This window comes from Fundulus heteroclitus, unplaced genomic scaffold, assembly GCF_011125445.2.
Source record: "Fundulus heteroclitus isolate FHET01 unplaced genomic scaffold, MU-UCD_Fhet_4.1 scaffold_38, whole genome shotgun sequence".
NCBI lineage: Eukaryota > Metazoa > Chordata > Actinopteri > Cyprinodontiformes > Fundulidae > Fundulus > Fundulus heteroclitus.
The window spans coordinates 1,990,997-2,218,298 of NW_023396792.1; the positions used below are offsets into that span (position 1 = coordinate 1,990,997).

At 39.9% G+C, this 227,302-nt stretch overlaps 6 protein-coding genes across 9 annotated transcripts; 4 read left to right on the forward strand and 2 right to left on the reverse strand.

The window, feature by feature from the left end:
- The first annotated feature begins 2,754 nt into the window (after positions 1–2,754).
- Positions 2,755–16,687, forward strand: LOC105916277 (vitamin D 25-hydroxylase). 2 transcript variants are annotated; one of them, XM_036130790.1, is made up of 5 exons: positions 2,755–2,814; positions 12,993–13,134; positions 13,236–13,868; positions 13,970–14,299; positions 15,735–16,687. In XM_036130790.1, the coding sequence occupies exons 2-5, from the start codon at positions 13,020–13,022 to the stop codon at positions 15,947–15,949; spliced, it is 1,293 nt and encodes a 430-aa protein (XP_035986683.1). In that variant the 5' UTR covers positions 2,755–2,814; positions 12,993–13,019; the 3' UTR covers positions 15,950–16,687. The 2 variants fall into 2 exon arrangements, with proteins under 2 accessions (XP_035986683.1, XP_012706135.2); XM_012850681.3 differs by lacking the exon at positions 2,755–2,814 and adding an exon at positions 12,205–12,582.
- A 3,915-nt stretch (positions 16,688–20,602) lies between these two features.
- On the reverse strand, positions 20,603–73,044 carry pde3b (phosphodiesterase 3B). Of its 2 annotated transcripts, none has more exons than XM_036130791.1 (16): positions 71,982–73,044; positions 38,046–38,096; positions 35,735–35,980; positions 35,249–35,400; positions 32,810–32,910; positions 32,458–32,689; positions 32,290–32,381; positions 31,780–31,934; positions 31,408–31,542; positions 31,064–31,175; positions 30,489–30,602; positions 30,023–30,222; positions 26,582–26,785; positions 26,325–26,486; positions 22,821–23,073; positions 20,603–22,068 (listed from the first exon to the last, which is right to left on the reverse strand). In XM_036130791.1, exons 1-16 carry the CDS (start codon positions 72,867–72,869, stop codon positions 21,863–21,865), a joined length of 3,303 nt encoding a protein of 1,100 aa, XP_035986684.1. In that variant the 5' UTR covers positions 72,870–73,044; the 3' UTR covers positions 20,603–21,862. The 2 variants fall into 2 exon arrangements, with proteins under 2 accessions (XP_035986684.1, XP_012706134.2); XM_012850680.3 differs by having other exon boundaries at positions 32,810–32,913; positions 71,982–73,043.
- Positions 73,045–78,706: 5,662 nt separating this feature from the next.
- copb1 (COPI coat complex subunit beta 1) lies at positions 78,707–89,483 on the forward strand. Its single transcript, XM_012850677.3, has 22 exons — positions 78,707–78,817; positions 81,356–81,511; positions 81,818–82,047; positions 82,358–82,527; positions 82,617–82,731; positions 82,838–82,930; positions 83,025–83,162; positions 83,269–83,388; positions 83,511–83,618; positions 83,738–83,884; positions 84,104–84,249; positions 85,938–86,034; positions 86,143–86,300; positions 86,409–86,529; positions 86,614–86,841; positions 87,416–87,595; positions 87,891–88,035; positions 88,144–88,263; positions 88,349–88,494; positions 88,610–88,699; positions 88,902–89,057; positions 89,244–89,483. Exons 2-22 carry the CDS (start codon positions 81,421–81,423, stop codon positions 89,301–89,303), a joined length of 2,859 nt encoding a protein of 952 aa, XP_012706131.2. The 5' UTR covers positions 78,707–78,817; positions 81,356–81,420; the 3' UTR covers positions 89,304–89,483.
- A 2,202-nt stretch (positions 89,484–91,685) lies between these two features.
- Positions 91,686–135,997, forward strand: rras2 (RAS related 2). The gene is made up of 6 exons (XM_012850676.3): positions 91,686–92,149; positions 125,417–125,504; positions 125,664–125,766; positions 128,534–128,642; positions 130,100–130,218; positions 133,001–135,997. Exons 1-6 carry the CDS (start codon positions 92,048–92,050, stop codon positions 133,086–133,088), a joined length of 609 nt encoding a protein of 202 aa, XP_012706130.1. The 5' UTR covers positions 91,686–92,047; the 3' UTR covers positions 133,089–135,997.
- Positions 135,998–139,996: 3,999 nt separating this feature from the next.
- Positions 139,997–209,526, forward strand: tub (TUB bipartite transcription factor). Of its 2 annotated transcripts, none has more exons than XM_036130743.1 (12): positions 139,997–140,184; positions 187,590–187,641; positions 190,658–190,820; positions 192,752–192,889; positions 194,884–195,036; positions 196,785–196,906; positions 199,821–200,012; positions 200,194–200,306; positions 204,553–204,667; positions 205,124–205,222; positions 205,343–205,514; positions 208,112–209,526. In XM_036130743.1, exons 1-12 carry the CDS (start codon positions 140,129–140,131, stop codon positions 208,243–208,245), a joined length of 1,509 nt encoding a protein of 502 aa, XP_035986636.1. In that variant the 5' UTR covers positions 139,997–140,128; the 3' UTR covers positions 208,246–209,526. The 2 variants fall into 2 exon arrangements, with proteins under 2 accessions (XP_035986636.1, XP_035986637.1); XM_036130744.1 differs by lacking the exon at positions 139,997–140,184 and adding an exon at positions 174,206–174,918.
- A 3,988-nt stretch (positions 209,527–213,514) lies between these two features.
- ric3a (RIC3 acetylcholine receptor chaperone a) lies at positions 213,515–219,323 on the reverse strand. Its single transcript, XM_012873002.3, is given in 7 exon segments — positions 213,515–214,468; positions 214,605–214,663; positions 214,665–214,763; positions 216,742–216,838; positions 217,145–217,220; positions 217,450–217,676; positions 219,111–219,323. Coding segments are annotated over 7 exon segments (1,500 nt in total). The 5' UTR covers positions 219,229–219,323; the 3' UTR covers positions 213,515–213,644.
- Positions 219,324–227,302: the final 7,979 nt, after the last annotated feature.

The window sequence follows — 227,302 nt, forward strand, 5'->3', positions numbered from 1 at the left end:
AAAGCAAGCTTTTGTGTGTCTAATTTTTCTTGTTTCGACATGATACTGGTTCATCCCTTCAGTAGAGATTACCTGAATGATTATTAGGTAAGACATCTGAATAAACAAAGGCATCCTTTTTGTTTTTTTCTGGTAAAGGTGAGACACTTGGACCGGACGGGAAGTGATTTCGAAAAAAGCCAAAGTCAAAAGACAAGCTTTTAAATCCTTCAGAACATCCTTCAAACATTTGCGCTCTGGTCCCCTCTGCTTAGTTCCATCACTTAGTGGGGTTGGTGGGTTAGTGTCTCACTGTTCAGGGTGGTGGTTTGCGGGGTTTGTTGTAGGGGTCACTCAGGGTGTGGGCGTTGGGTTGGTCGCTGTGTATCTGATTTAGTGGACGGTTTTGGTGACCCGTCAGTGGTGCTGCCATGCAGTGGTGGGAGTGGCCTCTAACCCTAACCCAACCTTTGGGAGTATCTACTTAACCTTAACCCTAATTGGCACTTTAGTGTTAAACCTAACCTCTAGCCCCGAAAAAAGTCCTCACTTTGCTAGCAAAATGAGCAAAACATTTTCTGACTAAGCTGCAAGTACTACAAGAACAAAGCCATTCACACACACACGCACATAATTTCTTGTACTTGCAACTGAGCGACAAAATTTTTGCTCATTTTACTAGTAACTTGAGGGCTTTGATGTAAAAAAAGGGCAGGGAAAAAAGTCCTCACTGTTTTCTAGGCTAGGGGTTAGGTGAGGGACTATGGTGTCAATTAAGTTTAGATTAGAGTTAGGTATAAACCGGTAAAGGTTAGGGTTAGGGTCAGGGTTAGGCCATAGAAAGGCTAGAAGATGAATAGAAGTCTATGGAAGTCAAGGCACGGTCCTAACTATGTACATTAAACAAGGATGTGCATACTCATAATACAGTGGCTGTGCTGCCCTGTGGCTTCCATATCCTAGCTACTGGTGTTGTTGCTGTCTGTGTATTTGTCTTTTTGAAGATGTTCATGGTGGTCTTTCCCTGCTTTCCTCGTGATGGCCGTAGTAGGACTTTTTTGTTTTTGTAACAGCTGGCTGTTGGGTTTTATCATTTTTGTCTGTATATTCTCTTTGTGTATTCAATTCAATTCAATTGTATTTATATATTTATTTGTATCTGTCCTTTTTTCTCTCACTCTGTTCTTGTTGTTCCTCTTCCCCTCTCCCCTTGTCAAATTCGGCTTCAGTTTGTACATAACACTTTAACAGCAATAAATTAAATCATCAAGGGTTGGGCATCACGGGAGGACTTGTATATATATATATATACAGCCTCCCTTAGTAAAGCACATATGTTTGGCATAACTACAGCAGCCAGAGCACCATTTTGCTTGCCGCGACACTGGACATGACCAGGGGAAAACAAACTTCCGAACATCTGTAGAAAGATTACAGAGAACTATTGTTTGTCAAAAGCAAAATATTTTTTTAAATAAGATGTATAACTCCAACCATTTAGGTGTTTATTCATACATATGTAGCCTGCTGAACACTTCTAGACACAATCCACCAGAACTGCATGGGTGTGCGTCGTATTTCAGTCAAATTTGCTACATTAGATTAAATTGAACAACTAAACTCAAAGTTATTATTACCTCAAGCTAATAGTAATTGCTGAACTAACCTAATTTATTGTGCCTTGTTTATTTGTGTATTGATAGTTTCTAAGGGAGCTCCCCATCACTAACACCAGACCTTTTCTTACGATGTTGTCCATTCAGCTTCTTTGGGGAAATTGCTTTGCTGCTGGTATATGGCCTCTCTCTGATCCCCTTTATGTAACAACAGTGAAGGATGTGTCATAAAGCATCCTGCCTCCGAGTTAGTTTTTGCGTCACGAAGAAAACTCATTAAAATAGATGGGCCTTTTAGTGATATTGAGCAGACCTGCAGGCCACGTAGAAGAAGCATTAAATTAGCCTCTGGCTCCCCCACCCGCACTTCGAACCTGATCATGAGAAGCTTCAGAACAAGATAGGCTACTGGTAATGATTGTTAATCTGTCTTGCTTCTTTCTGAGTACTTTCACAACACAATACATGCAAAATATTTAAGATAAATAGATATTTATAGTTATGAGGGCAAAAAATAAAGAATTAAACATACCACAGAACAGTTAAGTATACAGTTGCTAATTTTATAGAAACTGCCCGTCCTCGACACAGGTCTCACGGGTTCGAGTCCTGGTCTGGTATCTTTGCTGCTTGTTATTCCCTGCTCTCTTCACCCATTTCCTGTCTGGCAACTGTCAAAAAAAGACCACGAAAGAAAAAGAATAAAAATATCTTTCTGGGGGGGGGGGGGGTTAGTCTAGTATTCCTCCACTAGATGGTGTCAGTGAGCATGGTGGCTGGGTGAAGCGGCAGGTGTTACCCATCAAGCCTCATCAGGAGAGGAGTATTTTAGGAGCCTGCTGCCAGTACTTCAGCACCTGAGCGTTAACCAGTGTGGAATGACTCTAGCCTTCCTTCCTTCCCGATACCCAGACTTAGAAGAATCACTCTTACCTTGTGTGTTCCTACTTCCTAGGTTACTCCTGCGTACTGGTTTCGGCTCCAGTTCAGTTACCGGTTCCAGAGTTATCACACCAGTTCAAGTTGTTTCCTTGGGCTGAAGCTCCCGTCTGGCAGCGTGTGGCTTCCTGTTTCCTTGGACTCACCTGTGATCGAACCCTGCTCGCCCACCAACGTGCTCATCATACAAGCCTCACTCAGATCGGATTCACCTCTCTCCGGCTGAACCAGACTCCCAGCCCCCACTCATTCCTCCCTTGCTGCTACCATCACCTCTCAAGTAAGCTTACCATCAAACAATATTTCAACATCCATCAACACATTCATTAACCCCACCTGTCCTCTCCTGTGTGGAGTTGAAGACCCCTTCTGTGTTCCTGGTTCCGGATTCCAGATTGATTTCTCAAACCACTCCTGAGTGTGTTCTGCATGTGGGTCAAATCAGTGAAAACCATGACAAATCTTGTCTGGGAGTGATGCTAAAAAAACAGTCCATTCATTTGTCACTTCAAGGCTCGATTATTGTAATTCTTTGCTATCAGGAAGTTCTGAGAATGCAGTTAAATGCCTTCAGCTGATCCAAAACGCTGTAGCACGAGTTCTGAGGAAAATTAAAGAGAGATCACATTTCTTCTATCTTAGTTTCCCTTTATTTGCTCCATGTTAAATTTATTGAATTTGAATTTAAATGACACTACTTGCATAATAAAACCCTTCATAATTAACCTCCATTATACGTAGGGCTGGACGATAATTCAATAACAATATGTATTGATCGCTAGATGCATATGGCTTCTCTGCATTTGGGGCCAGTGGGGGTTGGTCCCACCAGATGTCGCTGTGGAGCTCTATGTTTGCAATAAACATTGGGACAGAATCGTTCTTTATAGAGTAATATTGTAAAAAGGATTCCCTTACCCTTTTAAAATTATAAGTATTTGTCCAAATATCTAAATCTGCTAGAAAACTGAAAAGCTCAATGGGTTTATCCTCTTGAGGCGCCTTTTATATTGAGGCCGGCCCACCAATGTTTAACGAAGATCTGAAATTGCAGTGCGCATACCCAACACACTCTCAATAGACAGCTGTGAAGCATAAATACTATGGCCCCAAGCTTGAATCATGCGATCAAAATACTGGAATTGCACACGTTACGTTTATGCAACCATCTAGTGTTGGTTTTCCTTGCTAGTTCTGAAGGATCGATGTGAATCTTTTCTGTTCAATAAATGACTAATATGAGTGCGCTTTTATGTGTAATTTTATGTATAAAGGTTAAATTACATTTGGCTTATCTGAAATGGTATTTCGAGTGTATTGGTTTATGTTAATTTAAGTTTCATTTAAATTTGATCAAAGTCAGGTTGTATGTATCACAGAAAAATTAATTACTGCTAATAGGTGTTGAGTTTTTGTGCCCCAGATCATGCCATGGACGCCTTCTTCTCAAACCCCCAATTGTGGCAGATGGCCATTCACCCTGAGCCTAGTTCTGATGGAGGTTTCTTTTTTGCTAAAGCGGAGGTTTCCTTTCCACTGTCACTACATGCATGCTCTGTATGAGGGATTGCTGCAAAGCCAACGACACAACCATAAATAAAAACTAAACAGTAGAATTAAGTACTCCATCATTATTCTATGTGATTACATTGATAAAGAACTACACAGAAGCATCTCTCAGACAAGAATGGAAGGCACCTCATTAATTAGTCATCAGATGTTTTTTTTTTTTTTTTTTTACTTGTCTAATGCTACTCCAAGGCTATGATTCATCACTGATTAATCTGAACCAAGTACACCAACTGATGCGCAGAAAATAAACTCCAAAGGGAAAACGATTATCGACCAGATCACAATTAGCTCCCACTGCTCACATATCCTAAAGTTGGGCTTGAATTGGCTTGGAAAAATAATTACAACACGGGAGAACAGTTTTGACAGTGAGGGCAACATCACTCACTGCAATGCTTGTCAGACATAGTCTCAGTTGAGTTCACTGGCAACTGGTTCGAACAGAAACAATAGCAAGCTTTGTATGGGCCTTAGAAGAAATACCATATCTACAAATCTGTGACACTAAAACAGGAAAAAACATGCATGGAAAAGGTGCTTCAGTTATGTGATGGCTCTAAGAATCCAGGCAAAGGCTGTATAATGGGAAATGTAAGCTTAAAAAATTTGTGATAAAGGGTTATTATTGTATAGTTATAGATTTCTGATAGAATGAAACAGTCTGTTATTTGGAAAGCTTTAACACAGTTGTATCCATCCACACACACACGCACACACACATACATATACATGTTCTGTTATTTCCAGTTGTTCCCCACAGGTCTCCAGAAGTCGAGTGACCTCTGCATGCCACAACCAGACATTCATGCAACACACTCCGGAGGGCCATTGAGAGTATCTTTATTGTTCTTATGTTACCATAATGATTTTTTGGTGAGACACTAGTTCAGAATTCACACAGATTCACACATAACAAGCAGACACAAATAAGACAATGTTCAAATAGACAACACCTCCTGAGCAAATAGTCCTTAGGATCTGATAGATTTAAATGTTCGAGTCAGGACTGTTTCCACACGTTAAGCTTCTGAAGAAGCTATTAACTGATGATGCACGTTTTTGGACTATAGGAGGAAGCCAGTGTACCTGGAGAAAACCCATGAATGCATGGGGAGAACATGCAAACCCTGACCACTGTACATGATATATAGCTGAATTTACAGAAGCAGTGAATATGTGTGGAAGACCATTCTCATGTATAGTGGCTGTAATTCTGACAAGGCGATTCAACAGGAGACACATATTATGTAAATCTTTAAAATGATTTTGGGACCTCTACCCACTCTGAAAGCGGTCAGCAATAGGGTCTGTGTTTTAAAAACGCTGTAAGGGATATAAGAGAGCAGTTTGAAATGGACGCCGGCAGAAGAGTGAATGATGACCATCGAGTTAAGTATGCGGCAGCTGCTTTCCATTGCAAACCCTAACATTTAAACACCTGCCTAGAAGTTACACAGGGATTACTAGTCCTCTTGGTGTTCCTGCCTCAGCCATTAAGTTGTTGGGAAAAAGGCTCTGGCCTGCATGTCTGTTTAGAGAAAGGCTTTATTATGAGATGTTCCCCATGCTCATGATAATACCAGCGTTGGCGGATAGAAAGCGATTTACTCTTGAGACACTGCTTGCAACACAAGGCCCAAGTGTAACCGAGGAGAGAAATCCTTCCTAAAGAGTCATTACTCAGCCTTTGTCACTTGTTCTCTGTGAAAGTACTGGATGAGTGGGGGATTTGTGATAGGTCAGCAAAATTAACCATTAATGGAGCCACCAAAGAACATAATCAATCCCTTTGCTTTCGTCCTTACCTCATATTAGGGTCCAAGAAGGCTGAACCCTGTCCCAGCAGTCAGCCAACAACAGATAGGTGGTGGTTAGCAGTCCATCACAGAAGAGTCTTTTTTTTTTTGCATATATAAGAATATGCATATATTTACATTTAAGTGCTGGTAGATATAGGAAAATATGCCAGATTTGCTATCCGGGACATTTAAACATGTGGTAACTGTTTACAAACTGTTTCCGTGGGAAACGTGGCTAATCAGCTCTGGTGCAAAGCGTTTAATTAGTGCAGAGGTGTTGGAGGCGCAAGAGAGGCTAGGGCTGTTGTAGATGGGTCTGGAAATAAAGTCACATGTCTTAAACTGAATCTTGACTTCTTATTTCTGCTGATGTTTGATCTAGAATTAGCAATACAGCAAAGCCAATTTCTGTCGAAATGTCAGAAATGTAGCCCTTTGAAACTCACATAAGGTGTTGCTTTAAAATAGACGGGAACTTAACAGTTTGTTTTCTTTATTTGTCCACCAAGCAATCGTTTTGGCAAATAATTATTGTATTGAGTGTGTTCAGTAGTTTTCAACATTGCAATTGGTTTAATATTGCTAAATGATGGCCAGGGTAGTAGAGTTCCCTCTGAAAAAAGTCATGTTCTGCCTTTAATACATTAAAGCGTATAAGCTGTTAAAATGTCATAAGAACACCAGAAAAAAGTATTATTACAAAAGTAATCTTATCCTCCCTTGGGGAGGAAAAAAAATGCCCTTCCTGGGTTATTGACAAGATAAAATGAAGCAATGTAAATACACGTGGAATCGCAAACGAAGTAAAGATGTCACTGTTAACAGACGCTTCCAGTTAAAAAGTAAGCAAGTAAAAAAACTAATTATATTGCACAAAGTGAGCAAAAACAATTTTCAAACACACAAACACAAAACATGCTTAAGCAAATACCTGTCTAAATAAAAATGTCTTTAGATGTTTCTTATAAGAGATTCTGTGCAGCGAAGAGACACTGAGGGAACGTTCCAAAGTCTTAGAGCCACTACCTGAAAAGCACAATCACTGCAATTTTTAAAACGGGTCAGAGGAACCAACAACAACATTTGAGTCGATAACCTTAGGCGGAAAAAGAGGTTTCAAAATATCCTGTGTATATTTAGGACCCAGGCCATGCATTGCTCTGAAAGTTAGGGTTAAAATGGATTCTAACGTGAACAGGTAAAGAGTGCAGGGAGGTTTTTAGGGACGAACCTGATCTGTGGTCTTTGATAAGGTGAAAAAAGTGTTTGTTTATCGGGTCTGCCTTGGTAAATAAACATTTACGGTAATGTCAAATGACACTCACTGTTCACCTTACAATGAAACTATTTCTTTAGTCATGACTCAGGGTCTGAGGCCATATAGAATATACATAATGTTGTAACATCACTGTGTGATTAATTATTTTATTCTTTTAAACAATACAGGAGAAAAAAATGAGTTTATTTGGATAACAAAATGATGTCGGAAATGTTTTCAATGGTAAGCTGTTTCAACATCTGTTAGCTAAATTTGAATGTGTTAATATTGCATTCTTGGTATCGGTTATGTTATTTTGAAAAATTTTCAAATTTCATCTGTAATATATGACTGGTTTAAAAATGTATGTACCATGTTTCCAGTAAACTCTTTGAGATACTGCTTTTGATTTATTTTTACTAAATCAATATAAGCTAATCATATTGCTGATATTTGTCCAAATTGTTATATCATAAATGGCTCACATGAGGCTATACTATACTGTATTGCAACAACAAAGCATTTGAGCAACATTAATGCCTAAAATATCAAAGGCCCCTGCAGCATCCAGGATGTGGCACTTTGTTAGATTCAACAAGAGGATTCTGGCTGCTCTGACCTGGTCATATATATATATTTGATAATAACATAGACTATAAAAAGCTGTAAGCTGCTTTTTCCCTCACTTTTCTGGCACTTTAAATCAGACTGAACGCTTCCTGTTTAAGGTAAATTCAGATTAAAAGATTAATTAGATTTACTAAATGCACGAATGATAAGATGTAATTTTATTGGGAAATTTTTGAACATTCATTAGATTCATGTCTTTAGCTTTTGATATATTTGCACTATAAACTGCATTACTTGGAGCAAATATTTTCAGTATCATTCTACAAGCTTTTGATAACAGTTTCCTGGAAATCTGGGTCCGTTCCTCCAACGAAAAATATTTATTTTGTTATTCTTGATCTTATTTTTTGATGGTGCGCTTAGGATCCTTGTCCATTTGGAAGATCCATTTGTGTCCCAAGCTTTGACTTCCTGCCTTGTGTCTTGAACTGTTAAATCAATATTTTTACTATAAGTTCTTTCCCCACGCTGCCATCTATTTATGCACCCATCCCTGCTGAAGGAAAATATACAGAAAGTGATGCTGTCAACTCAATACTTCACAATTTGGATGATCTTCTCAGGCTTGCAAGCGAACTCCTATTTGCTTTGAATGTAACAGTCGTAATTATGGCCAAACACTTCAATTTTATTTTTATCAAACCATATGAAATGTTCTCTAACAATTAAGGTCTTTGTCCCTGGGGTTATTTGTAAACGGTAATCTGCCTTTTATGTTTGGAGTGATGGCCTCTTCCTCTCTGAGTTGCATGCCACTCAATGGTGAGATAGGACTTGTTTCACTATGGATAGTGACACTCTGTCACCAGCTTCAACCAGAACTTTTACAAAGTCTTTTTTCTTTTGTCAATGGGTTGATATGCACATTTTGCAGCAAAGCTCACTTAACATTCCCATTCAGATTATACTTGCATAGTTGTTAGAACATTTGAGGGTGGCACCTTCAGGCGTCTGGCATGATCTTTAGGACTTATTTTTAAGTTAATCACTCTTTGCTTTTCACAACCCATTAGTTTTTTGGGTCTCAAAATTCATGCATTTATGTTACGTATTTTATGTATTCATTTTCTGCTCTGAGTTACAGTAAGGTTTGTCTCAGAAGATCTGAATTCCTATTTACCTTTTTTAAATATTTTTTTTCGTTGAGGTCTGTGTTCTATGTCCTTCATGTTTTACAGTTGCCCCTTTTTTCTCTGTATTTTATAACCTTTTTGTTTGAATCTTTTTAGTTTTTTTTATATATATATCATTTGGTTTTGTACACCTGATTTCTTTGTCGTTGCTTTCCACGTTCCCTTTGAATACTGAACGTTATTTTCTCCCCTTTCAACTTCAGTTATGTGCTTCCTTAGCAGCTGCACACTGTTTTGAATCAACCACCTGCTCCTCATTGCATTAATCCACCTTCTTAGCAAAAAAATAAATAACAAAATTAATAATACTGCTTGGTTTCCTCAGTCTGTATCAGATCCTCCAGTTGTTGCCACCAGCCAGTCTTGTTCTCTTTTGGTCCACTCTTTTTTGATTTTCCCTGAAACCAATGTTTTTTTTTTATTGTTTTTTTTATGTTTTCCATTAATGTATTTGTAAAACAAATTAATTTCACCTGCCTGCCCCCTCTCTGCATTTGGGTCCTCCACATCACTTTTTCATGACATCTACAAATTGTTCTCAAGGTTAAAGCAAATTTGTGGAGGTCCAAAATTACTTATATCTTGCATATCTTCTATTTATTTCCTCCACGGGGACCAATGAAGAAAAAGCATGATTGGGGTGTTACTTTAAAATACATGCACAGGTGTGTCTCCATATAACTCCAATGTTTTAAATTAACCTAATCTTATTAGACTAATGCAAAGCCAGGGCATCATCCTTTTGGCTGTAATCTTTTAAAAGAATAGTAATCTTGGTGTGTATAAACTTTTGAATTTTAACAAATGTAATGGAAGCACTTTAATAAATGTTATTCCTCATTATTCTGGCATCTAATGAGTTTAACATAATATGGAAATGATGCACCTAATCAATGTCAGACAGTGAGAGAAAAGGTTGTGTCTTATGCAGTGTGTTTAACCTTATTGTTCCAGCTGCTTATCTTGAATTCCCACACTCTTATTTCACTTCTCAGGTTACACTTTTGTATTTTTTACAATTCTAACCTAATCAACCCTCTAACAGAGTGCTGGAACCTGGTCAGTTTAGTCCAAAAGTTTGCTAGAATAGGTATCTCAAAGAAATGTATTCCATTTAGCCACCTAGCTCATATTGGCATGCTGTTGTAATTACCAAAACTAGTAACAGCATGCATGTTTCTTCCTGACTATATTTACCGTATAACCCAGGGAGCTGGGAGCTGGCAGCAGGCAACGACGTTCATAAAAATAATGCAGATTAGCTAGCCAAACCTGAATGACTGGGGGAGGTCTGCTGGGGCATCAGAAAAAAAAGGAAAAAGTGAAACACACCAGTTGTCTCAGCAGGCAGAAGCAACTCAATAAACAACTTTAAGTCCAATGAGGAACTAGTCATGAAAAACTGACAATACATCAAAGTATGGAGCAGGTTTTCAGAATCCAGCAAACTGTTTTTTTTTTTTCAGTTTAAACTTACTCAGAGGAAAAAGATATACATCTTTAAAATATCAGTATATGCATGTTTTTATCTAGATGTAGCTCCATCTTTTCATGGGTTTCTGCAGAGTTTTTGGCCTTGAGCGTGCGCATATGAAAGTCTGGAATGCAGAGCATGCCCTCACCTTTCACCTCTCAACGCAGAACTTGACCTCACCTAACCTTAACTGTGTTAGGGTAAAGCAACCTGCGGCAGATTACTGGGACAAAGTTTGCTTGGATACAAAAAACCTGGCAACATTTAACCAGACTCTTATTCAAAGCCTTCTCACATATGAGGAGCTCATTAGGACACCATGTGCAGCTCAATATGAAGACTTCAAAATGTGGATTGGTGTAGATGTGGAAAGATGCCAACATTTTTATTTTTTTCTCCCGAGCTATAGATCAGTTTTTATTACCCAAAAAACGCTGGTCATATTTTTAAAATGATTCCACATAGTAAATCTAATTTACATAAAGACTCACCTAAGATCTGAAGTATATTACTGAACAGCTATTATTTAATTGCCATTTTAATTGCTAAATGTTTTTATTTTGCAAAAACATTAATTATTTTTACAGCCTCTTTGTGACATGTTTATTAAATGTTTGAAAAAGCTATTTAGGACTAAATGTGTTTCGCTTGTGTTTTGTTTTATTGCAGTCAGTGATTGAGTTTTATTACAAGCTTGTTTTAAAAAATATATAAACTTTGAAGTGTTGGCCTCTCTCCACAATTTTGATGTTTATTTTTGCTTTTCCAAAAAAAACTCTTGCTAAATCTCTTTTTTTCAGCAAAACCTTGTCGGTTTTGCCAACAGATGTTTCATTTGCCCAATAACAAGATGTCTAACTCCACTTCCTAGAAATGCCAGTTTAACTGGAAAGTCATTGCTGAAACAAAGCATTGATCATATTGTTTTGCTATTATTGTTAATATCCATCCATGCAGGGCCGTTGGATGGGGAATGATCATGCACAAATTCATACCAGTTTAGAGAGACCAAGTTATTGTTGATAATGTATTTTAACTTTAATGTAAAAATAAATAAATAAATAAAACACAACCGCTCCTGATAGTAACACACTTAAACAGTAGTTTCTGTTTAAACTTGTTTTACTGTTAACCTAAAGATTTTTTCCCTGTTTATTAGTGAATTTAGGTGTTATAGACTGACTAATGTATAACATGGAAACACTTTAATCATGAAAGATTTACAAAGTTATATATTGCTTCTGTGGTTTTGCACTTATATTCTAATGAAAGTATCGACAGTATTCAAATCAGTATCCTATTGGTGACTATATAAAACTTTATAAAGTCGCAAGGGGCTTTCAGATTCACCTTCATGTAACTTTTCCTTCTGATACCACCGTTTTTCTCCCAAGCAAACAGCGCACAAGATCTTTGCAAAACCTTTGGCTCCTTTCCTAAAAAGACAAGTATCCTAAAACTGTAAAAACTTTAAAACCTAAAACTAAGATTCCTTAACAAGCACATGTGGCCAATCCTTTTTTTTTTCTTTTTTTCTTATTTATAGATTTAAACCTCTAGCTAATTGGTCATCTTTGCGCATGCATTATTGCCTGCGCATTTGCCAAATGAAAGATATATGACCCAGCTTTTAGATCTAAAACCTTTTTTATTCTTGATAGCGGGCTACATGGAGGGGTTTGTTGTCTGATATGTTGCAACAGTTCTTGGACATTTCAAAGAACCTTTTTAAAAAGTTAACTTAATAGCATTCTAACTGAGCCGGATTATTGATCAAGAGCAGAACAAAGTTCATCGATGGTTGACTCTAACCTTCTGGCCAATCTTGGGCTTAGAGGCGGGGGATAGAATAAATGCAAGATGATACATATGCGCTTCAGTTCCTCGGAGGAGAAACCGAGGTCGGCTCAGACTTTTGCAGCAAGCAGGAGAGCATTTTGCAAAGATGGTTTCCCTGAAGTCTCCGTCCCTGGTGCCGGTGACCCGCGCCGAGGCGCTGCTCGGTCTGGGCTGCCTGGCTGTCGCTCTCCTCGCCTTCCTGCTGGTGCGCCAGCTCGTCAAGCAGAGGAGACCCCCCGGGTTTCCTCCCGGTCCATCTCCCATCCCTATCATAGGAAACATTTTTTCCCTTGCCACTGAGCCGCACGTCTTTCTCAAGAGGCAAAGCGAAGTTCACGGGCAGGTAAGACTCGAGCTCCCCGGAGCGCATTGCGCTTATTAAGGCGCGCCGCATGCAAAACCTCCGTACATTCGAGCATGCACACTCTTGGGATTAGTTATGAAACGAACAAAAGAGACTCGCCCTAACATTTGGCAGACTGGAGCATTTGATTGGAGGAGGACAGCTGACAAATCAGGAGCTCTGAGAAATGAAAATCTCCTCCCAAGAAGCCACATAGACATCTTTTGAGCTACGCAAGAAAAAAAAAAAAAAAAAAAAGATAGACAAAAAAAAAGCGAAACAAAACACACATGCATGTGTTGATATGTATAACAATTTTTTTCAAACACATAACTTTATGTATCCCATAAAAAAAGTAATGACTAATGTGTGGATAACAAATTGACTGCAAGTTGCTGTTTGTTTTGCAGATTTTCAGTCTTGACCTGGGAGGCATAATGACTGTGGTATTAAACGGCTATGACTGTGTGAAGGAATGCCTTTACCATCAGAGTGAGGTTTTTGCTGATCGCCCTTCCCTGCCTTTATTTAAGAAAATGACCAAAATGGGTGGTAAGCTGGTTTATGTTTCTCAAAAAGAAGCTAATCATCTGGGACACTGAATTTTAAGTGATGCTATCCTATCGTATTTTGTTCTTGCTTTCTTTTTTAAGGTCTTCTAAATTGTAAATATGGAAAAGGCTGGATTGACCATCGCAAGCTGGCTTGTAACTCCTTCCGTTACTACGGCAGTAGCCAGCGACTGTTTGAGAGAAGAATCACAGAGGAGTGCATGTTCTTTGTTGATGCAATTGACAAACACAAGGGAAGACCCTTCAACCCCAAACACCTTGTGACCAACGCCGTGTCAAACATCACCAATCTGATCATTTTCGGCCAGCGGTTCACCTACGACGACAGTAACTTCCAGCACATGATCGAGATCTTCAGCGAGAACGTGGAGCTGGCGGTCAGCGGCTGGGCTCTCCTCTACAACGCCTTCCCTTGGATTGAATATTTGCCCTTCGGGAAACACCAGAAGCTGTTCCGCAACGCTGCCGAGGTGTATGACTTCCTGCAGGAGGTTATAACGGGATTTTCGCGTGGCAGGGTGCCCAGTGTACCACGGCACTATGTCGATGCGTATTTGGATGAGTTGGAGCAGAACGCCGGCGATCCCAGGACTTCTTTTACTTATGAGAACCTCATCTATTCCGTGGGGGAGCTCATCATCGCTGGCACAGAGACCACGACCAACACCCTGCGTTGGGCTATGCTGTACATGGCCCTCTACCCTAACATACAAGGTAAGTGAAAGATGTACCACCATCAAAACAGTGGAGCTTGACCAAAATGCATTTCTCTGTTTTCAATAAATGGCTAATTGTCCTTGTTTTGCTGTACAAAGAGAGGGTGCACAGGGAGATCGACAGCGTGCTGACCAATGGGAGGCCACCCGCTCTTGAGGACAAGCACAGGATGCCCTATGTGGAGGCCGTTCTGCATGAAGTCCTTCGCTTCTGCAACATTGTGCCTCTTGGCATCTTCCGAGCCACCTCCCAGGATGCGAAAGTCAACGGCTACACGATTCCCAAAGGAACCATGGTGATCACAAACCTCTACTCAGTGCACTTTGATGAGAAGTACTGGAACGACCCCGGAGTCTTCTTACCAGAGAGGTTTCTGGACAGCAGTGGCAACTTCATGAGGCGTGAGGCCTTCCTTCCATTCTCTCTAGGTTAGTGTTTTTTGTGCAGCTCAACTTGTATTACCCTTCATTAACCTTCACTAGCTATAGGAACTATGTTTTTTGCCCCAGGTCGACCTGTTATTAATTACCTGAAACTGTTCAAAAGCAGAGTTAATCTAAACCATTTGTTTGATTTTTCCTGAAGTTCTATCTCCAGCGTGGTTGCAGAAAAGCTTTAAATTGAAAGTTACTTTAAAAACAATACGATGATTTTCTGATCTTTGAAACCCATTCGTGACAGAAACAAGTACAGGCAAAAACGTCATGCATTGCAAGTGTAAAAATAATTTTTTTTTTACCAGAAAGTTGGGATTTTTTCTGCTCGATAGTTTATTAACAAGCTGAGCAAAACAGCTGAATGGAAGGCTGATCTGAAATGCATTGGATTGCAACACCTGTCGATCTGAACCCCATCCTGACCCGTGTTGCTTAGCAGGGCCGGTGCTAGTCAGACATGATGTGTGTGCTTATGTTACCTCCATAACTGCACAGAGTTTTGAATCGTGTGGTTTACGACTCAGATGGCCCTGCAAGTGTCAGAGATTCCTAAAAAAATAAATAAATCAAAACTAAGAGAGCAGCAATCCTGTTGCTTTAAACCATCCTGATGGACCTCCATGGATTATTTGAACCCTAGGATGCTAACTGGCATTTGCGTAATCAGCATTCATTGAAAGCCGTTTTGCAGTGTTCCTGAGCCTTTGACCTAATTTAAAGAAGTATTTAATGCAAGTTACACCAAGGCAACTTACAACTTTTGGATTGGGCTAATTTTCCAACTTAATTTTTTCTTCCCATTCTCTCAAAACATTGAACATGTTTTAATCTTTTATGTAAAAGTAAGAAAATCATTTTATATATTCCTGTTTTTTAAACTCATTTGGATGCAGTGGTAATTGGGGTTTAAAATGTGTGAAAAATCACAGTATTCTATTTTTTGATGAGTGTATCCTTTGTCAATTTCAACACTGTGTCTATCCTGCAGTCTTGTCGGTGAATGACTGAGTCCTTTCAGCTGTTCCCTTATTCAGGGGTCACCGCAGCAAGTTATTACAACTTGCAGACAGATGTAGCAGAGTGTTTCACCAGATGCCCTTCCTGACATAACTTTGGATTGAATCCAGGTCCCCCAAATTCTACACCGCAGAGAGACTAGTCCAGTTAGTGGATGCTGATTGCATATCTCCTGGCTCTCTACTCGTGCAGCCAGCACCCATTATCCTGTCATAAGTTTCTGTTCTGATGTGGAGGACTTATTTTACTTTTTCTGTACTCGTTCTTCTCTCTGAAACCCGCAGGCCCCCCCCATCAGTAGTGTTTTCATAAACATTCTTTTGCTTATACTTAAGGACATAGAATCCACGTGTCTCAGTGATTTCTGCATGAGTTCAAATAAACAGGGGGGGCTTTTTCTATTTTTCAGGGAGACGTCATTGTGTTGGTGAGCAGCTGGCCCGGATGGAGATGTTCCTCTTTTTTACCACCTTGCTCCAGAGGTTTCACCTCCAGTTCCCTCCAGGAAGCGTTCCGACTGTAACTCCCAAACTTGGAATGACCCTGCAGCCCAAACCTTACTCGATCTGTGCCGTGCGCAGGCAACAGAAGTTTCACTGCTCTGAAGACACTCCTTATCACTAGTCGGTTCGCCCCCCCGGCTGCAGTGGACCGGCACGGCCTGTGCGTGTCAGTCTTTCAAAAGAACTCTGGGTGATCCAGATGCCCCTCCACATCTGAACACAACAGATTTTTTTTTTTTAATGAGCATATATGCATGTTTGCATATGCAATACTTTTAAACAGCAGGCGAGGCAACAGGTGCTGAAAGGACTCCCTGGGAGCACGAGGGGGCTATTGATTTAATTCCCTGAGCTCCTGCTACCAGAAAACAAACCTTGCCTGTGAACCTTGCCACAGCGGCGATGCCATGGGTCAATGATTTATATTATGTACACCGATGACGGTTCATAGCACTGATGTTGTAGGACAGCTTTTGGGGAGATTAATGACACCAGCTATTCATACAGCATGTGTCGGGCCAAATGGGACGAACAGACTTTCCGAGAAAGTTCTGAACAGTGTATTGGAATTGGCCGCGGGCCAAGATTTACATCATCTGGACTGACTCTGGACCTATCTCCAGGGATAGTGCTATTTGGAAAATCTTTCTCTTAGAAAGCAAATTCAAACCTGATGGATTTCTAGAAACCGCCTTTGCAACACTGGTTTCTGATAAATGGTGCTTATCAGTGCTAAAAAGAAAAAAGTACTGTGTTTATATGTAAGATTAACATTTTGTCTGTTGTCTTTTTTGCAATCCTGGTTGTGTACGTGGTTCTTATTTTGTGTATTCATAAAGTATTATGACATTAAAAACTTGCACTTCTTGTTCATTTTAGCAGCAGCAGAAATTGTAGCCTTAAATGCTTACTTGTCTCACGTTTACTCCATAGTAACCTTTTGGATCATTAGTTTGACATTTAAACTGCAGATGTTCTCATGCAGCGCTATCAGAAACGTTTCACAGAAAGTAGCCTGCAGAAAACTCACACATGTTCGGGTTCACCTGGTCTAAGAAAGGTTTTTCGCAACTTTTAACCGGAGTTAAAAAAAAAAAAGTAGCTGTTCAGCGCCTACAGTTTCTAAAATGTAAAACTCACTTGTGCTGCTTGAAATGTTTCCATGATACCTTAACTATAATAAAAAAAACAACAAGAAAAAGAAGACATAAAAATGAACACAAAACATCATAAGTGTCAGAATGTCAATTTAAAAATGATTATTCTTTTTTGTGCGGGCAAACAATGATGGTGTTTTAACAAAAACGTAATCAGTAAATAATTCAAAATTGCATGAGATATAATTTGTTAAGGATTAGGACTGTAATTTTCCTAATTTGCCCATGATCATCATTGCTAATGCATGAGTCGATGTTAGCAGTGCATCACAGCTAGTTGCTGCAGGATCTTAGAAAAGCAGCACTTTAAAGCTCTCTACGGCTATTGCTTATAATCTGTTTGTGTATTGCCACATGGTTACCAGTCAGATAAATATGGCTGTAAGAGCGTTCTGCGGTTTTCAGCATTTGTGTTACTGAAGCTTGCTTTAACATTGTTAATTTATAGCAGCTACAATAACAGTGTTATATGCTGGCAGTGTTCACCATACTGCTAGGCATTAAAAATGATTAGCCAAAGCGTCAGTAGAGCCCAGCTGGAGACATATTTTTGGGAAGTATTTTATGGTAGTACTTATTCTGTAAAATATTTCCAAATTTGCCCACAAAGAAATATGTGTGCCTCTCCTCACCTGAGACCAATATCCTTTGAAATTAGCATTATGTTTAACTTTTTTTAAAGAATATTATACACAGTTTGCAGCAAAAATGGCTCTGGTCATTGCTTTGTGTTTCAACATTACATTAACCATGAAGATGCAGTACATTCCCGCTGGTGGTAGATTGACTAACCTGGCTAAAACTCTGACTTAAGCCTGCTTAAATGTGGATGAAAGAGGCTGAGACATTTTCCCAAAGATGAATGGGCTGGGATGCCTCAGGAGAGACCTGCTTAAAACTACAACAAACGTCTGCAGGCTGATGTCCAGCAAAAAGGCTACACAAATGGCCAATAGCGTCAGGGCACCAAGAACCCTAATAGTTTTATGGTGGAAAGCAAATGAATGTAAATGTTAAAAATAAACCTGGGATGTTTGAAATAGCTGGTAAAAATTCTTGATAAATGCATTCAAAACATTTTTTTAAAATACTTTTGTTGTTACTGTTAGTATTGGTACTTTGACATAGTAGCTAACTAATCGAGTTTGTCTTTGTCCAAATTTGATCAGGGAATGCATGTTGTGACTGATTTTCTTTTAGCCCAGAAAAGAGAAAAAAACACTATTTTGTAATTTCAGTAGGGAAGGATTGCATCAATACTACTTTATATTTCTAGAGCCTGTGTCGACATCATTAAGGCAAATATGATGATGTCACTAGACTTGTCTTTTGATGCTATTTTTCGTGTTTTTATTTTGGCTGTAAGCGGAACACATTAAACCATTCCTTGTTTTTGCACACAATCTAACACTAAAAAAGCTGATTCTGAATTTTAATGCTGGCTACATATTTATATACTTCACAAAGCACCTGCTGGGATTAAATATTACTGTTCTTTTGTAGGTCAGACACTGTAAAGTTTGAAAACCACTACTGTGTCTGCACTTACTTTAAAGTAAAGCAATGACTACATCCCTGTTTTCTCTCCAGCCTATAGCACTGAGTTCAGGTCAGATTCCTTGGAAACTGGACATTCCTACTTTCCAGCAATGGGAACTCCTCATTGCTGTCATTCTGCATATTTACTGAATTGGAAAACGTGAGGATTTTCTGTTAGCCTTTAGAAAAGACCTGTTTTACTTTACCTAGCCTAGGAAGATCCATTGTTACGATGGCTGTTTAGGCCTCAGCTTAGAGCCAGCTTGGGCCTTATTCTATCCTATGATTCACAGGTAAGATGCCCACACCCTCTTGAAAGTGAGTATTTTAAGTGAAAATGTATATGTAGGTGCACAATGGAGTGGTTTTTGGTTATCCTTTTCTGATGTGGCTTGGAACAAAAACAACATAACAATGCATTGTGTGACACACAAACACCAATAAAAATCCAAATTAAGTAAAAAAAAAAATAAAAATCAATGAGGACATCTGATACTTTAGGGATGGTGTTTTATGGCATCTATAAATAACAAAAATCGGCTGTCCCACATTAAAGATATGGGTGAATGGTTACATTAGACAAACGTACGTATACTGATGCTACATAAGGGTAACAACTGTTCATAGATGTATTTATGGCACAATCACAGAGGACTGAGGTTTGAGAGACCGCACAGTGAGGAGCCAGCAACCATTTACAACTTAATGAGCCAGAACGTCAGGTCAGGAGCTACCACGGCTTCATCATCCAGCTCGTGTCTGCGTGAGAAAACTAAAGACGGTCCCGCCAGAACCCTCGCCTCCATCACTAGCGCTTGGATCCGAGTCGAATGTGTGACTGTCGCACAAAACAGCACTGGAGACGGGAGAAATGTTGAAGGTCAGCACGCCACAGCCCACAAACGACAGAATGCAAGGTAAAAGTTTTTGGCACTACTTGGATCAAGCGATACAACAGTGTGAGAGTTAATGGAGGAGACAAGAGTGGTTACGGTACAGAACGGGGAGGCAGCTGTGAGGCCGGAACCGAGTGGAAAATAAAACCCAGTCCCCTGCACAGTTTCACATTTGGAAAAAGACAAAAAACACTGTGGAAACGCGCACACACACACAAAAAAAAAGGTCATAATTACAGGATGTACAATATGTCAGCTGCGTGTAGAAAACAGATGCATTCATTTGATTATTTCAAAAATATATATTTATATGCACATACTCTTTTGTACAGTGGCTAAACACTTGTTTGGTATTAAAATGTGCACAACGGTATTTATTCTTCTGTCATTCAATATTACTCAGCATACACCGCTTGCTTAACATCTTCTGCAGGGATTATGAGTAAATAAGGTGATAAAAGTCCTAAGTAATAAATCTTGCTTTCCCTTTGAGAAAATATCTTAAGTGGAATGCCTAGAGTTTAGACAGAAGTTAAAAAATAATTTGAGAACTATTATGGTTTAACCTGCCTCGTGACACTTCATGTGTGTGCCTATATATATATATATATATATATATATATATATATATATATATATATATATATATATATATATATATATATATATATATATATATATATATATATATATATATATATATATATTAATTTAAAAAAGAAACAAAGAGACATAAAACTCGGCATCCCTTCTTTACATACTGTGTTCTGGGTCTGGATACAAGTCTTTAAAACGAGAGACATTTACGGCTATTAGTTGGGAGAAATCACTTTTCCACTAGCCTTTGTAATGACAAAAAAGAACCCAATAGAGAACTGCATAAACCGATTGCTATGTTGCTGCAGAAAAGACATTTGCAGTCTGATGACAAGCACAATTAACTTTTTCTCCAGTGAGGTTGGAAAAAGCAAACAGTGTATGGATTATAGTGAGGGACAGCACATACTGCATGGCCCTCTACCACAGAGGATCCCAGCTGCTTGAACTTGTCTGTAGTCAACTTGTTCATTGAGAGATTACAAACTACTTCAATCACCCCCGATTTTTTTTTTTTTAATTTCTTTAGTTTTTAAAGTGTATTTCATATGAATGACATAAATTCTTGCAAAATAATTAATCAACTTTGCATGAATCCTGAGTAACCTTTAAAAACAAAACAAAAAAATAATAAAATAAGGAACATGAAGAATCCGTTCATTGAATCAGCACTCCCGATCTGAATGCAACACGTCAAAACGCCAGAGGACATTTTACTGATTTGAAATGAAGCATTGCTAAAAAAAAAAAAAAAAGTTGACACACAAGGACACACAGAATTACACACTGACATGTTTAAAAATGTGCTCTCTTTCTCCCTGCTCATCATTCTCTCTGTCACATTCCGGTCAGAAAATAGTCACGCTCAAACAAAAAAAAAAAAACAAAGAACAGAGAGTTTAAATGGAAGGGGAATAAACAGGGCGGTACACATGAATAAAAGCATCAAAAACGATGCAGATATAATGCTATTAATCAGTCAACATTTCAATAACGTCTCTGTGACTGAGTCTCATACAGTGTTTTGTGTCACCAGCAAGGAGAGGAAACTTCTCAAGCCAAAACTCTGGACCAAAATGGACTTAATAAAGTTTCAGACAGGCACAACAGCATATATATATATATATATATATATATATATATATATATATATATATATATATATATATATATATATATATATATATATATATATATATATATATATATATCTATATATATATATATATCTTCGACATGGAGGCTGAAACAGATTCAGTCTCTTGTCTTCCCATAATTGGACTGTTCACTTTGGTAAGGGCTAAGGACACCACCTGCTTCAGTACTTTTCCTCTACCTTTCATTTCATTTTTTTTTTAAATAAACAGGAGCTATTTTGTACCTAAAGGAGGTGTTAAGTGTTAAGCGCTTTGCATTCAAGGCAGCATCACAGCCAATTCACCATGGAGGAAAAGTTACCGCTGGACCCCCGTCCACAGTCCGCTTCTGCACCTTTACCCTCGGTTCTGGTGCTTTCATGTCTGTTTGCACTTGACTCTCCATGGGATGAAAGTGCATAGGGGTTGGGCCCCTACCGTTGCAGTAAGGATCCGCTCACAGTAGTAAGGCCTTTTTGTTTCTGAAAACGACGTGACTGCTTTGACGTTTGAGTGTCTGCACAGTGAATTTAGATTTTTATCTTGATGAGTGTGTTCAGGACAGAGCAGGAACAAAGTATGTTTTATGTGCATTTATTGACTGTCCATCTTTGTGTCAGTAAAAGGCAGATGGTTGAGGAACTTATGTCCTTCCACAGCGTCTCCTTTCCTTTTTCGTGCAGCTGTGCACATTGACTTTGTCCTCCTGCTACTGACGCTCCTCCCCCTCCTCCTCCTCCTGGATGACCTGGATGTCATCTGATGGCGAGCTGGGCAAGCTGTCCTGCTGCTGCTGCTGTTTGCTAAGCTCTTTGCTCTTGTCCTCCTCCTCGATGATCTTCTTCCACACCTTGTGGTTCTCCGTCAGGTGCTGCATGATGCAGCTGAACAACCTGCGGCGACCTTTTCTCCTGCCTACAAATGAGATACAGGAGAAAATATGTTAAGGAATATCCAGGCTGCATCTTTAATTTCAGATGAAAATTATTTATTATATAAGTCGCAAGTTCTTGAGTGGTTTGCATGCAATTACAAAACAGAAGACTAGTTCTACAATGGCTTGCAAAAGTATTCACACCCCTTGAACTTTTCCACATTTTGTCACATTACAACCTCAAATATAAATGTATTTTATTGGAATCTTATGTGAAAGACCAACACAAAGTGGTAAACAATTGTGAAGTAGTCACACCTAGTAGAGAACTCTGAACCTTTCACATTTTGTAATGGCAAACATTTAAGTCCTGATGTCTATGGAAAACAATGGGTAATCAGAACATAAAAGATAAAACAAATAAACATAAAACAAATGAAGTTACATAAAAAATGCTTGAATATATTACATTCGCACGAAATGACTAGGACTGAACACCAGGGGGCGCTTGTATAGTTCATTGTAACAAACATTATGGTTGCCAGAAATACTTGCATTGCTTTGGTGTGGAGGGCTTTAAACACTATCTTCGTTTATTTAATTTTACTGATGGTATTGAAACGCAAGAGTAGGAGCTGGATATGCTAAATTATTCTATAAATACATGACTTGATGAGTGAAGGGTTGAGAAAAACATATATAGTTACACCTCTAGTTTTCTTGCTGGAGAAGCAGCTGCCTCTCCAGTAAGTTAAATGAGCACCGAACAACAGCCGTGACTTTTAAATCTAACCTGTTGCCAGATCGACTTCTAGCTCGTCTTCCTCATCTGCTTCGTCATCCGTCTCCTCCTGTGCTTCGTCATCCTCTTCGTCTGACTCCAATTCATTAACCCAGTGGCCTGGAAGCAGACCGGCAGCATCGTAGGAGTTGCACAGTGGTCCCACGATATGTGTGATGAAGGACTCCTGAAGCTTGGCCAGCTGTGGCACAGAGCGGTCCATGAAGGGGCTGATGGGTAATCCCAACTTTGCTTCTTCATCTCCCTGCAGACAACAAAAAACCTCGGTGAAAAACAGCTCCAGTGAGACAACCGGTGACAAATTACTGGTGTACAGAGCTTATTCCCTGACTACAGGTTTCTCTTTTTAAGTTATAGCCCGAATAGGGATGGGCCTTTAATTTACTGTTTATTGGCATCAGGAAAGACTTTTTATTGCGATAAGAACTGTCAATTATCATGACAAACAAACTTTACTTGACATTTGGAAACCCCAAAAACAAACAGTATTACTGGGTAGCTATCTTTAATTTTTTTTCCTTCCCTGTTAGTTCCAAGAAACCTGATTAAAGGTTAGCTCAGTGCACCAAGAGAGTGAAATCCAACAAAGGGTCACAAACATGACAGATTTGACAAGGGCTTTTACCCTTGAGAGGGATTAAGAGATGTCACTGCGTCTACACTCCCCATTAAGTTTTTCTTATTTGAATCGTGCGCTTGCTCCTTTTCGTTGTAGTAATATTGACGTTTAGATAATGACGAATCAAAGGGTTGATTCAGCAAGAATGTCTGTAGTAATGTGATGGGGGTGGGGGTGCTGTCATGGATGAAAACAGTAAATATTACACCAAAAAATCAAACGTTCAAATGGTAAAGCAAAGTGCAAAGGTAAAAGCTATAGCCTTTCCTGTAACCTTTGCATGATTACATGGGACAGTATGAAGCCCAAATATATCCTGTTGGGGACTGTACATTCACTCTTATATTTCAGCTCTGGAATATAATCTAAAAGCCTAAAATTAGAGAGAAGAAGTGTTATAACACAACCAATGATTTTATTCACCATTCAATACAAAAAAAATCAGTGCTTTCTGATGGCTTGGACAGAATTGTAATGATAAAATATTTACAGTTCAACTGGGAGCTGTGGAGTCAACTAAACATATAAAATAAAAATAAAATAAACACACCTTAAAACTTTATTGTGCAAAGCACAAACTTATTTGGAAAAGGAAAATGTGACATGTTTCAATAGCTTTAAGCAACCGTGTCTTTATCTTGACAACACAGTTATCGAGTTTGACGGAGGCGTGCGTACAGATAAGCAAAACGTAATGTATGAAATCAATCTTGTAAGTCCATGAGCCAGTCCTTTCTGAGGGCTTTTTGGTCTTTTAACATGTAGTAGTGGTGTACACCTTTTTTATAAAACTGCCTGTTTGTAATTATATCAATTATATCATCAAAACAGGAACAAGCTGAGGAAATTATTTAATTTTAGATTGATTACTATTAATAATAGGAGTAGATCCCAATTTGTGGTCACTTAGCAAAACCTTCAACAAACTGCATTAAATATAGAATATAAAAAGATTAACCTCAAATCAAAGCCTTAAAGTATTCGTCCCCCCTTGACGTTTTAGCCATTTTATTACATTCCCACCTGTAAGTTAAATGCTATTTTATGTAATTTTATGTAATTGATCTGCACATAATAGCCTCGGTTGGTGAAGTGAAATGAGAGAAATTTATATAGAAAAACAACAAAAAAACTACGGCAAATTGCCATGTGCAAATGCTATGAAGAGCCTAAACCGCTCTGATGCAGCCAGTTACCTTCAAAAGTCAGATAGTTAAAGGCATACTATGCAACATTTTTCAGTTAATTAATGTGTTCCATACCATTTTGGATGATTAAATGAGTCATTTCAGGTCGAACAAAGGTTTTCTCGGCCGCCCTGGGGGTCTGTGGGGGAAATACCGCACTTGCAATTGCAGAAGCTCTCGGCCCGCACACACAGAAGTCTCGCTTTACGGCGAGAACTCCATGTGTTTTTGCCCTGCCATTCACTATATGCACGCGCGAAAGCAACAACAAAGAACCGCGTGTTAACGTCAAATAAACATGCAAGCATATCGAGTTTTATTATTATTATTATTATTATTTTTATTTTATTTTTTTTTATGTTGGTGAGACGCTACCGCGGCGGCTGCTTCTTGGCGAGGCGGTGGCGGTAGCGTCTCACCAACATAAAAAAAAAAAAAAATTATAATAATAATAATAAAACTGGCAAGGCGGCGGCCGCCTCGGGAAGCGCTGCGGGATAGCGCTGCGGGAAGCTTGATGTTCATACCTTCACTGTGTTAGTCATTGTTTGTACTGCCGTTTTTTCCACTTTTCGTTGCGTTCGCCTGTCTGCTAAGCTCAAAACAACCGCGTCTGGCTTGACGGAGAAACCAGAACAGCTGAGCATCTTTATGACAGTGCACTTTTACTTTCGCCCTCTGGGGGGAGCCTCGCTGGAAAATCAACCCCGGTTGCATAGTATACCTTTAATAAAATGAAGTCCACCTGTGAGCAATTCAAGTGTCACATGTTCTGTCAGTATAAACACACCTTTTCAGAAATGATCCAAAATTCACAGGAGGGCTTTAATCAGAGGCAGCACCGAAACCAAAAGTAACCTTGAAGGAGTTTCACACCTCCACAGCAGATGCTGGTTTGTTGTTTCGTTGCTTCACTATTCATTATTCCACTAAACCGTCAGCTGCAGACCGTTTTCCTGCCCTGATCTGTACCGCTGCAGGGCGGAGTGTGGCGTGGGGCAGCATTGTGCAGCTCGAAGGTGGAGCTAAGACCAACAGAACACGGACACTGGGCTGTCCGTGTCCGTCAAGCTAATAATGGCCAGCATTAGCTTATCTTGTCGGGGGGTTTTGGACTACCCTGTCACAGATACAAGAGCTCTACTGACAGCAACATTCACACAGTTGGGTCTGAATCTGGTGCAAATAACCTTAAAGCCTGCTTTGTATCAATGGTTCAGGCCGCTGGTGGCTGTGTAATGGTGCAGCTGATATGTTCTAGCTACACGTTGGGCCCTTTACTACCAATTAAGGTTTTCTGAACAGCCTCTGTATTGTTGCTGACCACTGTGTACCTGATGGCAACTTTGACCCAAAACATCTCAAACCATATACTTGAAGATCCAGATGAGTAAACCGGTCTCCAACGGCGTCTACAGCCACATCTTTTTAATCCAAAATGCCACCTTTGGGATGTGGTGGAACAAGAGGTTTCAGTACTGGATGTAAAGACAACAAAACAGTCTGATGCCATCGTGTCTATATGGACCAAAATCTGAGAGGAATGTTCCAGACCGCATGTTGAATCTGTATGCCACAAATAATCAAAGCGGTTCTGAAGGCAAAAGGGGATCAAGCACGACACCTGCAAGGTGACCCAAATAAAGTGGCCAGTGAGTGCGCGCTGCTGTATTAGTGTAGAGACTGTACCTGCTCATAAAACTCATTAACGATGCCTTCTGTCCACTTGAGGTGCAGGTCTCGGACTTTGGCCGGCCCATTGATGTCCGCCAGCTTGATGCAAACTTGGCACACCAGAAGTCTGTCGTTCTCGTTGGTCCAATCAATTCCCGGACTGTTCACATCGTTTACCTTTTGACAAACAAATGCCTTATTACTACAACATAGGTTTCCAGAAATGATAGGATCAGTGACGACGTGCTTTTATGACCGGTCTGATGGCTTACCTTGGAATTGAACTCTGCCAGGAAGTCAAAGTGCTTCTTTAGGTCCGTGGCCAGAATCGCCTCGATGACGAGGAAGCGAAAACGCTTGAATTCGACGTGATCTAGGTGCGTCAGGAAGTTGTACTCGGGCTGCGACAGGTAGAGGCTCCAGGCGGACGCAGCATGGTGGTTCTCTAGGACTGAGCGGTCATTGTACAGCACCGCCTGCAATTGACAGGGGGGAAAAAAAACACAAACAGGTAAAGAACTGCCGAGTCAGCTGACTCCTAGCGTTTTGTGAAGAGGTTCTCACTAATGCTTATTTTTTTTAGATAACGTATCTGCAAAGACGGTGATTTGTGGAGGATTTAAAAATAGCACAAACAATCCATAAAGGAGATAAAAGACCAAAAAGATAATAGGTTATGAAAAACCCATCACAGGCAGGCCTTCAGTGTAATGAGCCGGTTAAAGGCCCACACATGACACACGTAACAGTTCGTTGACGCAGACGGTGGTCGACCCCACTGTCAGCAATCCACCGGTTCAAGGTCCGTCTCCTTTCTTTTGATCCACTTTTCTCTGACTAAGCCGAGACGGTGAGAGTGCTATAACTGAACAAGTGGAGAAAACACGACAGCAAAACTGGGCCAAGTGGTAAATTTTTCCTGCTCCCATATGAATCACAGAGCACAATGGGGGAGCGTGACGAAATGAACTCACCATGTGAGGAGTAGCTAATCTTGTACATGACCTACATTTAAAATACATTTGTCTGATGACATTAAAAGAAACTAATGTCAAATAGTAGTTAAGCAGAAAGCTGAATCTGTATTACGACGCATTAACAGAGCAGGGATGTGAGGAAAAGCCCTCAAGTTAAAGATTTAGCTGTAACACACGGATAAATACGCCTGAGCAGAAAACCGGAAGCTGCCGAAGAAACGTCGCTTTCTTTTGCAAACATTTGCATAAAATACATGATCACATTACATGTAAAAGTACACTGAGAAAAATAAACTATTTATTAGATGTTTTGGTGCAAAAGTTGTACAAAATGCCAGTGCTGTAATCAATAAATTAGTTATGCATTTCTAAGAGGCTTGCTTGTCAGATTAAAAGTACTTTTTGAAGACAAAAAAACTCTTTAAGACGTTATGAAACATACTTTTCATTAAGTCTCCATTTCTGCATGAACAATTTTGCTTTTTTATTGGTCAGATGTAATATTCTAATCTTAAATTCTGTGTTTTTATTTGCTGGAGGTGGGGAAAAAAACAATTAACAGAAATAAAGGCTTTAAAACATCGTCAGTCTGTGTTATATAATGTGTTTGCCTACAGTCGTTCCAAAACTTTTCTTGGCGGGACCGTGATTTAAAATAAAGTTCTCACTCCCCCCTCCTACCAATCTTTTGAACAAAGAGAAACCAACTGCAGTAAACTATATAACTATAAAATAAACTGCAGTCTTCTTTAAATCACAACATTACCACTTTTAAAGTGTAATTATTTTAAGTTTAACAATTGCATTTATTATTTACTGTGTAATTGAATTCAACATTGCCATCAATGTATAGTTTTGAAATAACCTCTCAAAATTGGTCATATTTCCAGTCCATTTCTACCATGCATTTATGATGGTTGTGTGAAAGGAGCTCAACAAATAGTCTTTGCTTACCTACAAACTTCAACGTGTCTAACTAAGATTTCATGTAATAGACCAACAGAAGTTGGTGCATAACTGTGAAATTGAATAGAAAGCATACAGGGTTTTTATTTTTATTTTTTTTTCACATAAAAACCTGATAAGTGTAGCATTCATGTGTACTTAGCCTCAATAAGCGCATTCGTGGCTGAGCCACCTTTCACTGCAATTATATGTTTAAGTCTTTTGAGGTATGTCTCTACCAGCTTTGATCCCCTAGTGATAGATTTTTTTTTTTTTTTGCCAATTCATCTTTGCAAAAAAGCTCAACTTTAGTCAGCTTGGATGGAGAGCATTTATAAAAGGCAGCTTGTGAATATGTTCCATTTAGTGTTTTAGTGCACACCGTTCTGAAAACATTGTCATGTACCCGTTTGGCTGAGAGCAGTTACTTTACAGTTCAGTGGTATTTTGAGTTTATCTATCAAAGTTTGTGGTCACATGACAACATATGAGAGGAGGTCTTAATAAAAAAAAAAACACAACCAATAATGTCCTATATACAGATAAGTCTATTTAAAAAGTAATGTCACAGCATTGCTTCGGCACCCTTTTGTAACTGCATTGGCACATTTAGTATGTTTTAGAAGCTAACCGCTCCTCCGTGGAACTGTAGACGCAGGTTCCTTTGTTTCTTCTTACGGGGTCCACTCCATTTGCAGGTGCTTCTCCAGATTCAAAGAAGTGCTTACTGCAGTTGAAAGAGATTTTTTCAACACCCTGGCCAATTTACATTTTAGCGTGAAGTTCTTGTTCTGGTTCTCTCACAAATTTCTAATAATTGGACTCCTTTCACACCTGCTAGCCGAGCTACACAGGGACGCTAACATAACTGTAGGATCTGTACGCAAGGAGGGTGAGAGACAAAGACACTAGGGAAATAAAAAAGACACTTTTCTGCTTATTTTATGATATAAATAAAAGTGAACATTCTGTGCAATCTTGGCAGGTGTAAAAACCTGCACACTTCACAGACCATTTATTCAAATCAGGGACTAATTGATGAAACCCATCCACTGATGTCCGTTAAGAGCGGTGCAGAGAGCCAGACATGTGATTATCTCGCTCACAGGGCTTGTCTCGAGCCCAGACGCCAAAGTTGATATTTGCTTTAGGATTGATGGTTTTCAGAAAAGAAAAATCCTTTTAAAGGTCAGGTTGAAAGCTTAGCAAACAATGACCCTCTGTGCTGTGTGGATGGCAGACAGAGATAATGGATGAGGTTGCATTATTTGCTTTATGGAGGACTGAAACATTGCGAACCTGTTGTTGCAAGTCAGGTGATTAGGGTTAAATAAAAAGGGGGGTATAAATTTATCCAAAGAAAAAAAAAGCTTACAGGTTTCAGGACTACATCTGCGTTTATTAACACTGCTGTTAAAGCGGTGTAAAAAGCCTATAAATATATATTTTTTTGAAAAATCTAACATTTAATTTGAATACAATAATTTTCTCTTAATTAATCAGGTTTAATTAATCGGCTAGTTTAACTCGCCATCACATTTCCCTCATTTTTCAGTGTGCTCTTGCAATAAAAGATGAATTTATTTGAAGGATATTTACACATTGTACCAAGGGAGCCAGATAAACATGACACTACGTTACTTGGGTCAACAATTGCTGGAGAATGCTGGCAGATGTCATCCATATCATTTAAGGTAAAAAAAAAATGCAATTTTTATAATTATTGGAGAAATGTATAACTTATTTATAGGATACTTTACATTTAACAGACCGAAAAAGCTTGCAGGTTACCTGAGGTGCATTAGTGGCTATTAGAAAGGCGTTTGTACGACCAGGATGGTCATAGTCGTGCATTGCAGCTGCTACATAAAGGGCCATGAGCTCCAGGGCAGGTATGTTCCAGGCCAGGCAGCCGTAGCTGTCATCTGAAATTGAAGAGCTCTTGGAGGTGGCGTAGGATATCCTGCCTGGGGAGATTCCACTATCTGAATCTGGAAAATACAAACAGTTTGACATCTACACATTGAGGACAGCATAAAAGACACACAAAAAAAGCTCCTCGGTAACTAAAATATCATCATTAAAGACAAGAAACATTTTATATTGCATACTGGGTGGGACATGACAGAAACCTGACGTCAAAAGATCCGTCCAAGAAATACTGCTTGTTTAAACATGATCCGTGTAACCGTGCTGAGGATAACTGCGCAGCTTTGTGCCTCGTTTAAATTTTTTCTGATGACTCGGTGGTATTTACCCGTGTCACTTCCCGTCACGTGCTCACTGTGAATCTGCTGAAACCCAGGGATTGGCCGGGTAGTCAGGTACCAAACAGCGTGGAGCACATCTGTAGCGTGGACCCGGTTATGGTCTGATTTAAAACAAGAGTACAAATTCAATGTAAATTAACCCTGCAGAACATAAAACAGGCTAGGGATGCTCAATATGTCAGCGTTAAACTCTGTACCGGTCGATGTAAGTCAGTTATCAATATATCGTATCGGTCTGATAAGTAAAACTGGGCCGATATTGATAACTGATGTTTGTTTTCATCTTGTTGCTGTTTGGGATTGTGACGCAATGCAGGATCGTGGGGCGTTGAAAGTGTCAGAAAACATATCTAATATTGGCAAATATTGGTTATCGGCCATAACAGCAAATAGGACATCGATTTCTGCCCAGATTTTCATATTGGAGCATCCCTACATAAAATACAACTAAAACCTGTATTTTAACTCAGCCACAAGTACACAAATGACGTCAGTTTGACAAAAAAAACAAAATATAATTATGCATTTAAATGTTTTAAAATAAGCAAAGTTTGACACTTACAGGGAATGTCTCTGTAGCCACTTTCCAGAGCACAGAAGTAGGACATGAACTCCTTCACGGGGATCTTGAAGATCTCGAAAAGACACATGTCCTGGAAAAGCGTGTAAGTCACCTGGGAAGACATGAGCCGGCTCTTTAGAGGCTTTATGAAACAGGAAGCTGCATTACTGCATTTAGCTGCAATATCACTTAATTTCTTCTTTTGTGTTACCAACATCATAAATCCCTCTTTTTCACAGAACCACTGATAAGGTGAAAACTGTGTAATTACTAACTTTTAATCTAACTTCATTAATAAATGCACGTATTACAGGAAATGTTTGGTTTATGGCTTTGGTACTGACGTAGCTGAGGATCCTCCCGGTTTTCCCTCCTGTTCTGTCCACCAGGTCAAAGATCTGGAAGTTCCAGGTGTCCATCTTCTCCATGAGACCCTCGTGGTCGTCCAGCATGGGATCAAGGCTGAATTCCTGTTCACCCTGAAGACAACCATAAAATAAAGACATCCAAAAGAATAATATGAAGAAAGAACGACAGTAACAGGAAGAAGAAAGAAACAAAAAAAAGCAACGTCTAAGCTGTAAGTAGATACAAGTTAGTCGACTTGTCTCAAAGACATACATTTGGCCGGTGGAGCGCACGATAAAAGTACCAACTCCTTTAACCTTTATACGCAGGTTAGCCATGCAGAGTAGAAGCAATCTGCTCAAGCTCACCTCTGCTTTCTGCGTCTGCAGCTCTACGGCCGAGCTCTTCTCCTTCTCCTCCTCTACCACTCCCTGGTCTCCTTCAGTGTCTGCCTTCCCATCTCCAGACATGTCCGGCTCTTCCCTGATAAAATCCTCCCCTGCGTACTCTAGCCCTTCGACTACTGTGAACACAAATAAAACACAAAGAAATGGTACGCAAGATTTCCTTACAACGTGAGCTTAGAAGTAAAAAATTTAAAAAAGAAAAAAGAAGTGCCGTTACTGGTTATTATACTTTACCTTTAAGTTGTATCTAAAATGAACTGAATACATTTACACATTTTCAGGCTCCTTCAAGTCTTTGCCTGACAGAGCAGCAATTGCAGTACTCGCTGAGTCCAGCAGAGAGCAGCATTAATCTCTTGGCCTACTTAACGAAAGGTCTCTCCTTCACTAACGCTGGATCACCAAAATGAGATTGTCGGCCATAACTGGATTCCACTGGATTGAGTGTGCAGAAGGCATGAGAGTCTGTACCTGAGCGCCTGCGCTGAGCCTCGCTGGTGAACAGCTGATGAGAGTCCCCCGACTCACCGCTGGAGATTCCCTTGAGCATCTGACGACCGCAGCTTCGACGGACAACCACAGATCGCATTAAAGCATGTACTTCAAACTTATCGATACAAGGAGACGCGCGAGTCTCACCTGGTGCACAGAGAGAATGTAGAGCTACGAAAGGCCTGCTGGAAATCAGTGCCGCTGACTGTGTGGACCAGGGGCTTGTGGAGGTTCATGTTGACGCTCGGCTTGGTCAGGAAGTCCGCCGTGTCTGGGAACTCCACGGGCAACCGAGGGGTGAGGGACGATGAGGAACCTGTACTTGGTGTGGGAGGGCTATGGCTCGGTGAGGTGACCGGGCTGAGGCTGGGAGACGTGCCTACAGAGGATGAACGGAGAGCGGGGACTGATAAAGTGGCCGGCACTGAGTCAGAGTTTTAACAGTTTTGTAAAGAGAGAAAAAAAAAATAAGATGTGAGTTTGGGAAGTCAAGTCTCACCTGTTCTTCTGGGCCCAACATGGTATGTTAGGGTGACAGAGGAAGACCTCTGTTTGGGAATGGTGAGCAGGTTTGCATTGGGGCCGTTACTCAGACCTGAGCTGCTGCCAAAAAAATAAAATGAAAAGAAAAAAGAAAAACTCATTTATTTATTTATTTATTTAGCTCATCAAGAAAACAAAGCTTCTCGATCCTTCAACAAGTTAGGAGAATCACATAATTTTAACCCCACCATAAGGATTTTAACCAGAGCTCTCCTGCCATCTAGTGGGGACATACTGTAGCAACCTCATCGCCAGCTTGGCGGGGTCAAGTCTGACAAAGCGAGCTTCCTTTTTGAATTTTGTTCCTCTCAGTCTCCGTCTTTGGCTCACACAACACGTTTTAGGCCATAACAAAGGAGCCTGAAGGTGAAAGTCACTTTTATTGGTTAAAACGTTAGAACTACGTCCTCCCCTATTAAGAGTGATTAAATATTATGTATGCCACAACTCAAGTTAGTTATGTTTTAATTCTTCCAAACCAAATCGCCAAACAAGTGAACTCAGAAAGGATAATGATTAAAGTTTAAGTACTAGTTTATTTATTTAAAACAAGAAAAACTTATTTTCCCCCATTCAGTCATGAGCAGCAGTCTATTTAAACCCTCCAGGGCTCTCTGGTAAGTGAAGGATTCCTGGTTCCATCAATTATAGGAAATGACAAAAAAAAAAAAAAGCCCCAGACCATCACACTGCCACCACCATGATTCACTGTTGGTGTGATGGGCTGTTTTTTCTGCAATGCTTTTAGTTTTACCCCAGTTATAATGGGATGCATGTAATTTGAACAGTTCCATGTTTCTTCAGTCCACAAAATATTTTCACCAACGTTTTGAGGGTAATTACAATATATTTTGGGGGAAATGAGAGAGGCTTTTGTGTTTTTCTATTTTTAGTCAGCAGTTGTTTCCTCTATCTATCTATCTATCTATCTATCTATCTATCTATCTATCTATCTATCTATCTATCTATCTATCTATCTATCTATCTATCTATCTATCTATCTATCTATCTATCTATCTATCTATCTATCTATCTATCTATCTATCTATCTATCTATCTATCTATCTATCTATCTATCTATCTATCTATCTATCTATCATTACTGAAATTATTATAAATTAAATGACTGGAAACAGCCATATGTATCTGCTTTGGTTGTCTGGTCTCTTTGTGAGAATCTCAAATAATCTGTTTTCAGACTCTGGAAAATTAAGTTTCTGCAAGAGAACTTCTCTGAGTTGGGCTTGTTTAATTTGTTTTGGATATCTGAGCTTAGCTGTTTCAAACTGAGATTTAAGATTGACACAGGAAGTGCTTTACTGATGTGGTTAAACGTGATGTTAAAGAAATAGAAACACTAGTTATTACAGTTTTAATTATGCTTTCACAAACTCCCAAATAAAGCACAATCTGTCGTTACAATGTGTCCAACATCAGACCGTTAGGTGTTAGTATCTACTGGGATGAAACTCCTTCCTACAGGCTGAATATACAGCATAAAGGGGATGCAAAGTTTGATTTCCTGACACTTTGGATCTAATAATGTTTGTTTTTATGCAGCTGTAAGCCCAACAGACACACATCAAAAATGAAGTTTGGCTATAAAGGTTATAATGTTCTGTGTTTGTTGACACCGAGCACTAATAAATGAAATAAGAGGGAAATTAAATAGCCATTATTAAAAACAGACAATCTGATAATAATATTTTGTGCAATATACTTTTTTGCGTCCTTACCGTCTGTCTCTGAGCTTACAGAACAACCAACCATGTCCGTATCCTCTGAGCAGTGGGAAATGTACTTTTATGAATGATTGAATGAGCATCGTTTACTATAACTAAAGTCATTTTTTTTTTCAGACTGCATTAAACCGAATTATGTTTAGATAGTAATTAAGTTAATCGGACTGTAGTGACTGCTTTCTCTCTGCAGAGCCTTTACACGACTCTGGTTGTGAACTGGCTCCATGAGAAACAACTGAATTAAATTGATTTAAAACCATTCAGGGGAAATGTTTCAGGCATTTTTCGCCAACATGTTTTAGATGGGTATTCATCCTCTTCCAGATCTTTTGAGATCTAAAACAAGGAAAAATAAAAAAAAAAGTAGTATGGCAAAACCTGTGTGCAAATCAGTACCCCTAGCTTTTTACATAAAGAGCTAGAATCCATAAACCATAACTCAAAGCCAAAGAATATACCTGCACTCGTGATTTTATTGTACTTTCTTTAAAATAATAAAATGTGTCCTAGAACTTTAGTTTAACTAGAACCCATCTGGGAGTTTTTAGGATTAACCTAAAACGAGTGAACCTGGACTTCAAACCTCCTCTTGAGGAGGATGTAACTGGAGTCCATCTACATTATGCAAGCCGGCTATAAATCTGCGGCGGTACCTGGTCAAACTGAGGTCACAGTGGGGTCTCTTCCCGTTGCTACGCTCCCAGCGTGAAGAGGCGGAGTCGAGCGGAGGGAGCGCAGACGGTGTGGAGGAGGTGGAACTCCGTCTGGGCTGAGGGGTGGGGAGGCTGTTTCTGCTGCTCAAACCCTGGCAGGCAGAGGAAGGTTGCATGATAGATAAACAACTACTGATGGAGCCACACTAACAAGGTCACAACAGAAGGCTGTAGACGTGCGGGAACCTCCTACTGAGCACAATGCAGCATCGCAAGGCGCCCAGCAAGACGAGGCCCTTCTCCAAAACATTCGTTGTGACCAATCAAACACATGATTGTGTTGTGGTTGTACTTTGTTCAGCTATTCCCTCGATATCATTAGAAACTATCCTAGATCGTAATAAAATGAATCAATAAATTATCAATATGGACAGCTTAACCAGATAGGAGGTGCGTTTACAGCTCTGCCGAAAAACCTTTGCTCACCTTTATGCTTTTCCTGTCGCTCCTCTCTGCAGAGTCCTCCGCCTCCACAGAGTAGAAACCCGGGAAGGGCGTGAAGGGGTTGACTCTGGGCCGACACGAGCCTGAAAAGGTCCCCATCAGACTGGAGACGCTGCGCAGAGTGGCGGCCGTGTTTGGCGACAGCGACGAGTCCATCAGCAGCTCTGACACCAGGTTCCGGGCCTCGTTGATGACGGAGAGATCCACTCCATTGCCGCTGACGGCTCCCTGCCGCGCGAGCCCAAACAAAACCGCCGGTTAGGGAGCAGAGGCACTGCCGTGGGGCATCTTTAGTGATGAGCATTACTTGTTGCTATCCGTTTCCAAAATGCTTTGGGAAGGCCCCAGGCAGGAGATGGTGACAATTTAGGGTCTCAACATTTCATTTTTGAAAGGGAAAACAACTATAAAACACACCAATGCTTTTCTCTGAAAATACATTTCTAGTGGGGCTCTTAACCTGAAATCCACACCAGATGTCGCCAACAACTCGAGCAATGCACACATTCAGAGAATGAAAAATTAATTGGTCCACAAAATAAGGGAATTTACACAGGGGAGCAAAAAAAAAAAACAAGAAAGTCACTGAAATGTCAGTATTTAAAAGACATTCCTGCTCCCTAGCAGTGGCAATTAGTTTCAGCTAGTTTAGCTCCAATTGAAGGATGATTAAAAGAAACAGCAAGGAGCAAAACGTACCCATTTGGAGCGGACGTATTGCTAAACCTCTGAATGCTGCAGTGAACCATTATTTGACCATAAACCAGCCATGACCAAGCGCTCCTTGTTACATTTCCGACAGAGATGTCACAAAATAATCTGGAGAGTCGTCTAAACGAGAAGAACTCGAAAGGAGCTTCTCAAAAACCTAGAATTAGCAGGTACAGTTTTGCCTAATAACAACAAGCAATGAACTCAACCACAAACTCACTGTGCAAGACTCCACAGGTGAAGAAAAAAAGTCATGTTCACCCTGTTAGAAGTTTGCTACTGAACATTTGGATAAGCCAATGAAATGCTAGGAAAATATAGACAGGCCAGAGGAGATGAACTGTTACCTCTTTGATAACTATTAACCATGCCGTCACGTTTGACGGAGGAATCACTCCATACATCTCACCAAAAACATGATTCCAGCCGTGAAGTGTGCACACAGAAACATCGTGGTGTGGGGCTGTGTTCCAGCACATAGTACTGGCAGACCTCATGTAACTGGAAGGATGAATTGAGAAATGTCCTGAGACATTCCTGAGGAGAACCTGAAGATAAAACAACTGTGTGTGTTTTCAGCAAAATATGAAGCCGAGAAAACTGGACATGTCTCATAGGAAGAAAACACATAGCTCCCAGAACGGCCCAGTTAATCAGACGACTTGAATCCAAATTAAAATCTATGGAAAGAACTACAGACCAGCTTGCAAAGAAAAGCCCCCTGACCCTTCAGGATTTGAAGACCGTTTTGTGTGGAAAATGAATCCAAATCACACCTGAGCAGTACATGCAACACATCATTCAACACAGGAAAAGTTGGGAAGTATTTATTGCATTTCAGTTTAATATATATTCCCTGCGCCGTTCAAAAGTTTTGCACATCAGTTCTGGACTAATCTGTGCTGCTTTCTTTTCGTGTGTGGATAACCTGGGCTGTTAGCGACGTCTGGTGGGAATTTTATGACAACCATGTAAATAAATTACTGAGAAAAACATAGAAGGGGTTCAACATTATCATCCTCGCTGTATTTATCATTGCCAACTTCCTCTCCAAGTTCATTCCCCTCATCCTTTCTCTTCCTGGAGGCTCTAACAAAACAAGACAGTAACCATAAAACACGACGTTTCGGGAGGAAAACAAAACAACATCTAAATTCCGGTTAGAAAGTCGGGAGCTTTGCTTGAATCAAAATTGAAATCTCATAAACTGTAAGCGCAATCCATTCCCAAAGTAATCCTCGCTTTATTTTTAGGGCAGCTTTCCTAACACAAAATGTTTCTTCTGGACCAACTTTGTCAGGAACAAGAACAAACAATGACTTTTGGCCTCTGGCAGCTGAATTCTTTGACAGATTACACAAATAGTTTAAACAGCACACATAAATGTCTGCGTGAGATAAAGGAAAGTGGCATGACGATGATTCAAGGGCAATTGTATAGAGGGGGGGGGGGGGGGATTTTTACACAATGCGTGGCAAAAATGTGAGGAAGTGCTAAAGGTGAGTTCAGCTCTCGAAAAGAGGAATATTTCCTGATTGACCTTTAAACTCGACAGCTGAGCTGAAACAGATGCAGTACTGACCTGATACTGTGGCTTGTACCAGTGTTTCAGATCCCAGTCCCACAAGATCATCTGGAAAAAAAGCAAAAAAAAAAACACAAGTACAGCCGTCAGTCAAACATCAGCATAGGATACACATGCTTGTGAGTTACAGAAAATATGACAAGTATCCACAGGCCTCGACCTGTGCTCCACTTTGAGCCTACTGCGTCAAAGAGGGCATGGGCGGGTCAGCAGCCGAGCCGCGCAGACCTCTGCTAGTTTATTCTGCCTCTTATCTAAACACACAGTGTAGTAAAAGTTCACATTAAGGATTTCCTGCACTACTTCGTGCACTCGCTCCCGAACGGCTGCGCCCTGCACACCGAGGCCTTTCACTCGGAGCACAAGGCAGAAAAGCAAACCACTAAAACCACCGTGGTGCGTCTACAATGGAGTTATGAGATCTTATTAAGCCCCAACTACGTCAATCGGCAGCACTTCCATGCGGTCTCTTGGTGCCCACACAGGAGCTCTCACACTTTACAGCACGGCGGGATGAAAGCTGGCACGGGTTGGGTAACACTACACCGATGAACCTGAAATAACCTGATCTCCAATGTCAAGAATGATTGCAATATAAATCAAGCAGATATTAATTGCTCACGATTGCAGCTAAGCAGGGCTATGTGCTTTAACTAAAGAGCTGTTATTTGTTTGTTTTTTTGACACACGCACACACACAATAAAATAAAAAATGCATCGCTTCAAGTTGGGCTCTTTTTAACTTGGTCCTTGGTATAAAAGGAAAAAAATGCAACTGTTGGGCCTCATCCTATCACAGCGTGGCATCATGAAGGCAAAAAAAAAAAGTCAATTGCACCAAAAAAAGAGTTTTTCATTGCTTATAAGGAGTATCCTCTGTATTGGTACAACTTAAGCACTAAAAGTAAATGTAGTTTACTGAAAGTGGCTAGCTAACAATGCTGGAATTGGTATCAGCTATCTAGGTTTCATATTTGCAATTTACATATCAGATACCAATTAATAATCCTTTGGCATCTAAAAAAAACAAAAAAAACAATAATAATAACAAATCAGCATATAGTCTTCTCTTATTCAAAATATATTTTCATCCTGATTTCCTGGTTAGATCTGAACTAAATGTTCTGCCACATTCAATGTTTTGTTGATGTTGAGATTGATATAAGCATGAAGAGCACAAGAAATAGACCGGAGAATCCTGGACTGGTGCTGATTTGACATGGATCACAGATTCTTGAAAATACAGTTTTGATTTGGGGAAACTGCCCAAAATAAATAATTAAAAAAATAGGTGTGAGACGCAGGAAGAAAGGGCCTGTTTCTGCAGCTCATGGAACAACTTCCACCAATGTTAACACACTTTTTTCTTAAGCCATCATGCAGTCTCCATGTTTGCCACAAGGGGGAGAAGACTGATTCATAATAGGAAAAAAAGCTCTTTCACAAACATCATCAGCCTAATCCCAACATGTAAACCTACAGCCAGGGATAAACATGGCACAACTGGTCACATTAAAAACTGCAAAATACGAAAAGAAACAATAATATCACAGCTCATATATATGTAGATCATTGTATTTGAACTTATAAAATAAAAGAAGAGCATGGACTTCATTTACAAAACATGCAGTCATAACAGAGAGCAGGTAAAACCTATGAGGACCCACTGATCTAAATAGATCAGTGGGTCCTCTCCTCCTAATCAGTACCTGCTTCATTGATCAAAGCGGACTGCTGGGTGTTTGTCATCAGCATCTGCACAATGCTGCCAAACATTTAATATGGCAAATAAGCCCTGCCATGGCAACCCGACATAGAGGCCAGCAAACAATGATCCGCACACCATGGCAACGAGATGGCGGGAGAAGGCCGGAGGACAGAGTTGCTGGCCTTCTGCTTGTTTAGAGAGAGAGAGAGAGAGAGAGAGAGAGAGAGAGAGAGATGGAGGAGCTGACGCAGGGGCGGACGTTGAAGAGGGGACGAGAGCAGAAGACGCGCAGGAGAGAAGAAAGTGAGCTACAGGTAGATATTAGATTCCACGGATCTTGACCCGGCCAGACACTCTCGGATGTCTGCAGAGGGTCACGCGATCGAGCGCGCCATGCGTGCCATCAGCGCCGCCGTCCCAGCATGCTTTTCATTTCCCCTCTGTACGACCGGTGCACAGGACACCAGAGAACACCGGCTTGTCCGACCGCCACAAAGCGACGAGGGCAGCCGAGACTCAAATTTTTCGGTTTTTGAAGCTGGTGTAAACGTGGAGATATAAAATTTTCCAATCGATGCATGTTTTCTTTGGAGTTGAGGACAAACAAGAGAATTTAGCGGCTCAGGAGACACGGACACCTGCACTCATGCATCTTCATAAACACAACGCCCCGCCGTGTCCTTTATGACCTAAAGCATCTGGGAAAGCGACGGGGTTTTAACATCAACACTGACGCATTTTAAATCTTCCCTTTATAGTCAACCAATTCCAACATGTTTCTTACTGAATCTGAATAAAAGTCTCCCAGTTGAGCGATCCGTCCCTTTCCTCACCATTTTGAGACCAACAGGGTTGATCAATTGCGCCCTTTTGTAAACACAAAAGGGAGCGAAAACACAATACACCTCCTAAAGAAATAAAGTTGTTTTTACATGAATTTCTTTCTATTTTTAAACCTTTTACAACTGATCATATCTCACCTGTATGTGATTTTGTGCGACTCGCAGATAGATAAAGGTGATTTATAGTGCACATCTTTTCAGACAGAGAAAAACACCATTTTTATAGGCCTACTTTAACGCTTATGTCACAGACAAAGTGAGCCAGAGATGTATGTAGACAAAGCCTTAAGCATTAGTTTGGGCATTTAAAATCGAAAACACAACCATATATACACAGATGCACACAGGTATGCACAATAAAAAAAAAAAAAAAAACTCACTCACACACAATATTTCAACATGAAATGGGTCGTAAATATTTCCTAACTGGAGTCAATAAACCTGTGCAAGCTATTAGACAGCCAGTTAGTTACACCCTTGTGTCATATTAGCCTGCCTCTGCAGTGTGGGAGGTGCGAGAACTGATAAAAACATGCTAATAAGACAGTGCGGGCGGTGGGGGGTGGAGGGGGGGGTCTATCAACGGTACGTAGGCAGGCAGGACATTTGTATGGAGAGGAGCACAGCAGTGCTGACGTCAGTCTGCAGCGACATACAGCGTCAGCAGCGGCCCGCTGCACATGCACACGCTGATGATGAGCACCGGGCTCCTGGCTGTCGAGACACCCGGGGAAAAAAATAAGATGATGTACTGTACAGAGAAAAAGAGAGAGAGAGAGAGAGAAAACGGAAAGGACAGCTTTACATCCGTGGTATTCAGCAGGATGAGCGAACCGGAGGAGACGTCTAGAGAGCGTGTTTAGTTGTGCAAGCAGTGCAGCGATGTTGGCTGTATCACACTGCCAAAGGTTTCGAGGAGGGGGAAAAAGAAAAAAGGAGGCAGACAGGGATTAGAAACCGTCTCTAAAACGAGTCTCGCAGGGATGAAAAGTTTAAAGAGTCAAACACACAGAACATTGTAAGATATAAACTTCAAAAATATTATCTGCCAATGGAATGAGTATTTTGCCCCCTAAAATAAGATAATTAGACATCCTGCACTTGAAATAAGATGATGGATTTTAAGTGCAAAAAATCTTATTCCATTGGCAGATCATCTTATTTACCTGCTCAAATCAAGGACAGATACGCTCATTTTAAGAAAATATTACTTATTTTTAGTTCTGTTTTTGCAGTGCAATAAAAGCTATCATATAACTGAACACAGTGGATTGGTTATAAAATGTATTACCACAATTTAGACCCTCACAGAACCTATTGACCTAAAAAAAAAATAAACTCATACATTATCAAAGAGGCTCTGTCCTACTTAGTAGAGCACTGTTGGTAAAAAGATGAATTATTGCCTTCAGTCATATTTTGCAAATAATAAAAAAAAATGCAGTGTTGAACCATCAGCGGACAAAAAGTTTTAACAGCAGAGGTGTCTTATAATTTCAAACATCATCAGTAAGTTTTCATCATGGAAGCATGAATAATTATTTGAACTATTTGCTTGCTATATGGCACAATATAATATCGCGCCAACTTTTTGCCAAAAGGCAAACGAGGAAAACCCTCGCATAAAAGGGGGATTTGTATGAACGGCAGAAGCTTGCGGCTGCACGTGTAGGTGGAAAAATACTTTTCCTCGGTGAAATCAGGCGGACAATCCGGAGGTCCAAAGTCTTGTAAAGATATTTCTGCATCAGCGCTGCCTTGGCATAGCAGCCGTTCACAGATTAACAGGCCCAGTTGGGTAATTACAGCTGGTCAGGGCACCCCAGGCTGTCACCGGGTGACTTTCGGAGCAAAGTGACAAGAATATGGAAATATACGCCCAGAACAAACCAACTGGATGCCCCATGGCTACAAGCACGTCTGAAAATCCATAGTAGTCAGTGAATTTTGAGACCGCAAACATTGCAGTCCATCCATGACAGAGCAGGAGAACATCGGCACCGACTTTTAGATCCAGCAGCTGACTTTGGGTTACTGATAGTGGCACAGTAATTACAATATCACCTTTATTCTATAAGTTTATTCAAAACAAAAATGCTCTTAAATGTAACATACCATATTTCAAATTAGTAGCACTGGTATACTGTATTAAATGTAAAGCAATTTTGATACACAATGTTATGTTTTACCCGAAAAAAAAAACCTGTTCAAATTCAAAGAATGGAGTGTACAGAGGAGCCTTTTGTGTTGCACAGAAACATATTGTGCTTTCCCCCCTCATCGAGCTATCCAGGTGTTGCCTCTCTAAATGTTTTATTCAACTTGTTGCCGAGTTTTTGTCATTTGACACGCCTGCAGTGACTCACTATTACACCGTGTGAAAGCAGATTCCAAGAAAAATCATTTGCTTCCTCTTCACAGCTTAGCATCCACACTATCACACAAGAGAGGACGGCGCGCTTATCAACACCATGCAGACTGAACCAGTAACCGATGATTGCTAAATTATAACACGGTAAACTTGGAACGCGGGACTTGACCCTTGTCACAGGCCTTTCCAGTCTTTGTCTCGCCCCTGAACAGAGTCGAAATCTATTTTCATTTCCAAATGAAATGGAGCATTTTTCATGTGATCTGACTGCGTTGTAGTCGGCCTACTCGCCCATTCAAAACATCATCGCCATCTAGATTTGTCTGTATTCCCTCCGGTCTTGCTTTACTTACAGAATTCACAGGTTTGAAAGATAAAGGTTGTTATTTTCTTACTGTAAATAAATAGGTAACATGTTTGTTAATAGTGACATTAAAGGGGACACATCATGCTTTTCAGTTCTTCCTTTTTCATACTGAAATCATTCAGTTGTGGTCTATACAAAGTGGAACTGCGATGCTTTGGTCTGAATTCCACGTTAATTTACCCCACGTTCAACTTTTCTGCTCTCCTAGAGACTCCAAGTAAACAAGAAAATGTATTTAAGGACTAAAATAAAGTGTATTATACATGACATGTCCCCTTTAACAGGCAACCTTTGTAGTGTTTACCACATCTGTTGCCAAAGTTATTGCCATGTAGACATGGACTATGCGGAGCGTAGAATCGGCCTTTGCTCCACCCTGCTGGTCAGAATTACATTTCTTTCTGAATTAAAGTTCTTACATGTTCCCCCTATCTTCCAAGGAACATATTCTGTGAAAACTGAAGGAACCAGGTTTGCTGTTTTGAAACTCCATGAGATGCTACAAGCAGCATTTCTGTTATGCAACCGACTGTAGGCTGGCAACACTAATTAATCTGTATAAAGAGTAGAACAGCTAAAAGTTGTAACATTCTGCTGAATAAGCATTAAAAACGGCTACAAAATTCAACAGATGTCCTGTTCTATATTTTACCTGATAGGTATATGGCATGGCTTGAAGCAGTTTGTGGAAAAAGATCATGTTATATATTTCTGTGTCAAATGATGGTTATCATGATGTTGAAATCTCTGCTGGCCCACATCTTTTGGCTAGTGGTTAAAATATTCCCTTTCATACCAAGTTCTAGTTACCACCAATGTAGCTCGCAACACAGCAAAGCACTTTTTGGAGCTTTTTTACAGGCATTTCAACAACAATACGAGCTAATCTACAAGAATACAGTGGTGTTCACATAACTTAAGTGTTGTTACGTTGCAGGCTTATTCTAAAAAAGATTTCAGAATGGTTTTCTTTAAAAGCAAACCTACACAAAATGCCCCATAATGATAATTGAAAACATGTTTTCAGACACTTGTTAATTTATTAAAAAAATGCAAACCTTTAAAAATAAAAAGGTACACGAGTGTCTCCACACCCCTTGTTAATCGAATCAAAATTGAACTTCTCTGTATCAGATTTCCACTGATCACCCTTGAGATGTTCGAGTCCACCCGTGGTAGTTTTAGTTGTTTTAACGTGTCTTGGAATGGAACACACTTCTCCATACAAGGCGTCCCATTTCTAGATCTGGACAACTGATCAATCTGAGTACAATGCTAGTCCCTTGTGGAGTTACATAAAGTAGACCATTGCTAAAGCACATGGCCAATCAGGCGTATATATAGTAGAGTAACGAATGAGTCTAACTGCAGCTGAATTGCCCTTAGGGATTAATTTAATTTTTCTGCATCTAAATCTGAGAGGCCGGATTAACATGGGAGGAGTCTTGAAGTTTTCCACAAAGCCCTTTAAAGTGCTCTTAGGCTGGTGTCGGACCAGGTAAAAGAAAATTTGCCGGTTTCTTGAAACCAAAATAAAGCTTTTTTTGCATTCATTGTCATTAGAGAGAAAAAAAAAAGCTTGCACTGCTCTTCACCTGGTTAACACCATCCCTACTGTCAAGCAAAGAGGTGGCAGCATCATGCTGCGGGTAGGTGTGTTTGCAAAGCAGAAACTGGGAGACTAGTCTGCATACAGGGTAAGATGAGAGCAGACAAATGCGGCTTATAGAAGGCAATCTGTTGCAGGGTGCTCTAGACTTCAGGCTAAGGTGACGATTCATCTTCCAACATAACAATAACCACAAAGTTTCCGATAACAAAGGTGTGGCTTCAGGAGCCACGGCGTGGAGATTCTTGAGTGGCCCTTTCAGAAAATGGAGTTAAATCACATCTCAGGAAAGACCCAGAAATGGCTGCTGACATGCCCGATCATACCTGATCTAGCTTGAGCTTCAAAATATAGGAGAAAATACTGAAAAAACGGAGGTGCCAAGCTAGTAGACACATAACCACAACTAAATACTAATCCTTATGTGTTATAAATCTTATTTTAATTTTCAAAATGTTTGAACGTTCTTTTAACCTTGTAATTATGTCTTTTTTTAGATGCTGTTATAGGAATATATATTTAAATCAGTTTTGGAAAAGGTGAAGGGATATGAATACTTCCCAATGGCAATGTACATAAATGAATGTGCTTGGACCCTAAAGCTTGTAACGCTTTAAAGTGTGACCAAGAAAAATTTTCATTGCAGGACCAGATAGCCCCAGTCTGACAGACCTACATCTTTGCATAAACACTGTAAACATATAGATAGGGATAAAAAAAAAGAAAAGAAAATAGGTGTCTGTGTTCTGCTAATCAATGCAAACTTATGCTAATTGGAAAGGGCAATTTATAGTTAAGTAACAAATGCTTCCTTTTCAGCTAAGAAAATATCATCCTTAAGATAAGTAACAGAAAGTCTGCACAGATGCATCTAACTAAAAGACGAACCATGTTTTCAGTAACTATAACGTCTCAATCAGTTATTTAAGGACAATTAACAAGACAAAACAAGGCTATTGACTTGTTTGTTCAGTTTCTGTTTGAGAGCTGCAGTGACGTGATCAAATGTGTTGGACAGAAGCCAACACATTTGATCATATTGAGAGCTCAGTTTCTTCGTCTGTCTTATTTGTTTATTTTCCTGGATATGAAGCCACCCGTGACCCATCAGGGGGCTCCCGTTTGCCTCTGTTCCTAGCTGTAAAAGAAACATTTCAGGACTCAAACACACATTTGGTTAAAATTTACATAGCTTCATTTGCAAATATGGCCCAGGCTGGTTCTCTGTTAGTGGAAAAGTTCTGGCAGGCACTTTGTGCCCAACGTGACGCAACCAAATGCACTGGCATATTACATTAAAATCCCCGCGAGCTGAATACATGGTAGGGCTTCATGAAAGTAAACTCTGGAACTCTTTGTCCTCCGTGTTGTCCAAGAATGTGAATTTTTACGAAGTTAACTAAATCTAACTGAAACCTCATCTAAAAATAGCGGCAGAAATAACAGGAAGCTAAAGGAATTTGGACAAGACTAAATGACTGATCAGCTGCAGGAGTGATCCAGCATCCAAAGCCGGTCTGGCCTACATCAACAACGCTTGCTTTCCACAAAGACGAAAGTTTACTGCTACAAAAACAGCGCTGCTTGCAGCTCTCTCATCTTCTATCTCAGAGGCACAGCATGTGGTTTTACTAGGGCACTTTGTTTACATCATCTGGTGGAAGTACAGCACGCAGCCTTTAGACACACACCTGCATTTGAAACAGGAAGGATACTGGTTGCTACCCGTACAATCATAAAACAATGCTGTTCTCTGAAAAAAGACGGCATGTCTCACAAAAGTCCTGCTTTGCTTTTCTTTTTAGTGAGCAGAATCCTTGGTAGGGAAAAGGACGGACTCACAGGACGGTGTGGTTTAAGGGATCGTTGTAAGCGATGGCTTAAAATCTAGAGAAGACAAAGGGGGTGCAAGGCCTTATTGTCTGCAGAGTTGTACGAGTAAATGCGTGCAGGCCCAGTTAGGGGAGTCAACAGCATAAACTCGCGGTGAGAGAAGCAATCACTCGGGGTTATATGAGAGAAAGCAGTGAAAGACACTTAAAGGCTCAGGCAGACTTTCCTCTATGTTGGGTTTATTAGCTCGCCCAAAAAAAAAAACAATTACAACTAGTTGTGCATCCTGTAGAAATAATTCAGATTCCCGCTGCTTTTACCACCCTCCATGGGAATCCATACGAGAGTACAGTTAAGTCTATAATTATTCATAGCCCTGGCAGGTTCAGAGTTCAAATTATTTATTTTGAACCAAGAAGATTGTTTCTGTAAGGAAATGAGGCAGGTGTCTCCTAAAGACATCAGGAAACAATGTAAAAAATAGTTGTTGTTTTTTTACATTTTCTAGAAAAATGGCATGGTGAAAATGTGTAACCATCTTAATAACCATTGAAAAATCCCTATTGGTATTAAAGCTTTTCAGCTTAACAGTCTTCAGCCTAACAGAAGCAGACACTTACTGTGGGTTAAAAGATTTACGTTTACGTAGAAAGATTTACGTAGAAAAAGTTTTTTTTTTTTTATTTAGTCAATATTATTTTACTTATTTTTCAAAGAACAAACTTTGGGTATTCAAAAAGAAAAAAGTATCCCATTGAGACTTAATAAAGAGCCACTTATGACTACATATTCATGAACTTAACCTGTTGCAGCTACTTTCAGTTTTTGGTTTTACTACAGGCATGTAGCTGTGCACCAAACCCCTTCAGAGATCAACATTTAGATCAAACAAGTCAAAGTCGCAAGCAAAAGTATTAAGAGAGTCCCTCCTTCGCTGCGAATGTAGAACACGTCACTTTAAGAAGGTTAAAAGGAAGGGCAGCATCAACATGTCAACAAATCCAGGTAAAGATTTCATGAGTGGAAAGATGGTTAATGGAGCAGTTCCTTGAACAAATTCTTGAACCACCCCCCCTCTTCTGCACAGATCTAAGGTCTGCCAGCAGCACATTCTTATTGTCAATGATGGGTCTCTAGATGCACATTTATAAGAAGAATGTATCATCGGCGCATCTGTTGGAAAAGGGAAAAAAAACAACACTTTCTGCATAAAGTCAATTCACATGTATCGACGGGGGCCGACGAGGTAACAGTCACGGGCTACAAGCCAGAGTTTAGAAGTTGTTTAAGCGAACTAAAACAAACAGGACTGTGAGATTTCTAAATCAATTCTGACTCGACTTCAAGAGTTGTTTATTTTTATCAAACTATTATTTCAGCTGAGAGTACCTAGCAAATTGTAGTTTTATTGTTATATGTCAGGAAATCAGACATACAATAAAAAAAAAAAAAAGAAAGAATTAAAGCCAACATGTTGTTGAGCAATTTCCAGATGGACTTCGGAGTTTGAGGAAACATGGACACAAATAAAACCTAAGCATCAAAGTTAAGATGATTTGCAGGTTCCCGACTTACGCGGTTGTCTTGCATTATGTCCAAACTATAATGTGAAGGTTAAAACAGACACAGAGCCGGTCTTTAAATGCTGAGCCTAAACGAACAACCGGCAGAGAGAGAAGATGCGGTCACGACACAGAAGTGCCTTCTTGACCTCTGCTGTGCTTGACGGTGTAAGGAACCCATCAAAGGGACCTGAGTTTCGACTTCATTTCGCCTCACATTTATCTTAAAAAGAAACGAGATCCTTTAAAAATTGTAGATCTTAAATTCCAGCTGGAGGTATAGGGCGGCATCATGTGTAAAAGAATCCAAAGCCGAAGAATGCGGCGAACTGTGAGGATAAATAATTGTGATCTGTCTGTGTGTAGCTTGTTGGCTTTGGCTCCTACGGCGCATTTCTGTAGGCTTGCTGCTGCTGCTGGTCACATAAAGCGGAGCTTGCACAACGACAAAAACAACACGCAGGAACAACAAAAATGCCACAATATGAGTAAGGTCAACCCCAGTGCGTCACTGATGAACTTTTTCCCACAATGGTATGTTTTTTTTTTTTTTTTTTTTTTTGCTCGAGCAGCCTGAAACTGTTTGACTGCTCTAGACACCCAAACCCAGCAGGAAGCTACAAATGCTGGCAAAATACAGTCTGCATACCACATACGAAGAAAAAAAAAAACTAATGAGGTTCTGTTTGGATGTGACCGACAACGTGGCCGTCTCTGCTTCCCTTTCCTTCTTGTTTAACTTTAAAAAAAAAAAAAAAAAAGTCAGAAAACGTTAAACACGTGCGCAAACTGTTAAAAGATAGGAAACGAGCACTGAAGGTTTGTTTGGACGTGCTGTTTGAAAGCGTGGCGCTTAAAGTCGCAGCTGCTTGTCAGGTACACTCTGGAGTCTCAGTTGGGCTCTGCTCTCAGCTTAAAGAAAAGGACTGAAGAAAAAGAACCACCTGAGAGGACTCGGTGATTGGAGCCACGCTGACTTCACGATAAAGCACAAAAGAAATAATAATAATTTAAGTCAGAAACAGGAGAAGGAATGCGACTTGACACGATGCACCATAACTCACATAAAGGGTTTTTTCGTCCGTCCGCGCATGACTTTGGCCCCACATTTACTAGAAACCACTCAGTAAATCATGCCCCTATAAATAGTAGAAGACAGTGAGCAGTGCAGGCTGTGCAGGCAGGTTACGTTTTATCTGAGCCCACACTTTCTGTTGACCTGAAATGCAGCAATTCATCGCTATCACATGAGACTGGCAAGAATACAGCCATAGGTGACCTTTGGAGAACAGTGGCACCGAGCCTACGTGGAAATACTCTGAATTAAAGTTCTCAAAAGTCCTTTCTGATGACATTGATTTGCAAGATCAGACAGTTATATATATTTATATATATAATCCAGTTTAACAAAGTTCTTTGTGATCCAATCAGTGTTGCTTCAAGATATGAAAAGAAAGGAAAACAGAGCAACTTGTGTTTTATTGGTACAGCATGTACCTGCAGCCTGTTTTTTTTTTTTCCTTTCTTTAAGCTGTACTTCCTGCTGTCGATGGCGGTCCAAGGTTTTGTTTACTCAAAAGCACTGAAAGTTAGTAATATCAAAGCCCGAGTATATGCCAGGGGGACAAAGGTCATCGCAATACAAGAGTTTTCTTTTAAACCGTCTCCAAAGCCGTCCTGCTCCGAGCAAGAAAATCACGAACCCGGTTAGGATTCATACGGAGACGTTTGCTCGCATGAATTATTTAGGACTATTCTACACAGATGCCTGCAACAGACACGTTGATGCCATCAGAGAGAATTGGAGCTTTTAGTCTGTTCATTAAGCCGTGCTCTTTTGCTTTCCTTTCTCTTTGCGAACTCTTGAATTATTGATGCTGTTAAGTTTTACGATTACGCTATGCAATGGTACGATAAACCGGCTAATCAAATCTGTGCCGGCTAAAATAAAATAAAATAAAAATGTTGAGCTCTGACTACACTGGCGCAACATCACACCTTACTGCACTGTGTTCATTGAAAAGGACAGACTACAACTATTTTGGGTCCAAATCAATTCATGATTAACACAGCACTTCCTTACATAACCGATTAATTGCCATTTCTAAAAACTACAATTTTTTCGGGAGTTTTTAAATTTTGTCTATTTAAAACGAGCTCAAACATCAAGCATCTCTATAAAACTGGGGAAAAACAAAACAAAAAAAACATTAACATTAAAGCATAAGAACGGCAGAATGGTGTCTGTGACGTTATGCTGACCACAGAAAGTTTAAATTCCATATTTTGTGGCCACTTTAAAGTGTACAAAAAGCTTTAAAATAAAGTCGTTTTTTATCCAAGCAGCATCATCTGAGACTGATACATTTAGAAAAATCCAACTTTTCCATGGAGAATCTTTTTTTTTTTTTTCAACTGAGCTTTAAGAACAGTAATTGTTCATAAAAATCTCTGGTGCATCTAACAATTCCTATGAAAGACACAAGACTGAAGCAATACTTAATTACAATTAAGCCCAAATTCATACCTCTGTCAGATTTAAATTCATGATATACATTTCATTTTTAGCCAAACAAGAAGCTTTTTCCTGTAAGGAAACGAAACAGGCGTCACTAAGAGAATAGAAGAAAAATGTAGAAAGGGTATAAATTTGGAAGAAAGAAAATAATAAAAATGTCTTTCTATTTACATTAAAATTTTTTTAAAACGGTATTTTGAAATGTTTCTCAATAATCGATGGAAACATCATTATTACAGAAATCAAACTGTTGCTGAGCAGTCGACTTGTCTTTGGTGGTCGGAAGGCCTCCTCGCCATCACCCTAATCTTTTGCTCCTTCCACAGAATCAAGGACTCTGGCTGGGCCACTTCAAAATGTTAATACAGCTGTCAGAAGAAACATGGTAAAGTTACAAGATTGCTTTAAACCTAAATCAGCCAGGGGCATGAATAACATTACATCGCTCTTTACGCTGATCGGATCGCCGCTGAAACTTGAATGTTTAATTCGTGGCTCCTCTTTTTATCCTAAGATATACACATAAGCTGACACAGAGGCCCATTTCTCTTAGGCTCTCTCCAAAATGGGCAAAACAAAAGCACATGCCTTTCAACCGCGGTGGACGTGTGTTGATTTTCATAAAGCGGGAAACGGCTAAAAGAAAATAGCCACTTGTCTAAATCTGACTAAGCTGCAGCCGAAGCAGCAACAACAACTGGAACGGTGACTAACAAGGCTGGACGAGGACCCGGGCCTGTTGTCCCGCTGCAATGTAGGATTACTCATCTTTATCGAGGGTGCCAACATGCCCTCCGTGTATCCTTTTTCTGACCCGAGGAGCACTGAGCGCAACATATGCTTCAGAAAGCTTGCAGACCTGAGCACAACAGGAAGGTTATACCTGATATGGACATGAGAGCTCGACGAGGAAAGGCTCGAAGCCTTGTAAGGGAACATCTGGTTTTATCATGGAATCAGCGCAGGCTCCTCTCATAAACACAAGCTAACGCCTGAGCCCTGGAGCTCTGGCCAATAACAAGCATGTGAACACAAACGCCATCCATCAGAGCCGAGCACCAGTAGGAGGAGTTCGCGGGGAAGTGGAGACGGAGGGAGAGAGGGAGCGAGACAGAGGGGAACGGCGAGAGAAGAGCCCACAACAGAGGGGAGGTAAATCATTTACAAGCCAGCCAAGCGACAGTGGCTGCAGACAGCTTCTTGTTTTGCCTTTTCACATATCGCGGTCCACAACGCCGCTACGAAAGTGTGACGAGGGAGCTTAACGTTAGACGCTGGCGGAGCTAAAGGTCAAGCTCGAAAGCGGACTGGGGCGCCCTGAATCACCTCGTCAATCAGCCTTATAATTAAAGCTAAATCAAAACTAATAATCCCACAGCTAGAAGGTCTGAGAAGTGTTTCGCCAAATTTGGCTGATTGGTCTGGATAGATTCTCAGTGAGACGCCGGCTGGCTGGCCCGTAGTGACGGGGGACGTGTTTCAGCCTGTTCTTCTTTACTCTGTTGATCTTTATGGGAAGGTCTGGGCAGGATCACAGAAAGAAAGGTCAGCGTCACGGATGTCCCTCTCAAAGACGTCTCACAGGAAACAGTTTATCGGTAGGGGGGCATATATAAGCCCTCCACGGTGACTTAGCCACATCACTATCCAACGAGGCCAGCCGTGGCAACTTTAGCACAAATATGAAGAGAAACATGGACTGACAATCTCTTGACCAATAAGGGGAGCCTGGGCTAAAAAAAAAAAAAAGGGGGGGGGGGGGGGGGAGGATAGTGTTTTGGGTAGACAGGAGAAAAGCAGGGCACGAGAAATGCAGAGCATGCATTTTAGACATAGACTGCCACAGATTTAAAAAAAAAATTAAATGTAATAATCAAAAAGGCGTGCTTTTTGCAAATAGTTTGGTTTTACATCGTAACGCTGAGGTTCTTTCAGTGTTTTAGAAGAAAAAAAGTTTTCCTGCTGATACACAAATGTGAATTTTCTGGAGACAAACCACATAGAACCCAGTTTAGTAATGTGCTTACCAATATCAGTCAATGGCTAATCCCCCACACCAAAAAAAAAGCATCTACATACAGCAAACTAATAAAAAAGACACAAAGCAACAATCCAATTTTTCCGCATGACCAAACAACCAAATACTTTTGCTTCTCCGGCAACGAGGCGCTCAACAACGTCTCTCTTGTTCAATCGTCCAAGAACATAAAACCAATCTCTCAGAACGACCATGAAGAACACGCTGCTCACATAAAATACCAACAGGCTAAGGTGCCGCGTCCCAGGGTTTACAAGAAAAAAACAAGAGGAAAATGGCATGATCGAAGAAGAACAAGTCTGTCGTACAGTCAGCGGCCGTCTGGATTTAAATTTGCACAGACACTCTTGGTCAAAATCCTAAGACTGGACAAAATATTCGTATTTTTGTACGGGTTAAACGTTAAGCTACAAATTGCATGAAGGGGGGGGGGGGGACAGGAGCAAGAGATAAAACGACTACAACTGGCAATTTATTGAACACAATGTTTCGACTCAAGGTGTGCGTGAGCTGATTAAAAGTTGATGACTTCAAAAATGCGTTCAGGCACGCTTGGTGCGAGTGTTTCCAGCAGCAGGCTGGTGGGAATGTCGCTGCGGGATCATTTCATTAAAGGCTCCAGTCTGGAACAGACCTCTTGTTTTTGTAAATCCTTTACTGCCATCCATCCCCAAATGTTTTAAGTGGGATTTAGATCAAGGGAACACGCAGGGACATTATTCTCCTGGACAAGGTCCTCTGTTAGACGGTTATGATGAACTGCAGCGCTGTCCTGTTGAAAGACCCCGGCTGCACTGCAAAGGGAAAGGCCCCTCAGACAAGACCAACATCGCCATTTTGTTAGATGTCCCTTCAGCCATCAGGACCGGCAGTACCATTTTATTCCCAGAAAAAAAAAAAAAATCTTCTACACCTCTTATTTTGTCGCATCTTTTGGTTCTAGCTTGCCAACTCCAAATGTGAAGGTTAGTGGTGTGGGAGCAGATGTGGCTTCTGAGGGAGTTCCTTGTTCTTTAAGCCCTTTTCTGACACATCCTGTCTTATGGTTACTGGGCAGCAATCCGGCCGTAGTCTTTGGTCAAGAGTCGGCCATGCAGGATCATCTAGTTCGACACAGGTAAAATGACTCTGGGTCTACAACTTGGCTTTTTTTCTACCATAGCCATTGAGATCTACAAAGAATCTGCAGCCCAGCCATCCTGCTTCCTTAAAAGACAGAAAGCCCTTCTGCCTTTGCCATCAGGGAGTCGACTCGAGACATCGCATCTCAGAAAATGACACGCTCTGCAGGTTTCTGTGCCAATCTGGACTTTTTAAGGCAATCGATCGTAAACATTTGATCTGCTAAAGATCCGCCTGTGTTGATTTCAAACGCAGGTTTTCAATTAACTGCCCACTCTGTGTCGTCTCTGACTCCTCTTCCTTCCTTCTGCATTTTGAAGCTCTACTTGGGACACAGTCTTGACATGAAACCTTAAATAGCAGCAAAGCAAAAACACGCTTTCTTTTTAGCACAAAATTATTTAATATAAATAGCAATATTTAAGTAAATTAATGAGGTTTGTTTTGTTTGGTTTTTTTTTGTAATCGTTGAAAATAAAATAAAATGCATATTCCAGACTTCTGGCACATAAAAAAAAAAAGCATCTCAGGAAGGATATTTAACGAGACGCTTTAATCGCCGGATGCATCACTCATATGACTCCCTTTTCAAGTGAACACAGGATATTTCATTTATTTGCAGATACTAATCTTCGGCCATTGTTGCGTCCAACAAACATAAATCCCCGCCCGGCCCTGTCCATTTGATTAAGTGTGCAAAGTCCGTTTTAAATCACCGTTATAAACGACGCGTGAAATGGAAGCGGTAGAAAAATCCCTCCAGCCTGAAGTTGACTGAAATTAAATAATTAACAAAGCCCCACTTCCTGACGTGCAGATCGCAAGTTTAGACAGAGAGCTGCCTGCCACCAACGGCGGCTTTTATCCCATCTTAAAAGAGAGCAGCATCGGCGAGTCGGGCTGACAGCGTGTGGGTCAGGTCCTCGGAACCGCGAGAGATCAGCCTTTTAAAACCGAGAGTGACCAGAGCTCGGCGGATGCTGCCCTGCACCACCTGAAAGGCATAAATACTAGAAGTGACTATCCAGTGAGTCAGACACAAACTTTAGATGGGTTTACTAAACAAACTTAAGGAGGGAAAAAAAGGTCACCTGTACACATTTGCCTTGGACTTCTGTACAACTGCAGGTCATGTTTTTGTTTTCCCTTATCCGCAGCAACTTTCTAGGTATTTTAGTGTTATGGCTGTATGGCTGAACAATAATACCAGCACAGACTTGCCATGTATCAAAGATGTTCAGCTTGCTTTATAGACGAACAACCAGTCCAGGATTCCACTGCTGCTCCCACTTTGTAGTTTCATAAACGTAAAACGTTTCTGCGCTTACATCTGTGACGTTTCATCACTAGAGATGCAACCATCTGAGAGCAGACGGGCCGATTTACATGATTTTATTTTTAAGGACAATAAACAAAATAAAACAGAAAACTGGGCTGCAGATTCCTTAACAGAGGAGTTTGTTTTTAAACCTATTAGAAAATGAAGGAATTACAAGATTATTGACAGGTTTATGCATCGAAGCATACAACCTTTATCTGACCTGACGTGTCAAGCCTCTTGGCAACCGTGGCATAAAACTTTCTGTATGATCATTTTGCACGTAAAGAGTTCACCGTCCCACGCACACATGCTGCGCCCCCCTCCCCCTCTCCCGAGCAAGCTAAAGCCGAGTGCCTATGATGCCATGCCAGCCTGCCGGCTGTCAGTATGTGGCAGCAAGGCCACTGTTGATTCAGCTGATCCTTGGATACAGGGTTCAGATAGGTGAGGACAAAGCAGGTCAAACTGCAGCTGGCAACAGAATTTCAGGATTACATCCATAAATAACGACCCTTTTTTTTTAGCATTTCTGATGCATAAACAAATAAAATTGCAAAGTGTTTTGTTCATCCTGCTCCTTTGGTTCACTTTTATGATTAACAGGCTAAAAAACTGATTTAAATCTCTTGCACTTACACATAGTGTGATTTGCTCTACTTTTTTCTTTCAAATCAAAATCTTAAATAAAATGTATTTAAAGAAATGTCAACAATTTTATTAAGTGCAACTTGATTTAGTAATAGACAATTTATATTTGTCTATTACTCTATTACTGTTTTGTAATACTGATGCATTAGTTTTTGTATAAAGCAATATAAAGCAATAGTTTTTGTTCCCTCCGGTGCAAAGACTAAATTTGTTGTGGGAATTTTATCAGCAAAACGATGAGTATATCTGCAGGTATTCAGAAAACCTTCAATCCGTATTGATATGCTAATTAGCCACATGCTATGTTGAACATTGACATAATGCAACACCAACAGACAGTTCCGGGCTATTTGGGTAATAAATAAATAGATAATTAAGGAAATAATTGCCCTGCCAGTTTAACCTCAAGTATATCATCTGAACATCCCAAGGATAAACATAATCAGTCTAAATGAGCACATTTATTTGTGTCTTTCATTTTTGGCATGCCTTTCCTAAGAATCCCCAATGACAACTATCTTTGCACATTTATAGGCATGATAACAGTTTTGTGCCGACCACAGAGACCAGGCAGTTGGAGAGGAATGAAGGGCATTACTGAAAAAATGAGGTTATGGGTAAGGATGAGCAGTGTTTTAAAAAGTATCGTTGAAATATTTGTACACAATATTACTTTTGCAAAGGGCAGTTTGGAATGCAACATTTGTTGTCATTACATGCGTCACAAATTCACGCTTTGCGTGCCAACAACAACCTTCAGTGTGTTGGATGGAGTATCAGCTGACTATGCGTGAGCCCATTTAAGAGGTATGTTCACTGTGTGGTACACAAAAATAATTTAAAAAATGTTTAATGTATTCTAACTGCTTTAATTTAAAACAGAAAAGCAACAATTATTCCAACTGCTGTTAGAAAAGTAACATGTGGACTACTGTTACGGCCACTGGTCGTAACAACTACTATAGTTAAAAATAATATTGTCACCTATACTTTTTATACACTGGCTTAAATATAGAATTAAAACCCACTTTGTAGCAGTTTTTAAATGCTTATCCATCCATCCATCCATCCATCCATCCATCCATTCATAATTTATAATTATTTACAGCTTATAGTTATTTACAATATTTATAGTTACAAATTGATACTTTCCTTTTTACAAAACAACAAAATAAGAATAGGGTTAGGTGTCAAAATAACAACAATATTTGTATTTTTACAGGACCTGTCCTGAATTAAAAAACAGTTTTTCATCTTAACCTTTGTTATGAATTTTGTATGCAGTGTTATTCTTACAAAGGAATAATTACAAAAAAGGAAAACTGCAATACTAATTCTGACTATTTATATGACAATATCCATTAAGTGTAACCTACTTTTAACCTTTTCCCCTGATTTTCCATCAACACAATGACTCCATGAACTATTGCATCTTGGTTAATAAGATGTACCTTAAGGTCTCAGCAGAAAACACGATGAAAGACAGTCAAATACATTTTCTGCATAGAAAATATATGAGTCTACCAAAAGATTGCATCCAAGCAGTGCTTTGCGAAGTCTTTTGTTCAGCTGCAGTTTTTATTTGCTTACATTCATCTATTCCACCACTTCCCCGAAAATGAAGCCCACATATTAAACATGAAAAGTGAGACAGTGACTGGAAATATTTCCAAACAGCCAGTGTTTATGTCGCAGGGGAGGGAAAAGTGTATCAGCCTTCTTTTAACCAGATGACTTGCTTTACTCAGAAACAGATAGGGGAGGGGGAGCACTGCATTACTTCATGCTCCATACAGCCAGGGTAACCTTCAACCCCTTCCAACACTTTTCTGGCACCTCCTTAAGGGTGGCATTACTTAAAATTTTACTTTGACACCAGTGCTTGTAGTCTCAAAGACTCCTAATAATGTTACTGAAAAGTGCTTAATAAATAAATTTGCCTTGCATAAAAGTAGCTCTTAGTGACAACATTTTAGGAAAAATCTTATTTTTTTACCTCAGTAAGATAAAAGTTATTCACAAAGCTCCCTAAGCTTCAAGAGACTTCCTAAAGTGAAACAATATTAGGAGTAGTGAGGAGGACTTTTAGCGAGCCTAAGAGCATCTTAGGCAGGGAAACGGAGAAAGATGATTGGCTGATCCACCACTTAAACAGTGTAGGAAATGAGCACATAAACTTTTTTTTAACAATCATACAATTATTAATATGTAGATAAGATACATTTTATCATCCCCATTGGGGGAAATTAATTCATTTCAGCAGGAGGACGGGTTAAAGGTACGGCTCTAGTAACATCATTTTGTTGAGGATAAATAAGTAATGGTGAAAATATATTGAATAATCATGAATAAAAATTGAAGAAATGTACAAAGAATATTGTCCACAGAATTTTTTTTCTTATTTACAGAAATGCTCTCAATAATAAACATTTTAGAAGAAATTGAAAAAGTTGCAGAAAAATAACTACATAAATACACTCCAGCCATGATAAAAAAAAGGTGATATAGTATTTACTTTATTGTACATGATGATGTCAGTAGCCTAAATGGTTACATTAAGTTTGCTTGTGTTACACCATCTCCTCTCTGGCTTTTGATTGCTCCACGGAGCGCTTCTCACTTTCCAGGCTGGTGCATTAAAGCACTAAAATGAGCAGAGAAAAAGAGCTGCATTCATCTGTGCTGCAAAGTCGGCCTATTTCCGCCGTGATCCAGGGACCAGTTCACCTTTCATCACTCCTCTATTCCCCTCCCAGAGCTGTGCGGACAGAGGCGCTGCTCCTCTCGGTTTTATCCACTTTTTTTTTCTTCATTTTATGTCTGTCGTTTTGCCAAATTAAATCACTTTGTAGATGCAGGAAATAATATTAATATCAAATGGATGAAGAAGTAAAATGACCAGTATGGTGAGCAAACATCATAAGTAAATAGAAATAATAATGAGGATGTAAATAAGGTGCGTTCGAACATTTTGATGCTGTGTGACAATAATTTAATTTAGCTAAGTTTTATCATCATATCACACATTTCTAAATCCAGTATAATTGGTTAATTTCTTTCCTTTGATCATTAGGAGCATATTTGTTGTGTTGTCTTTTTCTTGTACTATCAACCAATCACAGCTCTTAAAAGACAACGTCAAACTTAGCAATGGGGTCAACCACACCTCCTCACTAAGTTACAATTCTCTGTTGTCTCCTTACTCCTTACTCAGAGTCGCTTTCAGCAGCGATCTGAATCGCTCTGAAGCTAAAACTCCGAGGTAGGAATTTTTAGGCTATAATAGGAGCTCTCTGAGAGGACTCTGAGATTAATTATGAACACTGAACGTCAATTAGCGCCTTCACTCGACACAGCCAACAGATTTAGAGCTGTTAAAGGTTTTAGGGAGATTGGACACATCAAAATGGCAGATAAGAAGCGCCGAATGAGGAAAAAGTGAATTTACCACAACTGAGATCACCATCAAAGTATCCATTTTAATTGTATCAATCGGCTGATTTTCTAACGTCATGCAGCCCCATCATGGTGTGATTATCCATAGACTTTATTTAGACTACTTCATAGACCGTAGGGGCATCCATCAATCACAATTACATACTACAAACATGCAGACAGCTGTCTTCAGCTATATCTATCCATCTCCTGCGTATCAAGTAGATCAACCTGATGTACTCTCTGTCAAAGCTCTCATATTGACTGTATAGTAGCTGTAAAAAGAAGAGTTGGACTGCTGTTTGAGTCTTTAGAGTTAGGAGTCTCTTTGGTAGAGTCTATCAGGGTCAAATCTAGGCAGCACTGCCATAAGCGAGAAAAGAAGAGCATTGCATGTGAGGAGCGGTTGAGTAAGAGGCCGATTGCTGGCAAGTGTTTACCTCAAATAGCGTCAATCATATCAAGAACAACCTGCTGTGCAGATATCACAGGGACAGGCAAAGTTATGCACCTTTGTCAGACACAACTATAGGAAGTGTGCGCACGTGTGTATGGGGGTATCTCAGTGCATGTGTGCTGGGGGAGGGGTTAAAGAGAAGAAAAAGGGAGACGGACTAAAGAAAAAGTGAAGAAAAGGGGGTGGGGATTGGCAGAGAGAAGTTCTCCAATGAACTAATTTTTAAACCTTCCCTTTTTTAAAAGATTTACATGAACTGTAAGTCCAATCAAACAAATTGCGCGCGGTTACCGAAAACGGTGATCCAGTTCGGCCGGGTTTTGGGTTTTCATTGCAGTGACTAACAGTGCTTCACAGTTTTGCCCTTTTCAGTGGGATCTGCCCTCAGCTGCAAAACACACACAAGCCCTCCTCTGTAGCTGCGGCTGACGTCAACCGTCACTTAGCAACAGCCTTTTGGTGTAAAAGCAGCAGCGCTGACACCGTTTTCAAAAGAGGCGCACGGAGAAAGACAGAAATTCAGAGGGAGATAGACAGAGAGAGGCCGAAATGACCGTGGGGGGACTAAAGAGTCACATTTCCACAGATCTTACTCAATCAGGATTTGGTGGGAAACCAGGGGAAGGATTATGTCATTTCTATAAAGTTTTCTGGAAACAATTAACAGTCTGTAAACGCTGTGGTATGTAGTCATTTAAATACAAGTCAAATTGACTACATCCTCCGCTGTTATCTACTTAAATTCCCACAGAGGCTATTTAACTGAGGTTCTCCCACCTATGTCATAGCTGTCGGATTTAGCCACTTCTTCCACTGGACTGAGCAAACACGCTGCAAGCCCCAAAGCTACCCTGTCTGAAACGTTTGGAGCCTCTGGTAAAATTTAAAAGAAAATTTAAAAAAAAAAGAAAAACAATCTACACCGTCAGGTGGAAAGAGATAGATGTTTTTACAGAAAGACCCAACAGCTTTGTGCCCACTCTGGTATTACTTATTTTTCCTTTAACTTACCTGGTGTTATGTGTTGAAGTGCATGAGAAGTATGTCTAATTGGTTCAAACATAGCTGACGGCAATGGCGCGCCCTCAATGCTCCAAATTACAGTGCAAAAAAAGAAGAAAAAAGCCAGAAAAGGATATATATATATATATATATATATATATATATATATATATATATATATATATCCTTATATATATATATATATATATATATATATATATATATATATATATATATATATATCCTTATATATATATATATATATATATATATATATATATATATATATATATATATATATATATATTATATATATATATGTGTGTGTGTGTGTGTGTGTGTGCAAAGAGACAAGGTCTTTATTAAACATGACTAGAGAAAAATGAACACAAAGAGGGCATGCAAACCTATTTTATACCATAAAACAATAAAAACCCTACATCTGCTAATGCAGCTAAATATGATTAACTTCACAACTATATCGGCAACAAAATAATAAAAAAGGTAAGATAAGTGGAAGCAAAGTCCTTCGCTGATATCTCGTGAGGTCTTTCTTCTTTTTTTTCAGGTGGCCCTTCTGACACCGGAGTCATTAGGCTAAGCTCAGCTAGGCCTATCACCAAAACTAAAGAGCTGCAAGCTAATTGCTGGTGATCGTGACGCACAACGTTTCCAGGGCAACCCGAGTTTTGGAGTCCCCGCTCCAGCATTTCCTCATCTGTTTGCACTCACACCAGCAGGCTGACAATGTAGTCGCTGCATCCTGTTTCACTCTGCAGTCAGCCAAACGCAGAGTCTCGCTCGCTCGCTCAGCTTAACCCTTTCTCCTGGCCCCGCCGCGCCAATGAAACATTTAAAGCACCTATGCAAAAGCACTCCTGGCATTAAAAAAGGCCAACAGAAGCCGCCACCATCTGGCTCCAATAACAGGAGCCAAGTTTTAACTCGCCACAACATGAGCAAATGCAAACTTTGGATGTATTGGTAAAAAAAAGAATTAAGATAAAAACCTTAAAATTAAGTTGATGTTCCTGGCTACTATCCAAGCAACCTGCGCTATCAAGGAGGAGTTGCTAAGCAATAAATTGGCACATCTTCTGCGGCCGAAACGCGAGCTTACAAAACACACAGGTTAACTTCAGGGGATACGAGTTAAACAACAGCTCAGCTTAAGCCGCATCTCATCAAACAGAGTCATAAAAAAAAAAATCATCTTAAATCCTTGTTTAAAAAACACATTGAACATGGGAACACCTGCGTTTTATTCATAAATATCTGAGATATACAAAAACTAACAATAAAACTGTGAATACCACTGAGGCAAAGCTAATTGATACAACAGAAATTAAAAATTCCAGCTTTAACGTCCCGTCATTTTAAAAGGCGATTTAGATCCAAACAAAAACAATAATGTTTGTCTTCTAATATTTTCTATCCTGTTAGCAAGGTGCTGTTTTCAGAAACCTTAAATTACATTCAATTATAAATCAAACACAAAACATTATGTCAGTATTTTAGCTTTCTAAATTATTTAAACACACACTCATGCATACACACATATGCCGTATTTGTTGTAGGTGTGTATGACGCAGCCTTCGTGTGTCAGAAGCACAGAGCATACTTTAAAAAGGGACTTTTTAAAATACACTTTAGACACAAAATTGCTGAATCTAAGCTAGTTTCATTTCGGATTTAAAGCACACGCTGACCAGCGTGTGGAGAACTGACTGCATTGGAAAATGAAACGGCTCACTGCAGACACACGCTCACACGCTTCCCTTGAATTGCATACACTGTTCACACTGTGGTTGAGATCTGATCTGATTAAAAAGGCAAAAACCTTTGCATTAAACACGTGAAAAACAAATAAAGACACGGTGACACCGTCACGAGGAGGGGGGGGGGTACAGCTGATTAGTTACGGATGCTGGCCACACCCACACCCAAACTGAACTAAAAGTTTTATTGTGAATTACTCATGGCCTGTCTCACTAAAATACTCATGAGATAAGAGATATTAATCGTTACATAACCGGTTTAGTATACTTAAGTTATACCTCTGTGCTCCTAAAAAAGACGGCCTGAAAATGGAGGAGGGCTTCAGCAAAATGTAAGCAGTTTATAAAACGGTCAAACACGGGGTCCTGACACACGAACTAAGAAAAGGCTGTCTGTTGCTTTTGTTTATTATTTTCTGGCCGATTAAGCTGACCTGAAGCCCAATTATCTATTCTCCCTGCTGCATCTCAACGTTTGCTGTCGTACGGCGTCTTTTCAGCCTGTCTCATCGCCGCTCAAGGCAGGCCCTATATTCTGCCGGGCAATTAATAAGACTTCGTCTAATTTTTTTATTTTTTTTTTCCCCACTCCTCCTCTTTGCAATCACCCTGTAGTACGTCACTCGGTTGTGACGTCAATGTTATATCATTCCACATGGCTTAACAGAGAGCTAACGTGACAGCTGAGAGCTGCCCTGCGTTTCCACCGCTCTCCCTCCAGCCTTCCCCTCCACAGTCTGCTCCTCTGTTCTTGTCTGCAGGTGGGTGAGGTGGGGGGGGGGATTAAGTGTTTAATTTACCCCTGCCTGCCCCCGTAGAGTGGAACCACACAAAAACACGGTATGCTCCTTGAATCTGCGTTGCGCTAACAGCGCGAGCGCTGAGGTTCTTCAGGTGAAGCAGATTCAACGTTTTATGCCCTGCAAGGCAGAACATGAAATGTTCTTTAAAAAAATAAAATGTGTTTCATAGTTTTTTTTCTTTATTATGTACAGTCTGGAGGGGGGGGGGGTGCAATGTAATTTCCAGACGTGCAATTATTTATTCTGACCAACTGGCAATTTAAATAAATGATTTGTTCCTTTATTTGCCTCTTAGACAAGCCGGAGGTTTTAAAATGAAACAATTAAACAGTATGTTTTAGTTGGGATATTTTGTGACAGCACACTTTATTCTCCCTTTGATGTCAGTCACAGAAATGTACCAATCAATCAGCCAGAGACTGGGATCGGCTGATTTTCCCCCTTAACAGCACTGTTGGTGACCAGCAGGTAAGATACTGAAAGATCTGGAGGGTTCTCCATATTCATTGAAAGTATCAAAACAAAGAACTTCCAACATTCAAGCGCTATAACTGCATCAACCCACAGCATGTACTTTGATACATTTTGGTGGCGGGTTCAACAGAAATCAGATAAAGGTTGGGTTGAGACGTAAGTTGACGCATGGTTTTGGATGATCTTGAAACATCTTCTATTGGATCCTACACCGCTATCCATCAAAGAGCCCATTTAGTCACCTTCTTGCTTTTTATTCCTCTGCAAAAATGTAGTCAGTGGGCCAAACTTTAAAGAAAATCAGTAGCTAAATGGAAAAGGCTGATTGGTGTATCCCTAGTAAATATCCTTGGAAGATTAAAGGTTATAACTACAACTTTTCCATCAAAACAATTCATTTTTCAACAATAATACATCTACAGGAAGTCTAGAGTGGTGCAGAATAAACATATTAATTTTATTGAAAAATCAATATAGTAGCCTATATAAATAATTGTTTAATACATTTTGATGGGTCCAAAATATATAAATATTTATTTGTGGTTACGATGCCGACAAGAAAGGATTCTGCACCAATAGGAATAGTAGGTTGAGGTCAAGTGAGACGGAGCTCAGTTGTTGCTAGATCGTAGTAGCTCCGAGATAGTGCTGAAGAATGGCCTTTTCTCTGCGCTACATTTCTCAGATTAAAGAAGACCAAAAAAAGAAAACAAAACTGTGGTGAACATCGGTCACTTTTTTGAGCGTTTGTGCCGACTTAAGGAAGCAAAGGGGCTCAGAAGCCATGCGGAGGTTGCCGCTTTCCTTCTGGACAAGTAAGTTAAATGTTTGCTAATGCTAACCATTATGCTAATGCTACCAGATCTGGCTGCTGACTAGCAAACACAGAACAGTTGAAGGTTGGAACGAGAACGGACGAGTGCAAGTCCGCCACCTACTGGACGGGAGGAATTAAACTTGTAGCCATCTCCTTTAAAGAATTATAATAATTTAAACTAATTCTAATATTAATAGTCGAACAGCTAACGGGAAAAGGCAGAGGGTTTCCCAGGCAGTTTAAACTTTACACATTATACATACAAATAGATATATAATATGCAATTTTCCTGTATTATGGTAAAAATCAACAAAGCATACAGCAGACACAAAATGCAAAAGATCAGTCATATTAGCTGTCGATGCCGTTTTTGATTAGTGTTCACACACAGCTCATAATTATTTATTAACTGGGGGTAAAAAATAACACACTTGCCGACTTGAAGACATTTTTACTTTGAAACTCTTGTACAGCTCAAAGTTTGTATTGTATTTTTTATATTGACAAAATAATCAATATAAAAAATATGAATTTTGATTATTAAAATCTCACAATTTTAGTGTAATAATTATCTGTGCGGTTCATTCATTTAACTTCAGAACGCACAAGTATAAATCTATTTTTTGATTTCATTTCCGTTTAATTCCAACTGATATTTGCATGTGCTTTGCAAACGTGTAAAATGAAAACAGAGATCCCTTCTCTGGGATGTTTATCTTGTGTTTCCTATGAAAATGTGCGGGGAGAAAAATGATAAAAGCATTATTTGAAGGTTTGCATTTGATGTTGTTGGGTAAACTGCAGGAAAACACAGACAAAACAGTATGAACACCTTTTCATCAAGCCAGTCCTCCCTACTTTACTGTAAGCCTTAACAGTCCCTGGTGATGTTTAACACACTATGCCATGTTGTGCAACATGTATTGGCACACAAGGTCTGGAGTCATTTCCAGATGATGTTATACCAAATTACACATGACAGTGACACGTTTTTGTGAGCTGTAACCCCTGATGGGCGAAGATACGTCGGCAACAAAAGATTTAATCACAGCCAAACATTCCAACGTCACGTTTGCACGACCATTTTTTTTCCAACCAAACCGGTAAGACAATCCTGTCATCTGACCTTTTAACGTGTACGCATAGCCGTGAGCAAAACTCTAAACTACTGCTGCCGCATTAATCAATTAGCACACCAAGTAACTATACGTCTAGAATGTGACAAAATGTTATCTCCTTCGCTGATGGATCAGATTAATATTTAAATAAATCATAAAAAGTGTCTTTCACACTTTTTCTGCTTTGTGGTTTTCTCTAAACATAATTAGCTTCAGAACTGCCTCAGAAGCAAAATAACTAAGTGTAAGGCCTACACCTTTCGAAATGGTTAGACATGGGGTTTTCCTCTTAAATCTAAACTTTGATGTTGTTTAGGCTGATAATAACCCTTCTGGATACAACAGTGAGATAAATCCCAGACAGAATTATTTAAGAACGTTCCAAATGGATCCATACAGCCGATCCTGTCAGCAGTTAAGAAGGCAAAGGCTGTTTAAAGACGTCAGTGTTAAAGTATATTTCATTTGATTTACTGGCTTGAATAAATACATTTTTTGTTTTTTCGCACCATGCATCAAAAACGGTACATTCCTGTGCTTTTCCAGGTTTTCATTGTTTGTGAATTACGGCGGCGGCCAATTGATACATCCGGCAGATGAAGTTGTTTGACTAAATCACAGAGGGTCTCACGAGGGTGCAGCTTTACGGCACACATGACAAATGCATTCAAACTAAATTTTGAATGTATTAACATTTACCGAATATGCTCTCATGAAAACAAGTTTATTTTGATCAAGATAAATTACAATTGTATCACAGTTGTTACGGGACGGGCGGTTACGATACGACAACTGCTCATCCCAAACACTTAATTTAAACCGATCTAATAGTGTTTTATCCTGGTTTGAGCTGTTTTAAATAGGCAAGATCAGCTGTAATGGTCTGATAAGCTGCTAGCCTCCAACTGCTCTGATTATTATTTTACTTTCCACACAATCCACCTTTACAGAATTTGACCTATGCCCTTAATGTTCTGTGGATGATAAGCTGAGCCATATATCAAATCCCTAACCTGCATAACACAACTCACAATGTCGTCCACACGCACTAAGCTGCAATACTGACCACAGCAAATCTGAACACAAAACACTTTGCTAGGTTCTAATCAAATTCTGGTTGAGTCGTATGAATCACAACACACTTGCATGGCCTTCGTGTCCACTCCCACAGTCAACTGGGGTCCTGATCCACTCCCAGGCGTCAGCTCAGGTACTCGATAGCGGCATTTAAAAAATAATAATCAAGACAAATCTGCGCTCCTGACCACCATTATGAGTCTAGTGTTTATGCTTATGTCGACCGCGTCCAAGCAAGACTTGAAGCTGACTAATGCGCAGCCAATTTCCAACAATCAAGGCTGGTTCAATTATGATACCAGGAAAGTATTTCATTTTGATAGCATAGCTGAGACTTGTGAAAACAAAATCCAGTCCAGCTAACCAACATTTTCCTGACTGTTCTTTCACTACAACTGCACGCTGATGTCAGCCACCAAAAATATACACCAGGTGTGAGAATTAAGGGGAGTTTCGAGTCCGTCCAACTGGCCAAATATAACATGGATATGTGCGGTGTATAATATCCTATGCAAAGATGACAACTGCTACTCAATTCATTGTGCAGCTCTAATGAAGAATAACTTGTCGACCTGCATTATAGTTGGTGTTGTTGTCAATCTTTTCATTTCACCTGCTCCCCCTGCAGCGCTCCCTCCGCTTTTCACAGACAGGAGAAAGAAACGCCGCTTGTCGTTCCAAAGCGAAGCGCTACGTTTATGAAGCAGGAGGACAATGTCACTAAAGCGTAACGAAAATGATCAACGAGTCCTATGAAAAGCTTTTTGTAAACATGCTAACGCTAGGGTCCCACTAAAGTAACCTGTGCCACATAAAAGCAGCGCGGCGTCACCGGGGGTAGACTGTTTATCAGGTTGAATCTCTACAGGTTTTATGTGATGTGTTGTTAGACGATTACAGGAGCCGTCTTGACTGCAGTCACCCTCAATATCAAGGCTGTTGGGGCTTCAAGTCAGTCCCTATCAGAAAAAAATAATAAAAAATAGATGGAGAGACTGCAGCGTCCGGAACATCGTTGGTTACAGGTGTAATATTGCTAAAATCGAGTGCAACTCTGCTGCGCTTTTTAAGGCTACTGAGTTTTCAAGCATATACAGGGATATTATTATACTAAATATTACAAAGGATCAGAAAGCGACTCTGTGCTGGCTGATGCCCATTCTTAAAAGACCCAGGCCCGTCTTAAGGAGGGAAAATTCCTGATCGGGACATCCCTACGTCAGAAACCCGTGAAGTGATCCAGAAATGTTCTCATATTCATGTCAGCTCCATGAATCAGGCGGTCTATTTGTAAAAGAAAAAGCCCAATATAACCGTTTGCGTCACGTCGGTGAGGTTCCCCCACCAGGAGAATGTCCACCTCCACATACCACCATTACGCATGTCCTCTATTGTTTATTACAACACTAGGACTCATCTGCAACAAGTGTCTGGGGACCATCATCCGGAGGCTCTGGAGAACTCTGCGCCTTGTCTGAAGTTTGTTTCAACTGTAGACAAGAGGTACAGGTTATCGCTCTTTATAAAAAAGCCAATCTACGGGCTGGAGATTGTCAATGGCTTCCTTTTGTGGAAATGCGCTGCTTTATGCTTCTGCCGCAGGGGTCCTCTGAGGGGCCGTGGGCTGTCCACAGAGGTTAGGAAGTTCACCGTCGTGTCAACGTGCAAAGAGCAGGAGTGGCTGTTTCATCTACCAGCGCTGGAACTGAGACAGGGGGACATTATCAATCATGTAACAGGCTGTGAGTGCTAAAACTGTGCAGACAACTCACTGAAAACCCAAGTGTAGACACGGCATATGTCCCCGGATTATCTTTAAATTCTATCAACATCATGACGACACCCCAGATCAACCCCGTTTAGCAGAAATCCTGGATCTGAAAACGATGACTGCCTTCAAATGTGAACTTTTAGCTATATTCCCAGCTTCTGCGCCATACTTACATGCTAAATCTAAACATGTTGCACGAACTTGATGCTAACGGCTCACGCCGAGCACACTGTTGAACTCATGGGGAACCACGTGTCGCTGTTAATGGAGGAACAATCTTCCTGTATTTCTGGATGAGAGACAGAAACCAGTGACCCTGTCAAACACGAGGGGGGCAGAGGGGGCACGGGCTGCTCTGTGTGCAGAACGTGTGTGAAGATGAAGAACATGTACGCCATTACCAGTGAACCCGGAGCCAATCCTTTCAAAAATGATTCTTTGTACTTGCTTTTTGCCCGCCTCTGACGCAAAGACTGTCCCTTTTTTTTTTTTTTTTTTTCAGCCCCTGCGATTTCACTATTGACCCATACAATATGACAAAGAGTTGCTACTCTAATAAAGATACTTTCTTGTGCAAAGTTTGCAATCCTTCCCTGATGGAATACTATAAATATAAAGATGGGTGGAACAAAAAACTCAAAACAACTAAAACTATACGGCAGCATTATGTCGGACCAGGACTTTTTTTTTTTCTTCTTTTGCACAAAATAAGACTTAAATCTAACAGGAAACCACAGAAGGATATTCACTAAAGCACATTTATTATGAAGTCCTTACATTATCTGCTTTTGGTTTCGAACAACAAGTTGAAACGAATGACAGAAAAGTCGGGAAAAACGCCAAAGCCCGATTGATAACGACTGCCCACAAGTTTAGATGGTTTTGATTGCCGGTTAAAAACCCCGTCTTGTCGAATACGATGTGCGATTTCAGCTCTCTGCTGAGGAGGGAACCGTGAAGGACTCGGTGAATACGTACCCGGTGAATCAAAGGCTAATTTAGCACCGGCACTACAAAAAAAAGCTAATTATAAAACACAACAGTGGCCTCCTCTGTGTTTGTTCAGTCCACGCCTCTGAACTTTATTGCTGTGCATAAAGTGCACTTTGGGATGTAAGACTTTTGCATCTGATTGGATAAAGCCTTTTCTATAGCATTTTGAGGACTAATCCAGCACCGTCGGGCTGTTCTGCAAATAGAACAAAAACACAATGTGGTAAATGGAGCTAAAAAAAAGGAAAAAAGGCTGCTCCGGGAAATGGCACGACCGAGACAATCTGGACATGCATTTTTAGTTCCCTTATCATTTCTCCCAAAGCTCGAAGGACACAGAAACAATGCGCGTGACCCGATGGCCTGGCATGTACTTCAGAACAGCCCGCTTTTGTTTCTTAAGATACATTGTTGACAGTCATGTCGTATGGATGAAGGCGACAGCTGTGTGCAAGAGAGCTTTTTAGCCCAGACGGGTTGCCGGCGGCATGAAACTCTCGACAACTTCAAGGAACGAGTCGCCGTTATCTCGTGAACGTAAACACCCAGATTGTGCCAGTTTACGTTGGCCAGCAGGACTTTTTACGGACTGCTGAAACTGCTCGCCATCGCCATGTGCCGTCTAGGTCATGTGGAGCTGCGGCCCACATCGCTGCTGCTTGTGTAGCTACTCTGCTTGACAAGCTTTAGATTTTCACTTTCCTTTTTATTGGTACCAGCTTTAAAAAAAATTTAAAAATAAAACATAGGAAAAGTTAAAAGAGGGAAACCCACTGTATGAAAGTAGACCTTATGGAGGCAGATAATTAATTCTAGGTATTAACAAACTAAAAGAGGGACTGCGTTTTTTTCACTCAGGCAAACAAAGACACAAAAAAGTAGGTTTCCAGGTATAGACCGAGGTTTTATAATGTTTCAGTTTCAGAAGAAAAAAAAAAAAAGGAAGCTTAACTTTCCAACATAGCCTTTGTTTCTGGTTTTAAGTGCTCGTGATGAGATGCTAGGGAAAGCGGAGCATAGCGCGCCTCAGTGCTGCACACTGCCAGTCAAGCGGCTGAAACGAGGCGCTTTAAACGAGGACATAAAGCACTGAGTGACATTTGGAAGCAGCATGACCCCAACACTCGTCATTCAGCGCTACATTCGGCAAGCTACTTGTCATGTCAGCACTGATTAACCAGCTTATACTGATTAACCAGCTAGCTTTATTTGTGGTTTAGGCCTCCAGCCCGTGTGAGAAAATGATGCAAAGGCGATAATATTAATAAATGTTGACTAGGACGACATCAGAGTCGATAAAACCCACACTGTCCTCAAGTCCTGTCTCTCTTGTGTGTGTTTCCAACAAACTCCCAGTAAATCTTAAGCGTCTTGGGCGCCTCGACTTAAGTTAGGTCAGGTGCAGGGGGTCTGCTTGCAGCGGGACTCCATCCCAGGGGCCGAATATCTTACCGCAATGCAAAGTTTCCAATACTGCCTGACAATTGCTCATACGTGGAACAGAGTGGCTAACAACAAATGCATTCTGAGTCCTCTTCTGCCGTATCAATATGGCTCCCAGTGATTCTGTGATGACACACAACATGTCAACGAGCAGCTGTTGTTGTGTCACTCTAAAAATAAAAATAAAAATAAAGGTTTAATTTCATGCACTTGGAAGATCCTACTAAATTTAGCAGTTTTTTTTTTTTAAATAGTATATGTTTACTCATATTTACTTTAAAAACAAGCGAAATAAATCGTTAATGACGGCATTATAAAACTGTAATAGTTCAGACACTAACTTTTCTTTTTTTTAGCAGCACACAGCAATGAAACCAAGTTACACACTTACTTACATATTTGAAATGCATTAACAGAGTGAAACCATGTTTTTTTTTTTTTTGTTTGTTTGTTTTTTTACTTAATGTGATCACAGAGTGAATAATCTCAATATTGGCCCACACCTGCAGACGGAGTTAACATTTTCTGGACCTCTTTATCTGAGACGGATGCGAACGAGTCTGCCAGCTAAATGATAGTTGCTACAACCCACGGCTGGAGTCGTGCGTCGGGATGTTTAGTTACAGGGACAGGCTGAGGAGTTTTAAGCAAAACAACTTTAAACATGTTGAGTTTGAACCGCCTTTCCACTCGTGTGCGCGGGGATCAGTCGTGGATCATCTGTGCGCCTATTTTTTTTATTATTATTATTTTTTTGCAACAACAACAACAATAACAACAACAAAACACCGTGGTCCTTGCATGGGGGGGCTGCTCTCCGACCTACCTGCTCCCTGGATATGCAAGGCAGCGACGGTCTGCGGGGCATTTTGCAGCTGCCGTAATAGCTGGTCGACGTCTCCCCCAGCGACACGCAGCTGGACCGTCTCCTCGGCCTGATCACCGGCACCTTCTCCTCGGCGCCGGACGCCCCGCACGGCACCTCCCTCGTCTGGTAAACGCGGTCGAAGCAGATCCCGGCCAGGGAGCCGGAGACCCCCGCGCAGCAGGCCAGCAGCGGTCTGAGCAGCGCGGGCAGGGCGCTCAGACTCGTGAGCGACAGCAGCCACACGGCGCTGGCGAACACCAGCACCAGGACGCTGTGCTTGAGTTTGAGCGTGGGGATCAGCGTGAGCAGACCCACGCAGCCCAGCACGAAGAGCAACCTGCCCACCATTTGCATCTGGTGCTGCTCCTCTCCCCATTGCAAGAAGCGCAGGACCAAAAAGTCCCCGAGGTAGCACGACGCGGGCAGCGACAGGAGCCACGGTCTGCTGCTCTGCTTCTTCTTCCTCCTCAGGTAGAAGGTGAGGAAGAAGAAGGCGCATCCTATGCTGAACAGGGGGCTGATGCACTGCGAGAAGCCCAGCAGGAAAGTCCGCAGGTCCCACGGCGAGTCGCCCTGCAAGCTCCTGGAGACGAGAACGGAGACGGCGAAGACGACGAAGGCGCCCACGTACAGGGCAGACACCTTTAGCAGTTTGGTGTTGAGGACGTCTTCGTCACCAAGCCGGCACACGCTGAACAAAAAACCCCTCTGATGGTCCTGTTTGAGGGGGGTGACGCAGCTCTTCACATAGCCGTTCCTGAAGCCTTCCGAGCTGTTTACACTTCCAGCCCCGTCGTGGTGCCTCAGTTTGCCGTGCAAAGCGTCTCCTTCCTCCCGCGCGGCCATGGCTTCGAGTCCCGCTGCTCGCGTCTTCTCAAAGGTCTCCCCCCCCCCCCTCGTGTGCAACTATTCACGGCTTATTAACGCTGAACTACATGACAGCAAACGCGCTCCATGGTCACTCAAACGTGCTCCTGCACTTGGACTAAAGAAAGAAGGTGAGATGTTGTTTTTACAGAAACGGGGCTCTCCGTCGCCGCCTACAGGCCACAACCGGGAACCCTCGTGGCCGGGCTTCCGTGGAGTCTGATGTGATCCCGAGATATAGGCCGTGGGCCAGAATCTGTAGGACGCTTCCTTAAGAAGTTTCGTATGAACTGTCAGGGGGCAACTTTCTTCCACCAGGATAAGTTGCTACACATAGCAGTGATCTCAAAACACCAATGTTCCCACGTTTTCGCTTGCACATTAATAAGTTATAGCCGATAAAAAATCTAAACTGTGGCGCTCCGGTCCAAGAGGTCACGTGATTCGATTTTTGCTGCTCAGCCAATCAGATCGCTGTATTGTCAGCTGTGCGCGTTCATCAGTTCATCATGGCTGCGCTCGTAAGATGTTTGTATGCATTTGTTTCCAGATGAAGAAAGCCCAATAATAGCATTTTCTGGCGCCAGCTGGCAGAGATCTTGATGGCAAGAAAAAAATAAATAGCCCAGACCATCTGTCCATCCATCCATCCATCCATCCATTTTCTAACACGCTTATCCCCGCTGGGTTTGCGAGGTGCTGGTGCCGAGCTCCAGCTGTCAATGGGTGAGACGCGTTGTATAAACTCGTTGTGCCAAACGAGTTATCCCCTTCGGAATTTGTAGAATTTTGTATTGTATTTTTGAAATCAATAAAAGTTTTAACCTCCAGCTTTGTGAAGTCTAAATATTTTAAACATCACATTCTAGTAAAATGAAATTTATTTTTTTTAAACTCCTAATACGTTGTTCTATTTTTAAAAGAGACATATCTCGTTTTCTTAATACGGTTAATATCTCGATAAGGTTCTTGGTTGAATTAAAATCTTATTAAATCTGATAATTTTGGCTGTGCCTTTATTCAGTGTTCATTTGATCACACGTGAAATCCGCTTTATATAATCTATTCATGCGGGTTTAGCTACCAAAAAAGAAAAAAAGAGAACCAGCAGACAGCTGTGATGGACTTAGGAAGGTGGATTTTGGTTTCAGCAGACAGACATTCGACAATCTAATAACATAAAGCTAATATTTTCGTGACACATCTGGAAATGACCGTTTTCTTTCTCATAACGTATTATACTGGATGGATGGATGAACGATAATGTAACGACACCATTGCTATATTTCGTTAAGAAAAGTAAAACATCCTCATTTCCACGCCTAATAGGTTGGAAATGAGGCGGAGTTGACTAGATTCATTCTTCCAGCTGAATGCGCTCTTGGCGCAGGGAATACAAATTCTGGCGGGGATAAGTCGTTTGGCACAACGACACCTGTGCTATCCTAGCGCAGCAGGTCTTGGTGATATCACAGTAAATTGGGCAAAAGTCTGGACTATTTCTGCCCTGCGATGGACTGGTGACCTGTCCAGTTTATACAACGCCTCTCGCCCATTGACAGCTGGAGATAGGGACCGGCACCTCGCGAACGCAGGGATAAGCGTGTTAGAAAATGGATGGATGGATGGATGAATGGATGGATGGTCTGGGCTATTTATTTTTTTCTTGCCATCAAGATCTCTGCCAGGTGGCGCCACAAAATGCTATTATTGGGCTTTCTTCGTCTGGAAACAGACACAACAGAAACAACCATCTTACGGGCGCAGCCATGATGACGTGGTAAACTCGCTCAGCTGACAATACAGCGATCGGATTGGCTGAGCAGCAAAAATCGAATCACGTGACTTATTGGACTGGAGCGCCACAGTTTAGATTTTTTATCGGCTATAACTTCTTAATGTGCAAGTGAAAACGTGGGAACATTGGTGTTTTGAGATCACTGCTATGTGTAGCAACTTATCCCGGTGCAAGAAAGTTGCCCCCTGACAGTTCATACGAAAAGTCACCGTACAGATTCTGGCCCACGGCCTAATAACACACAATGTCATCAGCGAGCTCTGAAGGCTGGAGGAAAACCCGGCGGACTCTGCAAAACCTTGGTTTGGATCAGAAGTCAGTGTCTGAAAACTTACTCAGGGGTACGGAAAAAAAAAAAAAAAAAAAAAAACTCTTTAATGAAAAATGAAGAACGTTTAGTCAGTGAGCCGGATATCTGTGACGTGAGTTTACTTTAAAAGTCATAAAAACGTTTCATGACATATACAATGAAACTTTACATCTTAATTGTCAAAAACATCAGGCAAAAAAACGAACGTGAGGGCAAATAAAAAGCTATTTTGTTGTACAAAAACTGCACGCATAAAACTGTCTCAACACAAGGAAATTATAGTTGTGCTGGTAAATAATATAATTATTAGAATACAGTAATTGCGTGATAACATTTTATAATAATGTTGTTTAATACCTATAATAATATTAATAACAATAAAAACAACAACAATACTATATATTATCATTATTATTGTTCTTAGTAGTAGTATTGTAAAGAAGAGTGACTAAAGTATTATGCTATATCCTTTTATAAACTAAAATGCAGTTTTTGTCAAAAATATTACAGTCACAGTGACTGAGGTATGTTTTTGTGTATTCTTTGAGTATTCCTAGCGCCATCTCGCAGGCATGTAGAGCAGGCACCTAATGTTTTCCAGATGAGCTATATGGCTTATTTTGGGGGCCCGTGAGTTTGATCGAGCTCGTCTAAATCGTTGCTTCAACTTCTGATCTTTTCACACTCTTCATCTGTGTTTACACTGTAAATGTGTGCATGGTGTGCTTGTTCGGGATACAAGACTCTCAATCACTAAAGTCAGAGGCACGGTTTCACAAAACTCCAACTCTAACCCTGACAAATCCAACATGTCACGTTTAAAGTAGTTAAAACACAACTTTAATTTAGAGTTAGTACTCTAAGCTTTGAACAAAGCCACCAGAGGAAATTAATCAGTAGCAATTCTGGTATGTCTCAAGAGTTTGAAAAAGAAATCTGCCGTCAACACTTTCGACTGAAGACACAATTTATTTAATAAAAAACAAACTATTTGACAATGCCTGTCTATGCTAAAATATCAGCTCACAACAACAAAGTGACAAACTGTAGCGATACCATTGTGGACCATAGACTTGCCAAAGTTTGAACTTCCACGTGTGTCTCCAAAGATACAAGCACATCTGTAATTTATAAAATGACCAGTGCAATTAATTTAGCCCGCACGTTGTGGGTGCTGGTCACTGTTTAAAAAGAGCCAGCTCTAATGTCACTAGTTGCACCTGCTCCTACGACCAATGTCTGCCAGAAGGCCGGCGAAATAGCAAAGTAAAGCCGGGGGCCTCCACTTGTGCATTGAATGAAGCAGTGGATCTGTAACAAACCCACACAAGTCACAGTGACAACATTCACTGCGGTTATGCAAATACCTGTTTTCCAAAAGCATAAACAGGATACATTACTTTCACATTTTAACCCAATGTTGGCTTGTTGATGTATTTGAAATAATTCAAGTTCCTTTTGTTAGCCAAGAGTTAATAAATGTAAGTTTACTCCTAAACTGGAAGGGGCCATAACTAATCTAATCAGTTTTTATTGGATCGACCAAGGACCAGGTCCAAATACCGATGTTGATCAGGCTTTCTCAATGGCCGCCTCCCTCTGGATCTACGCTCTACCAAGTCTTTTTTAAATCAAATCTCATTTGTTCAGGCTGGACTTTAACAGGAGGTAGCACCACAACATTGTTTTCCTTATTTTCCATCCTTATTGCATGCTATTATGTTTCTGTGTTTTGATTATCTCTGCATGTTTGTATTACTTTTTCTGTAAAGCATGGTTGCCTTTATTTGCATAAAGGGCTATATAACTATACAGTTGATTGATCGATTGCTTGATTGGCAGATGCTCTGAAGCAAATAAGAAACTGTCGGTGTTTGTATGCTTTGTTTTCCCCCTTCACTTATTCTCCATAAACTGCCAATTTGTTTTGGCTGTTGCCATTTGTTATAGCAGAGTTTTATTGTTGATTCTGAGAATAAAAAAAATAAAAATAAAAATTGCCAAACATTTTGAGGTGCTTCATTGAGAATTTTTAACCGTGGTTTCAGTCTCTTGGCCTCTGCTGTGACAGTAAGGTTAGTTTCCACTAGAGGATGCTAAACACTACTCTAACCTGTTGTGTTGAAATGTTTGGAATGAAAACATAATAATTGTGATCTTGGAAATTCAAATCAGTTTATGTTTCTGCATACCTTGTGTTGAACTTAAAAAAAACTATTCCGCTGGTCCTTTTAGTCCCATTTCTGTTTTCGGTGTTGTATGTCCAGTGAGATTAGTTGCAATAAATAATATGTTGGAAATAGAGAAAAGGATTGACAAAAACAGCATGAGTAATCTTACTCAGTTGATAAATTATTATTTTTTGTTTGTTTTTTTTAAAAAAAGGCAATTTTTGTAACATCCAAAAATCGTATTAAATACAATGGGATGTTTATTTATTTATTGTTCGGTGTGTTGCAAACACTGAACAGCCTTCATTTTATTTGGAAACCTTTATTTTTGATAGTTATTGAAAGAGCTGCGTCCTGAGCAATAGAATAAAATAGAAATACTTTTATTGTCCACAATAAGGAAATTCCTGTCCCAACAATCACTTCGTTATGCTTAAATTGCTGATGGACAGATTGACCTTTACTCTCTGCTGTTTTCACTCTCCTTTTATACATTATTTGCACTATTGTTGCCTCTTTTCTTCATTTTATTTCTTTGTTACTCATTTTTTTAATGTTTGTGTCTTTTCCATCCTCTCAACCCCCCCGCTGGTTGAGTTAGACTGAGCCAGGGTTCTTCCTGTAAACATAGACTCCTTCCTCCCCACTGCTTTCCTGTGCCTGCTCAGGATGGAAGAATTCCAGTATAATTTCCTTAGATGGACAACTTTTTGCAATGATCTACTGAATCAGAACCAAAATCAGCTTTATTTGCCAGGCATGTGTACACATATGATGAATTTGATATAATTCATCATATAAACAAAACGGCCATATTGAGACAATACTGGAATAGTGCAATGAGGACAGTGCGAAGGATGAAGGAGTAAATATTATTACTATTATTATGTACATGTTGAAAGTGGAAGTGATGTACAGTTGCACATACACATACAAATATGTACTGCTCAAAGAAATAAAGGGAACACTTGGAGTTAAATTGTGTTGTTTAAGTGCTCCCTTTATTTTTGAGCAGTATATATGTGATGAGTGCAGAGATTGCTGGAATAACTAAATATTATATACGGTGTTTTGTACGTGAGGTGGGTAAATTTGGAAGACAATATATATAATATGACAATACGAATAGTATGAACAGGACTAAACTAGAGAATAAGGAATAACTGATGAGAATATTACTACATTAGATGCAATTAAACTGTGTAGTTGGGTTTGAATTAAAATCTGACATTGATATTTTGAACTGTATCTGAAGAAAATTAATCTAACCAAACTAAACATAACTAAAATATAAATTAGAACGTTTTTTTTTTCCCATCTAAAGTGTCTTCATATCACTTTTGCAGTGACTTGAGTCAGTTGAGTATAGTTCCGCTGAATAGGTCTATCCTTTCCCTCTGAAAGGGGGTGATGTCCATTCTTAGAAAAGTAGAACACACATGCGTATATTATGGTGCATCTTTAAGTTAGTTTCTAAAATGCACCATGCTTGAATATAGTTCGATTTCGTTTTCGCGCGTTTGAGCCTTCCGGGGCACCGTAGCAGTGATGTGGCTCAGGAAGTTGCCTTCTTCCACGTCAGAGGGAAGAAGCGGAGAGACCCGACGGAGACAGCTCACTACCTGGGGCTCTTCGGGCTTTTACACAGGTAAATTGCTGCAGCTTGACATTGGTGGCCACCTTTAAGAATCGCATAGGTGCTACACGGCTTCATTTTCACCGAAACTGTTGATAGTTTTTGTTTCTGCACGCTGCTAACACATAAGACGGCATGCTAACATTACCCGTCCTCCATTTCATTACAATCCTAGACGAAAGCTAAGCTGCTGTTAGCTTCCAGGGGCTACCGAGTCGTGTATTTAGAGTCCTTACATAGTCTGACAAGCTGTTTAGCTAACTAATTAAATAGTTTAAGCTTCTGCGTTAGCATTCCCCCCCACACTCGGCTGCTGGTTTTGACGTAAACGACCCTTATTTGTCGCAAACGACAGCTGGTCGGACTTGTATGACTTTAGCTGCTTTTGCTAACAGCTGCTGAACTGGTTTGCACCGCCTTATATTGTTCCAGGAGCAACGGCAAAATTGCTCGGTTGTCAAAAGTCAAAGACCAAAATATGAATGTGATTGTGCTGGATTTTGTATCGCTAGCCGTCGTTCAAACCGATCAGGGGGGGAAAACACATGGGTGCAGATTTACAAAAAAGGACAGCGAATAAAAATGGAAGATGTACTCTAAGATTAACTGGGATATTCCATCAAAATGATGTTTATTATCAGCCTTAGATATGTAACATGTAGAAACATCCTAAATCAATGGTTAACTGACTACAAAGTTTGCACAAATGTTTTGTCTATGTGGCATCTCAGTCCCCCCGGTAGTCATCAAAGGCACAACCAGTCCTTTTGTAAACATTATTTAAAGGGGAAGGGGCACATTTATGTTAGTTTTACTTGTCCTGTACAAAAAAAAAAAAAACAATTCTCATGATTCAATAGTCTTTTTGTTCTTATCGAAACCTTAGCAGTAGTTTTTAGTTTTTTTTTTTTTAATGAAATACTTATGTTATAAAATATGTTATACTGTTTGATTGTGGAGTTGAATAGCTATGTTTTTATTCTGCCAATTAAAAATATCAACTTAAAGTTCATACAAATGCCAGCTGCGCTTTTACGTTTTGCTTTTGTAATTACAACCACCAAAAAAATAAATAAAAGGTCTAATATTGAGCAACAATATAGAGCAGAATAATCCTTTACTGTCCCACAGTGGAGGAATTCAGGTGTATCAGCACTCGACAGCAAGTAAGTGAAGAAAGCTCACAGCAGAAGGAAAAAAAAAAATATACTGTACATTTATTAAAAATTATTCTCAGATTAAGCGAAGTGTGCAGCTGAGTAGGGTGAACCGAAAGTGTACAAAACAGGCATGTGCGATTGTGCTTAAACAGCAACAGACTGTACAAAACATTAAAAATGATAAACTGTTATTTTCAAACTTCAATATATCAGCCAAGGGATATGTCTTCTTCCCAGTTTTTCCATTGACTTTGTCTGAATATTAAGCTTTTCTCATATTTCATGATCAGACTTAAGTAAGTTAACCTTTAAAACTCCTTTTAGATGCTGATGTCCAAGGTTGGGAATAATTAAGCTAGGAGCTGAAATGCACACAACATTGGCTCTGTTCATTATTATGATTATTATTAGTGTTAGTATCTCTCTTAAGAACAGGCAGCTTGTCAACATCTTGTATCTGTTGTGTTGCCTATAGAAGTTGTCCTATTTATTTTTGGACAGCGTTCACTGATCTTGATTAAAAATCCATTTTCATAACAGAAGCTTCCTGTGAAGCTGCACTAACCTGAGCGCTGCAAAAAAAAAAAAAAAAAAGAAAAGCGTGCGCTTCTAACCTGTATTTTAGATGACATTTTTGAACAGATGGTTTTATTTTAAGAAGCTTACAGGTTAATAGTAGATTCTGGGGCAAAGCTTGGTAGAGGATCTGGGCCAAGGTCACTTTGACGTGTCAGACTGGAAAGTTTGGGAACACACGAGCAACCTCAGATAAAGTGAACTCTCCTTGTTTTAAGTAAAGAACACAAAGTGCTTTTTTCCCCCTCTTAGCTCTTCTTAAAAGCAAATCTAGTTTCCTTTTAAATTTAGTTAAACATAAAATATAATCCCACAACCATCCTGGGAATTTTGGTAGGGCCACTTTTGTTCCATATTTAAAAGCCCATTACACTGCAAATGTTTATATATTTTTCTGAATTTTAACATTCACTGATAAAGGGGAAAAACAGACTGGGGAAAAATGTTGTTTAACTATACATGATTCTTTGAAATGTTAGTTGTGTGATCTGTAATCTCTCACAAGAAGTGTTTATAATTCCAAGAATGGGGTTGTGGAAAATTAACTTGGTGATCTTTAACAATGGCAATTTAATTAACAGTTCTTGGACATGATTGGTTTTCCAAAACCTTCCATTTCCCAGTAGCTTCTGAGTACAACGACACGGTCCTTTATTAAGTTTTATTATTTTGTATTTGTTTTGTTTCTTTGTTCCATTAGTGTGACTAATAACCAGATTATTACGGCACTCATGACCCTGCTTGAGTGTTTTTTTTTTTTGTGTTTTTTTTTCCTGCCGTTTACTGATCTTTCTGATTTTTCTGTTTCATATAGGTGTCAACAGACAGCTCCTTCTACTGGGATTCTTCTAAAAAAACAACAACAAACCTAGCAGCGAAATGACGGCTGCAGAAAATGTTTGTTACACTTTGATCAATGTTGCCTCTGACTCAGAGCCCCCTTCTGAAGTCAGCTTGAAAACAGATCTAGGTAAACCTTTTTATTATGGCCTTCCTAACCTGTCCCGTTGAACATAGTCCTAATTTTCCTGTGGTAAAAAAGACAGACTTTTTAAGTCCTAGCACTATTCATATTGTCTTACACATAACTTTTCTGCACATATCAAATGTCTTTTTTTTCCTGCTGTTACCGCTACATTCCTAACAAATACTCATCATTCTCATTTGTCTTCTGAGTTGTTGTTGTTTTTTTTTACCTTGAGTCTTGTAATGAAATTTTGCTAAGATGCACATTATAAATGTGCAGTTGAATGATAAAGTCTGCCTATGTCTTTAGAAAAGGGAGAGATCAAAGCGAAAACCGAAGCCCTGAAGAAGGTCATCATCATGATCCTGAATGGCGAGAAGTTGCCAGGGCTTCTGATGACCATCATTCGCTTCGTGCTGCCACTCCAGGACCACACCATAAAAAAGCTGCTGCTGGTTTTCTGGGAAATCGTTCCCAAAACGACTCCAGATGGCAAGTTGCTTCAGGAGATGATCCTGGTCTGTGATGCCTACAGGAAGGTGAGATAACTGACCGTAATACTCATTTTTCATTGAGCTACCCACTCCTTTTATGTTGGAATGCGTATAATGTAATAACAGGCAGAAAACAACACAAGATTGAGAGCCATATCAAGATGACGCCATCTGGACTCGCATAGTTTTGGCAGTTTTACTGAATGCATGTAATTACCCTTGTCTGCTTTTATTTTAACAAACACAAAACAAGTATGTTAAAGATTTGGCCCCAGCTGCTGTCTAGGCAAAGAAATATTGTTTATCCCAAAATTCAGCAGTAATCATCGTCATCAAATCCTTCTGTTAATCTCAGGACCTGCAGCATCCCAACGAGTTCATCCGTGGCTCCACTCTGCGCTTCCTGTGCAAGCTGAAGGAATCTGAGCTACTTGAGCCTCTGATGCCGGCTATCCGGGCGTGCCTGGAGCACCGTCACAGCTACGTGCGCCGAAATGCTGTCCTGGCCATCTATACCATCTACAGGTACCAATAGCAGAATGTCTTGTTGCCCTTGCATGTATTATGCAGTTTATTGTTTATTTGTGGGTAATGAACTACTTTATATCTTTTAGGAACTTTGAACATCTCATCCCAGACGCTCCGGAGTTGATCCATGATTTTCTCGTCAATGAAAAAGATGCCAGCTGTAAGAGAAACGCCTTCATGATGCTGATTCATGCAGATCAGGTTTGTAGCACAGTGGCACATAGTCCTTTTTTTTTTTTTTAGCAGGGTCCTGTGTTTCTGCAGACCTAAGCTACATCCTCCCTCACTTATACTCTCTGCCCCGCAGGATCGAGCTCTGGATTACCTCAGCACATGTATTGATCAGGTTCACACTTTCGGTGACATCCTGCAGCTGGTCATTGTGGAGCTGATTTACAAGGTAAGAGGCTGACTTATTTAATTCAGCTCCTGCGATGAACCAGCACGTGATTTTAAAGCAACAATTTGAGCATGCGCTGTTGTGTGTGTGTCAGGTTTGCCACGCTAACCCATCGGAGCGCGCCCGTTTCATCCGTTGCATCTACAACTTGCTGCAGTCCTCTAGCCCGGCTGTTAAATATGAAGCTGCTGGGACTCTTGTAACACTCTCCAGTGCTCCCACAGCCATTAAGGTACATCTTCATGTTTTTAACTTTAGGAATTCACATTTCACACACTGCTGAATCACACTGGAACTTGTTTTGAGTGTGACATCGTTTGTGTTTTGCTGGGCTCCAGGCCGCTGCACAGTGCTACATTGATTTGATCATTAAGGAGAGCGACAACAATGTAAAGCTGATTGTCCTCGATCGGCTGATTGAACTGAAGGATCATCCAACTCACGAGCGCGTACTTCAGGCAAGTTCATTTATTGGCTTTCTTTTATTTTGAAATGTTTCTTAAAATTCAAGACATTGCTAAGAATTTATTTTGATTTGGCTTTGTAATTCTTCTTTTTTTTTTTTTTTTTTTTTATCCAGGACCTTGTGATGGACATCCTGCGTGTCCTGAGCACTCCTGACCTGGAAGTCAGAAAGAAGACCTTACAGCTGGCCCTGGACCTTGTCTCATCTCGTAATGTGGAGGAGGTCTGTTTTAAATGATGTTATTAAATAATTTAATTTTATTTTTTTTATTTTGAGTCTTCTCACTGAAAGACAGAAGCTGGACTGCTTTGTAAGTATTGTGACATCCGTCTGCTTCCTAGTTGGTGATTGTTCTGAAGAAGGAGGTGATTAAAACAAACAACGTAACGGAGCATGAAGACACCGATAAGTACAGACAGCTCCTGGTTCGCACTCTCCACTCATGCAGCGTGCGCTTCCCTGACATGGCAGCTAACGTCATACCCGTGGTGAGTGTCTCATCTCGGGCCCTTAAAAGCAAAACTGCACCTGCTCTTTATTTCTGCACTTTTTCTGTTTTTAAAACTTTGATTTTCACTTTTCACTGTTTTCCTTTCTCCTTGTATGCACTTATTTTGTTCTTATTTGGCACGCGAAAGAATCTTCTCTAAATTGTCTAGATTTCATTTATAGACTGACTGATTTGTGTCGGATGTTTGAATCCCCAGCTGATGGAGTTCCTAAGTGACACTAATGAGGCAGCGGCTGCCGATGTGCTGGAGTTTGTGAGGGAGGCCATCCAGAGGTTTGACAACTTGAGGCCTTTGATCATCGAGAAGATGCTGGAAGTGTTTCATTCCATCAAAACTGTCAAGTAAGGCTTCAGAAACACATTTATTTATATGCCGTGTGGAGCCTTTATTGTTGTTTTTATCATTGATTGTTAGAAAAGGCAGGGCAGATAGCTGGTTTTGTTGAAAATCGTTGCACGGTGTGATTTATTTCAAGGCTTTTATATCTGTTTATTCATAGTTTTGTCTTAGAGCTGCTGAAATCCCTATATTTTGGGTCTCAGCAATCAGAATATTTAAAGATCAATAAAAAAAAAAGATTTTTCATACAGTAATGTTGGCATAGCTTAGAAAATCAAGAAGACTGCTGGCGTGACAGTTGTCCAGCAGATAATCATTGACACCCTCCAGTAGGAGGGTAAGCTCTAAAAAGCTGGCTGTTTAGAGTGCTTCATCTGAGCTTATTCATGAAGAGTTGAAAATGGAAAAAAGACCCACATGCGTCAGGGATAACCAGAGCATTCAGATGTTGGGAATCCATGGCTGTTCAGTGGGTAGGGGGAGATTCACAAGGAGTGGACTCTGAACTGGTGACTATGTCAAGATCATCTTAACTGGGTAAAAGAGGTAAAAAATGTGACTTTTTATTCAGTGGTCCAGTTTCGTCTTTTCACATCAACGTGAATTGTGAATTTCATTCGAAATATCATGGTCTCCAAGTCTGGTGGGAGAGTAGAGAAGCACAGAAAAAATCCTATCCTGAAAACAAAACACTGCATTTATGAAATCCCAGAGAGATATCGATAAAGGATGAACTTCCCAAGACTTTAACCTAACTTTATTTTAATCACTTCTGATTTTATTATTTTAATTCTACTTTAGTTTTGTCTTTTTTTTACCTTCTTAATTGCAGCAATTCAAGCTATGTAAACTACATGTAAAGTGGATTATAAAAAAACTTATCAATAAAATAGAAATCATATTGATCGATAATTATCAACATATATTTTAAGTGCTGTTGCTTAGCGACCCATTACTAGACACATAACACACAAACAATGAATTCCACCAACTTTTTACCAAAACTGCAAGTTTTTTAAAAGGAAAAAAAGAACATGTGCTCTCTGAACTCTTCAAAGGGGGCGGGGCTTGGTGATGGAGTTTGGTTCCTGGGTTTGTGATTGGTCGGGAGGATGTAATGACTGTAATATTATTCTACATGGCTAGGACAACTTTTATGCTATTGAACTTTTTATTGACCCCTTTTTATTCTATCATCGATATACGTCTATTGATCGATATATATTGTTGTTGAATTATCATCCAGCCACTATTATTATTATTATAATACAATGCTTTGATGCCTTCATACAGATCAAGTCCCAAGTATATATTCAGCACAGCAGAATAACTTACTTTTTAACAGACTTTATTAAAGAAATTCAGAAAAATGGTGTTGTAATGTGTTGCTAGAATTAGTGTTTTCTTTTGAATTAAGTTCCTGAGATAAATGGCTTTCATGGTAATCTCTTTGAGATGGACCGGTATTATTCTGCTCGCCATAGAGAAGTCCGATCTTTGCTCGCCATGTGGACCTGAACTGCTAATGACCGTAGCCGTTCTCAAGGACCGCAGCTCAGAAACTGCTTCCAGATGAAATTTAGTTCACGCTTGTTTTGTTGAGCAACTGTTTCATCACCAGACCTTTTTCTTTTCTTTTTTTAGCCCGATAGTTTTCATCATCTGTACATGTTTGTGACCTTTATTCCAGGATTTACAGGGGAGCACTTTGGATATTAGGAGAATACTGTAGCACTAAGGAGGACATCCAGAATGTGATGACTGAAGTACGCAGGTCTCTGGGAGAAGTATGTTTATTTATTGATATCTTTGAGTTGTTACTGACAGTATATGGCAATTTTTGTTAGCTGTATCGAAATGGTCCTAAATGTCTGACATGTCACTTGTTCGGACAGATCCCAATAGTGGAGAATGAGATCAAAAAAGAGACAGGCGAGCTGAAAGAGGATGAAGTAAGTGCAGCTCCAGCTCAGAAGCTGGTGACAGAGATGGGGACCTACGTGACGCAGAGCGCCCTGAGCTCCTCCAGGCCTTCAAAGAAAGATGAGGACAGGTAGAAATTGCATTTTATAAGTGAACTGTGTTGTGTTTTTCTTTCTTCAAAATTTCCTATGTGTGTCAGTAAAGCATTCCTTTTCTTTTTCTTTCTTTTTTTTTTTAGACCACCGCTCCGAGGATTCCTGATGGATGGAGACTTCTTTGTGGCAGCTTCCTTGGCCACAACGCTAACCAAACTGGCCTTGCGCTACGTTTCAATTGTTCAAGACAAAAAGAAACAAAATGTAAGTCACTCCGCCTAAAAGGTCCCTCCTGTACCCCTTCGGTCGGTTTTAGTCTAACCCGTGAACTTCTCTGGGAATCCTCAGTCGTTTGTTGCTGAAGCCATGCTGATCATGGTCACAGTGCTGCACCTGGGCAAGTCCTCCCTGCCCAAGAAGCCCATTACAGACGATGATGTGGACCGCATCTCGTTGTGCCTGAAGGTCCTGTCAGAGTGCTCGCCACTCATGAATGACATTTTCAACAAGGAGTGCCGCAGATCCCTGTCGCATATGCTCACCGTCAGGCTGGAGGAGGAGAAGCTGTCACAGAAGGTAATGACGGTTCAGTCACCGGGCTGAACTCATAGGCTGAGGAGGAAATCTAATTTCCCTGTTCTTGTCCATCTTTATGCCAAGTCAACTTGATTTGTAATGCACTTTAAATAAAACCTTTTATTCAGCTTTTAAAACTGATTTCCTATTTTATTACATTATTCAGAAGGGATAAAAAGGTAGTGTCACTTTATACAGCCCTGCACTCTCATGAATCCCCTTCAGCAGCTCCGGTCACAAAATGTGAGAAACTGCAATCATTTTCTCACAGGTTTTGATTGTAAACCATAATCGTTCACTTCTTTGTGATATGACAAAACAGATTTTTTTTTTCAACAAAGCACATCCTCCATAGGATTTTTGTATGTTTTAGTATGAATTTATAGGAAGTAAGAAGTGGCAACGGCAATATTTCAGCTGTCGTCATCCAGGTATCTGCTAGAGACATATTTGCTCATTACTTAAAACGTGTTGGTGTATTCTGAGAGTATACAATGTGTTTTAGAGCTTTGAACGTCCAAAATAAAAATAAAAAAGGGCCGATCTCTAATGTGTTTCTCGTCCTGGTCCACAGAAAGAGTCCGAGAAACGTAACGTGACGGTGCAAGCAGACGACCCGATCTCCTTCATGCAGCTCACGGCCAAAAGTGAGATGGCCTCAAAGGAGGACCAGTTTCAGCTGAGCCTGCTGGCCGCTATGGGCAACACTCAGAGGAAGGAGGCGGCCGACCCGCTTGCATCAAAACTCAACAAGGTAAGCCACAGAGCCCTGCAGAGCAGCATAAAGACGATCACACGTTTTGGCTTTGCAGGTCGAGTTGTTTCAGAAGCTCCCCTTACTAATTATTTACCACAGGGGGCGCTGTTGTTTTGCACAAAACTAAGAATCCCATAACTGTTTAGAGATTATATTTTTCAATAGTAATGAGTGAGCCCATAGAATAAACAATGAAGTCTTTGTTACAAAATCTGCTCACGGTGAATGATTTGAAGTAGGTTTCGGTGGTTGCATGAAACCTGCTGATGTAATGTATTTTTGTGAAAACTAGGTGACCCAGCTGACTGGCTTCTCAGACCCAGTGTATGCTGAAGCCTATGTCCACGTTAACCAGTATGACATTGTGCTGGATGTGCTGGTGGTCAACCAAACAAGCGACACTCTTCAGAACTGCACTCTTGAGTTGGCCACTTTAGGTTTGTCTCATTCATTTCCTCCTGACTGGGTACAGAAACTGCTGTTGTTTTCTGTTCCTGTGGTTGTATTTGAAACTCGTTTTTTTTTTTTTTTTTTTAACTCTTCAGGGGATCTCAAGTTGGTTGAAAAACCTTCCCCTCTCACTCTGGCCCCTCACGATTTTGCAAACATAAAGGCTAATGTCAAGGTGGCTTCGACTGAAAATGGGATCATATTTGGCAACATTGGTAAGAGAGTAATATTTGAAAATGTTATGTTGTTGTTTTTTTGTCTGGTATAGGCTTTTAATTAGTTTGATTCCCTTCCCCCCAGTCTATGATGTTTCTGGAGCTGCCAGCGACAGAAACTGTGTTGTCCTGAGCGACATTCACATCGACATCATGGATTACATCCAGCCAGCCTCCTGCACAGATGCAGAGTTCAGACAGATGTGGGCAGAGTTTGAGTGGGAAAACAAGGTAGGCCTGGCCTTTCCGCTGTGTCGCCAGCTTCTGGAAGTTCGTTCCGTTCCCCCTCTAATATAAGGAAAAGTTATTTACATTTAACCTGTTCATAATCTGTCTTGGCTATTAGGTGACAGTAAACACCAACATCACCGATCTGAATGAATATCTACAGCATATCCTCAAGTCCACCAACATGAAGTGTTTGACACCTGAAAAGGTCAGTAACTATAACCACATAAGAGACTTTTTATCCTCCGCTGTCGCACGTCGTTAAGCTTAAAGAACATAAAACTTTTTGGGATGTTTGTGTTTGCACTTGCTAGTAATCATAGGTTATCCCTGAGCTGCTTATTTTACTGATTCACAGAACAGTCTTTATAAAAATGTTTCTTTTTGTTTGTTTTTTTGTAATGCACCAGGCACTCTCTGGCTTCTGCGGCTTCATGGCTGCCAACCTATACGCTCGCTCCATCTTCGGAGAAGATGCCCTGGCTAATGTCAGCATCGAAAAGCCCATTCACCTGGGGCCCGAGGCGCCAGTCACCGGACACATACGCATTAGGGCCAAAAGCCAGGTGGGTCACAGCTGCCGTGCTCAGAGTTTGGCCCTGAATGCGAGCCCCTGTCGAGGATTTACCTTAGAGATTAATATTGATGTAGCAATTCAGTGGGCACACATAAGAAGTGCCTATTTTAAGCACTGCTTTTTGTGTTCCTGTTTTTTTTTTATCTGTCTTGTAATAAATCTTTTCTTTCCACAGGGAATGGCCCTGAGCCTCGGTGATAAGATCAACCTCTCTCAAAAAAAGGCTAATATTTGAAGTGACTGCTTCTGTTTGTCATCTATCTTACCACCTTTGCATCTTTCTGATTAAGAAGCCAGAACTGTCCATACTTCCTATGCTTTTGTCTCCTCATTTTTTTTTTTTTTTTTACATCTCTCTAACTACATTTTTTTTTCTGTCCTTGTTAATTTTCAATAAACTCATATGTCGAAGTTACAACTGCCTGTGATTGAATAAGTGTCTGTAACACATTCCAGAGAGTGGTCTGTGTTGCCTAAAGGTGGTTGTGCCCTTTAAGAGACGGGACTCTGAGTCTAGCTTCATATCTCCAGGTACTAATTAGAATTCCTCGCATTCCTCTCGTGATATCCCGCACAGTGTGAAACCAATTGGTATTTGTCCTGTCGGTACCCCCACAGGGGCCAAACACGTATCCAAGGCAAGAGTGTGGTTTCTTCCAAACTAGGATAATCTATCAGTTATACAGAATATGATCAGTGATTTGCGAGGTTTTACTGTCCTTTATGTTAATGAATGGAGACGGCTCTTACACAGGTGTTAATGTTCCACTTGCCCTCCTGCTTTATAATTCACGAGTAAAGGTACGTTTCTGGGAGCCGGCCAGTCGGCGGGGTCACGCAGTTACGCTATCTGGAGAATCTGTCCCTCCAGGGGGGGGTTAGATAAAGGCAGCAAGGTTACTTTGAGGTCAAAACTTCAGCTGTGAAAATAAACAGTGGGCCGTCTGGCAGCAGTCCAGCTACTGTGTTCAAAGTGTAGTCGCTTTAGTTTTTTTTATCTCTTTTATTTAGTGTCAATCCTGGGTGAGTGTTACTACCAAAACGGCAGAGCAAACAACTCTTTGGTCTATTTGAAACGACTTCCTTCTTACATTTACTCCTTAAACAGCACATTCTTGACCAAAACAATTGCATTTTTATTGCCAAAACCTTCAGCAGCGCAGCTATATTTATTTAAGGTTTGCTAAACTAAACCTCCTTTGTAACTCACATGCTCTTGCAACACTAACATACATAAGGATCAACACAGAGCATGAGTGCAGGGGCTGTTCCTCCTCTAAGTTTCTTGACACTGGGTGGCGCTACAGTAATTAAAGCAGACAGGAATTGTTAAACCTGCCACATGATTTGTCATAACATTGCACATGATTCCCCGAATGACACAAAACGGTGCTTTTCACACACTGATGCAAAGCTTAGCTTTACCTAAGAGGCTCATTCATGTCTTCGTTATCGTCTGTCGTCAATTAAGAGAAACTTAAAAGCAATTGTTTGGTTAGCCGGATGGTGGTAATGTCTGAAAATGTGTGTTTTATTTGCCAGTTGACAAAGCATTTGGAAAAAAGGTTTCAAATGTCTCTTAAACCTTTTTATCATTTCATAAATGGGTTCTCTATACAGGGATCTTGGCTAACGGTAAATCTATTGTGCTTTTTCTCTTCACTCTACTACTGCGGAAGTAGAAAACGTTTTCTGATAATTTCATCCCTAGCTCATTTAAACAATGTGGTGCCAAACATCAGCAAGTGGTACAACATTAAAGATTTTTAGAATCATAATTAGTGCTGAATGAAATACCATTAACTGACTATAAACTTAAAACGCAAACATGTGACCAGGAAATAAAATGTAATCTTGAATCTCTTCTAGAAGAGTAAGACTCAAACTTGTCCTTTATCTCTCTCTGTCACTTTAGAAGAATGAAATCGACCCCAAATAAAGTGCCTACTGTCAAAGAAAAGATACACCACCTCCAAAAATCATCTTTTTTTTTTTCCATTTTAACTTTTGACAGGGGAGTCAAGTTGTAGGCTACCACTTGTCATATAAAAAGTTGCGTATGTGTCTTTTTCACAGGAATTGCATCAAAAGTATAGATAAAAATAATAGTGACTAAAGCAGTTAAGTAGATGTTATTGCAAACGAGAACGTGTCAAGTATTTAACCCTACAAAAAAAAAAAAAAAAACACTACAAACCTCTGCTCACTGCTATATTAAACATGAAACACAAATGTTGATCACACACACTAAAGATTCTGGGATGCCAACAAACTGGTTGTCGGCTTCTTCATGTGTGTACTTGTTGATTGTGTGGGTCTTTTATCCACCTTTAATACGAGGGGGACGAATCTGCTGCTGTTTGGCGTTTCCCTCCTATTATGACTACCATTTGTTTATTATATTATTATTATTATTATTGTGGAGCCCAACCCGGACTTCTATCCCTCCAAGCTCGGCTCTAAAGTTGGCAACTCTGCTATTGTTTATTTCTTTAGATTCAAATCATGAATGCAGAGCATGTGAGTTAGAGAGAGAGAGAGAGAAAAACGTCTTTGAGGACAGGAATATGACTGCCGGGTGCATGATATAAGGACGGTGCTGCGGGGGGTCTCCAGTGCCCCTAGCGGCCGGCACCAGTACTGCCCGTTTGATTACTCCCAGCGTCGGACCCACACATCTCGAGCAGCGCAGTGTTGTCGAGGCTGGAGAGCGGTCAGGCGTGTGGGCAGGCGGCCGTAGCTCCTCCATCCTTCTCGCAGCACCACCACCACAAGCACCGAGCGGACTACATTGACGAGTTACCCCGGCCGGCGCACACCCTTGCCTGCCCCCCCACCTCCCTCCTCCCCCTGTCTGCGCTCCGGTGCCTCCACTGCAGGGCCTCGTCTTCCTCAGCCTGCTGGGGGAAAGTGGGTGTTTGCTGCTCACTGGTGTTTCGGCAGCAGCAGCGGCGGCGGCGGCGGCGTGAAGTGTCCTCGATGGCTGGCTGGAAGGACGGCTCGGTGCAGGAGAAGTACCGTCTGGTCGTGGTCGGAGGCGGAGGCGTCGGGAAATCAGCCTTGACTATTCAGTTTATTCAGGTCAGTGGCGTCAAAAGCTTCCTTTTTTTTAAATAACCCCAGCATTGGCTCTGATTTCCCAGCTTATCCGAAAAAAAAATAAAGAATAATAATAAAAAAAAAACATGGTGAAATAACGGGGAGGCCAGGGACGGGGAAAGCAGAGCAAGGGTACCGGTTCTGTTCTCCTCGGTACTTTACCGAGGCCCGGAACGGGTCGACGCGAGGATTACAGGACCGGAGGGTAAGATTTAAACGGGGGGAGACGGCTGTCACTTTAACGCGATGATTTCCGAGACAGCGCTACTTCCACTTTGCAGTTTATGAAGGCAGCAGCGAGACGAGAAAGAACACGGAGTCTGCAGGGCTCAGGAAACGTCCTATTTTCCCTTTTTTTTTGTTCTTTTCTATTTTTTTCTTTATTTATTTGAAACAAAGAAGCAGGTTCTGAATTCATGCCGAGTTGCTCCAACTAGCGCATAACTTTAAATCTAAGAAGGGGGGAGAAAAAAAAGTTCTCAAATCTATCTTTTACATATTAATTAGAATAAAACATTATACCATTATATGCTGTGTACTTTTAGGTCGTTTTCTTAGACCCGGAGGCGCTGTGTGTGTGTGTCGGCATGCCTGGCTGCGGTCTGGCTTCCCTTCGCTGCTGGTAGCCCGGGTTTGCTCTGCTTCAGCGGGGTTGGCCCGGTCGGGTTCAAAAGTTTTGACTCAATTTCTCAGTTTAGGGCAGTTTAGGTCCTTTTTGACCGGGAACAGACCAGGACTGGCGGATCTGAACCTGGGCCTCGTCGCCTCGGCCAGGACACGGATCTCTGGACCTTTACTGTAATTAATGCCATTCCTGGTCAGATTTAATAGAGTGTCTGTCTGCCCCTCACTCACTTGTTGCTGCACACTGCTGGTCAGATGACTTTTTTTTTTTTTTTAAACACACATTTTCATTACCTACATGGAAGTCAATTTCAGCTGTTTGGTTGTAGTTCCTAAAACTACAACTAACTAGGAGTTAAATGGCCCTTATGGAGTGGAGTCCAGGGCCACAGGTAATCATCACCAGAGAGCAGAGCCGATCAATCGTTCTCTGGATCCACTTTGGTTGCTGATCAAGCAAACCTTCCAATCAAATCTTGAAAAATCTAAAATTTGTCAAATTTAGTTAGATTCAAAATCACTACCTGTATGAGAGAACTTGCGGCGCATTTTTTAAAACTCATGTGTTGTATGTTTTTTTTTTTCATGATTTTTTTTTTTTTTAACAAACAACTTTAATAAAACAGTTACCAGCTCAGACCAAGAAAGCTTTGGTACTGGCCAAAAAACATCGTGTCAGTGCATCTCTACCAATTAACCAGCTAAATATAAGCTTCTTATACTCGCTGTCCTGTAAAAAGCAGAACTGAAAAAAATGTGAAATATTCAACCCAATAAGCGCAAACTGTTAATTTAGCTGGTGTGTTGTTGTTGTTGTTTTTTTTAGATATTTATTTTTGCTTAAATCTACAATAACAATGAATACATTTAGATGACATTATCCCAGCTTGTATTTGCCTAACAACCATAGAAATAACTAAAAGCTTCTTTGTTTCAAGGAAAAAGTGATTATATGGTCTTAGACATTTATTTTTTTGTTGTTTAAATCACAGTGGAACCGGCGTCGTGCTGTGAAAGCGTGGCGTTCTTACCAAAGCCTGCCTAAAATGCAGTGACTTCATCGGTTTTGTAGCAGCCCTCATAAAAAGGCGCGGATGTCAAACAGAGGAGGCGTGTACGCAGTCTACCCCCCCCCCCCCCCCTCCCCCCCTCCATGCGCTGGTTATATTCCAGTGCACTCCAGACGCAGCCTGACCCACTTTGACCTTCCAGGTCTCCGCAGTCGACACTCGGGAGCGGACTTCTTTACGACCCCCCCCCCCCCCCCCCCCCCCACCCAAATACCCCCACACAAAGCTGCACTGCATGAAAGGGATGACAAGCGTTGCCTTCGCCTTGCGTGTCTCCATCACCCCCTGCCTCGTGTGTCGTCAGCGTGCCACTGATGCTGCTTCTAGCTTTCAGGAGACTAGACAGCGGGCAGCTGCATGTCTCCACACTGTCAGACAATAGTGGGCCGGCACACGTCTCAGAGTGGGGGGTGAAGACCTCCTGAGTGTGTGTGGGGTTAGGGGGGGTGGGAGGTGTCTAATGAGGGTTCAAACAGCTCATTAACCGCATACCAAGTCAAAAGTAAGAGCCGTGGCACTGATTTACTTTTTGTTTTTGGCTAGAGGGCCGTTTTAAAGCAGCGCAGAAGACGTTTCCCTTGATCAGACGCGCTGGTATGGTAGCACAGAACCAGGAAAAACGTATTCTCACTAGCCTAAAACCGCCTCATGCTGTTGCTCAGAATCCTCCCAGAGATGTCGGTGCCGGTCGACCGCTCTTGATGTTGCACAACCGGCCGTCCTGTGGCGAGGTCCCCGTCGACTCAGATTTACCGTTAAAAGCCGACAGACATCCAGTTAAGAGCGCGTTCTTGAAAAAGGAATACCCCTGCTGGGTGAACGAGTTCAGCGTGACCTGTCCCAGTTTCTGCGACGTTATAAAAGAAAAGTGTCTCAAAATTTGACTAGGAAAGCAACACAACACAATCAGTTTCTGTTTTTCGCTTAGCATCTATACTCCTTATGTTATTTCCACTGTTTGTTTGCACCTTGTGTATGTGTGTGTGTGTATATATATATCCCTGGCTGGTAGAGTGCTACCATGCACTTGTGATCTTTCTAGCAGTTGCTTGGCGGGGCAAAGACCTAACACATGGTTGTGAAGTTGAGGCTTTCATCAGAACTATGCAGAGTGGAGGGTTGTTGTCATGTTGGTGGGCGTGGGGTGTCTGAGTCACCCTGAGTGGGTTAATGGTCATGGACCATGTGGAATTTGGCCCTTTGGCAAAGGAAGTCCCTGATCTCAGGACCTCCTAGGTTTGTATGGAAAAGCTTGACCTGCTTCCTGAATCACACGTGTGTGTGTGTGTGTGTGTGTGTGTGTGTGTGTCTTAGTGGCAGTCTTGACAATATGGGCTGTAATATACTGTGGCATGACTTCATTGTAATGATTAGTGATTATCTATAAAAAGTAAGTGGATAAGTTTGTGTTAAGCTAATTAAAACGGTGCTGGTACGGGTATCTAAGAGCATTTTTCTCTCATTTGTATAATTCACCTGGGTACAAACGGCTGTATTAAAATGGCACAAAAGTAATATATTTTGCCGATTTGGTTAAAACATTTGTTAATAACCCATGTCAGAGAATACGTCTAACACGACGCGAATTTGCAAATAAGAAAAAAATACGCAAGGTTGTGTAAATCTGGTCAAGAAATACTTGGCGAAGGAAAGAAGTCAAAGAACCAATCGGCTGATCGAACGCACTCCGGGGCGCCGCCTCATTCACAACAGCGACGGCCGTTGAAGTCAAGATGGACCACAAAAAGTAATCTGGTGCACACTGTTGTTGACATATGATGAGCTACATCACACATCACACATCATAGATGGTTTTCATAATAACTTATGCTGATAACTAATTATTTGCACATGGTAATCATGATGCAACATGTTCATACAGTAATATTTGATTATAACGGGAGTGTTGTTGTCACCGTTTACCTTTGATGTTCTCATGCTGTTTCTGAGTCGGCCCAAACAGACACCTGGTGGCGGTATTGTAGAATGCAACCAATTAAAAGAGTGAAAACTTTTTTTGGTGAACGGGTAATTTTGGTTGACGTGAATCTGTGTTGATTTTAGATAAACGTTGGTCAATAATGTTCTACGAATGCAGAAAAGCCTCCTTTTAAAAATTAGCTTTTTGCAGCAACGCTCAGTCTGCTCCCGTAGTTTAGAAAGGTTTAATATCCACTGGTGTTTGTTTAAAATGACATCAGCCGATAGAAAATAAACCTGATGACAAACCAGTATTTGATTTCACGTGGATTCTTAGGTGTTTGGTCACATTTTAGTCCCTTGAAGTTCCCCTAGGTGTGTTGTGCTTGGGCTGATATAAAGCTTTCTGAGCAGAGTCTCCGACAGCCAAGAAAACGAGCTGCTGAAGCTGGGATTTTCTTGGAAGTCAGAGGGAAAAAGATGAAGTTGCTTGCAATAATGGAATCGCAGGTCCCTGTGACTGCCAGCCTCCCTGATGCCAGGCGGTGGACACGAGCTGAAATGGCACCGGGATCAGATAAAATTGAGTCATATGACAAAATGACCAACTGCAGTGGGTTGTATGATGTGACGTGTGTGATTGATGAAACATCCCAAGTGGAGGAAAACATGACTCACGCCAACCATGTGAAGACTGCTTTTGGGGTTGTGTGCATAGCTGTACTTTTTTTTTTTTTTTTTTTTTTTTATAAAAAAAAAGTGTGTGTATCTATCTATCTATCTATCTATCTATCTATCTATCTACAACAACAAAAAATACATATATATATATATATATATATATATATATATATATATATATATATATATATATATATATATATATATATATATATATATATATATATATATATATATATATATATATATATATAATATACACAACAAAAACATCACATATAAATGGCTCAGTCCACTAGGAAGCGGCTGACAAGAGACGGCTCTATTATGAGGCATCAGTGTGATCCCGCTGCTGAGTAAACGCAGGATGTTTGTGTGCTCACAGGCTCACCACTATTAGTGCAGCGTCTGCCTTCGGCGGTGGGGATTAGAGCGACGCGTCCTGCCTAATCAAGTCCGGACAGATATGGGGATTTTTTAAAAAAAAAAACATTTTTAAAATGTAGGCTGGAGTCGGAGGCAAAGCACATGGTGGATATCCCTCTTCTCATACAGAGCCACTACCTTCCCTACTTTGTCAAAAAAGTTGCAATTCATTAAAAAGGAAGATATATAAAAGAAGAAATAAAAAAACAGGCTGTGAGGGCAGCTCTTGTGGGGACATGTGGAGGCACGCAGTGATATTAGAGCCTGGATAAAAAAAACCCGTAAAAGACGCAGGTGGTTTCACAAAGACTGGTGGACGCTCATCTCCTCTGATGTCTTCATTTCCTTTCGAAACACCGGACTGAAGTGACTTGGCGATGTCTAAAGTTTACAGTGTGGGTGAGCGTGTTTGTCTGAGAGTAGGTGATGAGAAGCTACTGTTTGTCTAGCTCCGTAGGAGGCTCATCTGTTGATGTCTCACAGAGCAGAGGCCCGCTTTGAGCAAACAAGCCCTTCAGCTGTTTTCACAACAAGCTTTGTGAAACGGTACTAATAATGCATTTTATTTAAATGTGCCTTTCAGGTCGCTCAAGGACACAGTAGAATAAAACAGTATTAAAGCAACAGTCAAAATAGAATCACGTTACAGAGCATGATTTCTTAAACTAGTGAGTTTTGAGTCTTGATTTTAAACGTAGGGTAAGAGTCAATATTATGGATGTCTGGCGGGAGGGCGTTCCAGATTTGGGGAGCGGAACAGCTGGATGCTCTACTCCCTATGGTGCTGAGTGGTGGACGGAGGAGGATGACCACAAGGAAAGGGCAGGGGAGGCGGTGTGCAGACGATCTGACAGATGATGAGGGGCGTGGCTGTGAATGATATTATATTGTTGATTTAACCGGAAGTTTAACAGAGGGATTTCTGAGGAAGACCAAAAAGGAGACGGTTACAAGAGTGAAAAAGGGAGGCGGTTTATGCTGCGCAAGTAAAAAGACGTAGAACGAGTGATGTTACCGATGTGAGTCTGAGATGATGGTGAGCCTGTCAAGGATGACACCCACACTCTTAACCTGAGGGGAGGAGGAAAACGGGGAGCCGGTGATGGTAGTGAAGAACTGTCAGTAGTGTAGATTTGGTACCAACTAGGAAGATTTCAGTTTAGTCACGGTTTAATTTAAGGAAATTAGACGTGAATCCGGGAGAATTAGGTTTGGCGTACAAGTAGAGCTGGGTGTCATCGGCGTAGCAATGGAAGTGGATGTCGAGTCTGTGGAAAATAATGTGAAGGGGAAGGAGGTAAGTGGTGAAAAGGCGAGGCCCCAGGATTGAGCCCTGGGGCACACTCACCTGATGTAACAGCGTATCTGTAGGACCCAAGTTAGGTGAACTTAGTGCTGGCCGAGAGATGAGTTGGGATAATGCTACCTAAAGACTGAGAAGATTTGTGTGAGGAAACGCAGGAGGCAGATCAAGAAGGATGAGGATGTTGAGTAAACCAGAGTAAGCTGCCGTGATGAGGTCACCTGTGAATGTGCATGTAAATGTTGTAAGTGCAGATATTCATATAGGGTTTTAGCAAATAAAGATCTTTCTGTAACTTATAAAACAATTTCAGTTTGCAGACCATTTCTACAGACATATTAAGCTCGTCCATCTCTGTAAGTTAGAATCAGATTTAAATAGTAAATAAAATGTATTAAAATGCACAGTTATTAATTTTATTTAGCAATAATTCAGTTAATGTTGATTGTTACAGCTTAGAGCTAATTAAAAAACCTACGATTTTTCCAAACAAAAGTTTATTTTTATTTTATAAGGCCATGGGGACGGCAATTGACTTGACATTTGTCCGTCTGACAGTCATCAACACCCTCGCAAAGGAGGGTGAGCTATAAAAGATCATTAGCCAAAAAAGCTGGCTGGTTTACAGGGCTGTATGCAATATAGTAATAGAAAGTTGAGTGAAAGGAGAACCTGATGTAGAAAAAAAGGTTCAAACGTAACCGGGATGGCAGCAGCCTTGAGCATTCCTTGTGTTCAGCTGCTCTGGAGTTAAACAGAAGTGGTCCAAAGCCCTCTTTTCAGATGAAAGGGTCTGGGATGCATATAATGTTTGTTGGTATTTTGACATATAGCCTAGGTTCTCTCCAGTTTGTGTGTATTTATATGCGGTAAGGATGCTCAGATACCGATCACCCCTGTAGCCTTTCTCTTGGCAGATGGCGTGTATAAAGCTGGCTGCCCAGTGGCTTATGACCCTGTTGGATAATAAACACGTTGTTGACAAGGCTGTGCGAAAAGGCTCTTCTGTGTAAATTATACAGAATGCTAAAATAAAGTCAGAAATCCAGTAGAGACTCTTGTACTTCACGTTAGCAGTTGCACATGAGTCAGACGAAGGCATATGCCGCACTAATTGCTGTGGCCATTTAAATAAAATACCAGCTCATGCCAAAGAAATGATGGAGATGGCAAGTTTAAGTAAAAACGATGGTAACAATCAATGTGGGTGTCTAAAATCATAATACAGGGTTTATAGCATAATTAAATATGGGGAAAAAATCTATTGTGGAATGTATAACTGGGAAGATTGATACTTTTGTTTTAGCTGTACGGTTCTGGTATGAATTGGCTCCGGCTTAGTTAGCTTCTGCCAATTCTTACCCAGATTTTATACCAGTATATTAACCATTGTCAGTTGTTTTTTTTCTTCTTTGCATTTAAATATATAATTGCAACATAAATACTCATAAAAATGATCAAGTCTCGGGTATGTACTATGTTTGCGTTTTCCTTGAAGACTTGAGTGTTAGCTACATTCCATTTGCAATTTTTATTTTATGCAAATCCCTCTGCAGGCCTGTTTACTTTTATGGCGCCCCTATCAAACCAAAGGGAATCTGAACGATCGCCTGTTGGTAAATATCATTTATTGGAGTCATACAATCCCATTTCCTTTGATTGCACGTTAAACTAACTGATGTGCGTTAGGCTCTGATCTAAAAAAAAAAAAGTTGAGTATGAAGGTCAGTGTATATTCAGGCAGTTCGTTTTTTTCCGTCTGAAACCAAAAATGGAAAAAAACCACACTAGAATTTATCTATTTTTCGTTTATTGAACCAAAACAAGAAAATGGATAACAAACTGTTATCCGATTTGCAATTTATTTATTTACGGAGAACGAGCGCTATGAACTGATCAAAGCTTTAAACCTACAGAACAGTGGTGGGGAAAAAATTATGAGCCCCCATTTTTGGGTTTCTTGGATTGTGCTTAACAGATGCTTTTCTTTTTGCCAGGACTTTATCACGGGTGTGTTCAGGTCTTGCTGGTTGGGTCCACCCTCCTCGCTGTAATTCCAACCATGCATTTCTAGTCTTGTCATAGTGTAACACAGATAAGCACAGTCTTGTTACTGAGGCAGCTCAGATGAAACTGGCAAGCTGCCCTGCAGCCCACCATAGGAATGTCCATGCAAAAGGGAGTTTCAGATCCACAAAGAGACTCCTGCCTTCCCTGAATAGTTCATGACACCACAGCAGGTCATTCCTTCTGCTCTGAAGCTGCTGTGAAACTAATAACTTCCCAGGGAGGAAGAGTACTCCTCATCGGCAAGAGCTAATCATCAGGGATGGGTCGCTGATCAAAAGATCATCATATCCACCCCAACGTTCTCCTGCGATAATGTGATTTGTTGAAATAAAAAAAATATATCTTCATTGCAATGTGGTTTGAAAAAATATATCTATTTGAAGCTTGTGATTCACTTCTTGTAACCATGAAGTTGATGCACCCGCTTTTATGGGCTTTTTATCTGGTTTCATCCAGCTGACAATCAAGAACATGGAGTCTAACCAAAGCATTAGGTGCTGAACCGTGTTTTAATTGACACTACCGCTTTCTGACAACGTCATGAACACCACAGCTTCATGCTATCACAATAAGAGAAAAACTGTTTAAGATAATCTAATGGCGTGTTCGGTTAATGTTCACTTTACGTCTGGAGAACGGCTGTTCTTTTAAGCCGAGTCTTCAAGAGACTTTTGAAGATCTGGTGGGACTCCCTTTCTCAGGCTCTTCTCAGATGCACTGTGTTTTCCTGGGGAATTTTTTTATTTCATGTTCAAACTGGAAGCGCCTGTCTGGATCACTGCCATCCCCGGGTCTCCAACATGTGCAGCACTTCCAGCGGTTGTCATGTCGAATTGTGTTGTGGTTCTTCCTCCGATCAGTACTGAAAAAGTGCCTTTATTTAAACATATATGTATTTAGATGTTTTTTTTTTTTCTAAGAATAGCGACTCATGTTGGGGTCAACGATCAGTTTTTCTTGTTAGGCTTATTTTTAATTAAAGAATCAATAATTGCAAATGTAAATGAGCCTGTTCAGCTTGTTCCTCTTGTACATCTGCTTGTTGTCATTGGGCGACCCTTACCTGATGACTGACATCAGCATGCCTGACAATGGACATTGTGTGCTTCCTCATTCATTGTGCTTCTTCTGTGTGCTTGCTGTTAAAACTAGTTGTTGTTGTTGTTTTTCCACAGTAATTCCCATCAGGTGTACCATAGAACAAAGATGAGTATTATATCAGGACACTTTTTGAACAGTCCTGTTCAGAATGATTAATTGTAAGGGGTATCAAGTCAAGAGGAAAGGCGGTAAATTTCAGACGCACACTTCAACTCATTTGAGTTCTGATTCAGTTTTTCAATTTTCGGACATGTCATGGTTAGTTTCCCCATTTGTTTTGTTTTTAAGTTGTTATTTTATCAGGACGATTTGGCAGTCCACACCCAAAAAAAAAAAAAAAAAAGATTTTCTGCACATGTACGTCACATGACATCTCATAAGGCATTAAGCCCCGCCCCCCCCAAAAAACACTAGTAATAAGAGATTGTGGCCATACTGCAGACATTCCTACTCAAACGCCTGCCGTAATATTTACTCATGCTGACCGAACAGTTATCTTCTTGGGCCTCCTGTGATGCCATCAACCCAAAACAACACAAAGCAGAATCATCTTTTCTTCAAACGTTCTTAGTGAAGACTTTGTATGAAGCCCCCCAGTAAAAGTCCTCGCTTAATTTTCGTTGTTATCGGTGCACGTTTATTATTGGAGAGGAAGTATACTACTGGAGGGCAACTTTAACGTTCTCTAAAATAAGCAAAGATTATCACTGTTGCATAAATGAACAAAAACCTGCTGACCAAAAAATAAACAGAACCCAGCCTGTGGAATATGACCAAAAAGATAACACAAGCGCTGTTCGCGCTATCGTTCCTCTTTCTGACTTCAACAGCTGAGTGCAGTTTGTAAAGACAGTAGCTGTATAACTACCCCAACTTTCACCGCTACGTTCAGATAAGGATCTAACGTCCCCCATAGCCCCCTCCAAGTGATTGGGCTGGATATTTTTTTATATTCATGTTTTACTCTGTGCTGTCATGAAGGGGAGGCACTTGGAGGAAAAACTAGCCATGATTTTCAAGGCTGGTCATAGATTCACCAATCAGTTGTCGAAAAAAATAACAGGAAGGACACTGTGACTCTTCACCGCGATTTTTGACTCGAGAACCCGCAGCTGATATTTGTGCAAAACGGTGAAATGATTGAATGAAGTTATATTTGTTCTAGTAAATACAGTCTTGAACGTGCCTTTCAATAATTCAGCTGCCCATGCAAAGGTAAATCGTAAACCAGTCATCATACTTTATAGCAATTCTCAATCTTTTTTTTTTTTCTTTATTAATCTTGTTTCTTTACTTTAGTTGAAAAACATGCGGGTTAGCAGGACTGAAAAGGTCAGCTACAGATTAACCCAAAGTCCCCAGTTCCTAACCGAATGTCAGCTTATCAGCGGCCTGTCGAGCTTGTTGTTCACATTACAGCAGAGGAAAAAAAAAACTGTGGTAGTTCCTTAAACCAGACGTATTATCAACTATTACATTTAGCAGATTATGCACACTGTGTTTATCTTTAGTTTCTGCTTAAACACTAAATTTCTGCTTTTTTAACACCCCCCCTCCCCTTTTTTTTTTTTTTTTTTTTTTTGGGCCTCTCACATCAAGGCCGTTGCTTCTTCTAAAATGCAATAAACTGTTATGGCAACATTTGCATCAACCTTTTCTGTTTTCTGTTTTTTTTTTTTTTTTAACCACCAGAAAATCATCAGTTAAGCCGAATTAACAGTAGCTGCTTGATTTTTGTTTTTATCAGCAGTGCAATGGAGAGAGAAAATGGATTGAATTTCCTGGTGACTCTTTAGGTCAAGTTACTTGGTACGCTCTGCTTTTTAACACGTCATGGCAGACTGTCCATTTCAGTGTTTTTATAAGCAAAAAAACGTGATGCACATGTATGCTTGCAGTATGCACACAGCCCTTCACACCTCAGTTTTGGCGATAAGAGCGAGAGAGTGAAAGAGTTTGATGTTTGTCTTACGTTGGCATCCATACACTTCATTTCTTCATATGTCACAGCTTTCTTCTCCGCCTCGGGGTTTGGCCTCAAAGCCACATTTCCTCTACACACTATTACGCTGTTTACATAGAAAACACAGGGTGGGGGCGTAGGGTGGCAAGGTTTGTATTGACGACAAAAAGCCGTGTGTCTGGATGTCCTTTGTTGTGACTAAATTTCTGTTTCATTTTGAGAAAACACCCTCTGAGTTCCCTGTTTAGGATATAAACTGCTTTACTCTTTTTATACTCGCTTACTGGGAACAACTAATTTCGTTTTTCGAGGATTTCGCCAATCTAGTTGGAGAACCTTCACTCCGAACTGCTGCTCAGGAGATTTTTCCAAGCTTTCAATTGCACCGATGTGTGCGGATGTAAATCTTCGGCCTGAAAACAGATCGACAAACCGGCCTGCTCTTTGATGCATTCGGTAGCGTGTTTAGTGAAAATCAGGTCAAAGTTGGGGACATATGGTGTGATACATAATTGCAGATTGTTTTTTTTTTGTTTTTTTACTGTACAGTTTGATCCAGAATTGCTCTTTTTAACATTATAATCGGTAAAATAAGAATCAGTCGATCTGACATTAAAGAAAACTGGGTATGAAAATCCTTTTCAGCCAGAGCCGCCACGATACGGTAGGCAAACTAAGTAATAACATTGGGCCCCGAGCTGATGGGGACCCTCGAGGAAGGTAAGGTGGTAAATAACTGCGATAGTGGATAATGTTATCGTAAAAGTAAAGAAAAAATAGTAAAGTCAATTATAAATCACTTTGACCCTTTCTATTGTTGCTGGCACCACTTTTTGAAAAAGTCAGGATTTTCAAAAAGACAACACAAGAAGGAAGAAAATGAAAAATGAGACGGTGGTGAGTCAGCTGTCTTAGCACCATGACTTGATAAAAGCCTGAATGTAATGTTAGCTTGTGTGCTAATCTTGTTAAAACGACATAACACTGTATGTTAGAAAGCAGTGTTGCACTGTTCATACAGACACTTTATTTGGTCCATTTACAAAACTTTACCACAATATAAACGGTATGGTTTGTGTGGTGGGTGACCAAATTTTTATAATAATTTAATATTATAAATCTAGAAGCTGCCACGCTTATATTATCAAACAGTTTAACGTTACATTTGACCTAACCAATGAAAACATGGAATAAATATGAAAATAAAATATTAACCTTTCATATTAAAAATTTACAATTATAAATAAAACCGTATAAATAAAACGTTGCCTATATTAAGTGAAATACTATGATGCATGATTACAGAAAAGAAAGCATAGCACTTCCTCACGCTTCCAGTCACTGTTACATGAGGAAAAAGGAGCTTCTCGGCTAAAACCGATCAAATCTTATCTGAGATCATCCATGTCACAAGAGAGGCTCAGAGGACTGGCTCTGATTTCAATCCAAATGCAATATTTGAAGGTCTTTTGACACGGAAGCCCTAGTTTCTGCTTTTGTCCAAGCTAAAGTGTACAAACGTCTCTAGAACTGATGGTTGACAAAAAATAAGGTTGTTCAGTTGTTCTGTGTTGTTGTTTTGTTGGTTTTAAACCTGTTTGTTGTTAAATGTTTAGACTTAGTATAGTCCTGGGGGGAAAAAAAACAAAAATCGTTTCAATAAATTAGTTCTAAACAGATGCTGTCTGGGGTAAGTGCTTAAAAGTTTAATAATCACAACAAAAATATATGCATTTATTTACATTTCTTTAAATATAGTGCTGTAAATGACACATAAATACATAAATATTAATTGGTAATTGCTGTTCATGTCTATCTTGCATAACTCTGGTGTATATGTCCTTAGAAATTGGGACGTAGTGTATAAGGGGCCTCAAGTGTCCCCCCATGGTGTTTAGATACGGCTCTGGTTTAAGCATATCTCTTTGTAGAACCAAAAAACTATGAAAGGACGCATTTTGGATTAGTTTATGTAACGGTCAAAAACAAACATATTTCAAATAATCTGATTGCATCTGTTTGCACTAACCTGACTCTAGCCATATGGATTTCGCTCCGCCTAGCTTTACTCACATCCATATGGGACATCTCCCATAGAGACTGATTTCTCCAACCAATTTTATTGTCCAGCCAATCAGGACGCAGGGCTGGAGTTTCATAGATGTGACGTAGTGGAGAAGCGACCGTGAGACTGTTTGATTCAGACAACGGCGGCTCGCATCGAGGAAGCAAGCGTTAACATTGATGCTGCTATTTCTTCCGTGTTGTCCAATCTACCTAATATTGTTTCATTAAAAGAACATCAGAGAACGGCTCTGAAGGCTTTTGTTGGTGGAAACAATGTTTTCGCCCTTCTCCCGACAGGATTTGGCAAGTTTTGTTTTCCGGGGCGCGCCTGCAGCGGAGCGGTTAGCGCGAACCATGTTAGGAGGCCTTTAGTCCTCGACGCTGTCGGCCCGGGATCGACTCCGACCCGCGGCGCTTTGCCGCCTGTCTTCCCCCCTCTTCCTGTCAGCTCACTGTCAATAAAACGCGTGCCACTAGAGCCGCTAACACATAAAAAAAAAAAAAAAGTTTTGTTTTTTCCTGCGTCGCTCTCACAGCGTCATGGGTTAGCTTCGATGTGAGTGGTTGAAATAGCACGTCGATAAAGATGACAGACAAGTGGCTTATCCAATCATATGCAAGGATTTTTGATAAGGCCCAGCCTTAAAAAAAGGCAATTCCTATGGATCTGTCCCAGATGGATGTGAGTGAAGCTAGGCGGAGCGAAATACATCTGGCGAGAGTCAGGTTATGTTTGCACACCCTTAAACTAGAATTTGTTGATTCAGTCTTTTTAAGTTCACACCAATTGTTTGTTTTATCAACCGGACATAAAAACAATATGGGACAAAAGTGACGTTAATAACCTGGACATTTCTCCTAAATGGAATAAAAATACAGGACTGAAATCAGGTTAGGGATGGCAACTCTGCCCCAGTTTCCAAAAAGTACCGAATGTCTTCAGCTCCAGCTCAGTACAGCATCTGATACCGTCGCTCATTCCATCTCGTTAGAGCGCCTGGAACGCTGGCTCGGCCTTTCTGGTACAGCACACATTAGGCTCCGGCCGCTGCGCGTCACAGCCGGCCCAGACAGTCGACGCCGAGTTCCTCTGTGTTGTTGTTTTTGGCTATTGTTCCGCGTTCATGCATCTGCCCGTCGCAGGATAACTGGTCACAGTATCGCGCTCTCGCATCTAAGTCGTTTATAACAACAGCACCAGCAGCCCTGCCTATGGGAAAGCGAAACGCTGGCTTCTCGTCTGAGCGACCCGAGCCCCCCTCTCCTGCTCTCGTTTAGTATTAGGAGCAATCGGTTTCCTTTTGAGCCTTCTGTTTATAAAGCCGCAGTCATCCAGTTTACTCAATAGATCACCTATAAGTATTTCTTCAATACGTCTGTTCTCGCTGCGGATGCTGAGCCCCGCCAGGCAGCTGGTGAACATTTGGCCGGGCTCACGCAGACAGCGTCCAGAGGCCTGCGGGCCACCTGCTGTCCTTTTTGGGGGGGGGGGGGAAGATGTGGCCCGAAATGAGACGGCCTCCCCTTCAACAGGTGACGGCGGATCCTTGCTTTGCGGACCAAATGCGAGCACGAGAGCGGGGCCCCGACAGCTGCGTGTCTCAGTTCCTCTCCCACCGTTCCAACACCGGTTCACATCAAGCGACGCTATTCAGCGAGCGTGGAGCACGTGTTTACATGCGCGCTGTGATTTTGGGTTGAGTCAGTGACGCACCTGCCGTGTGACTGTTGCAGCAGCGATCCGACAGCAACTGCGCGCGACCCTGTCCACGGCACCAGCTGATGTCCCTCAGCCGGAGCTGCGAAGCGGCGCGCGAGTCCGCGGTCAGCAGATGACCTACAGAGTGTTTATGTGTCGGTCGGACCACAACGCAGTCCTCTCGCAGACACGCCGCTCCGGATGTTTGGGAATGCATGTGGAGCTCAGGTCTCTAGGGTTCAAAAACAAGCTTAACATGAGAACTCGCTTTTTAAAATCATAACAGTCTGTCGTACACGTTAAAGCCAAGCTGCTCATTGTTTCTAATATGTTTTTAATTTGAATGTGGAGTATTGCAATATTATTTGTTAATATTGCTATGATGTTGTCAATTGCAATTAAACCCACATTTTTCCCACCCCTCCCTCCCTCTGCCTCATCTGTGTTCCCAACACTCATTGACCTTTAGCCTTTCAGCCACTGTTTTATGTGTTATGTTATGTGTTTTATGTTTTATGTGTCTGCTACGGGGCGACCAACATCCAGCTGGCTGAATATTATCAGCAGGCAAAGTGAAAAATTATGGAATATTTGAATCAACGATTATTGCATTCCAAAAAGCTATTTACAACGTTAATGCTGCAATGACAATATAAACTGGATAAATTGTGGAGCTGTATTACTGAGTGAAAAAACAGGTTGAATACGGAGCAAAATCTGTGTGTGTGTGTGTGTGTGTGTGTGTGTGTGTGTGTGTGTAAGTAAATGGTGCAACAAACCGCATTTTCTTTGATGCACTTCAAATAAAGGTTGGAGACGCATGCATGCTAATTTGTGCAGTTCTTACATTCTTTATCCGATTCAAAACTCCTTTCTATCAGGCAGCACTTTGTCTGCTTTGTGGTCAATCTTTGTCCCATCTAAATATTGGATCAAAACTAAAGTTACACAAATGGGTTTGTATGCGGCATCGTCCCCAGACACCACTGCCAAATGCTAATTGAAAGTTGAACCTTTTTCTCAATCTTTATTGTCAGTATGCTGATATTATTTATTTATTTGCTGGAATTTTGGAGGGAACATTGCAAGAAATTTAAATGATGTTTGCACGTTACAAAACAAGTACAAGGAAAATGGTAAAGAAACGGGGAGGCCGGTAAAAGCCCGATCTGTAAATGTATCACTTGTGCAAATATTTCTGTTCAGTAAACTGGAACAGTTAGGTTTTAGATCTGCTTTGACAGACTTGGCTTTGTATTGTAGTAGCATTTAAAAGAAAAGGTGATGGTCTATTGTTGTTGTTTTTTCTTTTTTTACCGACAACCAAGCTCGAATTTTGGTTAGAAATAATTTTCCGTGTTAAACTTTGCTTTTAGAAACAAATCCCATTCAACCAAAATTCCCAAATAGGCTTAAATAACTGCGATTGTGTATGTCATCCTTGTTTTCTTATCCCTACCGTTGTGCAGCTGTAAAAATCAAGAAAGTGACAGGCACAGCATGTTAGTGTTAATTATGATATGTTGCTTGATGGTTACCAGGCAGGCCTGAAAAGAGTGAAGATGGCGTCCATTAGGTCTGTTTTACAAGCAACTGCCTGCTAAGCTAATAACATTTCTTCTGCCTGTGTTGTGGGGCCGCTGTCTTTCAAAGCACTCGCCAGTAATACTGTCCTGTCTGGCATGTTTATCACCGAGTGGCCCCATTTCCTTAAACGTATCACTCCCGGTGGGGTCACAGGAAAAGATGCATCAATCTGCACGGATGCTGTACTGTTAAATCCTTTAGAATAGATTTTTTAGAAATTGGTCTTTGTGAATGGGTAAGAAAAAATGAAATAAATGTTTAGGTTTCTTTTAGTTGGCGTTGTCTGCACACCTTTTAACTGGGAAACAACTACTGCATTCAATGATGGCTTTGTTCTTCAGCTGATCAGCATCCCGTTATACGGTCAGTCATACGGTCTGTGCGAAAAGCAGAGGCTGGAAGCCACACTTCTCTGAATGGCTTTATATGGGTTTTTAAAGTCACACAGTAGTCTCTCTGTCCACACAGCCACTGCAGTAGTGTGTGTCCTCCCAGTCGGCCGTCATCACAGTGCTGCTTTGTTGCTGAGAGCGTGTGCAAACGCCGCTTCTGCACAAAGACGAGCAGAGGAAGAAGAACTGAATAAAGCCCCAAATGGACTGAAAACACAACAAAGCACAATGCGCGCTAACACCACAGAGTTTTTTTTTTTGTTTGTTTTTGTTTTAAAGTGCTAGGATCGTGTGGAGCGTTCTCTATCCATCGTTTGTGTTTTACTGTATCTGGTTTGAAGGGTTGAAGACTTGGTCTTTGTAGTAAAATATCATCTGTTTTCATTTATTTGTAGATTTGATGATCATATGACTTTGGTTTAGGTTTGGACTAGATTTATAAAAGGAGTTATTGAAGAGCAAAACATAGTTGGGGAGATTCCCTGTATTTCATAGATTAATTCTCGTCCACATTTGTCTGAATTTGTTCACCAAACACACCAAAAGGGTGACAGAAAGTATTATTACTCACATTGATTGGTTAACTAAAGGGACACATATTATGCAAAATCCACTGTTTTGCCCCTAAATACATTTTGTTGTGTACTTGGAGTCCATAGGAGTGCAACAAAGTTGAATGTAGTTTTTCAGGTCCTGCGTGGACATCTTTCTATTCCTTTTGGGTCAAAATTTTTCAGGCCGTTAAGTTTTCTATGTTTTCTGTTACGATTAAATTTCTTTTTTTTGTTTTTAACCATTACGTCACAGTATTTTCTACTGAGCTGCTAAACAAGGTCATGGACTTCCTGCTACCCATTTCGCAAATCTGCCATTTTTTTTTATTCCTCGGAACAATTTTGTAGTCCAAGTTGAAGGATGCCTCCTTTAAACAGACTTTATTCTAATGGCACATAAAGCAGCTTCTTTAAATGGACTTACCAGGGAGAAAATACTCAGCTGTAAAAAACATAAATAATAGTGAAGACTTTTTTTTTTAAAGTAAGCTCAGTTCTTCGCAATGGATTAAACAGCAATGATCTAAACTAGGGTTGTCACGATACAAAAATGTTGAGCTTGATAGTCAATGCCATTTTTGAGACTCGTCACCAGCTTGTAGCGCTATTGCAGCTAGCACGTGGCATCGTTTGGTGTTTGGGTCCTGTTCGTCTGCCACATAGGGAAACTACCTCCGAACAACACTTTTGTGTTTGTCTTGTTGGCTAAAGAAGGTCACGTATGTTGTTTTTCTGGCCGTTCTCGCCCCGTTAGCAGAGTTTAAAACTTCTAGCAGCAGCTCATTGTTTTCGTCAGGCGAGGCTGGAGCGAGTGAAATTCGGTCTTAACTAACAATTGGTTACAAATCCGGTCATACTAGCCGCAGAGTAACAATCAAGCCTAGAGATGACCAAACCTTTGACCGTTTGCACATTGCGGCTCTAAAAGCAAGGATGGATTTGGTCTAGATACAAAGTTTTGGAAAGAATACAACTGGCTGGCTGTCCAATGGCTACCCTTATCAAATCTGTAAAGAAAACTGATATGAACAACTATAAACCGATCTGTATTCTAACAGTCATCTCTGGAGAGGTAGAAAAGTTCATAGTCAATTTTGGGTTGCATACTAATCAACCAAAAACAAACTCCGGTGGTACGTGGATAGGAAGTAATGTGTAGGAGCTTTATTCCTCGGTTGGGGAGGGGTCGGGGTTACTGTTGACCACAGGATTTTATAACCATTTTGAGTTATTTTAGTTTCTCAGTGCAAGCAGTTAAGTGGATGGATCCATATCTGTCAAATGTAGAAGTCAGTGGAGCTACTCTATATGTCTATAGAAAACAGTGGGGTTCTCCAAATGTTTTGGACTTGGACCCATACTGTTTTTCTTGCATATCAGTTCTCTGCCTAATGTTTGCAACCTAGTCAGTTTGCAAATGTATGAAAATGATGCAGCAAGAAAAACCACCGCCGAGGCTGTGAGTCAGATCCAGAGCTGGCAAAAGGAAACCCCTTTCTCCCTTTCAACACAACACAATTCTCTGTTCAGAACATGGCATCTGTAGTTTAATAAGTAAATGCAGGAATAAATAAAATGACAGCCCATCAGTGTTTGAGCCTTTAGAGCAGGCTCAGTATAATGTGATATCTGTGAAGTTGCATCAGCAACTTTTTAGGTTTATGTTGCTTTCAATGTAACCTTTTTTGTACCCTGTGAGAGAAGCATTTTCTTTATCCCCCCGCCTCTAATTGAACAAAATGTGCTTATAAAACCGAGATAAGGACACTGTTTGTAGCGTGACCAGTATGGAGCGAGTAGGCCGCTATAAGCCCAGTGATCTGGTGAAAGAAAGGCCTTTAAATGGCACTTCTTTGATACCGAGCCTTTGAGCGGGTTCAGAAGTGTTCAGAGACCAGCATGCATTGATATTTAGCAGCGTGATTGAAGTTTTAATGCCAAAGAGGTTAGAAGAAAGCAGGGGGTTGACGGTGCCAAGAGCTGGCCTGCTTGCTGGGACATTTAGCCCGTGCTTTATTCTCCACATGAGTGCTATCACTCGTTTTACTGGTGTGTGTGCTAACTGGCCCGTCCAGCAGCATACTGATTTACTAGAACAACAGTATTTCCCTTATGGCTCTAGCAGAGCCAACTGCTGCTCCCTTGTGCATGATTAACGACTTATGAATAAATCATTAATTCTTTATTTTCATATTTGTTACAAGTGTATATTATTTATAATGGCAATAATTACAGAAGAATCTCATTTTATTTTTAAACTTCATACTAAAATACATTCTCACTCTGGGAGTGGGGAGTCCAGATGTATTGTTCTTTCAGGTCTTTGAATAGTTTGGTACACAGGTTTAAATAGTTAGAATAGCAAAACCGTCATGCTCTGTGTGCTTGGAGCTTAATACAGTGCTTGGCTTTTCACCTATTTTGTTACATTCAAAGCTGTCATTTAAATGGTTTTAATCTTATTTTATTAAGAATTTAAATTTTAATTCAATAGCAAATGGACATATCACATTTTAATATGAACAAAAAAAAAGAATGACAAGGAGTAGGAGTGAAAAACCTTATATAATCGCCCCCTTCTCCCAAAAAGTAATTTTACTAAAACAGAAGCAACTAACTATTTACCAACCAACCATATACATAGTTCTTTAAACACAAACAAGGCAATAAGGAACAGAATATAATCATTTGTGATGATACAGCGCGCCGAGTCCATATATTTAATCATATCCTGACAGCAGATTTTATTTGGTTATTTGCTTAAAAATATATCTGCCGTACTCTCTTGGGTTTCTTTAGACAGATTATACTATGTATTATTTTCATAAACAGAAACAATGTTCCATTAGATTAGTTCTGACTTTAGTTTTTTTTTTCCTGATCCTTTCAAGTTCTAAGTGCAGTCTTTTAATAAGTCCTTTTTGCTAATTTGTTAATAATATGTTAGGTATTTTAAACAAATATAATAGTCCACCAAGTCATAAAATTGAATCAGTTTTAACTTTTAGGGATAGTGGAAACCTTGGATCTCTGTACTGTTTCTACTTTTGATTCGCATACTTTGTTTTAGCGAAATTAAGATGGAATTGGTAAACTTTTTACAAGCATTCCCCAAAATCTATGTGATGGATCTTTTCTGGAAGGCCGGTGAGGCTGCAGCACCACTGAGCAAGAGCCATCAAACTATGAAGACCAAGGAGCTCTCCAAACAAGTCAGGGACAAAAGTTGTTGAGAAGTACAAGTCAGGGTGGTGGTATGAAAAAATCAGTATAACAAACCTGCCAAGAGAGGGCCGCCTACCAGAACTCACAAACCGGGCAAGGAGGGCATTAATCTGGGAGGCATCACAGAGACCAGGGGTAACCCTGAAGGAGCTGCAGAGACTGGAGGATCTGTCCATTGGACCACAATAAGTAGTACTCTCCATAGACCTGGGCTTAATGTGAGAGTCGACAGGAAAAAAGCCATTACTTGGTGATGAAAATAAGCAGGCATGTTTTGAGTTTGCCAAAAGGCACTTGGGGGTCTCCCCAAATATATGGAGGAAGGTGTGATCGAATGAATCTAAAATGGAGCTTTTTGACCACCAAAGCAAATGTCATGTCTGGCTGAAAATCCCAGACCTGCGCTGTATAAGCTTAATGGTTATTGCTTTAGTCCTAATGTAGATGAAATACTATGTGCACAGGTTGCTACTCTCAGAAATGCAGTACTTAAGATATATGCCTGCTTAAATATGAGTGCTGGTTTCTGTTTTTCCATGAATGTGCCTCCCTGCCAAGTAAATATAAAAAACAAACAAAACACATCTGTAAGCTGTTAAAACACTTTTTTTTTTAATTTTCTTTGACAAGAATAAAATCATCCCTCGACTCGAAGTGCAGCTAGATTTGAATTCTTAGTACGTTAATTGGATGAATGGGAGCTTTGGGCCAAGGGTCTTTCAGCAGGCGCTGTTTCACTGGGCTGCTGGCATTTAAGGATACGGCCGTGATTAAAGGAAAAGCCTATTGATCTGTTGCACATTAGACGGAAGCAATCTTATTGAAGTTATGGGCTCATTTAATTCGGCATCAGGCCAAAGTATGGTGCTATACACAAACGGCATTGTGGCTGGAACCAGCCTGTGAAAATGTTATTACCACTGATGCATTGCTCAGTTTTATAGTAATGGTGCGAGGGATTTGAGTTTTTTTTCTGATGATGATGATGATGATGATTTTGTGTTGAGTCTTAAATCTTTCCCAGCTAAAACTAAATGCTCCCCGGTGGCCCTTCAAGGGGGCGAACGCATTGTGCTCTCCTTTTCTTTCCATGTGTATTAGGTATTGAATATGTGACCTTTCTGGTTCGTATGAGCTCATGGGAAAAGTGGGTGTTTCCACAGGAAGTTAATGCGTTTCCCCTCCCCCTCTTTTTTTTTCTCTTGCTCACTCTCCATGGAGCCTACGGTCTCCCTCCCCCTCAAACCTTTTCATTCTGCCTTATTTTTTCCCCCTAATTCTCACTTCAAGTACTCCCCGGTACTCGATGAAACTCCCCGGTAATCCTCCCGCCTATTCCTCCATCACTCGTGTGAAACATTGTGAAGCAATGGGAGGTGAACTTTTAAAGATGCAAAGGGGGTTGGTCCTTGCTTTCTATCTGTTTAACATTAGACCCTGATGCTGTTCGATTACAGGCAGCTGCTCCCAAAAGCCCCCAAAGGTTCGACTTGTTCAAATTCAGGAACAGGAAGTGATACATGGCTGATCCTGGTCAGCTGTCCCTTTTTTATATACCAACATCACACTTTCCCATTTAATGTATTGTGCACCGCTAAAGCTGCATACATTTGTGCCGCTTTGAACTTTTACCGTATGCCCAAGGAGGCAGACTCACTGTGCTATCAGCGCAGACTGCCACTCTGTTACAGTCCAGCCTACAGTCCGACTTGGCAGGCTCCAGTCTGTCTGGCACGCACTTTGGGCCCTTAATTGAAATTGCCGCACTTGGCTCCGGCCCACTGGACTTGTCATACATATGGCATGTTTCACCTGTCAGTGAGAGGGCAGCCCCACCACCCACAGCCCGGTGTGGCAGCCCCCACCACTCTGCCTTTCTGGTGCTGATGCCTCAGTATGTAGCACTTTGTAATCGCTCTGTCAGCAGAACCAGCAGCGAGGGCCTCATTCGGGGCACTCAAGAAGAGCAAGCAGTGTAAGAAAATATCTTCTCCTGACCGTGTTGTAACAGGATGCTGCAGCATGCAACGTTCACTAAAAATGTTACCTTTAGGGCTGTTTACAGCCTGAGTCCCGAGAACGTGCGTGAGACCTGGCGCTCACCTTGAATTCAATTAACAAAGCTAGTTTTAATCGTGCCGAGCTTATTTTCACACTTATTACAATCAAGAAAAAGACATTAGGACACCGCGCGACAGCCTGAATGTTGTTTTTAAACACATTTATGCTAATTAATTTTTGATTTCAGTTTAATAAGTTATATATAAATAAAATAATGTCTTTTTAAAATTTCTGCAAAATTGTATTTCAAAATGTTTTATATCTGGTTAAAAAAATATGAACCCACACTTATTATTATTATTATTATTATTATTATTATTATTATTATTATGCACAATGGCTAAAGTGGTGAATCGGCATGTCACATTAGCTGCAGACAACAAGAAGAATTTTGATGCCGTTTTTGAAAGAGGTTTACCTTGTTTAGACCTCTGATTTGGTTTGGTGTGCTCCTGAGTGCTGAATTGAGAGTGAACACCGTACTGCCATAAAAAAACTTGAATGTGGGGCTTCAAAAAGAAGACAGTTGCAGCTAAATAGTCTGGTGAGTGAATGGAGGACTTTCAAAAGCGCCGCCAATAAGGCCGCTTCTGGCCATCCACACACATTTACCCCGAAATGAGTCTGCAAGATGCTAAAAGAGGTGTCTGAGAAGTCTAAAATAAAACCACAGCACCCACAGCGGGCCCTTACGTAGGTTGATATGAAGGTGCATGTCTGTACATTCTGCAGAGGTTTAACTTTCATGGGAGACCTGTGCAAGAAGGAAATAGTTTAAAGCCAGACTGAGGTTTGCAAGATAAAAAAAGTGTTGACAAAGACCAGAACTTCTGAAATCATTTTCTCTGGACAGTTAAGTCTTTGGACACCAGTCTTGGGTCTAGTCAAAGCCCAGATCTTGATCTCGTTGAGATGCTTTGGGGTGATAGAAAAATGGGATGTACATGCAAGAAACTCCTGAAAGACTGTACAGCTTTGAGTAGGAAAACTGACGGAGATGGAAAAAGGTCTATATTTAATGCTAGTGAAGATGGTTGTACAGCAGACGATGGGTCCACATCACTGCGAACGGTGAGAAGTGGGGCAAACCTTCTTACACCGACGACAGAGACTGTTACGTGGATACAAGAAGTGGCTCAGTGAAGTTATTTCAGCAAAAACAAGTCAGACATGCTATAAAGGAGTCTGGTGTGCCAGCTAAGAGAACATTTCTTAAAGAACTGAATATTTATTGGTTTACCCTCGTTTTTCACATGACTACACGGTAAACTATTAATACACATAAATTTACCTCATCATCTATATTGCCCAATGTTAATTTGAAAGGAAGGCAAAAAAGGATGAAAAATTTTAATGTTTATAACCACACTTGATCCGTCAGCTTCTCACGCCAGAGCCACCAAGGATCAAACTAGGAAGGGTGCCTTACTTTGGTCAGACAGACTTTATTTCCCCAGAATCGGCTTTGTACCTCCGGTTATGCTAGCATTCTGCCACTTGCCTTTTTTTTAACTGGCTGAAAGGACGGCCTCCTTGTTCTGCTCCAACAATGGTTTGGTATGTTAGGTCGCCCTCAGATGGCAAAGCTCATGGAGGCCCATCGTTGGATGCGGAACCAATAGACGCAAAGAGTTAAGAACAAGTCCAAGGATTGGAGGGAAAACTAAACATTTTCAAAGGAACCCCATACAAAATTTTTATGAACGTACCAAGAAAAACACTTACCTCCATATTCCCAGAAGTAAATCTCAGCGAATTAAGGCTTCTCGTTCACTGAGTCAAGCAAAGAGTCTTGCTTTTTATTTGGTTTTGGATTGGATTTTAAATATTAAATCCTCAGCTGTTGATTAGTTACTCAATACTTGAAAAGCCTTTTTACTGAATACTTTTTTTATTCCAGTAATTTCTTGGCTGACTACTTTTTTACTTTTAGCTGAGTAAAAATATGTTGAAGTGCTACTCTTGAGTACAGTTTTTGGCTACTCCACCCACCTCTGCCCGTGAGACATTTGTGACGAAGCTTTGATTCAGAGATGCATTTTTATACTTTATGAAAAGAAAAACATATTGAGATAAATATCGTATATCGGGATAGGATTATTGTAATGTCAAGGTTTGAGAGCATACATACAGCTTTTGGACGCGTGCAGAAGGTTATTAACTAGCAACTGTGACCTGAACTGTTTGTTTCAGCCGAGCATTCCTGTACATAATCAAAGCGTAACGAGCTGATGCACACTACACCGTAGGGCTGCGTTTCAGTTGTGTCGGTGTAGAATCTGAGATTTCGACTCGCTCGTAGGTAAGCACTTTATTGGGTTCAAGGCAAAGCGGTGGTTTTAACTAAGTGGGATAACTGACAGAGATGGAAAACGATCTATATTTAGTGCTAGTGTAGCTGTTTGTGCGAGGAGGAAGTGGGCGCACACGAGTGCAAGCATGATGTTGATTACACGCCTACATATGTCACTCATTCTTGCTTTCCTAGTGGCTGGCAGGCAGAAGGTTGAAGGAATTATTTTGTTACAATAACTGTTTTTGTGAAACCATATTTTTTTTCCCCCTTCCTGACACTCTTTTTTTTTTTTTTTTGCTTAATAATTAGTTTAAGGACTCGTACACACCCACACATTGGTTTGATATTATTTTTGCATGTTAAGCAGCTAAAGCGTTCCCTAAATCCTATTAATCTTTTTAAATGTATTATTGTTTAAAAAGTCTTTTATCCATTCTGTTGTGGAATGTGTGCAAATGACATTCTGCAGTGGGTTTTTAAACTTTTTTTTTTTATTTTTTTAGTAGATGTAAAAAAAAAAAAAAAAAAAAAAAACAAACAAAAAAAACAGTGGAGACCGCAACAAAAACGTTAGAACTTTTCTTTCATTCAATTGACATTTGATAAATCCAGCATAACAAAATAACCAAATAACTTTTCTTCAAGGCAGGAAATTTACTTTTGTAAACCTATTTGTGTTCTTTATACTTTAGTGGAATTTTATGAACAGTAGGGTAAACTAGTGATCTGCTAGCCCAATTGGAGACCAACACTCCTAGTTAATCCGTGGACTCTGTTTGGGACAAAAATGGAGGTTTGTCGTAGCGTGTTGGGATTTCTGTTGGGATTTCTGTTGGTCATCTGTGACATCACTGCTGCCGAGGGCTCGGCCGGACCAGCAGTCGGCTGCAGAGGTGGAGTTTCCTTCCTGCAGAGCAGACCGGGACCCAAGCGCAGCCTGACCCACCTTGCCACCGACATCTAAACTGTAACATGGCCTGTTGCTTTTTCTTTTGTCCTTGCAGCATCACGTACATTTTGCTTTGTGTTTTGTACTTCTATTGACTGATCTTCACCTTGGATTTCCTGCTGCTTGCTAGAGGAGGTATCTGAAAGATAATTGCACTGCAAAAACAGAACTAAAATAAGTAAAATTTTTCTTGAAATTAGTGTATTAGTACTTTATTTAGTGGTAAATAAGATAATCTGCCAATGGAATAAGGTTTTTGCACTTAAAATAGAAAGAACTCATCTTCATCAGTATATCTAATTATCTTATTTTAGGGTTTAAATTACTCTTTCCATTGGCAGATAATGTTATTTATCTGCTGAAATCAAGGACAAATACACTAGTTTTAAAAAAAAATTAACTTATTTTTAGTTCTGTTTTTGCAGTGTGCAGATTTACATCTAAGAAACCCACAGACACGTTTTCCTCCTTGCGCTTGAGTTACTTGTTTGCTTTACTGTTGGGCGTCATTTTACATCGATGTTTTTACCCTGATTGCTAATTCACTTGAATACCAGATAGACTTGTCTGTGTGTTGTTGGATTGTGCTTTTTTTCACCCTCTGAACAACAGGAACATTTGTTTACGCGAGGCTTTATGTGCACCTGAACGTCCAGTGTATTCATGAAAATGTGTCCAGAAATCTGTCTGCCTCTCTGGTATGTGCATGTGATACAGTCTCACAGATTACAAAGAGAACCATAACCTCATCTGGTTCAGTTCAGTTTGCAAGTATGCGAAAAATAAATTAAATACTTCTTATGTGTTTTTGTCAGTTCTGGATGCTCTACCAGAGGAACAAACCCAAGCTGGGACAGTAGTAAATAGGCATCGGCCGGTATCAGTTTCACTGTATCGTAGTATTAACACAAAATGTAAACAAGCACAAAACATTCAGACCTGTTGTTATTGGAAGCAAAATAGTAACAGCTATTCCAACTGTGCTACAAATCCTGATAATTAAAGCTTTTATGTATTTCACATAACATCCCCCTTATTGTTAGTTTCATTACAGATTTCTTCTAAATATTTGTAGAGTTACATTGTTTTTGTAACGGTTTGTAGTGGAAATTGAAGTACAACGTTGATTACTGATATTTGTACAGCCCTCCATGCAGTCTAAACGATATTTTATCTTTTCTTCTGATTAACATGTCGCTGTCCGGACACTCACAGCTAACATCAAGCTTTTGGTTGATACCAGGTTAAATTTGTAGCCAAACGTAACTTCAAAAGGTCAAATCACAGGATTTGATGCAAGCTGTTATTTCCTACACAGTTGTTGGTAGTCTTTTCGAGTCATGTTTGCCTCTCCGAGGCCATTGCTGGCCAGCTGAAAAACCAGCCAGGCTGGACTCTAGCCCCGTTATTGCTGGCCCCGATGCTGCCAGCAATGCAGAACAGTGTCATCTATCAGGGGAAAAGAGACAATCGCCTTGGCCAGAGCAGGACGCTGCAGCTAAGCTACCCGTACACATGGAGGGAGGGGGGAGGAAGGAGGACTGTGGAGGCCAGAGGAGCTGCAGCTCCCCCAGGGAGACAAACATGATTAAGAGGTTAAAAGAGGAGACCACCACGAGAGGGCACATGAAAATGTTACAGCAAGAGGAGTTTAGAAAAAGATGGTGAAAAACAAAACCTGTATGACTCTTCTCTTTTTTATTTATTTTTTTATCTCTGTTCTGTCGCCTCTGAAGGCACACTGGTAGTGCAGTGGAGCACATTTAAGGATGCAGAGTAACCCTGCTGAATAATTGAACAGCAATGAGTAGATGTGACTCAGGCGAGCGTACTTACAGGCTGCAGAGACGTCAGAGTGATTCTCTGCACATCACGAAACAACCGAGAGTCACAAATGGAGGGAGGGAGGGGGGGGGGGGGTGAGTATGCTGTTGTGGTTAGCAGCAACAAACAACCCAGTAATTAAAATACTACTACATTTTCAAGTAAAATGTCAGTAGTATTTGTGAATCATAATTTTTTTTCTTTACATAAGCTAAAGATTTGAGTTTTAAAAGAATGGGGTTACATTTGTCTAAGAGTTTTGTAATCAATATAGAAACGATTGCAAAATCGTCTTCATGCAACAAATATCAGTGTTCTGAAGGGTTTGCAATGATTGGTGCTCATCGAGTCTGTTACGTAACTTATAAAGAGATTCAAGAGCCTTGGTGCTCTCTGATCTTTATGCAATGTTCTTTCAAAGGCTGTAATACACTGAAGCAACAAAGTCACTCAGAATAACGTCTATACTCTTTAGCATTGACCAACGTTAGATCAGTGAAAATCAGCTTTATACAGAGCAAGACTTCAAGAACGAAACTGCTCCTTTCTTAATTCGCCATTTGCTGAAGACCACAGGGACAAACTAAGATGCTGATGGATAAAAATATGTTCTCGACAAATTATTTTAAAATTTATCTTATTCTTCTAAATGAAAGAAGAACCCTAAAACTGCATTCTAGATTAGAAGTATCTGTGATCTGTAGAGCTCAGTCGTGGTAGTGTTATGATTTGCCCTTCTTCAGCCGCGATACCTCAATGGAAACAACCGGTCCTACAGTGCAACAGCTGATTCAAATGGGCAAGGATGCAAGAACATCTCTGTCAACTGAACATGAGCAGAAAGTAGGTCACGCAGTGAGACAACAACCAGAAGGCTCTCTATCATGTGGAGTTAAAACTGTATCTGTCTGAAGGTAAAATATGTCTGAACCACAAACATTTTATTTTTCCTGGAAAGCAGAACGGAAACATGCCAGCAACCTAGAGCTGAAGTTGTTCTACTAAAACTCCATCAAGATGCAGTGCATCTGAGCCTGTTGACATTTAGTTTACGTTACTGCAAAAAATAAATTACAAGAAGCATTAAAAGCAAGACATTCAAATACTTCTCCCAAGTTCACTTATATATTGTTAAAACATCATAACCTATTTTAATTTACTATTGTCTACATTCATCTACACATGCAGTGTCGTGAAAAGATATTTGCCCCCTTATAGGTATCTTAAAAGGACATATGCAAAAATCCTCTTTTTAGTCATACATTTTGTTGTCTACTTATAATCTCTAGGAGTGCAGAAAATGTGAATTTAGTCTCACCAGGTGCTGCGTAGATGTCTTTGTTTTCTATTAGGCTCTTATGTTTCAAGCCGTTCAGTTTTCTGTTTTCAATTACGTTTTTTTAAATGGCAATAACACGGTTATACATGGTATTTTGTGCATATAAATATTTCAGGACAAATGGAACACAGCAATATTCACTTGTAGCTCACAGAATCCCTATGTAAAACATAGGAAATCTGTAAGGGGTGTACTTTATAATGCTAATAATTACTATGAAAATTTTAAGCTGTCTTACAGCAAGATTTGGGTATATTACTTTCTTTCCTCTTTTAATCTGCCTCACCCATTTTCTGGATCCTCAAAGATTTGCTCTTCTGCAAACAGGACAGGCTCTTTCTTGTCTCCTCCACTTATGAGTAACACCCAATAAGCATGCTGCTGTTGTAAAACATCACACAGTTTCTGCGCACAGTCAGCTGGAGTGCGCCAGTGAAAGTTTAATTTGGCTCATCCTTGGACCAAGTGTGAAATGTGTCTGGATTTTTTATTTATTTTTTTTTAAACGTCGCAGTGATTGCTCCCTGTGTCTTCGGGTGTTGGTTTGACATTCCCCAAGCACTCCCCTCAGCTGTCACCACTTAACAAATCCCCGAGGGGAGCGAGAACAACAAAACACGGGAAAAATGTAAAAAATGCACGACCCCTCCTTCTTCTCCTTCTCCTCGTCCTTGCTGCGCGGCCCCACCCTTCCAGCTGAGGTTACCACAGGACCAGATACTGGCCCCAAATTGAGAGAATCAGACAGGCTGTGTGGCTCTTGTAACTTGGCAAACCATTTTCTAAAGGCGTTATTAGCTTAAAAACCAGCCTGTGGTGAGCGGGGAAAAAAAGTAAGAGTGTGTGTGGTTGTTGTGCAGTAGTATATTTGCTTCACATTTTTTGTGCAGGTGGCTGCAGACAGCTTGTTTGCCTTCTGTCTGCAGAGAGCCAGGAAAGATAGAGGTCAGTGAGGCTGTCTGTGCTGTTTTAACCCAAAACACACGCACAGAGTGGCTGTTTATTCCTACGTCTGCCCGTTTTGAAGCCATCCATGCAGACGTTCATGTATGCCTGTGCAGATTCTCAGTTATCCCGGTCATGAAATCAGAAAAACAGGCTTAAATTGGAGAGAACCGGACATTCGTTCAGTTTTTGTGGAAAAGCTTCGACACCTATCCAGGAGTCTTTGTCAGTTCTGGTGGTTTGCACTTGAGCATCCTGCAGTTGGAGCGCTGCTGTTTTTAAGCACAGAGGGATTCATCTTCCCAGCAACATTCCAAGTCAGATGCAAATCAGTGACCCACTCATCACTGTCCTGGGTCTTTGCTTGGTGTGAGTGGAGCACTTGTCCACTGAGTACAGTCCACTTGTACCTCAAGAGCAAAGGACACACACTTTTGATGAAAATTATGTCCAGAGTTGAAAGGGGTGAAAGAAGCCATCTTTATCAAAGGAGAAAAGCCAACACTAAACAGAGGGGGAGGATTGCACTTCCAACTCCCTAGAGTGCACAATTTGGTCTTGAGATTCTTTCCAAACATAAGCAGTCTCATCATGATACAGTGCGGCTCTTCCTCTGAAGTAGCAATTTTCTCCTAGACTCTGGAGGGCAGCATTGTGCTCCTTAGTCTCTTACAGTTGTCTGCATTATCGGTGCCTTTGCAGTAATCCCTCATAATGAGCATGCATGAAGCCACAGTGGAGAGGAAAACTCCCCCTTAACAGGAAGAGAAAACCTCCAACAGAACCAGGTTCAGTGTGAACGGTCATCTATCAACTGGCGATTATAGAAGACAGAGCAGAGACACAAAAAAGCACAGAAGCACACATTGATCCAGGAATCCTTTCTATGCTATATGGTAATGGTAGATAATCTGCCCCCCCGGGATGGTGTCACAGCTAACAGAACACCAGACCAGGTGTACCTACTATGAAGAGAAACAAGACGGAGAGAACAAAAAGTTAAGTTGAAATAACAAACAATGCATATTGGAGAACAGTAGGAGAACTCAGCAGAGTGAGGAAAAATAGACCCTGATGTCCTCCAGCAGCCTAAGCCTATAGCAGCATAACTAGAGATAGCCCAGGATAATCTAAAGCACTCTAACTATAAACTTTGTCAAAAAAGGAAAGTTTTAAGCCTAGTCTTAAAAGTAGACAGGGTGTCTGCCTCACAGACCAAAACTTGGAGTTGGTTCCACAGGAGAGGAGCCTGATAACTAAAGGATCTGCCTCCCATTCTACTTTTAGAGACTCTAGGAACATATGGGGTAATCAGAGCTCTGATATATGATGGAGCTTGATTACTAAGGGCTTTATACATTAGAAAGGGAATTTTAAAATCTATTCTTGATTTAACAGGAAGCCAATGAAGGGAAGCTAAAATTGGAGAATATGATCCTGCTAGTTTTCATCAGAACTCGTACTGCAGCATGTTGGATCAGGTGAAGGCTTCAAACTACATTTTGTGGACTTCCTGATGGTAAAGAATTACAATAGTCCACTAAACCCTGGAAACCTGTTTAATATTGGATTTAAATGACTGGTCAAAAATAACACCAATATGTTTTATTATTGCCAGAGTCCAATTTAATGCCATTCAGATTAAATTATTGTTTAGGAAGTTTATTTTTTTCAAGGACTCTGGTCCAAAAATGACAACTTCTATCTTCTCAGAATTTAAAAGCCGAAAATGTAAGGTCATCCAGGTTTTGATATCGTCAAGGCATGCCTATAGGCTTAGTAGTTGATTGGATTTGTCTGTATTTATAGATTAATAAAGCTGAGTGTCATCAGCAAAACAGTGGAAAATATTCCCATGCTGTCTGATAATTTTACAATCGGAAGCATACATGTATTAAAGAGAATTGGCTCAAGGACTGAATCTCTGTCTCCCACCACCAGCACTGGGTCGAGGGGGCATCCTAGGACAGATCTTGCCTTCCTGTTCAGTTTATCTAACCACTTCCTCTTAGCTTTAGATAAGCTGCTGCTTCAACAACCTACATGATAAAGATGGCTGATGCCATCAGAAAGTGGACTCAGGACCACCTCTGTGCTCCAAAACATCTCTGTATCGTTAGCACTTAGCTGGCGGAGTCTGCTCTGACCCTTCCCGTAAAGAGCATCAGTGTAGTGCCTCCAGTCCAGGTTATTGATCAGGTGAACATCCAGGTAGTTATAACAGTCCACTATCTCAATATCAGTTCCCTGGATGTTAACCTGTGTTGATGTGGTGGGTCTGCGTCTACGGCAAACCACCACCATCTCCTTGGTTTTCCACATGTTGATCGGGTGATGTTTCCGCTGGCACCAGTCTACAACGCTCTCTATCCACTGTCTATTCACTTAGTAGTCCTCATTTGTGATGAGACCGACTATAGCTGACTCATCAGAGAACCTCTGGAGGTGGCAGCCTGGGGTGTTGATGGAAGAGTCTGCAGTGTAGAGGGTAAAGAGAAACGATGCCAGCACAGTTCCCTGCTGTGCTCCCGTACTGCATACCACTTTAGATATCACTTAGGAAATCCATCCATCCAGCCACTGTCTTCCGCTTACCTTTGATCGGGTCGTGGGGGGAACTGGTGCAGGTTTCTTGAGAAAGTATGGCTGAATCTTCATTCAGACTCCTGACTTGAGTGTTATTAATCAGTCATTGACACTTTCCACACGCAGGGTACACCACAAAAGGTCATTGCTTTAGAAGCGGTTCAGAGTGCCATATCGGAGCATGTTACTGGAAGGTTGGGTGGAAGGAATGAGTGAGGTAGAGAAATGTGCACGATCAACCCTAACGACTGCAGGCTTGAGAGGATCACAACTATTTAGGCGTGTGGGGAAAGTTTGGGCTGTTTTTGTCACAAAGTAGTGAGCTCATATTTTGTTCAATACAGTAGGCTGACAGTTCTGTATTAAATATTCCCTTTCATGTGCTGTAAGCCATGATCATCAAAATGAACAGAAATACAAACTTAGTTTGCAGACTACATGTGTAATGACTCTAAATGACTTGGTAAAAAGAAAAGTATGATGTTCTGATTTCTTGAGATGCGCCTGTAACATAAACTGGGTTTAAAATCACGTCTTCTGTTTTCTCGTGTCTCCTCTCTCATGCAGTCTTACTTCGTCACCGACTATGATCCCACAATCGAAGACTCTTACACCAAGCAGTGCGTGATTGATGAGAGGCCAGCCAGGCTGGATAGTAAGTGCAGAACAAACCCGGAGCAAATGGAAAGACGCCTGTTTGTGTCGTTTTTGTGCGTTTCTGTTTAGTTATACCTCTAATGAGGTTCTGGTTCTGAACGGCTTGTTTTCGCTGCAAGTCATTGTGTTTGTGTGTGCCCGTGTTGCCGCTGTGCAGTCCTCGACACGGCTGGACAGGAAGAGTTCGGAGCCATGAGAGAACAATACATGAGGACAGGGGAGGGCTTCCTGCTCGTCTTCTCAGTCACCGACAGAGGAAGGTAGGTGACAGTTTCCATTATGAGCAAACACATACACACATGCTGGTGTCTTTTTCCTCTTTGTAAAGCTCTGTATGCAGTTCACAGCTGCACACTTTCTCACTCTCTCCTTCACTACTAGAACCATAAATTTTGCATCGTATACTCTAACTTTTGCCGCTCGTGCTTCCGGACCACGCTGTTGTTCTTATTGTCATTCGCCTTTGTTCTCAACGCTTCCTGCCCTTGCCCTGCTCTCGTTTAATTCACCTACACGCTCACTCTGGATGTCTATTTAAAGCCTGCCTACTGCTTAAACAATAGCATATGAGCACAAGCATGGACACAAATCCAGGCACATGTTATCCTTAAGAAAAAGATTGAGATTTTTTTTTATTTTTACATCACATCACTGGTGGTCCAATTCTGCATAAGCCTGCTGTCAGTGCTTAGTATAACCCACAGCAAAAATCAAATATACAGTTAATGTTTCCTGATATTTATAGCAAGAGTACATCATGCTATGTGCACTGATAAGAATCCCAGGGGATTTGGAAACAGGCCCACATCATCACAGATCCACCACCATGCTTAACAGTGCGAGAGGAGCTTTTCCACATTTTTGTCATGCCAGACCTACCTAAGTGTTTTTGTTGCCTAAAAGTTGAGTCTTCATCCCATTTGAGTTAAATACTGAAGCATGAACTACCCTGTGAGGTAATTCCATCAAGATCACAGATCATGTATGCTTTCACCGCATGCAGGTTAGAGGGCAGAACCAAAGGGGCGTGGCTTATGAATCCCAGCTTTCACAGGAGCAGAATGCCTAAGACTGACGGGACAACCTTAGAGGAAATGCTCAAAGAGCTGGACTGTGGGTCCCGATTCCTATGCAGGCTGTCCAAATTATTCAGTGCTTTTAAAAGATTTTGTGGCACTAGTGGCCTTTTAATGAAAGTAGGCTGACAGGAAAGGGGTTAAGAGAGAGAGGGGGGAGACATGTGGTCCACAGGCCAGAGTCAAACCCCAGACAGCCGCACCGAGGACTATGTCCTCCGCATGTGGGTCGTGTGCTATACCCCTGCCCACTGGTGTGGCCAGAGAGCAAAGCTTTTGTGCATCATGCTCAACATGCATCAGATTCTGCTGATCAACATATTTCTCAGATCAGATGAACCCCAGAGGATCTTTTGGTGCCCCCTCTGGCTTTTTCATGCCCCCCCCCCCCCCCAAAACTACATTTCCTATTGGAATTAATACAGCATCTGCTGTTATGAAAGCTTGGTGGCACAAGATGTTGGGATTTTGCTGCTGTTCCCTGGCACCGAGCCTTGGAGAGTTTTCTTTTACCTTCCTTAAGATCCTGCTCACTGTGCATGGTGGACCAGTACAAATGGGTCCTCCTCCAGGATGGTGGCCAGTGCGTAAAAGGAATTTGGTCTTTGTGTTATGTCATGTTTATACCCCAGAGAAACAGGAAGTCAGGGATGCCTTGCTAAAAGGACACGGACAACGGTTCATTTACATTTATTAGGATGTTTATAAGGGTACCGATTAAATGTTGGTGCTGTGTATAAATGCTGTGTGTGATTTTGTAAAAAATAAACATTTCTTAATGTGGGATATTTTTTGTCCTGTAAATGATTGTACTCAAATTAAAAGTTTTTTTTTTTTTTTTTATGTTTGAGTTGGATCTGATGCTACTGCAAACAAAAAAGTAAAAGTATTTTTAGGCTTTTTTTACACATCCTTATTGCACCAGGGGTGTCAACAAATGGGGCCAGCATTGTGTGTACTGGCAACATGTATGGTTATGTACACTGACAACAGATTCCTCTCACAAAACCTCACGCAGTTGCAGCTGAACTTTGCGAAAGGCGTCTTTTATTTTAAGCCTCTTTGAAATCAGGTCGCCAAGGACACAAAACGCGTCAATTTGAAACCATCCTTTTCGCCCCTCGCCTGGTTTCGCACCAGCAGGTGGGTTTGACATGAAGGCATAGCTTTATTCCACCTGCTGCTGCTGTTGCTGCACACGCAACAGCTGTGTCACTGGCGTATGTGTTTATGCTGGCATCACGCGAGGCGAAAAGAGGAAACAGGCGGCCGCTGGCTGCATGAAATGCGTGGCCGAACTGATTTCAGGTGAATCCTTTCTGCGCGGCACGCTCTGTTTGTAAGGTTTTAACTCAGAATCGGGGTTTAGACCTGATTTTTGGGGGAAGTGGGGTTCTACTTGTTCAAGATTTCGCTTTTAGTCTCTCGCTGCCGATCCTCCTTGCCATGTCCCTGCACAGCAGCACAGTAAGCTGCATTCCCTTGTTTCCACCCTAAACCTCCTCCTAATGTTTATGTTGTAAACAGTCTTTCCTTCCTCCATTTATATTTGTCAAGCCTTGCCAGATTTACTATGTGCTCAACACGACTGGAATGTTGTCTCGGCTTTGTGGTCGCATTCTGCCTCTTTGCTCTTCTTTCTCTCCCCTCCCAGACTGACATTTTTATTTGCTGTAAAGTTGAAAGCCTGCCATCGCATGCCATCTGTATTATAGTGGGGCAACAGTCAGGTCAGGCCGAGAGAAGCAGAGCCTTGGATAAGAAATATGTTACGTTGCTGTAATAGCGTGGCAGACTGTTCTACTGACACGTTTAACCCTGCAGAGATAACCCCAACCTTCTGTCCGACGCCTCTGTGAGGCTTCTCTTTTGTTCTTGGTGGTGTTTCATACTTTGGAGATGAATGTCTGGCTTTGCACATATGTAACAGACCTCGGCATGTCATTTACAGCTTTGAAGAAATCTACAAATTCCAAAGACAGATTCTGCGAGTCAAAGACAGGGATGAATTCCCCATGATCCTCGTAGGAAACAAGGCAGACCTGGAGCTGCAGAGACAAGTAAGTCCGACAGACCGGCGAGATCCGAACCCGCCTACTGACGAACACACAAGCGCCTTTATCATCCGAGGAGCTATCGGCTAGGCTTGTGGGATGCGGATGTGCAGATTTCAAAGTGCACGTGTTGCAGCTGCAAGCTTGGTTTAGAGCTGCGACAGGATGTTGAGGGATTCTGTAGACATGGTGGTGTCAGGAAGGTAGGAGTGATGAAGAAGGGAGTGTGATGAAATGATGGCTCCTCTCCCTGTTGGTATTCAGCCTCTCACATTTCTTCTGGTGAAGCCACACCACCCCCTGTTGGTTAGAAAGGGCATTGCTGCTATTGACCATCATCTACCTCTAAATGCTAGAGCTGCACCAATCAACAAGCAGGATTGCAATTTCAGCCAATGTTATTTTTTTCTGCCCTGATTGCTGATCTGCAGGTCAAATAGTCATTTAGTAAAATAATCTGTAAATCAGACCTCAGAGCAAACTGGAAATATGTGTCAGTTTGGAAAAGACTACACAACGTACCTGTAATAAAAACCTCACTTAAAAATCTGTGTTTCGGATATCAAAAGGGTAAACGTGGTTTAACAGGATGCTCACATACATATCCTATCTGTATAATCTGATCCAATCTGTATAATCTGATTGAATTTGACTTTGGAAAGTGCCTTAAGATGACATGTTTCGTGAATTGGCGCTATATAAATTGAATTGAATACGTACCACAGCTTCTGGTTCACTTCATTTTGGCAGTTTTCACCTTCATATTGCATGCATATTTGTATAACAGATGCTATTTTTTGCAGAATCCCAGATCCAGGTGAGGCAAGTGGTATAATGATAGAGCAGGTGCACCACATAGGCTGTTAATACATAATTCGGCTGTCAGTGGTTACATTGCCAACCTTGAGATGTTTGCTGCATGTCTTACCCCCATCTCCCCCTGCCCGTTTCCTGTCTGATAACTGTGAACAAAGGCCTCTAGCCCCATAAAAATATCGTCCTTTTTAGGATTCTAAGATACATTCAGTCTACAACATAATTAAACTGCTTCTGCTTTAGTGGAAATTTATAATCCAGCCCCCCAGCCTTCTAAATAATGGCCAAGAAGGCGCTCCTCAGCAGAAAAGCTGCTGATTTTTGCCGTTTGTTTGAATTAGATGAATGCATTGGTATAAAATACCCGGTTTACAGCAGAGTTCAGAGATTAAAAGGACAAAAAAGTTTTAGGTTTCCTTAAAAAGCATCAAATGTTGCAGTTTAATACTCACTGTAGATGTTCAAGTCAACTTCGTTTGATTGCAATTACCTTATTAAAGCAAAAACTAACCTATATCTGTTTTTTAATAACATTTGTAGCTGTTTTCTTGAACTGTATATTTTAGGGATCTCTGTACTGTTTGGTTTTGAGTGTTTATGGGTATTATAGTAGAGTCACTCTTCTTCTGTTCATCATCTCACCCCAGGTAACCCAGGAAGAGGGTCAGCAGCTGGCCCGACAGTTAAAGGTCACATATATGGAGGCTTCAGCTAAAATCCGAATGAACGTAGACCAGGCTTTCCACGAGCTGGTTAGGGTAATCAGGTAAGTTGTGTTTTTTTTTTTTTTTTTTTAGCTGGATAACCCTCCTTCCAGTGTTAATGACGTGGAGGTTTAGTTCATGTTCCTCCTAAAGTTTAGTCAGATTTACTGGGCAGTCCAAGTTTATTTGCACCCCTTGAAAAGAGCAAGTAAGAAGAACAAGCAAGAACAGCAGGTGTTCGTTGATCTACGTTTGTCAGGAAATCTGTCAAGATATGTCAACTTTATTTTCATTGCATACACAAGGCAGTGTGATGAAATTCTGTTGGCAGCAGTACGTCAGACAAAAAAACAGCAAAAGTGGCTCAAAACTGTGACAGTTTACATTTAAAGAAACAAATAATAGAGTAAAAAGAGCAAAGTACATTATAAAATTGTACAAAAAGCACCTAATGCCAATTGTGGTAGAGGATGCTTTTTGGAAAAACCAGCACACGTTAAATAACATTTTGGGTGGCTTCTGCCTGAAAACTGAAAATGGCTCTATATCAGGTCTTTCAGCAGAATTGTCTAAAACGTAAAACCGAATAAATAGAAATGAAATCAACCTTCTTCAATGATCATCTCAGTCCATAGACCCAAATACTCTAGAAAATCCTGATATTTGGCCGACTGGATGAAGCCAAGCCTGCCCCTAGTGCCCACACCTGATGGGTCCCTTAAATGCTAAATTTCACAGAGATTGTTGAGTACATTGTTCTGCGGTATCTTGGTATTGTGGACATCTGAAGGTCTCAGGTGTTGCATGGTCACCAACTTGTGGAGGTGGAAAGAGTCAATCTTGGTGTGTCAGCTGGATTGGTTTCTTTGCAGGCAATCAAAGGCAAAAAGCAAACGAAGCTCGCTGAAGCTTTTTAAAGAATAACACAGTGAACAGAAACACAGAACAGTTGGACCAGACGTGTCTGTTTCTTGGTTCTGGTGCTGTTTCTTAGTCAGCCCATGATTTTCTCTCATTGTCTCCCAGCTGCCCCATTTACTCTGACTCAGATCTAACAAGCACACAGAAGTCTTGCCGTTGTGATGTCAGCGGCATGGACCACAGAGATGTTTGCCATGTGTCAGTAGATGTTAGGAAATGTTTTTTTTTTTTTACTTTCAGAATCTTTTGTTTACAGTTTGATGACAGATGAAATTTCAAAAAAGATAAAGCTGACTGGAAGTAGTGTTTAACTCAAGGTCAGGGACCTGCTCTTAGAAGAGAAACAAACACATTCAGCTCCAAACTCATTGAGGTGTAAACTAACATAGTAAGGTTGTTAATTTAAAAGGCATTATATGACAGGTATTGACGTGCATCTTTATAAACCGTTAATCACTACCGCTTCATGAACGTTGCATTTGAATAATCTCAGAAGCGCAGTTTGTGAATTAAAAGATTACTTTTGCAGTGTTGTTGAAGAGTGTGAATATGTTTGCATCAAGGGTAGATTCCTTTGAGGCTTTATTACGCCACAACTGCATGAAAGCTAGGAGTTGTGTAACCTGTGTGTGAAAGCACTGGACTTGCACGACATCATGGAAAAGCATCAGCTTCGATTGACACAGTCATAGAGGTGTGATTTATTTTTTAATTTGTTGCATGTTTGTCACACTTCAGTGTTTGAGAACATCCAACAAATTTAAATATCAGTCATAGAAACAAAAGTAAAGACAACATGCACTTATTAAATGAATGTTTTTTTTATTGTTAAGGGGGAAAAAAAAATCCAAACCTAGATGGTCCTGTGTGAAGTGTGGTTGGGCCGCCCTTAGCCGCAACAACTGCAACCAAGCGTTTGTGATAAATAGCAGTGAGTCTTTTCCAGAGCTGTGGAGGTATTTAGGCTCGCTCATGTGTGCAGAATTGTCCTTCAGCCTCATTGGACGGTTTTCCAGCATAAACTGCCTTTTCAAGGTCATGCCACAATATCTCAATAAGATTCAGGTCAGGACTTTGACTAGGCCCACTCCAAAGTCGTCTTTTTGTTTTGAGGTGGATTTGCTCGTGTGTTTTGGATCATTGTCCTGCTGTAGAACCCAAGTTGGTTTCAGCTTGAGGTCATGAACTGATGGTTGGACGTTCTCCTTCAGGATTTTTTTTTTCTTAGTCAGCCCATGATTTTCTCTCATTGTCAGAATTCATGGTTCCTTTTATCGCAGAAGATCTTCCAGGTCCTCTCTTGTTCCTGAATTTCTTTGAATTTCAGCTTGTCTAGCTTTTAAGAATCTTTTGGGGTACTTTCTCATCAGGCAGGTCCTATTTAAGGGATTTCTTGATTGTGAACAGGTGTGGCAGTAATCAGGTGTGGGTGTGGCTAAAGAAGGTGAACTCAGGTGAGATAATCCACAGTTACCTGGGGAGCAATCACTTTGTCACACAGGGCATTGTAGGTTTGGATCTTTTTTCCGCCCTTAAAAATAAAAACCTTAATTTAAAAATAGCATTTTGAGTTTACTTGTGTTGTCTTGGATGAATTATTTAAATTTAAATGAGGTGTTCTGAAATAATTAAGTGTTACAAACATGCAAAAACAGAAGAAATCAGGAAGGGGGCAAACACTTTTTCACACCACTGTATATTTAAATTTAAGTTATTTAGTTAAATAACACTGCTAATTTTATTTACCAAAGATTTTTTTCATTACTTACTTAAGGCTTAAATTTGAATAATGGTCTTGAACATTCTTCAATGAGTGAAGCTTGCAGAAAACGCGTACATTGTCAGGTTATCATTTCCAAAAAAATAAATAAATGAAACAATCCAGAAGTTCTTGGTCCAATTTTTTTTGTTTTTGATTGACAGGAAATTCCAAGAGCAAGAATGTCCACCGTCGCCGGAGCCTACGGGAAAGGAGAAAGACAAAACCGGCTGCCATTGTGTGATCGTCTGAGTCTGCCTTATCACTGTTAACTCATGCAGCTAATAAAATCCCCCCTCCCCCCCCCCCGCCCCGCCCCACTCTGCCTGACATTACATCCCAAGTGGATGACTGACCGCTGCCTTCTCCATGTGCATGACTTCAGACAGCCTTTTCTGAGTTACCTTGGACCAGGAACCGCTGTTTCCAGGACATCGCTATGGGACAACTGACAATGCCAAATTTTTAACACCACTCTACCTTCAGCTGCGATCTAATCCACACGAGAGAGTACCAACACTAAACATTGCCTTCTTAAATCAGCCTGTCAAATTCAATGTTTTGTACTCTGAAGGACTCCTCTTGCCTTGTAGTGACGTTTGTACTTGCTGCCGAGATTGAATGAAATCTATATATCCAGAATGTTAACGACTTTTCTTTAGTTCCCAGGGTCCGACCAGAGCAGAGAGATTATCTTACGAAGCTTTGTGTATGTTGTGCCATATCCACCTTTACTCCCCATGTGCTAATCTGCTACTGTACATATGTGACATTTGTTGTGATTTTAAAAGTGTATTTCTAATGACCTATTAAATCACCACAGTGCAGTGTGTGAGGTTGAGTTTGGTTTTACATATAAGAAACTGAATATGTATGTATATAAATGCAATTCCTAGGCATCCCTTAATGCTATATTGAGACATATTTCTGGCAGTCTGCAGTGGATAACCTTTCCCCTTTTTTATGCTTTCAGTTAAACTGCCAAATATTGGATTGTCTGCTGTATTTGATTTCTTTTTTTTTTTTTTTCAAGTCTTATAGATTGAATGATTGTAATCATATTCAATATCCACGACATAAAAAGTAGCAAGTTTGCCTCAATTTTTCTTGCCCAATAGTGGAACCTCAATCAGTACAAATTCAGAAATTGTGGGAGCAGATTAGGAGCATCTGGTTTCAGCATACGGTTGAAACCAGATATTGTTCAATACCTGCATAAAAAGACACAACACATTTTGTCTCGGTGTCTGAAATCAAATCAAACATTTGCTGTTTTGGTTCAGTTAGGATTATCAGTATTATTTTTTGTTTGCTTAAAGCCTGAATTATAAGAAATGTTTGCTTTTTCAGTCTTTAAATTTAGAAGTTTACATGCATTTCCTTATTAATTGGTGGAATTACCTTTTTAAACTGACTTGGGATCACACATTTTGGCTTTGCTCCAAAAGCTTCTCACAATACTTTTGGCCCATTCCTCCTGGGTGAGTCAGGTTTGTAGGCCACTTTGGATACACAAACCTTTTCTAGCACATTTAAACAGGACCGAGAAGTTTGTGATGGCCGCTGGGGACACTTGAGTTTGCAGTCAAGCCTTTTCTTACGAATGTAACGATGGTCAATTATAGACATTCTTATTTGTTTCGCCACACCATGCAGACTGTCTCAAAAAGTTAAGGTCTTTGTCACTCTGTGTTTAGAAACTCCAATGTGGCTTTTTTGTTTCTATTTGATAGTGGCTTCTGCATTTAGCGTGGCCCTTCAGCCTGTTGGATGCCTGAAAATTGCATCCAAAGACGAACCAGAATTTGTGGAGATCTGCGGTTTTCTTCCTGACATCTTGGCCGATTTCTTTTGATTTTCCTTCGGAGTTGTACAAACGGCGTGCCTCCATTTAACCCAAATGTTGAGTATTAACTATTAGAAGTTTACATAGCCGTGGCATCATTATCACCTGGACTTTCCCAAATTGTTTAAAGGGTAATATTTTCACATGCAAACTTCTGAATTTTCAGAAAATCATAAATTTTATTATTCTGCCGTTTAGGAAGACAAAATTCTTTAAAAAAAATCCTAACTGTACTAAAAAAAGAGAAATTCTGACCTTATTTAATACCAGACACTGAGGACCAAATTGGTTGCAAGTCTCTTTGTACGTCGTATGAACACGTCTGGGTTCAACTGTAACCACTGGTAGCAAACTGTGTAGCCTTGAAAACTAGCATGGTTTCAGACAGAAAAAGGTAAACTGTGCGTGCCCCGCGCTCAGCTTTTCAGCTGGTAGATCAATGTTGAAGCCGGCTTGTTGGGAACCAAGAAAGCTTTGCTGCTCAGTTCAGATCGGTCCAAAGTAGCACATCAGTTCTGATTGCTGTTGCGCCTCCAACACCATGGCAATGTATTTGTTTGTGTCCCAGATTTTTGTCCATGTCTGCTCTGCTGGTTGTAAAGCCAGGGCTCCGGGGTGCACTTCGTAGGACGTGATCCCACACCGGAGGATGTCTAATCACTGAAGACACAGAACGACGTTCCGCCTTCTAATTTCTGCTTCTGTACTTCTGTTCGGGCGTTCAGATTGCAGTGCTGCGGTTTGTTTCACATATCCTCATCTTGTATTATAAACAAGACGATCAGATGATGGACTTGATTAAATGTTTCTACTCTACTTTTATACATTATTTTCTTATCAAACCAGTTGAGTATTTTTATATGTTTATAAGTAAATACATGTTCACAGCGCAGGCTGTGTCTATATGTAAAGAAAAATACCTAACTCTTGGTTATTTTTAACGTGAAGATGATTGCTGGCCCAAGTCTAAAAAAATTGGATTCTTCACCTAAATATGACCAAGCTTTTTTTTTCTTTTATCTTTTTTTTTTTAGGGTGAGGGGTATTTTGGGTTTAAAAAGGAAAAATATATTTATCCTAAGGTGTTAGCCACCAGCTCTGATTGTGAAAAGTCAGGTCAAATTGGAAGGTCCTAGAAATGATTGTTTAGGTCATGCAACCTTTTGGTGCAAAGATTTCCATGCCCACATCTCTTATTGCTAATCTTACTGAAATGTACATCGGCATCATTCTGTTTTATTTCTCTCTCACATCAGTGTCTTTTGCCCTGTGTCTAGTTTCTGTTGCTAAAAATAAAAAGTCTAATTGAGCCAGATGAGATAGGAAATCATTCTTTTAGATATTGTGTAATAGACCGACTGATTGTGATTCTGTAAAAATCAACATGCAAAACTATGAGCTCTCATTGCTCAGAAAATCTCTCTGGAAGCAATCTCATTTTTAAAATTTTCAATTTGCTACACATCTATTTCAATTTACCCCCCTCCATCCAACAGTTTTGTTTCACAAATATCTCGTGAGACACAATCTTACATGTTTCTGAGGTTGTACACAAATACCAGTGCGTCTAAATAAATTGCAATTTAATCAAAAAACATTTTAGTTCAGTCATTTCAATAAAAAAACTGAAACATGGATTTGTTACACATAAGGAGGTTAAGCCACAAAGGGTCATTGCTGACCAAGCTGGCTCATCATGAAATGAATTATCCAAACATATTTGTAAATGGGCTGCACTTATAGCTCTTTATCGAGGTCTGAGGACGCCAAAGTGCTTTACACTACATTCAGTCATTCACCCATTCAAACGCTGACGGTGGTGAGCTACATCATAGCCACAGCTGCCCTGGGGCACACTGACAGAATTGGGGCTGCCAGACAATCGGCACCATTGCCAGCAGATAGAGCAAGACCAGGATGATCAGAGCTGGGGTTCGAACCGGCAACCTACCAGTTACAGGACAAACTCCTAGCTCCTGTTTCACTGCCGGCTCATTAGTAGAAAGTTGAGTGGAAGGAAAAAATGTAGCAGAGAGCAGCCTTGAGAAGATTGTGAAGCAAAGCCCATTCAAGAGTTTTAGGCAGATTTACAAGGTGTAGGCTGTGGCCTGTAGTCAGTACTTAAAGAACCACCTTGCATAGATGTGTGCTGGACGCTGGTTTAAACTGAGCGTTGTTAAGTCACTCTTGAACCAGAGGCGACATCTAAAGCGCCTTACCTGGGATTAAGAGAAAAACAACCTCACTTCAGATAAAAGTAAGTTTTGCGTTTCATTTGCAAACCAAGCTCCAGAGTCTGGAGGAAGATTGCAGAGGCAAAGGTTACTGAGGTCAAGTGAAGTTTCCACAGTTGGTGAGGACTCTGGGAACCGTGTCATCTGCCGGTGTTGGTTCGCCGTGTTTTATCAACTCCAAAGTCAGCGCAACCGTCTACCAAGAAATTTAACAGCCCTTGTTGCTTCCTTTTCATGATAAACCTTATGCTGATTTCCTTTTTCAGCGGGATTCAATACGTGTACACTCTGCCAGAAGTACTAAAAGCTGGTATAATGACCATGGCATCAGAATGCTTGGCTCGTCAGAAAACTTGCTCGGCCTAAACCCCTTAAATAAATTAAGGTGTAATGTCAAGGGGAAGACGAGAGACACCAGACCCAGCAACGCAGATGAAAAGAAGGCTGCTGTTAAGATTTCAGCTGAGCCACAGGCTGATTGCCTCCACCCCACTCTGCATTGATTCATGTAAATGGAGCACTGACAGAGTGTTGAGTGCAGGGTAACATTTCTGGAATAAAAATCTTCCCCTTCCCCGTTGGTCTCGAATGTTTCTGTGAGCAGCCATCTTCTTTAGCAAAGACCTTTATCAGTTTACCTGTTGGTGGGATATAACATCCAAAGTTCAGCTTTTCTGAATCCTGTGCCTACAGTAACCATAATCATCTAAACTAGCAGAAATACACCAGAAATATATAATTCTGTGTCAAATAAATCTATTTAACAATAAATTAAACTGCATTGTTTGAGTTGAATTACTAAAATCTATTTCTTTTAATATTTTTAATTTATTGCTATACAGCTTGGCTACAACTTTATCAAAAATCTTCATCGTTTTCTTGTTATGATTCATAAGGAAAACTAGAAGATGTGTTGCTATTCAGTGTCATCGATCGAGAGTCCATTAGTAATCCACTTAATAGTTCAAATTAATTATTTCATCAATTTGATAAATGCTTTGGGCGATCTGGCTGAGAAAATAGACACTCACGTATCATGTTGGATGGTAACTTATTTAAATAAAAATAACGAGTATGACTCAAATGGATGTTTAATTTCTTATAGTGAAACACAGACAGCCGAGCGATTACACAGAGAAATTAAATACTATTAGCCTAAGGCTGTTGGATTTGTTTGTTAGAAAACTGCTCTCCTATATTTTTCTATTTCTTACTTCAATTTTGCGATTTTATGTTTTGATGGTTGTTGAGGAGAGAGTAAATGATTGTTTTTTTTATGTAGGATGAATCAAAATGTTTCCAAAAAACCACAAAATTAATTTGATAAGAAATTTATTCTCTCTAGTTACAAAAAGGTGTTTTGCAGTAGATAAAATTTATTTCAGCTCATTAAAATCTCAAAGCTGTTGCTTGTTATTCAGCTGATTTGTGTTGTTGCAAATTCTAAGCAAGGAGCCTCCGGAATCACTCAAAGACTTGGAAAAGAAAAGGAAGATAAATCTTTCACACTTGGAAATGAAGGTGTAGGAGCTGCACTTTCAAAAGGAGCGCACAAATTATGAATATTGTCACCATATTTTGCTATACCTTACAAAATACGATTAGCTGGTTTTGAAGTGTAGTCATCTATTGCAGCTGATATATATTTAATCGTTTACTAGTATAGAAACAGCAAAAAAGCATAGTATTCCCCAATTAGATTTATTGTATGGTGACAAAGAACACCTTAATGTGCATGATGATGCATTTTTTTGGGTATCATTGTCAGTTTATTTTAAGAGGCAGAGACAATAGCGAAAAATTGTCTTGCGTATATCCATTGAAAACATTTACTTGTGTTATCTGTTCTGATGGGTGGCGGGGTTTAATGCGGCCTGTTGCCTCACGGTGGCCTTTCTGGGTGGAGTTTGCATGTCTTCTCCATGCATTACTTTCCTGTCTAAAAACTAGGTACGATTCTGGATAAAACTTAGTTGTGAGTATGCACGGAAATCATAAATAGCCTACTATTGTGATATGACAGAAGGTTTAATATATCTACCCATTTTTCAAACTCTATATGCCACATACACATATATGGTGGCAGGTCAGATTTTAAAACACTATGTGATCTTTTTTAAACAACAGCACCAAGTAAATCTACCTTTTTCCTTTTTGGCTGACATCTTTGGAATGAAGACTCAAAATGTCCATATTTCAGACACTTTCATGTGTTCATATCTTCAAGGGTCTTCCTAAAAATGACCTCACACTTCTTATTGTTTCATTTACGCTATTGTGCTGGATTCTAGTTTAAGGTTTAAAAAACAACAACAACATCTGGCTGATTTTAGTTTTGTACCAACTTTTGTAAATGCATTGTTGCTACCAACCAAAGATGTATATAGATCAAAATACACTAATTTCATATGTTACAGACAATGCATCGCAGGAATATTCACCATACTGTCAAAAGATGCAAAGGACCTGTAAGTATAACCAACATTAATGTGAATACAGCTGTTAAGAAGAGTATAGCACAATGTCATACAAACGTTATTTTCAATAAATATCAGTGTGCTGTATTAAATGATGTTGTAGGGGGCTAGTTTGGCGTGGGGTTCTCCAATGATCAGATGAGCCATAACCATATACCATATAAAGAGCAGGCTACTGTCATGATAGGCAGGATTGTTCAGACTGAACCTCCAAATTGTGGCCATTCCAGGGGAGGGCAACTGATGGAAAAATACAATTCAGGGAAAACAGCCCTCCGTGTGTCATTAAACAAAGCGAATACAGCGTTTCTTTTAGAAACAGTCCTTTTTAACTGTGAAACCGAGAGCAAAGCTTCTCGCTTGTTTTTAATCCCACTGTGGGTTTTTTTTTTTTTTTTTTGGTATAATCGCACATTTAAGGGTAAACACAGCATCTAAAACCTCTTGGATTCCTGTCAGGCGCCTCGCACCGTGGGGTCCCGAGCGCAGCGTGAGGAACCACCTGTTCGTTTAGTGGAACCAGTCTGGCTGTTACGCAGCGCAGCGCAGCGCCCCCCTCCCCGTGGTGGTGGTATAGTCCACAGCAGAAGATCTAGCGGCGCTCAGCCTCCCCGCTTCATTCACTGCCCGGGCGCTCCCACCAACACCAACATACACCCCGACTCTGTCTGCGCGGCTGAAGGCTTTGATTTGTATCCGGCGGCTCCGACTCGGTCCACATCTCCGGGGGTTGACATGGAGGGAGTGAGCAGCAACAGGAGCATGTCTTACAGTAGATGGAGTTATGACAGGTAAGCGGCATGTCTTGCATTGTTGTTGTTGTTATCAGTGTGAGCTTTTAAAGCCACCTGGCAGGTCTGGTGCGTTTCGCTTTTACGGTTCAGGAAGGCCGATTCAGAAATAAAAAAAAATAAATAATCAGGAGTGATTTTGCGTGTTAGTGGGAACTCGTTCTCCCCGGTATTTACTAGTGGGTCTGGGAAATGAGGGGTTTGGAACAGCGCCGCATCCTATCGCGGAGAGATGAACGGCTCAGTGTCTGCATGTGTGTTATTGGACAGCTGACATCTTCAGTCCCAACCCATCCATCCATCCATCCATCCATTCATCCATACATCCATTCATCCAACCATCAGATGACACAACACTTGAACAAAGGTTAACATCTTCCCATCTTAACATTCCAGCAGAGACGGTCAATAACATACAAAGCTATCGCTTAGGATAAGTTAAATGAGAATTAAAAAGTAATGCTCATTGTGTATGCATATTGTCTTGGAGGTGGTCAGTGTGAATGAGTCTGTGACTTCATCCTCTGGACCGGTGAGGGGTACACATTGAAGTGAAGGGTGATTGCTTTGAGTTCATCCAGCGGTTAAGGGCACTTTTCTCTAAACGTTTCTGTTGGGGGTGGAATGGGACCATTCCTAGGTTTTTATTGACTGACTCAGAAGTCTGGATTGACGGATGCTGTAAAATGTAGCTGCTGTTTCATTGATCCGTTACAACCAGAATTGAAGAGGTTTTACCTCGGCAATGTTAAATATACCTTGGCTCGGCCAGTCTAATTGATATTCTGAATATGTTCTTGGATATCATTTGTCTGAGTCACTGGTCTCTTGGGTATTTGAAGACAAACGTCCACATATTGTTATCTAATCTTTTTTTTTTTTACGTATCTCTGGAAAACACACTGATTTAATTATATCACCGTTTTATTTGAAAGATAACAAAAATGTGTATTCCAACAAAGGAAAACATAGGTGTCCCCCTCCAGCCTACTAGCTAGTCTCACCTCTGTAGCTGAAATAACATGAGTGAAATGCATCTTGTGACATTGGTCTGAGGATTGTTTGCCCTGCTCTTCCCTTTCAGCTTTGATAGGTTTGAGTTGTTCCTTTATTGTAACCCTGCAGCATCTCAATGAGGTCAAGATCTGGCGTTTGACTCGGTACCTGGACTTTCCATGTTTTAATTCTCCGCCAATCATTGGTGGATTCTCTGGTATGTTTTGGGTCATTGTCATGTATTTAATTTTTTACTTTTGCAGATGGTCTTTCTCAAGCACGCTCTGAGACATTACAATAAATGCAACATTCGTAGTAGGCTCTACATAGTGAACTGCATTTCCTTCTGCAGCAAAGCATCCCCAAACCATCACACTGTTGGTATAAGGTTCTCCTCTAGGAATGCTTGTATTTTGTGTTTAAGAAATATTTCCTCTGTTTTGGTTTCCAAATAATTCAGTTTAGACTCATCAGCCCAAGGAATCTAATTCCAGAAGTCATTGCCTTAGAGGGAAAAGGTTCCCATGCATGCATACTCCACATGAAAGGTAAACTTGTTTCATTCTAGTTTGGACTGTGCAGCGCTTTCATATCAACAGTAAGAGCCTGCTGTTGGTCCTGCGATTACATTTTAGAGTTTTTTCCAGGCTTCTTTTAGCATTTTGCTGTGAACTTGGTTGGACTGCCATTCCTGGGGATGTTCGCAGTTGATTTAGAAGTCCTCCACTCGTAGACTCTTTTCAGGACAGTTTGGATGGCTGATTTTTTATTCCTTACCCAACTCATAAATTGCCACAAACCTCTCTCTGAAAACCTCAGGGAGCTCTTTAGATCTCACCATGTTTCAACAGTCAGGAGCACACAAAGTTTTAATTTTAAACAGATCAAACATCCTTCGAAATGCTGGGTAGTGATCATCTAATAATGTGTACCTGACATAATAGCCTGTGTGTATTTCTGGTATTTTAAGTGGAAATGAACACTTAAAATATATTTTTCATCAGTTTATATTGTTTACATTGCTCCAATATCTTTGGATTGGACCAATGCAGAGATACATGACAAAAGTAATGGTTTGAATATAATGGTATATATATATATATAATGTGAGAAGATGCAAAGAGACACAATGAGACCAGAGCTGTTGCATTTTACTGCCACTTGGAATCCTCATCTGTAGTTTTGCTCTTTAAAACTTGTATTTGATTTCCATGTCATGTTCTTGTCATGTTATCATGTTCTGCTCAAGCAGAACTAGCTTTTTCATGCTGGAGAACCAGTAAATACTTATTCCTCACTAATAATGTATTTGTATTTAAGGATTGTTCTACAGGTAGGAGGAATATTACTGTGTGAGGCAGCTGTTTTGTGGTCTGGAGCCTTTTCACTCTTGCACCAACAGCCGGTGCAATCACTCTGTGTCCTGGCACCTACTCAGCAGACATTGTATCCTGGAGATGAAGGGCAAGGTGGCCTGACAAGATGCACTTCGGAGCCTTCAGATCTTGACGTTTTAACGCTTTTAAACCAAAAATAAAGGTTAGCTTGAATTTCTTGTCTACGTTTTGTTCTCAGCATTAAACACAAGTAAGTAATGTTGAAGGGACCAGAATAGGAGCTTTATACTTTTTTTTTTCTTGTCTTTTATTTTGGTACTTGAGAATAAGATGGATGAACCTGTTACAATACCTGGTGCATCCATTAGCATACACTTGAAGTCAAGGCCTACAAGCATTAAGTGAATTTAAATACATCTGCTTCAACCAAGCATATGTACCGGTATTGTTTTTCTATCCATATTCCTGATATTTTTTTATGTTTTTAACATGTTTTAACCTGATGCAGTAATCGTCATATCTTAAAGCTACCAAAATAATGTCATCCATCCATCCATCCATCCATCCATCCATCCATCCATCCATCCATCCATCCATCCATCCATCCATCCATCCATCCATCCATCCATCCATCCATCCATCCATCCATCCATCCATCCATCCATCCATCCATCCATCCATCCATCCATCCATCCATCCATCCTCTCTTGCCTTGACAAAATAGAAAAGCGCCATTTTATCAGTGTTGTAATGTTTTTGTGTCAACAGCCATTGGACATTGCCCACTGTGTGGGAGAGCTATTAGTCAGTGTTTGTTGGTAGGTTTCTTATTTATTTTCTCACCTTCAAACATGTTTTTTTTCCTCTTAGGTTTTGAACATTTCCTTGTTTGTGCAGCTGCCAGATGAACATACTGTTATTCTGCAGGTGCTTGAATTTGAGAATTTGATTTTGATTCATTACAGAACTTTGGTTCAGATTAGAAATCAACAAAAATGCTTATTAAATATGAGCCCACTGTCCGTCTGGGCCACTGTGGAGGCTGTTTCTGAAAATGAGTCACAGAAGATGACGGTGTAATCGGAGACTTGTAGAGCTGTTTAAGGCAAAGTAGTTCACCAAGAAGATGACTCAAATTGTGAAAACAAAACAACCAAAAAAAAGTGCAGTGTTTGAATTCTTCATATGTTCAATCGGTTGTTAGCCGTACAGTATTCATACAACCATTTCTGAAAATGTAAAATGTTCTGAAAATGTATTTAAACTATTTTATGTGGCTTTTAAACAGTAAACATGATCAAGATGTGTGGTAAGTTACAATATATGAATGGAGGCGTGAATATTAACACCTTTAGACAATACACACCCTTTATGTGTAACCATTGCAACTAAACACTGAAACGTTGAACAGTGATCCTAAACGAACATTTACTTATCAATGCATCTTTTTAGTCAAAATCATATGAAGAAATTCAGCTGTAATGTTCTGCAGAAGTAATACTTGCAGATTGTTTCTATGTGCAGGTCATTATCAAGGTGGTGCTGCCTTATCTTTTTACAGACTTAGCTCCTCCTGAAAACGCTGGCAGCATTTCCATAGCCCCATGAACCTTTACCATAGCTGTTAAGTACAGTAAAATCTTAAGCAAAACGAGTGCAGAAATCTACAGTGCACATTTACATAATCTTTCTTTATAGTTTCCACATGGCAAAAACAATAAGCAGACTATAAGCAATTCAATTCCTTTTGAAGAAATGGCTCAATGTAGTTTTAAAAATGCTTATTTTCTAATATCCTGTCAAGGCTTGTTGTGCAAGCCCACACCTGTCAAAGGAACTACTTCATGGTGGCACATATTTACCAATATAACAGCAATATGTTCAGCAACACTAAAGAATGTGTGTTTGGATAAAAGTCTTTAAACATGAAAAAAAAAATTAAAGGCCAAAAGCCTATTTTTGAAACAAAAATAAGAAATTTCAGATGCCTCGTTGATAACTTTCTGTGGTAGCTAGTTGTGCTAGAGTGCTAATACTAGCTCGTACATAAACAGGAATAACAAACAGTAATTGGCCTTCAACCTTTTTTTTTATTTCATCCCTTTCTATGAAATTTTTTTATTTATTTACAAAATGTTACAAATTTACAAATATTTTATGAAGCTGCTTTAGCTTATACAAGGACCCCCAAACACAATACATTTACAAAACAATACAAATTATGCCATAGCCCTCATTATTCTTATTTCACATGCCCATATACATTCATACATTCCCCCACCTAGCATCACACACTGTTATTGTTTGAGCAAGATATTGCACTTTTCAAATCTCATCACATTAATTGACTTCTTACAGCCGTATTCACAAAGCACTTTAAAAACACATCAGAATGTTTGAGGTGACATATTTTCCTTAGGTTTTCTATCAATATACGATTAAAACATTATATTAGACATAATTAATAAATGATAATGGATTTACATTAGTTTGTAGTATATGCTGATGTATTATATCCGGTTTTGCTGTTAATTATGCAGCCATCTTGGCTGGTAGAAAAATACAATGCTTTACAATACAGTGGCCTTTCTTCTGCTGTACATTTAACTGTAAAGTTTCTGTTGAATTAAGTTGCTATAAAGTGGATGACATTAGCCTCTGGAATCACCACGATGACCTGCATCCTGGAACATATGCTAGAAATGAAGCGCTGCTAAATGTAGCCACTTTTTATAGCCACCTAAATCTGACATTTTACTGTGTGAAATCTTGAGAAATCAGACAAAAAAATGCTCTGACTGGTCATGTTTATAGTACTCCGTACTGTAACCACAGTAGACGTGAACCCGAAATCCGGCCAAACACACAGTTACGTTTAAAAGGTTTATTGGGAATGTCCGATGTAGACGGACCAGAAGTTACTGACAGAACCAGACTTTACCAGATGCAGGTGGAGCACACATGAACAGAAACCACCACGGCGGCAGAGCACATGTCAGGTGATGTGACATCTGGCAGTGAGTGAATGAGTGAGGCAGGTATCTGAAGGCAGGTGAACAGGTGAGCAGAGTTGACGGTAATTACTGGCAGCAGGTGGAGCTGATCTGACTGGAGACTGAGGAGTGGACAGAGCTGATTGGGTGGTGACAGATGACTGGTGGCTGAGGGGAGTGGAGACTAATTAGTCCAGAACAAAGCAAACAAAACCCTAAATCACGACACGTATAACTTCATTGGAAAAACAGAAAAATCCCTGTTATAGAGGATCCTTTAAACCAGCCGTGCTAGAAATATTTGGTCAACGTTTGGTATTTTTTCTGACTTCTCTTATCCTCAGACTTGTTTATTTAGTGCCAACAAGCATTTGATGAAAACAGATTTGCTTTAGTGCAGTGCATATGCTAGCCGTTTGGCACTGATCTCTGTGGTTGCTACAGCCTGGCCCAGAAAAGTAGCTAAGGAGACAGCTATGTCCAGGCAGTGGAGAGAGTGTTTGCCCACTTTAGAAGCCTTTCTGTAAGCCTGTTAGATATTGGAGAAGTTGACTCCATGACATGATGCACAGGAATAATCTTGCAAATGTTAGTTTTTTTGTGAATGGAGACTTGATTCACAAACAAGATGGGTAAAAAGCAGACAACATGAGAGAACAAGAGGGAGAGACACATTTTTATCCAGATTCTAAGCATGTAGAGACATATTTAATTTACCCTTTATATATCAGACTATTGAATATCTGTGTGTGTATTTACTGCGGGTGTGCCACCGTGTTTGATAAATGAGTCTCAAATGGTTGGTTGATAAAGAAGCTGAGGGAAAAGGCTCACAGTTAGATAAGTGGGGTTAAAATAAAGAAATATATTGACACAGATTTACGGGACACCGCCAGTTTAACAAGCCCTCTGTGAAACTGCGTTTATTGAGCGGTCCATTGCTTAGTCACTCTCCACTTGTTTCTGTAGTAACCACCAGCAGAGCACAGACCCCTTTCAGAAGACAAATGTATGTTGATGAACTAAAAAGTTGGGATATTGTGAATCCACAAATTGCACAAATATTTAAATTGTATGGAAGACAACATTAACAATAGTTAATCAATGTAACCTTATGAAACTGTAGAAAAGTTGAAGTACAACTCCTATGGCATCAAAAGAAAAATAACTTGATTTTTTAAACAATGTAATGAAAAGTATTTGCCCTTTTAAAGATATTTTCTGTTTTTGCTTTCTTACGCTCAAATGCTATAGATGATCAAACATATTTTAAAACCGGAAGGAGCTACCCTGAGTACATACACAAAGCAGTTTTCATAGAATGATTACCTTTGCTAAAGGAAGAAGACTGTTCAAACTACCCTGGCCCTAGTATAAAAAAACAGGTAGGCTCAAAATCCCTCCACAGTGATGTGGAGGGATTTTTGACAATTCTTTGCAGAGCTGTGGTGTTTTCTTGAATTAACAGCCTGCTTAAGGTCGTGCCACAGCATCTAAATCAGATTTAATTCCACACTTTTACTGGGCTACTTTAAAATCTATCTTTTTGTGTGTTTTAATAGTTTCAAAGGTGGAGTTGCTGGTGTCCTAATTACTGTCCTGCTAAAGAAATCAAGTGCACTTGACCTTAAGGTTGTTTATTGATAACTCAACATTTGTCTTTGGGATTTTCTGGCAGAGGGCTAAATTAATGGTACTATCCGTTATGACAACGGATAGTACTTGATTGATCACACTACCATAACCATATACAGCAACCTTACAAAAAGTTTTGATTTTTTTCCCCCTTACTTGACAAGAGTCTTGGAAATCATAAAAAAGTTGTTTTGAGGACACGTGCAACTTGTCTTTGTGTTCCTTTTTGAGCATCAGTGATTTTGACCCAAGATCTTTTCCCTGTCTCTGTCTTATTTTTAAATCAACTGACACCTACAGCGCTTGAGATGTTGTCCTGTGCTCTTTTGTGTCCTCCTGGACAAGTTGACAATGTCCTCTTGGAGTAGTTTTGGTATGCCAGACAATTCGGTTCACCATAGTTCTGTTTTTACTCCATTTGTGAATAATGCCTCTCATTGTAGTTTGCTGGAGTCCCAAATCTTTAAAAAGGTCTTTGTCACTGTCTCAAGAAAAATAGATTCAAGTGACTTTGTTTTTTCATCTGCTCTTTGAATTTCTTTCATTTAAGACATGTTGTGTTTCTTTTTGAGATCTGCGAGCCAACTTCATGACAGTGTTTGTTTTAATAATTTCTTAATTTTGTGGGTCTGGAAGTAATCAGGCCTCTCTGTCGCTGGTTTAACTCAGCCAGAAAATGTTGTTAATCACAGTTAATGTACGGTTAAACAGGGCGAACCATGACTTAAGTAGCTTAAGCGTGATATTAAAGCAAGAACAGAAGCTATTCACAATGAGGCATATGTTTTCCGTCGCTCTGTAATACACGTGAGGCAAAGTTTTGGCAAAATTTAAAAACATTCAGATTCAGATTTAAAGACGTGTGTATGTCCATTGAGTGTCTGTCCAAAAATTTATTACACTGAAAATAATTTTTGTGTGTGTGTGCGTGTGTGTATGACAAAATCAGTGTGAATGTAATCAATCTATTAACAAATACGCAAAATTCAAGGTGTAATTAGCAGTTGTCTGCGTCGTGTTAATGGATTAAGGAGCATTTATTTCACTATGTTTTAGTAAGATAACTGGCTGACCAGACTGATCAAAAGACATCCTGGAATTACTGATTTTCCGTGTCATTTTCCGACTCTGTGTGAATTGGAATAATATGAAAAGCTTTATAAAACAGCATTTTGTTTCCCTGACTTGTTTCAGTCAAACAATTCCTTCTGACAAAAGGGAAGATAAATGCTAGCATCATAAATCCCCACATGGCAGCAGCTGTAATGGGTAATGGACTGAGAAAGATCACCTCCAATACGCAGATCAATGACCGAGTGATTGGTGGCTTTGGTGATTCCCACTGATGAAAGGAAGGGCTGGACAATCAATGGCCAAAGAAAACCAAGCAGAACTGGTTTAAAACCCTTCGAACAGGTAAAGGTCCATTTTTATCATAAATGTCAAAACTAGCACTAAGATAATTTGTTTATTTTGATGCTCTCTATCAAGTTTTTGCAAATTAAAAACACATTTTTGTTCATTCAATGATCTTTTGTGGCACCTCAAACAACAGGAATGTAGTCATTCCATCATGATAGAAAAAAAAAACCTGCATTGGTTTTTGTTCATAAACTACACATGTGTTTTCCATTAATAAAATAAAAAAAATCAATAAAACACTTATCATAATGCAGTAAAAATAAATCAGAGTTTTTTGTAACAGCCAGATGTAAATAAAAGCAGTGTCTTCGCCAAATTACAGTACATTTACCTATTTCAGATGCAGAAATCAACCAGGCCATTAGAAACAGCTCTTAAACATCCCCGGGTAACACTTTTTTTTCTGATTCTGAAGCAATAATGATCTCTGCACTGTAAGAGTGTGCTATTGAAGGATGTGGAGGTGTTTGTTTAGTGGGGTTTGAGGATTACCTTCTTTCTAATGCAATAAGAAAAAGATATCAATGTTTTATTCCTAACCTCAATGCATTACTCTAGTTCCCAGCTGCTTCTGCAGGAATGGATTACTATCAGGTTTCTGGGTATCTACTAAAAAAAGCCCTGCGCTAACAAAATTCAGCAGGTTTTTCTTTTGACTACAAAAGGGAAAAAAATACTTCTTTGAAAGCAGGGTTAATGTGGAAGCTGACAGACATATGCATAAGTTGTTCTCTTTCACTTCTGCTTTTAAGTGTCGGATTCAAATTTTTTTTTAAACAGTTCCTCTATATTTAAATTTCCAAAGGCAGTGTCATCAAAGGAAAAGGAGTACCCCCCCTTAATAAATCCCAATCACTGCTCAGGGATATTACTGCGTTTGCAGCCCTGCCACTTTGATGATTTTAGTTTCCAACAGGAAAGGTTGTTGGTTCCCTGTCGCATCAAAGTGGATTAGTGCTGAGGTGCCCTTTGAGCAGCAGGTGTGCTTTTAGAGCAGGAATCTGGAGAGACTGGGGATCCAGCTGTGCCCAGGAACAAGACTGATGGGAGAACACAACAACAACAGAAATGTGGATGACAATAGAAATAATAGCAATATTGGTTTGTGTATTTAGAACTAATTCTAAGATTGACAGGCCATGTTTACCTAAAACAATGATAGACTGTAAAACTGGTGGAAGTAGCGTGGCATGGTGTTTCACCAGCAGCTGTATAATATTCATTCTACATACAAGTGTTTTCAGATACTCTCAGCATTACTTTGAAACATTTATGTAATTCCATGTCTTTTACATTATGCAAATTACTCAACTATACATAATTATCCACCATCAAGGGACTTGACCTTTCTGTGCTCCCTGCTTACAGACCTATACAAACATACAGGCATGTATTCCCGCTAAGCTACCCCCTGTTAGTAACCTTAGGCTAGTGTTCAGCTATTTCCTTATGCATGTTAGGGTTTGTGGCTGCTGTTTTTTAAACCAGTGCATAAACAATTTTTTAACTACTGTCAAAATCTTAAGTCCAAAATTACACACAATTGCAATGATCTCGAACTGAGGTTTTTGGATTTCAGTTTATTATTGTTTGTGTGTTTTCTAGAGTTTATTCATTGTAGATTAGGTTGTTGATTATTTCTTGTTCATTTGGTTTACATGTTCTGTCAGATTTCTTCCCTTTCTGTCCATGTTAATTATTCTCCCTCAGCTCTCTAGCATCATTGTTCTCAGCTGTTGCTCATTTCTCCTCGGTATATGTTCTCTGTGTTTCTTCCATTTGATTCCCTGCTCCTTGTTCATACGGCCTGTTACTCCGTTATTTTTCTCCTGGTATTCTTTGTCTTGAGTTTATTTGCAAGGTTGTTTGTGTTTTGTTTTTTTGAGTGATTGTGAAAATCCTTGTTTTTATTGTGCAGCTTCTGAGGTCCTGTCTGCATTTTGGATCTGCTAAAACCTCACAGTTGCGATGTCAGTTGCAGCTTCTCTCCATGTGTTTCCTCTATTTTCTGCCCATGAACAAACAAACAAAGTCTTACTGCAAAAAAAACCTCAGTGTATCTTTATAGTGTATAACAGGCGTCTTTAATTAAACTGCCGAGCATAAAAGTAACACAATACAGATTTAGTTCTTTATTTTTAGTTTTATTTGTTAAAGTTCATCTAGAAACACATTGTTTTGTTCTTTTAAATAATTTGGCCTTTAGCATGGGATGCTTCCTCCTCAAATTTCAGGGAATGGATTTGGAAGAATGGAAAGAGTGCCACATCAACCTATCTCTAATCAACAAAAAGGCTACAGTGTGATCGTCAATAACCAACTTAAAATGTGCTTCAAATATTTCTTACTGAGGTCTCAAAACTCTAAAGCACAACAAATGTATTGTTGAAAATGTAAGTATAGATATTTTAGGTTGCTTCATTTATTAAAGTGTCTTTTTGAGCTGAAGATTAGCTAAAATAGAATAAGAATGATTAACATTTGTATTCTTTCCTTAATGAAAACAATAAAAAAAAAATACCCAGAAGCATTAGCACTGTTTATATGTAACTGTGAAAACAACACATTTTTCTCCCATTTCAGTGAGAAAAAAATCAGTTTCCAAGCATTTTAAACCCTGGAAGGACTAAGGGCACCGTCATTCTTAAACAGGCATGCATACGTAATTTTTTTTTAGTTTATATTTAGCTTTAATGATGTTCATAGTTGAGAATGCTATCTCACAGCATTATATGGAGCCAAACATGTAAAATGTGTGGACTGTCACTTTGATGAGTACTGGAATACTCTGTGTGACCAGCAGGCAACAGGAGCAGCAGCGTCTCACTGCTCTCTAAGTGCTACGTCTATTTGCAGATGTACCTTTTGAAGAAAGCCTACATCTGCTCATTTGTAGTTCAGCTTGGCCTCCTCTGAAAATGTGACATCTTTCACAGGGAAGGGATTTATTTTTTTAATGAAAATAATATTTTTTTCTCTAAAGGCTAAGGTGACCAAAACACTTACTGAAGATTTCAGGGAGTTTTTGTACAAACCTAACATGGGAAAGAACATTCATCTCTTCTTCAATTCGTTTTACTCATGAAAAATGTGTGCTATTATCTTGGCGATCCTCTTTCAGATTTTCCAGCTTTCGTTAGAATGGACAGTTATAAACAAATCACACAAAGAGTTATTCTTGGCTTGCAGTTTCACATTTAGGTCATTCAGGTGATTTTATTATGTCTACAAGAAAGGCAAAATATTTGTTGTTGTTCTGGACCAGAAATCACATTATTTCCCCTCTAATTATGAAAACTAAAGCTCTTCCTTTGCTCAACCATCATACATTGCAGTCCAATATTAGGTCATTTGCACCAGCATTAACTTCACTTTGAAACCTTTTGAAGCCGGTGATTTTGACAACGTGATGAAGCCCAGAGAATGTTTATTAGTTTCATCTCTATAATCATAACACCTCCATATTGTTCCAAAGGAGTGGAGCACAGAACCATCTGATGAATAATACCTCTGAGGCGATGATTAGATTGTCTTGTTTTAGACGAGTAACTGCTCCTTTTTCTCTTCCTATCTCGGAGAGAGCTCCATCAGTGGTGAGTGATACAGCACTTTTCAAGCTAATTCCTCTCTGTGTTGGCATTTTTTACAAAGCTAAATAACGGTTTTCGCCTCTCGTGTTTGTTTTAGGTGATGTGACATCTAAAACGTCCTCAACAAAACTCTGGCTGTCTAGGTGATAGAATCTGGCATAGACTTGCTTTTCTTTCCCATCTAGAAGTGTGTCGACAAAAGCTACAATACACTCTTTTACCATCACTACATCTGTAAACGGCTCCTTGTGTTTGCCTAAAATCCATCACACTCTCAGTGAATACCCCTTGGCTTGCTGTCGGGCAGAGACTCAATGACACAACCATCTTGTTGCTTGCTCATACTGGCCTCTCAACTCATTCATTTTTTGTGTCCTCTCGTCTGAATTTTGTGGGTACCACACCCCAAAATGCTTCTGTTTCGTTTCATGATGTCTCCTCGGGTTGCTGCTTTGTACAACGGCCACAGACTACGAGCATGTAAGGCAGACATGATGTAAAGCCGATGCAGGAATAACACATGCATACAAGTCTGTCCACTGTTTCCAAAATATGCGATATTCCCTTTTAAATGTTCAGATTTTTGACAATGACACTGTCATGCTGATTTCTCTCACTCATTTACATTCCTCCTTTTTGTGTGCAGCAGCAATGTTGATTCAGCTGCTGTGAAGGTCCCGTGCATTTGGTAGCTGTCTTGGCAGTGCCTGTTTAAAAATTTACTCGCGAGACATAAAAATACAGTTTTTACTGTATGTGTTCTTATAAGAAAATCCTTTGCACTCTGAATGGAATACTTAACCCGTCCAGACCTGGACTGGAGTCCGTCTATTGCAGACCCCTGGTTGGTGGGGTTAACAAGGGTGTCAAGTAGTGATGGTGAGATGAAGCCTCATGAGGCATTGAACCACTTGAGCCAACTGGTTTGAGAAAGGGTTCATTTCTTGGAGCTTCATGTGCACATGGAACCAGTAGGTGGTTCCATGTGCACATGAAAATTATGTAAACTCATTTGTTTACATAATTTGTGTATACACATATGTGTATAATAAAATTTTTTTTGAATGTATTTATCTGTGTGTAATTTTTCCCAAAATAGTAGTGACATGTGATATGGCATGGTGTGTAATAATCAGACCTCTCAACTTTAATCAAAAGTTAAGAGTGAGATTATGCTAATTTTGGGGGCGGGGGGTGGTGGAGGGTGGGGGTGGTTATGGTCAACAATTTCCCCTCAGCAGCAACACTGAAGCACACAGAGGTTCACGCTGCGTCTTTACGCACGATCCAGCTGCTGACGTCTCCCTCTTTTCAGCTCAATGCACTTCTAGACTATTGCAGTTTATAACATTCTCATCACCTTTCACAGCGACAGGTTTCTCAGTCAGTAGCCGCGCTGACCAGACAAATTTCTATTGCTCTCGTCAGTGCGCTCTGGGCGGTGGGGTGGGCGGGTTTTACCCCCGTTGGTGCGCTGCGGGGAAAATGCATAACTAAATACTGTAAAGGGCTCCTATAAAGGGAACAGGGGTACTGACAGGTCTGAGATGAAGCCCCTGATGTTACAAGTTCTTTAAAATGATCCTTAAAAGTGCGCACCTGAATTAAAGCGCGAGGCAGCACGCCCACCAAAGCGCCACTGATTCTATGAGAATCAGAGCATGAAACACAGCTAGTAACTCTCCTATTGACTTTAACTGGCACACGTTGCTACCGATGTGAGGACATTAAACGTAGTGATTCACGTTTTGAATGATGAACAGTGATAAAAGCACCTGCTCCAAGGGGAAGGGGGGGGGGGGGAGAGGAGCAAGCGCTGAGGCACAGAAATATGGTGCATGTAGTTAAAAAATGCAGAATGAATAAAAACGAAACTTATAAACAGACCAAGTGGCATTTTAAACTGCAGAACTGTTTTATGATCCAGCGTGCAGCCATGACTGGTTCTGAATGAACCGGTCATCTGGCAAAATCTAAGCCACTTCCCGAAGCAGTCACGTGGTACAGCCGGGCAGAGAGGCTTCAGACGTCATCGTTTTCGGCTCCTCCCCTAAATGAAGCAAGCCTCAATACGCGCTTCACGGAAACGCCCCCTCCATTACTCGACACACGCCTCGAAGCCTCGGCACATCACGTAACATCACTAGTGTCAAGCTTCAGTCCTCGAGGGCCAGTGTCCTGAAACTTTTAGAGGTTTCCCTGGTCCCACACACCTGAATCAAATGGCATAATTAGCTCCTTGGTATGCAGTCAGGTTCTTCAGAGTCCTGCTAATTTCCTGATTATTTGACTCAGGTGTATCGGACACATCTAAAAGTTGCAGGACACCAGCCCTTGAGGACTGGACTTTGACACCCGTGGGTTAAAACATGAGCCTTTCAGGAATCTCCACTGCATAAAACGAAGTCAGCATTGTGAAGTTTAATTTGAGGGGAGAATCTTAGGCTTAAATAACCAATAAAGAATTTCACAAAGCTGCTACCCACACACAGCCACTCAGCAAACACTGAGCACCAAACAGTGTGTTTGACTCTAAACTGCTCTTACAAACTAGAAGAACTTCAGTGAAGAAGAACATAAATGTCTGATGGCTTGTCCACCCCCACACAATGAATAAGTATACTCAAATTAAAGGTTGATTTTTTTTTTCTTCTAAATTATCAGTGTTGGTGCTACTGACATGTAAGCAGAATTTATATTTAAAGACTCTTGCACATCTTTTCCAGGTGCCCCTACATGTTGGGCCAACAATAAATAAAACATTAAATATATAAAAATTAACACTGCTAATTCAATATTAAATCTGTGGGTCTTTGTGTTTTTAGTTTTCACTTGTTTTTGTGTTTGGATTATCTGGATTATTTGTGGTCGTTGATTATTGTCACTAATGGTGTTCCATACTGGTTCATTCCTTTGTGTTGAGGTTTTTATTTCCTGTTTTACTGTTTGTCTTTAGGTTGTGCAAGTAAGATCCGGTGATGTAATGTTTTATTCCCTCTCTCATTATGTTTGCTGTTTTATCACCTTCTCTTAGTTTTCCTGCTCATGTTGTTGAAAAGCTGTGCTGCATTTATCATCAGAATCATAAACACTTTAATAATCCCAGAGGGAAATTATTTTATACCACCTGCTTCCTGTGTCTTTCCTCTCATTTAAAACCCAGCCAGTTTTTACCCAGTAGAGAATATCAGCATTGGTCAGTACGAAGCAGTCCTGCTCAGATGTATGCTTACATTTAATTTCCAGTTGATTGCCTAGATTCTGTGTTGCTGTCATAATTGTAGAGGGAGGCTGACAGTTTGAAAATACCAATAAAAGAGATGATTGGATTCAAATACAGTTATGGATAAGTGTTTCAGGATGCTGAGAGTGATTCAACATTGTGTGAACAGTTAGAGAAATGTGAATCTTTCATATGTGATAAAATAATGATCTATTTTTCCTATGCCAGTCTTTTCCTGTTGCACATTCCTTTATATCTCCCTTTTAGTCCAAAACCTTCTGCAGTGAGCGTATTAGATTTGTCTTTCAGCCCGAGAAGGCTTTGAATTACCACAAGTCTCCTACTATGCATTATACATAACAGATATTCTTCTCTTGAACCAATAAATAGCTGTGGTGACTCTGGGCTTTTCTGCAATCTATTAACAATATTTCCGCTTCAATTACTGGACCACAATAAAAGCCTTTGTCTTGTATATTTCTGTGGAGATTTGTTTTTTATGTTTTTTTGATTTGCTTTTCTTTTGAGTATATGGAAAAATGTGTTTAAAAAGGCTAACATGCATAAAATGTTTTATTTCCAACACTGCTGACTGACAACTTGTAGCAGCCAATGGGGAAAGGGGAAGTGTTTCTCTTTGCGGCATAAAGCCGGGTTCACGCTGTGTGTGGTCATTGGCATTGTTAAAAATATTATGTCATCTTGAGCATTTCTTTTTTTCTTTTTTTCTCCCAGTGTCCTGTCTAGCAATGTGGCAATAGGAATTGATATCTCAATGCCAGATAGAGCTCGACAGATTTTGCTTTTACAAGTGGAGCGTACAGCTTTCGCCATAGTGCTCCACTTGATTTATGCTTGTAAATAGCTTTATTATGATTCCTGCAAAGAGAATTTCAAATTATATGGACATTACAATGGGAGAGTAAAGGAAGAACAAGAAGTGAGAGAGAAAAAAAAGAGTAGAGGTGAAAGAAAGAAGAGATAGAAGGGAGAGAATGATAAAACCTCCATCTGCTCCATCACCTGGAAAGAGAGATGCAAAATGAACAGCACAACCAACAGACATAAAGAAACAGATACAATCGAATAACACCTTGATACCATTGCTAAATCATATATATTATTATGTAAGCTGACATGTGTAATGTGATACCTGAAAAAAGAAAGTGAAAGAACATAAATAAATAAATTATAAGCTTACTGTATATAAGTGAACATTTAATATTTCATCTTGAGCATTTCAGAGGAAAACTTTTGGGCATGAGCTTCAATCCGTCTGTGGTCAGTAAGACAGATTCGCCAATTGGCCGTTTTAAATTCTCAAGACCAAAGATGACATACAACAAATATGAAGCAGTGTCCAAAATTCCTTGGGAAACTATTTCCAGTGTGATTGCTGCTGTTCTCTTATTTTTGTCCTCAATTCTCCTCAGTCTAAATTTAGAGTGTGACTCTGATAACTAGAACATTAAGACCAGCTCATTCTGTACTGACGTCTCTGATGTGTTTTTGACGTGATTCTTCTGAGGCAAGCATTGATTACTTCTTACATCTTACTGCGTGACACATAATACTTTTAGTGTTGTATGATGTTGAATTTAAAGTTTTGAGCATACCACTTCAAACTGCACAGTGTGTCGCATCGGCCATCCATCACATAAGTTTTTTTGGGCCACACAGTTCTATACAAAATCTTGATGTAATCACAAAGATTTCTTTTCAACATCTTAGAGTGTAGAGACATATTTTGTATGTCTCTACACTCTCTATGTATTTAGAACCTGTAGTAGACTTCAGAAATGAGTGAACTTTTAGCACAAAAAATATTTTGATGTCCTCTGTGAGGCTATGGTCTACTCAGAGGAACGTTTTAAGCCTCATAATAGAGGGAAGCCTGCTGCATTTGAACTTTGAACAGATTCGCCAATAGATGATCATGACAGCTGTTGGCTGCCTTCCCTTCCCTTGCCAAGACTGCTCTGCTTGCCAACATACTAATGCTCTTCTCGTCCTTTCAGGTTGTAAATGAAGAGAAGCATTAAATCATTGTCTTTGTGACCAGTTGAAGTCTCTAAAGCAGGGGTCACCAAACCTTTTGAAACTAAGAGCTACTTCATCGGCACTGTGTCAAACGAAGGGCTACCAGTCCTGACCATAAAACTACAAGAGTCAAAGCTCATCTTAACTTTGTATAAAATAAACACATTTTAATGCTTTTTTTTTTAGATAATGTAATTTTCTAATTGAACGCAAGTGCGATTACAGAGGAAGAGCAATAGAATAAAATTACATTTTAGATGCAGGTCACTAGGTGGTTGTGCCATTTATTAGAACAGGCTCAAGGGCACCACATGTGGTCCTTGGGGGCTACCTGATGCCTGTGGGCACCATGTTGGTGACCCCTGCTCTAAACCATATTGGTATTACCACTTATCATCCTCTTTGTAAATACCTTTTTATTTAACAACACCTAACAGAACACTCAACAATTGAAAACATTTTTAATACTTGGGACTCCCCACAGTAAGGTACAAACAGGAAGCAAATCTGTTAAAGAAAAAAAAAATATTTCTGTCTGAACAGAGGTCATCCATAATGTTTATAAACTTTGAGATAAATAACATTATTGTTGTGTTTTGATTATTAATTGATCTAAAATGGGTGGCTCTTTAAATTATTTTGATTACTCTTTGTTCCCTGCTTAAGCTAGGAATGCAATTTCAGCATTTAATAAAGCAAAATGCTACATATCAAATAATTATTCGGATATGTATCAACAAAATATATAACCTCAGAGATTAGATAAGAAAATGTACTTTAAAAATGTAACAATTATAATTTTTTCCTAATGGTGAGTCAGACACGAGGCTTATTCTGGTTTCCCTCACATGAGATGTCAGCACCTCTCCGTGTGTCTATTTAATATCTCTTATAGATAACTGAGGAGCTGCAGGTAGTGCCAGGTTTTTCCCTATTGTTAAAGGCTATTCCTTTCTAAGAGGGTCTGTTGTATTTGGTTTTAGGTGGTAAAGTGTGTGTTGAAAAAGCCTTTGGTGTCTTACATCAAACATCTTCAGCTCCATGGATGCTGCAAGTAGCTATTCGAGCCCAGTGGTAGACAAGTGGGTAATTTTAGACTGTTTTCTTATCCATATCTTCCTGAAAAGCAGCACCAGCACAGATTGGTTTCAGTTTCAGAAGCTTTTGGTTTGAAAACTAGGATGAATTTGTAAAGTATGCACGTGATTTGCAATCTGTCTGTATGAGTCGATTGAATTGCATTTTTAAGTGCCTTGAGATGACGTGTTCGGAATTTGCTCTATATAAATAAACAAAACTGAATTGACTTTTTAATTTATGGCCAGATTATTTACTTAAGGATTATTGAAAGGTAGGAACAATAAATCTATACGATTAGCCGGAGGATTACTTCGATCAACCCTATGCACATGATTTTGTCCTTGCATTTGATAATTATTTTTTAAATCAAAAGATCTTTATTTTTTTGCTTGAAGCATTTCAGTGATTAATTTGAAAAAAGTGCTGTGCACTTTACAGATTCTTTTCTACATTTACCTTCGTAGTTTCCACAGACGATAAACGCAGACCTGTGGTTGCGGTTGTGCATTCGCTAACGGAGGTGAAGTGGCACATCAGCTTTTATTCTGAATGTGTACCAACACAGCAGACATTAAAACTAAATAAGCAGTATTACTTCTACCTCCAATGGGACTGTATCAAAAAGGGAAATTATTGTGTTGACTGACATAAAAATAACTTTTGCACCCGTTTGGGAGCTGAATAGTGGTTAGCAATGATAGCTTAAATGTTGACTAAATTGTTTTAAGCCGTGGATAGGTTCTGTTATTGAAATTGTTATGATTATTTGACATGGCGACTTACTGATTTTGGAAAGATGCTGCATTTATTACACTTAACAGAATAATTCAGTGAAAGTGATTGCATGCATGGGTGTTAATCTCATGAGGTTCTGTGCTGGCCCTGCTGTGGACCCGTCCCTAGCGTCCCTCGCCTCCCACCGGCTGATAGGCTTCAGGCTTTCCTACAAACCTCAGGAGAATTAAGTGAACTTTGATAATGAATGAATCAGTTGCACATTTATCTGTTTTGCTCTATACCAATCTGTTTTTGTAAAAAGGTAATGCTGCACTCATGCAAAGGTTCAGAAATCAAATTTAATTATGTTTATGTATTAGCTGCTCAAACCAAACTTAATCCCAATGTACTTTATAAAACAATTTAAATACAGAAATATACAATTTGACCAATATAATCATATAGGCTGATTCAAATTTGATTGCATGCATCCCTATATGATTCTAGTTATAATCCAATATGGTCAAATTTAGATAAAAATGACAGCTGGTAAAAAAAAAGTTCTGCCTAATGAAACCGAGCTGACTGTAAATAATTTGCTTACTTTGAAACGATCCCTCATTCTGAGAAAGCAAGTGGCAACAGTGAATGGTTGATTGAGAAATGTTTTTTTTGATTTTCATGCATAAATAAATACATATGCATTTTTGTTTATTTTTTACAGTTGCACATTTATTTAACCTGACTATACCTTTTAAATGGCGGTACAGTATTTTTTTCTCTCATGTCGTAAATCTGTTCTTTCTGTACAGCCTCTCATCCTTATTTTTGTCTTTCATTTTAATTCATTTGGCTAAAAATTTACTGCTGAAAATTTTCCAACTGAGGGACAATGAAGGTTATTTCTATTATATTATTCTATATTATGGCCTTTACTGATATAATCCCATCATCAGCTGTTTGTTCTCTCCTGTGATTCGACGACTACTATTTTTTTCACACTCGTACAACCAGAAAATAAAATAAAAAAAATCACTGTGCAAGATGTTCTTATGGGAAGTTCTTTTCTATTTCTGTGCTTTAGTACTTGTGATCCACAAGTACTGATAAGTGTTTGTTGCTTTGGTATTTAGTAGCTACATTGTACTTACGCATTGTACCAGCAGGGATTTTGATGTCAACCACAAACCTCTGAAGGATCGGTTATGCTTTCTTGCACAGTTCTTCCACTTACTTATAAACACAGATACTAAATGAGTAAAAATCACATGCATGTTTGTTCCTGTTCCAATAGGCATCTGCAGGACTCTGATGACGCACACGTGTAAAAAGCAAACAATAAACCTGATGAAAGCCTGTTAATGCCATTTTCACTGCCACTGTGTAACAAAGCAGTGGAGCTTTAGCTTTCTCTGTTATTAGAATCACACCACTTATTATGCTGTTACTGTTCAAGCTCTCTAACATTAAAACACCCTTAGTAATGGGAGGGGTATTAAAAAATACAATCAGACACCTAACGGCATTTTCCAGACGCTAATCTCCCACATCCTTTTCTGCTCCAGCTGTGTGTTTGTTGAGAATTTCAAAAGCTCCCATTTCAAGCTGCTGCTATTAGTAATGTGGCAGAGATTGTAATTATTTTTTTTAATTTTACTTTCTTTTTTTTTGCTGTCGTACAGCACCGTCATGTGTCCATGGCCGGTTACTACAACCGTATGCCTATGTGCTCAATGACCCCCACCCCCCACCCCCCTCCCCTTCAGGTTGAGCAAAATAAATGTGTTGCTTCTCATTGCTTCGACACAGTGATGCACGCTGCAGGCGCAGCTAGATGTTAATTAATCATAGCTGTGGCTGCTGACAGCGCGGTAACGCATGTGTGTTTGTGCATTTTTATCTTCCCCTCAGGCAGATGTTATGGTTAAATGGCCGACTGGCGAGCTTTTAAATGATGTTCAATGCGCGCTGTTGCCATGGCAGCGAACCCGCATACGAGGCAGTGTGACTTCCAGGGAGAGGCAGCCTCCTTACAGAGATGCTGAGTTAGGAAGTGACGTGAGCAACACCACATCTATACGCTATCTGCTTATCCATCTGGATCTAACAGCCTTCATTGGCTCTGGTTACTAACAGAGGAGACAGAATTATGTTGGTGGTTTTATTTTTATTTTTTTTATCTTGAGCAGGTGAGCATCATGGGGAATCTAACTGGTGTTTTCATGGCCAATGGCGCACGTGCGAGGTCAAATAAGAGTCACAAGGTGGAAATCTCTGCCGTGGCAATCCATTTTTGACTCATTTCTCTTTGCTGTTTGCCAGTAAACCGGTTGATGTATTTACTGGGAGGCTTCCAGTCTAACAACGATGTTTGGGTGTGTGGTTCGGCCAGCATCGATTAAAGATGAGAAAGACAAGTAAAAGCCGAAAGAGTGAGTCACATCTAAACAATCCTCTAAAGATAGACGGCGGACTCCCTGTGCAGCAGCAGACAAGGTCGACGCTGTCATTTAACATCGCTACCTCTCTGCTCTCTATTCGTCAGCGAGGTGTTAAGCGTGTCCATGCGTCAGTCCGTGTGGGATGGGGTTGTATCCTTTGAAACAATGAATGGAGATGATGATGTGTGCCTTATGATGAAGAAGAATCCCATTTAGGAGGGTTCTCTGTGATGAAAAGGAGGGCATGTAATTAGTTTACCGCAAGTGAAAGAGTAAAAAGTTTTCAAGCGACAATTTGTCCGTCTAGATCAAGACTGATCTAAAGATGATTCATCGTTCTATGTTTTGTTTTCTGCCCCTGGTTAGACTAAGATGTTCGGTATGTCGCCTCAGTCTGTTGCCCCTGGATACGAGCGCTTTCTAAATGCGACAAGCAGTTTAACAACGGCCAAGATATATAGTCGTTGCTCAGGCTGTCGCACAGGGGTATTGATTTCAGTGTCTGAGTCTGCTTAATGCAGGGTTACGTAATGTTTAGCAAACATCACATTGCACTTGCTGGAGATATTATATTTTTGGCTTCAAAGCTAGATTACTGAAAGGACAGATGTGGATGACAACGTAACCACAGGAAGTTATTCCCTTTTGATGGGGATCTGGATCTAAAAGTTTATGATAGCTCTTGAACCTCTGCTGGTATCAAGTACAGACAAAGGCTGGTGTTAGGGTTTCCCAGTATGATTGACTTTAATTAAAAAAAAATCAAAATCACAATGTTAACAAACATGTAAAGCTAATAAATATAACATGGTCTAATGGCTTTTAAAATAAAAAAAAACCATTATTCATGCTGCTACTGAAATAATACAATATTACAGTATAATATTGCTTTATTTCAAAGTTTTATATCACAAAGAATATTATACCTTTCTGCTGTTGTACAAATAATTGCAACACTCGAGGTATAACTAGCTTATATTAACAAATTCATTTGCTGGCTGTAGGCATTCTGCAACTGCATGTTTAAAACGGTAATATGTTAAAGAATGATGGGTGGTGCTCCTTTCCACGTCATTTCTGTAAAATAAATAATCCCGAGCATCCACTCTTTATTGTTGGCTAGAAAAAAGTGTAGCAGTTTACAGACAAGATGCAGCAACAGGCGGGGGAGGGTCTCCTATAAACGGGCCACCCTGGTACCTTCTTTGGTATCTCATTAAAAGGACCGTAAACTGTTGGAATTATAGCCTGCCTAGGGCTAATCAGGCATTCCCTTCCTTGTTGCTGGTGAGTTTGATATATACTGCTTATATTTAGATAGTGCTGCAACCTTGACTTGTAGAAGCTCTACACTTACAAAAACACAGCGGCAAGGACCCTGCTAAAACAACCCAGCTACAAGCATATATGAGGTACTTTTTCTTGTTTGTGTACAAGTTAAAACCCCTTGAAGCCCTCTTGGGTTACGCAACAGGACTGTGATCCAAAGCACATCAACAAGCCCACCTGAACGAAGGCAAAAATTTTTTTTTTTTTTTTTTTTTTAAGGGCCTGGTTAGAATCTGGACTTCAAATGGACAGAAGCTGTGGCATGACCAAAAACAAGCCGGTTATTGCAAAGGCTTGACAGCGGTTGTTGCCACCACCGAGGGAGGCTACTTTTGGACACCATTCAGATGTGGCTCAACACTAAGCTGCAAATTTATATCCCATACAGACAACTAGATATTTATAAGAAGCTCAACTAAAGTCCATAAGTCTTGTCTAAAATGCTCCAAAGCACAAGCTGAGAGTAAAACAGAATCATAGATATTCAGCTGGTGATCAGATCCTCCATCAATAATTAATATGTCTTCAGTGATCTCAGCACGTGCAATTCTGTGAAAAGGCAATTATTTTTTTTGAGGAGGTCACATGTTTTTCATGCTCCTTGCATATCAAAGTGTTTTTTTCCCCTTTAGAATATTTAGACAAAAGCTGTCAACAACAAGCTGCCTGTCTGTGCATTTACTAACAAGATTAGGGGAACAAAAGTAATCTGCTTTTTGCTCACTTTGCAGCTTCTGTTTCGTATTAGACATAATTTAAACATTGCATAGCTAACCTAATTTTTAATTTCCTTAATCTTGTGTTTAGCCTTTCCTTTAAAAAAAAAATAAAACTTGCAGAAATCTATCCATAGATATCGAAACATTGTACTTTTCTTTGTGCTTATTTATAAGCCGGCTATCCACTGGATTTAGCTACACGCAGACATAAAGCTGCGTTATTGAATAGGGAAACAGAGAGGAACTTTGGTGTGCTGAAGCAGTCCATCTGGTTGCCTCAGTGGGATCCTGGGAGGCGTTTTCATCCAGCGTGACATTTTCTAACCCAAATCATGTTTTATGCATGCCCTCAGATGGCCACTGTGCAGTAGTGTCTTGCGGGGACTTATGTCAATACCAAAACCATGCCTGTGTATTTGTATTTGTATATTCTTTGTGCATGTGAGGCTGCAAGTCAGTCACTTGCTGAAGTTAGTTTTCTGCTGTGAATTCAAACATAATAATTGCATCTAAAGTGCGCAATCACCTGCAAACAGGAATGTAATGCTAAATACAGAATATGAGTTCAAGCTCCTCCTTTTATGTCCATGCATAAATCCACACCGTTTTTTTTTGTCCTTGAAGCTGTAAGATTTAATTTTCACTTCGACTCCCAAACACTTTGTTTCTGTTTTCCAAGAGAATTGTCAGCTCTGCTTAAAATAGAGATACCTGAGCATGCTTCAAACACCCAACCAGTAATTTTAAATCAGATATTTAAATACGATGCATTAAAACGACACACAAACTTTTTTCACAGTCCAAAAGTAAACCAGCATAACGCTGTTCTGTTTTAGGTCAGTTTTGGTTACCAAAATTATTTCTATTTGCTAAATATTAGAATAAAGTAGCAACCCATCCAGGGTGTACCCTCTCGCCCGCTGAGTGCTATAGACAGACACCAGCTCCCCTGAAACGCTGCAAGGATAAGTAGGCTGTAGATGATGCATAAACACCGTAATAATGAGAGACATGTTTTTAGGGGAGTAGTGGCCTAGTGGTTATCGCTTGTGCTCTGAGAAGGTTGCAAGTTCCCAGTTCGATCCCCACAGACTGCCACTGTGGGTTCCTGAGCAAGACCCTCAGCTCCAGATTGTTCCCCGGGTGCCACTCAGTGAAGGCAGCCTACTGCTCCATGAGGCATGGGTTAAATGCAGAAACTAAATTTCCCCTCTGTGGGACTATAAGGGAAATCTTTTTTTAATGATATTTTTTCACAAACGAAAGGTTATGTGCCTTTCGTTATTGTTAATTAGGTTTCCCTTCTAAAACAAACGACTCGAGTAAAATATTTTGGGGTACACTCCTGCATGTTTATCATAAAATGTTACTGGAAATGTAGCTCAGTCCTCACAAATTTTCTGAGAATTCAAACCACTTTGGCAGCGTGATTAGCGCCAATGTCCTTTTGAAGACTGGCTGATATCCTAAGATGTTTCTTCAGTATTTCCACAAAAACTTTTTTCCTCATGATGCTCTTTATTTTGTGCAGTGCTCCAGTCCCTCCATCCGCAAACACCCAGAAAACATGATGCTGCCACCTTCGTACTTCCCAGTCAGTTGGGACTGTGGTCTCGGGCTTATAATCTTCCACCCTTTTTCCTCAAAATGTAATAACTTCAATTTTATTTTATTTAGACCACAGCTGCCATCATAAATGAATATATTTGTCCCTAAGGTTTGTCTGCACACTGTAATCTGTTTTTTTTTGTGTGTGTTGCTTTTAGACTAATAGCTTATTCTGAGTGGCCTTTCATCTCATACAGGCATCTCATTTTACTGTGGAAGATAACTTTCCAGAACAAAACTAAACGACCTTGTAAAGATGTTTCCTGAAGCTGGAAAGCATATTTAGAACAAAATCAGACACAGGACCTGTTTCCTTACAGAACGGTTCCTATGCTGTTAAATCCAGGACAAATAAATGTAGCACGTTCAGGCATCAGTAAATTTTACCTTGTGGCTTTTTTTGTCTGGCAATCATGCATTAAAAATTAAAATCATTGAAGACTACTGTACAGGTTATGCTTTTAAGTCAGAAATGTTTTCCTTAGTTAGTTGGGGTCAGTATAACTCGTAACTTAGTAAACTTGATAAAGCCTTCGTTATTCAAATGTTACATACTCTATTGTTGTTTTCTTATAACCTTTCATTGTATAAAAATGTCTGAAACCGGGTCTCTTGTGGAAAGCAAAGAGCCCACACACACATTATTCACAAGATGTTGCACCAGCTATAGCACTGTAGGCGAAGTTCTCTTTTGTAGCTCAGCTGCTTTATGTCTGTGCATAATTTAACAGGTTAGCCTCATTAAATACCATCCATCTACCAAGACCTGATGCAGACAGGGTTCTCTTTGCTTCCACCAACCTGATCCCCTGGCTTGGCTGATCTGTGTTGATTGATGTGATGTAATGTGCATCTAGTCAGTGACTCACTCTTTACCACTGCTTAAAAAAAAAATAGAGGGAACAATTAAACAACACAATGTAGCTGCAAGTAAATCACATTTTTGTGAAATCTAACTGTCCACTTAAGAAGCAGCACTGTTTCACAATAAATTGCACCTGCTGTTGTGCAAATGGAATAAACAACAGGTGGAAACTAGAGGCAATTAGCAAGAGCCTTCAAATAAAGGAGAGGTTCTGTAGGTTCTGCACAGACCACTTCTCAGTTCCTCTGCTTTCTGGCTGATGTTTTGGTCACTTTTGAATGCTGGTGGTGTTTTTACGCTAGTGGTAGCGTGAGACAGAGTCTACAACGCACACAAGTGGCTCGGGTAGTGCAGTTCATCCAGGATGGCACATCAATGCGAGCTTTGGTAAGAAGGTTTGCTGTGTCTGTCAGTGTAGTGTCCAAAGCATGGAGGAGCTACCAGGAGAAAGGCCAGAGCATCAGGAGACGTGGAGGAGGCTGTAGAAAGGCAACAACTCTGCAGTAGGACTTCTACCTCTGTCGTTGTGCAAGGAGGAACAGGAGGAGCACCGCCAGAGTCCTGCAAAATGACCTCCAGCAGGCCACAAATGTGCATGTGTCTGCTGAAACGATCAGAAACAGACTCCATGAGGATGGTATGAGGGCCCGACATCCACAGATGGGGGTTTTGCTTACAGCCCAACATCATGCAGGATGTTTGGCATTTACCAGAGAACACCAAGATGGGCAAATTTGGCACTGGTGCCATGTGCTCTTCACAGATGAAAGCAGGTTCACACTGAGCACATGTGGCAGACGTGACAAAGTCTGGAGACGCCGTGGAGAACGTTCTGCTGCCTCCAACATCCTGTAGCATGACCGGTTTGGTAGTGGGTCAGTAATGATGTGGGGTGGCATTTCTTTGGGGGGCCGCACAGCCCTCCATGTGCTCTCCCGAGGTAGTCTGAGTGCCGGTAGATACAGACAGGAGATCCTCAGACCCATTGTTAGACCATATGCTGGTGCAGTTGGTCCAGAGTTCCTCCTAATGTAAGACAATGCCAGACCTCATGTGGTTAGAGTTTGTCAGCACTTCCTGCAAGACGAAGGCATTGATGCTATGGAGCGAACCGCCCGTTCCCCAGACCTGAATCCAATTGAGCACATCTGGGACATCATGTCTCGCTCCATCCACCAACGCCACGTTGCACCACAGACTGTCCAGGAGTTGGTGGATGTGTTAGTCCAGGTCTGGGAGGAGATCCCTCAGGAGACCATCCACCACCTGATCAGGAGCTGCCCTGTATATAACTACGTGCCTATAGTTATATACAGGCACGTGGAGGCCACACACGTGACTGAGCCCCGTTTGGCTTGTTTTAAGGACGTTACATCAAAGTTGGATCCGCCTGTAGTGTGTTTTTCCACTCTAATCTGACTGTGAATCAAATTCCAGACCTCCGTGGGTTAATAAGTTTAATTTCCATTGATCATTTTTACGTGATTTAGTTGTCAGCACATTCAACTATGTAAAGAACAAAGTATTCAATATTTCATTAATACTGATCTAGGATGTGTTGTTTTAGTGTTCCCTTTATTTTTTGAGCAGTATATATATATATATATATATATATATATATATATATATATATATATATATATATATATGTATATACATGCAAGTATACAAGTCAACTATAAGTCAACTATATAATTTATTCCTTAAATATAGAGTTGGACATTTTTCCCCAAGTCCCTTTTTGAATAACTGTGCATGTGCAAGACATCGCACAAAAAAAAAAAAAAATCCCAAATCCACTTTGATCTTATTTCTTTTTACTGAGGTCTTCATCTTCTTTTCATAAACTTGCACATTGGCGTTAAGGGAGTGCGTCACAATGATTGGCACGTGGGACAACCAATAGATAAGATGATACATCAGGATCTTGAGCAGGACCGAAACTCTGACCAATACCTGCCTTTTGGTGTGAAATGTGAGTGTGGCTCAAATGCTGATCAACGGTGACTTTTGTCTTGACATTTACCCATGTCAGCCATTTTCATGAACACCACCCTTAACCCAGGCTCGTAAGTTCAGCAATGCTTTAAATGTTGTTCTGGGTTCTTTTATGATCTCCTGGATGGGTTGTTGAAGAAAATTTTGGGTAATTTTGGTAGTTCTGCCACTGTTGGGAAAGTTTATCACTGTTCCATGTTTTCCTCATTCTCTCACGCTCACAGTGGATCGCTGGAGTCCCAAAGCCTTAATAAAAATCGTAACCCTTTGTAAACCTTTCTGGATTGAGACTTAAATGGCTTTGTATCCCATCTGTTGTTGAATATAATAACATCAAATCATAAATTTTATTAGCCTACCCTTTGTTGTCAAGTCCTGAGAAACGGTGTTCCCCAGCAAGCAGAAGTGATCCACAGTAGAGGGGTGACACAGGAGTGGATTTTCACACCTGTCCCATCCCAATCCCACAGAATTGTTTTTGTCCCATCCCAATCCTGGGCAAGAGTAAAAAAAAAAAAAATGTCCCCTTTCCATCCCACTGTTGGTAAAATGACTCCCATTCCCTTCACACTCAAATCCAGAATGATTTCTGCTCCTGTACCACTCCTATTTTTTCTTCATTAAGTCTTTGGGAAACACATTTAATTTGATCTTATACCCACTTTTTAATTAGATTAATTTGGGTTCTGATATTTTATTTCAAAACATACGGCAACAGGAACAGTTCATCTGTGGTAATGTAGACACTGCATTGCTGCGGACGGTGAGGAGAGGCAGTGTTAGGGGAGAGCCGACCATCACCTCCAGAGTCTTGAGCAGCCCATTAACAATTGGCATTGGCTAAAACCTATTGGCTCCTTGACGGTTACTCCAGGTGGTTCTGACCACACCATCGGACCAACTAAGCCTCCTCCTGGCTGTATTCTGGCTCGTCTCCATCTTGGATCAGACTAACAGTTCTGTCATCTTCTAAAATCTTCTAAGGTTTCACAGATGGGTCCCCTCAAGTTCAGCCGTTTATGGGAGAAGAACAGCTGGGAGATATCACACCTCGGGGGATCCTGCCGTAGTTCAACCTGTGGACTTCAAAAAATAGAGATAAGAAGGGACCCAAAATAACATGAAAGGTGGGAAAAGGCTTTCCGGATCCAGCAGGTTGTGATTATGTGGCCATAACGGGGTAGTTTTACATTGATTTTTGTGGATAAAATGTACTTATGAGCACTTAATCCCACCCAGATAGAAAAGTCACCCATCAGTCAGTACGTCTCCTGTCTCACTGGTGAAACTGCTGTATTATTAAAGCTGTGTGCTGTGCAGCTGTGTTTCAGTCATTCTGACTGGGACAGGCAGACGTAAGCCAGATATCCATTTTCACATCAGTGTGTCTTTTATGCCAAGTCCATCATTATAATTAATGGTCTTGCCGGCCTCTTGTTTCCAACAGTAAAATGCCTCTGGGAAAACAGGGGGCAAATTGTAGGCCTGGAAATTTTTAATTCGTCAAGAGGATCTTATTGTTGTGTTGTTTCATGCTGGTTTTTAGCCCACGGGGACAGAGGAAAACAAGGGAGAAACAACGGGAGTAAATAAGTTAGTCTTCCAGCCACTTCCAATTCTCTCTTGACTGCAGCCAAACTTCAAAGACTTTCCTTCAGCACTGAATGTTAAGGAGGCGTCTGAGCTCATACCTCTTCTGCAGACAAAAGACTAGCAATAGCATGCAGGTTTGTGCCAGCGTCTATTTCTTCATCACAGCCCAGTAGTGTTATATTTAAATCTGTAACAGCTGTAATTTTAGATAATATTAAATGCTCTGGTAATAAAGCTCCCCACCGTTTTGCAGTACAGCGTTCTGCTGGGAAAAGCTGCATTCACATGAATGCTGCGCTGACACCTACTACACAGACATGTTTACATTTCAGTTGTTTACTTTTTAATCACTGCTGCACTTTATACTGTAATTTACAAACTGTATGCAACGATATTTCGTTCTGTATGCACTCTGTACATAAAAAATGACAAATAAAGTTGTCTAAGTCTAAGTCATATTGCTGACAAGTCCGATCCTGACATTGCAACAGCTTTTTTTCCCCTGTAAAAACCAATGTAATCTGCTCTACAGTGGTGGATGCCATTAAAAAGTGACTACAAAATTACATTAAGAAAACAGCTAAGAGCCTGAGATGTTCTCCCGGTGTCCAAACTCTCAGATTTTAAGATCTGAATCAAATATTCCAAAACCATCCGACATTCTTGGATGTTTATCTGTATCCTGACTGATAAGAGTGGTTCTGTTAACAAAAGGGAAGGCTAATTTATACTGGGAGGTTGGTCAAACTGCAACGAATAACCGTAAACAACTAATGTCAGATGGATTCGATTACCAGAGCTAAATTGGCCTTTTATCTGTGTTGGAATCATATATTCGTTCCTTCATGTCTTATTTTGTCTTTCTTATGAAATATGAAATAGTGGAGGACACCCAAAAGATGAACCAATGTATCTTTGTGCTTCTTGAAAGCACAAGAAACTGAACATTGGCAATGGCAGAAAATACGCTGTTTGATGGGTTGAAATGGTTCCAAACAAAGAAGAAACAAAAACGCTTCGGTAACATAAATGTGGGATTTTGGAAAGTTAAGCTTTTAGTTTTTTTTTATATGGCTTTTGGTTTCTTTGGTGGTGGACAGGGAACGCTAAAGAGGCAAAATTGGGTGCATACAAGGATGAATGCAGGTTACTCAATGGAGTGATTAAGCCTTTTAGCAATTAGTCCACAAGCTTAGTCCGTTTTGTTCTTTCCTGTTCCTTGAACGCTTTGTGTTTTTTAAGCAAACCTGATTTAAAGCTAAATTTTTTGAGACCATACATTTTGAAAGGTCAATCAGCGCTATAATGTGCTTGTGTGAGTCAGTTTATAGTTGGTTGTGATGCTTTACTTTCTCCATTTTAACCATAAAGCTGGTCAAATGCAGTGGAGAAGAAAATGGATGAAAAATGAAGAGAATGGAGAAAAGGCACCTTTAAAGGGAGTCCTGCTGCCAAGATACAAGATAAAGAACGTTGATCTATAAATTAGACTGCATTAGTGACGATGATACGGCGCAGCTGCTCAGTTACCATGACATTACCCGCTGGGGTTTTGAACTAAAAACTTTCAGTGAGCTCAAAACGTGCATTTCCCAAAGCTCATAAACAGCTTTTTGAGAGCCCTGTTGTAGTACGTGCAAATAAAAAGCCAATGTTGTACCAAAATGTAATCCCCTTCAAAATCTAATCCCCCTTTTCAGATCATGTATTAATGAAAACCTATTGCAATGCATCGTAAATCATTCAGCTGTGTGTATATGGCTTTGAGGAAGCTGTAGCTTTATCCAGAGGTTAGGGTTGGCACCATTTTAGGGCCTGTCTTTGCAGCCCAACCCAACACCCCGATGACCCTCATTCTGCAAAAACATTTGTTATTATGTAACTTATCAGATTCATTAGGAAGTTAAAAAAAATATTGATCTGATGATGATTAATCTTGATGAGTGGATGGGTAAATTTCAAAAGTGTCCCTGATCAAGACCCTAGACCACAGATTGCTCCCCTTGCCCCACTCGGTGTTGCAGCACACTGCACCCTGGGTTAAACGTAACAACACATTTCCCCTTTTGTAGGACTATAGAGGGAAATATTTACTTAGTTATTTAGTTTATTTAGAGGTCTTTTAAATTTTTGTTTCTCAATTTGGGACTTTTTTCCTTGCTGTTTAGTATTCTTTAGGTCCAGCCTCCTTTAGTTCTCATTGCAATGTTCATTATTGTTTGTTGTTTTCAATATTAGGTTATTCTTTTCACTTCTTATTTTACTCACATACTTTGTGAGTGAAGGCTGCAACATATTCCGTGAGAAAATTGCTCTCGCTCCCCGTGCAAATGACGTGGTTTTGCTCTCGCTGCTTGTTCTTCACACAATGTCGGGGAAGAACTTTTTTTTCTCGCCGGGTCACCGACTACTGTTCTGTGATTGGTCAGGATTTGGATGGGCATGTCTTAGTTGGAGAAGCAAAAATGTCTCTTGCATCTTTTGGACGGAACGCTGTTTGTGTTCCCCTCATGTTTTTTCCAGTTTTTCCCCTGGATTTCTGCTCCATTCACGTTTATTTCAGTCATTCACCTTCAGTCACCATCCAGTTAAGCTAATTCAGTCCGCCTCATCACACTCATGCTTCCCACCTGTTTCCCTGCTCTTTAGGGTCCCATTTCTCATAATGTTCCTTGCTGGATTATACTGTTCTGTTCATGTCAAGAGAACAAGTGTCCATGTTTTTTACTACACTGGTTTGGTGCTGCTCTCTAGTCGAGTAGCAAGTTTTTGCTCTTCATTTAGTAAATTCCTTTCAACTCACTGATATTCTTCTGCCCGGCTGTTTGCATTTTGGGTCCATCTCCATGAACCTCAGCCTGACAAAAAGCATTTTAAAAATCACTTTTTTCATGCTGAAAGCGCACACTTTTTTACAGCATGGCAACTAAACATAGTAAAAGTCAGTCCATGTTTGGCCAATGTCATTTTTACCCTTTTCCCTGTCTAAGGTGGGCCTACTGATAAAAACCATAAAAATATAGAAAGTAATAATTTTACGTTTTCACAAATTAAAATTGCCTTTTAAAGGATCAGTGTTACATGTATAAATGTTGATTTGATGAAAAAAATGCTGCTCCTTGCAAAAAGAGGAATGGCTCTGCAGCACTGAATCCTAAGGTGCAAGACTGATGTGAACTTCAACATTATCAGGTACCCGGAGTGTGCAGAAACATTTTCTTACAGTGCATTGACTGAGCAAAGGGACACATGCAAAAGAGAAATAGAAACATCCTTCATTGCACCACTGGCAGAAAGTCATACATGATAAAAAAAAGTGGTAATGGCTTTTTCATCATTATTTTATAATATTAATGGTTTTATTTTATCCTACAACTTCATAAAACAAACATTTTCACTTGCAGGGCAGATTTATTTCGTACCAATTTCAACACACGAAGCAGGAGTCCTTCCTAACTGTACGCCTAAACGTCCTGCAGCTTGGTGAGGACACTCGGTGCCCGCACACGACAAGAAAAAATCCGCTAACTTAACACAGACATGCAAGGCTGGCAGTTTGGGTTGAGTTGTTAACAAATATTTTGCCTAATCTATTTCAAACTATTTGTCTCTTTCAGTATCAAAGTCTTTTAGTGTTTGAGCAAACAAATATGTGCTTTATTTCTTTTAGTAGGTAAACACTATAGAAACATCTTTAGATGATACATTAAAGGATTACAAACATAAAATGCTCAGGCAAATCATTTATTTAACAAAACGGAGTCTTAAGTGATAACCACAGCTGTTTTATATTCTTGTCTGTTTAATTTGGCAGTAATGCACTCGATAGGTGATGTTTGTTTAAAACACTGGCAAATAACTAAGGTAAAATTAAAGGTACCTTCCAAATTTGCCGTCTCGGTACATTTAACTGGATCTTGAGGTAACGTGTGCTCTGAGCTCCAAAAAATAAACTATATATATATTGATGCCTGAGGTTGTATTTGTTTTCAGACAGGAGGAAGATCAATATGTGCAGATCACACAGTTACAATGAATTTGCTTGCTTTACAGACCTGACATGAATTGACTCCTTGTAATCCAGCGCCGTTGCAGGAAAGCTTCCCAGTTTAACTGCCTATAGATGGACTCCTGAATAACCCCGAGAGCACAGTAAGGGGTGTGTGTTTGTGTAGAGACAGTGAGGGGTGGCATGGGGAGGGCGGAAGCAGATGTGTGCGGAGCGAGGTTCTGAGCTGTGGCACTATCACAGAGTGGCTTTGTCTGGCTGTGGAAAGTGCTGAATTAAAGGCTGTCGGCACTGGTCGGGCACACTCATATGCTAATGTCTTTTGGTTTCAAATAGATAAATTATGGCCCCCGAAAACACACCCCGGTGCCTGCTTTACATGCCTTACATGCACTGATAGGACGCAAGACGCAAGATGCAGAATGCAGAAAGAAAGGGTGCAAGGTAACACTAGAATGAGTGGGTGGCTATGTGCTGAAATAGCTTGGTGGGATTTTCAAAAGCAGCCGAGTAGAGGGCGATCTCTGCTTCCCTCCCTAACCGTCTACCCAAAGTCTTCGCTTTCGCTGCTGCAGGTGATGCTGCTAGACGGATACCAGGAGTTTGATGGGGGCAAATAGACAGAGAGCTGGATTTGGATTGGGAATAAAGAAGGGGAGGGGGGTGGGGGGGGGGGGATTTAAAGGGAAAGAAACGGAGGGAGATTCAGACTTCAGCGTGAGAGCGAGGGAAGAGAGCCAGCGCAGAGAAAGAGAAGCGGCAGCGATTGGAAGAAGAGAAGAGGAGAGGCATTGACTGGAGGCACACGCATGGACGAGAAGAAACGGGTATTTCATGTGCTCGGCGTGCAGCCCTGAAGGGAAGTGTGCGGCTGTCGAAGTGGATTTTTTAAATTATCCACTGCTCCGCAGTCAGAGGAGAGGCGAAGGCGCACAGGCAGGCAGGCAGGCAGGCAGGCTGGGAGCAGAGAGCTGAGCGCATAGGATGAACAGGAGATGTGGGCTCTGTGGCTGTGATCGCCGTGCTCAGACCTCCTAGCCACTCTCGCTGGTCGTTGCAGGCCATCAGCCTCGCAGGGAAGGCAGCAGCAGTCGACACAGAATGAGCTCCAAGCACTCCTCCGACTGGATTCCCTACAGGTACTGTAGCTCGTTCTCGAGAGCACGCTAGAGGAACATCGCATTTGTCTTCCGAAGGAGAATCGGTGTGTGTCTGTGCGAGCATCCAGATGTGAAAGATGGGATCGATCCGAGGAATATTGTAATAAAACCAATGAGTGATGGAAATTGTATTCGTTCTTCACTCTGCGTGTAGTGGGAAAAAAAATATGTTACCTAGATGTATACAGTTGTAAGTTAGGGAATATTGGCAAGAAAACTGTTTGTCTTTGTTTTCTGTGTACATGTCTAATCAGACTGGTGTATTTCAGTTGATGTGTCATGGATTTCAATTACGGAAAGACATTCATGGACCTACATGGCTTTTGGTTTATTTTGTGTTTTAGATCCCCTAGTAAGTTCCTTCCATTGTGCATGAAAAAAAACAAACATTTTATGTGTGTTTTGCTGGTGCCACCTGGAGTTTTACTACTGCAGATGATGCACTCTTGCCGTTTGTGCCCGACAACAAAACGAGTCTTTGGAAATAACAAACAAATTGGAGCCCTAATTAGCTTTCAGCCTCCTGATGTCAAATCTGTAACTCTTCTAATCCTTTCAAGTGCAGAATGAAGCTGCTGACTTTTTGCTCTTATTGGGAACCTATTGCCATGGTTTCCCCTTCTTGCTTTGATGCCATTGGCTTGTGGTTGCTATACGATACGAATAAAATCAATGTGACTTTATCACTAATTTGTGATTGGATGGGCACCAGTCTTTAGATGTTCACCATATAAAACAGCAAAAAATGCACTCATCTTACATCCTCTTTCATTAACTTTTGTCCTCAAGAAGCATATTAAAGAGGGAACTGTTGCTACAAAGCCTGTGTTTACAATGATGTGGGATTTTTAGGGCAAGAGATTTGCCAGTCTTCACTGAGCTTCATTTGATGCTCGCTACTAAAAACACTCAAGGCCCTCTGTGCAGAGGTTAGGGAAACCGCAGCACTCGGTTCTTCTGTCCTCTCAGATACAGAGCGCAGGCGTTCACAGAAATCAACAAAACCATGGATGCATATCTGACAAGCACCCACAAAAAAAAAAAGAAAAAAAAAAGAAAAATCAGTTCTCACCGCATAGTGGTTCCTCCGCTGAGAGCGAATCTATCAGATTAGCGTTTCTCAGCTTTGAAGGGCTAAATTTCTTGCACTCTCTCGAGTACAGAAGTGGAGAAAGTGTTTTTGGGTCAAAAAACATCCCGCCAGTCCTATTCTACTCTACATCATTCTTGTCTAACGTTGCTTTGTGAAAGAAATCCCCTTAAACTGCGTGGTTGTTGGTTTCCTTCTCTCTTCCAAGGTCAATTTACAGCTACTCAGGCCACATGTGATTCATTTTCATCTTTACACCATCAAATTTCATGGATGGCACCATGCAAATTAAACATTAATCCCACTTCTGAGTCATGCAGAGACACATAATGTGTGAAAACTGTTGATATAGGTAAGACTGTTTTTAAAGGCGCTTGCGTAGTCAAACTCCATTGTTTCAATTTCATATCTAACCGATTCAGGATATTTCTTTTTTACATCAAAAAGAAGAAGAAAAATCCAAGAAATCCAAATAGTAAATTCTAAGTTTTCAAATTCAGTCGAGTTTTAACAAAACATCCCCTAGCAGTGTGGTTCGCGTGGTTCAGATGGAGTACTCAGAAGATTTGGTTTTGGATGCAGGCACAGTTTAGATGTTTTGAATCTGTGACACTGCGATAGTATTTGACAACATACTTTTCCCGGTGCGCCGGTGTGCTGCAGGACACCGGTGACCAGACTCGTTTCACACTGAAGAGCTGTTCGACCCCGAACCAGTGCAGCCACGTTTGTGTCATTATCTTCCCGTCTGATGCTTATTTTCACTCTCGATTGCTCTAATTGCAGAAACAGAGTGCTGTGTTTGTCAGCATGCGTGACAGAAAGTGGGCAGTAAATATATTTTTATTGCAACTGCGTGGGCTTTTGTCATTTGCAGCACGCTAAAAATGTACTGACCGGTGCTTTACTTGAGAGACTCCAGTGTCAATCTCATGCTTTGACAGAGGAGCTGAATGCTTCAGAAACTGCGATAAATAGATCTTTCTTCTAAAGATGGTTTCAGGTGCTGCCGTCATTTATTTAAAATAGGGAGAATGAGGGGAGGCTCATGATTTTTATTTTTTTTTGCAACCAGTTTAACAGCCTGGCAAACCATAAATCAGCCTTTTAAAGGAAACTAAGCTTGTTTTTTTACACCAAAGAGCCAGTGAGATCAGGGGATGTGGTCCAAATGCTGTTGCGGCTTTCTGCCAGTTTGACCTTTCCTTTGTAATATAGTTAATCAAATGAAGCAGACTTTTAGAATGACGTATCCTGCTCCTCGCCCATAGTGGCGCCGAGAATGCCAAGATTGACATCTAGTTCTGAGAGACAGCAGGCTCAATTTGTGGCAGCGGCATCTGACACCGGCACTTCCTGTGGCATGCTGTGATTTGTGGCATGCGGAGTGGCATGCGGAGTGGCATGCGGAGTGGCATGCGGTGTGGCATGCGGAGTGGCATGCGGTGTGGCATGCGGAGTGGCATGCGGAGTGGCATGCGGTGTGGCATGCGGAGTGGCATGCGGAGTGGCATGCGGAGTGGCATGCAGTGTGGCATGCGGTGGCATGCGGTGTGGCATGCTGTGGCATGCGGAGTGGCATGCGGTGTGGCATGCTGTGGCATGCGGAGTGGCATGCGGAGTGGCATGCGGTGGCAATGCGGTGTGGCATGCTGTGTGGCATGCGGTGTGGGATGCGGTGTGGCATGCGGTGTGGAACTGCTGTTTCTGTTTTTACGCAAACTGTTTGTTACAGACGTCTGTTGCACTATAGCTACTTGTAAATAATCATATTTTTATTGCATTATTTCCAATAAAAGCAGAACCTCCATCAAGTCCTGGCACTTCTTGTGACACCTCCACCAACTACTGGCTCTTCTTGTGGCAGCAGGAGTGGCAATTGCGGTGGTGGCTGCAGGACTTTCACTGGTATGCACTTACCAAGAAGATGTCACGGCTGTTGCTGCATTCCTGTTGCTGTGTGTGGGCAAATGATTTGTTAGCTACCCGTCACTCTTTAACTACTTCCAAATAATCATGTTTTATTCATATTATTTCCAATAAAACCTTGTTTAATAACCGCCAGCTTTGTGGCAGCTGCAGTGGCATACATCCGCCACAAGGTGTCACTAATCCGGCATGCCACCTGCTGCCCTTCTGCGAAAATGCTTAGATTTTTGGGTTATTTAATACCTACTATATATTTACATTCAATTATTCATGTATTAAATTCACATAATTTAACAAACATTTTCAAGCAATTTAATACAAAAGTTATAAGGTTACTGTATGTGTGGTTTAACTCGTGATTAGAGAAACAAATGTGCAGTGTTGTATAAAGTACTGAAATCTCGGAGTCAAATAAAAGTATAGGTACCTCTCCAAAATATGACTTTGGTAAAAGTCCAAGTCACTGACTGAAATGTTACTTGAGTAAAAGTCTTGAAGTATCTGAAATGTCTTTTACTTAAGTATGAAAATTACTGTAAACATAGATGTACTCAAGTAATGTAATAAAAAGTATAAGTAAAAAGTAAATCAAAGCAAAGCAGTTTGAATTACATTTTTTAGATGTTGGAAAACCTTGAAAGTCAAATTCCCTTAAAATAATATAAACAACCAAGTGCAGGAGAAATGTAGACCAAGTTTAGGCAGAAAATACAACTTTTTTGTAAGCTTTCAGTTTTCCTTCTTCAAGTAAGGTCAGTGCTATGCACTTTAAAATTGTACACAACCAAGTGCAGGCAAAGGGGGTGTATACTAAGAACATGGTTAAGTGATGAAGTGATATCTAACCTACAGGAAGTGGTAAACTTGCTAATAGATACACCTGCGGTTGCAGGTATCATTTAGTTCAGAAAAGTAGGACTCCCAGCTCTACTAATAGATGCTCTACCTATACCACAAGGTTAATTTAACCTGCTTTACTACTGAACCAGCTTCTTATCCTGTTAGTGGTGATCAGGGGCGATTCTAGGATCTGACCTGTAGGGGTGCTCAGCCCCCAGTGTTGACTGTGATTCCTGGCATGAACAACAGGCTTTCCATTTTCAGTCCAGATGTAAGATTCTTAGAGTTGACACAGTTTTGAGCTAAAGCTCGTCAAACAAGCAACAATATAAGTCCAGGTATGACACAGATTGAATTGTTTTCACTCGATAACACCTTGTGCGTTTGTAAAACCTGCATGATGACAATAGTTAGACTAGCTATATTGATAAAAGTGAGGAATAATTTCCCTAAAGACACAAAACTAGGGTTAGGGCACTGATGCACAAGGGTTGCTATTACTACATTTAATAGTAATTGTCTAATAGAAATTACACCTCCTATTTATGCCTGAACTGCCTCAAATGGTCGACAAAAAATGAAAGCAATAATAACAATGAAATATTGGTAAAAGGGGAACCCTCACCTTTTCTTTTTCAGGTGGCTGTGTGGCTAAGAATCTGAATTTTTAATAAAATGTGTTATACTTCAGAATTAAATGCTATTTTGAGATATTAACGTTGGTTACTTACATTTCTCAATTTCAACAAATCAAAACTCTCTCTCCTGCTTCTTTACAGAACTGCACTCAGCAGCCTTGCAGATAATATTTAGTTTCTTAACTGGGACTAGTTTCGTAGCCTAGTATTAATTGTGGTAACCACAGTATCTCAGTATGAATCAAAACTGAATTCTCCGCTCCAAGGACGCACGCACACGCAATAGAAAACAGCCAATCAGGAAGAGGGAAGGGGGGATTTAAGGCAGCACAACCAATGAGAGTGGAGTTAAAGGGGGGTGTCTACCTTGTCAATCAAAGACCAGACGCGTTAGTGATTGGCTGCGTGGAGCGCCAGGCCCCGCCCCCGCTGGCCCACAGCAGCGCTGTGTAACGAGTAACTAAACCAAACATTGACAATGTATTGGAGTAAAAGTATGCAATTAAGTTCAGAAATATAGTGAAGTAAAAGTAAAAGTTATCAAAAATGTTTATACTCGATAAAAATATAAAGTACTCCAAAATATACTTAAGTACAGTAGTGAAGTATTTTTACTTCGTTCCTATACAACACTGCAAATGTGGTGATATAAATACATCACTTGAAAACACACTGGCACACTGTGGCCGTTAGGTGCCACAAAGATGATGTATTTAGTGATGTATTTATATCACCACATTTGTTTCTCTAATCACGAGTTAAACCACACATACAGTAACCTTATAACTTTTGTATTAAATTGCTTGAAAATGTTTGTTAAATTATGTGAATTTAATACATGAATAATTGAATGTAAATATATAGTAGGTATTAAACAACCCGAAAATCTAAGCATTTTCGCAGAAGGGCGGCAGGTGGCATGCCGGATTAGTGACACCTTGTGGCGGATGTATGCCACTGCAGCTGCCACAAAGCTGGCGGTTATTAAACAAGGTTTTATTGGAAATAATATGAATAAAACATGATTATTTGGAAGTAGTTAAAGAGTAACAGGTAGCTAACAAATTATTTGCCCACACACAGCAACAGGAATGCAGCAACAGCCGTGACATCTTCTTGGTAAGTGCATACCAGTGAAAGTCCTGCAGCCACCACCGCAATTACCACTCCTGCTGCCACAAAAAGAGCCAGTAGTTGGTGGAGGTGTCACAAGAAGTGCAAGGACTTGGTGGAGGTTCAGCTTTTATTGAAAATAATGCAATAAAAATATGATTATTTACAAGTAGCTATAGTGTAACAGACGTCTGTAACAAACAGTTTGCGTAAAAACAGAAACAGCAGTTCCACACCGCATGCCACACCGCATCCCACACCGCATGCCACACAGCATGCCACACCGCATTGCCACCGCATGCCACACCGCATGCCACTCCGCATGCCACAGCATGCCACACCGCATGCCACTCCGCATGCCACTCCGCATGCCACACCGCATGCCACACCGCATGCCACTCCGCATGCCACTTCGCATGCCACACCGCATGCCACTTCGCATGCCACACCGCATGCCACACCGCATGCCACTCCGCATGCCACACCGCATGCCACTCCGCATGCCACACCGCATGCCACTCCGCATGCCACTCCGCATGCCACAAATCACCGCATGCCACAGGAAGTGCCGGTGTCAGATGCCGCTGCCACAAATTGAGCTCGGCCCTGCTGCTAGTTCTTCGTACAAAGAAAAATTGTCCTTTTATCCTCCTGAACTGCAGCTTCTTCTGAACACGTCCCGTGTTTATATTGTTGTTTGCGACGCCGTGAAAACCACAGCCTCCATTTTCCCCCTAATTAGTAAAAATGATTCATTCTTATTAGTGCTTAACAGCAACTGTGATCTATTTTTGCCTGACCATATTTCTTTTGGAGCTTTTACCTTAATCCATTTCTCCAGGCTGTTTAACAACGCAAGCATTTGTTTTGGTTGTCCATTCACCGTTTCCTGCGCTGTAGTTCATTCCCAGTATTTGGTTCACTCGGAGAACGTCAGATTTATTTTTTTTTGGCAGACCAGGGTTTGATTCTTTGATCTGCACCAGAGTTTATTTACACATTCACACCTGCAAAGATGAACCACACCTTGCAAAGAAACAAGGCACACGCTCAGTTCAGCATGACTTTGGTGAAAAGACCCTTCCTAATCTTTTTTTTTTTTTTTTTCAGTGTGAGATTTCCTATTTTTCCTGAATTAACTTTCCAGATGGATGGTTGGTTAGTTGGTTGGATGTGTGGCTGCATGCTGAAATTAAAACATTCAAGTTGCATCCAATTCTGTACTTTTTCAGATTTTCCCTTCCTGTGTCCAAATCCTGTAAAATTAAGAGCTTTTTATTGTCATTAGAGCTCTTTTTTTTAGTTGGTTTCCCAATAATAAAATATAGGAAAAAAATATTCCATTCTTTAAACTTAAGACAGTGTCTTTTCGTTGCAAATAGATATATTACAGACAATTCCAAATACACTGTGCACTAAAGGCATGCTGGTCAGGTCGGTCATTGGCAACACGCTCAGTCACATAGATCAGGATAACCCTCCACCTGATTATGAAATTTCGCTGCATGTACCTTGCATGTATAATGTCAAAGAAAGCACTTTATCCTTATTCTTAAATCACTAAGGATGAAACATTTTAACAAAAAACAATGACTTTGATGGACAAGCAGCAAATATTGTCCTGAAAACATGGACGGTCCTTTACAGAGTTATCTGGATATATTCATCCAGTCTGACACATTTCTGACATCTGCATCCTTTGACTGGTTAAAGGCAAGAGTCATGATAAGATATCACATGTTTCAGGGTGATGGGAAAAGCAACAGATACAACTGCATTGCTCAACTGCATGGCAAAGAAGCTACATAGCTAACACTGATCAACAAAATACAATAAAAAAATACTGTGATAATTAAGAAAATCTGCATTTTCACAATGAAACTTGAATGCACGCCCAAAAAAATCCAAAAACTCAATTCTGGGTTAGTTGATGGTGTGGGGGAAAAAAAAACCCTAATGTAATTTCCTCCATTCACCACACATCAAGCGACACCTCCACCTTACAGTCTTTCATCTTTTCTAGCCTGCTCTGCTTCCTGCCATCTGAATCTTCTGCATAAATCTTTTTAATTAAAGCCACTGAGTTTTTTTTTTCCCTTTCTCAGAGGCCTCTGCACCATGCTCAGCCACAAGTGCTGGAGGAACAATGAGGGAGTTTGTCGCTTGTGATTAAAAAGCTCTGAAGGAAAAACTGGAAGCATGAAGGCAAAATAAAAAGGAAGTCTAATCACTTGTGCCGCATAAATGTCCCGTTGTCTCATTAACGAGAGCTACTGTTTTATGTACCTACAGTTACGGAGACTTTGACAGCATGGTGGACGTTATGTGACAAAAATCGCAGAATTTCAGTGTTTATTTTCAGGTTAAGTCCAAATTCTCCTATGTAAGAGCGCTATAGTCTCTGTCATACAAAAACTATTGTAAACATTTCATAGCAACAAGGATAAAGCACAAAGCTTTGGAAATGGAAGTGCTGCGTGTGTCTGCAGGGAGAATCATAAACAATGTTATACGGGCGTCAGGCAAAGTCTACCTGCGTTTGTGGAACACACATTGTCACAAATACATTCATGATTAGATTTTATTGTTATTCTGTTTAGCTTTATCTCCATGTGTGTGTGTGTGTGTTTTTTTTTCCAGCCTGATGAGTTTTACTGAGTCCTCCGTGTACCAGTAACACAGACAGGCACAGGGACAAGCTCTAACAGCAAAGCTACATTGATGGAGAGCTGAAATTAAAAGCCGCTGAGTCAGGGAAACCTTTGCAGGGACAAAATGTCATAAAGCATCAGAGCTCCTCACGTCTTACTCTGTCTTTGATGGACTTCACTGTAAATGTTTAAAAATGGCTTCTCTCAAGCATTCTGCTCCCAAACTGTGCTCACATATGAATTTTTATTTTTATCTTCAAGCTCTTCTAACCTTTTTTATGCCCTTGCTGCTCACACATGCATGTCACAGTGCTCTCTGTTGAAGACGAGCTGTCAAAGCTCTGAATGTTAGCAATCGGGGTTGAGTGGCAAAGATGAAGGGGACGACACAGAAAGAATCTGGTGGAAATCACTATTTATGCGGTTCATACCTAACCACTGTTTTATTTTGATGTCTCACGGATAACCTACAGAGTGAGTGAAAAATACACTTAAGCAATTAGAAATAAGTAAGAAAATAATTGTTGTGACAGGTGCAGAGCTAATTTGATGTCTTTTGATACCACTTTTCTCTCATCTCAAATTAGTAGAGATTTTTTATTCATCACCCAACGAGGGTTTTATGTATGTCTTCATTCTCCCAAATGAATTACTGCCATTTTATCCCTGAAGTTAGCCTTTATTTTTATGTTTATGTTCAGCTTTACCTCAGTTAGGGTGTGAAGTGCGGGACAAACTGTAAAACAAACAGGTCGCAAGCTGTAAGATTCAAGTAACTCAGTGGTATTGCAGCATGGAGCCCGGATCAACCAGGCAGCAACCAGAAACTACTGACAGCTGAGATATGGATAATCCAGAAGAGTTTGGGAGATTGTTTTTAATACTTTTTAGATATTTTACAGTATAGTAATCATTGTGAAGTAACCCACAAGTGCTGCTGGTTGTGGAGATTACAATCTAACCTCTACGGGCATAAATAGAAGTGAGGTAACCTTCCATCTGTCTCCCCAGCTGTCCTTCCATCCTTTCATCCACTTTATCCTTTCCAAGCTTACAGGACTGCTGGGAGGTGTGACATCCCAGCAGTCCATCACGGTGTGGCTGTTATCATACTACCTGAAAACAACCGGTGTTTGCCAGTGATCCAGGGCATTGTAAAAGTGTGTTTGAGGTAGCAGATACGAAACAGAATCCAGGTGAGTGATTATGCTGCCGAGTCATGGTTGGATGTGCAGAGGTCAGCTGGGCAGTCTGTTGGTGTAACACATCTGTGCTTGAAAAGATTTTTAAGCACTCGTGTGAGTTTATTGATTCTAAATTGATTTATAGAACTGGTTTGTGTATTATCCACTGGGATACATTCACTCTGTGGTTTTATGCACTTTCTTATTTTGTTTAATTAGTGTTCGACTTGAAGTTATTTTCAGAAACTAGTATGTGTTTGTGGAAATGACATTAAATGCAACAGTTTCATGAATCATGATAGATGGCTCAATTTTTTACAATAATGTTCAAATCCTTTTCAATCTATACTTGAGACCATACACTATATAAAAAGACATACGATTATTTTTCTCACTGTCAGAAAATGAAATCTGAGTGAACTTTTCCCATTTTCGTTGTTAGAATTAAAAAAAAAAGTTTATTTGCTAAATGCCAGAATAATGAGAGAAGGATTATTTCGACAATAATTGATTTCTTCATGTTCAGAAGTTTACATACCCTAAGATCATTATGCCTTTAAACAATTTGAGAACACCCAGATGATAATGTCATGCCTTTGGAAGCTTCTGATAGGTAACAAACGAGTTGATTAGAGACACACCTTTGGGTGTTTTAAAGGCACACTTAAAACACGCTGCCTCTTTGTGTAACAAAATGGGAAAGTCAAAAGAAATTAGCCAAGATCAGGAAGAGAATTGTGGACTTGCATAAGTCTGGGTCATCCATGGGTGAAATTTCCAAATGGCTGAAGGTGCCATATTCATCTATTTAAATAATTATACAGTATACATATCATGGGACTGTCCAGCTATCATACCAACAAGGAAGGAGACAGGTTTTGTGTCAGAGATGAATGTGCTTTGGTCCTTAATGTGCATGCCAAGCCAAGATCAAAAGCAAAAGACCTTGTGAAGATGCTGGCTGAAGCTGGTAAGAGTGTCATTACCCACAGTGAAACAAGTACTGTAACTACCGACATGGCCTGTAAGGCTACTCTGCCAGGAAGAAGCCAATACTCCAAAAGGAAACACATACAAGCCAGATTACAGTTTGCAAATGTACAAGGGACAGGAAAATGAATGTTTGGAGATATGTCCTGTGGTCTGACGAAACTAAAATTGAACTGTTTGGCCATAATGACGATTGTTACATTTAGAAAAAGAAGGGGAAAGCTTTCAAGCCAGAAAAAACTATCCCAACTGTGAATTATGGGTTGGCAGCATCACGTTGTGGGATTGTTTTGCTGTAGGAGGGACTGGTGCACTACACTTCATAAAATAGATGGCATCATGAGAAAAGAACATTATGTGGAAATTCTGACGCAACATCTCAAGACATCAGCAAGAAAGCTGAAGCTTGGTTGCAAATAGGTCCTCCAAATGGACAATGACCCGGAGCATACAGCCAAACTGCTTACTAAGGGATTTCAACCCTACCGAACATTTATGTGCAGAGCTGAAAAAGGCGTGTGCAAGCAAGGCGGCCTACACCAGTTCTGTCAGGAGGAATGGGCCAAAGTTCCTGCCAACTTTTGTGGGAAGCTTGTGAAGGATATGAAAACATTTGATCCAAGTCATAGAGTTTAAAGGCAAGGGTACCAAAATCTTTGCAAACTTCCGACCTTCAAGAAAGTAATAAAACAATGTCTAAAAAATGATCGCTCTCATTATTCTGGTGTTTAGAAGACAGAAACACTTTTGTAATCCTAATGGACCTAAGACAGGAAAGGTTTATTCAGATTTAATATCAGACAGTGAGAAAAAAAAGGTTGTTTCTTTTTATATAGACTATGTAAAGGTCTGGTTTCAATTCTGTATTCAATTGAGCACACGCCAAAGAAAAAAAAAAATCACTCAATTTAATATCCGCAACATGTTCTAAAAAAGCTGGGACAAGGGCAAAAAAATGTGGAAAAGATGCTAAATGCCCAAAAAGCACCTGTTTGGAACATCCCACAGGTGAACATGTTAATTGGAAACATATCAGTGTCATAATTGGGTATAAAATGAGTATTCTGGAAAAACTCAGTTGTTCACAAGCAAAAGGATGGGGCGAGGTTCACCACTTTGTGAAAAACTGGGTGAGCAAATATTTTCTCACTGTACAACGGCTAGAAACTTGATGATCATCAAGAGATTCAGAGAATCTGGAAAATTTCTGCACGTATGCAGCAAGGCCCGAAAATCAACACTGAATGTCCATGACCTATGACTCCTCAGGTAGCACTGCATTAAAATTGAATACCGTTATGTAAAGGAGATTATCATGTGGGCTCAGGAACGTTTCAGAAAACCATTGCTAGTTAACACAGTTGGACGCCACATCTACAAGTTAAACTCTAACATGAAAAGCGAATGCAAAGCGTCAACAACATCTGGGCCCAAGCTCCTCTCAGATGGACGGAAAGTTTGCTTTGATCTGACACCATTCAAATTGTTTTTGGAAATCATGAACAGGCTAAGCTTTAGATATTGTTCTGCGGTGTCAAACTCCAGACCTCCAGTTCTGCTAGTTTAAGGTACAGTAGTTCTGATACATGCCTGTGCAAGTTCTCATAGTTCTGATATGTTTCTGTTCAACATTCCTGAAATATAAAAATTAGGTCTCTGGCAAAGCTTACTGAACTGAAGTGATTTTTGAAGTACCTTTGGTAAGTCAGCGACTCCAAGTTCATCCCTGTTCCGCAGTTCCTCTATTTGTAGATAATGGTTTCCACTGTGATGCGCTGTAGTCTCTAAGCCCTAGAAATGGCTCTGCAACGTTTTCCAGACTGGCGCTAAATGCATTGTACTCAGCTTTTCGTGAATTTCTTTAGATCAGGACATGATGGTTCTGTTTCAGCAACTCCTTCATTCTGTAGGTCACTCGGGCTCTCATGTGGCTTGTGAAAATAAACTCAAGAAATTTTGTTTATCAAACTTTTTTAACAACTTTTTCAGGTGGGGCCAAGCTGGACTGGGTGGCCTATTTAGTTTTTTTTTTCTGTTTTCTCGTGTTTTCTTTGTCAGATACAAAAATTTGCTTGATGATCAGAAACATTTTATTGTGACTAAAAATTTTTTATAAATCAGTGAAGCAGGCAAATACTTTTTCTTCAAGTTATCCTTGTTTCTAACAAACATTTGTTGTAACTTGGTTCTTCTTCTTCTGTTTATTTCTCCGCAGCACTTTAGACGATGAGGGGACAAACCTCAGACAGCAGAAACTGGACAGGCAGGTGAGCCTCAGATGTTCTTGTTACAGTTCTGAGTCTCGTAAAGAGAAAAGTAACAACAATTACAGCTAGACAGATTCATCACCAAAGCCATTACTGCTCTGTCATTCAACATGAAGTCAAAATCCAGAGTGGAATCTGGTATTTTTCTAAAGTGCTTTCTGACGAGATGGTTTGTGTTTCTGCAACGCACACACAAAAACAACCCCCATTGGTGGACTTAAAGGGGACATATCATGCTTTGCTTCATTTGTGGTCTATGAAGTGTAACTGCAATGCTTTACCCTACAGGCCCATTTATTACCCTTGTTCTAAGGTGAGTCTTTTGGTGCGATCTCTTTAAATACAAATGAGGTGGCATTTCACCCAGTCCAGCCATTTTTGCAGTTTGATAGCAGAGCTATGATTATCTAGCAGCACAGAAACTTTTTTCCATGAAAAATAAGATTTAATCAGGCTCTTCAAAGAGGTTCTGATGCTGGGGGATGGTTTAATGGATTTTGTGGGCTAATACACCCAACAAGTGAACATTTTGATTTATTCACTTTTAGCTTCGGCTTCGGCTTGAACCTCAAAATCTCTGCGAGAAATAAAGATGGCGGATTCGCGTCACTCGTAAGCCGGAAGCCCACCATGATCTTATTTAGCAGTTCCCAAAACAAATACTGTGACGTTACTGTTCAAAAACGTAACACAGAGTAGAGAAAATTGAACGGATTTAAAAATATGATCTAAACAGAATTTAAAGATATCTACGCAGCACCTGGAGAAACTACATTTAACTTTTCTATATCCATAGAGACTCCAAAGGGCTAAAAAAATGCAGATGTCGTCCTTGGCATTTATGCAAGCTGTTTTGATTTGAACTCGTATCGCTTCATCGTTCTTAAAGCATTCTGACCTAGTTCTGCTTCTCGTTATTTTTGGGTAACACTCTAACTGAGCCATGGAGAGCTTACTATTTATTTTTTCATTTACTCATTAAAGTTCTTTAAACTGTAAATGCACCAACATGAATTTCTTGGGAATAAACTTTGCAGTCAGACTTACAGAGCTTCAAACAATCTGTGGCACATGGATTAACTGAACAGAAGTTTGCTGAACATCCAATCATCCATTTTCTAAACATATCCATGCAGAGCCACCGGGGTGCAACAGCTGGGTTACACCCTGGACAGGTCACCAGCTCATCGCTGCAAAATGCAGAGAAGTACAGGACGAACAACCATGCATGCATGCACAAACTCAGAGCTAAAGGCATTTTAGGACAACCAGTTAACCTTACGGTTATGCTTTTGGACTGCAGGATGAAGCTGGAGAACACAGAGAAAACCCATGCATGTTAATAGTAAACATGCAAACTCCAAGCAGAAATACCTCATCCATCCATCCATCCATCCATCCATCCATCCATCCATCCATCCATCCATCCATCCGGAGGACTGGTGCTTATCGCCATTCCCTTATTGGGCAGGAGGCAGGGCACACCCTATTGATTCAGTATGTCTAAATGGTCCTTTTTCATAAGAACATCTATTTTGTAAAGCGCACCACTCCCTCCTACAGCAAAAGACCCACAGACGTTGATGCTGTGACCCAGGTACTTCATAGCTAGATTTAAGCTTAACAGCTTTGCCCTTTTTTCTTCAAACGCTTTTCTTTAATTTCCATCAGACCATAGAAGATATTTTAAAAATACATTCTTTCTCCTTGAATGCATTTGTATTAGATTTTAGAATAAGGGGTTCTTCCTCTCTTTGAGTGGATAAAGACACTCTCTTACTAGCTTCAGCTAGCAACTTCAAAAGATCCTTTTGGTCTGGGGTTGATTTGCACATTTTGTACCAAAACATCTTCCATCCTTAACAGGATGATGGCCGAATAAAAACAAATTATTGAACAGATGAACTTGGCACCTTAAAGCGTCTGGGAATTACACCCAAGGATGAACCAGACTGGGGGAGGTCCACTGATCTTTCCCGGAAATTTTGGTTGATTTATTTCGAATTTCTCCTGATTTTACACAAGCAAGCAGTGTGTTTGAGATGTTGCCTTAAAATAAATACACATGTGCCTCCATTTATCTCAAATTTCGTCAGAAGACAAAGAAATTGATGTCAGAAGCTTACAAAGCCATGGCATCATAGTCTGGGTTTTCTCAATCTCAATGTATGTGAACCTCTGAATTTGAAGAAATCAATAAAACAATCTCTGACATATTATTCTGGCTTTTATAAATTATTTGGTTAGCATTGCTGATCTAAATCAGTTTGGTCTGATTGATGGAAGAAAGTTAAAACAAGGATTATGTGTCTTTTTATATAGTCCATGTAAACATCTTGTTTTCTCTGTACAGATTTGAAAGTTAATGTTATACATTTATACTGAACAAACCTATTTTTGTTAAGTCCAGGGTGTGATTTAGTGTTTTTCCTCTTGATCTTACAGTGCAGTCTAATTTCTTCTCTAATGGAAACCTTTAATATTTAAAAAGCTCTCGTTGGGTATAATTAGCCCTGATAAAAGCCGTAGAATCCATTTAGCATCACATAATGTGGTTTGGCAGCACATTTGCAGCAATCTAGTATTGCTTCTGAAGCCTAATAGATTTGTGGCAACCTGCATTTAAGCAACTGAAATAGCTCATAACAAAAATACTGGTGAGCAAGAGTACATCTACTTGCCTACAATTCAACCGGCCCCTTATCTGCCTCCCAAAAAGCTCTGACGCATGAAGATATACTATACAACGCCCCTGAAGGTGTTTTTAACATACATCATGGTGGTTTTAAATGTGCTGCAGGAGCGGTAACCATTTGAAACAGAATGCCGCTTCCTCTAAATGCCATACGATACAAGTTTAGTTTTTAAAGCAGACAAACACAACAATAAAACTGACCAAAGTGCAGTGTCAGATGTTTTTGTTTTAGATTTGTATACAAATACCCATATAAATATGTGTTTACCCCTTCATTAGCTAACTTTGGTCTGGAAATGTTTTTTTGTGCTCAAACCTCAGCGAGCCCTCCTTGAACAGAAGCAGAAAAAGAAGAGGCAGGAGCCTCTGATGGTCCAGTCCAACGTGGACGGGAGGTCCCGTGCTCGTCGGACCAAACAGAGCGAAGAGCAGGCCCCGCTGGTCGAATCGTACCTCAGCAGCAACAGCAGCACCATTTACCACGGTGAGCAAGCCTTAAACGCCCGCGGGGCTCCTTCGATTCAGGGAGGTCAGACAGAAAGACACTGATTAAACAGTGAAAGATGACGGATGTTTGTTTAATTAAATTAAATTGCATTCAGAATTTAATTTGAGCCTCAAGAGATGTTTATCCTCTAACGTCAATCTCATTTCCAGGTTTTTAGAGCGACTCAGAAAACAAAGGGCACCATAAATTAAATTTAATACACAGTGTTTTAAAAATGGTTGCTGCCCTAAGCATTTCATAATGGAACATGGCAAAAACTAAAAGAACGGCTCAGTTAAATTAAAAATGGGTAAAAGGCAAACAACCCAAGAGATTTTTGCTGTGATAATTCTAAACAAAGTTTCATGTTTTAAGAAGCTTGTTTGAACATTAGCTGATTAACTACAGTTCTGAAAATTTCTCACATCTTCTTCCATAAATAACAACTGGCAAACGACATCATAAAGCCTATTAAACTGTATTATATTGCTCTGAAGTGAATTGCATCGCCTGGAAATTTCTTTTTATAACATAATAATTTAAAAGAGTTGCTCGTATATAGGAAGAGAAAACTGATCTTCAAACATTTGCTGCAGCTGACAATAGCAGAATACTTATGGTTCTTTGACAGCAGCAGAAACGTCAACTTTACTGAAATGTCTTTAGCAGAAAAACTTTCCAGTCTGTTGGCCATGAAATGCGATGCTTTGGCACAAGGTATTGTATTCTGACTCAACATGCCAAGCAAAATAAAAGGAAAAAGAAAACTAATAAAAATAATACATATGATACAAACAGAAAAATGTCTGGATCTATCAGACCTAGTTTTTGTGTAACAGCCATGGAAACATTTTACTGACCAAACAAATGAGAAATTTAATACTATACAAGCAATTTGGGAAATCAAACATCACAATATCTTAAAATTAAAATAAATTTTAGACTTCCCCAAGATGTTAAAGCAGAAGTTTTCTAGCAAGGCAAGGCAAGGCAAGGCAAGGCAAGGCAAGGCAAGGCAAGGCAAGGCAAGGCAAGGCAAGGCAAGGCAAATTTATTTATATAGCACAATTCAGTACAGAGACAATGCAAAGTGCTAGCGGCGAGGAATGAGTAAAGCAATCCTGCCCCGAGACAGTGCTGTGAATCTTTGCAGTGTGTTAGACTTAAAATGTGAAGTGCCCAGTCCTGCTCTGATGGTGCAGAGGTAGACCCTATATACCGAGGGCTTAGACCTGGGTTTGATTTCGACCTGAGGTCCTTTACCGCATGTCTTCCCCTTCTCTGAAACACCCTGCCCTTTCCGCCTACTTCAGCCACTATTGCCATAAATAAAAGAAGTGAGGTGCCCAAACTTTTGCTTTGTGACAACTTTGAAAACCTAAAATAAAAATACACATTTTTATTCCAGGTACAGTAAAGAATATTTTCTCCTTTTTGCTTCAAGGCCATATTACTTTGACTTCAGCTTACAGTGAGATAATCTTTGACCAGCAGGGCCCAGACTCTGGCATACTACAAGCATTCATATATTGATGTCTACAAATCTAAACACTTAGGAGCTGAAGTGGCATTAAGCTGGATGTTGATGAAGTCCTCTTGTGTGAACACAGAAACTGGACTAAATCCCAATTCTAAGAGCTAGTTTTTTGGCTTAAAACCATGAAGTCTCTCAGTGTTCCCTAAGAGAAGGAAAAATGTTGACAACATATTTTTTTCTGTGAATATCCTATTATCAGTTGCAGAAGTGCTGCTAAAGAGGCTTTAATCTTTCATTCTAAAACCCTTCTTCCATGAAGGAGTAACCATAAAAAACACACGGTTCTTATACAAATACTGTTGACAGCATGTCAAAACAGTTTTCTGGTCTGGAATTTCACCTTGATGTACCTTACTTTCCATTTCTGTTTTCTCGTCTGAATGCTCTCCAGTGCAAGATCCTGAACGGGAGGAGGTGAAGGTCATTTCGGATGATCCGCTTCCTCGGTCAGCCAAAAAGGGCAAAGCCTCGGCCAGCTCCACTCCACAGACAGGCAGCGAAAAGAAGGAGAGGAAGGGAAAACACAAAGGTTAGCCTGCCACAAACAGGTTGTGGAATACATAACATTATGGCCAACGCGCAAAGAATTTCGGTCAGGAGAAAACGGTCTACAGCAAGAAATGGAGTAGATGAAATCCTTTTTATCCAGCTGCTTCAACAATCTTTGTTAATGTTTTAGAAGCTGGCAGCAAACACAATCAGTGTAGCCTTCCTTTATTTCTGTGACGTTTCTAAACTGTGTGACAAGAAGGCTGAGATATCCCAATATTCACAGCAGATATTACAAGACAAAGAATGGAAATTAACAAGCAAAAAATAGCCATTCCCCCATGTATGCACACACACACACACACACACACACACACACACACACACACACACACACACACACATTCATTACTAAACCGTAGGCAGATTAGACTTATTTTTTTTCCAGTGCTGCTATGAATCTAATAAATCTTCTGTAGCTCTCAAATGACAATCAAGCAAACTGCAAATGAGGACATTCTGCTTGTTAAACTAATAGCAGAACAATGTCCCACTTCTGGAAGAAAACGCAGCGTTGGCTGTTCTTTGTGCAGACTCGAATGAACGTCTGTCACGATACCAGCCTACAAGCCATGAGAAACCGATCCTTTATGTTCTGTAGGTTGTAGAGTGGCTCCATATTCTTCCACAGATCCTCATATGGATAAAAAGCTTACAAAAAAAGAGGATGCAGTGCTAACCCTTTAAACTTCTTTAAACCCTGTTTCAAACTGTGGTGCATGTATGATGGGCTGCCTTAACGCCCCAGTGTGTAAATCTTACCATCTAGTGGTACGCTGAATGAATTACAAACGACCGCCCCGTTAACTAGCCTTCTCTGCCGGGAGGACGGAGTATTTGCTGGACAACACTGCAACACCCTATTTCTAACATAATGGCAAAATTAACTTCACTGTTATGTTGAATTAAATAACCTATCCAGCAGACAGTCTGCAACCTCTGCATCCGTTTTGAATCCCCGCTCCCTCATGGATTATCTTCACCTGGTGATAATAGCTGCGCCGATATAGACTCGGTTCCTCCCAGTTATTAATCGTTTTATTTTCTTTGTTACTTTCTCTTTCTTCTCACTGGGCATAGAGTATAGATGGTCCTCCATTTCAACAGAAAAGAGCAAATTGAATGATCTACGGTCGTCTTTGCTTGTTTATACTCCTCCACCATTGACAGCAGGTCTTTATATAGAAGACAGATAGGGAAAAAGCGATGGCTGACAAGTTTGTCTCCTTTCAACTACTGATATCAGAAACGGCGAGGCAACATGGCGTCTCCCAGTGGGTGCACTGCCACCTATGTACTTATAAACAACTAATTCTAAGCTATGAGAATGCTTTAATTTTTGAAATGATGTTATTAGACTTTGGTAGAATATGTATTTATGCAATCAGTACTTAATTTTTGCTGATTAAAAGCCAAATTTGTTAGACACTGTCCCTTTAAGGGTATACCTTGCAATTATTTGTACATTTAAATATCCACCAAGGATTTCGTTAACACTGTCACGCTAAAGACTGTAATGGTAACTTAATACGAACTATTGTTTAGAGCTACTAAGTAACAGCAGCCGCAAATAAAAGAGTTGCTTAAGCACTTTTTCTTCACTAGAAACTGCTCAAATTCTCACTGTGCCATCATAATGAGATTATCAATGTTTTTAACGTAAAGCCTAAAGTGGACAAAATGCTAAGGCCGCACATCTTGTTTTTTTTTTTTTTAGAATGTTCTTAATCTCTTAATACCTGCTACTCCAGAAAAGAAAACAGAAGACTATATAGGTTAATTATATATTCAAGTGAAAACAGTGAGATAAAACACCCAAAGACAGAAATGTTCCAATATAGACATTTCTCCTGATTTTCATAAATTTTTGTTATAGTGCTAGATGGATGTTTTTAATTGTGAAGCATACATGAAGTATCCGTTACTGAGCAGCATTCTGACAAAGTTTGTTCTTGTTGGATGATGGCCCGGCAGCGATCAACAGCCCGGCTGCCCAACAGGATGACAGTCAGATCCAGATCCTGACGGTGGGCCATTCTGCTGCAGAGGAGGGTGAGGCAGAGCCGGTCATGAGCTGCACTCAGTCACAGAGCAAGCAGGACCTGCGTGTCACCATGCTCAAGAAAGGTAAAACCTCTGTTGTTTCAAAAGTCTTTAATCACATCCACCACCATCTGGTTTGTTGGTTTATAGGACAGGTTATCACACTCTGGTAGGCGGATCTTCAACCTGTTAACAGCAAGTTGCAGATGATTCATATTGAATCCAGCAATAGTGAGACTATTATTGTTATTACTAATATTATTATTTATCCATTCATCCATTTTCTAACATGTCTATCCCTTGTGGGGTGACGAGGGGTGCTGGGCGAGAGGCGGGGTACACCCTGGACAAGTCGCCAGTCTATCGCAGGGCAACACAGAGACAAACAGGACAAACAACCAGTCTCACACACACTCACACATAAGGAGAACTTAGAGAGGCTGATTAACCTAACATTCATGTTTTTTGGACTGTGGGGGGAAGCCGGAGTACCTGGAGAGAACCCACGCATGCACAGGGAGAACATGCAAACTCACATGTTCACAGGGAGAACATGCAAAAAGACCCAGGGTCTTTACTCATTGCACCCGTCAGTCACACTCCTCATCTCCCGTCTCCAGCTCTCATTATGAAAATTGTGTCCTAACAAGTCGACCAAAACCACATGTAATCGCTTTAATTCTTTATATGAATCACATAAGGTCACATAAACAATGTATTTTATAGGAATACTGAACCAAGTGGTAGGACTTGAACCCAGGACCTTCTTGCTGCATGGCAACAGTGCTACCCACTGCATCACTGTGCAACCCTATTATTATTATTATTATTATTAGTATTAGTGTTATAATACTAATAATACTAATACTACAACTACTAATAATAATAATTCTGTAATTCCAAAGGACACTTATGCATCATTGTCCCTGCAGGATTCATAAAAGGGATGATACATACTTAGAATAGGTATATTATACAGTGTTCACCTCCATGATGATTGACCAGCTACTAAAGGAAAAAATGCACCCAAGTGGATTTTACTACTAGGGATGGATGGATGGATTCTCAACAAAAAATTTTGTCCAAATTGAAAACTTCAAAAATATTTATTGCACATGATAAAGCATTGATGTTACTGGAGCTCTTCACAGGTTGACAGGATGTTGAGTTGATCATTTCCCCCTGGCTGAGCTCTAAGGGCCTGGAAGTCTCTGTGCTTGGCACATGTCAACATGGACACTTGTTAAAATCCCAACTTGTCCAGACCAACACTATTACCAGTACCATAAGAGAAGAGTTGGGGTTGAAATAGAGCTCAACACCCCCCCCCCCCCTCCCCCCAGTTAACTTACATCCTACTTCTCTAGACATATAATCAAAATAAATTAGATAATTTTCCAGCTCAGGGTTTCTACTCCTGATGTGTGACGAACTGCGTTAACTCGGCCTTAATTGTCTGTCTGATGGTAATTGCCGTTCTTTTTTTTTCTCACCCGTCAGTCACACTCCTCATCTCCCGTCTCCAGCTCTCATTATGAAAATTGTGTCCTAACAAGTCGACCAAAACCACATGTAATCTCTTTAATTCTTTATATGACATTTAGGTCACAAAAACAATGTATTTTATAGGAATACTGAACCAAATGGTAACAATATTGTTTAATAAATGACCTTCCATCTCTTTTAGTCTTCTGGGAAAAAAAGAAAGTATTTATTCTGCGTTATTGTTTTGCAGGGAATCTTCTTCCCTTATTTATTTTTTTTTATAATATATAAGACGAGTGATTTCACTTTTCATTTTTCATGTTTTCTTTTCATTTTGTGTTCCAAAGGTATATCCAGCAGTATGAATTTCGATGAAGAAGAGGATGATGACGACGAAATTAGCTCAAGTTCTTCACAGCTCAACAGCAACACCAGACCAGGCTCTGCCACCAGCAAGAAGTCGTGCAAGGTAAATAAAAATTTCACAACCATGGGACCAGAGCCGTGTATCTGCAAATAATAAGCAGACATATTGTACATTATGTTGCTCAGCTTGACTCTCTACAATTTAATGTATGAAGTTCAATAAATTGAAAATGAAAGTTTATTATTGTTCAAGTCCTTTGCTATTTCTGGACCAATCATTTGTGTTTATTTGCCATACTGATTTCTGATAACAAAAAGCAAGTACCAAGATTGTTTCCGTCACTATTAATCTCAACTTTAGCAACTCCAAGAAACAAAGTAGTCTTAAGAGGCAGGAAACACCTGCAATCCTGAGCATTTCAAAGAATGCCCATTAAAGGTCCCATGAAAAATGAAATTTGTTGTCATGTCCACTTCAAGATCACAGATGACTGTAGTCTGGTAACATATTCCTACAAGCAGACATCCCTTACACAAGTCATTTTAACACTCCACGTGTCCCAAAACAAAAATAAATTAAAGGTTCATTAGCAGGCCCCTGCACAACTTAAAGATGCACAGAGGATTTAATTTAGCAAGTAATTCAGCTGCGCTGGAGCAGCAATCCATCTGAAGCTAGCAGGAGACTGGTACAAGATTTGGAAACTGTGTTGCCAGATAGGGTTAGGCTGGCGTTGTTAAAATTTGGGCTACTTTTCACAACATTTGGCAGGCTTTTTTTCATAAATATTCATAGGAAAATTCTATCAAAATAGTTTTCATTGTGTGGCAGAAAATTAAAAAAAACTTGTGTATTTTAATGCTGTTTTCTTATTTTGAAACATACGGAATCTATCAAATCTGACCTCATTAATGATTGTAAATCATCGGTTAATCAAGCATCACTATAAAATGGTATCGGTCAATGTCAGTTGTAAACACCCTAAATGGGGTTAAGTGTTCAACTGATAAACTTGAAAATGTTTCATGGCCGTGTGAAAGAAAAATGTTAGATTGATTCTAGACTAAAGGGACAAAGAAATGTTATATTAAGTCAGATTTACAGCTCATAGTGGTAGGCTATTGATGACTTGTTTTCCCATTGCGATCCTGGTATGTAGGTTATTTGGTTTCCTGACTGTAGCCTGTTATGTGGAACGGGTTTTTTTTTTTTTTTTCTTTGCTTAAGTGCAGCATGCCATTGGCATGTTTTTTTTATTATGTGTGAAATAGTTCTGAGCTGTTAACATGAATTGAAAAACGTCTGAGATTTGGCCTGATATTTTTTAGACGGGCGGGTTTCGCATTGTGTTTGGGCTGGAAACTGTCAGTCAGATCTGGGCACCCTGGTCTGAAACCTTTGTAAAAAACTGTATTTAATATTAGATTTAAAATATTGATTGCTGTTCTTATTATGTTTTTTCTAGTTCGTTATAGTGGCTAGCCACTTCTGGGATTTTTTTTTCAAATGATCTTGTCTCCATTACTAATTACTATCAACAAACATGTTTCTACTTGAATTTTGTTATAACTTCGTAAAAGTTTTCTTTGGCTGCTTTTTAACAAATTGTTTTTATCTAGTTTTTGCATTTGACCATGAAAATGTTAGTTTCTTTTTAAACCCCAGCAATACACGGGTGCAAATTCAGAATAGTAGATGCTTAAAATTTGTAAGACAAAGTTTCAATGTTCTGATTCTGAATTTAGACATAAATGCAGATCTCCCATGCCCACATTTAAGTGGGACCTTATACATGTATTTTGCATTTTTATTCTCATTTAACTATAAATTAGTTTAGTGCATTTGTATAGACTACCAGTCATCATTTTATAATCTGCAACATTTTTACATTAAACAATGACTTTTAGGGATACACCAGATTGTCTTTTACAATCCGTCCAAAATTGATTTTGAAAGTTAGAGGAATGCCTTGTCCTGCCAGGATGTTATGTTCTCAGTTAAATATAATAATAATGCTAATAATAATAAATAAATATTTCTCCATCTCTTTTATCACTCGCCTGCATCTCTGGTGTTTGTTGCTGAAGAGGGGCCATCTAATTTAGAGCCTAAAAGATAAATTAGGTGCAGATTGCTCATATCTGCTGGACTTGTGGATCATGCTTTTAGTGCAGTCTGCATTGTGGATCCAGGGCAGAAATGCAGCAAATCAGCAGCAAAAAATTGGAGCAGATTGCACTGCTTTGGGAATTTCCCCCCAAAAATGTCTTGTTTTGGGATGAAAATCTGTTAAGATCAGTTTAAATGTATGTTTAAGATCTTATGATTTCATGGTATTTCTCTTGCGATGTATGTATTTTCTAATTCAGTTCAATTCATATGTATTAAGAGATATAAAAATAAAAGCAGAATATAATTATTGTTATAAAATTCTTAGACCAATAGCCCGTCAGTCATGCACAGTAAAACAGAACATTAAGAAGAAGTCATAAATTAACAAGTGTATGTAAAGAACTAAACATCAATTATTTTTTACCTAAAGGTCCAGCAAAAAAAACAACAACTTACACAACAGTAGAAAAAATATCATGACAGGCGTAAAACTGATTAGCAATTAGCGTAACTAATGTTTATCTGAAGTCAAGTGGTCACATAATCAGTGATTGATCACACTGTTATAGGCCCAAAGCATATCTATTTCCTTGGGCACGATAAACTGCCTGTCCCATCATTTGTAAAAGAACGCTGATTGATGTCTGGACTCAGTGTTTGCAGCTTTTAGTTTCTGCTATGACAACCCGTTTTTCTCTCTGCTCCTCTAATCGTTCCAGTCAACTCAATCTTCTGTTCCTCACCGGATCTTTATTTTAGGCTCAGTGTGCTCATTTTCTGTCCCTGTGGACAGTTTGATCTCCAGACTCATTATGCTGTCTTACCCTGTTTTAACAGTAGTCCCTGCTAATAAATTACTCACCTGACCACTATTTCACTCTGAGTGGGCTTCTCTCTCCCACAGGAGGTGGCCTCAGCACCCACTCCACCGACAAATGAACCTGCCATCGATGTGGAGGACCTGGAGGAGTTTTCCCTGCGACCCGCACCGCAGGGCGTCAGAGTGAAGTGCAGAATCACCAGGGACAAGAAGGGCATGGACAGAGGAATGTATCCCACCTACTACCTTCACCTGGAGAGGGAGGATGGCAAGAAGGTGAGAGGGGCCACACAACAAGCAGTGCATGAAGGATTGGGTCAGTTTTTCAAAGAAAAGAAAGCTGAATGTTGTATGTTTTGAAACATTCATGCTATGCTTATTCATGGATTAAAATGGCAAACACTGCGATTGTATTTTTTTAACTGTGTTTTGTGGTTTCTGGCTCAAATTTCCACAGGTATTTCTGTTAGCAGGAAGGAAAAGGAAAAAGAGTAAAACCTCCAATTACCTCATCTCCATTGATCCCACTGATCTGTCCCGTGGTGGGGAGAGCTTCATTGGAAAACTGAGGTGAATTCTTTTAAAGACATGTCGCACTACGACGGATACTTTGAATTACAGCACAAAAATTAATGACACTGACGTTAAATTAACTGAGTTAGCCTTCTGCCAGCTTTGCAGCTTCCATTACATGGTGCATTATTATTTAAAACCAGGGTTTTTAAATAATAATGCACCATGTAAGTGTGGAAAAAGCATGAAAATTGCTGTCATTATTTTCAGGGTTACGATAAGGATGGAAAAAATATATTTGAGTGTGAAAAATTGTTGATTTTTTTTAAAAGACATTTTTTCATCTTACATTTCCAAAAGAGAAGAGTCTATGCTTAATAAATGCAGAAAAAAGTATAAAATTCCAGATCTGGGAAAGCATGGAAATAGGAAATTGAAGGATATTGGTAATTTCAGACTTTATTTCCTACCTCACTGTCAACATGATGTTTTCTAATAAAAGAAGTGTTGCATTTATGTCTCTGTTTCTCTGTTCATCAATACGTTTGCATCAGTCTACCTTCCTTCATCCATTCATCCAGCCAGCCATTAGGCTGGTTATCCAGCCACCTGTTCGTTCGTACACTCGTCTGTTTATCCACCCGTCTGTTTGTCATTTCTCTGTATGTTTTTGGGTCTCTGAGTTCTGACAAAAATGCATTTTTCTGAACAAGACAGTTGAGAATAATGCATAATAATGCATAGTATTCTCATGTGTTAAAAACCTCTTATTAGTAGAGGGTTAATGTGGTGTATTCACTAAGTTCTAGCAAAGAAACGGCATGATCTTGAAATATGTGACTGATTGCAAGTCATTGTTAATTGTTAAAATGAGCAGTGATCTGTTGAGTAAAAAATAATTCTGACAGCCCTGGATGGATGAGAAGTGAGTTATAAAGTAACCCTCAGAGAGGACATCAATGCAGCAGCTCCATGGAAACTCCTTTGCAGAGTAATCAAACATGGCTCAGCAGAGCCTTTTAATCTTCACAGCCAGCATGACCGCTGCTCAGACCTCTACAGTCACAATCCTGCTTGAACGATTGCAATCTAAATTTATATGAACGCTCACCTTTCATCTAGCTTCTCAAGAGGCCTTGTGAGGACTGGCCTAAATGATTCAATTCAATTCAATTCAATTTTATTTATATAGCGCCAAATCATGAAACATGTCATCTCAAGGCACTTTACAAAGTCAAGTTCAATCATATTATACAGATTGATGTGTGACTTCTAAAAGAGATACATTCACACTTTGTTAAACCTGTTGGATATGAAACACTAATGCAAAATATTAAATGTAAGCTTTAGAGATGGGATTTAGCTCAGGGTTGGTGCTATTGTCGCTTTTCATTAGATCTTACACTGTAAAGATGAATTGCTTTAATATGAGTAAATGCAACGTGAAAGTAAAAAGGAATTATTATGAAGAAGAAGCATATTTAGAGAAAGAAATAAGCAAAATCAAACAAACATGTTAAAATCTGAAGTAAAAACAAAACACAATTTTATATTTCTGCTCACAGCTAATAAAAATAATCTGAAAATGACTAACCTATCAGTGTTGTGCTCACCAGCTCTGTAAGGATTTTGTTATGCAATGTAAAAAACTGCATGCGTTTTCTACAATTAACCAAGTCAGCATTTTGGAGTCTATTTTTGTTTCATTCCCTCTCTGTTTTTTTTTTTTTTTATAAAAAAAAAGCTTGTCATATCATATGCATGTTTCAGAAAAAAATCCAAGAAAGTTAAATTTAAGTTGTAAGAATAATTGGATTTGGCTCTGACTTCATAAATATATTTTTTATTTTATGTTTCATCTTTCTTTTGGCAAATTCCTCTTTTTTTGGAGAAAACGTTCCTATCATACTTCTCAGATACATTATGAATTGGGTTTAACCGTCTCATTGTCCTTAACCATCGGTGTTGAACCTTTGCATTTCAGTGTAGCAATGATTTGTAAATTATGCATCACAATGTTTTTTTTTTTTTTAAATTGATTTAACATTTATTTAACCAGAAAAATGCCCTGTTGAGATTACTAATCTCTTTTTCAAGTGAGTCCTGGCCAAGACAGCAACACAGACAATTTCAGAACACTTTCATAAGACTATTTAAAATATTTACAAACCTTTGAACAAGAATTTAAACTGCCCTGTTGGAATCCGTGCCTTTGATTTCCAGTCCTTTTGTAAATTGTTCCATGTTGTGGGGGCAGAATACTGAAATGCCACCTTCCCAGCTACAGACAGTAGCAGTGAGTCTTGTGAGCGTAAAGAATGCAATCCTCTGTGCTCTGTGCAAAAATGTGAATCCCAGATTTTTTGTCCATGTAAATCCCAGGGAGTTACACAGTTTTATAATTGTTTTAATATGGATTTGATTATCATTTTCTAGTCTCTTTGAATATACACTACCAGTCAAAAGTTTGGATTCACCTTCTCATTAAAGGGTTTGTATATTTATTTACTTCTGGGAACTCCTTCAAGACAGATGAAAAATCATTTCAGGTGAATATACTCATGGGGCTCATCAAGAGAAGGCCAGGAGTGACTAAAGCAGTAATCAAAACAAAGTGAGAGTATTTAGAAAAAGCAAAAATTTACAAGATGTTTTGAGTTATTTCATAATTTTGGGTTTGATACATAATTCTATATACTTTTGAGCCATAGCTTTGATGTCTTCGCTATGTATCTGCAATGTAGACAGTCATAAAAATAAGTATAGCCATTGAAGGACCATGGTGAGTCAAAACCTTTGACTGGTAGTAAATGTCTACGTTTTTTGCCCTAGATGTCCTTTTATCTCCGTTGGTCCTCAACCGTTGGTCTGTTGGTCCTTGTTGTGGTCCGTTGGTCCACAACAAGGCAGGTCTACAACAAATAATTTTAGATGCACCAGCCTGATTGAAACTGTTACTTCAGATGTCCACAATCAGCCAATCTGTATATAAGGGGAAAAAAAAAAACAAGAAACAAAAGATACACACACACACACACACACACACACATATATATATATATATATATATATATATATATATATATATATATATATATATATATATATATATATATATATATATATATATATATATGCAATATTTGTTATGCAAGACTTTGTTATAGGTTCCATGTCTACAATATACTTATAGATTAAAAAATAAAAGGATTTATTTTCATGTATAGAGGTTATTAGGTCTAGGTTTACGTAAAAAAAGGAGACCCCTCCAGTTCAGGTGTTTGACTCCATCTGTGCTGCTGCTTCACAGATGATCATTCTCACACTCTGTAGAACATATCACGGATACCCAAATGATCTGGATGGTCTATTTAAGCTGCAAAGCTCCAGCTGCAAACTGCATGCATGCCTGTCTGCTACTACTACTACCAGTTTCTGCTGGATTGTAATGGAAACGTAATGACAGGAGCAACAAGTATGATAGGAAGACAGAAGGAGAGTTGATGAATGAGGAAAATGAGAGAGAACAAACGACAGAAGAAGTGATTATTGCGGATCAGGAAATAGCAATTTGTATGTATGAAATAAGAAAGTAATTGAAAAGTACGAAGAGTGGAAAGGCAGTTGGTGCTGATGATAAACCTGTGGAGGGAAGTGTCTAGGAGATACGGCAGTAGAGATCTTAGAGAGCTAAAATATACTTGAAGAGTGGAAGAGATGTGTGCTGGTAGCAATTTTCAAGAACAAGGGAGATGTGCAGAGATCCAGCAACCACATAGGAATAAAGTTCATGAGTCATACAATATAGTTATGGGAAAGAGCAGTACAAGCTAGACTGAGGTCAGAAGTTAGCATCTGTGAGCAGCAGTATAGTTTCATACCGAGAAAAAGTACCACAGATGCAGCATTTGCTTTGAGGATGTTAATGGAGAAGTACAAAGGAGGTCAGAGGGAGCTGCATTCTGTTTAAAACCAAGGTTCCTTTATCTTCCACATAAGAGTTATGCTCTACTTTGTGTTGGTCATTTAAATAGAATCTAAATAAAATACATTGAAGTTTGCTGGAACATTACAAACTGCTTATGAATACCTTTTCATGGCTGATATTGATATAACTGGTGAAAAGAGGGCACCTTTCATATTTCCACAGCATCAATACATTACAGAATTTTCTTTTACTTTGAATAAAACTAGCTATGCAGAAAGACCAGGAAATGGCAACTAAAATGATGTTTCCATGTTCACATCATACACACACAAACATGAATCAATTAGACTTGATTTCCTTGTGCTGTTTTTGCAGGTCAAACCTGATGGGAACCAAGTTTACCATTTATGACAACGGTCTGAACCCAATGAAGAGCACCACCAGCCTAGAAGCCAGCAATCTTCGCCAAGAGCTGGCTGCCATTTGCTACGTGAGTATAAAGGCATCCCTGTCAGTCATTTCATATTGAAGGTGTGCAGTTCTCTCAACAATAGTTCATCACACTATGCTCAGATTGTAATGTGATGGTTCACCTGATTTGTGATTGTACAATATTTAAAACACTGCAAAAAAAGTGGCATGTGGGATTGTAGACATAAAAAGAACCATCAGAATACTAACAATGTATCTATCACAGTAATATTATCCAAAAATAGCTTTATCAGAGCAAAAATACCCTTCATCTGATATCATACATTTATGTAAATTCATCTTTTTTATGTCTGATTTGTTTTGTTTCTTACCCCATGTTTCATTGCAGTATTGAGTTTACCACATTAAATTTTAATTACTGCTAGTAAATAGGATGCTACGTTAAAAACTGATCATTTTTTGCTTAGAAATCCTCACACTAAATCTTTACCGGTTTCTTATCTATTCACTCCAGGAAACCAATGTTTTAGGATTCAAAGGACCGCGCAAAATGAGCGTCATCATTCCTGGAATGAACATGGACCATGAGAGAGTGTCCATTCGGCCACGCAATGTAGGTGTTACAGCACTGCCACATACAGGCTAAGCAATTAACCTCGTCTAATAATTTCCAAATTGATCAGATAACTGTGATGGCTACTTTCCCAAGGTGTTTGATTGTTTTGTATTGCAGGAGCACGAGTCACTGTTGGCCAGGTGGCAGAACAAAAACACAGAGACTGTGATTGAACTTCATAACAAGACACCTGTGTGGAATGATGACACGCAGTCCTATGTTCTCAACTTCCACGGCAGAGTCACGCAGGCCTCTGTTAAAAACTTTCAAATCATTCACGACAATGACCGTAAGTTCCAAATGGTTATGTCACATTAAATTTGGAGACCACGTCTTCAGAGTACAGCTGATAGGGGCAAGATGTAGTTCAGTAAGGCTCTCAAAACTCTATGTTGAGTGTTTGACAAAGTGTGACCTTCTTTTTGCTAGCTCGGTGTACAAAGCTGGCATCACCGCAGGGCTTATAATTATAATTTAGTAGATTTAGCAGTAAAGGAGGTCAAGGAAGGCTACTGTGTTTGCCAAGAGAAATTATCAAGAGTAAGAAGTCTAAAAGATGTTGTAATATGGCCAAGGTTCTGGCTCCAAATAGCAACAATGTTACAACAGATCATGGTTCTGCAATCTTTACAACCAAAAGAGCCATTTTTGTCCTCAGTTCAGCTACATATAGGTAGTTTAGAGCCACAAATCATACCAGACCTTTTAAAAAATGATAATGTCTAATTTTTTGACAAATATCTATTGCAGGAAATGTATATTATTATTATTATTATTATTATTATTATTATTATTATTATTATTGTTATTATTATTGTTATTATTAATATTAATAATAAATTAAAGAACTACAATTTTACTTTTATTTTTTGGCTTGAAATAAAGAAAAACTAAACTTTTTTAAAAGAGGATGTAATGCTGATATCCGAAGAAAATTAAAATGATCAAAAATATTTCTGGTACTTTTAATGTCCTTCTGTTGTTGAAATTCAATGCAATCATTCCATGAAAACAAAATCAACAGCTGCTAAAATGTACATTTATTTTTGTATCTATAACTTAGAGCCCTTCTGGAAGGTCCAAAGAGACAGTTGCAGCTCCAGACTCACAGGTTGCAGATGACTGGTACAGATCAAGCTGTAAAACTTTGATCAGTTAGTCCGTTAGAATCATTTTGAGACAACTTAGAAGTGTGGATAACAACAGATAAACAAAATGAGCCAAAGAACTAACAACTTTCAGGTAAAATACCATCATGAGAAAAATTAAGCACAGCATCATTTCTTTCATGGGATTCCAGGGGGGGAGGAGCAGCATGGTGCTGCTAATTACGTGAACATGATTAACAGATCATCAGCAAATGTGACCAACTCTGTAAAAGTGCTGTCTATACCTCTGGAGGAACCAGGGGGTGTCAACTAAGTGACATTAGAGATAACACCTTTTAATCTAGAAAGGGGTTATCAATCATCCATCACACTGCACTGAGAAATAGCTCACAAGTGAAGAGGGCAGTTTCTAGTTTTTCGAGGAGTGGACATCCCTGCAAATGTATCCCCAAATCAAACAGCAAAATTCTCATAACATCCTCATCTCACATGTCTCAGACTTGACAGCTCTCGCTTCCTATCTTGCCATAGGGAAGCATCCTCTCTCTAAGACGTGAATGGCATCACAGCTTGAGTTGGCATTTGAAATAAACCGAACTGACTTAAGTAAATCATAAGATTTCTGACATAGTCGTTTGCTCAAATGTAGCCACAGTTCACAGCACAATGTCTGGCAGAAAACCAAACATACAGTAGTTTATCAGCACAAACACGTCATGACAACAGTTGTGCATGGTGGTGGAGGGGTAATGATTGGATCCTGCGGTCATCAAGTCAAGCAGGATGCCCACTGTACAGGAAAGTATTCTAGAGTCAAATGTGACGCAACTTTGGACCAAACTGGGCCAGCAACAGGACAATAAGCCAAAACACAGCAGCAAATGTACAAGTGAAATGGGTACAAAAGGGAATAATCAAGGTGCTGCAATGGTCCAGTCAAAGCCACCACCTGCAAAATAATTTAAATGCTTTGGCAGGATCTTAACAGAGCTGTGCCAAAAAATAAATGTCTGTGAGCATCAGTATTGTAGTAAATGCAAGAGACTGCTCCAGATATGAAAAAAGGAAACTACTTCAAGTCTTTACTTCCAAAAGGTAGTACTTCAGACTGTTGAATCATTGGTTTACTCAGTTTTTTTCCCACCTGACTATATTCCTATCTAAATGATCGACTTTGCAATAGGCTTTCCTCTGTAGAATGCACACCAAAGTCATGTTTAGTGGCATTGTGACTTCAACAATTTGATTAATGCAGATGCAGGAGCAACAGTCAATTAAACAGACGAAAATGGTCACCAGACACAGAGGGGTCCTTTTAGAAATATAAGAAAATGTTACAAGCCCTTTATAGAGTCTGATGGGGGACTGTATTTAGGGTAGAGACATGGCTGGTTGTCTTGTTTCGCAGTCGCCCATCATACGGAGGTTAATCTTTACAGCATAGAGTCGGACGACACAAGGCGTGTGACTGTCTTTACATAGCCACTGGTTCCAGCATCCGCACGCCGTATGCCAAAAAACCTAACACACGTCCTCTGATAAACCCAAATATTGGCAAAGATGTCTAATTATTCTACAGACCATCCTCTGTGTCTTCTAGCTTTCACTCGCTGTTTTGACTGTGGTTAGAGCCCCAGCAACAGCCTAAGTAGTGATGCCACTGCCCAGTAATTTGTTCCAAATTCCATCATTCCTTCTGGGCAATTAACTTGAACTTGAACTTTTTGTGTTAATGTTAATGTAGATTGATACAAAATGTGTATGTTTTCTCTAACAGCTGACTACATTGTGATGCAGTTCGGGCGTGTGGCAGAGGATGTCTTCACCATGGACTATAACTACCCAATGTGTGCGCTGCAAGCCTTTGCCATTGCCCTCTCCAGCTTCGACAGTAAACTTGCCTGTGAATAGACTCAAGCCTGAGGTTCAGAGAAGAGCTGGTCACCCGTCCTTAAGGGCAGCTTGTGTAACCCTTGGGTCGGTTTGAGATCTTTAAATCACCCAGTACCTTGGAACTCCTGCATACGGCGAAATACATTGTTGGCTTCAAGTTCTAGGTGTCTCTGTGTGGCTGAGGTCGAATGGGCATGATCTTTGGAACAAAACAAGCACAAAAAAATTATCCACTTGCCAAATCAAAGGAATTGGTTTTGACAATTATTGTAATTTTGTATACAGCAACTGCATTATAAAAGCCTACACTGTTTCTTTATGTAGTAGTTACATAAATTTAACCTTTCCTTACCTGTAAATTTTAACTAACAGGCACACACTTATGTCTGAGCAGCTCATTTTTTTCTGTAGTCTAGAGCACAGTCTCACACATCATTGCCATGCATGAATTATTCTCAGTAAATAAAAAAAAAAAAAACACACGCTCATCACAGTCTTTTGTTGTTTCCATACTTCATGCATGGCATTTTTGTTTTCTGCTATCATTTGTAACAACTTCATCAGTATTGGCTGTCTGGTGCTGCAAACATTCATCACCATCGCAAGAAAATCACTTGCTTCCACAAAAATCAATTAGAGACTCGAAAAGGGCAAAGGCATGTTACACCACAAGTTGTGTCGCACTGTTCAATAAGAATGTACAGGATGATGGTGCACTTTACTTTGAATCATGTGATGGAAAGATATATACTGTACATACTTCATTGTGCCTTTTGAAGACGAATTCCAGTTTTAAAGTTTGGCCACAAAAATGACTTGAACTTGAATAATCTTCACGTTTCTTGCTGTATCCACGTCGACTGAAGATATTTCTCTGAATTTAATTTGCCCAAGGCATGTGTTCAGAATGGGTTGCAGAAGTCTCAAGACATATTCCAAAGTACTCATTTCTGGATAAAGTTTCTGTAATGGTTCATCTATAGGTTAATTAAAATAAGTTTATTAACAACTCATGAACAACAATTAATTTACTGCCAACAAACAAAGAGTGGGAATCCACCTTTTGTTGTAACACATATCTTTTTCCTGGCATCTTTCATAAATGTTATGCTTCATAAAGAAGTTTAATACATTCCTCAGTTAAGTGGCAGTAAATCAGTTTATCACACACTGTTCACATTTTTACTCAAAATATGGTTCCTCCTGCTTGTTCTGGAGCAGGGTCTTTTTTGTCAAATGTACAGTAGTAGATTTTCTATTTTAACAACCATTTAAAAAAATAAGCTGAATGACAGCAAAGAACAGCCTCTGATACAGCTGTTGCTACTGTGGGTTATGAGAAGATCTTTAACACCTGTGCCATTCTTTTACTCAGTTGTGTTCTATTTGAAATTTCTATTTCCAAATGGTTGATACTCTTGCTGTAAAGTCTGCTTTTCTCACGTGTCCAGGACCTGAAGGTTCTGTCATTTTCTGGTTTCAGTGCTCTCGTCATTATGTACAGTAAATGGTGTACAATTTTACTCTGATGGTATAAACAAAGTCCTTGGATCATGAAAAAAAAGAATAAAAATAAACTTACAGTATGTCAAACAAAAAGCAAACATCCTGGAGTCTGTTGATGATGTTTTTGGGAATTTAAAGCATCTGAGCACCATTTCTTTCCACCAGTAAATGATGACCTCTTATTTTCAGATGCTGGGACTAAAAATAAGAGCATTTTCATTGTTCTTGGAGTGCGTTTGCACCTCTCAGCCACCGTAAGAAATGGCCGAGACTACAATGCTAAACTGAAATTAAGCATAATAAATTATCTAGTTGCTGCTGCACCCAGCTGCACATGTTTTGCAGATTTCCAGCCTTATTTATCTTATACATGCTTCTTCCTCAATAATGTTTATTTTTGTATTTGCATCTTTGTGTCATCAGAGGTATGACAACATGAAGGCTTCTAAATTATATATATTTTTTTCTGTTATGCCGGTCTTTGACTGGCCACTAAAATAGAGCTGCAATCAGGACAGCATGAAACCAATTCATGCTCTATACAGATATGACTGAATCACAAACAGTACAAAAGTGGTAAGGTTGAATTTGTAAAAGGCTATTTGTATAAAGAAAAACTAAAGTCTAAAATAGAAGGACAATTGTCATAAATGACCAGACTTCTTAATTACTTGAAGGAGGGGACAAAACAGAAATCAACAAAGCAATGTGCCATTTTACGTTCATGTCAATCAACACTGGTACTATATCTGTCCTTACACTATCAATGCCACATGATCAGTAAAAAATATGATTCAAACTAAACTACTATTCTGAAATCATCTGTGAACCTCAAAGGTTTTCCGTTTTAAATGACCAGGTCGTGGCGGTGCTTTAAAATTCACCCAGAACAGCTAAAGACAAGATTGTAGTTGTTGTTACTGTTAGAGAGACTTAATGTGTCTGAAAATAAAAAAATCATTTTGCTACAGATTAGAGCAGCAGTGGCTGTGCTTTAGAAATCACCCAACAGAGAATATATCACCCAGCCATGAACACTTGGACTCTTTGGTTGCTGGCATCACACAAATGTGAAACGACGCACATCCGTTTTTCTGCTCCGGAGTCAAGCCGAGATTCCTGACTGGGTTATAAATAAATTGGCCCTGTATGAAGCACGCAGCTGATAATTTGATGAGAAAAGCCTGCATAATGGGAATCAGTGGGGGACATTTATAGATGTCATCATCACTACCAGTGGACAGATCGTAGCTTCTTTTTCTTCCTCTTTCAGCTTTTCCCTCTCAGGGGTCACCACAGTGACTCATCTGTCTCCATCTAACCTCATCTCCTGCATCTTCTTCTCTCACATTCACTGCCTTCGTGTCCTCTTTTGCTCCATCCAGAAATCTTCTCTCTGATCTTCCTCTATGCCTCATGTCTGGCAGTTCCAGCCTCAACGTCTTTCTACCAATGTACTCACTATTCCTCCTCTGTACAGGTCCAAACCTCCTTAGTCTGGCCTCTCTGGCTTCATCTCCAAAACATCTGAGCTGTCCCTCTGATGAACTCATTCCTGATCTTCTTCATCCTCATCACTTCCAAGGAGAACCTCAGCATCTTCATCTCTGCCTCAAGCTCTGTCTCTTCTTCATTGCCACTATCTCTAAACAATATCGTAGGTCTCACCACCGTCTTACACGTATTTCCTTTTATTCTCACTGATACTCTTATCACACAACATACCTGACACTTTTCTCTACCAATTCCAACCTGTTTGGACAGATTTCTTCTCTTTTTCACACTCGCAGTTGTTCTGAACTGTTTACCTCTAAGTAAACACCTTCTTTATCTCTGCTCCATGTAACCTCACGGCTCCGCTTGGGTCCCTCTCATTTACACACACGTAATTTGTCTTGCTACCACCAGCCTTCGTTCCATACCTGTTAGCTGCCCTCAACCTAGATACCAATGTCATCTGCTAACATCATAATCCATGGAGGTTCCAGCAAACAAGAAGGGGCTCAGAGCCAATCCTTGATGCAGTCCCACTTCCTCAATGGACTCATCCGTCACACCTTCAGCCAGAGGTGTCAAAAGTATAAAGTATCTTTTTACTCAAGTAGAAGGATAGATGCTAGGGTTTAAAAATACCTCTGTAGAAGTAGAAGTATCCCACCCCCACCCACCCAACCAAATTACAGTAACTGTATAGTATGATGTTAATATAAAAAAATGGGATTGACTGTTTTACCCACATATATGTCCATTGAAAATGAACCTATTTAGTACAATGAAAATATATTAAAGGTCCATGGGTGCATCAACTTCATGGAGCAGAAAATCTGATGTCTGGTTGCCTATAAGTATTGGTGCAAAAAGTCAAACTTCAGAGACATATTATCAATGACCTTTTACTTTTTTATTATTGTGAATGTAAATGAACATCCAAGTGTAGCTACAGGAAATGGTGAGGGCAACATATGTAAGATAACACAACTGGACATGAAAATGAATGCATTACCCTCCTATAACAATTACCCTTATATGGCTGTCTTATACAGCAGTCGTACTGCTGCTCACATATGTTTACTTCTGACCTCAGTTTAGCTTCCACTACTTTGCAATACTTGCAAACAAACTATGATACAAAATGAAATCAAACAAACATTAAGCAAACAAAACCACCCTTTCAAATAAGAAACATTTAAAGTGTATTTTAGTATTACTAAAATGGCTACTCTCCATGTAGAGAATTATTTTCATCATTTTTTATGTTTCATGCATTTCCTCACTAAATTAAGGCCGTTGTCGTTGGTAATGCTGCTCTGCCAGCAAACATTGTTCATAGCTTTTCCCAGCAGGGATGTAATTTCAATAAGGAGTTGGGATAGTCTGTAGTTCTGTCATAGCATTACCCATGATGTTGTGGTATAATCATAACTGCAGAGTTAGACCAAACCACTAGGGGGAGCCACATATACCTCTTTTGTGCTTAAAAAATCATGGGCAAGTTGAGAGGTCAACAAATCTTTGTGGTTGACCTGCGTTTTCTGTTATCTTGGTTTAAAATCCTCTGGATACATTGACCTGTATTCTTATCTTGGACTTGTTTCTGTAACATGACATCAGCAGAGTGTTGCATTTTAACAACAGCAGTTCTGTTTCTCAATTTTTCCCATAAGCAATGACACTTGAACAATATAGCAAAGCTATATTAATATAAGAAGGAATCAATAAGGTGTGAAACAATTAAATGATAGAAATACAATTAGAGGGGTTAGGATTTGAAAATGAAAATGTTTCTATTTTACACATTACTTCTTATCTTGCTACCTTTTGTGTTTCATTATATAGAATCAAATGAGGAGTCAGTAAATAATAAAATAAATTATTATCAATTAGATATGTAATAAAAAAAACACTACAATCACATCCACCCATCTTTAGATAAATCTTATTAAAAATAAATGAAAACATCCTTTTCTGTCTGAAAAGCATTTATGCTTAAGTCAAATCTGTCATATAAATTACAAGGACTATCCATCCATCCATCCATCCATCATTTGTCTATATCTACTTGCCCTTGCAGGATCACAGGCGATCTGGTGTCTATCTCCAGGGTGAGAGGTGGGGTTACAGATTATAGGTAATATACGGGAGAAAATGGGTTCATGTGTCTATATATATATATATATATATATATATATATATATATATATATATATATATATATATATATATATATATATATATATATATATATATATATATATATATATATATATATATATATACACACACACAATATTATCATCATTAAATTATATAATATTATTATGTCTTAATTAAGATTGGGTTCAGAGTTTAAATATGTGAGATGTAACCATTCATTAGTTTTCACTTGTTGTGACTTAGTTTGCTGTAAAACTTCATCTTTCTCTTCTGTTTCTCATCCTCAGGCCATTCTGCCCGACCTCTTTAGGGACGTCTACATGAATCTGAGCTTCATCTTCCACTGGTGCTAAAGTTAGGAAATACTCCTCTTCAACCTCCTCTGCTTGTTCCTCTGGATTTGAGGTGCCTACACAACTAAACAGGAGGCTTTCTGCCTCCATCAGAGGATCATCATCACCTTCTTCCTCCTCTTCTACTTCTGTTCCCTCTGCCTCCTCCTCCTCTATTTCATCTTCTGTTTCCTCTTCCTCGTCTTCCTCATAGGTATCCTCTTTGGGGTAGTGGAACACATGTTTTTTGTCACTGAAGGTTATTTGCTTCTTCCCTCCCCTGTGTTGCTGCAGCTCTTTGCTCACCTCAAACCCAACTTTTTCCTGCTTTCTCCCAATGACAGGAAGAGCAGGACTGAGCAACAGTTTCTTCTCAGCTACCTCTTGTTCCTCATCCTCATCCTCTTCCTCCACATATTCATGCTCTTTTCCCTCTTCTGCTTCCTCCACTTCCTCTTCTATTTCCCCAAGTTCTTCTTCTATATCCCCAAGTTCTTCTTCTATATCATCCTCTTCTTCCTCCTCATCTAAATCTTCTTCTGCTGATTCTTCCTCCTTTTCCTGCTCCTCCTCATCTTCCTCTTGCACAATGGAGAGTTTCCTGGCCATGATCTCTTCCTCCTCCTGCTCCATCCTCTCTGCAAGGGCCTCCGCTGTGGGTTGGCTTTGGTATTCCTCCAGCCTGATGGTCTCATACTTATGTCTTTTACAAGGATCATCAAATGCTGGGTAAGTCTCCTCAGGATAGCCTGTGTTAACGCAGCATGGAAATAGTCAGCTTTACATAAGTAAAATGCTTTGGGTTTTACTAGAGGCAAACTCTGCTGCTTGAACATATTTCTGACATTATCAGAGGAGATTGAGGATTTGTATTTAAGCATATACCTTCCCAATCTGCACTGTAGGGGACCTCCTCGGCCTCCATCTCAGGAGAGGCTCCCTCCAAACGGCCCTTCCTCAATCAGCAGGGTGATCTGTCGGAGTTGCCTCAGGAGTTTTTCTTCCTTTTTCGATACTGAAGTTTTACTCTTCCGCCTTCTGCCACTATAAAGCAGCAAAAATACTAGTTGCCAGGTTGTTTTTATTATACTGCCCTGTAATTTACATAATAATGCATTTTTGCTTTTAAATGTTCTAAGGTTTTTGATCTCCCAATGCTAAATCTTCTAGAAATATCAATTTTGTCCGCTGAGGCTCATGCATGAATGATTTACCCTTTTATTGCTTTTTCAGTTTTTGGAATAGCGTCACATAAGGTGGTTTCTTGTTGCAACAACTCTGCTAATTTACAAGGGATTTATTCTTTTGAGTTTTTCTTTTTTTGTTCTTTATTTTCAGCCTAAAAATATTCCTTTTTTATGATATGTAAACACGGCAACAAGCAGCTGTTCACTAGCCGGACATTTTGAAGGCTCAAATAATACCTACTGAAACATCATTAGTTCAACTTTGTAGTCCAACTGTTTTTAATATTTGCTTCTAGTTTCTATTTTCCCATGTTTTATTTTGTTTCTACATTTTATTCCAACTTGCTTGTATTCTGTTTTATTTTCCTATATTTCAATCATGTAAAGCACCTAGCATTGTCTTTGTACTGAAATGTGCTATACAAATTAATTTGCCTTGCCTTGCCTGGCCTTACTCTTAAACCAAGTTGAGATAAAGAGGAGATGCTGTGAACACAGAATAGGATCAAGTAGAAGAAGGAACATCTATTTAATTAACCACAAATAAATGTGAGATCTCTTGTGAATATGAGATATTAAGTACATCCATTCCACCATTGCAGGGTTAAGTGTGAAAAGACCTGACCCGGTAATTCATTCTTGTGGTTCCTGTAAATTATTAGGACTTATGTGTGAAAGGGGCTATTGACTGTGTGTAATCAATGTTAAACTGGACAAATTCACTTCTATGAAATCAACGGCATCTCCAGTTGTTTATTTCAAACTAACATTACCCTGGCAACCACACAGCATTTCCTGTCTTCACCTTGGTATCGAGACTTCAAAGTAAAAGCATACATGTAACATTAGCATTTGGAGGCTAGCTGTTTTACACCAACTCTCCCTCCCAATACAGAGGAATTGCCATTGTTTTGAAGTATTCTGACTGGCTGAGAAGGGTTTTAGGTTTGCGGTAAACTTCCAACTATTTGTTTAGCATGTTTATAACAATGCTCAGTGGGCTATTTGTGTAGGTTTGTGTGGGTGAAAACTTTTCTAAAAACGACCCGTGTGTACAATATAATTTTTTTAAAGATGATGTGGGAGACATTCGTTTTTATCAAGATCCAGTTATGTGTGTACAAGGCCCGAGTTTTCTTCCTTCAGTTGCACTGCTCAGTACCTTCAGCTCCCGAAGCTGTTCAGCATTCCCCTGATTATATCACCTGGTTTCTATGTCTCTTACTACTCCTCCCCAGTATTTAAGTTCCCTGGTTTTTACTGTACCTTGCTGATTTGTTCCATTGTATTGTGTATATTCTAGACACCCTTATATTTAATTTCACTTTGGGATAAATGAGGTATTTTTTAACTGAATTTAATTTAGTTACTTTAGTGGTTTATGATCAAACGGTAACACAGACATATTAAAGTGTATGCCATTATCAGCAGTGACATTGCAGTAGGTGTTATTGTATTCCATAATCTGAGGTTGGGGAATCAGCTGGATGTTTAATAAAACTGTAGAGATAAAACGGAAGAGATCATGGCCAGGAATAAAACTAAAAAGAATGGAACCTTGAGGAACCCCACACTAGATCTTTGTCTGTTCATATTCACAATTAACAAAATTAGTTATATTTTGTTAACAAGATGTAAATCAGTTTAGCACAAGATCAGACATTACTCAGAGATATTTAAAGGGAAAGAATAAAAAAAAAATAAAAAACAGTTTTGGACTTTTCAATCCCTTTCCAATGGGTTAGTTTTAATCTAATACGTGTTTTCAGTGTTTTTTGTGATCAGAAGCAAATCACTGAATGTTCAGGGATTCAGGGAAAATAAATATTTCTTACCTTGAAGAACAATGATTCTTCCCCGAAACAATCCTCTCCAACATCATTTCTGTTCGCACAAGTTTCTCCTGAAGCCTGGCAAGCTCATAATCAGTGGCTAAACATTTAATAAGAAACGTTATATCAATAGGACATATAAACTATGTGACAATAAGAAAAATGTGATGTACACAATCATTTCAATTGAGTGATAACATTTCAAGGTCACTTTGGTATGCTTAAAAAGTTACAGGGAGTCTAGTTCTATTTTTCTGTTTTTATTTGAAGCTTAAAAGTTTTAGTTTTTTTTGCAAATATTTTACTAAAACACCTAAAGAAAACCAAATTTACACTGTAAAAACTATGAAGTGTAAAATACACTCAAAGCCGAACAAACTCCTTCCGTGTGTGTGAATTAACTTACCACTTATATTTGACAGGTTTGTTGTCCTCTCAGTAGAATAGAGTCCAGATTTATTAATTTGTCCCTTACACGTTAGCTGAATACAAAGATACAATTATGATTACTTTAGCAGGGCAGGAACTACAATAGGCTAATGCATTATTATATACATTACTATCATTTATTTTTACTATTCGTAAGAAAATCATAATCACAGCAAAGATGCTAAGTTTAGCTTAGTGGAAAAAAAAAAAAAAAACATCACAACATTAATGAAATTTAAGAGTCACCATAAGGTGTACACATATCGTAGAACCAGTGATTACCTTATACATAATATAAAGGATGTAAAGTAGAATCCCAAAACCATATATGGGTATGGCTTGAGCCATCAGGTTGTATTTCTTTCCACGCCCACTGCCTTTATCTTTAGCCATGGCTTCAACAGTGTAGAGAGAGTGCGTGAGATAGCGAGAAGAATCCACCTCCCACTGCTCCGGGTCGTCTGATGCTGACAACTGATGCATCCCAGAAGGGTGAAACCCAGGTCCAACTGCAGAGGATAAAACACAATTACTCAATCACTGCTTACATTTATTCTGCAAATATTTCACTCTGACTTCTTATTTAAACAATTTTTGATTTTCCTCCGTGGTTGCTAATCAACTTGTTCTTGTCACCACGTTATCTTCCAATTGGCCTTCAAATTCATTAAATTTAAAACTTTGTTCTTTAAAACAACCATCTAATTTGTAAGTTGTAGATTGGTTAATATTTCAACATGGGGATGTGTCATCATTCTCTATTTCAGATATGATTAAACTGAGGATGTGTTGTAAATTTTACATAAACTTTATGAAGGAATGAAGTAATTCATGCATTTCTCTTCTTTTTGGAATTTACCCTGTGTATATGTGTGTTTTCTCCGGTTTCTACTGCTTCTTCCCTCAGTCCAGAAACATGGCTGTTAGGTTAATTGATCACTCTAAATTGCTCTTAGGTGTGAGCATACGGTATGTGTGTGTGTGGTTGTGTGTCTGTCTCTGTGTTGACCTGTGATGGACTGACAACCTATTCAATGTGTACCCCACCCCCTGCTAAATGACCACAGAAGACAGGGCCAGACTCACACAACTCTGCAGGGATAAGCAGGTACAGAAATCAGATGGATGCATATTTTGGCCCCTGTGCTCTTTCTTCCTCCTTTCTATAAACCTTAAAATTGCTAACATATCACATAGAAAACATTCAGAGCAGCACAAATAAGTGCGGGCATGAAATGCATTGACCTGTTCAACAATATTGTTGCATGTTTTTCTATGAGGTACATACAGTATTTATATATTTATTTATATATTTATAAACACCAACTGTCAGGTATTAGCCATATGTAATGAGAAACCTTTTAAATAACTGCTTCATATTTGCAGAAATGTCAATGAAGAAACTAACCTCAAAACAAAAAGGCATCACCATGACATCTGGTTATGTCTTACATCACCGTGCTTATCTGCAGACTTTGCTGTTGCACCATATTGCATAATTGGTCCAAGATTTTGAGAATGTTGTGCAACTCATTAGCAAAGACTGGTTGTTCTCAGTGGCCAGTATATCCATATGATGTCCTTATTTTCAGATTAAACTTCAAAAGCCACTGTTGGCAACTTTTGGTGGGTTCCATAGGGCCCTTAGTTAAATAAGCTTTAATTTCGAAAAAGTGTTTTGAATGTACTGAGCTTAACTGTATCTGATATTAAAAGTAGTTGGATCTGAAAGTGTCAATATTTTTTTTTTTTTTTTTTTGTTCCCTGCACTCTTTAACCACATGAGCATGTATTACATGTGAACATATCTACAGTATATCTACAGCATGGTGGGGTTTTAACCCCGGTAAATCCTCCATATCGTACTAGCTGACAACAACAACAGAGACTGAAGATGGAGCAGGATGGAGGTGGATGGATGATGACCCGATAAACTGCCTTACCCTCAGCCTGGCCCCTCTTGTTTGTTCCTCTAGGTAGAAGCATCCTGGGCAGGAAGAGAGAGACACAAAGGACAGAGCATGATATAAGGGTAACCTTCTGACAAGTTGTAATGGTCATCCTGTCTCAGAAAATGACCCTCATCCAGTATTTTTCACTTCACTAGAAAAGCTAGTTTTTGTCCACAGATGTCAGCTCTCATGTGACGATGCCCCATCCAGATTAGTGAGGATTAGAGAAGCTGCATTCAAGTGCTGTCAGAAATATGGGCTTTAAATCCTCAACTAGAAACTAGTTGTCCATTGTCCTATTTTCATATTATTTCAACTGCCACAGGCTGAAGATGAACTATAAAGAAAATAAACAAAGGGAAGGGCTACTAATGAGGGGTAAAAATCAAAGTTGATCAAGACGGGACCATTATTCAATCTTATTATCCTATTTTTTTCAAAAGTAATATCAAAGTGGACCTTAAAAAGGAGAAAAACACTTCAGTATTTAGTCTTTAATATAAATTTGTGTTATGCAAGTGACTTTGCATGAGTCTATACAAATGAGGGGTCAAAATAAAATAACAACATATGATGTGCTGTGTACAGCTTGTTTGTATCGTAAATTTTGATTTGAGCCAAACTTGGATAAATAAAAAGTTACGTCTGCCGTTTTCTAATTAAGCTGAGTTAAAATCTTTGTTAATCAGATGTGAGCACAATTTCAGTAATGATCTGAAGGCTGTGTACTATGGACCTAAATTTGAAACAGAGAAAAAAAATTTAAACTAAAAAAAAATCATTTGAAACTGAAAAAAAAAAATGTAAAACCGAAAAATACTTTTGCAACCTAAATGAGATGTTTAAAACTACTTTTTCATAAAACCCCCCCCCCAAAAATTCTGTGTCCAAAACCCCCCCAAAAAAACAAATGTTGTTTGTTTCTGAACAAACTTTATGGCTCCAATTTAGCTCCATAATGTTCAGGCCAGATTTAAGAATGTATTTATAAATTAAATCCCTTTGCCTCTCGTAATACCCTATCATCTGCATAAACAACTATTTTTGAACTGGGTGCATTCAAGTGAGAAACATCTACCACATGCAGGTAGGACTGATTAAGACTAATTTGAGTTGTAAATCCTCTTTCACGGAAATATTGGACTTAAAAGCAATCATAAAAACAAAGAAATCCTACTAGTCACAGTGATGTGAAAGTCAACAATGATCAAAATATTTATTAAGTAATCATAGAATGTTACTGAACTCATAGATTTGAATTCACAAATGAAATGTTTTAACAGTGATGATGCGAATGCAACACATAACCTTTCCCTGTCTGGAGTGTATTTCATATCAAAGAGCAGCAGATGGCACTACAGACTCAGTAAAAAAAATACCACAAATTTAAGGCAGGAGCCTACCAGCTCGGCAGTAAAGTAAGTTAGTGTAATGTTCTCTATAAATTTGCTTATATACTAAATCTGGAAGTCAGTAAAAGTGGTCTAAATATGTAATAATTATATATTTAAGAAATATATTTTTAACAATGGCCTGTGTACGTATACACAATATTTTGAACTTTGGTCAGATTACATTTTGCCATAGGTAGGTGGTGCTAACTGTGTTTCTTTTGTTCACAATCATCCATCCACCCGTCTGTTTACCAGCTCTACCCACTGTCCTTGCAGGTCCGTGGGGGTGCTGATACCAGTAGTATTGGGTGAGAGATGGGGTATAAACTGGGCAGGTTGCCTGTCCATCACAGCAGTGTGTAACACATAATGTAAAAGAGGGAATGTTAAAAACAAAATCAATTTGATTTGGGGGAAAAAAAATCACAACATTGTCTACATTTATAACATTGACATAATGCTATATTTACTATTAAGTTAGTAATTACTAATATTTGCATATTTCTTTTGCCTTTTATGCCATATTAGTAAGACAACAAAAACAAACATACATTTATTAGTCTTAATTTGTTTGAAACAGATAGTAGTAATAAATATAACTATAATCGCCTTTCCAAAGATCCCCTTTACACCAGACTGCGACCACACGATGACATTAGACATCAGAGAGAACATGGATGACCTTTGCAGAGTCCAATAACTTGCATTGAGTGTATGAACTCCCTGACTAGCACACACACAACTTCCATGGAGAGATTTTGGTGGTGCAATATTGTGGTGGCAGCATGTTTGGGTTCTGGGTCAGCTGTAGAGGGTTCGACATACAGGCCTCATGCCAAGACTATAACTTGGTCTATGAGCCTTGCCTTTTAAATTTGGAAACCACAGAGAGTGTAGCCGTTTCATGACTGATGCTATGATCTGACTCAAAGACCACAACAAAAATGGAGACACGAAATGTAGAAAGGTTTCTAAAATATTTATTTATTTAATTCATATTAAGGTAAAGTCAAAGTTTTTCATACAAAGTGTGAATGTCAATCTGTGTGAATGGAGAATCCATCCATTGTCTATAGCAGCTTATCCCTGCAGGGGACTGGTGCCCATCTCCAGTGGTCAATAGGCAAGAGGTGGAGTACACTCTGGACAAGTCACCATTCCATCACAGGGAAACACAGAGACACACAGGACAAACACACACACACACACACACACACACACACACACACACACACACACACACACACACACACACACACACACACCTAAGTACAATTTGGAGAGGCCAATCAACCTATAGTGAGGTTTTTTGGACTGTGTGAGGAAGCCGGAGTACCCGGAAAAAACCCACACATGCACATGGAGAACATGTAAACTCCATGTAGAAAGACATCAGGCTGGGATTTGACCCAGGACCTCCTTGCTGCAAGGCAACAGTGCTACCAGCTGCACAGCCATGAACGAAGAACGTATATGCAATATATGTCCAGCTATGTTCGAATGGCCATGGAGGTCCTGAAGACCACGTGACTGTGTTAATCGAGTGTGATGACGTCCTGACAACCACATTCAAGAAAAGGGATTTCTAGCGTTGTTTAGCGTTTTTTGAGAGCTGCTCAGTAAATGTGAAATAAATCAACCCTTGTTACACTTCTTTGGTTAAATCTGGCCTGATGTGGCTTTGTTTGTTCACCAGCTTCCTGTTGGTGAGGACAGTGGCAGCATGAGCAGTCAAACCTGATGCTTAGCTGACATGTCTCTGAGCTTTTAATAGAGCGTTGTTATGTACTGTACAGGTACATCTCAAATCATTTGAATGACATGAAAATGTAAATTATTTCAGACAAGGGAAGTCAGAAATTATATCTATTCATTACACATATTGTGAAATATTTCACAGATAGCAAAATGCAAAATTCAGCATCTGACAAAATTTTGATATCGAAAAGTTCAATATTGGAAACTCGTTGTGTCATATCCTAATCAGCTAATTAATTCAACAGACACACACACACAAAGATTTCGTGAGCCTGTAAATGGTTTCTAATTCTGGGTCAGTAGGTTGCACGATCATGGGGAAAACTGCTGACTGGACAAATGTCCAGAAGATACTGACCTTGTAGGTAATACCTTGTAGAGGGTACAATGAGGGTAAGATGCAAAAGGTCTTTGCTAAAGAATCTGGATGTTCACATTCAAGCATATGCATAGAAAGTTGAGTGAAAGGAAAAAGTAGGAAAATGTGTTGTATTCCTCGTGTCAAACCACTCCTGAACCAGAGCCAACATCAGAAGTGTCTTACTTGGGCTAGGGAGACTAAGAACTGGTTTTTTCCTCAGTTTCCAGAGTCATGAGGAAGAGCACAGAATCCACAAAGCTTGAGGTCCATCGTTACTTCTCTACAGACAATGATGATTTGAGGGGTGAGGTCATCTGCTGGTGTTGATCACTGTGTTTTCTAAAGTCCACATTCAATGCAGCCATCCACCAGGACATTTTAGAGCACTTGTGATGCTGATTTCATTTTCCAGCAGGACTTGGCACCTGCCCACACTGCCAAAGGTACCAAAAGCTGGTTCAATGACCATGTTGTTACTGTGTGGGATTAGCCAGCAAACTGACCGGACCTGAACCCGACAGAGAGTATATGTGTCTTGAGGAAATTGAGAGAGACCAGACCCAATGATGCAGATGATCTGAAAGCTGCCATCAAAGCAGTCTGGGCTTCCATTACACCTCAGCAGAACCACAGGCTGATTGTCTCCATGTCATGTTGCAGTAGTAGTTCATGTAAAAGGAGGCCCAACCAAGGTTGAAAATATCCTTTATCTTATGGTAAATGGACAGAATTTAGATAGAGCTTTAGTAGTTATACTGACCACTCAAAGCACTTTACACTAAAGCCATTTTCACAGAATGGTACTCACATTCATACACCCCCATAAAGTGGGGCACATTGATATTTGACTGGAGGAAGCTAGAATCAAACCTACAACCTTTCAAATTCACAGTCACTTAGTCTGTGGCACATTCTAACAAGATTAAAATTTCTGAGACACTGAATTTTGTTTTTTCATTATCTGTAGGCCATGATCATCAAAATTATGAGAAAAAGTTTTTTGACAAAAATATGAAACTTTTTTTTAACAATATTCTAATTGTTTTGAGATGGTAATATATATTTCATATTCCCAGCTTGGTGTTGCAAAGCACACAGCGATATCGCTCTGAGACAACTCTGCTCTACCTTATGCCACTCTACCTATTTGAACTGCAAATTGGAACACACATTAACTGAAACCTTGTTTTACTGCACCAAAATGAAAAGTTTCAAAACTTTAGGTGTTTGAAAGTTTTTGGATTGTTATACAAGGTCAAACACAATGTTGCCATTACCTATTGCAGACAAAAGCCTGGAGATTTCAACGCTCCCAAGTCTTTCCTGCAGCAACCCACAGCACTTCCTGGGGGCTCATGTTGCTCTTGTCTGGTTTTCCGAGAATAAGGGGATGAATGGGCATTTAGAAAATTAGTAAGTGACTTGGCGGATCGGAGCTTTTTAAGCTCTTCAGTCTTTTTTTCTTCTCATAAGGTAACATCGATTGGAATATGACTACCGCATTGTTCAGAATAAGTCAGTAGTACATCTGAACTTATTTACTTTTTAATATATCAACCCTATTTGATTTTCTTAATCCAACTCTCCTAAGAAGTTGAATTCCACATTTCTGGTTATTTATTTTTCAGATCGGGGGCTCAAACCTAAAGGTTTCTGATAGAAATGAGATAACTTCACTTGATGTTTTGCAGCTACAGTGTTTTATTAATTATTAAGTGAGCAGAATCACATTTAACCATTGAAAACCCAGTGACTAACTGATATGTACGTGATGTTTAATTTTAGGACCTCTAGTGTTAGCTTTACCTCTTTGTTTTGTTTCCAAATGCATTTTTGGAAATATTTCATAACTTTTTTTTTTTTTTTAAATTAGGTTTCCAGTAACAGAAATAGAGAGAAGCTCATGAAGAACTGGTAGTAATCTGTTGAAAATTTAAAAGTAAATCAGAGTAAATGTATGCCCTCACTGGCCACCTTATGAAGTATGCCTTTCCAGTTGTGGAACGGAGCCCATTTTGCCTTAATAACTACTTTGTGGTATAGATTGAGCAAGGTGTCACAAACAATCCTTAGAGATTTAGGCCCACCTTGACAGGATAAAAATCACACAATTGTCGCAGATTTATTGGCTGCACATTGATGATGTTAATCTTCATCAGATCCCAGAAATGCCTCTATTTGATTGAAAAAAAGATTTGATTATATTATATTGAATACATAAGATTTTCTTTCTTCTGCTCCTTTCCATAACATTTTTTTGTTCATGTTAAAATGTGATGTGTTTATTTTACCTGTTATTGAATTAAATAATGTCTAAATATGGGGATTATTGAGGGGATTGGAGTACTGTCGACACAATCCCACCGTGTGGATCAATGCGGTCAGGCTGGCACGGGCGGTGGAAGTCAAGCAGCTTTGAAGTCCTCAGTTTCCATGACTTTTTAATTTTAGCTCAAAAAAATAATCCAAAAAGTGCAAGTGCAAAAACAATATGTGCATGGAGGTATAGCAGTCATGGTTATCTAGTATCAGAGAGCAGCAGAACAGCAGGTGACGCTCCAAACTCAACTCTCACCATGAATGAACTAGTTGGCTTTTTAAAGAGGTCACTCCCAACTAGGTAAAACCACTTAAAACCACTAGTGTACAAACATTAGTTATTTAAACTCAATATAAAATTCCTCCATTCAAAACCCAATAATTATGTAGAAATAAACCCATCAATTAAATAGACAAAATCCTAAATCAAACACAATTACAATAAATAAGTCTTCAACAATTCTTAAAACCATTAAACCCCCCCCCCCCCCTCACACAGAGAGCTTCTTAACTCTTAACTCAGACACAAGAAGAAGGTTAGTAAAACAATCAACCCATTACACCATGCTAAACCCTTTAAAGCATAAGACATACACTACACACTAACACTTAAAAGATATTACTAAAATCACATTTCTAATTCCTATTTCTACAGGCCTGGTGATGTGCAAATTAGTAAATAACTTAAAAGTGCCGTGTGCTATCAAAAGTGCTATGTGCATGTTCCAGTGTTTCGGGTATGGTGCATGTGTCTACTTGTCCGGTAACAAACCGGGTCTTCGTTACAAGTACAGTGAACTGACTGTCCTGTCTCAGAGGGTCAGTGTCCTGCAACTTTTAGATGTGTCTCTTGCTTCCCCTACACATCTGAATCACATGGCTAATCTACCTCACTAGCATGTAGTGCAGCTCTGCAGAGTTCTGCTAATGAGCTAAAGTTGGAGTCAGGTGTGCTGAAACAGAGACGCTGCTAAAGGTTGCAGGACACCGACACCTTGGGGACTGGAGCCCACCGCTGTATGTAGTATTGACTGGTTCTTTTAGTTTATTATCTTTGTGTTTGTTTATATGTCTTACTTTTGTGGATATGTTTGTGGATTATGTTCATTCTGCTATGTTCTGTTAAATTTTGTTTCCTGTGTTCTTCTCTCCCTCAGCTCTCTGCCCTCATTGTACTCAGATGTTGCTCGTCTCACCTGATTACTTTCACCTGTGCTCTGCTCCGCCTTTCTCATCTTCCTCTGTATTTAAACTTCCTGGACTCTTCACTCTTTGTCGCTTTACACATGGACTTTTCCCTCCTGCCACCCTGATTCCGCCATGCTTGTTATGTTATTGCGTTTCTTGCCTGATTAAGAGTTTTTTGTAATTTTTCCTTGTTTGTTATTGAACATCTTGCCAATGCAATGCTTTGGTGTTCCTTAAGCTCAAACAGGACAGAAGTCAAAACTACAAGAAAGGAAATCAAAACCAAACAAAACGTGCCAAGAAGATATCCAACACACCATTACACCAGCAGCAGCGTGAATTGTTCATATAAAGAAGATGGGTCCATGTTTTCATGTTGTTTATGAGAAATACTGACCCTATGCTCTCAATATTGACATTTTTAAATCTGTTATTGTCCAATTTTTATGGATCTGGGTAAACTGTTGCATCGGTTTCCTGTTCTTTGTTAGCAGGAATGTCATTTAGTGTGATCTTTTGCTGCTGCAGCCCATTTGCTTCATCAATGTGAGGCGTGTTCAAGGGTAGTATTGTACCTTGGTTGTATCTTGAGTGGTCATTTACATTTTTGTTGTCTGACCTCTGACACTAACTAGGCATTTTTGTCCATACGGTTGCTGCTAATTGGAGAATTAAAAAAAAATTCTGCCACTCTGTAAACCTGTGAAAATGGTTTTGAGTGAAAATCCTAATATTTCCTGAAATACTCAGATCAACTTGTCTGGCATAAACTAAAAAAAAACCCTTTTTTTTAATTTATTTCAACATGCAAAAATGTGCATTATTTTATATTATCTCCATGCTTTTCCCTGACCCTTTCTGCCATAAGGCTCTGAACTCTTTGTGCTTTAGCTGTTTAGAAAAGATCATTTAAGTTGCCGTTATATCCATCAGACAGGGCGATATGGTATATTATTGACTTGCAGAGTGTAAATACGTTGCACAAACAAGACAGATTTCTATTTATGGAAGTTTAAACACTAATTTAAAATATTGATACTGTGAACACTGATATTGTGATTACAGTGATTGTTACAGTGTCTTGTAATGTTATGCATATTATCTGAGCTAAATACAGAGCAATCCAAGAAGAAAACCTTTTCAGAGGTCATTTTATTGCTTTT

Bases quoted from the DNA above. Each gene is read 5' to 3' on its own strand.
- pde3b (XM_012850680.3), bottom strand. From the start codon at position 72,869: ATGGCCGCGCGGGAGGAAGGAGACGCTTTGCACGGCAAACTGAGGCAC. The intron at 32,382-32,457 runs GTGAGACTCGCG...TGTCCGTCGAAG, and splicing joins ACATTCTCTCTGTGCACCAG to CTGCGGTCGTCAGATGCTCA. The intron at 30,603-31,063 runs GTAAGTGTCAAA...GTTTTAAATCAG, and splicing joins TGGCTACAGAGACATTCCCT to ACCATAACCGGGTCCACGCT.
- rras2 (XM_012850676.3), top strand. From the start codon at position 92,048: ATGGCTGGCTGGAAGGACGGCTCGGTGCAGGAGAAGTACCGTCTGGTC. The intron at 92,150-125,416 runs GTCAGTGGCGTC...TCTCTCATGCAG, and splicing joins TGACTATTCAGTTTATTCAG to TCTTACTTCGTCACCGACTA. The intron at 125,505-125,663 runs GTAAGTGCAGAA...GCCGCTGTGCAG, and splicing joins GAGGCCAGCCAGGCTGGATA to TCCTCGACACGGCTGGACAG.
- tub (XM_036130743.1), top strand. From the start codon at position 140,129: ATGGAGGGAGTGAGCAGCAACAGGAGCATGTCTTACAGTAGATGGAGT. The intron at 190,821-192,751 runs GTGAGCAAGCCT...AATGCTCTCCAG, and splicing joins CAGCAGCACCATTTACCACG to TGCAAGATCCTGAACGGGAG. The intron at 195,037-196,784 runs GTAAAACCTCTG...TGTGTTCCAAAG, and splicing joins TGTCACCATGCTCAAGAAAG to GTATATCCAGCAGTATGAAT.
- copb1 (XM_012850677.3), top strand. From the start codon at position 81,421: ATGACGGCTGCAGAAAATGTTTGTTACACTTTGATCAATGTTGCCTCT. The intron at 86,035-86,142 runs GTATGTTTATTT...TTGTTCGGACAG, and splicing joins TACGCAGGTCTCTGGGAGAA to ATCCCAATAGTGGAGAATGA. The intron at 88,495-88,609 runs GTAGGCCTGGCC...CTTGGCTATTAG, and splicing joins AGTTTGAGTGGGAAAACAAG to GTGACAGTAAACACCAACAT.
- LOC105916277 (XM_012850681.3), top strand. From the start codon at position 12,346: ATGGTTTCCCTGAAGTCTCCGTCCCTGGTGCCGGTGACCCGCGCCGAG. The intron at 13,135-13,235 runs GTAAGCTGGTTT...TTCTTTTTTAAG, and splicing joins GAAAATGACCAAAATGGGTG to GTCTTCTAAATTGTAAATAT. The intron at 13,869-13,969 runs GTAAGTGAAAGA...TGCTGTACAAAG, and splicing joins CCTCTACCCTAACATACAAG to AGAGGGTGCACAGGGAGATC.